General features: G+C 30.4%; 2 protein-coding genes across 8 annotated transcripts; one reads left to right on the forward strand and one right to left on the reverse strand.

Annotated features, from left to right (window-relative positions):
- The first annotated feature begins 16018 nt into the window (after positions 1-16018).
- LOC129957657 (glycogenin-2-like) lies at positions 16019-57392 on the forward strand. Its single transcript, XM_056070105.1, has 7 exons — positions 16019-16359; positions 35675-37338; positions 44308-44482; positions 45196-45358; positions 51175-51298; positions 51679-51856; positions 55982-57392. The coding sequence occupies exons 2-7, from the start codon at positions 35810-35812 to the stop codon at positions 56534-56536; spliced, it is 2724 nt and encodes a 907-aa protein (XP_055926080.1). The 5' UTR covers positions 16019-16359; positions 35675-35809; the 3' UTR covers positions 56537-57392.
- Positions 57393-63468: 6076 nt separating this feature from the next.
- Positions 63469-205526, reverse strand: LOC129959553 (roundabout homolog 1-like). Of its 7 annotated transcripts, none has more exons than XM_056072476.1 (26): positions 205198-205526; positions 108660-108953; positions 85935-86216; positions 84787-84925; positions 82126-82253; positions 81465-81589; positions 78714-78873; positions 78431-78628; positions 78203-78292; positions 77881-78042; positions 77013-77192; positions 76336-76457; positions 75928-76153; positions 75227-75342; positions 74773-74944; positions 74414-74602; positions 73681-73708; positions 73033-73164; positions 72173-72308; positions 70829-70910; positions 69733-69807; positions 69331-69509; positions 68212-68557; positions 65778-65918; positions 64801-64986; positions 63469-64010 (listed from the first exon to the last, which is right to left on the reverse strand). In XM_056072476.1, exons 1-26 carry the CDS (start codon positions 205256-205258, stop codon positions 63967-63969), a joined length of 3993 nt encoding a protein of 1330 aa, XP_055928451.1. In that variant the 5' UTR covers positions 205259-205526; the 3' UTR covers positions 63469-63966. The 7 variants fall into 7 exon arrangements, with proteins under 7 accessions (XP_055928451.1, XP_055928447.1, XP_055928429.1 ...); XM_056072472.1 differs by having other exon boundaries at positions 72173-72311; XM_056072454.1 differs by having other exon boundaries at positions 72173-72332.
- Between the last annotated feature and the right edge of the window lie 82832 nt (positions 205527-288358).

Here is a 288358-nt window from a genome sequence, read left to right on the forward strand (position 1 = left end):
AAAAAATATTGACTTGATTTTATGTTTTGAAAGATTTCCTGAAATAATCCGTAATCTAAAAACTATAGGGGAATACAATAATATTTGAGCAAAATGATTAAACTAATTGAAAATAACCTTTTAATGGATTCATTTGATTTGTTAACATTAAAACTACGTGAATCAAAAAAGTCTACTTCGCCTCTCCCGAAGGCGAAGTAGACTTCTGAATGTCTGTAATGTAAATCTGAATGCCCGGAAGACCGGAACAGCACAGGCGGGAATTATGGTTGAGCTCTAAGGGCCATCACCGGTCACGGTGCAACCTCTCCATAGAAGGTACTTTCTGTCATTGGTAGTGGATAGCCGACCCTGGACTATTTCTATACCCATTGGGGAGGCGAAAACCAACCACCATGCCGGAAGTTTCCCATCAACATTTCTGAAGCGTTCCCCGGGAGGGGGTTACTAAGCTGAGTGAAGGCTGTGTAGAACGGCTTGGTAAATTTGTATTGCAATCAGATTGAGAATCAGAGGTCCATATATCATTGTCCATTTTCTGTCATCAACAACTCATCATTGTGATGAATAATTGTGATTTTTGAAATGTATATTATTTACAATGGGCGTTCCCATCGGCAGGGGGGGGGGTCATGAGGATGAGAAGCTTCCGATATGGTGATTGGTTCTTGCCACCCTGGTGGAGGGTCTCCTATCTCATATCGATGAAGGGACGTGCTTCCTGCGGGAAGGATTGTACCATGGCCAGTTATGGTCCTTAGGGCTCAACCATAGTTCCCGCCAGCGTTGCTGTCGATTTGCATCAGATTTAATCTGAGTGTCTTTATTGGGGGAGAGGGGTGCAGAGTAGCCAATGTCGTTATCTACAATAGATGATCAAAATGGTTATCTTCCGTAGAATTGTATCTCGAACTTCCTATCGGAAAACTGAATACAAAAGGACGAATGCGAAGCGGATGACGTAAGGAAAAATTGTTGATCCAATTTGTTTTCCTTTTTTATAGGAAAATGTAATTAAATAAGAGTTTGGAAGCAAAATACTTGTCCCGAGACTATTTATATTTGAAATATCTCTGTCTTCTCTCTCTAGATTTCTTATTTTTCATCTTATATTTACCAATTCCCACAGACTTTTACATAAGCGTTAGCATTTATATCTTTTTACATACACGTGTTTTTGATGTAGCAATAATAAAAACAGCGAACATTTGAAAAAAGAAAGAATATTGATCACGACGTAATCACAAGCTCAACTTGCGGTAAAGTTGAAAGGTGTTTTTACTTTTTTTCCTGGCGTTTAAAAATTACCATATTTGTAAAAAAAATTTTAAACACATTGTGAAATAAATTGGATCGCCTCAACGAGGAAAAGTGTCTTTTCTCCTTGAAACATGCATTGAAATGATAAGTAAACTTGTACTGCATTCGTTTATCTATCCTTGCTGATATGTAAAGGCAGTAGATAAATTTTACAATTGGAAAACAAGGAAACAAAAGGATACCGTCACTTGTCCTTTAAAATATTATTGACGGAAGAAAAAGAAATAAAAATTCTGCACTATTTTTTAAATAGCTTACCATGATGAAATTCTATTCGTAAAGGAAATGGGGCATATGCAAGCTTTAAAACAAGAAGAAAAACTATGCAAATATTTCCAAGTCCAAACTTTATTAAAAGTTCCTTTAATTTAAGAATTAAACAAGATTTTGAGGTTTTTCGAAAATAAAAAAAATAAATTATCTTATAAAAATTATTTTAACACCATTTTAAAATTTAAAAAATATTTTGTTTCATTCTAGCTAGTTAAAAAATCTCTTATAATTTAAGATAATACTTCTTATTATTGTAATGGGATTCAAAGAAATTTTGTTTCCTGAAATATTTTAATCAAAGTATCTTTTATCTCTTTTTAAGTCAATAGTAGACAAAATTTAAATACATGAAAATAAAATTTATTTATAAGCATTAATAAATATAAATTTATATATCATTACATATACATATTTCAAAAATATTTAAATACATAAATCCTAAAGTAGATTTTAACTTCCGCGCAATTTGCTGTTATAATTTTTAAAAATATGTTTCGGAACTGAAGCTAATTGAATTTTATTATTTTATTTCGTCTGATTGTATAATGAAATATTTTCTCGCGCCAGTGTCTTATAATGTGATAACAAGCTTTTTTTTCCTTTCTAGTTACAGATTTTTAATTTTTTTGTTGTTTTACAATAATTATAATACTCATTTCTTTTCTCTCATCTATTTTAATTAAAAGAATGACAAAATTATTAACATACATAAAATTTAAAATTTGAGACATTCTGTTACTCAATTCTTTTAAAATGGTAAATTTAATGGAGAAATTTAATTTGATTTTTTGAATATTTCGCTTACTTTACCAAAGCATTTTTATTTTATTCTTGCCTTCAATATGTTTAATGATGTATAAGTATATTTTATAGTGTTTTTCATCTGTTAAATTTAGCCATGTACAGTTCATTTCAAAGCATTTAACAGTAAAGTCCTTTACTTCAAAAACAGACTTAAAAATGCTAAATTATTATCGCATAAATTTCAAATTCAGATTTTTCTGTCTCCACAGAAAAATGTTGAAAAGTCTTAAATTGTTATACATTTCATTAACTGTTTAACGAGACAAAAAAATCTCTCTTTGTGGTGAACGAGCTGATATTAGTATAATAAAAATGGCAGCATTTATTTTTAATACTTTTAGAAAATAAAAATTAATTATATTAAATGTAAAACAATTTCTTTTATAAATAAATGTATGATAATTATATTTAATTTTTATTAATTTCAAAAATAATGATCTGAATTAATGAATCATTTTAAACAAATGGTATAAAGCACTTTGAAGGCAGCATTTAATCATTACTGATTGAACAAATCAATCAATATTATAGAAGTAATATATTAATAAAATGTTACTAAATTTCACGCCATGCAAGACATTCACGCCATATCAAAGATTCACACTTTTGTTGGTGGGATAACACTCATATTAAAGAATACGAGGGAAAATTTCGGGGAGACAATTCCTACTAATTCTATGTATTTTTGTTGTTTTTGTTGTTGTTAGCTTCTATCATAACATTTGTTCAGTCAAATTATCAAAAGTGGTAATATAAATATATAAGTTAATATTGATAAATGTATGGGATTTAGTACAATAAATATTAATTCTATGTTTTGTTGTACAATGAAGTTTCTAAATAAACAGTAGAATTCATAGTTAATATGTTTAAAGTTTTTTTTTTTTTTCTAATAAGTTTTTTTTCTATCACTAAGCATATTTTACAACAGCAAAAAGTTATGTTTCCTAAATGTTTTTAGCAAATTATTTATTAACATTTCAGTGATTAAATCTTACAATACATTGATACTGATGTCCCTCTCCTTTCTAAATTCTATCTATATTTCTATTCAATTTTTCTATTCTATTTATCTAGTTTCGAAATCTATTGAAAAGTTGCATTTAGATGTCAGATAATAATCGCAATTCCGTTTGTCATGTGATTATGATCATATAAGAATCGGTTTCACTTCTAAAGAAGAAAATCGCTTTTGATGAGCGTTCAGTCTTTTATATGCTTTTATTATTTTGTTATAAGATACTTATAACTCAAGGGGAGGGAAATGATGTTTCTTTTTTTTTCAATTGAAAAGAAAAAAAATAAAATAAATACACAAAATCAAAATAAATAACAAATAAAGATATGAGCAAAATCATTACCATAAACAAGTAAATGAATCAACTAAAAAATATTGCAAAATCGCGCAATGAAATTTTAAGTATTGTAAGCAAAAACAATCCTCATAAATTGCAAATAAGAAGCAATTCTTTACTGCTCATGAACAATAATATTTAGAATAAATCTCAGTTTTGAAAGCGCTACAAAGTTCGTTCACCAGAATTCATAACAATAATTTCAAAATTCTTGACCGCGGTTAATTTGTGAACTTTTTTTTTTTGTGCCTTTTGTTAAAAATCTACGACAAAGGAAGCATTGAACTTTCAGTTGTTATTATTTTCTACTTAACCGACGGGACAGAACCCAAACCAAGAAGGTGCTTTCAGTTCAGTTATGCTGCCAAGCAAGTTTTATAGTTATAACATATGAAGCGAATCATGTTTTCATGTCTTCTGTAGGAATGAAATGTATGCCGTAGTAGATTTAAGTATTTTGCTGCCTTACGAAGCAAACTTTTGAACTACCTTTTTTAAAAAAGGGTCAATTTTTATTCAAGCACAGTTTTTATTTTATTATCAACGTCTCAGCATATTTTTATCATGTTTATGTTAATATTCTTTATTTTATTAATGTGGGTGTGATGAGTTTTAATTCATCAGTCCACTTAGATTTGCTTAATCGTTTTATTTCTTGATTAACAAAGGATGATTTTTGCACGTGAGAATTCAATGATGAAGAAGGAATTTATATTACATGAAAATGGACAGTTGATGTTGTTCAAAGGATCTTTCCCACCTACGCGTGGTACATTTGCAGATGAATTCTTCTACGCAAGAATTAAGGTTTCGTCCCTTCTCAGAGGAACTTGTCTTTTCGATTTCCGCTCGCACCCTTCTCATCCGAAGTTTGTCTACTAGCGGAAGTTTGTCTACTAAAAGCTTGATTTTCAAGTCTTATTTTAATAATTCTTCACGCTAATTCGTTATTTATAATATCGGAAATACGGAAAACAGCCAAGTTTTCATTAATCTCAATTACTTTATACTTATATTTCTCTGGAAGATTTATTTTCCCCATTTTGAAATAGAGCAGACGAAAAAGTACGCATAAACCAAACTAAACAACACGTATTGGTTGCAGCAAATACAGCATAGAAAATTCTGTGAGAAAGAAATCTACCAATTAGAGCACAATTTGCGAACTCCTGCAGTTTTGTAAACAAAAACTAGTCTCTTCCTCGTCCCTACGAAAAAATTCGTCTTTCAATGGACTCGTCCGTCTCATACACAGCGTGTTGTGATTTAGCCGCTAGTAAGTTTGTCTCTCCTCTGCTGAACTCTGAACTCTGTCCTCTGACTGCTGGCTATCACTGGAAGAATGCAGAGCGCCCTCTCGTGGAGTTAATTTACCACATTAATTTTGTAGAAATGTATTTTTTTTTTTTATTCGTAATAATTGGTTCTAGTTTAGTAAATTCTTGAAAATGTCTCTCGAATTCGGAATAAAGTTTTATTATTTCATCATAATATTTTTCTTTGTTTCTCTAATATTTAATGTACCTCCGTTTTTAAACAATTAGTCAGAAATATTTTTTAAATTTTTCTTTGGTGTTCCATAAATATATTTCTTTTAGTATGGCGTCTTAAGTCTTAGTAAAGGCAGTCACCCCAAAAATGTCTTGGCGGTCCACCGGTCGATCGCGATCGACTTAATTCCCACCCCTGTATTAATTAGTCGAATTAATAATTAAAATTGTTCTAACTTATTAAAATAAAGGAAATCCCAAATTAACGAGACTTGAATTTGCCGTTATTCGTGCAGTAAAGTGTTGGCAACCCTGTTAAAAAAATCATTTGATAGCTAATAATTTAGTGTTAGTAAAAATGGAGCGATACACCATAGAACAACGTGTTAACGCAAGATTTGAATTTAATAAAAAACTGACTTTTTCTTTAAATTGTTATATTTTTATTGAATCGTTAAGTACACAGGATATATTTATGTATGGAGTAACGCATATGGCAAATGGCCTCCACGGCTTTGCCAGCACATACGCACTCTTTTGTCGAATTTTTCCCAAGACCATTTTACATAAATGAGGCTGCATTTCGTTGATGGAGCTTTGAATTTCCTCCTTCAATGCACGCGTGCTTGTGGATTTGTTGGCATAGACATTTGAACTTCAAATAACGCCATGAAAAGATACCTAATGGTGTTAAATCACACGATGTAGGGCGTCAATACTCAAATTTTCCAGCAGCCAGACCTTCATTATTTTTGAAATATTGTTCAACAATGAAAACACGTTGTTCTATAGTGTCACGCTCCGTTTTTACTAACCCTAAACTATCAGCTGCCAAATGGGTTTTTTTAATAGGATCACCAACACTTTACTGCACGAATAATGACAAATTCAAATCTTGCGTAAATTTTGGGATACCCTTTAGATGAATCTAATATCCCATTGAAGCAGAACCATAGAAGCATATCAGATGAATCTAATTCCTATGGTTGAAATATTTAGTTCTCAATTGCTTTTCGAGATCCAGTTTTATCTAAAATCAAAAAGAAGCGTAGCCAATTCATATTCGATTTTTAAATTGTTCTAGAGGTGTAACGCAAACCGTGTCTAAAATAAAATTACCACAAGAAAGCTTTCCTGATCCCAATATTGCTCTACTGGGAATGGGGAACTTGCGCTCAATAAATCATCCACTTCCTCATTAAAAGGAGTCTTTCGCGCTTGCATTGTAGGTTTACTGGGATTTGGACCTTTGGCAGGAAAACTTGGCGTGCATCTAGAGGTGTGATTGAGCGGAAGTTCCACATACCTGTGGTCGGTTATCTGCGCCTTCACAATTCACACTAGTTTCAACGAATACTATCGCACCCCTGGAAACAAAATTAGTAAACTTTTGTAAAAGAGTTTGAAAGTCCAATGTAACGGTTTATTCGTAAATCCAATTTTGCATATTTGGCTGCATCTCTGGTCGGGCTAATTGGTGATAATGGAATTGTAGAAGTAAAATGCACAGCATCCTGTGAAAATATTACTCCAAAAGAATCAAAGCTAAAAAATTTCCATTTTGGAAATTAAATAAAGGTGAAAATACAAAAATAAATAAAAATCACAAATATTATTTTCAAATGCAGGGCCAGAAAAAAAAAATTAGAAAACACAATAAGAATGTTTTCGTAACTTTTTCCCCTCTGGATATTTTTATAACTTCATTTTTTAAATATATATATATAATTCAGAAATCAGTGCTGTTTTGTCTGTTTTTTTTTTTTTTTTTTTTTTTGTAAAAATTTTATTTGATCTTGCGTTTATGAGATCTTGTACATACATTTATTTTATTCATATATCTTGCAATAAATGATAATTAATTCTATTATTAATAGAAAGTAAGACTGTTTTTATCAGGAAAATAAATAGCGGAATTAAATTCATTCAAAAAGAAGTAAGATATAAGAGAATCTATAGCTGTTTTATTTACTAATATTTGAACATTCTCATATTTCTGAATGAATTTTCTTGAAAATCGTGATTATCTATACTAATAAAAGGGAAAAAATGTATGTGTGTGTGTATGTATATTACAATAGTTCACTAAGCAATACCTTTATTAAAAAACTAGCCGCCTTTGATGACCAGCAGTTAGCCAGTATAAAAGATCTCTAAAATATTCAATTATATATTTTCTGTAACTTGGTCTCTTAATAGCTTTTTCGTCAAAATATTTAGCTATCAAAAGTTTCAGATCTTGATAGTTATATAATTCAGTCATACTATTAATTAGGCCTTAAACAATTCTGCTCATTGTATTACTTATCTCTTACTAATTTTTGTCAGAGCTCATAAAATTTGCACGTTAAATTAGGGTGGAAATGTTAAACTGCAATTAATATAAAAACATTTTTACTGAAACCAAGCACATCTTTTTTTGAATATGAAAATTGAATGCAGAGTCGCTCAGCATTCAAGTTGTATATGCAATGCAAAATAATTTTCGTAATTTATATAATATCTTAAAGAATTATTCAACAAAAATTTCTCTAATTCATCGTAAAATTCAGTTTTTAATTTTACTTTCAAAACGTTTTAATGATGCAAATGGAAATATTTTATTTGACTTCAGTCAATAAATGTCCGTATGAAAAAATTATGAAGTTTAAATTGTACATAGTCCTTTTGTTCTAAGGAGTCTTATTCTGCGAAATACTCTTGACACCTCAACTTTTAACTCAAGTTCAATAAATAAACGTTCTATCTTCTGCAATAAAATCTGTCAGTTTTTACATATCAATATTAGAACAATCAATATTTTCGTAATCATAGGCCATTCACTGTTGAGAAATCCTGGTAAAAGATTGGCGCATCTTCTTTGAAACGGTCTATAAAGTGTTCTAAAATCGCCAATTTTTATAGAAGAGCGATATTCAAATTTCATAAATTATTTAGTTTTAGTGAATGATTTAGTTGATTGAAGTTCAAAGATTTTTTTTATTCAACCCTTAGCGGCCCAAAAAGTAATTAGATGCATAAATATTTGCCGAATAAGAGGACTTGTTCATTGCTCCGAAAAATTAATATGAATGAATTTTTTTAGGATGAATTTTTCCAGAAAATTAATCTGCATATTTTTACCACTCTTAAGTATTTTTACCAGTCAAAATTTATTAAAATAATTAAATAAAACGCCAAAATGATGCACTGCCTTGAATAGTGCCTGAGAGGAGAGATCGGAGTGCTAAGTGTTAAAAATATTGATGCCTCAATAAATTTGTTAAATATGATTCAAAGGTTAATGTAGAAGGATTACAAAGAGTAATGTAAAGGACCTATGTAAAAATTTAAAATTCTTAATTCATCGGAGCATTTACTGACTCAAGTAACATAAAATATAATTGTTTATTTCATTTAGACCGAGTTAGTAGATGCGTGCCCCTGATTAAAATTAACTGATGGGCGCTGATTACAGTGATTATCCAATAGATATATTAGCGAGTTCGCAAATTGTACAGACTAAGTCTATGGCAAAGGATACCGACGTGCTCTGATTGGTTTAAGCCTTGGCATCCTTTTGGCAATGTTTTGCCAAAAAAGATGCCATACCGAAATATATTTTTATAAAAATAAATAAAATTTGTGAATTTATCCCTCCCCCCCCCTTTTTTTTTACGGTTCACATGTAATATTAATCTGGAACACGGATACAGCAAGAAATATTAAAATTACAATTTATTAAAAATATTTTTTGTATGTGTTTCTTCTTAATATTATTTTGCTATAACTAAAAAAATTAGCTATGAAATCACATATTCCGTTAAAGCTTACATACGTTTTAGGCATTAAGTAATCATCTCCCCACATTTAGTTGATGGGAAAGTAACAAACGTTCAGCAACAAGTTTCAATGACTGCATAAATTATCTACTAAAGGCACGAAAATCATAGAAAAATAAGAATTATTTAATTGCTGCATCATATGTTTAATAATTACTTTTATACTTCTGTGCATAAACAACATTAGTTACTAGTATTATTAGTAATATTTTTTATTATTATTATTTAATTAGTATTAGTAATATTACTAGTAATGTTTATAGAAAACAATTATATTAATGAAAATTAGATCGTGTTGATATTCACTCGTATCTTCCATAAAACTAATGAAAGGTACAAGGTTTGAGCCAAATAAACTAAAATAGACTATTATGAGTGCAAAACATTGCCAAAAAGATGCCAAGGTTTAAACCAATTAGAGCACGTCGGTATCCTTTGCCATAGACAGTCTGCACAATTTGCGATCTCGCGATATATTAAACCATGTTTGCCTTAAATTTAATTGTTTGTTTTAATTAATAATATAGATATTGTAAAAGGTCATAGAAAATTTTCTTCCATTTACTTTTTACAAAATATATTTCAAATTTTTTCGCTTCATATAGACATTTGCTGAAATTTACACTTTTACAATAATGGTTGATTTATTTTTTTTAATTTGAACTTCTATCAATGTGATGGCAGCAGGTTGATAAAAGCTTATTTTTTCCCATTGGCGTGCTCATGCAGATTAAATTTTATTTTTATTTTGTGCGAAATACATTGTTGAATAATATAGTTAAAATATTTCTTTAAAAACTCGTTAAAAATCGAAACTTAATTTGTAGATTAAAGCATTAATATCATTAAAAAGATAATTTTTTTTTAGTTTTATCTTGATGCAAATCAATTTTGTGCTGTAATTTTTTCGGAAGTTATAGCGTTGTAATTTTTAGAAAGTGTATCCATTTTTAAATCCTTTTACTCCTTAATGTAATAAATTATTGTATGTATAATGATCAATGTTAGTGCAATTAATTAATATTAGATAAGAATATTATCTGTAATGCTCATAAGCAATGCTGAATGAGAAAGTTTTTGTATTAGGTGAAATTTAAACACTTTCGTTTTTCAAGTTCCCATTTTTGTTGAGATTACTGAAAATTAAAAGAGATGCATTGCACAAAAAGCGGAATAGTATAAGGTTTCTACTACAGTAGTAAATGTTACATGTCCAATAGAATTTGAAGTTCAATATGCTCTTGTAAATAAACGGTCAAGAACAAGCTAAGTAAATTTTAGCAACCATAAATCTGAATTATAAAATTAAGTTGGTCACTGCTTTCATAAAAACTTCAAAAAAATGCTTTTTAATGTGCATTAGCATTGGTGTAACAATATATTTTACAACTATTTCTCTTCAATTCATGGTTATGTAGGAGCAATCATAATTTCTATTTTGAAAAAAGCAACATTCCTACCAAGTTATTTAATTGAATCTCTCAAAACTTTTTTTTTTTAATTTTAGTTACATACAAATGAACAAAAATTGCTAATAAGCTTTCAGAAATGAGGAACAGTCTTGACTATGCTGAATGTCAAAGAGAGAGAAATGTTTGCAGTTTTTTTTTTTTTTTTTTTTTCGTTAAATGTAAGTGACCATATTTTGCATATTGTGACATATTGAAAAAGAATTATTTAGAAATTATATTCATTTTTTAAAAATTTCTAATGCTTAAATTTCTAATTTCTATTTAAAAAAAAAAAAAAAAAAAAAAAAAACCTTATTTGAACAGTTTTAACGTAAAAAATACATTAGCTCATTTCAAGTATCAGCTTGTGGAATGTATATACATAAAAGCATACACACATATAGAAAGAACTAAACATTATTGATATCCATTTAAATTTGAATTTAAAGCCCTTTCTATGTATTTTTTTTCTCATTTTGTTAAATAAAGTTAAACCGTAATAGATATAAAGATTAAATCCTCATATAACTAAAAATTATAATTCATTTTATTAGATTAAATTTGTATTATGCACATCAGAATTATAATTTTTATAAAATTGTCTTAAATATTTTGTTAAAAATTTTGTCTTCCGTGGGGGGAAATTATAAATGTGTTCCTTTTTAATAAATACATTTTTTAAACCAAATTTCTCACACTTTATATTTATTATTTTCAACACTCGTCTGAAACGTGGTAAGGGTCATCAGCATTTTTCACACGGAAGTTTCGTTTCGTTACAAGGAGTTCGGCAAGGAGTATCATTCTCACTCTCATAGTGATTTGAATACCATTTGGCGAACATTGTAAAATCGCCAAATCTTACACGCAAAGATAAAGTTTATAATGTGGTAGCCTTTTTTAAGGCTTGAGCATGAAAAAACACCTTTTAATGAGGTAGAAGAAAATTTATTGAGCGCAAGTACCACATAACCACTCTACTCGATGCCACTTAGGGTCATGCCCCACTATTTAAGAAATCCTGAGCCTATAGCAATTTTATTGATTGAGAAATTTTTCACCTTTTTCAAACTGTATTCAACTTCAACTTTATTTGTAAGCAAAAAGAGTTTAAAAGCATTGATTTAAAACGTTGCATTACTGAATTTCAGTTTTGAATTGAATTTAAGACATCCGCTGCCACAAAGCAAATTTGTGATTTAATTATTTGTCCGCTCTTCCTTCTTGTTAACCCTTAACTGCAGTAGTGAAGAATTTATTAAGCAGGAAGCAGATATGAATCACGGGGGATTTACACTGCAGTAAACGTGTTAATTAAATAGTGACTCATACAGACTTGTGATAAGATGTTTTGAAATCTTCTCCGGCATATTTTTCTCATAAAATTTTTTAATCCGAAAAGTTGTAATGAAGGGAAAAGATTTTTGAGAAGTCTTTTGATGGATGAAATGAGTAATTCTAAAAAAATTAAATGTTAATAAGAATCAATAAATTTTCTTTCTCGACAGATGATTGTTGTTGAGATAATATAAAAATTAAGATGAACATTCTTCCATTTTTTATATTTAATTAAAATGGATAAAAGTTTGGTCAGAAAGAAATATACATCGTAACTTTTTTTATCTTCCAAAAGTAATGCTTATTGATTTAATTTCTTAAGACCATTGTCACTTTAGATATGTGCAATACGTCCTCGAGGCAGAGGGGGTTAGAGGAATGGAAATATGTCTATTCATTTGCAAAGTTCAACAATTGTAATAGATCTCCTCGAAACTTTCTTGTATAAAGTCTAAAAAATGCTTAATTTTTCCCGAATAAAATTCAGGATCTGAGAAAAAGAAGTGCTCACTAAAGCTCAGATTTTTATTTTCTGGGTCCCGTATATAAACATTCTGTGCTTCTTCATATGCAAAAGAAAACCAAGTACTATTCATTTTAAGATCACGAGACATTTTTCGACGACTGCGCGTAGAAAGATGAGGGGCTATTGCACCTTCAGTTTCGCGATTATCTGAATTCGCCCTATTGTTAAAATTAACACCTTCTCCTTTCATATTTTCTCTTTACCCTATTTTGACTAAATAAACGCATTCTGACGTATGCTCAAAAGCGCAGTGAGTTTTCGAATCCGAGAACGATCAGTATGCATTTTGGATGTCTTATTTTCCCCAGATTAAAACTAAAATTTGCCCCAGAGTTACAATTTAGTAATCACAAACCGAATTCCAATTATTTACGTTATCGCTTTTCTGAACTACTGCGTTTACATGCGTGAGAATCTTCAAAACGACAGTCGGACAACTCTTTGACAGATTTGGTTCAAAATCTGATACAAATCTATGCTTCAGATGCTAAAACTCTTATCCTAATTTTATTCATCTAGATCTGTAGTAGTTATCTTCTCTGTAATTACCGTGTTCACATGTTTTTGTGCAGTTAGACTTCTTGAGAAAGGATTTTGTTCAAAATTTGATAGAAATCTACACATTTGGTATAAAGAACATTTCATATGTTTAATTTGCAGCGTTTTGAATTATTGTGGTCACAGGTAGACAGATATCCCACTTCTTATAATGTATTGTTGAGACTCCGAAAAATTTGAAACTTCGTCAAAATTTCAAGTTCGGATTTTTTAAATTTTTTTTTTAATGATTACACTACTTTCTCTATGTATACTTCTTATTCGAAAAAGTGAAAAAAAGTGAGAAAAATAGTTCGATACATATACGGATATCAAATTGTTTGAATTAGTTTGTCCAGCATTAATCATCATTAGAAACAACTTGAGTTTCATTTTGTCGCAGCTTCTAGGGCAGTTATTAACCACTTAACTATTTTCTTTTCTTTACAATCTAATAAGATGACACCTTCTATTTTGGGAATATTTTCTCATTTTGATTCAAATGGAAATCCGTTGAATACTTGAATTATCTATGCATTCGAAGTAATTTTAATATTGAATTATAATCGTTATGAATGTTTTATTTATTTATTTTTTGCTTACAACTATCAAAATTCCATAAATCGATGCACGTATGGCATACGAGCAAAACAGTTAAGCGGTTAAAATAAACAAATTTGTATCTGGTACCCTTCCCTTTGATTTTAAATGGAAATGGATCTCGAGAGGGCTGAGAACTAAACATCTTGGAGTATTAGATGAATCTATTTTGACACGTTAGAAGTCAACACAGTCGTATTTGTTATAATCCGGTCATTTCTTAAATTATTAATGGATCCTAGGAAACTGCCTGGGTTTACTCAATGGTAAAACTAGCCCTTAGTCCAAATGATTTTTATCTTTTAAACTAACTGCTTTTCGTGGCTTTCATTTGCAGGCAATTGACCTTCGACTTGGGTTCGAAATTTTGAACATTTTCATTACTTGTCGAATAGCTTCAGAATATCACATTATTTTGATAAATCAAACAATGTCTGAAACACATCTTTTTTAAATGTTTTATTATCGCTTTTACTTTGTTTAAAAAAAAACATTATAAAATATACATATTGTTCATGAACTAATTCTAAATGAGATAAAGTTTAATTTTATAATTCTGGTTGATGCATTTTGCTGAAATTACAGCTCTTGACTTTCAAACTTCACTACAAGCGAATTAGAACTCTAGTTGAAATGATCATGCTTTAAATCAACGTTTCTTATATAAGTGGCCCCAAATGAGATAACTTACATGGCACCTCAGTCACAATTCGCGTTTTCGACAGTTATTTATTTAATATTATTAAGGGGAAATAATCCATAGTCATCTATATGATAAGCTAGATTAATCATTTCGATTTCAATAATGAGCATAGTAAGTGTATTGTATTATGAATTTCTTTATATTTGGCAGGTGTAATAAAGTTTAGTGGTAATTAAAGTAGAGAAAAATTACATTCGTAATTTGAAAAACCTCTCAGTAGTCTTTCAGTTTTATTTCTATTTTAATTTCAATTATATGACTTGAAAGGAAAATGAGTTCCTTAAGTAGGATTTGTCTCCTAATTAAGTGATCAAAGAAATTATTTCATGAGGGATTAAATTCTCTCTCACTCTTTCGTCTTTTATTGTATATTGATTATTTTGCGCAAACCTCAGTATTTTAAGTTCTATTCTAGTTTAAAGGATGATATCTAAAGTGACACCTTCCAATCTTCCATTCCATGGCAATGTTAGAATTTATTTATCGTATAGAGTTGTTAACGTTTGCTACTAGCAAAGCTTGGCATCGCTACTATTGCTGCAAAATAAAACACTAGTGGCAAGATGTTTGAAGCTCGATAAAAGTATATGAATCTCCAGTATATGTCAAATCATTTAAGGATTCGTTCCGAGCAAATAACCCCTCGAGTCTAGTGCTAAGAGATCATTCTTGAATTAAACACCCAATAAAAATTTCCAATAATGTTTTTAACTTTCTACTTTATTATTATTTTTTAATATTTTATTGACTTATTTGACATGCATTCTTTTGTGAAATTTTTTATAACTTAAAAAATCGACAATCGTACAAGAATTGTAAGCCCAGACTCTAGTAAAGTTACTTGAGAAATACTGCACTAACTTGCATCAATATCGAAATATTTCAGTGCGAAATAACACGAAACTAGAATTTATTTATTCAATTTCTATATTAGGCTTGGATCTATATTCATATAAGAAGCTTATGTTTTAACTGTAATTCTTACAATTGGCAATGTACTTTTTTCTTAATGAAGCTCAACTCATCTAATAATATAAAGAATTTTTGTTTGTTCGTATTTTATGCGCTGTCGTACTATTCATCCGATTGCAATAAAACTTTACCAACTTACTGCTTTGAACCTAGAAAATGCATGTTTTCACATGACCAGTTGTATGTTGGATGCTCACGTGTCGGACAGCCACGAAATTTGTTTTTGCTGAAGACAGAAAAACAAAAGGTATTGTCTATCCAAAAGTATACTGGAATAATAATGGAAAAGAAATCGAATAAATATTATTTATACTTCTTTATGTATCATTCAGTTTCATTGAATGTATTCATTGTCGACAAGAAAATAAATATTCTTTCTATCATTCCTAATTAAACAAGACAGCTATTTTAAATTTCAAACGATATTTACAAAATTGTTCCTGCTGCGGCAGCAACGCGCCGTGTAATAGCTTGTTTAATATAAAAAAAGAACATTTTCAAGAAAGAAAGAAAAAATGTCAACTACATAAAAATTTCCCATTTTATTCATGCTATCGATAGCTTTATAATCCGTCCGAGTCTTTCAAGTACAAAAATAATTTCATGTACTACTACTCAAAAAGAGCTAAAATAGCAAAAAAACATACTTAATTCTTGCAAAAAAAAATAGAAGAAGGAAAAAATGAGTAAATAAATAAAGGGCACCAGGAAGAAGCAAAAGCTTAGAAAGTGATTGGATGTTTTCAGCTGCTTATGTCTTTGAAAACAAGAAATCTAGTTAATAGACGAGAACGCGTCATACATATCAACTGCCACCGGCCTCACTCCACATACTATTCATTTTGCTCGATTTCGCCGGGCGCCGAGATGACCTTGCCCATAGAGGCCAGTCCTCTAGCTACAACTGGAGGCGCTAAGTTCGAAAAACCACTGACGAAATGAAAAAGAGTACCTACTATCTTCCCAACGTAACTAGATTTCTTATCGTCTGCGCAGAACGAGCAGAAAATCTCTATTAATCTATCTCGCATAGCCTCGCTCTGAGAAAACGTATCGTAAAATAATCGGGTCCTATTCTAACTTGTTTTTGCGCGTGTTCTACGGCAAATGATATTCGTGTAGCCAGCTGCTGGACGCCAAGAATTTTTATTTTCTTCTGGTTCTACCTGGTAAGTTACGTCGATTTTTAAGTAAATATACGGATTTTTTTTCTTTTATGTATTACTGTTTGTTTGCCTTTGTTTACGTAAACTTTGATATGCAACGTTAGTGGGTGGGGTTTATTATTTGTATGTACTAGGTTTAAGATTAGATTGTAGAAGTGGTTTAATTAGGCTGCCTTTTCATTAATGTTCTATAATTTTCTTTCAAAAATTTTTTCAACAAACTGGAATATTTCTTTCCACACGAGAAAATGTAAATTGTTTATTAGTCTTTTTTGCACATTATTATTATCGAATATTTGATATTAGAGAATCTTATTGTTAGGATAATTGGTTTTTCTATTTTCTTTGGACGAAAGACACTAATTGCAAATTTTCGCCATTGAAACATGTCTTTGCCCCAAATTGATTCGATTTTTTTTAAGAAGCTATATTCAAAAGGAAGATTGCCCTTTGAACTCTTGTTTATCGAATTGATTTATGAAATGTATTAAAATGTTGTTCATTTAAAATTTAGTTAGGAGAGAATAGATTTTATATTACCCGAGCATTTTAGTTATGAGAGGTACCAGTTTCTTTATATCACATTAAGAACTTTATTTATCCTAGCAAAAAAATATCAATTAAAATTAGGGCTCAGCATTGTCATATTTTATTTTCACCAATAAAATATTACGAACAATCAATTATTTATAAAGATATCTTCATTTGAAAACCAAATAGCGACTTGTTTATTATCGCTTACTTAATTAAAGCTTGTTGTTTATCGCTTCAATTGTTTACGGAAATCAAGCAATAATAATTATTTCTTGAACTTTCTACATTTAGATTTCTTGTTGTTATTCTAGAAGGCGAAAATTTTTTATGCCGATCTCTTTTCAAGGACATTTTAATGTTTAGAAAGATGCGCATATATGTACTTATCATTTCAATATAGAAAATACTTTTCAAATTCGTTTCTGCGAATATAATTATTTTATTCAAAATTAAAAAGTGATATATTTTAGATTACATTATACATCAAAGGGATTCGTTAAGTTTTGAAACAGAATGAATGATTTGATTAAGCAATAATTAAGATGCTTGATATTTTGTTAAGTTTCAACAATAAAAATTTCCAGTTGAATAACAGATACAAACAAATTTCTTAATGCATCTGGTAAAAAAATAATTAATAATTAGTATGATAAGCTGAGAACTTCAGTGCATTTGTGTATGTTTCTATAATGGATTATTATGGTAATATTGATTACTATTTTCTGTATGCATTGCTAGCTGCTCTATTTGATTATTAAAATTATTACTGAAATCTATATTTTTTAAAATAGATTTTAATAATACTCTTTTATTTAGCAATCTCTCTCGTCCGATATTATTCATTATAATCCTGCCGTTTTTTTAGCTTTATTTGCTGTGTTTGTAATGTAAACTTTATATGATTATTATACATTTTCTAGCCAATGTGTTTTGATAAGAATGATTATAAAACTAGCATTTTTAAGGGATAGCTAGAAGTATCCATTACTATGAAATAAGATCTCTAATAGACAGTTTTTAAAGTAATCTTTTTCCTATTGTGTTATACCGGACAGTAGGCGATGACCCCCTATGACCGTACAACAGGAATACAATGCAGGAGGGGGAACTACCTCTACATTTTCCAGACGAGTGCAAAAATATAGTTTTCGTCTAGATGAAAAACATTTTAAAGGGAACCGGGGGGGGGGACGAGAAACGAAAACATTCTTTGTTGATCCACAGTGTATATGTGCAGATCATGAGACAGGTGTATTTTTTTTTTTTTAATTTATCTATTTGGCATTGTTGCATAATGAGGTTGTTAGTATTATAGGAATAAATTCTTTGTCCCTTGTTGTCGAGTATTTTATTTATAAATAAATAGCTCCCATTAAATAAAGATTAAATTTATACTATAAAAGATTAGATACAATACTGCCGCGTTCTTTTACTTTTTCAAGCAACCTGAAAAATAATGATGCAAATAACAGAAAAGCATAAAAATCAGAAATCCACTTAAGAAAATACTAATAAAAATACTGAAGAAAAAAAAAGAAGGTAAACCTTTTACAAATACATATTGTTGAATATTCATTCCATTATTGTAAATATTTCGCTGAAATATAAGAAATAAAATGTTGATGCAACATTTCTGTATACTTCTTGTTTAGCTATTGGAAGGGAAACAAGTAAATGAACTATTGTATAATATATGCCTTAAGTTTAACTACTTTTAATGGTGCCGACATGGAATTAGCTATGATGCAATATTTTTTTTTTTTTTTTTTTTTTTGAAATTCTGTAAAACACCGTTTATACATTTCTCATATGTTTGCATTTATTTATGCCATTTCAGCTCAATCCCAATTAATTCGTGACCATTATAATGATAATAGTCATTAAGATTATGATATGCCATTCCATGGTCGTTATTTATACGACGCTAAACTTCAGTAATATGCTCCCACATTCTAAAATTCGAGGGGGGATGCCTCAGTCATTAATTTCCCTTTTCTAATTAATTTGGAAAGTTTTAAAAATAAAAACGAAGGGGGATAAAATCTTTTTTTCTACCAATTGTCCTCGGTGAATCTTCGGAGAGCAGAGACCGCTTTCGCAGAATGTGTGCGCTGTGATACCGATATTACAACTTTGGGATTACTCACAATGGAATTAATTGATGACAAATTATTTGGCACTGATGTAAATGATGACGGATAAAAAAAAAATGTGAACAAATTATTTCACTTTGTTTTAAAGACACAATGGACTTCTTTGAAAATAAGTCCTACGTTTTTGTTTTTTCAAAACACTAGAAAAATAACTTCAATTTTTTCATAGTGCTGTCTTTAATACTCTCAGACAATCAGCATTTTAAACGATTATTGAAATTTTTTTAATTACATCCCCTGTATGCACATGAATTGTATAAAAAAAATTTGTACTCATTTGTACTCAAAAGTATGCAATAAAATTGTTTTTTCTGACTTGTATAATAATTTTCAATTTATTTTTTCAATTAACAATTTAATATCTTTAAAGAGCCTTTAAAATTACTATTTCTTTTAAACGAATTTGATTTGTAATAATGAAAAGTGGTATTGTGTTTTTTAATTTCGATTTTAGGCTTTTCATTTGTCATTTAACGCCATTTTCTTTAAAGATATATTAAAGTTGCTTCAGTATATTTGAAGAGTAACAGACATATGCCCCAACCACTCATTTATTCTTTCCGCTTTTTATTGATACAAGTAACAATTGTTAAATAGGTTTCTTTGCGGAAGTTAGAAAAATATGACTTCCCGGAAGTTTCGCTTTTTCTTGTGAGATTCCATTGGCTGTGATCTCCAATGATCCAATCTCTTCCATTTGGTACAGAGGAAAAAAAAAAAAAATTACGAAATTCACCCATTGAAGAGGGAAAGTGTTTTGAGATGAATTTAATGGATCAAGGCCTCACTGCTGTCGGGGAGACTTTGGTCTCAATTTGATATCTGCAATCAGCTCTCGAAATGGATTTGCCGATAAGCAAAATTGTGAAGGTGTGTCGTAAGAATCGTGTCACAAGTAGGCTTTTGCAGATGATTAACGCTTTCGGAAGATATGCAATCTAATTGGTATAAACCGGAACTTGCTTTTGTATGATTTCTCACAATTAACACTCATTTATCTGAATTTTGTATTTTATAAAAGATCATGATGAATAATTTCGAATGGCATTCGAAGCACGATGTTAATTTAGACGACATTGGTATTTTCTGACCAAATTATTACTGAATATTAGTTTTCTAAAACAATGGAAATGTCATTCTCTTGAAGATTTGAAATAACCCATTCGTCGATTAATTATCAATTTTATAATAAGATACTTCGTTGTATGAAATCCTCGGCATTAACAAACATGCTATTATTTATGTGGCGATAACATGTTTCAGAAAAAAAAAACTGAGGAAATTGGGCAAGCGATTTAGATTTGGTCATTGAACCACATGAGGAGTCGAAGAGATTAGATTTTAAAGGGAACGCTGGTTATGGGTTGGGGATCAACTGTAGATGAAAATACAAGTTCACAGTAGAAGTGAGATTATAGTGGCTTAAGAGATAATTTATTTCAAAATATGCAAGAGAGGTAGCATGACCAAATATTTTTTATGACTTGGCATTTCCGATGAAGTTTTTATTAGTCATGGTTTCAATTACGAAATAACAAAGTACATTCGTGAGCATAAAGTTCGGTTACAAACTTTAGTTAGTTTAGGTATGAAATGAAGGAAATTATTTTTCCCCCTTGCACGAAATACACAAAAGAGTACAATATAAATTAAACAAATAATTGTAATCGTCAAAAATTCGACATTGAGAATTTGATGCATCAGAATACTAAATCAGAAAAACATTCTATTGGAACTGTACTCGTGTCTTTCTCAAAACTACAACGAACTACTAAATGAATAAATTTAAGATGTATTATCTATCTATACTTATAATAAAGCTCAATGTGTGTGTGTGTGTGTGTGTGTGTGTGTGTGTGTGTGTGTGTGTGTGTGTTGGCTCTCTACAGGCCAGACCGTTTGACCTACAGCTACCAAATTTGATACATGTATACCTTGGAGGTCGGGAATGTGCACCTAGGGTTCCTTTTTTCGAATTTTTAATTAGAATTTTAATTATTAATTAAAAACTAACTTTCCCGCCAAAAAAATCTTCCATTTTCCCCACCGCCAACTTTTCCGCCAAAAAAATCTTCCGTTTTCCCCACCGCCAAATGAGTAAGGCTTCAATGTTTTTTTCTCCCAACAGTAATGAGGCTAGGGTTGATATTTTTCGGCCGATTATTTCAAACGATTCTGTTTATTTTCTTAATGTTTGATGCATTTAAAATTAAACATTGTTAATGAATCGATCTTTCAGATTCATTCTGAAGTACTTTTGAATTAAAATAAAACAGAATAAAGGAAATTAAAAATTTCTAATCCGCATAGCGTTACCCCAACTAGCGTAGAAAAAATCACGTATTTGCGTTACGTAACTGGCGAAGAAAATTCACGCATGCGCACTGTGTTCTGATTGTTGCCATGGCAACCGTTATGAACGGATGATTTAAATTATTTTTAGGTTAGTTGCATGCTTTTGTAAGTAAATTGTATTTATGTTAGTTATATATTTTTTGTATATGCTTATAGTTTTAAGTACATCGTTTTTTAAGTAGTTTTTTTAAACCTGTTTTAGACCGATTATTTTAAACGATTCATTTTATTTTCTTAGTGTTTGATGCATTTAAAATGAAACATTGTTAATGAATCGATCTCTTCATGATGAATCTGAGAAATTTTTGTTGACAAATTCTTGAGAGATTACATAAATTAAAAAAGATATTCTTTAGTGCCCAGAAAGTTTAAACGCTCAGTGACTCTATTATCAGTAACCATATTATTAAAAAAATGCTTTGTTTCAGTAAAAAATATTATTATATTAATTGCAGATTAATCATTTACACTTTAATTTAAAGCATACATTCTACGAGGGGTAACAGAAAATTAGAGAGAAACATATCACGTTATGACTAAAGGCCTTTATAATATTATGAGTGAATTATATGACTATCAAAATTTGAAGTTTTAAAATATTTTGCTGAAGAATCTATTAAAGTTGGAATTGCATAAAATATTTAATTATTAAAATTTTAACGAACATTAAGATTGGCGAACCGGCTGGTCGCCAAAGGCGGCTAGTATTAAAATAAAATGTTTCAAATTTTGGTAAAAAAGAATCGGTTAATGGAAAAGGCGCATTTAAATTTTTAAAAAACTGTCAAGCCATCGGACTTGTTTAACTGTATACGACTGGAAAAAATTATTTTTGATTGCATGTTATTAGTAATATTTGTTGTGGACGTATACAAGAAAATCTAGACGAGAACAATAATCATACTTTTCTGGTCAAAGTACATAGAAAAATCAATTTAAGATCGCATATATAAAGGAAATAACCGATGTCGAATATAAGAATAAAAGTGGATAAATTTTTAGGTAATGTGACCTATATAGCTAATATATTGTGCGATCTTTCATGGTATTGAAGAGGTATGAGACGCGGGAGGATAGAACCTGGGACCTTTTGGTTAGCAGTCCAGTAACGATCCGATTATACCAAAACAGCTGTTCGGGTAGAAGCGCTGTTACTGGCTTATATGCAATTCACCACAGTATATTGTATTTGAAGAGAAAAATGAGAAGTTATATTTTCAAAAACTAATTGTCTCTGTCTATCTTGGTAAAAACCAATTGGAGTCGTCTCCTCATAACTTTCTGGTATATTTTAACAAATGTACTTTTACATTGTTTATCGCATGACATTGAAGAACAATCGTTAGGAGAGAGTTTATATTAGCATGCAATCTTTAGCGATTAATAGCTAGGGTATAATAATTGGCACTTTTCTGGACAGATATCTTTTTCCGGCGGATTGAAACCGAAATTGGACACAGAACTATAGTTGTAATCACAACATGGATCGAATTTCATTGATTTTAAGTCATTGAGTTTATGGATTATTTCGTTTACATGCATGGAAGGTGCAGAACGACAGATAATTAACCGTTGGTTCAAAATTTGATAAATATCGGTATTTTAGATGACAAACCCTTGTACCAAATTTTATTTCAATGTAGTTATCGAGTTCCCTTGAAGTCGAACAAACAGATAGACAGACTTTCTGTGAATGGATTTCGTTCCAAATGCAAAAGAAATCTACATGTCTCGTCATAATTCCATGTACTTAATTTCAATCCTCTAGCTCAACGCATTTTTGAGTTGTGTTCACAAAAAGATATAATATGAAATATTTGTTTTTCAGATTCAAGTGGAGATTAGTTAAAATGTCGAGTACAAATTTCTTAACGATTTCAGTACTTTCTCTTTGTGCATTTCGTATATGAGAACGTAAAAAGGAAAAGCCGCATTTAAAGGAATCTACGTAAAATTCAGAATTCCCTCACCCACCTTTTTGATATTAAGCCCTTTCCCCTGCAAATAAATCTTCGTGGCAGCTGTATTATGTCAAAGCTTAATTTCATATTTGTTGTTTTACATATCGTCGTACATGTTTAAAATAATGTCTAGAAACACATCAAAGCTAACGCTTGGGGAGGACGATTAAAACTGTCAATTGCCTAAAAGGTTTCTCTTAAAAGAAACAGCAATTATATATTAATTTTTCTCCAAAATGTACATTAGAATTTATTTTCTGGGATCGTCTTATTACTTTTTAGCATTTATTCTTGTAAAAGAATCATAGTTCGTATCGCTGAAGAAAGCCGCTGTTGCGATGTTTTGAATTCTTCTGGTAATACATATATTTTGCTATTGAAAGGTTAAATGCTTAAAATTCAATCCTACAAACAATCAGGCACTTTGCTCTTTTGTCAACTGTCCATTCATAGAAGGACTCTCGTGGCCCAATTTTAAATCATTCGAAAAGCAACTGTTTGCCGAAGGCTGTAAAACTTTTATACTCGGAGTGTTTTCTCTCTCATATACTCGATAAAATTTTTCTTCTTGCATTAATCTTATCTGAAAATCAAATTCTCCCTCCCCCCTTAAGTACACTGAATAAGTAAAGACTAATTCCACAATTTTTAAAATCGTTCCGCATTAGCATTTCGACACTAACTGTAGTCCTCCTGAAACTAATCACCAAGGGGTTATTTTAGGAATTGTGCATATATTGCGAGCATCTTCAAAAATCATGCTAGGGTTTATTTTTTCGATTATATCGCATTTTTGTTGTTGTTATGACTTATGGCACTTTACAAACCCGCTGACAGATATCTGTCAGTGATTTAAGCCGAATGAGCTCCTGTTATTTCAGTAGCCCCATCTAAGGCCAAGTGTACGACTTTAGCTACTCAAGCATCACAACCCTTTTTGCCGGGCGGACTTCATTCGTGCATTTCATTCACTCATCCACAGATCGTAATTTAGACCTGTATCAGAAAACGATCACCTGAACCAGTACCCCCAGTGGTAAATCGCATTTTTACAGGAACATAGTGGATATTGCCAACAACTGAAAGCTGTCACAGTCGTATTTAGCAACGTGTTAATATTACTACTTTAATAACATTTAGTTATTACTTATGAATCATTTTAACTTCACTAATATCCTTTGATTGTTCTTCAAATTAGCACCTGCATTTTACTATTTGGACTGCTTCAAATTTTATCACTTGCCGGTGATCACCAAATTTTATCACTTGCCACTATATGTGGGCGTCTATACAGCAACATTAATTGTATTGGCGCCCGTTATCTGTTTGTCCTGGTCGCTTAAATGTTGAAACAATCTGCAACCAAGACAGGATTTTAATCTAACTAAATTAAATAAATCTGATTATATTTAAATGGCTTCAAATATTACGACCTGCTTAAGATTAACATACCAAATTCTGACATTTTAATCCACCAGCTGCGTATCCCGCGATTTCCGAGGATTGCATTTTAATCCATTTTTTTTTTTTTTTTTTTTTTTTTTTGCTTCCCGTGTTTTTCGCAATTTAGAGTGTTTATTTTTACGATTACAGATTTTTATATTATATTATATTATATTATTATTGTGTAAAATATAGTACTTGTTCACTTTCTTTGAAAGATATTTGAACTTATTTGCAAAAATCGCATTTAAATAGTGACTTTAAAGAATTATACACCCAGAGGATTAATCACTGAAATTTCTGTTAAAAAAAACTCGCATTTAAGATTATATTCTTTCGTTTTAAAATCGTTCGATTTTCAGATTTAGAACAGAAACAGTTTCCCGCATAGTGCATCTTTTTGCTGAGGAACTGCGACACATATATTCAAATGAAGGTTTAAATTATAGTCTATTGTCCTGTCTTTATAGTTATGAGGCAACTACAATTGTAAACTGTCATCTCAAACAAGTAAAAAGTTATGGTAGTTTATTTTAAGAGACGTATGACTACCAAACAATATGCTCGTATATTTCCAACTCATCTGGTTTTAAATATATGATGAAATCTGTAACAACATCCTTTGATATTGCATTTCAGATGTGTGAATTTGAGAATGGACAGACAGACAACAATCATTCGATATTTTTCGTTAAAGGATTTTTCGACGGAATTTGGCTTCTAAAATTGTAATTTGCAAAATTTGAATGGTGTATTTTGTTTCATTAAGCAATGTTAAATGTAGCTGAAAAATTACTATGTGACATCTTTTTTTTTCTTTTTGTATTTTTCTTGAGAAATTTCTCTAAACCAGAGCCAGCGGGAACATTGCTGCGTAAATTTTTTTTTCGGATATTTGAATATATAACACTGAATTTGTCCTGTTAAATTTTAGTGATGTCTTCTGTAAAATTGTCGCATGCGAAGTCTGTCGATCGGCTACAAATGAATAAGCATTATCGAAAATCCTACAAATTATTTAAAATTAAAACGCTTCAAGTAATTTTATAATAAAAATAAAATTAATCATTTAAAAATTATTATGCATAATAAACGAAAGCAACGCAATGCTTAGCGTTATGGCATATAACTTCGAATTTCTGCTTGTTTACTAGGTTGTATCATTTAAAAATTTCTCTGTATGCATTCATTTCAAAACATTACGTACTAACTTATTAATTAAACAGTACTTAGCAAAGTTTATATAAATCTACAACCCTTTTTTTTCATCTTTCCACTAAAATTTCTTTGGTCTGTGTGTCATCTTCATCCTTGTCTTTGTCCTTTTCCAGCACATGTTCGATTCTTTCGTCATCAAGAGAATGAGCGTGACCCGTAAAAGAATTATCTACTTCATCTAAGCTTGCACCTCTTCTTCACTAATCTGTCTCTTATATTTATTTCATAAGCTTAAATTTCAGATGTAAATTTACAAAACTAGGACTGTAAGATGATTTCCAGCAAGTCTGATTCCTTGTAACAACTAATACCAAGGAAGAGGGGGGAGGGTGTTTTTATTTATCCATTGCTTGTTCTTCCGACGAGAATGTGCGACTCGGTTTGGGAAGATAAAGGCCTCAAGAATTTTTACTTTTTCGTATACGTAGTATTGAAAATGTATAATAATCGTCAAAAAATCCGAATTCGACATTTTGACGAATCTCCATATTTCATACCTCCCCGAATTAGAAAAACGCAATTTTGGAAAATGTCTGTCTGTTTATCCGTTCATGACAAAGACAACTCAAAAACGCTTTGAATTAGACGGATAAAACTTGGTACACGATTTGTACATCAAATTTGCAGATTTCTGTCAAATATTGAGCAAAATCCATTCAGAGGAAGTCGGTCTATTAGGCTGTTTGAATATAATATAAGTTAACACAATAACTAGATAAACGAAGAGAGCTAGGTATATAAAATTCGGCATACAGATTTAACATCCATAGTGTAGACATCTATTAAATTTTGAACCATATCCAACAAAGCGGTTGACCGTTTACTGTTTTGCGTTTTCACAAGCAAGTAAAACGCTGCAACTCAAAAACACAATCACTTAAATGTATCAAATTTAGCATGGAATTTTGCGATTGCAAGTGTAGTTTTGTGTCAAATTTTTGTTTCAATCGATTTCAATCGACAAATTCGATTTTTGGATACTGTTTATCATATGCCAGGGATTAACCGCCCCCCCAAAAAAAAACATCCTAGAGAATCGGTAAAAATACTAAATTCACGATAAAGACTATTTCTTATTTGCTGTTGCCATTTCCATGCAGGGAATTTTCTGGGATAGCATCTTTATAAGAGTATTCGTGAAAGCTGTGGGAAGACCACTTCCGCTGGTTTTTAAAACTTATTCGTAAAAGATTAGTAATATTCATAAAGGAATGACGAAATTCTTTCATTTATTGCCACCAATTTTCTTTTTGATTCTATATTGTAATCGTTAAATATAACTTTTTCTTCAGGTGTCAATAATTTTGTGGCATAATTTTGAAATGAATGCGTATGTAGCTATTTCATCCTCTTCGAATTCTGAAGTTGTTGAATATATTTAACAAATTATTTCTTGAAGATAAACTTTGTAAGAATTTAATGCTAAGATAAGATTTACTTTATGAAATTTTCTTTTGACTGCATTTTATGATTACTTAAAAATTACAGCCACAAGAGTCATTCAAATTCTATTTTCTACCTCACTATATATAAGGAGGAAATAGAGATGGCGCCGACTTCTTTTATTTACTCACATTGATTAAGTAACAATCTAAAAACAAAACCTGATCCTTCCGTCAGTCTCACCTTGGTATAACGAAAGAGTTTTTGATTTTCCTCAATACTGCATTGCATCTTCTTGAAAATCTATTGATGCAGGACATTCGCTTTGCCACATAAAAGCGAAATTTTCTGGTTGACTTCTGATGAATTGACTGACTAGATGACTTTTTAAAAGAGATTTTCTTTCTACTCAGGGAAGTACTCATTTCAAGGTTGTACCGATCCTTTAAAAACTATTTTTCAAATGATTTTCAACGACCGTGTTGTAGACAGCTCTTTTGGGTTTTTAATGATTATGTCATCTGCTTTATATAAAACAATTATGAATACATTTCATGTAGAGAATATCAAGACCTTTTTCCTCTAAGAATCAATGTAAGGACTGTATGTCACATAGAATTATTACCTGTTGTAATGTGATTAATGCACATGATGACCAAGACTAGAATGAATTGCTTCATTCGAAATTATTCTTTTCCATACGTCGATTCGGTTACAGAAATTATTTCTTGTTTTTGTTTTAGAATTTACAAATGCATTTTTGTATTTAATTACGTGAAAGAAATCTCGAATTTGCTTTACACTTACTAATCACATGCAATGGAAATAACATGTTGTGATAAAATAAACAACAACAACAACAAAAAGAAAAACTATTGCGTTTATTCACTTTTTAGCGACAAATCAAAAGAAACGCGAATATGTGTATATTAACCCATACGCCCTTTTTTTCTTGCTACATCTGGGTCCCACTCTATTCTACTTGCTTTAGTCTGTTCTTCAAACTTATAGATATGATTTCAAACATCAGTTTTATATATGAAGTGTTTTGCATAAAGCACATTTTGAAATAAGCTGTTCTGAAAATAGTTGTATCTTTAATCTTTTAGGATGATATATTGCGCACTGCATTTTCCAATAGTGCTTAATTCGTTAGAGGTGATAATGGGATAGTGATAAATAATTGATAATGTTCTTTATGAATAATTAATTCGTTATCGGTAGTGATCATTTTAATACAGTATTACATTACTGAAATTTTTCTACTTCTATCCTCCTATTTTTTTTAAATACATGTTTAATTACTGAAAAAAAAATGCATTAGTTGGAATTTAATAATTTTCATATCGAATTGCTCAAATGTTAGGTGAAATGACAGAAAATTAAGTCGATGCATTGAACAATGAAGAAAACGTTGTGAGGCTTCAAATTTTGATAGACATATGTAACGCTATTTTAAAAGTTCAAAAATACTTTTCTGAGAATACCATTAAAAGCAAACCACGTAAAATATTTAATTGAAATTTTGGCAACCATTAATGCCAGAGAAGCAACTGATTGCCAGTGGTGGCTGGTACTTAAAAAGGCATTACTCTTCATCTATATTTGAACTCGGTAGGTTTATATATAAATCAGAAATTACAAAATGTATTATTTAAATATGTATAAGTAAGGTGTGCTCGGGATGTAGAGACGAATACCCATGCGACCCTGATAGTTTATCACCCACAATAACCCTAAATATTGCATACTGAGTCACGTCCAACCCTTACGTCTCAATTTGAGTGGCCTATTATTTAAACGGCCGTTACAGGAATAAAGAATTGTGAGCAGGTGATAGACGTAATTTCGTGACTTCTGTGAACCGTTGCGCTTCCTGATTGATAAGTCGTGATGATCTCCTTAGCGATGGTAGACTAATTCATTCAAAGAGAGGTCGTCCTATTAGAGTCGGTCTCTTTGATTTTATTAAAAACGGATTTTAGAACAAAACCTGTTAGTAGAGTAAACGTCTGGTCTGTTTCCGTTGATTGTAGGAAATGGTATTTGAATCTCTGCTGAACTTCGTGTTCAGTAACGACAAAATCAATATCAGATTGCCAATTCCTACTTACTCAATTTAATGTAATATTTACAATGTTCAGAGATGCCCAGAGCCAGCAACTGCCTTCCCTTGTTGGACTCCATAATGGGCGGAGCCATTGAAGCTCGAATTCTTATTCTTTATTGCATGGGTTCTTTTGTTAAGTTTCGACTTTACATTGAGCATGAAACCGAATGGATTTTCTGAAAATTTGCTGAAATCCTTTGTTATTTATAGTAAAGATAAAAATTTGAAAGACATGTCACCTTTCTTAATTCGAAAATATATACATAATCAAGTGAGAGATGTACAATCCTTAAATGAAACTGAGATCGCGAGATTTGCTTGTTGAATCATCACTCAAGGAATTTCTTTTTTTAAACTTTTGTCCCAGATAAAATTTGAAGAAATTTCAATAAAAATCACAGCTCGTGCATCACTTAGTTATACAAGAGGTTTAATGTTAGGGGATGAAGTCTTGATGGTAAATTACGCAGAATTTGTCTCTGAGCTTGAATCGCGAAAATGATTGCTACGCGTTTAATTAGTTTGAGAAGAGACGGAAATATTTCCCAATTAGACACGTAATATTAACATTTCATACAACAATTCTACCAAAGAAAATAATGCCAGGCTACATCGGTTTTAATATCCGTCCTAACGTCTCAACTCTGCTTGCTGCTTTAAATACCAGTTATTTCGGCACTCTAAACTAGCATGCCGTGGATCTTCTGTGTGCTGTGCCTGTTGTTTTGAACAGAGACATAAAAAAACAGATTGTACAAAGCACGATGAATTCGAGGTTCTTTCGATTTCTTAGTCGATGAAGAAAAAGTTCTTTAAAAGTATAAATTTATTCCAGAAAATTCAGGACATTACACGAAGTAACATATACGCAGACGAACACACACAATACACAGCAGCAATCTACAACAAACGGTAGCCCACAAGTAGTAATCAGTAGTAATAACAACCACAGCACACAAAGCGGCCAGACAGAATTCAGCAGGAGGAGGGAATCTACGTAGCTACTCTCGACGGTCTCTCCAAACTCCTGCAATTCTCCACTGTCTCCTCACTTTAACTCTAACTGCCGACTATCTACTACACGACTGGCTACTCCACACACGACTTGATGCTGCTGCTATAATAAACACCTGGATTCGGCACACAGATCAATTCAGCAAACGCTTGCTCTTCGCTGGACTGATACATCTATTCGTCTTTGACTCTCTATGCGATTCTAAACTTTTCGGCGACTCTTCCGACGGCCTTTTATAGTTCTGGTACAATCAGACACCTCTCATTTCCTATTGGCTTTATCACCGAAATTTTTGAAGATTCCAGTATTGCTTATTTTGTCCTCAACCTGAGCTCACTGATTCAGCATCCAACAGAGTTGATCGTAAAATGGTCTTTCCAGTGATTGAACTAACCGTGCTGGGAAGCAACATTACAGATTTGTAAGAATATGTAAATTCCATCACTGAATCCGTTTCCTCAAGGTTTATTTTGGAAGATAAAAAAAAATATCTTGTCGTTATTCCCCAGAATATTTCGTTTTTAAACTACAATGAATAGATCGTTTCAGATGCTAAGGAAATTACTGTTTTTTATATATATTTGACTGTTACCATTCGATAATTAGCTCGATTTCTGTGCCACGTACGTTAGCGTTCTATATATATATACAGGTTGTTGCCGAATTCGACCGACAAATTCAGAGGGGTGATAGTAAGTATCCAGAGGATGAAGAATTATCATACAACATGGGGTTCCAAACGACGTTTAGTAGGGGAAAATCGCAAAAATATAGAGAGCCGGAGAACTGTTGGTAACTGTAAAAAATTAATAAAGAAATAGCAAATGGTGTTTCAACTATCAATTTTATTTTAAGTGAAAGCACATCCTTAAGAGTTTTTTTTTTCATGCTGGTAAAACGTGGATTTGATGATCTAGGGGGTCGTAAATGACTGAAAACGAAAAAGTAGTTTAGAACCCATATTTGCAAAAATATTAAAACTTGAAGAAAAATAAAAGCTTGAAAATGTAAGGAATTTCATATTCTATAATTTAATGTAAGCCTGTAGTGTGAGAACTGGGGAATTTTAAAGACATTCAAGAAAAACTAAAATAGGAACCAGAAAACATCGCTGCAACATCAGTACCGATGTTCGCAGAGAGCGTTGTCAAATTCGAAAGATAAATTCAGCTCAGAGATAGTAGGAATTAAGGCGATGAAAATTTACTAGAAAACGTATTGTCGCAGGTAACGTTTATTCAGTGAAAATCGTAAAAACTTACGTCTGAAATACTCTGGCGAAGAGAATGGCCCTATGAATGCGAGGATTAAGAACAAGGTAATCGAGAAGATGCCTTCTCGTATGTAAATTTTTCATGCGTTGGAGAAAAATGAAAGCAGCGAGCAAGTATTCATTAATGAACATCGCAGAATTGATGGTCATTAAACTTCCTTCATTCTCAAACAACAAGTCAGATTTCACGAATGGAACTAAAATGTGTTGGTGTACCATCATGCATTAGTCAAATGTTCTGGCTTACAATTGTCGGTGTTCCCTGCTGTAAATCTGGAGGAACGTGCTGGCAGAAAACAAGGTATTTTGTGTTGGAGGCGTTTGGGCAGAAGATATGGTTCAAATAGATGACTCTGCCAAGATGTTAATATCAAACTTGTGTTGTATGTTCGACGAGATAGTGATGTGGGGATTTTCGAATGACCAAATATTCGCATTGTGCGTGTTGAAGACACCTTCTCTCGTAAAGCAGGCTTCATCTGAGAATAAAGCTCTGGCAGACAAACTTGTATCTTTCTGTGTGGCATCAAGAATCCAGCGTACAAACTCCACCGGATTTGCGATTTTCATTGAAAAACGTTACCTGTGACTATATTTTCTGGAACTTCTACCTATTACTTCTATTACTACTTCTACTTAATGCTATTATTTTCTACTTAAGGCCTATTATCCTTGCTCTGAATTTATCTTTCAAATTTGACAACGCTGTCTGCGAACATCGGTACAGAAATTGCAGCGATGTTTTCTGATTCCCATTTTAGTTTTTCTTGAATATCTTTAAAACTCCCCAATTCTCACACTACGCGCTTATATCAAATTATAGAATATAAAATTCCTTACATTTTCAAGCTTTTATTTTTCTTCAAGTTTTAATATTTTTGCAAATATGGGTTATAAACTACTTTTCGTTTTCAGTAATTTACGACCCCCTAGATCATCAAATACACATGTTACAAGCATGGAAAAAAAAACTTTTAAGAATGTGCTTTCATTAAAATGAAATAGTTGAAACACTATTTGTTATTTTTTTTATTAATCTTTTACAGTTCTCCGACTCTCTATATTTTTGCGATTTTCAGCTACTAAACGTCGTTTGGGAGCTCATGTTGCTTTGTGATTCTTTATCCTCTTCATGCCTACTATCACCCCTCTGAATTTGTCGGTTGAATTCGGCAACACCATATATATATAATATTTTGGACACGAGTATATGGTTCACTCCTTCTCAAAGCAGATTTAGTAAAAGGCAAGATATCATAAACAATTTCTTGAAACTGAGAATATTCATTTTTGAAGCCTTCGTGCGTAAAAACATCTGGTGCAGATTTTTTTTCTACATACAAAAAGGGTACGATTGCACATGGTGATATGAAGTTAAAAAAAAAAAAACAACATTAGTTTAAAAGGAAACATGCCATTTTTTGTTAAAAACATTTTTACAGACAATAGTTTTTCGAATTCGCATTGGTTACATTTTTCAATTATAAATATCTATGTTGACCGGGAACGTTGTATGACATCCTTCGATAACCATACATCGTTGGTCGGGAACGTCATATGATGTCCTTCGAAAACCGAATGTAATTGATCGGCCTTTCGAAAAAATCGCCAGTCATACGCATTAGTTCTTACAAAAAAAAAAAAAAAAAGTCAACAACTTGTTAATATCATGGTTGACTGGACGTTCAAGAATGGCTTTCTTTTCTCTCCACAAAAATCAACTTGTAGGATTTTTCAGTAAGCATGGATTGCATCCAGACCCTGAATTCTAATTAAATGGGTTGACTATTCGTATTATACTAGGGATAAAATTTTTAGTAATTATATATGATACAAAATTAACTTTTCGTTCACATGTCAAACACTTAAGAGCAAAATACATTGTCACTCAATACCATGAAAATCTTGTTGAACACTTCATGGTATGCGGATAAGGTTTCGTTGGTGATGATCTATAAATCACTTGTTCGCTCGAAACTGGACTGCGGAGTGCCAGTATATAGATCAGCTGCTAAATCTACTTTAAAAATGTTAGAATCAGTCCATTAAGGAATGCGACTAGCTACTGGGGCATTTTGAACTATTCCAAGGTACTTGTACTTTGAAATTGAAGATTTTCCAATCTCAAACGTTGAAGGTCCCCTTCTTTGGCAAAAAACACACTTTGATTTGTTGTGGATTTTTTTACACTTTGTAAAACCAAATACATCGGATGCAATATTTCAATTGTATTTTTAGGATCACAGACAATGCTATTCGGATTACATACCTATTTACACAGACTGCTTCAAAATTTGATAACATGTTGGTTCGGCTGTAGTTTTCCCAGATATCACAATTGCTGAGACATTTTACCCTTTCTGCTCTGTTTATACTTCTGAAATCTACACTATCTATTTAAGGCTTCTCATACTTTCTACCATGAAATTAAAGAATGTCATTATCTATACACATTCTAGAAGTAGCATTAATATACTAAGAAATATCAAATGTAATAATCATCCTTTAGTGATGAAATGTTTTGATCTTCGCCATGCTCTCAAAAATGCCAGTGTCAAATATTGTTGGATTTCTGCGCATGCTGGAATTCTGGGAAGCGAGAACGTGTAAAGTTGTGAAAATTTGAAATGCAACTCATGAAACATTTCTTCCTTTGATTGATGCGTTACATGTTGTTAAATTCACTCACAACGAATGTGGCAAAGAATCTGAAATAGATAAGCAAACAATAAACTTTAGATAATCTTGCTTTAATGAAAGGTTTGGAAGCCTCACCTCTAGGAAACATGGCACGTTATTTTGACAAGAGTAAGAGTATGGCATACGTTTTTTATCCACCGCCATCTTTTACGTTCTGATCCAGTTCCTATGTGTAACAAATGCATTTTAGACATTAAACATATTTTTGGTATATGCAAAAACTGTCTTCCTCAAAGCCAAGTCCAATTTGGTACACATATCGTTGATTTATTTGACATCGTTGATGTCAATGTGAATACCAATGCATTTTCCCTTTTTAAATAAAACTCGGCTTTTTAAAATGATCCAGTTTTAAATCACATTTTAAAAATTTTGTTACCATGATTTGAAAAATAACGAATGTTTGGCGCAACATGGCCAAATTGGCCCTTTTGCTCTTAAATCAAACCAAATCTAACTAACTAAAATTTCAAGAATATATCGTATGTTAGGCTTGTCTTCCATTGGATCTCGTGCCATAAAACTCTAAACTTACTTTTATCTAAATCACTTAAAAATAACAGCTTATTCGTTTGAAATTACTATACCTTTCAAATTAAAATATACTAATAATTCGTTAATGCAATTGCACATTATTAAATTACACTTTGATCCTGGAAAGATCAATTTGAAAACTTTCAAAGATTTTTTCTTGCATTTTGATTGTGTTTTGACACTAAAATTATGTATTCTAATTATAGATTTTTCTTAATTGATGTAAGTACAAGAATTAATCACATTTTCTATTCTAGTTTTATTTCCTCGTCTAAATCTTACACTAGATTCATTTTTTTTTAATATGTTGCATGACTTATATGTATTTGTCTTTGTGACAAGTGATCTTCTCATATTCATAAATACATGAAGTACTCAAGTATGCCTCGCATGAATATTTCAGATACTAACATTGTTATGAAAAAATATCATCACTCCATTATTTTCTTTATCGAAATTAAATATTAATTGTCAACTGTGATTTAAATTCAAACAATAAGATACAAATTCACAAAATATTCAAAAATGTATATTAATTCTGTATGTTTGTTTCAAACCTTCTCTGCGTGATTTTTATTGTCATGTTAATGCAGAAATTTCGTAGTTTTTTACATTACTTAATTTCACATTTTTTTTCAGGTTCCCAAAACTCCGTGAATTGCAGGATTTATAAATATTTGGAAAATATTTAAAATGAAGTGCCGGAATCCAAGAAAGTGTCTAATTAACACAACTAATATATCGAAATACTGTACTTGAATTCATACAGGTGTAATGTCTCAACCACAAGTGCCCGGTAATCCAGATCTCGTTTCCAAAGTTTCTTTTTTTCCTGTTGAAGATCGAACAGGTGAAAATAAAGCCCTTATTGTGACCATAAGGAAAGTTGTGCCTGAAGAAGGTAGCGAATTTTACGGAAGAATGGAGCCGCCGAGAAGAAGTCTTTCCGTAGATTCCAGAAAGAAAACAAGATCTAGAACCACTTCCGATAAATCTAAATCCCGAGGGACGATGACCGAAAATCCAACTAGTGCTTCATTTTCCACTCAAACTGCTGCAGAATCCTCCTCATCTAAGGCTTCTGGTACAGATCATGTCATGCATAGTTCTGCTCCATGTTTGAAGCATGCAGCCGAAAACATATCCCGGAAAGCATCACATATACCAACCGAGAAAGTGTCACTTTGTAGCAATTGCTCAAAATCTATGCTGTCTTATATATTCCTTGTACAGGATTTCCTAGATAGTTTGGCAAAAGAAATTATTGGAGATGACGATTCTAAAAACTGTGTGCAATGTCTCAGGCAAGAAAATAGACTTTCTGTAACCTCTTCCTCTCAAGAAAATGTTCTTAAGCCAGAAAGAAAAACATCAAAGAGCCGTGAAAAATCTACCGATTCCCAAAAATTGGAAAAGCCAAGTCAGATACGTGATTCTGAAAAAATTAGTATCAGGATAGAAGGTCCTCAGGATGTCAGAAAATATGAACAGACAGCCGAGAAACTAATTCAGCAATCAATTTCCGAACATCTGGAAGATCGCCAAAGAGATACTCGTGGTTCACCATTCCAGCAAAACGCAGATTCAAAAAATTCCGAACAGCAGAAGACTTCTTATCTATCTTCTAAAGAGGGTGAAAGGCAAAGTCAGCAGCGGGATGAAACCCAAAATCAATTAGCTTCAAATAAATATGAGGATCATGACGATCAGCAAGATAGATATCAAACTCATCCAGCATCGAATCGCCAAGAAGTAACTGAGCATCAGCAAACTTCTAAAGATCGTCAATATCGTGACATCTCTGAAGAACAGATACCTCCTGTTCATCAACATGAGCAGATGTCTTCTTATCGGGTTGGTTCTCAAGATCCATCTTGGCCTTCTGAACCGGGCAGGACTTTCAGGAAACCGATGGATCGACAACAACCAAATTTTGCTGAAACTCATTTTTATAGAGAACAAAGAGATCAGGATGGCTCTGATCAAAACGGATTCTCCAATGTAGACACTGTGTCATCACCTTCCATTGAGAATACGGATACTATTATGCCAATTTTATCAAATGTGGATCGTGAGGTGTACGACGCTGCAAGAAATGGTGCAGGGTGGGAAAGCCTCAGCGAGTCCCAAGAACGAATTACTGTATCTTCTACTAGTCGAATAACATCGGAGGCCTTCGTTACAATGTGCAGGAACAATGCTGAAGCCCTTGGGTGTCTTGTAGTGGGAACTTCTTTGCTTTTATGTCGTACTTCAAGGACTTTGTGCGTAGTAATGTCAGATGGAGTAAGCAATGCTTTCAGGTAAGTTCTTTATTTTCTTGAACACACTGATCACCATAGAATCTTTTTAAATTGGTAGAAAAATGCATATTGGTTTTATGGCTAATTCTGTAAAGACTTGTCAATATAAATAATATTTTATTATTTTTATACATTTTTAACAGTTTAATGTTATTTTGAGTGACCACCAATGCCCACCAAGGAGCTACTGGAATAAGTTTACTACAAATGACGTATATAATATTTCTTTCAAATAATAGTTTCATTCCGAATTGCAACAAAATGCAAAAGGGCCAAGTCGGTCACTTTTTATAGTGAAATACACAAAAAATTTGATCTACAGCGCTGAACGATAACGTATCTGATCCCCACGGCACTACTGACACAACCCGATGTTGGCTACCGGTGATCTCCTTGGCGACTGTTATGTTAATTTTATAGTATGGAAAGTTTAAAAAAAAATGTGATTTTTGTATTTTTGCTCTTGGTATTTTATAAGTTGTACGATAGTTTTATTGTGAGCGGAGAAAAAAATAAATATAATTTAATGCAACCATATAAATGTATCTAATCCCATCGCTTTTATTGATAGATGAAAATACACATCAAAAAACGAAATGAAAATGACATATCAATAGTTACCAGGACAATTTCTGAATTATAATAAGCCAGACTTTTAATCCTTTTTCTCCAACTGATAATTAAAGTTAAAATGATGAGAAACCTATTTTACCTTACTTTATTCTTTAATACTTTCGGCAATAATGTTGCTCTATCCCAATGACTAATTTGTTTTTAATTAAACTTCTGCAAGTGGCAATATATAACACGCAAGCATAACTGCTATAATTAGCTGTATTTCATATTTATATACTTATTCAGAATACTTCTTTACATTCTGATTAGGACTAAGTATTTTAGTTATGAAAGTAAATTATTGAAATTGGATGAACATTTAATAGAATCTTGTCTTTATATTGGCGAAGTACTTTGCAACTAATTAAGACGGAAATTAATGGCGACCAATAATAGCCTTCTTTACAATATAACAGTTAATGGCCTTTTTGCATCCTGTATCTTTATGTATACCAACTATACAAAATGGTGGCTCTCAACTATTTCTTGTATTCTGACCATTTTACTCTTCCATTTTCAAAGAACTTTTTTTTAAAATCATGACTAATAAAAAGGCATTGGTTATGGGTTAGTAAAATGAGATCATCATTTTATATTGAAAGGTTACTGGGTTTTTTTCCCCAAATCTTTTTTATCCCTTTAATCTACGATTTATGTTCCAAAAGTTTAGGCAGAGAACGTAAACAAGGTCGCGCTGACTTCGAGCCATTCCATGGTTCGGCAAATCAATCCTAAGTTGTACGCGCAGGACTTGTGTCTTATACACAGTATTTACATTACATAACTGATTTAATTTTGTGCGATATTTCATTGGTAATTACAACCTGATGTAATAATTGTGGTAGATATTCAAAAGAATTATTATATTAAGAATTATTCAGAATTAATTATTATAAAAGAATTGTTATTATTATAAAAGAATTATTATTATTATAAAAGAATTATTATTATTAGTTGTAGGTAAGGGGTTAAGTAGATCTATAGGCAATGTTATGTGCCTTTGTTGACAGTATAAAATTATTTCTAATATTAAATTCAAAACTTAAACTAAGTCATAAATTGGCGGATAAATTTACTTTGGTAAACTGTAAGTTGTTGAAAAATCGTGCATTTGTGATTGCTTATGACTATAATCCAAATTCTATTTCTTTTTAACTTGTAGTCTATCCGCACTTAAAAATCGTATCGATCACGACGAAAATTATTGATATTGTTTCTGATTTTAGCAATCTATATTAACCTTTCTTTATCTAATAGATACGGAATTTGCTTTTTGCGCAATTAAGGAACATGACACGATATCATTTTTATTGATTATACGATATAAACGATAGCGTCCATCATCGTTATTCATTTTACTGGGAATGAAAAATATAATTTTTTGATACTTTATAGCTAAGTGGATGGTTCAAACTGCTTCAAAAATTTATTAAGATTCGAATTTCACAAGATCCTGGAACTTTTATTGCGCTAAAAATAGTAATGATTAATTTATGTAAACTTCTTCATTTATGAAACTTACAGAACTTAAACATACAGAAATTACTGTCTCTTTTCTTTTAAAAAAGTTTTCTATTTTCATCGTTTACTAGCCGTTTTATTTAAATACTTATTTTTCCGCAGATAGCAAACCTTAATAATAAAAAATGGCATATTTGCTAAACCATAATGCGCGAAGAAGGAAAAAAAATTGCAGTTTTCAATTTTTTTTTAAATTTTATGATTAGATTTTTAAATTATTTTTTAAAATTATCTATATAAAATACGTAAATGGCAAGAGGAAATATTGTAATCATCTAAAAATTGGATGTCAATGTTTTAACGAATCCGTTTTAATTCTGACTGTATTTTAAATAAAACATTTTTAGAATTATATCTATCTGTAAGCCTAATTTTAAAAACTAAGTGATCTGGACGATTTTTTTTAAATTTTATAATCTTAACACGTTAGGTCTATTTTGGGGTCTATTCCTTCTAGTCCGCGATCTATATCCCGACTTCTTTGATATGCTGACAATCGGAGATCTATTTAAAGTTTACAATAACATTCCGTATTTTTAGGTACAGTATTTTATGATTCCCAGATTAAATTTCATTGACAGAATATAATTTTTTCGGTAGTGAACAATAACTAACTTAACCTGAATGAAAATTGTATTGTTAGTCAACTGTGATTGATGCGATTTGAACGAAAAGTACAAAATCAGTCACTAGTGACTGATGCGGTTCGAATGGAAAGTTCATTGTCAGTCACCGATGACTGACCTGGTGCTCGAACGTGTGAACATCTAAATTGTTGTCTGTATCAAAATTAAACACACTATTGGTTTCAATCATTCAAAGGATTCAAATTCAAAATGCATACTTGATTCTCTTCATTTACTGGAAAGTTACACTAAATGCGCCATATTGTGGAAGAATATGAGAAATTCAAGGAACGAACTTCTCCACTGATTTTTTTTAATCATTATTCCCAAATCTTCATTTGTGTCAGGTTTAAACATTTCATTCATTTCCCTTCTATTAATGGAGAGATTTTAAAGAAGATATTTTTGAATTTTATCTGATACAAATTTTTCCTGGCCATGTAATATTAACTCGCATAACTCTAGAAATTTTTATAGTTTTGTTCAATACTGGTTTTGGAGCAAGTTTGTCAGATTCAAAAACAACCGTGGCAAGTCCATTTTTCAGGAATAAAAATAATGCAAACCAACGGAGGTGGCTTCACCAAGACTTTTCCGCATGCTCTCTATTAAACTAGTTATGCTAGAGAGCGCCTTAAATTATATTAGCATACAATAGTTACCAAATAATGACTTTTGGCATACATATAGCATTTTTACTGAATCTATCGTGTGATCCTTGGAGAGTTTTTTGGCAATTAATCTTTGGCGTGCGTTTAATAGTATTCAAGAATCGAATTTGTACTTTAGACACGTTTTTCTCAATCGATCGAAATGAAGATTTGACACAAAATTTCACTTGTAGTCACAAAATCCCAAACTTAATTTCATATATTTAAGTCATTACGTTTTTTAATTGTCGCGTTAACATGTTTCTTGAAACAGACCGACAGACGGACAATCATCCCGTTGTTGGTTTTGTCTAACTTTGATAAGTGTCTATACTTTAGATGTTAAATATGTGTACCAAATCTTATATATCTAGCTCTCTTCGTTTTTTAGTTATTGTGTTAACTTGCATTCAGACAGTCGGGCGGACGGACTTCCTTTGAACAAATTTTACTCAATTTGATAGAAAAACATAGAAAATATGATATGGAAATATAGAAATTTTTATAGAAAACATAGTAAAAACTCTGTGTTCACAATTGTTAACCATCTAGGTGAAAGTGTTTCAGTTATTTTTGTCACAGACAGATAGACGGGCATTTTCCTAAAATGTATTTTTTGAATTCAAGGAGGTCTAAAATGGGGAGATTTGTCAACAGCTCGAGTTCGAATTTTTTGACAATTACTATACTTTCTCTTTACTACGTATACGAGAAAGTTAGAAATTGTAAATTTTTTCCCTAATATTTTGCATTTATTTATCTCTCTTATTATGGGAATTAGTAGTAATTATTTTTGTACCTAACCCATGATGAATGTCAGTATATTTAGGACTTCCACGAAATATCCGCTTATACTTCAGAATATTTTCCAAGGTGCTAAAAACTTCATATTTAAAACTTTAGTCAAAAGACAAAAAAAAAAAAAAAAAAAAAAAAAAAATTCTGAAAAACTTCCATTCTACTTAGAAAATAATTGCTAGAATAAGACAACAAAATTTTACTAATTTTCATTTAAATTGGAATGAAATTCGCAAATCATTTGTCAATAATTTAATATTTATACAGAAAATTGAAGAAAATTTCTTTTTCAAAGATTTATAATCTATAAACTTTGCTTCAAATTCGGCTCTAAGGCTCAGTTTTCTTTCAGAGCTTGGTTACATGTGATTTTAAATAATTAGATTAGTTTTTATGGTTGCCGGAAAGTGCATTAAATCTTCCTTTTTCAATTCTTTTCTCCAAAACTGAGACTGCTCTTGAATTCTTTGATTAGATCATAGCATCGCATTGGCAGGGTCTCAGCAAATAACCAAAAGATCGTAGGTTTGAGTGCCATTAAAATAATCCTACATAAAAGATATTTTACATAAGCTAAAATAGAAATTCTTGTGCACCTCCTGATCTTTGATCAGACATTTACACATGCCTGGTGCACTCCAGATTAAAATATCTGCTTCCCGCTTGTATAGCGTGTATATTTGATAAAGGAGTGCCGTTCACCTGTTGTCTTCCTTATTCATTCGCAGGTCAAAATTATGAGGTCCGGTGCATGTCAGTTTTCCTGTAGCTTCAAACAGGAACATTTATTAAATTAATTCAGCAAGTCTTTTTTGATATTATTTTTTAAATGTGAATGGCATAAGCATATTGTTACATCGTCTATTGGGGATAAGTTTCAACGTCAAATTTGAGAATTAATTGTTGCCTTGGTGTTTGGATCTCTTAAATATTGATACTCTTTTCTTTAACAGAATTCCAAGGACTGTCAAATTGAAAAAGTGGCATCATTGCGTTTTGGTACCAACAACTACTTTCGCTATAATTTAACATAGACCGTTAAATTTTAGCGTGCATTAGACATTACACATTTACGGGGAAACATGGATTTTAAATTTTTTTTTATCATTCTTGAGATTTATAAATTTTTTTATGTAATAACTCTTATTTTTAACATCTCAAACACTTGTACTTTATTGTTCAATTAATCTTGCATATTTTACTTCTCAGTTTATATTTGGCAAATTCATTATTTTATGAAATTCAGTTTTTATTTATTTCAAAATTGTCTGATGTCTGGACCATTCATTACAATCTGTTCGGAGAATTTCCTTTTTTTTTTCCCCGTTGAGTTCTATTAATGGCAAAGTACCCATATTTCTTCTTTTGATCCTCCGTTAGTCGCTTTGTCTAATAGTTACACCATTAATTCATGTCATTTTTTCTTCCATTTTTGAGGCATTCCATTTTGAATTTTTCTTTAAAAAATATCCAGTACCTTGGAGACCTACCTCTGAACTTCGCTCGGCGTTATTATTATTTTTTTAATTCTAAATAAAATCCTATCCAATGGTTCGTTTAAAGTTATAAGCGAAATTTAATTGAATTGTAAACGCGGGATCGAATATGAGAAAAATACATGGTAGTCCGAAGCCCTAACCACTATTCTATCTCTCATACGTTTATGCAAGCCATGTATATCTACATGTTAATATTTATTTATAAAAAATGTTTTTTTGGTTTAAATCGAGTTTTTTCGGGAAAGACATAAATATAGATAAATTTAAAAACCAAAACCTTATCTAATTACAAAATTTGATCCAAATTGTTAGATCCGTTTCCAAGATACAGGAAATAAATTTATATATTTGAAGAATAACTCATTTAAATTTATAAGATTTAAAATCATTAGAAATAATTTCAGTAATTATCCAATTTTGATAATTTTCCTTTTATGAGTATATAATGGAGTAGATTTTGAATTCATGAGATAAAACTATGAATAAAAATTGCCACTGATGGTTAATAAATCGCAGTATTATTTTAAAGCCCTTAAATCGGGATAATCCACATACTTCGATGCAATTACATCTTAGTCAGTAAATATTTGCTTTAATATATTAAATAGCTTTTAGAAACTCGAGACTTTATGAAATTGTTTTTTTTTTTTTTTTTTTTTTTTCATGTTTGTTGATACATTTTTAATTCTGGTATCGATCAATCAGTATTTAATGTTATTGTGATTGATATGGTTTTTCAAATAATTTAACTAAAAAAATGTATTTTCCAAGTCTCAAAAAGGATGCAGTTATCTATACTTGCTATATACCCACAACACTCTACCGTACATCGTTTTAGTCACTTATACGAAATCCAAAATGTAACTAATCTCATGACGGTCTACCAACATAATGCCACTTATAATTTCGACAATGCAATCACATTATAATAAACTTTTTTAAAAAAAATATAAAATAATAAATAACTGAGTCATGTACTATTTTGGTGACTAAATTAAAAAAAAAAATACTGGTGTCATTTAAATGTGTTCTATGATGGTTTTCAGTCATTTGTCATCTGTTGGCATAAAAGTATTAAGTTTGAATCCTTTTCTTTACTTCGCACGCCTATTGAAAAATGCATGAAATTTATTTGATAAGTTTTTATAGTAAAAGCCATGATTTCATTCACAGAACAAAGTGTAAGGAGGTTATTTCAGAGAGTAAACAAATATTCTTTTTATTTTATTATACACAATCAAATTTATTTGTTGTTTCCAGAGGGCCTCTGTCGTCTGTATTCCACGTGGTGCAATGTGTGCGATCCATGGACTCACTCGGAACGACAAAACTTGCTCTCCTGGAGCAACCTGATCTGGGCATATCGTTTGAAAAACTCAACGTATGGAGACTCTTACAGTTCAATAAATGTGTTTATCTTAACCCAGACACGCTGGTAAGTAACCCGCGGATTATTTTCCATCAATAGTCAAAGGATCATGGTGATTTGATGTTAGTATGTCGGCTTCGGAGCTACGGGATTGTTGGTTATAGATATGACCTAGCTAAAAGAATCCCATTAAGGCTGGTTTCACAATGTAAATATAACAACTTTGTCCCATTTTTCTCTTTTTTTTTCAGTTGTTTTATAAAGCATATACATCATAAAGCATATAAATACTTCAAAACCATTTTTCATCAATTTTGCATTGTTTTTAAACATTACTTAAGTGATTAAACTTGACTACCATACTTAAATGCAGAATTTATCAAGGCTATCGATTTTGGAGTCAGTCAATGAATTGCAAAAATGAATTGAATTACTCTCTTCTGTAAACAAATGAGGAAATATTAAAATTCTAAAACTAACTCTGCAATATTTACGGTTTTTAATTTGAATAAGTTCAAATATATGAAACCACAAAAAAAGCAACCTTCGGTTCTCCCAGAAAATCGCTGGCCCCTATTGATCTGTCAGATAATTCTCTCTTTCCATATGCGATATCAAACCGGGAAAATTCTTAACTCGAAGTTGTCAGAAAAATATGCAACAATTGTCTATTTTAAAATATCCTTTAAATCAAATGAAACTTATGAAGGAAGATTGTCAGAAATAATAATCTTTTCAAGATTTTAATTCAGTTGTCATCGTTTTATTCCTTGTTTCAGGTTATCAAAAACTGTGACGAACTGTTCTGTCATGAAGAGCTGTCAGCTGTACCCGACATTGGCTGGCCGGATTGTTTCAATAGCGGCGTTTTTGTCTTTGTTCCTTCCATACAAACCTTCTGGCAGCTTTTGGAATTCGCAGAAAAACAAGGAAGCTACGACGGTAAAATAATTTCTAGTTTAAATGTATTTTTGGAAGTATCAAAATTATCATTTATTCATCTAATTCGTATGTATCATGTTCGCAAAAATACGAATAGACAGCCAAACCGACAAATAGACAATTTACTTTAAATTTTGGTCTAATACAATAATTCTAGATCCATGTGCATTTCTAATTTATTTCTCTTTTAGTTATCCTGTTCGTATCCTACTGAGGAAAATCTTTAAAAAAAAGAGAGAGAGAGAGATTTCTGATTAGATTACAATTATTACAGATGTTATTATATGTACAAGCGATAAGCAAAATACAGTAGTTCAATTAAATATGAGTTACAAGAAATTAACAAATTTATTTATTTATTATCAAAGAAAAAAAAATCCTTTCTGAAGCTTTATCTTTTTTTAGAATTGTACCTTATTAGACAAATTTGTTTGCTTCAGGTTATTGTACTTTAGAATACCGTGGTATATAAAATTGTATGCATTAATTTCTCCTAACATAAAAACTAATATATATATATAATATGCAAATATATTTCAGCAGTTGCGTGGCCGAATATAAGAAATTTTGATTTATTTCACCATGGGAGGCATAATTTACGTACAAAGAATAAGTAATAAGAAATATGCCAGTCTACATCGCGACACAAGAGCAGAAGCGACCTAAATGTTTCCCTTGTGTGCTTTTACTAAGAAATTTTGATAAGGATTTCTTTGACACGTCTCGATTTAGGATAAGGAATTTTAGGTATATTTGAAAGAAGGTTTGTTTTTTGCTTATCCCCTTTGGATTAGGAAATTTATTAGGATTTAAATCAAATTTTTAAAATATCTCTACATATATGCATATAAATTTCATGTGGGATTCATTTGATCCCTATAATGTTAAGTTTTCCCATTTGTTTCTGAAGCAAAATTGTATGGAAATCTTTATAAACATTTTAATAGTTGGTATCTCTGGAAACATTAATTCTCCATCATGAAAAAGACCAACTTCAAAACACTGACGCAGGTGAGATTTTCTCTTCAAGATTTTTGTCTTCCAAAATTCAGTAAAATATTATATTCGTGATACTCTGGGCTTTAATTATTGATTTGTCTACTTTCTGGCTTTTTCATGGTTACTATTTTAATATTCTTTTCTTAATATTTCTTAATAATCTTTTCCCGCCAATTTTTTTTTATTTTGTATTCATTTCTGCAGTAAGTGTAGCATTGTGGTTAATAGTATCACTTATCCTTTCTCCTTGGACTTTGTATAGACATCTATACATTTTTTTTTACCAGCTTTCCGTAAAAAAAAAAAAAAAGTGCGAAACCTATTGTATTAGACGTAGTTATGCGACTGGAAACCAAATTCAAACAAATTTTGCAATCTTGCTGCTTTTGCGACACGTCTATGTATATAATACGCTAAAAATTCAGTCTTATTACTTACTGTCGAATGGCAACAATCTGATGTAAACAAACGAATGCTTCAGACTACATCATTGAACGCTTTTACCGCTGGACTTAATTTTTTCGCTTAACTGATTAAACTACAAAATATTATTAAAAATTCTCAGAAAACGATTCATTGTATCATCAAAACGTCCATTCATTTCAGTCAGAGGAAAGAAACGTAAACGAAACAAGGTTCTGACGTAAAATAAAATTTAATCAGACGCTAAATTAAATTTAATCACCAAGCATAAAATAAAATAATGCTTCCTGAAATAATTAATAAAACTATATATTTCATGAAATAACTAAGAATTGTATGAAATAACTGAATTATACACTTTAATCATAATAGATATATAACTCAATAAATAATTTGTTATAGACTGATTTAATTCGTATATTTCAATTTTATTGAATATCAAAGTGAAAGTTTGATAAATATATTCCATATTAATAGTTTAACAACTAGAAAAGTCAATATTCTGGGCGAACAAGCTGGTCGCCAAATGTGGCTAGTTTTACAGAAAAAAAATTCAAATGCTAATATTGTTTATTTCATGCTATCATGTTAATAATACATTTTTTCCAACTCAACTAGTTACTCAATTGCATTTTGCGGTATACTTGAAATATTTTTTGAAATAAAAAAAAATCTGGGAAATGTATTTCTTAAACTATCTACTAGATTTTAAACGATTTAGATTTAAAAAAAAAAACAATCGTTTGGTTTTTAAATTGGCATATTTTGTTTTTCTATCTGTTTTATGGAAAGTTTTAAAATATAATTATTTTACATTTTTCAACACATTCATCTTAAATGTAGTCACATATTTTAAGTATAAATTTCAGCAAAATTCTTTTTAAATTTGGCTAAAAGTACAAGATTAATGCAACCGTGAAATTAAATAAAATTTCGAAAAAAATATTGTTCATTTTTTTATTAGGAAAACTAGCCGCCTTTGGCGACCAGCCGGTTCGCCAATCTTAGTGTTCGTTAAAATTTTAATAATTAAATATTTTATGCAATTCTAACTTCTTCAGCAAAATATTTTATTCTTCAGCAAAATATTTTAAAACTTCAAATTTTGATAGTCATATAATTCACTCATAATATTATAAAGGCCTTCAGTCATAACGTGATATGTATCTCTCTAATTTTCTGTTACCCCTCGTAGAATTTATGCTTTAAATTAAAGTGTAAAGGATTAATCTGCAATTAATATAACAATATTTTTTACTGAAACAAAGCATTTTTTTAATAATATGATTACTGATAATAGAGTCACTGAGCGTTTAAACTTTATGGGCACTAAAGAATATCTTTCTTAATTTATGTAATATCTCAAGCATTTGTCAACAAAATTTTCTCAGATTCATCATGAATGGATCGATTCATTAACAATGTTTCATTTTAAATGCATCAAACACTCAGAAAATAAAATGAATCGTTTAAAATAATCTGTCGAAAACAGGTTTAAAAAAACTACTTAAAAACGATGTACTTAAAACTATAAGCATATATAAAAAATATATATAACTAACATAAATACAATTTAATTACAAAAGCATGCAACTAACCTAAAAATAATTTAAATCATTGTAAACAGGTTAAAAAAAACTACTTAAAAAACGATGTACTTAAAACTATAAGCATATACAAAAAATATATAACATAAATACAATTTACTTACAAAAGCATACAACTAACCTAAAAGTAATTTAAATCGTCCGTTGATAATGGTTGCCATGCCAACGATCAGAACACAGTGCGCATGCGTGAATTTTCTTCGCCTTTTACGTAACGCAAATGCGTGAATTTTTCTACGCCAGTTGGGGTAACGCTATGAAGATTAGACATTTTTAATTTCCTTTATTCTGTGCTATTTTAATTCAAAAGTACTTCAGAATGAATCTGAAACATGGATTAATTAACAATGTTTAATTTTAAATGCATAAAACATTAAGAAAATAAACAGAATCGTTTAAAATAATCCGCCGAAAAATCTTAACCCTAGCCTCATTACTGTTGGGAGAAAAAAAGAACTAAAGCCTAAATCATTTGGCGTTGGGGAAAATTGAAGATTTTTTTGGCGGAAAAGTTGGCGGTGGGGAAAATGGAAGATTTTTTTGGCGGGAAAGTTAGTTTTTAATTAATAATTGACTACCCCTAACATTTAGGGGGATGAAAAATAGATGTTGGCCGATTCTCATAGATACCGGATAAGCACAAAAAATTTCATCAAAATCGGTCAAGCCGTTTCGGAGGAGTATGGCAACGAAAACTGTGACACGAGAATTTTATATATTAGATTAATTGAAAAATTGGGGAAAATTGATCTTAAAAACTGTTTAAAATCTTTATACAATTTTTAAAAACATAATAAAATAGAAATTGCTTCTGAATCTATTGCATCATCTCGAAAATAAATAAAAACGAAAATTTCAAAATAACATTATGTTGATATCAAAATCTAGCTTAATGGGCGGTGTCTGCAACTTAAAACCTGTTCAAGAATTTGAGAACATGTACTGACTTTTTAGATTAAGCTAATAAGTGACAATGAAATATTGCCGCATTGAAGAAATACAGTCGAATCTCCATGGCCGAATGGTCATGGCACTGGTCTCATGATCAAGAGACCTGGGTTCGAATCCCGCTAGAGACAATGCGATTAATAGTATATGTAAATACTTAATTCCTTGATTTTATGTTTTCCTTTATTTCATGTTCCAGAAGATACTGGACATTTCTTTAGTTTACCAGACAAGTGTTCTGGACTTTTCTTACTGTCTCCAGAAGAGTGTTCTGGAACTTTCTCTGCTTGTATAAAAGCAGAAGATTTGTCAGTTACTGTGTTCTGACAAAAATGCTTATCTTTACAGCCTATTTGCGTCCAGTACTCACATATGCATGCCCCGTTTGGGGTTATGCTGCAAAATCAAATTTAAAAATAATTCAACAGCAACACAACCAAGTAATCAGAACAATATGCAAAGCCAGGCGATTCATGAGAACCGTCGATGTCTGCAATGCAATTAATTACCCTACCTTTACCGAAACCATCAAGCAACTTTCAACTAAATTTTATAATAGTTTGGACAATAATAAAAATGAAGCAATAGCCCAGATTAGTAAATACACCCCAAATATTAAAATTAAAAGACCCCGAAATGTGCTACTCCTTCAATAACCCCACACTAATGCCTAAAGTACCCATGACACGACCAGCCCACCCAGCCAAGAAACAATTCCTATTCGCTACCCGGGAACAGTAGCCTAGCCTCGAAAACGAACAACTCAACTGCAAAAAACATCTCTCTGGGTTTTTCACCGCGCATTAGACTGACTCCGCCCCCTGCTGGAACAACGCTCTTCTACTGGCTGACCAGGCTCACTCCCGCTCCTACTCCCCTGTCTTCGAACTATGGGACAGCGTCAACAGAGATCTCTTGCTCTTTTCACTCTCCGATCCAGACCCATGCAAACGACTACCCGACCAGCGCCCTGCTACAGCTCACCATCTATTACCGAAGTTAAGGCCATACCATAACGCCAGGCCTTCATTACCAGGATCATGGAGATAGCCTTGCTGCGCAAGGCGGGTGCTCCGGACAACTTACCATCATAGTTACTGTGTTCTGAGTTCAGAGTTGAATTAATAAATTGGTTTAGCTCTACTTCTTATGTCTGTCATTGAGTTCCATACTAAAGTATCTACGTGACAATATGATGAAGCCACTGAAGTGAAATGTCAATTGTCTCCCCAAATGATAACGCTGAATGTTATTGGGCCAACTTTACGACAGAAAATCATCACAGAATCGATACCGATCGTAATCGATATCGATACCGAATCGTGTACCGATATAGAGCAGTATAATCAAAATTTAATTCTATTAATTAAGGATAAGTGAAAAGATCTTTAACGCTATAGAGCAGTATAATCAAAGTAAAATTTTTAATTGTATTAATTAAGGGGAAACGAAAATTCGTTCAATTTTCCTGCTTTCCTTTCTTAATACACACTATTTTGTAACTATTTGAAAACTATGCTCTTAAAAGAGAAGGAGGAAGGGGGTGGGGATTGGTGACGCCATTTTAGCTCATTTTCCTTTTCGTTATAATAGATTGTGTTGGTACTGCAAAACTGAAAATGCATTTTTCTTCACATTTCTATCATAACATATTCCTCGCACAAAGCATTAATTTAGGTGTGAAAACTCGAGCTGATATACCTGCAAAAGTGGATAAAAGGTTTAAAATGGACCCAAAAATCTTATTAATCTTGTTGTAGAATTTTTTTTTTCTATTCAATATCTTGTAAAAAAAAGCATGAAAGTCTGCGAAATTTAAAGAAATGTTGGTTTTTGCAGGTGGAGATCAAGGATTGTTGAATTCGTATTTCAGTAACTGGTCTGAAGATATTAGCAAGAAACTTTCTTTCATCTACAACTTAATGGCCAATGTCAGCTACACTTACACTCCAGCCTACAAGCAGTAAGTGCATACTAATATCTTAATTTTGCCCCTTGTTCTTATTCAAAGTGCTAACTTATAAGTATTTCTAGTCATTCGTAATGTATATTTCATTGTAGAATAAATTACGATATTTAGATAGCTGTATATGGCAATGACGCTCAGAGGCAGAGGCCATGGATAGCAGTGATGCTCAGGACCAGAAAGAGTGCATTTTATTGTACAAAATATTTGTAAAAAATGATATGTGGAAATTGGAGGGACAAATTATAGGGAAATGCTTTATATATCAGAATAAAAAAAAATCTTTGAAATGGAACAAAACAAAAAAAATTAATGTGTTTGGTAAAACCAGATATAAACAAGGCTTCAAAAAATATATAGTTGTTCTTCTATCTCAGGTTTGGTCGTAACGTGAAAATCGTGCAGTTCCATGGTTCCTTCAAACCTTGGCATGTGAAGTTCTTCAGTCGCTCGGGTCAGATCAATCCCGCCACGCCAGTCCATCCTACGTACGTGCAGTTCGTCTACATTTGGATCAAAATATTCCGACTCAGCGCCCTCAAGCAACTCAACCAGGTATGCAAATCCACTCGGTTCATAAAGGTGAAAACATGATAAATGTTATTCACAACGTATTGTAACAACATTATTGGGCATTTTCAGCTAATAGAGATGCAATTTTTTCATCAAAGAAATGCAGTTATTGTACAGGATGCGGTAGAAAACCTAGACAAACAATTTTTAATATAACTTGATTAAAAATAAATAAATTAACAAAATATAACGAATAATAATATGAGTAGACTTTTAAAAATAAATAAATTTAATTTGTTTCAAAGTGGGCGCCTTTTGCAGTGATGCAGAGGCGTAAACGCTCATTGAAATTTTCAGGAAGTCTTCTATCTTTAATCGATCCCCTTCACGCAGAAGCCATTGCTTTAGAGAGTCCAAACTTTTATGCTGTTTAGTGCAAGCCCTAGACTCCAAAATGGATCATACACTGTAGTCATGAGATTCAGATTCGGCGAGTATTATGCCCACTCTCCAAATGTTAACACGTCTGGAAAATGCGTCTTGCACCACTCTCCTGCCTTTTTAGCTTTGTGAGCTGGTGCAGAATCTTGTTGAAACTGCCATTTTACTTTGCCGAAGTGCGACTCGCGGAAATGCAACAGCTTCTAGAATCTCTCACTGGTACACTTTTTGATTTATTTTAACGCCCTCATCCATAAAAATTTGATTTGATTTTAAGATTTTAAAAGCTTGCTCAAATTCCGCACCAGCCTTTGGATTTCTGCGATGTTCAACAATTGCTGAAGTGCTTGGAGCATCTACAGACTCAATCCTATAGTTCTAAGATTCACGAACTTTGGGATGGTAAAGAGCTTCTCATTAGTGAAAAGGGATCCCTCCAACGCTGACTTGCGGCCCGTTTCAAAAGTATTCGGTGTCTTTGGAGCCACATTAGTTTGTTTTCTTTAGTGAGAAGCTGAACTTCTGCACTTTGTAAGACTTCAGTCAAAGTTCTGATTTTGCCATTCGTTGCACAGATCGGTCCCTATTCCCAGTTCACGAGCGATCTTTCTCGTGGATACCTTCGGATTTCATTGAACTCGCACTTTGATAACTTCTCGGCTATTGAAAGTGTTCCCCATACGTTTTAGTTCACTTCCTGAATTTTGACCATCATTGGCAAGCTCTTTGAAACGATAGATTGCATCAGACACTGCTTGCTGATGCTCATGAAGCAAACGAACGATTTCACACTGTCGTTTTCCTTGCTTAAGCACTCTAAGATAGCATATCTTTTGCTTGGCATTGTAAAAAAGCCTGATAAAAAAACAATACGTTAAATAAAAGATACATTATAAAACCTGTTATAATTGAAGTGGTAGACAAAAAGACTTCTATTCTATGATGTAATAACTTTATCCGAATTTTTTTGCCGCGCCCTGTAATATTCATTTCAAGCATATGACATTTTGATGGATTAAAAATATGGTGAAGGCCTCTGGTTGTAACATGTATGACTTGTTAATTTTTCATGCTGGCTTCCATGCGTCGTACACTATTTAGGAAGGTAAGTGAAATCGGGGAGGATTAACTAAATTTTTTCCGACAGCTGCTTCACCTGTAAAACGTATTTCTGTTGAATGCCCACATTTAAATTTCGGTTATTAACATGACATTACCTGCGATGATTAGCTAGCATCCTCATGTTACTCTTTCGATTTTTTTTTAAAAAATCAATTGATTTTATTCTCAGATTTAAACTCAGGTTAATTTTTTCCATTTTACTTCTTGTTCGGTTTCACTGTTGGCAGGTCTTAACTTTTAAATTTTCGCATTTAACTTTTGGCTATTTTAATTATATCAATTTTGAGTATTTTTACACCTTCTTAGCTTATTTCGCTCAATAATGCCAAACTGTTCCTCGTGCTATGATAATCAAATTTAAACTATGTATGTACATCAGCCATGTCATTTATAAAACACTTTCAACGAATTGCAGATATTATCCAATATTGTATCGAGATTTTTAGTTGCATTTAAAAGAAATGAAAATGTAAGAAGGTCTGGTAATCTGATTTTGCTTGACATTTTTTTGTAATATCAATGTTTTTTTTTATTCTGAACATAACTGTAATTCTGACAACTATCTGATTCATCAGGCATATTGGTTATAAAATCAAACGACATACCGACATATTGAATTCAAAATTTATATATGTATATACTAGTCGCCTCAAAGACCAGCTGGTTCGCTAGGAATATTGGTTTTATTTATTTTGAGATAAATTGTTTAGATAAAACTTCATGCCCATATTTCCACCATAATTAATTTTTATGAAGATAGTCCCATAACATCATATCGTTATTAAAAACGTAATTGTGCGGCTTATCTATGTTGCAAATTTCGCGGTATTATAATTTCGCTTTTTTTTTTTTATTATTTATCTCGTTAAAGTATCATGTAATTTTTCTTGTTCATGTAAAGTATCATATACGCCGGGATAGCCTGGTTGGTAGAGCGTCGAATTCGCGTCCCTTAGGTTGCGAGTTCGAACCCCGCCGGCCAGATTCCCCGCGTGCTTGGTAGCTGACGCGCGTTAAATCTGTGGTGGTCACAAAGTCCTCCATGTCGAGAGTAATACCACTGGGGGTACTGGATCAGGGGTGATCGTTCTCTGATTCAGGTGTCTAAATTACTATCTGTGAGTAAATGATATGTGTGAATGAAGTCCGCCCCGTAAAAAGGGTTGTGACGTGTGTGTAGCTAAGTCGTTCTCTTGGCCCTAGATGGCGCTACTATAGAAACAAGAGACGCTCCCCCTCAGGCTAAAATCGGCTGTCTTCGAATAGCGGGCTTGTCCATGGCAAGTGCCATAAGAAACAATAACATCATATTCTTTTTCTTTAGCTTTCAACAATAATAGAAAACCATGTGATTAAATATTTTATGAAACAATGAAAACGATTTGAATTTCAGGGTCATGTAATCTGTTGTTGGAAATTAATGTACATATTAATATATATATATATATTAAAAAAAATGCCAACGTTCATTAAAAATTCCCACGATTATTGAATTAAAATCATTAAAAGGACAATTTTTTATGTTTTAAGACGGTGTGAAATTTATTTTTCCGCTGTAATATCTTCGGAAGTTATCGCATAAAAACGACACAATTCAGCTTAGTTTTTAATTAAAATTCTAATGACATTTCAAAAAAATCACTCCACAGTTCTTCTTCCCATCATCTGAAGTATATATATTCCACATCTGATAGCTGTAGATCAAACGGTGCAGCCTGTAGAATGCCAATGTACACGCATGCATTCATCCTTATTATTAGCGTATATATATAATAATATAAACTGCGAGTCCTTGGCTTCATTGCTTGCAGAAAAGCGATAATATAAAATTTATAATGACGTTTCCTTAAAAAAAAGAAAGATTTATATAGATGCACATCCAAAACTAAAGAAATAAACTAAGCTTAACATTCAGATCTTCAAACCTTAACAATCAATAATACATCTCATCTTGAAATTTAAGAGCCTTCATCAACGGTGTATTATATCAGAAGACCAACTAATGTGCTCGAATTTTGGGTATCCTTTGAAACGGGAAGCCGTTTATATTGCGGCAGTTGAAAATAAAATAAGTAGTAGCAAATAATTCGATCACAAATTCTATTAGTGGAATATTCTGGAAATTTCTCTTTGTGTTAAATTGAATGAATATAATGCGATTTGATTTTAAAATTATATTCTAATATTTACAATATATTTATAAATTCTTTGAGAAACACTTTCAATTCGTAAAAACAAGGCTATGAAATGTACAAAAAATCATTAAAGAATACACATAAGTTGCGTATTACAAAAGTGCAACAATTAAATTACAAAAAATTCCAAAATATCAAACGATATTTTCGGGATTCTTTGTGGAACGAGATTAATTAATTAAAAGTAAAATACCAGACGATAAATTAGTAGAACCATCTAAAGGTGACGTCACTTCCTAGAAACGTCGAACAAGGGAGGAAAAAGTTCTTAAGGATACATAAGGACTAAGAAAAAATTCTTTTGAAAATTCTTTCGATAATTCAATCCTTGAAGGTAATTTTGGAATTACACAAATTTTTGCATAGACTGCAAAACTTTTATGATTAAAAATATCTTTTAATGTTTCAGGAAATTCAGTCCTACGCTCTGTCACAGGAGGTATATTGCGCAGTGGAGTTGCTTCGATTTTTTCCCCTTCCCACGGAATCTGAAACTGAATTCTTCCTCACGCCGCCTTCAGTTCGTCTTCGACTAGCCGAAAGGAAGCTCCAGAAACCTTCTAAGGTTTCCGAAGATATCCGACGGCGAAAGTCCGCAGAATACACACCATTACCTGACTCGGCTTTTGAATCACCAGAAGCTGCAACTGAAATTACTAGCACTGCAGATGAATCCATTGTTAAGCCATCTGCTGAAACCAAAGTCAGCAGTACTGCAGAAACAAAGGCACCGGAAGCAGCTGAAAGTAAACCGACTTCAAGTGGAACTGCTGAAAAGGAAACTGATGCAGTTGAAGCTGAAGATGCCAAGAAAATTCCTGAAAAGAATCTGCTTCCGGGGGCAGAAGTGGGCAATTATCAAGGTATGAAGGCCTGGGAGCAAGGCAGGATGGATTATCAAGGCACAGACAGTTCTGATACCATTATAAAACGTTTGGAATTTTTAATGTCGCATCCAAAATAATGAAGTCTATGTGCTTGTATTTTGCCATTTAATGCGTGAATATTACCGTGTTTGCGTTGGTGGATGTTTGAGGTTGTGATGCTGCATTTGTGTTCGCCGATAATCTATTTTAAATATTTGAACATAATTAAAGTCATCTATCTGCAAGCAAGATGTTATGAAGTTGTTAAATGATCAATCGCTTTAATGCCTAAGTACAATTATTACGAATCAGTATCATAGCCATGGTACAATGTTAGTGATTTACTATTAATCTTCAAGAAAGAAATTTCGGCTTCCTCTTTGCAGCGGGATATGTTTTTCTCTTATTTCTAATGACTAATATTTTGATTCAATCGCATTGGTTTGATTAATTATAAATAAGGGTATATCAAGCTTACCGAGAGAAAGAAAAAAAGTTTTTTAATATTTAAATATTATTCAGTATGAAGATTAAATGTAATGGCTGGCTTTTAGCTACTTCAATTTCATACACCGTTAACTACCAAACATACTGTCCAAGATCCACTAGTAGAAAATCTACTGTTTGTTTCTACCAAAACTAGGAACACTTTGGAAATATTGTTTTAAAGAAACAGTTGGAAATATATATTTTATGTATAATAACTGCAAAGTATGAAAATATTTTTATATTTCATGAATCATGTCTCAATGATTCGTTAAACATCTCTTCATTGTAGAATATTAACAATTTTGACTTTAAAATGTTTTGATACTTTAATATTCTTTGTAATGGACTAATTTTTATATATACATTTATACTAAATGATTTTCTTATGCTATTTGATACATTGCTTTTATGAAACTTTCTATAGTGTTTTAATTCAGCTCTTAGAATAAAATATTTTGCTATTTAGTTTGCTGTCTCTAGTTTATTTAATTCATATTGTCACGAACAAAATTAATTCCGGTCAGCAGGTTTCCAAAACAAATAACGACTTTTATTAACACGAATACACAGACGACAAAACACAATCGAGACGTACACAAGCTATACACGTAGCACACTCAGAACAAACAGTAGCCCATAAGTAGTAAACAACGATTAAGGCACGTAAAGCGGCCAGACAGAACTCAGCAGAAGGAGGGAATCTACATAGCTATTCACTAAAGTCTCACCAAACGCCTGCAATTCTCCACTGGCTTCTCGCTTTAGCTGTATCCAACTGCCGCCTCACTACTATAAGACTGGTTATTCCACACACGTCTCGATGCCGCTTTAATATTTCTCTCCAAAACTAGGCGCAAAGTTCCTATTCTCAATTCGCTACTTGCTTGAGCTCCACTCAACACTTGCGCTTCGCTGCATTGATCCAACCTTGATTGAGCCAGCCTTTAATAGCTTCCGGAGAAGGGTACAGAAAGTTTTCGAACAATCATGCTTAATTTCTCTCCGATTGGCCCTATTGTCAAAATTCTTGACCATTCTGTTATCATCCATTTTGTCTCCAAATGTCCGCCAATCCCATTGATCGTTTAATTTGAAATAATTTTGTTATCTTGATGAAATTATTAATTACATTGAAACTATAATACCATGAAGTTACGCAATAGGTGGTAAGAATGAAAAGCTCATAAATGGAGGTGTAATCTTTCATATAAATATATGCAAAAATCAGTTAATTGGAAGTAAGGGCAGGGAAAACATGTTATAAAACCCAGTGGGACTGAAACTTTCCCACATATTCTCCAATAAAGGTTTGATCCCCTCGCCTCACATAAAAATTTGGACCTTCGCTAAGTCCGCGAATACTTTGCAAGGCACTAAAAAACAAGTTGTTACGAAATATGAAACTCTAAGCCTAACCTTTTTATTGAATCTATTGTGCAAATACGTATTTTCCGCGCTTTTTTTTTTAATCTATTGAAACCACTACAATTGATAATTTGACATGGTACTATTGTTGTAGTTACAAGATCACATAATGCCTTTCATTTATTTGAGTCATTGTAGTACAAACAATGCGATGTGCAATTTATGCGAAAGTACAAACCGACAAACAGTTAATCATTTGACAGATGTAGATTTTTATCAAATTTCGGATGTTAGCTATGTGCCAAATTTTATTTATATCTGTGTGTTCTATAATTCTTTTGTTCATTTGTAATTGGGCAGACTGCCGTACAGGCAAATTTTCTTTAAATGGCTTTCATTCAAAATTTGATAGAAATCGGCTCGGTAATTCGGCAATCTATCCGATTTAGTCAAACCTCCACTTACCCAATTTCATTCGTCTAGATTCATAACTTTTTTGAGTTGTCATGGTTACAGACATAATGCCAAAAATGTGTGTTTTTCGAACATATTTTGGACTGAAAGGCGGAAATTGCCAATTCGAACTTTTTGCAATTACAATACTTTCTCTATGAAAAGAAAAATAACTTGTTTATAAAATAGTACATCTTAAAGTAAGTATTATACAAAATACAAGTTTCAAATTAATGATTTCTTAAAATCTAAATGACAATTTTCTCCCCTTTTCATCTAAATTTTTTGAAAGCAAATTAATATATATATGTAATGATATTTTAAACTCGAATTTAAATCCAAATTTATTCCCAAAGTTTAATCTTAATTTAGCCCATAGTAACTTCAATCTAAAATATTCTCTTATTTCCTGATCGCATTCTGCTTTTTCTATTTAATTAATTCAAGAGAAGCTTTGTAAAATGCTTTAGTCAGCCGTTCCCACGCTCCGTGTGAAAGGATAAAAATTGCTGATCTAAACAAATTCTTTTTTAAAAGATCCCTGTGCTTCCCTTACTTGTGATTGGCATGTGTCAAAGATCCCTATCAGAATCTTAATAGTATATTAGCACTGTGAAAAAATATTTTACCTATCGATATCTCATGCTATATAAGATCAGAGATAATTTATTTCTGTCTGCTCTTATCTAATCTGTTGCTGTGAGCGGACGTACTTTGTCCGCGCCTCTTGTAAATAAATTATGCCTTCCCGGGATGGATTAAAGCGAATTTAAAAATACAGTGTCTTCACTGTCTTCGAAACTGCCTTCTGCTTCAAAAATTAATTTGGTTACATATATATATATATTCATTCTTTGTCTTAGAATAATTTCTTCATTAGAATATAGTTTACAAAATTTGTATCCGCTTTCAAACTGAACTGAGACTTTTGGACAATTGACGCCTCTTTTTTTCTGGTGGATCTGGGGCGGGGATATTTTGGTTCATTCCTTCATTAACAATTTGCTCGTGTAGCTCTAATATCAGCTTTTTGCTACGTCGAGTCCATCAGTCCGAAATGTACCTAAATGTTTTTCCGTATTAACAACTTATTCTTTTAACTACCGCACTAATCCCAGCCAATTCGATTATGAAAAAGAGCAAAAAGATACTTCGTTTTTATTTTAGAATTTTGCATTATCTTATTTTTAAAAGGGGAATATTCGAAAAAGAGATAAGTCTGGTGCCGCCTAATGCTAAGTTATTAAGTCGAGTCATTAATTTAATTGTAATTTTTTGTTACTTAAATTTTTTAAATTATTTTACAAACCGTGGGATATTTATTTAGCAACATAAGCTTCAGGCAGAATGAAATATATAAAATAATGGCTCATTAGATATCAAGTGCAGAATTCTTTGTGGTTAGAACTTAAATTAGTCATTTTAAGGAGAAAATGCATGGATATATAAGTAGCCGATTCTATTAGTAGATATTCGTTAAATATTTATTTTTATATTAAAAAAACTTAAGTTTAGAAGGGAATAATTAAAGTCTACATGCGATACCTATAGACATGTTATTAATGGAACCTCCTATATAATGATTTCGATGTAATCATACTTTAATTTTACTGCTAATTTATCAGTAAAAATTAATAAATACACTAAACATTATAAATTTGAAAGATTATGTTTCATCCTTTAAAATCTAAATAGCCCAAGTTAATGGCAAGACATATTATCGTATTCTAATGTGTAGATTATGTTTGTTATCATTTAAACTTTTTTGGGGGGTGAGGGAGGTTAGATCTATTTTTTAATTTCACTATTACATTTCTCAAAGTTCAGAAGCTGATATTTAATAGTAAAGTAGCTAGCGCGTCCAAAATGTCCAGCCACATGCGAGAACCAAATAACTATTGAATTATTCAATTAACATTTTACTTTCTTAAATAAGCACTTCAAGAAACATTTTTAAACCTGAGCTATCTCTAATACTATAAACAAACAAACCTCATTCTTAATAACTTGCACTATTTTACAATTATCGAAATTATTGGGCCCCCAAAAATTCTATTATTTAAATTTTAAATCTATAAACAATATTAGAATTACGTTTCAGCCCATAAGTATAGAGTATTGTCTTTTATGTCTAAGTTGAAGGATGATATCCAATAATACTATCAATGCTCCGTTTGACTCTAAAAATGCTGCGAGGGCGATTCACTCGAAAGCATCGTGAAAATAATTATTTCTCATGGTGCTTTCTCAAAAGAATAATAGAAATGTATTACTCCACCACTAAGACCACAATTGTATTACTTTTACAATAGAATTCACTTTGCTACAAAATTATTTCTGATCTGATTGCGAATCATTGTTAATTGAATTTACACTTTTAACTGGACATAATTATTATTGAATCTTTTATAACACATAATGCAGAGCTAGAGAATGCACACTTGAATCTCAACCCATTTGGAATTTCTTAACAATGATTTGACATTTACTTCCAAATGAGGAGAAAAAGAAAAAAAAATGTTTGAAATGAAGAAAATTATTTCCTGCATTGTATGAATAAACAAATGTACTTTTGAAAAATTAGAAGATCTTTATACAATATCCTGTCTTTGCAATCAGATTTAGTAAAATATTCTGTAAATACTAACATTGTAACAATGTTCCACATTCTTATGTGATTGAAACTCGCAGATTTATGAAGCTTTTAATTTCTATATTGTAGGTCAATCAATGGCCAATATTGATTAGTGGATCTTTCAGGAAATGGCCATTTGAAATAATTTTAAATGGCGATATTCAAAACTTGGACGTTTCAATCGACGAAATTTAGAACTTTTTGTTTGTGTAAAATGTGTGTTAAAAATATTTTACAAAATAAGACTGAAGAAATGTATAAATATCTAGATATTGTTTTTCAGTAGTATATTTATTAACTCAATAAATTTTTTATGCCATTTAGATAATTTTTTATATCAGAAAATGTGTGCTTATCTCTAAGGATTTTGAAATTAGCTGCTGGACATGATTAGTTGACATGTACTGTATATAATTTCTAGGATAGCAAATATTTAATGTTTTATTTAGGTAGAATCAAATTTCACTTTGACACCTATTCTCAGGGTTATATGAAAGTGCACAAGACCTCATGATCTTACCATGGTTTCTGGTTGCAAGGTCCAATTAAAAATAACTGTCCTGTAATTTCAGAAAATATTAAGCAAATAAATCAATGAAATAACATCTATTTTCGCAATTTACTATATTGCCAACAAGGGTAACAAGTTGAAATTAAAAAGATTCTAATTACAAAGCTCAACATGCAAGTCTTCTTTAAATAGTTAAAAAATATATGGCAATTTCATTCGATTTTTATTTGCTGTTTGGTTTTGATGAAAGTTTTTTAAAAATAAAACACAAAATTCAGCCTTGGGGAAAAAATTTATAAAACATCTGTACAATTAATTACAAAAATAAATTACATTTTATATACAAAGTTCGTACATGTACATGACTGAAAATATGGCATGACGATAAAGTTTAGCAAGCTTCTTTGGCACCCATTTAGTTGGATCACAAATGGAAAACAAGGCATCCTTGGAATGAAAATGCAATTACAAATTCATTTCTGTCAATGATCAGTTTTGGACCTCAAAGAGGTTTATGCTGAAAGGATTTTTTTTTAAATCCACCATAAAAAGAATTCTAATGTTACTTACAAAATTTTTGAAGAAATACTTTTATAAATATATACTACAAGTGAAAAAAAAATGTGATTACTTTTAAAAGGTATATGAAATATCAATATTTTAAAAGTTCTGTATGGCAGAATAATAATATTTATTTTAAATAGAAATATAAAAAATTAGTTAAAAGTAGTGTATTTAAAAAATCAAATTTGCCTAAAGATATAAAACTGATCAGAAACAGGAATGTTACATAAATTTTGTGTATAAAAATTATTAAAAAATCTAGCATATTCAAAAAATAGCAGATGAATTGAATAAAAATGGCATATACACTATTTTATTAAGAAACACTCGCGAAATATTAATAATAAAACTTGGCAATTATGCACAATGATTGTGACCAGCATTTGTTAAAAAAATGCACTGTTTTGTGAACAGTTTCAAAAGGATAAATGTCTTTAACAATGCATATGCAGATTTTACACATTACAAACCAGATAGGCTTGTAAAACCGATTCATAAGCATGGATTTATTTAATCACTAGAATAATGTATAAAATGAAAGAATATTACAAAAACTGAACTAAAAAATATTACTCGTCATTTATGATGTTCTATTTACATATGAGTAATAATCATGTGAGACTTATGAAATTAAAAAAAAAAATGTAAGTACTGTATTTATCAAAAAATTATAATGGTAAGGATTTCAAAATATACAAAAGTAAGAGCTTGAAAATATATCATTTTGAGATATTATTCCTTGAAGTTCATTTAATTTTATCTTGTATAATTTAAGAACTTTGGATTTTAAAGATAATCTAGAAACTTATAGTACTATAAAATAACTAATCTCTATTTTTGTTATTTCTCATTATTATATCACAATATGATTCTAAAATCAAAAATACATTTCTTCAATGAGAAAATTATTTAAAGCTTAACTTTGATTTTTTTTTAAAAAAACCCAATCCATATTAAATTAAAATTTATAGTAACTAATATAAAATTTATTAAAATGTCAATCATTTTTAAAAAATCATAAAAATAAAAAAGTAAACAATTTTTTGTTTGTAGAACAGAATTTCCTTTACCAGATTTTTGATAGTGATTACTAATGTTTTTTTTTAAATCAAACTTGAGGGGGGAAAGAAACGATGAAAAAAGAATGCTGATTACTAAAAATAAAAATTTTTTTGATTACATACTTTATTTGATTTGTAAATTTCAAGCTCTTACAAAACTCAAGTACAAAAATTTTAAAATGCAGCCTCAAAAAAAGCTAAAAAAAAATTTCAAATACAGTAAATTCTTGTTATAAAGATTTCTAAACTGTTCCGAGAAAGATTCTATATCATTATTCTAACACAAATAATACAAATTGCTGTTCCAAAATCTATTTTTACAGTTCACAAGAAGAAAATCTTTTAGTATATGGAATCTGTTACAGGACATCAAAACCGGCTTTGTCAACCTGATTTCATGTAGGACTAAATGGGGAAACTTTATCTGCCAATTTGAGACTTCAACTTCAATCAACAATTATGTACAGGACTTAGAAGAGAAGTTGGAGCTGTTTCTGCAATAAGAAATGTTTACTATAATAGCCATATTTTTTAACAAATGATTAGAGATGAAAATTGTACTTCAAATAACAGCATGACCAATAAGCACAAAAAAATATTTTAAAAAGCAATATAATAACTTTATTTATAAATAACTTTTCTCTTTTCTCCCTATATAGATATTTAGACAAAATATTTAAAAGATAAATAATATTTGGATATTAAATTACAAATAATGCAAGTAATATGCTGACATATTAATTTTATCTAATTCAATCAATTTTTAATAATTCAATTTTTTAACAATTACTTTTTTCTAATTCAATCAATAACTAATAAATTAGTGACTAATGAAGTTGGCATATCATTTAAACTATAAAATTCAAAAAATAGATTGATAACGTTGGAAAATGTGGCAGTTAATATGTTTAAAAAAATTAATGCACCTATTTTCTTTTTGAACATCATTTCTTTTCTCTATTTTCTTTATTATTAAAATTTGCTTCAACGATTCTTATTTAAATAAAAGAAAAAGATATAAAAAGTTTTCAATTGTTGGATATCAGTTCTTATATCTTTTCTATCTTTTTTTTTTAAGAATCAGTAAGTTCATTAAGTCAAATTATGAAAATATTATATAATAATTACATTCCTACCAGATATATGAGAAATAATTTATATCAGTCATTATTAATAATGAAATATAATTCATTTAAACAAAATATATGTATTAAACATGCTTTGGTATGAAAAACAGTGAGAAAAATACCTATTTGACTATTACAATTGATTGCAATTCCCTACCTAATTTGGACGGTTGCGTAGGAGGTGGCCTAAAAAGATGAAAGCCTGCATTCTGAGCTGCCTTTGCAACCACATTGGCAAAGTCAGAATCAGTATACACTGACCCATCGGAGGAACTAGCTACACTTGATCGAGGACTGGATGTACTGCTTCTATCGGTTACACTCGTCCAAGAAGGAGCCACACCTATATAGTAAAATTGCAATATTTAATTAATTGAGAAACAGAAATCTCCAATGAAAATTATTGTCTTCTTAACATTCAATAAATAATAATTATTATTCTGTAACATGATATTATTTTCATAATGTAGAGTGTATTACACATTTTTTATTGGTAAAACAGACATATTAATAATAGTCAGTTCATAAAAGAAGTTTACAAATTTCCAATTCAATACATCTATTCTGATTCTATTACCAGATATATGGTTATTATCAAATTGTATAAAAAGTAGTTTATAACCTTTAAAAATCTTTGCAAAATTTACATAAATATTAATAAATGTAATCAATAACAACACATTATATCAGATAAATCAAATATGTATTCTACTATCAAAAAATTATGTCAAAAAAATCTTAAAACTTCATAAAAATAAAATAAAATTAGGCTATTACGCATTCAAATAATGAATATACAGACAGATTTTAAAAATTCTAAAGCAAATGTAATTCGTTCAATAATGAGAAGTGCATAAATTTTACATATGACGTTTATTATAAAAAAAGAAATAACATTTTCCACATTTGAGGAATCAGTTTAGAAAATTTAAGAACACGAAAAAACGTAATTGCTAGTTTATTTCAAAATTCAGTTTTAAAAATAATACTGATTAAATTACAAATATATAAATGACAATACTACAAATAAATAAATGAAATTAATGCATCTCTGTTGCCAATATATTAATACTATACTATCATTTGTGCTATAAAATTTGCTTATTTCTCAAAAAGGAAATAATAAAAACTCACACTGACCAGGAGCATAGTCTCCATCACCTTGAATACTAGACACAGGAGAATGATCATCCCTTTTCATTAATTGCATTACATTATCGTACCTAACCCTATCTTGAGCTTCAGGCTCAGGATGCAGTTGGTGATAGATGACACCTTCAGAACAAACAGAATATAATTAGTTAAAATTTTTTAAAATACTTTTGTGTCACCTTAAAAAAGCTGAGAAGAATAAAGAAAATATAAATTCATTATTTTTAAACCTGATGGCAAAATCGCATAAAAATATAAAGAAATATTTTTGTAGCAGGTCGATAACGATAACTAAAGATTTGAAGATGCTGAGGCAATACATGATTAAGTGGCATTCTCTTAATCATTTCTTCCAAATTTAAGCGCTAGTTATTTTCTAGTTATATTTATCATTTTTAAAAAAATATTTTAAGTGTTACATACATACTAACTTAATTCAAAAACTTTTTAATGTCTCATCGATGTGAAGTACTGCATATTATTTTTTATTCCAATTTAATCTTGTTAAATTAAAAAGATCATGATATGGGAAGTTATAAGATGTCATACAGAGCATAATATGAAAGATATGAAATGTAATTAAGGTAAAATGTTTACCAGCAAATTATTTAGTATATATTTTTACACTTGGATTATAAAATTCTATGCTTTCTGATTATTAAGTAAATAAACTTATTAAATATTATATCAAAACTAGTTTTTCTCAGCTTGATTATTGGCTAATTTCTCATTTTTTAATGAAATAACTAATATAAAATCTCTTTTTCTTTCTATATATAATTCTTTCTCTCTCTCTCTCTGTGTTTACTCAAGAGTGTTTCCTAAGTCTCATGTGCTGTGCTGGGGGCACTGGTGCATCAATAATGTAGTACCTGTTTTGCATTAATAACAATAATTTTTTAAGTTAATGTGAATAATAGAAGCTCTGTTTTATCCAGTGTCAATGAGCTAAGGATGACTCAGGAATAGATTATTTTCATACATGTATAATTTTTCAAACAAGCAGAATGCATATTTTATGTTTTTATACAATAAAATTAAACTCAAAACAAAGTTGCAAAGGTAAAGTACCCACTGATAGTAAAGTAGTAAATGCTATTATCTCTAATGATAGCAATGGAAAATTATGGAAGTTGACAAATTTGTTATAAAAACTCTGATAGATAATGAAAAAAAAAAAAAAAAATTGCAAAATTGAAGAACACACAAAAGTTTTGAATTTGAACAATAACAGTATAATAACTTCAACTTTTTAAAAAATTTAGCTTTTGGTTATGGTTTATCAAAATTGAGTAATTCACAAATTCTTATTTTAAGTTAGACATAATAATATAAGATTAAAAATGTACTATTAAATATATATATACATAAGATAATTAGAAACTGAAAAATGCATGTTCCACATAGGTCAATCAGTATCGTAATACTTTAAATAAATGGAAAGTGGAGAGTGAAATTTTACACAAATTAATTGATAGAGCTAATATTTTAAAAAAAATGAACAAAATTATGATGGAAAAAAAATATTATTTTCCAATTATTTCAAAGCAGTAAATATAGTAATATATGCTTCTAAATGCCCTCTATAGGCACGAATTGCAGGATTTTTAATTGAATTATTGATGTGTGTAGAGAGTACTATTATTTTAAATTTATAATGTTCTACAACTTTGCAACTGACATTTTTCTTATTAGGTCAAAGTTCTTGAGATAAAATTTCTTAAATACCAAAATTGACTAAGACGTATTTATCATTCACAGATGATGACAAATACAATAATTTACTACAGGTTCATATTACTTCCCCATCACTACCTTTTTTTCCATTTTAGTATAAAATATAAGTAAAAAGAAATAATATAAGCCAAATATGTATTATATTAAAACAAAAATAACAATAATAAAGTGGGATTATGCATTCTAAAATATCTTGTCATCACAATTTAATAAACATAACATTCAAATTGTCATAACAGTAGCACAGCAAGAGTAGGTGATAGTAGGGCATAGCGCCCCCCCCCCCATCTCACAAATTGTCATTCTTCCTCTGGTTTGGCAGGAGTAAATTACATCCATTGCATAACACTACTTATAGATTCAACACGACATTTCTCTTTAAAAAGTGACATAAAGGCACTAACATTCTGTTCCTTAACACTGACACTGAGTGTATCTATGACATTTTCCCCAGTTGCTGTGGCACTGTGTCACAAAGAGGGATGCCACTGAAAGCAACATTAAATTTAGCTTACTTGGATGGATTTATAAAATTGCTAAATAAAATAATGATAGATCAAAATGCAATAACAGAAAAGTATTAGTGGATTTCTATATATTGAAGAAAAATCAATAAAACAGGTCAAAAAATATAAAAGGTATGTTAGAAAAGTAAAAGTAAAGCAAAACATATCTTCACCTGGATTATTTCTCAGGGAATTGACTTTTGGACACCTTTCTTGACTCCCTTTCTTTATACCAGGACAGGGATCACTAGCAAGTGAAAGCAGAGAGGACTGTACCCCTCTGTCAATACCAGGACTAGAACCATAGGATTGTGGATTAGGAGCGTGACTGTTAGGAGGTGGGTACCTCATCCCAGCAGAGGAAGTGGGAGGCACAGGTGGAAGACCTGAATCTTCAGGAGTGCGGTTAAGACTGTGAGACCAGGGAGACGTAGGGGTGTGCCTCGCCAGGGCAGTGGATTGAAGACTACGGCTCACTTGAGGTGAATGACTTAAATTGGAACAATTATCTAAAGGAATCTGAAATGTAAATGATGACGAAATCAAACAGAGTTACAGATACACATATCTAATGGCTTATAATTTGTCAATTTAATGGTTAAATTTGAAGCATGAAAATGCTCTTTATTTTTTGCATGTTGTCCTGAAAAAGCAAGCATAAAAATTTATAGAAAATATTTTGTTTGTGATAAGAAATGAAATGTGATTACATATTAATTAATAAATAGTATTATCTTCATAAATGCTATTGATTAATGATTACAATAAAGAAAGAAAAAATTGAAAATATTAAGATAGAAAATAATACAATGTAATACTGCAAAATTTAAAGAAAAGTTGGATCAAACATACTAAAAATTAATAACTGGAAGAAAATTTTAAAAAATGGTTATACTGCAAATTTTAAAAAAATACTTTTTAAATAATACTATAAAGTATATAAATAGCTACAATACTATCGACAAACATGAAATTTGGCCTAATATTTTACATATTAATACTGCAGAAATAGTTTAACTACAACACATTTTTGTATATTAAATAAACAATTTTTTATTGCAAATAAAATACTGCTTTTTAATTAAAATAGTATTAAATATTCCAATTTCCTATTCTTTAAAATTTTCAATATATATTCAGCTTGAATTATGGTTGAAGATTTTATCTATATAATCTATAGTAAAATCTGTAAATTTTTACTTTTAACATTTTTTATTACAGTAATTATTATAGAAAAGTTAAAATCACTAAAAATAAATAAGCATAAAATATAAAACTAAAGAGTCTCCAACCTGGGAATGAATGTTCCTAATGGGATAAGGATTGCGAACATTTTGTGACCCCTGGGCAGGTGATGCCCTTCCACTAGGAGGATGATCAGGTGGGGGTGGAATGAATTCCATCCAGTTGAGGACACTCCCCTTTTGACCACCTCGCAGCCTCTTCCGGCGCACAGGAAGCCCATACTCATCTATAAAAAAATGAAGGTAAGACAAAAGGAAAATAAAGAATACTAATTAAAGAACTAAGAAAAATGATAACTTTTTATTTAAAATGGGGATCAAAAGGGTTGATGTTTTCAGGACATAAAAATTATGACCTTCTACAGTAGTTATGTTCTTTATTTTATTTTATTTTCTTCTTTTTAATGTTTTAAATTTTACCATATTTCAAACATACAAGAAAGTAATTACCAGTAGTATAACTTCCAGAATCACTGGATGGGCTTATCACATTTTTAGCATCCAAGAGCTGCTCTGTTACACAATCTAGAATTAGAAAATCAAATATAATAAATATTCAAATTTGGAAAGTTAAGAGCAGGACATCTTCAAAATATTCTTTCATTTTTATTAATTATAAATATGAATATGTGTGTATTGTTCTCTTTAGGCCAGACTACTTCCCCTCCAGCTACCAAATTTGGCATATATATATATATATATATATATATATATATATATATATATAAATTTAAATCAATTAAAAATTAGATGATATTTCTGCATTTTTTCACCATACTTCTGAAAATATTATTACAAAAAAAAAAAAAAAATTACACCATTTGAAAATTTAAAAAATTATCTTTTAAATAATATAAATTTAATTGTTGTGAACATTTTTCTTTAATTTTAGTAATTTAAAAAAAATTAACTAATTTCCAGCAAAAGATTATATTGTTGCCCTGTTATACAAAACTGTTTTCATTGTTTCATTAAATATTTAATTATGTTTTTTTTTCTATTGTTGAAAGCTAAAGCAGAAAAATTCTGTTTCATAACTGTGTAGTTTACTGAACTATTATAAAAAAAAAAGTGAAGTTACAGTACCATAAGGATAGATGAACTGCACATTTACGTTTTTAATATGCTACAATGTCATCGGATTAATCCCCATTAGAAAAGTTTATGTACACATTCAGTGGAGCATATGCAAGACAATTAAAATAACATGTCTTTAATATTTGCCAGAATCATGAATATGAAGTTAAACTAATATGATTTAAATAAAATTAAATACAACCAATACTCCTAGCAAACCAGATGGTCTCAAAATGAGGCTGTATCATTAGCAAAAGGACCTAATCTCCATTTAAAAAGGTTCATATACACAATGAGCAGAATATAAATAAGACAATTAAAATACCTAATTTTGTCTGACAGTTTGATAAAATCATGGACATGAAGTTTTAGCTAAAGGATTTAACTAAAATTAAATCTAAACAATTTCTCTAGCAAATCAGCTGGTCACCAGAGGTGAGTAGTCTGAAATAAAGATGAAAAAATATACCTTCAATTAGACGTGCTTCCATATCATACATTTTATCTGATTTTTTGCTGATTTCAGAACCACTGCTTTTGCCATCATGAACCTAAATTTGTAAAAAAATTCACCATAAATATTACATAATTATTTTAATATTTATATCATAACAGGGTAGAAAATATATTTAAATCTTTTTTTTTTTTTGTACTTCCTTCGCATTTAAACTATAATACTATTTAATGTACATCTACAAATTTTAGCAAAAATGAAAATACTTGAAAAGAACTTTTAACTTTATGCTATTTCATAAAAAGAACACGAAAAGAAAAGTTCATCTAGCATAGTATCATTATTTTACCCCAGGTTATCATCAGTGATTTAGCTTATTAGTGGTTCAGCGAAATGGTAAGCTAGTTTAAATGGCATTTAAGGGATGGTAGGGTTTTTTTTGGTCCTTTCATCGTATTTGGTTTTAAAATGTAACATAAAGGTACTGTAGTTTTGGCCCTGTGACACCAGGGGAATCAGTATCCATTTACTTCCAGCCCAGTTGTTATGAATACTGGAAAATATTTAGAATAAATTCAAAAATACATTACACAATTAGCTTCACAAAATTAATCAGTAACAGACTTTTAAAATAAGAAATTGAAAGAAGAGTAACTATGATTTTTATTTGGATTCAGTTAAGCATGAGGACTATTCAAGGACAAATTTTAAAATTTTGACTCCTGGCCAGAACAGGGGGACAGAAATAAATTCTGAATCCATTTTCAAATTTCCACACCAAAAGCAAAACATTTGACTTTAAGGACTTAAGGATACCCTAAATCTCCATACGCAATGGATCTTTTGATGAAATACGATTTCAAATAGGAAGCTTTATTGAAAAATTTAAGTTACATGGTGTGATAAAATTAGAAAGGCATTTTAATCTTTATACATAATGATGAAGAAGGCAAGTTGTCAGTTTGTTGATAGCAAGTGGATGACTTACACAGAGATAATATAACCCTCCCACAAGTATATACATGGGGAAGAGCTCTTTATGCATAATGAAATGAAAAAACTGCACATATGAGTGTGCTTTCTTTGTCTAATGGTAGCCAATATTTTCAAATCCAGGATATCACTATAAGCATATGTTTAATGAGGAATATTTATTATTTCTAATTTTTGTACTTAATATTACCTTATTTTTTTATGTCAGTTTAAGTGTTTAAAAAGTATTATTTAAATGCAATTTTAAGGAATATATATAATTCTGATATGTATAAGGAAAATCTTGCAAAGTATTAAATATGTTGACTTTCTTTTTCAAAAACAACATTTTAAATATTAATAAGATAAACAAAAATAAATACTAACTGAACCACTGTGATGTCTTGCAGAAGGATTTATGAGTGTTGTTGTAGCATATGGAGCAGGAATGCATGGAAGCTCTTTCTTATAAAAAGTTGTCATATTATGAGTGTCAACCTCTGCATAATCCGAGGCTCCTCCACTGCTTAAAAAAGGGGAATACAAGCTGTAAACAATAATTAAAACAAGCTACAACAAATATGCATCGCAAATAAATATCATGCAGGGCAAAAATAAGCATAATTTTTTTTAAGACTACAAAAATAAAAATGATTTAAGACGTCTACTAAAAACATAAAAGTATTTCATAAGTAAAACATAAAAGCAGAAAATTGTACTGCATGACATTTATTATTTTTAAACTTTTATTTCCATATTTTTTACAGATGCTCCAATTAGTACAGAAAGAGAGAGAGAGAGAGAGAGAGAAAAAAAAATAATAACAGTTACATTAGAATTTAAAAAATAAAAAAAAAAAATTAGACAGATTACATTGGTTTAAGATTACTTTTATTTTGTGCAATTCTTGACTTAAATATTGCCCTTGAATGAGATATAATTCACATGGCAACTAACATATTAATAATGCAGCAAATGAAAAAAAATCCTTCTACTGTATTCTAGGTTATAATAACCTTTTTTATATACAATAAGATGTAAAAAACACAATTCAATTTTTTATAATAAAGTTGAAACAAAACACAATAACATATTTATATCAAAATGATAAAAGAAAATGTTTAATAAGTAGTTAATAAATGATAAAAGATAAGTAGTGAAAGGAGAATGTTAGAAATTTTATAATATTAAATTGCTACTGCCATAAAAATAACCCCATTAAATAGAGAGTGGTGTAAGTCACATACCTTATGTAACTACGATCCATCCCAGGATTAACATTATTTATAGGTTTCCCATCTGGTAAGCTATTTTTCCCTGCAGTAGTTGGATGCCATGCTTGGTTAATCCACAGAGTCTCTCGTGCACTCACACCAACTCTACAGGAGGTTAACATGTTAGAAAAGTTACCACCACCACAAGTACATGCAAACCAAAGTTATGGGCTAAATGAATAGCACTAAAATTATACTGTTATTTATATGCCTAAATTTGTTATTATTATGAGACAATATTTCAAAAGGAAAATAAAACATACATTAGGAAAATGTTTCATATGAAGCATTAAGATTTTTAATGAAAACTCAATTTAAATTTCAAATGTGCAATTTTGAATAATAAAATCCAATTAAAATCTTCTTTTTTTTAAAAAAAAATTCACCGAAAGTTATAAAATGCTATGTTACGTCACATGAAAGAATAAATATGGAATGCTATACAATTTCACATAAAAGAACAAATATATAAAGTAATCATATTAAGGATTTCGAAGAAGAATGCTATATTTTAACTTAACATGTGTTATATTGTAAACATAGTAACATTTTCATTGGAGATCTTTATTCAACATTGCAAATAATTTATGTATAAGTAGAAAATTATAATAATTAACTTACCGAACATCATCTGCTTTATGTACAGGACCTAAAAAAAGGAAAATCTATTATTTAACATTCTTCAATTTTTTAACAATAAATTAGTTAATCGTAAGAGAAAAGTATCAAAATAGTTAAGAAAAAAATGAGGTAGTTTGTAATCACTTACAACATAAAAAACAACTATTAAAAAACTTTGCATTTAATAACGGTAATTAATGGTAACAAACAAAAATGTCAAAATTGTGAATTTTACCAAAATATTAGAAGAATACACAGTTCATGAATGTTTGGACAATTTTCTTATAAGCATTATGTTTTCATTCAATTCAGAGGGAAATCCATACATTATTGTTTTATTGCTATGATTGATTGCTAATTATGTGTTCTGTAATTAATTTTTGAGATTTTAGTATTTTCATTATTTTCAAATTTAAATATTCACATATTACATAAACAAAAAGTATAGATTTTTTCTAGATTACAATCTTTTAACAAACTGAAATCTGAGTCCTGCTTAATGCATATTGAAAAAAAAAATCAAACATTAAATAACAAAATGATTATAATCTTTTTAATCAATTTCATGTTTTAGATCCCTTAGTGGAACAGAACAAAATATCTATTTTATGCTACATTCAATAGAATAATTTTTTGCAGTTAATGCACAAATAAAATAAATTCTGTGTAATAAAATGTTTTCATGTGCAAGAATAATAAAAGTGTAACTACAAGAAGTACACACGAATAATACCTGACAAGTGTGCTTGCAATTCCTTCTTCCACGCTGCTCTCCTTCTGATGAAAAGAATGATAAAGAAAACTGACAACAGTATAAAAATGACAGCACCAATTACAGCAATGAACCAAGGCTGTCGAACAATGTCTCCAATATCCGAAACAACAGATGTTGGACGATCACTGAACGTTACTGTTCCATATTCTAGAAAAACAGATACTATATTTAGAACTTATATTATTTAATGCATTTAAATCATATTTTGAGAATGATTTCTTTGATGCACAAAAAGTGCACTAATTTATTATATTTTTAACCAATTACAAGAGTATAAAATATTATTTGTTTTCTAATACTAATGACAGAATTCTTACCAATTTTAGGGTGTATAGACGGTGAAAAAGGTCCCATTCCTGAAGAGGTGAGTGCAGCAGCTTTTATGTTATAAACAGATCCAGCAGTCAGATTGGTCAAAGTGACAGATGTTGTTGTTGCATTTGTTGTTATTTGAGCATGCAGTTGGGAAGAATTATCCAATATTCTTATCTAAAAAATTGAACAAATAAAATATAAGCGGGAGTATTATTTGATTCAATATTAACAATGAATTAATAAATGTGTGCCATAATAAAAATATAGTTATTTATTAAAAAGAAAATACTTTTATTTCGACAAAAAATCATAAAAGAGGCAGAAATGATTTTGTAAATAATAATATAAAGAAGTATATTGTGATAATATAAAGAAGTATCTGAAAAGAGATGCATTTACATATGTTTATATGAAATAATGTAAACACGAATTTCTAATTTTAAAAAATTAACTTACTGAATAACCTTGCAGCAGTCCATTTCGATGTTGTGGTGGAGGGGGAGACCAAGAAATGGTAGCCATTTTAGGTCCTATGACACGTACTTGGAGATTATCAGGAGGAGCAGATGGAACTAAAACAAAACATACCTTTTAAATGGGAAAGATAAAAATATTAAAAATTATTTTTTTCTATAAAATTTAAATTGTGTTTCCATTTGTAGCATACTTCAAAAAATTTATATAAATTTTAATTAGTACAAAACCTTAATTATTTTATATGAATATAGTAATATATTAAATTTTTAAGCTCAAATTCTTCTTGTTATAATATATAATATATTGGCACAATTTAAAGTAACAACACATTATCCCAGTCAATTCTAGCATTCTGTTTAATTATTATTAATATAATAAATTAATAGCATAACTTGCAGAAAACATTAAAATTGCAAACAAACTTAAAATTTAAGTTCTATAACTATATTAAAAAAGTTCTTCAGTTAAAATTTGGATTTATTGAAATTTTATGTATTAAAATTTAAATTTATGCATTATAAATGTACTGTTACACATTTGTATGATAAATATGTGACAAAGTTGCTTTCTTTGTTTAAACTTCAGTATTTTACATGAATTTTTTGTCAAACAAAATATAAATATTTCTTATACTTCCCATTTCATAAAAAATATAAAAAACTAATAGATACATTTCTTACCATCTTCCAACGTCTGTGCTACTTTTGAATTGCTAGGAGGACCCTCAACATTTTTATAAAAAGGAACTAAGAAGAATTCATATTTTGTAAACTTCTTTAAATCAGACAAGATGTATGATGAGGAGCCACCATTTAAAACAGTGACCATATTATACTTCTGGGAACCACCACTTAAATCTCGGAATCTGATGTAAAATCCTTCAATGTATCCAGAAGCACCTTGAACCTAAATTATAAAATACAGTTAGTCATATGGGGGAAAAAAAAAAAAAAAACTTACTGACATAAAGGCTACGCAATTCACTGCATTTATACTACATTTTATTTTATCAAATAATTTTTCTTTAACTTCAAAAATATATTAAAATTATTAAACAAGAAATTATTCACATTTTCACAAGTACATACTTTCCACATCATCTTTACTGAAGTTGAAGTCAGTGGGATGATATCTTGAAGAAATATAGATACATCATTCAAACGATTACGTGCTTCATCCAAATTATAATGTGGCACTCCAGAAGGAAATCCTGCAACAAAATAACAATTCTGTAAATTTTCGTATACACCATGACATAAAATAAATAGTATTTAGTGTAAGCACTAAAAGCAAGATTCTATAATTTTTTTAAAAGAAATCAAAAGAAATATTAATATGTACAATAAACTTTTGAACATAAATGCTATTTAAAATATTAGCTTAATCATTAACACTGCCTTCCTATAACAAATTGAAATAATGGTAATATCAATGAAGGATATTCTCTATATATTCACATTGAAAAAACTCAAGCAAGTAAAAAAAAGAAGCAAATTTGAATTCTGAAATTAATACAATAATTTCATTTACACAAGATTTATATTCTTAATGATTACTTTAATATTAATTTATTTCAAAATTGAAGCATTTAAGTCAACAATTAAACAGCAAACATTCCACAAAAATAATCCAAACGAGAACTGTACATTTGGATATCATTAAAACGTTTTTACAATTCAATTTTTTTCTTAAAACATGAAAGAAAAACTGTTCAATGAAAAGAAGAGTAAACAATTAAAAAAAAATTATCAAGATTAGTTTTTACCTAATGTACGAATGACATCTGAAACTGAACTGGGAACACTTAAACCATGTGAATTTTCTGCTCTAATTAGAAACACATATCTGGTATCAGGACGTAAATTAGAGGCGACATACAATTCTTTTTCCACCTGATGAGCTGCTACAACCCATCCACTTTGAAGATCACTGCTGTAATATTCCACTAAAAAAAATAAAAAAAAATTTAAAAGTTACAATGAATGTAATAAATTATGTGTCATTAACAATTTTATATTTATTTAAAACAATATATACATACAATAATTCAAAATTGGTAATTTAAATTTGCTGGATAAATGTTTTATATAATATTTTAGAAATCATAATCATAAAAAAATAATAACAGTTTAATTAAAAAAGAGTAATAAATTACTACAAATTGAATTAAGTTGCTAACAAATTATAAAAAATAAAAACAAAAGAAATTATTCATAATTATCAAAATAATTTTATTCACAATAATTATTTTTTAAATAAGAATAAAAAAGAATTTTTTTAAAAATAATTTCTACAAGTTATCCCTGAATACAGTAGTTTCAAAAAAATACCAATGAAAGTAAAATAATAATGAATTAAATATTACTATTAAATAAAAGAAGACTTTGAAAACATTTAAACTCAGTAAATAAAATCCAAACAACAAAAATTAATAATAAATTGGACAATTATTTGATATGTCATTCTTCAATCCACCACAATTTTATGAACTTGCTAGCAATAAAATTAAATTTTATGCCTTTATTTATAACTTATAAAATATTTTTAATCTATAATTCTACAGTTTCTTATTATGAAGTTAAATAAGAAGGAACTGGAGTAATATAATTATTACATTTTTTTTCTGAGCATACCTGTATATCCAATTACAGGTGAGGATCCCATTCTAGAATTTCTTTTCCACTGTAAAGTTACAGAAGTCTCAGAAACATTGATGGCCACAGGTTTGGAAGGAGGGCCTGGATAGGTTGAGGAATCAGGCATTCTATGAAATATTACATTCGGATTTCTTGGAGCTGAGAGAAAAGGGAAAAAGAAATGTTTAAAGTATATAAATTTTCCAGCAGCATTATTAAAATGATGGCAATAAAAATTGTTACAATACATAATATTTTCAATTATAGGTCTACAAAGATAAATATTTGAAATCAAAGTGAAATAAATAAATTCCCATACAAGCAACAGTTAAAGCAGCACTCCAAGACGTTTCTCCACTTTCACTGGATGCAGTACAGGTATAAACACCAGAATCTTCAGGTTGTAAGGCTGAAATGAAAAATATATAACACATAAAAGAGTTGAAATAGATAATTAAACATAATTAAAACAAACATAATTAAAGCTTAGAAGCATTATAGCTTCTAATTTTGAATATCTTTGTTGGACCAAGATTTCTAGACTTACCATCAATTTGGAGAGTTCCTGAATCCAAAACAACAAATCTTGGATTTCTTGTTTGCAGAGGAGCAGAGTTTACAAACCACCGAATACTAGGAGGTGGATCACCTGTAGCTTCACATGGAAGCATTGCAACCGTGTTCAAAGGTAAAGTTTGGTTAGCAGGACCCAATTTTATTATAGGAGCTGGTAGGTCACCAATAGCTGAAAATAAATTTTAAAATTATAATGAATACTCTACTAATATATAGGACAATACAGGTGTTCAATGAAAATCAAATTCTTGTACCAGTTACTTCCAAGTAAGCTTTAGCCATTGATGAACCTATGCCAGAAAGAATGGAACAGATGTAATAGCCTTCATCTTCTTTACTAACTCCAGAAATAGTTAGGGTTCCATCTCTGCTAACAGAAAACTTCCCATAAGATCTTTCTGGAAACATTAGAACCTGAAATAAAAATGCATGTGAAATTTCTTTGAAAAAACTGGGTAATTTTTAAGTTTATTCATTTAAAATGTATGTTTCAATTATAATAGATTATATGAATAAGAATAGAGTATTAAAATATTACATGAAAAAAATTGAAAATTTGTATTTAAAGAACTTTTAATTCAACAACTTTAATTAATAATGCCAATTTTTTTTTAAAAGTACATAAAAAATCAATATTACAGTAGCTAAACATGTATAACATAACAGATGAAGAAGAAAAAAATATATATAGTACACATTTTTTGTCTCTTTCTTTAAAAGTATAAAAGTATTTAAATATATAATGCTATCAAGCACAGTATAGGTATACTGTATCAGAAGCAGATTAGTACAGATACCTGATTGTAGATCTTTGTACAAATTATCAAGATTTTTTTTTTTTTTTTTTGATAATTTAATATTTGGTGTACCCGGCAATCGATATGTTAAATGTCAACAAATATTAAAGTTAATATCTGTTAATAGATATCAAATTTAAAGACTTACCTCTGTCCAAATAACTCATTATATATAACCTTGGTACTTTTATAAAACTGATAAAAAGCGTTTAATTTCTTTTTTATTTTTAAACATTTTGTCATGCGTCTATTAAAAAAATATATATATTTATAGTTTTAAAAATCTAAATATTTTCTTTTTAAGTAAATTTCAAAACTCGTTATATTCTGAAAATTCCATTCATATCAAGCACTAAATTTCCATTTGCTTTCAATTAATTTACTAACAAAATATTTAAATACTTAATTAAATATTTTAAAAAATATTTTCTAACAAGAATCTTAAGAAAATTCAAAACGAATATTAAACTTATCATGAACAATAAGAGTAAAAACTTAAGCATTTTGGAATTCTTATTTGATAAAAGTCATTATAAAAGTTGCAGATATTTTTTCGTTTTTGTTTTACAATCTGAACTACAATCCTGTCCTTAATACAAATCATTAATGTCAAAGCAGATTTTGGAGAAATCAAGGGATGCATTTATTCAATTCCGAGTAAAATCTATAAAAAATTTAAATTTATATTTAAAATAATATTAAGAAAAGTTCCACATTTTATATTGCTTTAGGTGAGAAATTAAATCACATTAGTAAAAGACTAGAAATAGAAAAGTGTATCCGTTATTTAAGAAGTTTAAGGAATCAACAAAAAAAAGGGAGGGGCGGGGTGCATTGTAAAATGAAAGGAACGGCTTCTTAAATAATGAATTATATATCTAATAAAATCTGAAGCTGAAAAATTTTTTGGCTGAAGAAGCCATTAAGGCTAAGTTACATAAAATAGTTCATTAAAAATTTCAGCGACCCTAAATCCCGGCAAACCAACCAGTCACCAGGCTAATTGCACATAAAAAAATTTTTTCACAAAAATGCATTTATTTATTTATTGAAAATTTCATAAATCTTGTATATTTAATAAACATTTCAAAAAAATAAAATAAAATAAAGATAATGCATTGGAAATATTTTTATTCCAAGTAACTGTAAAAAGTACCATATAGATAGTTGAAAAACATGCTACATGCACAACGTGTTGCCAAAGCAGAAAGGAGGATTAAGTGATACGGAATGATCCGCTAGTTTAATTCATGTTGATGCAATATCACCTTATACTTTACTTTGTTTCCTGTTAATACAAGGTGTCATTCAGATACTTTGTATATAGGTTTTACAATATCAGCCAAATCTAGCTGGGATTAGTAGCTGTTACTGATACAAATATGATTCCAAATTGGAATTTCACTTCGATTGGCGAAACGAAGATAAGTAGCATCCAGGGCACAATATTATTATTATTATTCCCGCCCTTACTCGTCATGAGTAGATTTCCAAGTGGCGTCCGAGTCACGCTCTCCTTTTCTCGCTTTTCTGCCTATTTTCTTTAAAAATTGACAATAATACTAATGTTTTGTCACAATGGTGCCCCCCTAAGGCTGGTCTCCTGGCATATGTAACCCATCAACACCTTACATCACCTGGTCATTACATCACTGTTCGCTTCTTCGGTAGAGCTATTGCTGGTATTTGGTGGTGGCTTTGGTTTTGATAATGATTGACGGTGGTTAAGAAGAAAGTAAAAGCTTTTTGTTGATAGTGTAAGAGAAAGCGAAAAGGTACATTCATTGACTGTTAAATGGGGTAAGAGACAGTTATAGTTAGGGATGATATATATATGTGTGTGTGAGTAATTTAAAAAACATCACACATGGTCATAGCGGTGTCAAGGTTGAACGGTGAACTGGATTATATATTGACCTAATACTTTGTATCAGACTGATATGGTATCACTCATTTGAAAATAAATAAGTTTAAGCAACTATCAATCATGTCCAAAAGCAGATGTCGAGTAGCAGATTCTTGTATCCATTTGGGTAACTAATACAAAATATCAGGTTGATACAGTATCACCTAGCATAAATGGCAATTCCTCCATCTCCAAAGGGCACCACAGGTATCTATACTCCTTCTGTCATTTCACAAGTAAGAGATCTAAAATAGATAATTTATAAAGACTTGAGAAAATAACAAAAATAACTGACTAAGTACCTGATTTCCTTCTTTAGTCCAAAATATAGAAGGTGGTGGATTTCCAGTAGCACTGCATTCCATTTTAGCAATGCCATTCAATCCAATTCTTTGATCCTTGGGCCTTATCAAGAAATTAGGACGAGCTGAAATATAAATAATAATAATAATAATAGCTTTCTGATAGAAAAAAAAAGTAAAAATTATCCTTGAATTTAAAGGATATATCTTTTAATTTATTAAAATAAAGAAAAAATGAAGTCAATCTGTCTCATCAATAATAGACATTTCCACATTTTTAAGTATCTGTGAAATGGATGCTTTGTACAAACATATTCCAATATATTTACTTAGATATATCAATAAATCTTATGATCTCTTTATCTAATTCCTGGCAAAAATATTATAAAACTAAACAAATGAAAAATGAGTTGATCATATATAAAATAAGTTTGCCCATGCATAAACCTGATTGATTGTTTTTGTTATTCTAGAGAAAATTAAAAGATAATTTTTGGGAACATTCACTGCTTATTTAATCAGTAGTAAATATACTTTAATATATTGAAGTTAAATTAATATATTGCTGGTAATTTGTTAAAATTTAGAAAACAAATTAAAAATGAACATTGGAATTTATATATATATATATAACTTGAAATGAACATAATTATTTACTTACAATGAACAGTAAGAGTAACTTCTGATGTGATAGAACCAACTAAATTTTCAGCTTCACACACATATGTACCTTCGTCTGCAACATTGACATTTCTAACAATCAGGCTACTATCCTCTGACACTTCAGCTCTAAAGTACAAAATAGTTTTAAAAACTGGTCTTATTATAAATTAATTTGCATTCAGTTTCGAAAAATATTTCAATTATTTCTAAAATTTCAAAATAAGCAACCCAGTTTAAAAAGAAGTTCTATGTATTTCAAAACTTTTATTCAAATAATTTCAAAAATTAAATTCACATGTCTTATCAACTTAAAGAAACAAAAAATTCAATGCATTTAAGATAAATTAACCAATAAAATAAAAGCAATGAAAAAATAGTAAGGAAATATAGTAGTATTTCTGTATTTTATAATCTGAAACCAAATTGAATGTGAATGGATATGCATAAAAAATTACTTTATTTTTTTTCACAATTAAATTTACTTTTAGCAACAATTATTATATAAATACTATTATTGTATACACACAAAACAAAAAAGAAAACAAACTAAAGCCATCAAAACATTTAACTTTCTCTAAAGAATTATTTTTATTCAGGGTCAGCCTTTATCCAACTAATCCCAATAGAACCCCGGTTAAGGAGCCATGCATCAGAATGCTGCAAAAAATTTACTTAAACTTATATAAAATGAAATCGAATATTGTGTTACTTTCAAAACGTTAATGTTAGAATATTTTTTCACATCCCCTTTACGGACATTTATTTTATTTTATTTATAAAACTATCAGATTTACAATAGTAGCATGCAGCTGCAAAAAGAGAAAATGCCCGTCGTCTAGACGTTCCTCTCAAGATCCGAGTCCTTCCTGAAAAAAAGGGTAATACCCCTTTTGCCTTACTACGGATCTCAACATGGATGAAAGTCTCAAAAGTCATTGTAACTAGACCTCTCAGAGAAGTTGCATGCTTATAAATTTCTTGCTATATAGTTAAAAAAAAAGGTACATAAAGTTCTAGCAATTCTCTGCAATAGAAAGTTTCTCCTTCTTACATAGCAATTCTTTGCAACAGAAAGTTTCTCCTTCTCACGTAGCAATCCTCTGCTACAGAAAGTTTCTCCTTCTCACATAGCAATCCTCTGCTACAGAAAGTTTCTCCTTCTCACATAGCAATTCTCTGCTACAGAAAGTTTCTCCTTCTCACATACACACATCTTGTAGGAACCCACATTGCTTTATATGTAAGGAGACCCACATGACATAGCCGCTAGCTAGCAACCTCGTCAGTAAGCCACTGGTATAATTGGATTATACCTTCTGATTAAAAAAGGTATAAAAAAGGTTCAAAGTACACTGATTCTAATAAAATTGTTTTTATATCACAGAAGCCTATTAATTCCAATGGATAAATAGTTTGAACCATCACCAAGATAAGGATAACAGATTTTTGGGAAACAAAAACGAATTCTCACTAAAATATGAAAAATGACTTGATGAAAAAGAAAATTGTGATATACATATAAGCGGCTTTTTCACTGCATATTTTCAAAGTGCCTTAAATCATCATTATTACAGAGCAACTTCGACTTTATTTTACAGAAAGTTCATTTTTTTTTCTGTGATTTTTTTTAAAATTTTCTTATCAACACAATGTTAAAATATCATCTGTAATTCGAATTTATTTTGCTTCATTTGAAGTCCAGACAAAAATGTAAATCAGAAGAGGGAAAAAAACAGAATAATAAGTAAGAAATAATTATAAGAAAAGGTTTGGGAACATGATCAAAATATAAAATTACATATATATAATATACGTATGCAAATACGCAGAAATACAGTCTAAATAATACTGGAAAATATAATGTTAATATATGTACAAAATGATGTAAAGGATGATTTGCTCTGAGCCAAGGCAGATAAAGGAGCTGGCCATGATATATTGATCTTTAGTAAATAATTCATAAGTGTACGTCATCGGAAGTGATTTTGATAATTCAAGGATAATTGTAGGATCTGTTTCGATAAAGCGGAACAATGTCTGATATACTTTAGAAATATATATGTTTATCTGTTTTTTTTTAATTTAGTTAATGCAAAAATCTGTCAGAAGCTCATCATGAAATGTCCATGTAATGTTTTCCTAACGGCAAATAAAGTCCCCTGAACCCTCCTTTTTATCTGACTTTGAAAATCGTGTGGTATTTAATAACTGACTTATGAATTTATCAAACACCTTCTCTGAAAAAAACCGCAAGGCTTATAATATTATATTTCGTATTTTTCAGTTAACTCTACACAATAGTCTTCAGACATTATCATTAACGCGAAAAGCTATTTTCCCGTTAGCACGGCAGCCACCTAATATACCTAGTCCGACAAGTATAAAATCCCAATGTCGCAATAAGGTGCCATTCTTGAGGCATTTGACACGTATTTGGGTCGTTTTAAACCGTATATTAAGATAATTACGGTTAAAAACGTAAACTGCATTGCGGAAATTTAAAAACAAAGAATAATATTAAAAATTAACAAAAAATAATTCAAGCAGTCAACAATTAAGATCAAAATAGAAGATTTGAAAGAATTTTGACTGGTTGTTTTATTTATTTTCTGGTGGAAATGGAGCTAATTCAATTAAATCATAATTTTAAAAGCCTAACCTCCCAACAGGCATTTTCCCGTCCTTCTTACGCCATGTAACTGAAGGTGGAGGATCACCATCCACTTTGCAAGGAAACGTGACATCAACATTTGCAAGAACTGTTAGATGCTCAGGCTCTTTTACAAAGAAAGGTTTCACTGAAAAAGAATATAAGCATATTTTCAATCACATGGAAGACATACAAACTTGTTTAAAACAAAATAGAAACGTTTTATAACTGTCTCGAATTAGTTTAGTTGAAAAAATGTCATCCTATGTTATTTTACTGCGAAATACATTTTTTTACTTTTCATTTCAACAATCACAGGCCCATATATATATATATATATATATATATATATATATATATATATATATATATATATATATATATATATATATATAAAAATTAATATTAGTTTTTTTTCTAATATATATAGTCCTTCCTCTAGATTAATGCCTCTTTTCATGTGTGTCTATGTCTGTGTCCAAGAAAAAAGATTTTAGTTACTGTTAGAAATAAAATAACTGTTACATAACCATGCATGTTATCTTAATGTATTAAAAAGAAATTTATATATTTCAATTAATTAAGTTTTAAACGCCAGATGAACGCATGAATGAAACTGAATTATGAAACTCTGTATAATGAAAAATAAAACTTGTGGGGTCGTTAAGGGGTTCTTCAAAATTTCCAAATTAGTGTAACAATTATTTATTTACAGGTTACGTTACACACAAACAATTTACATACAGATTTTTGGAATAATTTTAAGATACATGTAAGAGCAAGGATCAAAGCACACAGTACGTGCCATCGCCTGACCTGAATTGAGTCATTGTACTACAAGGTATGCATCAGAGGGAACAGTCTCTGGCGTTATTACAGTCAGTTATGGTTTGTGTTACAAGAGCAGCTACAAACTGTTAAAAACTACTCATTCCTGAAGCTACTACATTCTTCTCGCAGTCTGAGTAGCAGAGACACACGGGTTATGTTATCTATTTAAGCTTTGGTTACTTGCTTACAGGTACTATTAATCTGAGTTGTAACTCACCCACCTCAATCTTTGAGACAATCATATCTCAAACAAAGGTTACGAATGCTTAATTATTTTTTTTTTTTCTAATCTCTTTTATCACAATTACGGAAGGATTAATTTTTACCATGAACAGCCATGTGGACTGGCACAGATTCTCGCATCCCAGCCATGTTTTCAGCAACGCATGTGTATCGTCCTTCATCGCTTTGACGCACTTCTGATATCACTAAATTTCCAGGAGGTACAATCCGGATTCTTCCCTTGCCGGTATTCACCACTTCGCCATCCTTACGCCAGCGTACTGTGGGCTCCGGATGACCTTTGGGTGGAGTGCATTCCAAAGTGGAACTCTCGCCTACTGCTGCCGAAACAAACTTGGGGACAACCCGGAAATCTTCTCGAAGAACTGGAGAAGAAATGACATTTTATTAACGTGACAATCAATAATATGAATTAAAATCAGAAAACAATAATTATCTGATTCAAGAGGTCTACAAAGTTTTAAACAGTGCCATCTGGTTTAGAAACCAAATGTATAGTGAACCACTTCCTCCTCGACGCGCTGAAGTTTTTACAGAAAAGAACATATGTTCCTTTTAAAGGAGGTTTTATGGACCGAAAACGAAATTTTTGAAAAATAATACATCTATTATTAAATATATTTCACACACACACACAAAATTTTTAATGCATTACTTGAAGAAGATTTTACGCTCACGCCATACTTCTGCAAACTGCGGAATATATTTACATTCAAGATTTTGTCGCGATGCACCAAAGTTTGACTTGTGACCCATAGTTTGTGAGACTCTGATCTAATATATAGAAATCATTTCCAACAAAAGTTTCTGTAATGAGAGAATCATCGCAATAATTCGAAGTCATTTGGAATGTCTATCTTCATATTTCCATTTAATCCAGATGTAAAAAAAAAAGTTTTTGACACAGCATCTACAATAAATCTAAAAATGGAACTAAACTGTATATAGCCCCCTTCAAATGTTTGGGGTGAGGACATTTTTCATTCCTGATTGGTAGAACAGTAGCAGTGTATGTGTATTTCTGAAATTGTAGTACAATGGCTTGGGGCGCCTTGAATTACAACAATTAAATTTTTGAGGGTGGCAGAGAATTTTCCTCATCTTTGAAAGAGAAACTCCTGCGTTCCAGAATTGTAAGGTACCTAATGACACGAATGACCTATAGAATGAAATGATATATAAAGTATTCATATGATAGTCAAAACTTTGAGTACCGAAAAACTTCGAAATGAATATAGTATGTACATTGCATTATAAGTTTATATTATAAATATGCAAACTCTGAATATCTATTCCGAATTTATTATGCACATCTCCCTGTGCGTTAGTAAATCGATTCCCCGAACTGTCCTTCTATTTTTTTATCATCATCATATTGCTTTTATTTACTTCCAAGCTTGCTCTCAAAAATAGTGTAGTTGTTAATAATTATACATATTGGATTGGGCTTTGTGCAGCAGAGATGATAGGTCAAGGGATACGCAAATAAAGAAAGATTGAAACACGCTGGATCCGTGCAATTGAAAGCGCATTATCAGGCGAGGAAAAAGAATACTAATAAATTTCGAAAGTAGATAGAGAGAGTGCTTTTAGTTCGATCACGCGTGAAATAAAATATTCTGAGCCTTATTCTCTTTCGCGTCATCGCATCTGATAAGAAAACCTTATTCATTACACTACTCACCCCCAGTTATAAACAAAACACACACAAACACACAAAAAGAGCATTTCAGAATACACTATCTGTTTCCCTTAAAAAAAAAAAAGGATGGCCTGTTGAAAAACTATGGGTGCAAGAATTTTTAGTGACTATTTACGATTTCTCATTGGGAAAGTTGGCGACTCGACAAATTTCATTTGCTGGCGATCACTTCCAACATTTCAAGAGTTGATAAGCTTCAGGGATAGTAGCAGTTTTATGGATTTTTTCGCGACTTGACGGCGCTTCTTAAAAAGAACAGTTTTCCCTGTATCGGTGGGTAAACAGACTCGTAAAAGTTTTGTTTTGCTAACATGTTAACAGACAGCACTGAAAATAGGTCACAATTGAACAAGGATAAGTTCCTATTAAATCTTTTTCTTTAAAGTTTAAATTACAAACGTCCATGATTAAAAAGAAACAAGAGAAGTCAATTAGCAATGCCTCATTAATTCTTTTCATTGCGATGTTTCTTCGGATGGTCCCATTTTCCCTCTTCTGTATTTTGTAGGGACGCCAAACTGCAAGAAATAAAAATTTCATTTATAAATTAATTTAAAATTAGATGCCCCAGATTAGCCGGGATAATTCCAAATTTCGACCTTTTATACAATTTTTATCCCGATTTGAATAAAAAGACCAGATAATAACAAAAATGAACTATTTATTTAATTTGGGGGGGGGGTCTTTAATATTTCCCTATGTAGCATCGATAGTATGTATGCCGATAACACATTCCCAAATTGATGTTCAGAAAATCTGATCATTTTCGTTGATTAGTTGATTGATAACACTTCTATGTGAATTCAATTTTGAAAAGCTGTTTGACAATTTTCTTCTGCATATTTAGTACAGATGGTTAAACTCCGGTGATTGTTGTTCATAAGAAGAAATAATGTGATAGAAAAATTGTAATTAAAACTTTTACGATGTCATAGTTTTTCGCCTTAATTCATAGTAGGATTGTAGACCAGAATTGGAATAGCTCTAGCATATAATTATTTGGGAACTAAAACCGGAAGACACTTATTCTATTTAATTTTAAGTTAGTTAAATTTAATGCCAATTTTGTCCATAATGCATTTTTCTAATATAAGTTTTTCAGAAACAGATCAGTTTCATAGTCAGATAGCAACATTTAGAGCAAATAAATACAAAATATTTCAATATTCATTTCATATCGAAATTCCTCAAAATACTAGCATATGAAATTTACAAAAATGAAAAGCTATAGAGGAATGGAAAAAAAATGTCATCAAGAAGAATGAAGCAAAGAGATTTTCATATTTTCCCCCCATTTTGATCCAGTTTTTTTTTTTTTTTTTTCCCGTTCCTTTTTTTCAAATATCCAATTTTGTAAAAAAAAGAAGAAAAAAAAAAGAAACAGCAAACAAATGCGAATCATCAACTGATTGTCCGTTCATGCATTAGTAAGCATATCATACTGTTTAACAGATGAAGATTTAATATAATGCTTAGATTAGCTTTGATAAATTTTTTTAAAATACCATTGATGCTGCTGATGGTGAACTGGAGTACTTGATAAGTATAAATATTTTCAAAGTCTCTTTGTGACAACCACTGGTTGTTAAACATTGTTAAACTTAACTTCAAGTCTATCTATTAAACAGCTTTCTCATTTTCTATGCATTTAAATTGCTAGAATAATAACTTTACAAATAAAAAGTCATGTAAAAGAAGTAATAAATTTTAATATGGCTTTTGTTTATATCATTACAGCCGTAATAAACGACAAATCATGTTAATATTAAAAATAAAGGTACCGGTGCAATATTATACTCAAATAAATAGCCCTTATTGTGGTCTTGTTATATTTAAAGATAAATAATTTTGTGAACAAAATTTAATTTCAAGCAGAAACGGAAGATGCCATGAGTAATATTTAAAACAAAAGTTGTAAAATTTCATGGGACATTTTTTATATCCATAGCCACATAGAAATACATGTAATTTTAGGTAATACACTGGTGTAATAATAAAATATTATCAACTTCAGTTACCACTGATTATACAGATATGCACTTACTTTTCAAAACTGAAAAGAGAATTTTAAATTTTTGAAACAAGAAATATTATACAAAATTCTGCAAAAAATTGTAACTATTATTTCAATAGCTCCAACGAGCCGAAATTATAATCAGAAACATTAATTTGGCATTCTAGTTTCCTGTTCAGGTTATGTTACAGAAAGATATCTTATATCCCAATGTTGAATATTCACCTTCCGCATATTTCCTTATCGCTCATGGTGTTAAATACTGGTCATAAGCAACTCAAGACACTCGATCCTGCAAACGTTGCGCTAAATGCCCGAAATAGCCCTCTTCTCCTCATCCTGACACACTGTAACAGCTGGTAGACACGTTCATTTTATGGAGCGACATCAGCTTCAGAGCAGTCTTTAATAAATAAGAGCCCAGCAGAACAACGCGCGCGATGAAGGAATTGTGTGCGAGGCATTTTCAAGGAGCGCCCTCAAGAAAGGGGGTGGGCCAAGGGGTCACATTCCGCCAACAACAGATTTAGGGAGTTTTAGAGAGCTGTATCAACAGTACTCAGGGGTGTCGTGACTTATTCACGGATAAGGGTTATCTCTGCTTCCTTGAGGGGGCACTTCTTTGGGGTCTTCTTTTACCCTGGAGAGGGCGGTAGTCGATTTCAGAAGGTGCCAACAGAAATACCCAGACAGCTATGGATAAAAGTTTCCAGGGAGTTTTAATAAATAAAAAGCTTTCTTGAAGGATTTATTTCGTAAACTAATGCCTAACAATCTCAAGACAGATAACATACTTTTGCTATCCAACTTGGGAAAGATCACTGGTTAAATATAATATCCATGCCTTTTTTAAAATTTGAAATTTACCTGATAAGTGATTAATGTAAAACAAGAGAAAAAAGAACATAATGAATCATTAAATTTTAATTAGCAGATTTAATAATGATCCCAAGAAATTGCATTTAAAAAATGAATAAATTTTATTTTACAGATAAAAAAAATATTATCACACATTTTCGCTATTTAAATTATGAATATCCCAAAATTATTTCACAATATAACATAGAATAATGAAGAATATCAATACATTTGGTTTTATGGTACAAGGACCAGATTTGATCATTCTACGCCAAACAATTGTTAGTCATGGTTTCCGTGTTAAAAATTAAAGCATTCTTAAAAAGATACAACTAAATCTGATGTAAAATTGAATATCTTTTAAAAAGGTAACAATATTTGAATTAAAGTTATCATCTAAAATGTCATTTAAGTTAAAAACAGTAGATCACTAATACATTCGAATTATAACGATTAGAAAACAACAAAATAACAAATAGGAAATTAATACTTCATTAAAGGCATTAAAAATACCACAACTAATTATTAAGACAACTAATTCATCACACCGCACTAATTTAAGAAAAACAGTTTCAGGATTTCATGATTAAAGATGTTCAGTTATACAATATCCCGTCATGAAAATTCTTCAGATGAAATGGAAAAAATTTAAAAATAATTAGATGAATATCAACGTTTGCAATGTAAGCGAAATTATTGTTCGTGAAGCATTAGTATTAAATAGTTCCTTGATTTTAATGTAGTTGTGTTTTTCTTCACATGCTTGTATACTTTAAAGAGTATTTCGAAAAGGAAATTAAACAAAAGTAAAAAAAAAAAAAAAAAAGGGATCGAAAGGGGGGGGGAGAAATCACAATTAAACAAAATAGCAGTTAATTCTAAAGACACCAGAAATTTATTATTCAGTTTTATCTATTTATCAGTACAGAATAAACATTTTTTATCTGAAATCATATTACTGTATTTTGGAATATTATCATTCTTTATGTTACAACACTACAACATCTGAGCAAAAAGGAAAGAAAAGACAAAAATTGGTGTGAAAAGAGAATTTCAAGATGGATTTATGAAAATAATGAGACAAAATTATCTATCATCTCAAATGCTTTAACAGCTCAGTAGAATTTCAATGATTCATTTTTAAACAGAAGATAAGTGACCCAAGTAAGAAACAAATTTGTAACATAACAAATTTATAGTCCGAAATGTGAAAGAATGAAAGAATTTATTATTACTCAACAGACATCATGGGAACAAATATAACCAAGAATAATTTTAAATATAAAGAACGTGCAGTAATTTTAAAAAGAAAAAAAAAATCTCTCTCTCTCTCTTTTTTTTTTTTTTTTTTTTTGTCTCTGATGAAGATCAATGTGCAACGAACTTGAAAACAAATGAATTTCACAACATTTCGGAGTAAAATGTATGCACTTTAGTGAGCTCTAAGCGATAAAATGCTGAAAATATTCAGCAAATAAAAATAATGGATTACTCCAGTTTAACATATATTTATATTCCTTATGACGGATGATGCGATGTCAGAGAAAATGAATCGTTTTCATCTTTGCTATTTCACTTCTTTTTAATCGCTCTTGGGCAATGAAATCGCATCATGCGTTATCTGTCAGGGCCTCTCAACTGGCTAGAATAATAAAAAGAATAAGTTATTAAAACGCATCGACATTCACATCACGTTCGGGATCTTCGGGGGATGTTATACTAGGTTATGGATGCACTAAGGTTCGTAATAATTTCTGTGAAGACGATTTTACCACAAAATATAGGACTGTGTCAAAAATAAATCTAATCTAAATGTGTATGGTGGAATTATTTTCACCATCAAGGAGCAATATTTGAGATAAAAAAAGATTTCGATCGCGTGTTTTGGGTGATGGCTTTAAAACTGCGAGGAAACTTATCATGAAGAATAGCAAGATATGCTATGCGAATTTCCCACATAAAACTTTATGAATTGAAGAAGCAAGAGACCTTCTGTTTACTTATCTCAGAACTGCATTTTGCATTACTTTTCTTTTATAAAATAAGAATGACAGTGTGATTGAGAATTTAATAGCACTACCATTAAAAAAATATATATCATAGTTTATCTAATTAATGTTAGATTTTATTATTAAAATATGAAAATTAAATAATGACACAAAAAAATAATAACCTATATGGTGATACTGATGAAAACAAGAGCAAATGAATTATTTTTATCTTAATTAAGAATAAATTACAAGTTATGTTCAAAATATTTAATAAAATGGTATGTGTATCACAAAGTATTGCGGACAGAAATACAAAAAAACAAAGATTTCTTCACAGTCAAAGAATGATACAAAAGTTCTTCAAGTATGTAAGTATGCCTCTTTCTCTCACTGAATATAAAGTAGTAAAATATTGAAATGGCTAAACATTAAAAAAAAAAAAAATTCAAATTCCAAAAAAAATCAACAAAGTTGGTGCTAAATACCTTTTGCTGCTATACAAGAATATGAAATTGTTTCAAAAACTTTAAAATGGCAAGAAAATATCATTTCATTGATGTAAAATGAAAATGTCACTTCATTCAAGAGGATGTCATTTTTAGTAAACAAGTTTATGATACTCCCTCCTTCATATGACTTCATTAACTCTGGACAAGTGCTGACCACAATAGCAGATTACATTACCTAAACAATATCTCAATCAGTCTTAAGTCTGACATCAAGAATACACACGTATGTAGACTACTGAGATAACAAACATTCAGAGCATAGATTGGTTCATTTGCTTCTGACACTTTTTTTAACCACCTTCTCCACATGTGTGTTGCTTGTCATCAGATTGTCGGTTAAATTATGAGGATCATGTGAATTCTTAAAATAGTAAAAGACCAGTCCAATTCAAACGCAGCTTAAGTAACAAACGCACCAGCATTCCTACACAAAAGCGGTAACATGCTAATAGCATGTTACCGCTTATTACTGATAAATTGTTACCCAGTTCGATTTTAGACGTTTCCAGATAAATTTAATCATGTCAGCGCAAAATATAAGAACAAATACTTCGTATTTCCAAAATAATTCGAAAATCAATTCGACCGGGTGAGTAAAAAATTACAAATTAATTCAACGAATTCCAAACAAAAAGCATTTAACAATCTATCCAAAGTCTAACACCTAACAAAATCAGTAAGCAATTTTGAAACAAAAGAAATTGCAGATCTTTCAAAGATAAATACAATTACATGGCGTTAAACAATAGCTTTAATTACTGCTGGTCGTAATCGGTTCGTTAAAAATTCCATCTTATTAACGGCAACACAGAAATTTTAATGGCTGATTTTTCTCATTAGTGCTTGCCCTTGAAATATAATGATCCTTTCAATAGTAAGTAAGTGCGATCCGCAGATGATAATCTAAAAGAGGAGACGTTAAAAACAGAAGACAGTGATTTCAGAGACCTAATTATAATTTCTTTTTATCTCCAAGACATCAGCCGATCATCCTGACGTCCGATCATGTATACATAAATGGAAAAAAAAGAGGGGAAAGAGATACATTCTAATTTTGCAGGCTGCGTTTATGTCGTCTATATGTCTGTCAAATGTCTTGAGAAGAAGATGATATTCTGATATATAATGAAACAAAACTCCTCTTTTTGTCTTAATTAAAATCTACTAGAAGAACAATTTATTTAAATCAGATTTAAAAAAACAAACTTAGTGGTATATAATTATTTTTCGAACTTCTATATTCTTCAGCGTGTGTTACAATTTCAAAAATACAGACCAATTGGAATGTGTATCTTTTCTATCCTTCTAGCGAAGGCTCAGAGTGGACTTAGAGATGTTACGGAGATTTTTTCTGCTCACTAGCCATGAAAATTCTTCTATCTATCAAACATCCCCCCCCCCCAAATGATAATGTCTGTCGTTGTGAACTACATATAAAGGTACAGTTACCCTTTCATTTGCGGATGCAGCATATGCAAAGATATAAGAACTAAATATTTTCTAACGAATTATGGCACTCTTGGGATTATGAATTCAATTAAGACATATTACTGCCAGACAAGGAATAATTATTGTGATTAAGAAACTGGTGGAATTTTCATTTGAAGGTTAATGTCTTTGGGGGGAGGATGTTAAGCAAATAGCTTTCAAATTTTGTTTTATCGCATATCTTATACAGAGTTGATTACGCAATGGTTTATTGTTAGCATGTAACATTATAGTAGGTATTCAGTTGTATTGAACTACTGTTTATATTAATGCATTTGATTATGTTCTTACTTATTTTTGTTATATAAATTTATAATAAATTTTAATTAAATTTCAAGTGGATTTATTGTACGTATAAACATTTGTGAAACACAGGATTATTTATTTGGACGGGTTTATTGTATTATTTATACTATCTACTTGGATTTATATTACCTATATATTATCTACTTGTATTTATATTCAGTGTACTTGATTATTATTTGCATTTGTATTGATCTCTGTATGCTTTACGAAACGGCAGTAAAGTTTGATGCTCACCTTTCTAATTCCCTACTTCAAATTTTCAAGTTACGAAGTAGAACAGATTCATCAGCTAAATAAATTAACATCAAGATTTCGGTCATGCTCGTAGCGAAATTTTGCGGTGTTTTAAATGCCTCCATGGTATCTAAAATACTTATTCTTAATTGCACGTTATTAGCTGCTTTCACTGTATTTCCTTCTTTGTACATATCGGAGCAGTCAACATAAATAACCTGGATATATAATACTCATTAGATGTCGATTGTTGCTCACTGCATGGTGCATTTAGTCAGAAATGTATAAGATGAAAGTCCCATTATATCTCAGTTAAGTGTTAAAACTATGGGTCTTGATTTTAAGTAGCGTTGAGTAAACATTGACAAAGGCTTCAGCGAAATGTTTCACAATAAGTAAATAAAATAATTCAGAGTATAATTTTGATTCAAATATTTCATAAATATTTTATAAATGAAAATATTCACGTTAATTTCTTTTTGATTATAACTAAACAGTGCTCCACTTTATTATTTTTCCTGCTTGGATATATTATTGCGTGAGAAAAAAAAGACTATTTTATTGTAAAATAATAAGTGGGGATCCACTTTCAAAATCTAATCGGAATTAGCTAGAGAAATTCTTTTGAAATAAAGAAAAAAAATTTATATACAAAAACCAGAATATGAAACAGACTAACAAGAATTGGGCACAAGGAGAAATTGTGGCGGAACCAATTAAATGTTTTTTGAAATCTTCTTATAACTATTTATAAACGCTAATTTTTTAAAAAAAAGAAAATTCTGAATATATTAGAAAGCGAAATGCTATGAAAAGATGCAGTTTTAACTCTGGTATGTTAATTTTATCCTTCTACAACGTGGAATACATTTGATTATTACTCTATGAATAATCCATTTAATTAAACAAGAAATATATCCATTTATTAATATACTACAAATGTTGCATGAAATGGTTTTCATATATCAATCTGAGTGCCCATTTAGTATAACGATTTTTCAAAAATACCAAGAGATCAAAAATGATATTTACAGTTATAAAACAATTGGTAGGGCATAGTAATAATGGACTGGCTTATTTTAAAAAGTAAACATACTAAATATATTTAAAACAAATTTAAGTATTATTAAAACAAAACCAAGTTTGCAATAAATATAATTAAATGCTATACTGTTATTCCACAAGTGTAGTAAATTCAAAAATTGATTTTCACCTTTTGTTGGTAAGAATAAATGTCATAAACATAGAAAATGCAATTAGATAAAGTGTTAAAAAATAATTGTACTGGCATTGAAGGAAGATAAAAACACAAATACGTTATCACAGAGTGACAAAATAAAGATAATTGTAATATTAGGAGTCAAATAAATGAGAGCGGATTTTTGAAATATTAAAGGAAACTGGCTCTTATTAAGTTGTAAATTTAAAGCATTAAATTTTAAAAGGTACTGGCTTAAAAAAAAGGACAATGAAAAAAAAGTATGTAAATTTCTATAAAAAGGTTATATACTAGGAAAAATCAATAGCAAAAAAAAAAAAAAAAAAAAAAAAATGCAAATAAAATAATTATTGGAATTTGTATTTATATTGTTGAATCTATTAAACAATAAATCATTCTCTTTTTCGGGCACAGGAAAACAACTTTTCTAATTGTAAAGGCCTCAATTAGAAGAGTTGTATTCTTTTGAGTATTTTTTTCCCCAAGACAAAATTAAGATGTTTAATAAGGCATATTACAACATTTCGCTAAAATAAAAAAAAAATAAAAAAAAATCAGAGCAAAAGGATATAGGGAGTACAGAATGAAGAAACAAAATCAAACTGATTCCTTATACAAAAGACTGGATGGAAACAAGGAGTTAGAATGTGAATCTCTCACGAACGTCCAATTTCATCCACAGCACTTTTAAAATTACCATCTGGACTAGAGATAGCAAATAATACATGGACAGAACTTGTCCTTATCTGCCAGAAGATCAATAGATATAGCATGAAGCAATAGTAATAGTATTAGTAATAGTAATACTATTACTAATACTATTGTAAGAAGGATAAAAATACTATATGTAAGAAGGATAAAATTAACATTCCAGAGTTAAAACTGCATCTTTTCATAGCATTTCGCTTTCTAATATATTCAGAATTTTTTTTTAAAAAAAAATTAGCGTTTATAAATAGTATTACTATTGCTAATACTATTACTAATTACAATAGTAATAGTTTATCTGGAAGCAATAGTATTAGTTTATCTGGAGAAAGAGTCATAAGTTAAGATTTCGAGGTTTCCATTATTCAAACAGGATGTTAACAACATGTTTACCTTATATACAAAAAGTATACAGTTTCATATACAAATAAAAATGAAGTATTTGAATCATAATTCCTTTGATAATTCAGAGAAGTAACATTAAAAATGCGTAATTGCAACGAAATAGAGTTTAATTATAACATTCCAGAAGAAAAAAAAGTATTACAATTTTTTAATTTCTAAGTCTAAATAAATTTTAAAATATTGTTTTAAGTTTAAATTTATGTTAGATGTTCTTTCAATACTACATACGCAAGATAAAAGTATTCTCAACAATGGCTAAAATCACTTTAACTCATCACGGTGTTATCGCTGAAGAGCTTATTTCCAGTAAAGTTTCTCCATTCTAATTAGTACACTTCTCAGGAGCATAACGATGAGTTTCCAACAAGAGCTCAACGATCTTACATGCAGATAAATTTTTAAAAATCCATCCAAACGAATTAGGAGTGGAAAGTGTAACACCCATCCTCTTATCAACCAAAACATCACCAAATCCTCTGACACCTGATCGTGTACAGATAAGAAACGCGAGGTTTTTAACAATTTACAATTTCATTTCCGTCGCAAACAAATCCAATGGATTGAAAACTCGTATATTTCTAATTGCTCTCCAAAATACCCTAGATTTTTATCATCTGCTCCAGTCAATTAGGGAGAGAGCTAATGCATAGCAATTGACTACTAGTACGTGCCATAATTAACAGCTTCCACGATAGTTATCAGGGAGCCCCTGTGTGAAAGCCCCCTCTCCTCCTCCCTCCGTTTAATCACCGACAGGGTGGGGGTCAGAAACAGGCTCATTATCCCCTCCCTACTCCGTGGAGATAGGTGGGGTGCTCTCTCCGCACCCCAGCTGACGCAATGGGGTTGCTGTAAATACAAATGAGCCTATCATCTGGAGGGGGAAGCAGTAAATACCTTAGAAGTGAGGATTTGTATATACAAAAGGATGCAGCACTGATATTTGGAGATTAATTGTGGGCGAAAAATTCATGAATTACTCATGTTGATAAAAATTATGTTCCTTCATAAAAATTATGTTCCATATGAAAGAACTATTCACATACCAAAGGACTACATCTCAGATTGCCATGTAATGTGTTTCACGCCTTATTACATTGAGTTTCATTAAAAGTGAAAGAAAATGAAGATATTAATTTATGAACGTTTTTTTTAAAAAAATGGACCATTTGATATATACAATTTCAATCGCATTAGCATAACATTTTAATTATATTTTTTTTTATATCTTTTGATAATTTTTTTTTTTTAAAGTTTGAAAAAAAAGTTTAAAATACAATTTCGATTACTTAAGGCATAGAACTTTTTTTTTTTTTGAATTTTAAAAACTTACAAGCATAATTTCGATTTTATAAGACAAAAATCATACTTTTTTAGATTTATTTTAGAATTCAAATATCCATGAAAACATATTGATGAAGATTATGTAATCAATGAAAAAAAAAATTCCTTCACATTACACTTATTTCTTTTACATTCAATACAATTTTCTAATATATAAATGTCCTACATACGCTATTTTTCTGCATTTTTTTTTTTTTAATCTGTGTAACAAAAACATGATTAAAAGCATTTAGAAAGCTCTCAAATACAACTGGGTTATTTTAATTATTAATTTTATTTACCAATCAAAATATTCGAATATATTTAATTTAACGCATTCAATACTTTAATTAAACGGACTTGATATTTCAAAACATAAAAAAAAAACACATTTATTTTATAAAACATAATGATTTCTGTTTATTTATTAACAAACTTTCAGTGCATATTTTTATTCTTACAGTGTCTGTCATATTAGAATCATATAAAGCAATGAGATGCCGATAATAAAAACTATCTAAATGAGATTCATAAAAATGTAAGATTCTTATATTCAAATTTTAATGGGATTCTTTACATCTCTCTCTCTCTCTCTCTCTCTCTATATATATATATATATATATATATATATATATATATATATATATATATATATATATATATATATATATATATATATAATGCTAACGTTAGTGGAACACATATCGCTGTTATTAATTGCTGAATGGCAAAGGTTTAATGTAAACAAATCTCAACAGAAACGTTTCAGATTGGCTTCACTGAACATTTTTACAAATGCATTTAATTCAAAGCTCATTCAATTAATGAAGCTGCAAAATACTTATTACATCACAAAAAATGGGTTTTCTATCATCTTTTTCATTAATTTTTTAATTTAATATATAATCTACAAAAAGGTTTTTATTGTTATGATGAAATTCAAATTCATCCATGTGAAATCCAAAACATCCAATCGCGAGTTTCTGCAAATGTTAAAATTAGGATTAAAATGAATATTTACTCCGAAGTAGGATTTTCATTTCCGCCTTTATTTTATAATATTTAAGCTTTTTAATTCCCAATCAATTAAATTCATGTTTTTCAGTCTTGCCAAATAAATAATACATTTCATATTAATAATTTAACAGCCCAAAGAAATCAATAATACGGGCGAATGTTTAATATCGAATTTTTAATGTGTCTAAGGCGGCGAGTTTATGTCATTGTCCTTCTATTTTTTAAATCAAATAACTTTAAGTATTACAAAAAGTAGTATAAGTCATTCTTTCATTACACAAGGTTTAACAATAGTAATATCTGGCGATAAAATGCCATAGATGGTGGCCCTGCATTATACATGGGAACTCTGGAATTTTCCTTCCTAGTATGGCAGTTGTTGAGTTGTTTTTGTTGTGTTCAGTTTGTGTGTCACGTGACCATAAGTCGAAAAAGGGGGGAGCAAGTCGACAGCGATGCCGTTGCCCCCACACCCTACATGAGCAAGGAAGAAAGTTGGGGACACAAACAACGCCAAGGCGGTCTTCGTTTTTAATAGCTGATGACGCCCAAAAGTAGCAGATGGGCGAGAGAAATATAAAGCAAGGAAGGTGGGGGTTACCAAGACGACGACGCCCCTCTTGCCTGCTGTGTAAAGCCAGAACACTTCTTAGGGATTCCATTTTCCTGTTAGTGGAAGTGACGCTAGATTCACCAGGAAATTTTCGTACAAATTTGAACGATGCAAAATATAGCGGAGATCAAGTGAATACAAATTTGATAAAAAGCTAAAAGTAGAAGTTAAGTACGACGAATAACATTTTTCACGCATTCCGATTTTATCACAAATTATAATGCATTGCAAAGATGTTGATTTATTTATGAGAAACAGTGAACAACAATAATTATAAATATAATAAACTTATATATTAAATTTAATTTATATGGTGCTAAATTATTTTTAGTTCTGATGGGCTGATGATCATTTTTGAACAGTAACACAGATATGTAAATGCATCAGTCTATTATTAGAATATGATCTAGTATAATGTATGGCTCAACTATGGATTTCTTTTCTTTTTAAAAAAATTATTATTATTGATTACGTAAAAAGAAAAAGAGTTTCACTAAAACGAAGTAGCAGATAATTTATAATTAAAATACAATATTTATGCAATAAAGATTAAATAAAGGCATCCACTGAAGAAAATCTTTAGATCTTTGACCTCACTTTTTGGAATTACGGTATCTTTCTCTGCACGTGGAAATACATATCCAATTATTCAAGAATTAATGACGATTTGTCTACAACAAAAGAACTGCAAATTACTCATCACACAATTCTGCAAATTTTACGCTTCACTTACTTATTAATTTCTCGCGTTAGAAATACCAAAATCCTATTTCACATCAAAATTCAAGAATCTCTGATTTTGTACGCAAGTGAAGTAAAAAACCATTCCACTTTCTTTCTTTCTTTTTTTATTTTTTTTTTTCAAAACAATCACATTTTCAGTACTCATTCAAATAAAATAATTGACCTACAATGAAATCTCAGCAAACAAGGACAAGCTAAGTACATAAACGAGTCATCGCTATTGCTGAAAATCCTATCCAGTCCTAAGACAAAGCCAATCATTTAAGGTTTACTGCGTTCAAACCCAAACTTGGTATAGAGAAAAATTATCAACACAAAATAACTTCAAAATTCTACCATTTTTTTATTTTTTTTTTCCCCTTGAACCGATTTTTTTTATTGAGAAATTTTTTAAGATTAAACACATTTTTGAGTTTGACAGATAACTCAACACATACTTCATCCTGTACTTTTAATATAAGCACTGAATTGTTACTACACTGCCTGAATCAATCTTTGCTCGAAGCAAATAGTTAGGAACCACCCACGTAGTGCATCATCCAGCACATCATGAAGTGTTTGCGGAAGCACTTGAAAATGAAATCGAAAGCATTTCCAAAAAAGCATTAATGTGACTCGCATGAGAAGAAAAAAAGGACATGAGGAGAGACACTCCAATATGAATAAGGTAGGAGTGAATCCACTAACGTCGACGCGTTTGAAGAGCACTTGGAAAGCGTACGTTATACTGAAAAGGACCAGACACATCAGAGATTCTCATGTGCGAGTGGAAGATCATAATGGCAGAATAATGCCTGCATAATTTTAATAATGAAAGCATCTAAAACAAAACATTGACTGCTTGAATAAAAACATGCATTACTAAATGCCACCAGAGGCGAAGTATTATTTTTTGCTTTTTACATTGCATTTAGTTTCAGAATATTCAAGATTATTCATATTCCCTTCTAAATTATTCATACAAATTTATTCTATTGTCGTAACGCCACTGCCTTGAAGGAAACACTGAACATTCGATGAATTAAATGGGAATGTACTAATAAAACAGATCTCAATAATATAGCTTGGGCAGAATGAAAAAAATAATAAATAAGGGATACAAAATAATATTGAACTCTATCAATACTGAAGGGCCCTAAATGCTCATTCGACGAACGAGAAGCTTGGATATCACAGAGAAATACTTTACTTTTTTGTTAACTATGATTGATTAAACACCTGAAGCGCATGCTTTGTTACTTGGATATGTTCACCCAGATGGGTTTGAAGGCAGGAAGTTTTTCTGAGAATTCTCAAAGGATGTCCGAATGTTCGAACATACATTTGCTAAATAGGCGTCAGCTATTGTGTATCAGGTCCTTAAAAATACGGACTGTCATTACAATTCTAGAGTGTGGTAAGAAATTTTTCTTAAAGAGGAACTCGGACTCCCAGCATTCTGAAATACCTAGAATCGAATGTTCTTAGAGGCGATAGGGTTAATATGACTTTGTGAATGAATTTACTCAAAATGTTTGAATACCATTCAAAATGAGGGCAGCAACTAATTTTTAATGAGGGCAGCAATTAATTTTTTTTTTATGATTAAAACAAAATAGCTAGTGAAAAAAATTTAAAAACTCTGCTCTAGTATCAGCAAGAATGTGAAAAAAAAAAAAAAATTGAATTCAATAATTACGTTCACTAAAGTTACAAAACTGGTGCAGCGAATTTCAGACAGAAACTTTTGATGTTCATTTTTCACAGATAACGCAAGTTGGGAGAAACGGGGAGGTTAAAATTAAAAAAAAAAAAAAAAAAAAAAAAAAAAAGAGGGGAAAAAATTATAGATGAAAATAAAATATATAATACATATATAGAATGAATTTGTGTCCATATAAGAAAATTTAAAATCAGGGTGAGAAAAGGATATTTTTTTCCTGCATTTACTTGAAAAATGCTTTGCGGTAACCTTGACTGGGAAAGGTCGATTATATTAAAAAGATATGCCACCTTCAGCGTTGTCCACATCACGCAGAAACTGATGGATTTTCAGAACCGAATCATCACTAATCTTCGTGTGATATTACAGGAAATGGTAAAAATCAAATTCATTGGAATCACGAGAGAAAATAAAAAAAAATAAAAACTGAAGAAGGAGTGACTTAACCACATAAAGAAACCGGTACGAAGGGAAGGGGAGAAAGTTCAGCCTTAATAATAAAAGGTACAAGGTAATAACAGGTGTTTAAAAATCATTTAGATTACTAGCTGTGTGGTGGTTTAGATTACTAGTGTGCAAAAAGAAGGGGGGGGGGGAATCGTTTGTTTGTGTCAAGGGAGGGAGAGGGGTGAATTGTTTCCTCATACTATCACGCCCTACAAAATGCGATGCTAAAATGTAAGTAGAAATCACAGATAAAGAGCTAGAAATAGGGCGATAGAGATGAGCGGGGTTCAAATGCATACTTTCAAAGTAGAATCTAAAATTGATAACAAAGTTCCTTTCAAAAAAATTCTAAAAAAAAAAAGTCAGAGAGAATATATGAATAATATTTTTGCTACTGCCATTATTTAAGGTACCACAGCTTAACTGATTTAAAGTGTTTAGATTTAAAAAAAATGTATTTTAATAGAAGATTTAGACAGGGTGAAATTCACAAACAGACATTAACAAATGTTTATAAGTATTAGAAATAAATTATATTTTTTTTGCAGATAGTTAACATATGACATTTAAATTGGAATTGGTTGAAAATAGAAGAACGATCTTGAAAGACAATGGCAAATGATTATTTTCAACCAGAATTTGAGGTTTATGCAATTGTTGTTTTGCATGCAAAAATAATTTATTAAAGTTCGAATTAATTAAATTATTAGTTTCAAATTCTCTGTCTTTTTTATTTTGGTAGAGTATTATTTTGATTTATTTGTTTTCTAGACTGTATCTAGACAATTAAATGCATTCTTTGCAAAAACCAAAAATCTATTCCACTGACTTAATATAATTTATATTAAATAAATCAATTCCAGAACTTATTTTAATAAGTATTTTTCTTTGATCAAAACTTGCAAATAAATACACCATGAGATTATGTTTCATCAGTATTTGCCACAATTTACAGCATTTATAGTTAAAGTTTCGATCATGAATTGAATGTTAGAAATTTTTGAATAACCATGAAGTAAGTAGATTAGCCCAAATAAAATCAATCCTCAAAAATTCACTATATTTGTTGACATTTAAATAGGCGATGAGATTATTTATCTAATATAAAGAGAAGACTGGGGTAGACAAACAGATGATTTTCCTATCCTGGAAACAGCAAATTATGTGAGGGGGAGGGGAGGATTATTCCTTTTAGAAGGGAAAAAAATTTACCATTTAATTTTGGGAATGGTGTTAACAAAAGAATTTTGTAATTCCAGAAACAGTACATTGATAGGTAACGTGCATTTTGAACTGTTTTAATCCTCGTGAGTAAGAAAGCCACTTCAATTATTCACATAATAAAAATATGTCTAAACACCTTTAAAAAACAGGTAATATTGAAAGGAGAATGTAAAAAAAATAGTCCTAACTTTTATTTTATTTTTAAAAAAAACCTGTTTTCAAATGAATTAATAATTAATTTTGTGCCGCTTAAGATTTCTAAGCATCCATAACAAAACACAAACCATTCATTCACTTACAGTTATTTCATGTACTTAAGAATAATTTCTTTTAATCTCTGGTGACTTTAAAGTTCATGCGTTTCATTGCAATTTGTTATTCACATAATCAAAGTAATTCACATAATGCGAATGAATATGTAATTCATATTATATTACCAGTTCACAATCAATCTCGGAGCTCATGAAGCAAATTCATTTAATTTTTAATTCAAACAACTAAATCATCCCAGAAATGTATAGGTGAAAAGGACAGAAACATTTAATAGCATAATATTGAAGGGTGCATGATATTATCATCTGTAATCAAGTAAGGAATTATATTTTACATCAGTGCTGTTTGCTATGCATTATGCGTACGTACCAGAAAACTAACACATCACTGAGAATAGACACATCATCTTTTCTTGAGCATAATCGAACATAGCAGTCTAAAACGAATCAGATGATGTAATCTTTTTTGATAAAATACGTTTTTTAAGCCATGTTTCGAAATACGATAGGAGGACCACTGAACGTTCTGCAATAACAGAGACCCATACTTATTTCCCTTTCTTTCAGACTACTGGCCTTACGGTAAGAAACCGACCCATCCGATTTAGAGGTTCAGTGCGTGTAGGAAGGCCGAGGAACACGAATGAGATGCCGCCCTCGGTATATTTTTGCCAGTCATCCGCATTCCTAATAAGAATTAGGCAAGAATGAATTCCGTATTTTGGTATCATTAACGGAGACAAACTAACCGGGGAGGTCTTTGGGGTCGAGCGTGCGTGGGAGGGAGTCAGTCACTGGACCTCACCAAAGAGGTGACAGGGTATCAGCAGCCACGTGAGTGGAATATTATTAATATCAAGTGCGCGCAATTCTCTCTTGAGAGCGGGTAACGGCCCTAATAGCTCTTAAAGTATGATCAGTTTAACAGGACACACCAAAAAGGAAAGCTTTTCAACATGTTTCGATATAAACGCCAATTATGCCAGAAAATTTATTTTCATAGAAATTTAGTAAAAAGGATAAATTTAAACTTGATTTATGATAAAATTAGATCTTATTTTTAAATACGAATTTAAATAAACGAAATTTCAAAAAAAAATAATATGTTGTATTTTATAATAATTTAGACGTGCCCAGATTTTTATAATAGCTAACTTATACATCAGTATTTCCCAAACTTCAATTTATAGCAATATCCAATAGAGTTTAAAATAAAAAAAAAAGTTTACATTTTTTTCTCATAATAATCGATCAATCATAATTTATTAATACTCTTAATATATATAAAATTTTTCAACGAAAAACTTTTCCTCTAAAATTTCAAGATCAGACATATACAGATTTAGCGATAGGCGATGTATTGAGAATAAGTAGCAATCATTTTATGCGATTTTTAGGCCCCTAGACGTTATTAACAACCAAAGGTAAATGGCGTCTGGTACTAGGTATAATTTTTTTACTCCAGTACCTCCTGTCATATCAGATTTTTAAGGGACCATGTAAAACCCTAATGTTTTGTTTTCAAGTCGCACCCGAAATCATTTTAAATTTTAGTTTGATTTCATTGCGCAAACAGAATGATTTTTTTTTTTCTAAATAAAAAGGCTCCTTTTTATGACTTAAGTAGAGAAAAAAAAAAAAAAAAAAAAACGCGCGTTAAAAAATATATTTTGGAAATTAACTCAGTAATTCTGCAAATGTAGAGAATTCTACCGTCGACTTTTTCATATATTACAACGTCATATAGTAAAAGGAATAGACTATTTATTCTGGTAATTTTTCCGTTAAGCGATTAAGTTCAAAATTTTATGAAAAACTACAGCGGTGGTTTCGTTTATTTAGTCTAGTGTTATTGAGCTATCGCAATCAGAAATATTACAACAAATAGATCTATAAACAAGAAGCTCTCGAGTTATTTAGTTCACAATTTGGAAAGTGTCTACAATTTTACTGATTAAGCCATATTAAATTATCGACTGTTCAATTAATTTATCGACTGTTCATATAAACACTGAAAAAGAAGTTAAAATTATTTATTTATTTTTAGAAAAACATGTTTGTTGTTGTTTGTAGAAATATAATACATGAAGATTATTCAAAATATCGAGGTCGAATTTTTTGATTATTACATGCTTTATCTTCTTATGCAGGACAATGAAATGAAACAGAAAACAACAGAATTCCTAAATGGATAAAATGCAATTCCCCCCCCCCATAAAACAGTATTTCCTCAGATAAAAATACAAATTCCTTCCGATATTCCATCTGAAGTTCAATAAAGTATATTAATCAGTAATTTCAATATTTCTTTTCAATTAGGAATAAATGAATACAGATATAAAAAGAAAAAAAACTTTAAATCATACTTAAGCAAGTTAAGAGTACTTCATGAAAATAAGTTAAAAACAGAAATTCCCCTGATATATCTGTTTCTTGCACTAGAAAACTCAATACAGCCAATAGATCATCCTTCGCCGCACAATGGAAGCTCGAAGACTTAAAGCACGACTCAGTTTCTATCAAAGTACAGATCTCTAGGGGAGGAAAAACAACAATCCGACCGCAGGCATCAATTGCAGAGTTTTCGATGAAACAGCAACTTTTCATGTGAGAAAGAGGAGGAGGATGGAAAGAGGGAGATAAAAAAAAATAAAAAAAAAGACAAAAAAAAATAAAGATTTACGACAGAGTAATAGAGATGTTTCTGAGCACGTGACTTTTGCTGAATGAGGATTATAAAGAGGAAGATAAATGACAAAAGCGAGGGAGTTCCCAGGAATCAAAAGAGCGAAGATTATTGGATAGCACGATTTTTAACATTCGGTGGAGTAGAAATGCAAGCCGAGCCTCATTGGTCATCCAATTTCGCAACTTGGAGGAGAAATACTGATAATAAAAAGTTTGAACAACAATCGTTAATCTTTGAAGTTGTCAAAGAAAACTTTCTGTGTTTGGGGGATAAAAAAAAAAAAAGCACTGATAATAACAAAGCATTTCAGGAATGAGAATGTAGACTAACAGTTCATACAACAATGTTAAATTAAGAGACATTGCTTTAAAACACAGCTTTAATGTGTAAAAGAAAGAAAAATTCATATTAAACTCTTTGAATTACACAGTATTTACAGATAATCATTTGTAAATAATGTACTTCCAAGAGCTGTGATTTTTAATTCAGAGATAGAGAGAATGGATATAGAGAATTCAACCAAAGACTTTCTCGTATATTGCAACAAATATCGCCTCATCGTATAATAAAGCGAATAGATTATTCATTCATGAAACTTTTCCGTCAATCGGTTAAGTTCAAACTTTTATGCAAAACTACAGTTGTGGTTTCATTTACTTAGCATACAGTGTGGTACTGAGCTATCCCATTCACAAATACCACAACAAACAGATTGATAAGCAAGGAGCCGTTGGGTTTAATCATTAATCTTTGAAGTTATCAAAGAAAACACTCTAGTTTTTTTGGGGAAAAGCACTGATAATAGCAAAAAGCATTTCAGGAATGAAAATGTAGACCAGCATTTCACACAACAATGTTAATAACACATTATGAGACATCGCTTTAAAATACAGCTTTAACTTGTAAAAATTCATTTCATATAAATCTCTTCGAATGACGTAATATTTGCAGTTGACCATTTGTACATAATGTACTTCCAAAAGCTGTGATTCTTAATTCAGACAGGAGCAGGCTTGGAACAAAAACCGTCGAGCTTCATAAAATAATAAATTGTACGAAACATAAACACCGTTAAGTCAAATAAGTACGATGAACTGAGCAATAAAATGAATTAATTTAACTAAAAATGATTAAAATACTGAGAATATTATAGAATTATTACATAAAAGAAAATGAATCGATCTCAAGAATGATAAATTCTATCCCAAACACGCTGAAACCTGTGTTATCTGCGGAAATATGTCATATCTGCTAATCTCCTCAATCGCATTACAGAAAGAATCAGCAAACACATACGGAAATAATAACATACATAAAAGTTAAAGTTATAGTTAAGTACTCACCAGCCACCTCCAGTGAAGCATTTCGACTTCTGGCTTTACCTAACTCATTTGTAGCCAGACACCAATAAGTTCCGGTATCTTGCTCTCTCTTGGTATGGAGGACATGTAAGAAGAAAAGAGATCCGCTTGGAAGCACCATCCTGTTGGCATTATCCATTACGCGATTGCCATCGTGATACCATTCTATGGTGGGTTCTGGTCGTCCTTCGGCTTTGCAATTGAGAGTAGCAGGTTCATGCTTCCGGACCAGGACATCTGAGGGATGTTCTGTAATTCTAGGTGGACGCGACTGACCTGAAATGGGAAAGATAAGTAACTTATTTAATATTAATCACAAAAGAATTATACATTAAATTTAGATGACGAAAATATTATATTTTTTTTGACACGCCACTTAAGTAACTCAGGGCGCTTTTTAATCAGGCAGAATATCCGCTTCAATAATATTTAAATGTTTTTCATGTGGATTATTTAAAATAAAAATATTTCGAATTCTAATAAAAATAGATGTATTCATATTCAACTCATGTTTACATGCGATGTGGTTATTAGGATGTAAAAAAATGTATAACAAAAAAAGTAGGTTCAAAAATTCCAAGCAGAGAGTTGAATACTTCTTGGCGTGGATATGCTTTTCAGAAGTTTTAAGAATTTATAATAAAATGCATTAATAGAAGAAATAAATATATCATCCTCTGTCACATTTGTGATAGATTTTCAAAAAAAAAAAAAAATAGATAATATAATTTAAGCGAAACATTGCAGGAAAAAGTTAAAGTTGACTGCAAATTACATCTTCAGTAAGTTATAGACATACTTTGATAAAATATTTGGATGCTTTCTTTCACTAAATTTAGAGATTGCAGAAATCGAGAGAATTTTGTATAAGTCTACAGATTACGGTTTTTATAATTCCTTATTTAATATATCACTGAATGCGGTATTTGAATGATTCAACCAGTTAACTGCGCAATTTATTTTTTTAAATTCCCCCAATTCTGTTTCTTTTGCTTAATGTTTCCTCGAATTCCCCCTTTTAAAGTCAAGCAATGACAATAAGTTGAATGCAATACAAATGGTTACATAGTAAATGTTGCTAAAAATCATAATAAAAGCGAATTATATTTTATTTTTATTTTATAAAAATTGCATATCAGCAGCGCAAAATGTAGATTTGGATTAACGTGCATAGACGTCGAATGCACTTAATTAGTTAACATAATTTATAAGAATCAAGGAAACTCAAGCTGCAAGTCTAAATAAATACCAAAGGTGAAACACAAAGAAAATAAAAGTGATTAAAATTCTAGAAGTACATTGATTATAACACTGAAAACGAAAATGCTGGATGCAACAGTTAACTGTAAAATCATCGATCATAATAAAAAGGACAGCTACAGTGTTGGTGTTGGAGAACAATCCACCGCTATCCCAATACCACCAAAGGACGAATCAAGCACATTGATTTGGTGACTCTAATATCGTCGATATATAGAAATCCCCGAAGTTTAAGAACCTCCTTTTGGCATCTTAAGCCGAGTGTACACAGCCGCGGATAACATAATTACATTTCGCGTGCCGTGCGATACGTCACAGATGCCAAACACGAACATATTTTTTTACCCTCCCCAGCTCTCTGGCTGCCCTCCCCCCTCATCCACTCAGTAAACTCATGAATGGAACTTATTATGTGAATTTATAAATAGGCCGCAGGAATACTTAGAAAAACCGAATGTGCCCTTTTTTTTCCCCATGACAAAGCAGACTGGGGAGGGGGGGGGCGCGAATCGGAGACGATTCACCTGGCAGAATGCCATGCGCGATTAAAATTAGGGGCGTGCATCGAGAGAAAGGTAGAAAAAAAAGTTTTCTGTTTATACAGGCAATTCAACGGAACTGTAAAGGAAATGGGTGACAGTTGCGTTCTGACAAGTTCCGAAAAGGATTAGTTGAATTCTTAGAATAGAAATTGATGGGAAAGAAATTTTGTATATTCTGAAGTTAAAACGAAATATGTTTTTATGAATTAATTGGAAAAAAAAAATGTAAGTTAATTTGGCAAACAGCGAACACACCGATTCCTCAAAAAAAAAAAAAAAAAAAAACTAATAATAATAATAATAAATAAAGCCTATTTAATTAATTTTTCCTGACTTAATATTCATCGTGAGCATTTTGAGTCAATATTATGTGTATCTCTTTATCAGCCTAGAATATTCGAATTCAATTTCAATTCAATTCGAAATCAGAGAAATATTATCCCAATACAAGTGAGAACCCCACTTGTAGTAAATTTAATTTTACTATTTCATTCAGACATTTTTTTTTTTTTTTTTTTTTTTTGCCGTAGATTATGAAATTACATGTGAAAGAGAAAACAATATGATATGAAAAATGCAAAAATATATATTTATTTTGCAGGTGAAGAGGTTGACATAAATGAAAAGTTATTTCATTATTGAAGACTTATAGTCTGATACACATAATCATATCGGCACATTTAGCTAATTCTAGTAACAACGATAAATAAAATGGAAAAAATATACTAATCAGAAAGAAAAAGATAATACTTTGGAATTACACAAATAAACAATTTGAATGCATAAAAAAATAACAACAACAAAAAAGATATCAGAGCTTCAATCACTTTTTACAAATTTGGAAGAATAATATGACAACTTCTATTCCCAAGACAATGATTTCCAACTATAATTTCCCAAGACCCACCATTTCTTTCATTGGGACAATCATAACTGTTTTAGAAACAATACTCTAAGAGTAGATACACAAAATAATAGAAAAACAGTTTTTATAAAAAGTAACTAAAACAAAAAATTTTTGTTGATCTAAGTAGGAAGTGACAAATTTTTTTATATATTACTTGTTTTTTAAATCATATTATTTACTCGTTAAAGCTTTGCTTGACTATCAAGATTAAAAGGAAATTAAAGTAAATCTCAATTTCTTTATTGTACTTTAAATATAAATAGTAATTAAAGGACCAGAACTTAAATGATGCACTGTGATTTTTGATAATATCTGTTACAATTACAATATCTAATAAATTCCTTTACAACACTCTCTTAATTCAGTTCTAAAGAGTTCTCAGTTAAATCCCGATTTTTATTATAAACATCTAATAAAAAAATATATATATTGAAAACTAAACTGTAGACACCAAGCGTTCAGCAAAGAAGCGTTTATTGTTGGAAACAGTAATCTCTAGACAAGCCAGCACAAAAGCACCATTCACGGGATCATGACAAGCGTTTAACACTCTTCGTCAATTCTCATAAACTTGGTTAAGGCAAGATATTGAGTTCCATAAAGAGTTACGGGACAAATTTATCTCCTCGAAGCCCTCGGCGTCCACGAATTTACGAGCGTTGCCCTCGCACCATTAATCAGACTTTTCGTATCAGGTGCTTGACGGTAAAGGGAGAGGTGTAAAAAAATCTGATGGTCATTGCCTAGTTTACACCTCTCGGATGCTGTAGATGAAGTGGCCTTTATCGGGGACAATTTAGTGCTTCAGGAAGATATCGCTACGATGGGCTTTTCAATGGATTCCTCTGTTCTGCAAGCTGATAGCTGGGCATCTTAAATGGCATTGCGGGTCACGGAGATTAACTGCAAGTTATGGTGTGTCTGATCTCGTGGGTGACTTTTAATAAGGCCGTCTCGAAACAAGATTTACCTTAATAATTTACACTTCAGAGCAGAAAGAGTAATGGAAGAAGTTAGCTTTGAAAAATAAACATGCTTTGCATATAATTAATTTACTAAAAAATGCAAGTTTGGTTTGTTTAACCATAGAAAAATACTTTAGGTTAATGGTTTTTAACCTATATTTCAAAACACAATTAATCTAAAAGCATATTTTTATTAAGAAGCTTTTTTATTTTTTTTTATTTGGATAAGATTTGTCACAGTTTTGACTTTTGACCCTTTGTTGAACTAGATTACAGAAACAGATGGATAGCTTAGCAAAGAGTAAAAAAACCCCAAGTCAAATAAATATTTAGAAAAGTAATAATTAGAATAATTTTCAGTTTGCTAACATTTTTTAAATCATATTGTCAAAAATTCATAGGAATGAGGGGGTATTTCATATAATTAAATATAATGTTAATAAATTAGCTTGTTAACAGTCCTATGAAGTTTTAGATGAAATCAGAATTCTGTAACAAAAAATTACAGTAATTTCGTTTAATCCTTTATTTACCGACAGTACTTTAAAGTACAGTTTAAATACGACTGATATCTTCACAATACAACTATTTTTTTTTTTCTATTTGAAGGAACATGAAGAACTTTTTTCCAATAGAAGGCAGTAGATACCAACTAAAGACAACATTGAAAAATCTGTATTAATTTAATGGATTAAATTATTTTAATTGATTAAAAAAGGTTTTTTCTTCTTCCTGGGTTAGTTCTGTATCAAAATAATTTGGTAAATACAGGGTTAATACATAGTTTTTCAAGTTAACTGTGTAATACTTTAGATAGGATAATAACTTTAAGCCATAACAATGTATAAATATCATTTTGAGCTGAAATATTGTTATTTAAAGCAGATTTATAATTCTTCTGAATAAGAAAACTAAGATATTACTTAAAAAATAAGAAAGACAAAGTAATGGAACAGAAAAGTAATATTTGAAATGGAATCCACTGGAAAAGAGTCTGAAGTCTCTAATACGGATTTATAATCTCTAATATGGATTTACAGAGTACAGCTATCAGTATTATATTCCCCACAGTACAGTTTACTGCGCTATTTATTTCAATATGCTATTTTCAGTGGGACATTTAAAAGATTTCCTTGCAAAAGCATCCACGGAAGCAATGCAACAGACGCATTTCCCAGGATTATCCAAACCCATAAACACCAGAACAATACGGTCTGCTGGAGTAAGCTGAATTCCTCGGAGAGAGGCACTTGCGAGAGGGAGAAATCATTCTCAAGTAGAACAAATAGGGCAGTAATGTCCTTTCCAAAGGCCCTGCTGCTGCTAAAAAAAAATCCAACCCTCCTCCTCACCACCCCACTTTGTTAGAATACGAAGAAAGCGAATGCAAAAAGAAAAAGAGATCTTCACACGCACATAAATATACAAAAAGTTGAATGCCTGCGCATTTTCGGGGGAGATAAGAACGCGGCAGGGCAGATAAAGAGCGTTGAAAGCGGGAGAGGGAGAACCTCTCGAGATGCAGAGAGCGAATAAACGGGACTGTTTCGTTCGTGATGGAGAGGCACGACTTTCCTGAGAGTTTATGAAAGCTACTGGATGCATTTCTCCCAATTTGTTCCATGGCGTGCAGGCGCCCACTGTTTATTAAGAAGTTTCAATGAAGAAAGTATCAAAATAGTAGCGGCCAAATCTACCATTCGCATTAAAACATGATTTTTCTTCTTTTCTCCCCCTATTATTTTTCTTATTTAGTAACTTATCTTATAAAATTATCTCTAAAACTGATAAATGTAAAGAAAAAGCATATTACTTACTCTAAAAGGATGTCGTAGATGACTGATTTGAGAGTTTTATTTACTTTGTTTTATTATTGTTTTCGCACAATTTGCTACATACTGCCACATTTAATGAGATTTATCTGCTCTGGTTTCCTTGAAAAATTGTCAAGGTTTATTTTTTTATAAAACAATGATTATCTTCAGTATCGCATACTAATTTCCATACGTATTCAGGATAAGAAAAGTTATGAATTCAAAAAACACACGCTTTAAATTAATACAGTAATTATTTTTCTCTATTAATATATATTATTACATGAATTAACTTCTTGCGACTTTTTAAAATATTATAAATAATGAAAAAAAAAATGAGAACACAAAACAATAAAAATTAAAAAGTGTCTCTTTCAAAAAGGCTTTAAAATAAAAATAAAAAAGTTAGGAGACAAAAAATTCTTAAAAATAATATCATTCTATTGACCATTATTTCTTCATTGTATCCCAGTACAAAAATTCCAATTCAGTTAAAAGCATTAAACAATGGCAATGGAAATAATAATTAAATTGGTAATAATTTTGTTATAACTTCTATCCGAAATTATTCGAGGTTATAAAACGTTTTTGTTGCGTTGCAAAAAACGCAACGTTGCGTTTTTTATAAAGTAGAATGTTTCAATTTTTTTTTTTTCATTCATGATCCAAAAACAATAAAAGAACTATTACATATAATGGCAAATAAAAAGAAAAATAATTTTAAATGTTTATTTAGCAAATTTTAATGAAATCAGATAAGTCAAATTATTTTTGTAATTAGTGAAAATTCTGAGAAAAAGTAAAGTGAAAAGTTTCGGTACCTGAACTGGATATTCTATATCGCAATTTAAGAAACTTTATTATAAAAGAATCGCAATAATTAATCGATTTCTAAAGCCAATTCTAAAAAATAGTATGCACCATTCAATGCCAAACCTACTTGTTACTAACTGGGGTTCATATAGTTTCTTTACAGAAATTAAACACATTATGTCATAGTGTGCAATTATAAATTGGAAATACAGAATTTTTTAAAACACATAATCAGTATGAGCACATGTACCGATTCATTATATCAAATTATTCTTTTTAAGTAAGCACCAGAAAAATAAAAAGCAGTAAAATTAACCATTTCATAAACGTACTTTCTTTGCATCTCATTCTATAACAGAAGTATAGTTTATTTTCTTTAAACCCTATACTTAAATAAAATGCCTGAATCATGCCCAGTATTGACCAGATCGTTTGACATTTAAGGTAATGTTCTAACATCCATAATCCATGCTTTGAAAGAATTTAAATTCGTTCCCAGATAATAGTAATGGAATATTTACGCATTCATGCATAAACATACTTTCTCCTTTCTTCCCAAAATTACTACTATGTTGGCCTCTAATAACAAATATTCCGAGGCTTAACAAGTTCCAGCACTATAATAAAAATCATTTCCCATGCCCCAGCAATAATGAATCCGATTTGTATTCAGTAAGTCACTTGTCGTGCCTTATCAAGGCTAGGACAAGTGTGACTGCGTCATTTGTGACAACGTGATCGTACCGAAATTATTCGCACGGCAACAAGCAACAGAAGGGTAGTTCATCTCATACAGATAGAAATTTACATTCTAACCTCACGATTCTTCCTGAATCCTTGATTAGATTCAGGAGTAATCTAGGGTTGTAAATATAGAATGCCTAATCTTTTGCCAGTGGAAATCTGCATTCAACAATTTGCTACAGTCTGTTGATGGTGAATCGATGTGTGATTGGAGTTTAATCTTGGCAGTCTATTAAGAAACAGAAACAGCAGAAAAGAAACTCAATCGCTCAAGACCATGACCGTCCTAATGTCATGATAAGTTACACAGAATGCTGGATATATAATGAGTATCATTAGCGTCTATATGTTAATATTTTCGACCGAGAACAACTTCCTGGGTCCTTTGCTTCTAGGAAAAAGTAATGAAGAATCAATACTCAAATAATACTATTTTTATTCGAGTTACATAAAAACTGTTCTTGAAATAACTATAACTAACTTTTATAGTCGTAAATAAACACTGCACAAATAAGTACCGATGGTTTGGATCACTTGAATCTTATTATTGGTGACAAAAAGCTTGCAAAACCTTTATTGGTATATAAATAGTTAATACTTAATTGCAGTTACAATATACTTAATTTTGTATTTACAGTTTTAAATACAAAATTAAGTAAAAAGACTTCAATGTAAAGTTTCAACTATGACTTTGAATCTTTCAGAGTTGATGAAAGGCATCCTGATGAGACCATCCTAAATCATAGGAATGGATTAATGAAAAAAAAATTACTGCAAAAAATAGACCTCCAGGAAATTACTTTATATTAAATAAATAAAGCATTTCATTGCAATATTTATTTAAAGTATAACCCATTCTAAGAGCAAACTACTTAGTAATAAACAAAAATGACGATAAAAGAAAGTTTAATAAATAAAAGTCATTTTCAAGTGAAGTGTCGATAGACTTAAAAAAAAAAAAGATCCATGAAATGATGAACTAAATAGATTAATGTATATCAAAAAATATTTCAATAATTTTTCATAACTCAGATTGAAAATCTTTAGAAGAATATCGATAGTTAGAATACAATAGGAGAAAGAATGATTTTGATTTTTAGAAAATGAGAAATGTTTTATATCTGTTATCTTTTTAGAATTTTGAATTAAAAAAAAAGGGGGAAAGAGAGTGGGCGAGAGAGACCAGATATCCTGGGAGAGTTTCTGATTTTTTAATATTTGCCCTAACTTTTAATGAAACGTTCTAAATTGCCACTTCCCCGTTTTTTTTTTTTTTTTTTTTTTTTACTCACAAATACAGAATTACACACATAAAACTGTAAAATATTAGATTCTGAAAAAAAAAAAAAAAATCCTTCATTAACCATTACAATGCACTGAATATAGTCTATTATTTCAGCGAATAATGACAGCTCGATTTTGTAATTCGTTTGAATATTATTAACTTCCATGGCCTGCGTTATCATTGGATTTAAATAGCAGACACTAAAAGTTCCACATTAGCCAGGACAATCCTGCCTTTTCCCAAATCTAAACTCCCACCGGAAGACAACTCTGAAATAAGGATGAGGAGATTCCGGTATAGTGGTTGGTTCTCGCCACCCTAGTGGATACAGAAATGATGGAGGTTGGCTAACTACTATCGATGACGGGACGTACTTCCCACGGGAAGAGTTGTATCGTGACCGGTGATGGCCCTTAGGACTCAACCACAGTTACTGCCAGTGTTGCCGTCGCGTATTACAATACCCTGAAAATTTAAAAATATTAAAAGAAATGATGGAAAAGATTTCTGGCCTTTTGCCAAATGTTTGAAGATTTTTTGAACTTTTGTTTCCGTTGTTTATTTATGCAAAAATTTGGATAGTTACTGAACATAACAGCCAATCACGATAATCCATCCCTGTTTATATGGCTTAGTTCGGTGGTAACGGGATGATTGGCTGTAATTAAAAAAAAAGTATTGCTGTCGCGGCAGTTAGGTCATTTAGTTTTTTTCTCGTGTACCTCATTGCGGGTCGGAGTAGTCAATTTATGATTCCCCAAACCTAAAACGGTGTGGGTTGATGAACAGAAAATCTAGTTTTAAGTATAGAATTACTCGCAATTGTATTACAAATAATTCTATATCTAATATATAAAAATCTCGTGTCACGGTGTTTGTGTTCGAACTCCCCCGAAACGGCTCAACCGATTTTTATGAAATTTTTTATGTGTATTTGGTAGGTAGGAGAATAGGTCGTAAAGTATATTTCATAACTCTAGGTAATTAGGGTGTCCCTATCCATACTTTTTTTTCTATTTTTTTTTTTAAATTTGGCATCAATAAATACATATAACATCAAATTATCATCCTCCTACCCCCACCCTCGCCTTTTTTAATCGCGATTTTAGTGTTTTTGTATGAGCTCAAAGATATAAAAAACAACAAACTATTCGGCGGTACTCCTTTCAGGTGATTTCAGACAAACACTTCCTGTCATTCCACGTTCAACGTACGCTGGTGAGATCAACGCTTGCTTGAAACTGTGGTGTGATGTTGAAAAAGTCCAGCTAAAAATAAATATGCGCGTCCAAATACTACAAGATCCATCTGCTGACACATTCTCAAACCAATTGTTAGACATCGGTGATGGAAAAGTTGTTTACTATGAAAATACTGGATGCATAAAATTGTAAACTAATTCTGCACTATCGTTGATTTGCAAAATGCTCTCATTGACGGCATATTTCCCGATGTACGCTCACAATACATAAATCATGCGTGGTTCGCAGAAAGAGCCATTTTGGCAGCAAAAAATGTGGACGTCGACGATTTAAACTTCAAGATATAGCAGTCGTTGCTAGGCGACTTGGTATCATACAAATTGATCCATACAGTTTGCAATGCTAACGAAACTGTAAATTATCCAACAGAGTTTTGGAACTGACTGGATTTGCCAGGCATGTCACCACACCTTCTACGACTGAAAGTTGGATCTCCGGTTATTTTATTTTGGAATTTGAACCCACCACGGCTGTGCAATGGCACGCGATTAGTCATTTAAAAATTGATGACAAACGTTATCGAAGCCATCATTTTGAATGGCAAATTCCGACCCAAAAATGTTTTGCTGCCGCAAATTCCAATGATTCTTACACACGTGCCAATTGAATTCAAATGCGTTCAATTTCCTATTAGATTGGCATTCGCAATGACAATCAATAAGTCGCAAGGCCAAACGATGTCTGTTTGCGGCTTAGATTTGGGCACACCATCGAACTTATTTGTGTTGGCAAAAACGGACTGACAAAAAATATCGTACACTCAAATGCTCTTCAAAATGAATATTGATTTTTTTTTTTTTTTTTTTTCATTTTTACACTTTAGGACAAAAAATATATTACTTTTTTCACTTCACGTTTAACTTTTAAGAGATCAAACAATGTATATGTTCGTTACATTAATAAACTACATTGTATTAAGAAAATGTTTTTTTTTTTTATTTTTTTATTTTATCGGCGATCATCGTATACAGCGCTCTATTCCTCTTTTTGTCATAGATCCCATTCCCACACACTTACAATACATTCGTTATTGTTTAATTAACAACCAAAATATTCAACAGAAATAATTTATGAGGCAGAACAACGTTTGCCGGGTCAGCTAGTTATCATTATAGAATTCGTATTACTGCCATACAAATAATTCAAATTAAAAAAAAAATGGAAATTGACAAAATTTAACTAACGGAAAAGTAATCCTTGATGGTTCAGAGAGGGCATGTTTAGCTATTTTCCTTATCCATCAAGCTTCCAATTTCCTTTCCAATCATCCCATGCATTGTAAGACTACCCTACTTATTCGTATGGTGGGATGAGATTGACAACAAAAAAGGTCCCGCAGACTGAAAGCCGATCAGGCCGTCGGCTCAGTAATACAAAACTTATAAACCCGCACGCATGTTTTCATACATTTTTACGCTAATTCCGAATAAAAGACTACGGATAATAAAAGGGATGGGGGACGACGGGAACTTCGTCTTTTCATAGCAATTTTTTCCCACAATTCCGAAATAAGATTCTTCGCAGAATAATGGATCGAATTCAATGACATCCGCACCGTCTATTTGATGCTTTGGGGAGTAAACGCTAAGGGAAGCTATTTAATTTTCTGCTCCGTTTTCATAGTGCCTGAGTAAATAGCTAAAAAGTAATAACATATATTGAATGAATAAAAATGCCGTTGTAGTCAGGCTATTGGTAATGATTTTATTTATAAGAAAACCTTGATTTATGCATTTGAAGAGATGTTGTCATAAAATATGTAAACTGGTATTTAATGAAAAGGAAAGGTTTAAAAGGTTATGCAGGAAATTAAATATGTTTCAAAAAGAGGAAAATGAGATTTGGTAAATAATTGATAATTCGGTTATTTAACTATTTATAGATGAAGATGCAAACCAGAGAATATATTTCTTGCAATGTGAATCAATCACAAATACCATCAAATTGCAAACCACATATCCCAAAAGCCTAATAGGCTAACGACATTGTTTGCCAACGGATTTTAAAACCTTCCACACTTTTGTGCTTGCATTAGGATGTGTTTATTTCGGCAAATAGGGGTGAGAATAAAGATGAAAGTAGAAGGTGTTTACATTTAACTATAAAGTAAATTCCGGACATGCGCACTCCCTTCCACGTCTCACCCCTTAGTGAGATAGAATCGTCGAAAAGTGGTCGTCTTAAGATACTGAAACGAACAGTAGTTTCATTATAGGAAAATCATTATTTGAAGTAAAAATACTTAAAGTTAATTCAATGTTTTTGAAACTTAAAGAAAAATGGAAACTTTCTTGTACCTAATTGAAATATAAATGACAATGTAAAGTTGTCAATACTTCCTAAACAGCATTTATTAAAATAATTAGATATCATTTAAGCCTATGTACTATTTGAATCAATTACAGAATTATTTATTTTTCATTAATTAACAGCAATAATATAGATGAGATCACACTAAATGAAAAATATGATCTGATGATTATTCTACATAGAATTTACAACTGAATTGATTCTAAATGAAATAAATCATATTATTGAGTGGATAATAAGTTGTTTATAGCATCAAATATTGTTAAAGTACAAGTGGATCCCAATTTCAAATTCGCTCGATATGAGCAAACTTCAAACGTCTTTTTAGAACAAAAAGCAAGTCCTATCCATCAAAAAGTTAGTATTTATTGCTTATAAATCATTTATTTTTAAAATCTGTCCAATTTCATTTTTTAGAAATTTCAAAGCTGTAATTCTAGCATAAACTCACATCTGAATTTAAAAGGCCCAAAAGAGGAAAAGTAAACATTACAATAATAATAATACGATTCCATTTATTCATTTAAGCATTTGCCATAGCAATATATTCATGAATCATTTTTAAATAGACTTAAGAATTAATAGATGCAATATTTTGCATACGATACACACACACACACTCAACAGATTTTATATTGATCATATAAAATCTAAGAACGATTTTATAATCCGAATATTATGCCATTCTTTAGCAAAATTCATCAATTAGTAATTCAATTTTTTAGGTAGATTTTTATAAGACTATCTATTGCAATGGTTCTGATGAGAAGACTTCGGGAAAATTTCTTCAGTTCTTCATCGATCATGGTCCTCAGAACTCAAAATCAGTCTTCGTTCAAAAGTTTCTATATATATAACTGGATTGGGATATGTTGTTATAATGTAAAAATCTTAGACGAGTTCGTAAATGGCCCATCTGGCTCAGAGGGGGTGGAAATAATATATGAGGTGAAATTCTTCATTTCGCTATAAATCTCTTAATATTGAAGATAGAAAAATAAACACAATTAGCTAAATTAGAGCTTCATTAAAAGGAATAACTTTTGAATTTAAAGCTTTTCGATAACTTCAGTATCTTAGAAATCAGGGGCTGAAAAGTGATTTTCAAGCCCTAATATTGACTGTTTCTAATATCAACAATTTATAGCAACTTAGATAGTAGATTAGATGTCAAAGAAACCACATTTGCGTCCCAGCTTGCCGAGAGATTTTTTTTTTTCAGAAAAATTGGAAAATAAAATTTTATTTAAAATCGAGGAAAGGACAAACTAGAATAATGTACTTTTCATTATCTGCCAAAAAACATAAGTTTTTTTTTTAAACTTATGTGACAAGTAACTACATGTGAATGGCCATTATTATGATCATTCACATGTAGGTTTCCCAGAGGAAAACATTCGAGGGTTGTCAGTTCTTCCACCAGCGAGCATATCATATTGCCAAAATCTACAACCAACAGTCCTGTGAATAACCTCATCAAAACATTTGCTTCTTTGATTGCCATAACACCATTTGCATATCAAGTGTTTCGGAAACACTTCGTCATGTGCCCCCCATAGATTAGAAATTTGAAACGGCGGCTCTAGAAACACATTCATGAAACCGAGGGAGTGAAAAAATTGGTGCTTGGTATAAAAAGCTGCTGGAAGCTCCAACAGATGGTACCACAAGGGATGAGGGGGAGGCGAAAAAAAAAATTGGGGTCATGCCGATTCATACCGAGAAGAGAGAGAAAGGAAAAAAATTATTTCGCACTTTCCTTTCTATATCTTGTCTGCAACAAGCGATTGGAAGTGGAAAAACATGTCATTTTTTTGACCTCCTGACTGATGGCGAAGGAACGCTGCCAATGATAAATGAATCTTTTCTACCCTCCTCCCCCTGATAGGACTTCTAATCGCGACGCTACGCTCTCTTTTAATGGTTTCAAACCTTCGCCAAAAACGTGCATCTCTATCACGATCGGCTGTAGATTACAAAAAGCACAAAATTATTGTTCATACATATTAATGAATACATTTCGTATCACACATGAAACGTGTATGCATTCATTTAAGTATAAATTGATATCAATGTAACAGGAAAGTTAATATGCATCTTTATTAATATTTGATAATTGATAAAGAAACGTCTCTGATTGAAATCTACTATCGCATTCAAGCGTAAACACTACTAATTACTAATGTTGAATAACTAAAAGTTGTTTATATGCAATCAACTTATCTTAATTGGACTTCACAGAGATAAAAAATACTCTATGGTCAACCCTAAAAAGAAAAAAGAGCGTAACATATAATTCCACCTTGAATCTACTCATTAACCTGGAATATAGCCTTTATTAAGTTGAATTTTAAATTTAATTTAATAGAGATTCATATGTGTTATTAAAATGTTCTCCTAATTGGATATATGCTGCATCTACTTTTATTCAGATATAGAAAGTGAATTTTGTTATGTATCTCTTGAGAAATGGAAATGTTTAAAATCAAATAACTGAATTTATTCAAAAAGTGATTATTCAAAAAATTTGTAGTAATGCTGTGATATCTCAAATGGCTCCTACCACACCGACAACTAATAAATTGACAACGAACATAAAAATATCTCGAGTAGATTTTATCGATTATCGTTGGTTTATCTCACTATGTGTAGAAAATACCAGTATTGCATTATCGGTATTTGACGTAATCTTTGTAACCAACAGTTATAATGATCTACCGACACCAGATTTGAATAATTTAGTATAAAAGTACTTTTTTTTTTTTATAGGAACACAACTTTTTCACATTTTTTTAGAAGGATATTTCAAAAAAGCGAACTATTTCTTATAAAAATATTGTTTCAGAAAGAAAGAATCTGCATTTGATAACATATCAGCATTTTTCCATTCATTTCAGTCTCTTAAAGAAGTAATAAGCATAACACACAAAATATCAAAACTCTTCTAGGTATATTAAAATAAAATAAGAAAACTTCTGTAATGAAGTCATCAATTCAAAGCACTCGACAGCTTTCAACGCCGAATCATATTCCACAAGGAGGGAGGTAGGATGTGCTCGGTGCACCAAAGTCAAAACGAATTAATGGTAAATAAATCAGAAACGTCCCGGGGCTTTTCACAGCCTGGGACTAATCTTTACTAATTTAAGAAAGCGGCTGCTCGTCAGACACCCTGCCAGCGGTCCCTGTTGGCATTTTCCGACAACCCACTCCTTGTTTATGCCTTCCGTTAAGATTTAACAAGGAACTTAATCAAAATGATGGCCGTAAAAAGCGACGAAGGGTCAGAAAACTCGTTAAGTCAGAGGAGGAGGAAACAACCAACTTGCATCTGCTTAGCTGAAGGAGGTCTTACGATCTTTTTTAATTCTGTTGCATCAGAAGGGTAAAAAAAGTCTTTCTTACTATGATGCGATACTCTTGGTTAGAAAAACGTTCCCGGTAGGAATGGATTCAAAAGGCACCGAAAATAAACACACGCCCAATTTCGTATAGAAAAACTTACAAACGAACCGACGTTTCCTGCTACACAACTGCCCTCTCTAGAGAATGGTCCACAAGATATTAGGTCCTTTTATCGTATTTAAGGAAGGTATGAGACGCCACTTTTGAAGACGCCAAATGCCAAATCTCCAAATATCACCACTTTCACTTTACGCCACTGTCCAGAAAAAACAGTTCTCTAAAATGATCTCAAAGGCTGAATCAGAAATTACTATTGAAAATACCAGAAATAAGATATTATAGTTCAAAAGTGGAAGAAGACCCTTTCCACAGACTGAGACATAAATAGCGAGAATATTGTAATCTATGAGTGATAATGTGTTTACCTCCATAAAATACAATATAAAAAGTACAACAAAAAAAAATGATGGTATGATGAAGTCGAAAAATTATCGAATCGGAAAGATGACGATAACATTATTTAAAAGGCTTAAAATTTATCTACGGTGGAAGATTTATGTTCCTCACATTTGAATGATTTATACATCGACAAGTAAAGAAGGCAAAGATTTACGACACGGAATAAAAGAAGAGCAATTTTTCATCGTTACATCAAATGAACCACAACAGCTGTGTCCTAGCTTGAAAATTAAATGCCCTTTCTGTGGAATCAATCTACTAAATACATCGCAGATTGTCAAGAAGTGAATTATAAGAATGAATCAAAATTTATCATTGTAGATAGTTTTCAATGCGGAATTTATTCAAAAATAAATGGTATGGCATCAAGAATTACTCTTTAACTATGAAATGAATTTAACCAGAATAGACTTTGCTAAACCTTTCATAATACATTACTCAAATGGCACTCAGCATATGTGAGTTTCACAAGAATAGCAGACTCAAGTAAAGGTTCGAAATACAATCAAATAGGCTAGCAGAGACAGACCTAATCGATACTTGCAAGAGGTCATAGCACCCTCCCACAATAAACTGGTCGTAAACGAAGAGGGAACAGGGAAGAGGAGATATTCTTGTTTTCAGTGGGGGAATGCTAATCCAATTTCACAGAGGAATAAAGAACTTTTGTGTTCATGTGGATCTGCAAAACTACTACAGAACAGTGTCTTTGTCAAAGTGAATCGCTTGTAATTTAATTTCACTGCAAATAGTATGATTGTAATAATAAGTCAAAAGATTTCAAATTTAGTACAACAAACAACACGGAGAACAATTTTATGTTGTTTTTTTTCTTTCAAAAATAAGGCTAAGAATTTTTTTAAATAAAAATAATTTATTAAGGGCGATACATGATTTGTCATCTCAAATACTTTAAAAACTATTTAAACCTTTATTTTTTTTAATTTCCTTACTTTTATTTATTTATTCAATTTACTTCACTATAATACAAATTGACAAATCTATCAGCGAGCTTAACTCATTTTATTAACGATATCAGAGGCATATACGATTCATTAATAACCAGTAACAAAAATAATAAAATACACTTTTTATAACGATATTTTCAAAATCATTAATATTCTAAAATAATCAAATAACACAAAAATTAACAAATAAAAAAGCACCAATTCGCATACGTTATCTAAACAAAAACGATCTTTGCCCTCCAATAGCAAAAGCAAAATGTTTTTAATCACGGTTTATGAATTTCATAATTCCTCCTTCTTTCATCATCCAAAGTTTATTACCAATAATTTTCTTACTTAATAAGATAAAACTATTCGTAAATCACTTATAAATTGACTAACAAATTCAGGCCGCTTAGTTAAGATGATGGTATCGGCTTCTAAACACACACAGTAATAAATAAACGCAAAAATAAAAATAATAGTATTTAAATAGAAATCTTTGCTGAATGGAACCTGTATATCAAGTTGAGATAATTAAGGAGAAGAAGGTACGATGTCACGTCTCAATAATAAGCATAATCATGTGAGGCAGACATAAGAACTATATATTTAAGGAAAGATGCTTTTCATCTTTGAGGCTATATAAACGTTCTGTATTATTGTCATTATAACTTGGAATTACTGCATCATTGTCTAAACTGCACGTTCCTTATAGATATGTTAGGAAGCAAGAAGCAACAACAATATTTGCAAAAAAAGGTAAAGCACATAAATATAGTCTCAGGTTATACGTAATCAAGCAAGTTCGCTTAATAATATACAGTGCCGACTTATTTCAAGCCTTGATATAGTGCTTTTGACATATGATAACTATAAACGAGGTTCCATTATTCTGTGAATCTATTACATAAATGGAAAATGAATATGAAGAAAATTTAGTTCTGCGTCTATGTAAGACAGCCTCCTCATACGCGTCTAGTGTAAGACAGCCCCTCCTTTGTTATCAGCCAAATACAGTTTAATGAATTTTAAATTTTGAGATATTAATTTGAATTTTCTTAATTTGGTTTTTATTAATTAGGAATATCGGGAATATAAAAGAAATTTGAAACTAATTCAAATGTAAGCAAATAAGAATAACAACTTAGGTTTCATTATGGGATTTACAATTTTAAAGCATAAAAGTCGCAGAAGGGAGAAAAAAAGAGAAAGAGAGAAACACAAGAGAAAGAGAGAAACACTATAACCTTGAATTTAAAAAATAAGCAACTAGTAAGAATTTTCATGAGCTTTAACTGACTTCGTGCCGTAATCATTACTAATATAAGAAGAACATATTTTCGTAAAACCCGAACTTAAGGAGTTTCTTTGAAAGCTTATTTAACTTTCTAGTTGCTAGAAAGTCTCAATTATATAAATGTATAAAAAATGCCCACTAAATGAATTTAGTCCCAGAACTTTCTGGCACACTCTCTAATAAATGTGTTATCTCAGATAACATCTTGCATAGTGCTGGCGTACATTAATTGCAAAAGACTAACCTTTGGCGTGAATTTAGCATTTTTTACTGAATCTATCGTGGCGTCATTAATGAGTTACTTGACGATTAACTCTTGGTATGCGGTTAATAATATTCGAAGATGCGTTTTTCCTCAAGAATTTGAAACAAGTTTGCCACAAAACTGCACTTGTATTCACAAAATCCCATATCAAATTTGATATGTGTAAGTCATTGCGTTTTTAAGGCTATCGCGTTTACATGTTTCTGGAAGTAAACCAACAGACGGTCAACTCCTAATTGGAACTGGCTCTAAAATGGATAGATATTTACACTATAGATTTTAAATCTGTGTAATATAATTTTATACATTTAATTCTCTTCGTTTTGTAGTTATCGTTGTAACTACAGCTGGACATAACAGACTTTCTCTGAATGGATTTCGTTCAAAATTTGATAGAAATCTATTAATTTTGCATTAAGATCATATACCCAATTTTATTCGTCTAGCTGAAAACGTTTTTGAGTGATTTTTGTCACAGACAGACGGACATTTTCTAAAAATGTATTCTTTGAACAGAAGGAAATCTAAAACAGAGATCAGTCGAAATTTCCAGTTCGAATTTTCTGATGATTATATTACTTTATCTATACTTCGTATAAGAGAAAATAAAAAATTTTAAAGCAATGTAGGAAAGCAAAACAATTAGCAAGTAACCTCTTAGTAAAAAAGCATTAAATTTCTAAGTGGTAATTATTTCCTCTTAAGTGAACTGAATCGTCTTATAGGACAGCAGTTAAAAGTTATTCACGCAAGAATTTTTGATATACAAATTTTCATCTTTAGATTTAACAAATCAGTCCTTTGAATCAGCATCAAGTACAGTTGTTAACTTATTAATAAATGAAATTTCATCTGTGCAATTAATTTAATAAAAATAAATGGCACACAAAATTTCATTTATCATTCACTTCATTTTATAATACGTAAATAACTTATTTGCAACATAATCAACTGCACACATTAATTGATGAAATAAGGATTTGACATAATCCAATATAGCTGAATCGCAATTAATTATTAATATTGTATAATACTGATTACAAGGAGAGAAAAAAATATCAAGCAAAATGATTTTCAGCTTCACTGCAATGTGTTTTTGTATTAACTGCATAACTTACATTAAAAATAATATTCTACTCATCATTATGATACTTTCATATCAAAAATATCCATGCATATAAAATAACAAATTTGTGAATTTTCAACAGCAATAAACAAAATTTTGATATGTCTATTTTCCCAGTTTGAAAAATAATGATCAAAAATACACAAAACCACAAGCGGATTGCTGTGACAGGTCAAACATTGAGAAGCATATTTAAGTTACCGAAATTCTTTTGTTTGAAGCCGAAAACGTGAACATCAAATTACATTACAATATAAGCATATATAAAAAAATAGATTGAACTGCACATAAAATACGCTCTGGTAGGCAGCGTGCTGCAATTTACTTTTCTTACCAAATAAAATTGGCTGATTCCCATTTTATCTGATAATTTTACGACAGTGAAATTTCTGATATTTTCTCAGATTGTCTGTGATTTTATTGGTATCAGAAAATAAATATTCACACTTGGTTGCTTAGAGCATACGGAATTTTTTTTTTTCATTTATTACTCAATTCTATTCATTTTTTTTTTTTTTTTGAAAAGATTTCGTTTCTTACGCGAAGAAACGGTTGTAATTTTTATTTATACACTAGCTGATATACCCGGCTTGATCTGGTTTAAAACCCGTTCAAGTATATTTCTAACGTAGAAACTACTTTTATATAAAATATTATAACATACAAAAACTTTTTCAAGACATGGTATTAAAATAAAAGAGAACTGGAAAAAAAAAAGCGTTAGAATAATTCAAAATTGTAACGCTGGCTGGCCAGTAAAGAAATATCTTTAATTTTCGAAAGACTTTATAACAATTGAAAGAAAAAATGCACAAAAATGAAGTTGGCATCACGAAAATAGCAAAACTTTTCGATTTATGGGTAATGCAAGTAGTTTTCGGTATAATATCTTCCGAAAGTTTTGTGGAAAAAAACGTAAAATAATGGTTAGTTTCTCAAAGCCTAAAGTCGCCGCTATCATTGAACATATCTCCATTCGAGCGATTGATATATGCCATTTTTTAGGCACTATTAAATCACTACTTTAAAACAAATGAAAACTTGGTAATCTTGGTACCTAGTAACAATGATTTTTATTTATATTATGAAGGTTTTAAATCATTTCTTTTTATCGATACATTTTATTCATATCTAAAACCAGCGGGATTGTTCTCTACGAAATTTTCTCATGTACTTTCTAACAAAAGTGCTGTCCCAGAGAACGCTTTGCGTACATAGACGTACAATAGTTCCGAAATCGGCGTACAATAGTCTCGCGTGCAACTTGGGCTATTAATCTCTGGCATGCGATTAATAGTATCTGAAAAACGTAATTGTACTTTAGACGCGTTTATACCAAACGATTGAAACAAAAATTCAACATAAAATTACAATTGTAGCCATAAATTTCCAAATTAGATATATTTATGTCATCGCGTTTTTAAGTTATCACGTTCACATGTTTCTGGATGTAAACCCCTTGCTGAATTTAGTTCAAAATTTGGTAAATTTCTACATTAGATATGCTAAACTTGCGTACCGAATTTTATCAATATAGCTCTTTTCGTTTTGTAATTATCGTGTTAATTTATAGCCGGAAAGCCGGAGAGACAGACTTCCTACGACCGAATTTTGCACAAAACTTGATGAAAGTCTACAAATTTGAAGTAAAGATCGTATACCACATTTCATCGATTTTTGAGTTATCTTTATCACAGGCAGACAGATAGACTGATATTTTTCAAGAATGTGTTTTTCGAACTAAATTAAAACCTGATAACTGCAATAATTTTTCTTAACTTGGCTTATTTACAATGAAAATGTAGGATGTTTATTATATCATTTTATGAAATACAATATTATCCTTCTTAATAACTTGGAATTTAGTAAAGTCATTCACAAATATATATTAATGCCAAAGCTTACCATTAAACACAATTCATACAGGCCATTAGAATATTCAGATTTTGCAACAATTAATTATCAGAAACCAATTCAAATTCATGTCACAACATTTTTATTTCAATTTAATCGCCTACAGACGTAACTAGTTAAATTTTTCCCTTTTAAATAACGGTTAAAATTTAACTCAAAATATAGAGCAGCAAGGATCTTAAATTGATTAATATGAATAAAATGTATCTAATTTAATTATATACAGGCATTGACCAATGGTACGAAGGTTGTAACAACCGTAGTACATTTTGAAATTCCCACCTACGGCATATTATATTCGCTAATAATTTGCATAGAGTCAAAAGGCATCAGAAGTTTGTTTATTTTTAACGCTTAGCACATCTGGTTAACAACGCCTACCAGTAATAGAAGCTTCGTGACAGATACAGAAACAAAAAGCTTGACTCTCCCTATTGATACGGTGTCCGCCTACAGACAAAAGCAACCATTAATCGATTAGATACAACTAAGACATTCGACTCGAAGCATCGATCACTGACTGGAGACAGAACGGCAAGCTCTTCAGAAGAATACATTAATCCCTAATGGAACAACACTTAAGAGGGCTGAGGCAAGACAGTCGCTATCAGAAGCTCGCGGACGAATCTTTCGCGCTGTCCTCACACCTTAAAAACACCGAAACCCCCACCCGAACACAACATTTCCATTCAAAGCACGTCAACAGACAATGGAACAAAAAGAAAACAAAATGCGACGGCATTTTAACATTCCGCTCACCTAAGACGGCATGCGAAAAAAGTACTTAGAACGCTTCTCTCCAAGGTTAATTTATTGCAATTTGCTAGTCTAATGGCTGCGTCGAGAGATCCTTTTACTCTTTCTCCAGAGAAGTGAATAAAAGATGGGGTACAATAAAGTGACAGCAGGGGTGACAGTATAAGTCACCCCTTGAACTCTGTGTAGGTTTCGCCGATTTGCCATTGAATCGATTACGCATGCCTGCCAGGTGGCAAGACTTCGATTGTTTTAGGCGCCCTCTTGACTTCTTCACGCCGAAATTTTGAGAAGTTAAATGCTTGGAAGTCTTGGGAATTCGAAGAGAACAGCGTGCTTTGGATGTAATCACGAAGGCAAGGGTTGTTGACAATGAATATTTTATTTATATCCCTTTCATTTGATGCTACTCCATGCTTTCCCACGACTTGCCTTGATGTTATTTTTTCAACGAATGCATTAAATTATCTTTTAAATAATGATTCTCGTAGAGTGAACGATCAAATTTCTCATATGTTTGTTCAGGAGCTCAATTGAAGCTCTAACATTCTGTTTTCGTATTCCCTTTAATTTATTATAAATGCATATTTAAAATATCCTGTTTGGACAGATCTGAACTAAGGTAAATGAATTTATAATTCATCCTACAAGGATTATTTGCTTTAATCTGTCTAAGCTGGCACATGAAGTAAAAGTCAAATTTTGATAAAAACCAAAAATAAAATTTCCGCCAATAAATTAATTAAAATTGAAATATATCACGAATTTTAATGGAAATTCATGTTAAATTTGCATTTATAAACATATAATTTATAAACGCATTAGAAACGTAAACAGCTTTTAATGCATCAAAAATGAGGGAAAATTTAATGCAGTAGTTTATCTTCGGAGGGAATAAAAGGGGAGGGGAAAGATATAATGCCTTAAAAAGAAGCATCTTATGTATTTTTTTCCTGCACAGTTTAGTGAACTAACAAAAGCCGTTTTGTGAAATGCCATCAAACTTTTCAAGAATCATGCTTGAAGAATCAAATGCAACATCTATGAATATAATATAATTGCTCCAAACCAATTTTGAATTCGAAACTGAAAAGCGAAACTTCTTTATTTTCCATAGCACTATTTCACCAAAATAATAGAACATGGTTGAACCCATCAAACGAGATAAAGTATGTTAATGGCCACCTGCCAAAATGTAAATGCAAGGATATTATTTATTTCAAATCTTATCTTTTCATGGCAGTAAAACATTTTAAGAACTGCATATTTGAATAAGTTTAAATATTTGATTATTAAATGGCTAGTTATTGCTTGCATTAAAGACAGTAAGGTACGCCCAAGGCTGGATTACTAAATATACAAAGAAAGCAATTTTCAGGGACTCTACAAGTCTAAGTGCCCCTAAGACCTATAAGCTTGCTTTTAATTTAAAAGGATCATGTATTCGAGCTTATTCGAACAAAAAAAAAAAAAATCAAATATTATTTGAATTTCAGAAAAATTTTCTTAGATTATTCATTTATTTTGCAGTTGCATTGATTGCAGACTCATGAGAGAACATTTCTGCTAAATTTTGTTTTACAATTTAAGGATTGTGTTAAAAAAGTTTTGCACTCATTTGTTTAATATTATTTTTAAATTTAATTAAAAAACTTTTTAAGATACAAGAGAAAGAAATCAAGTTTTTTGAAGATAGCATGCATTTAAATGTTGCGCTATTTAAATTTGTTGTAGTATTTGTTTGTGAAAAACTGCATATTTTAGATACTAATTTAATCAACAGAAAAGACCCGGTTTTGGAACCTGGGTAGGGCCAAAGGGGTCTGAAACTTGCATCACTTACGGGCCCCTACGAGGCTGAATCTGGTCCTGGGTAAGGTTAAGTTCTGATATTAATGTTAAGTTCTGTTATTACTATTATTATATTTCTCCTGATAGTTTATATAACGACGCCACATATTCAAAACTTTTCATATTTTAATAAACTGTATTTAGGTAAAAAAGCTGTCTTATTATTTTCTAGTATACGAAGTATATTAAGAGTACGTCATACAAGGTGCAAAAAATTCAAACAAGAAAATTTGACGATTCTCGACTTTTCAAGCCTCACTGAGTTCGAAAAACACATTTTTGGTATTATATCTATCTGTACAATTGTCAGCGAACACGAAAATTTGTATCTAACAAATGAATTAGGAATGTAGTCTCAATTCTAAATTGTAAGTTTCTACCAAATTTTGAACGAAATCCATTCAGAGGAAATCTGTTTAGCTGACTGCCATAGTACAAATGAGCATTATAACTACAAAACGGAAAGAGCTAGAGGGATAAAATCTGGAACATAGATTTAGCATCTAAAATCGATCCGCATCAAAACTGGAATCAAATTCGTCAAGAAGCTGACATTCGTCAGTCTACAGTTTCTCACGCGCGTAAACGCAATGACTTACATAAATGAAATTGTACATGCGTACAGCTGTATGCCGAAATGTTTTTAGTTCGGTCTCGGTCAAAACAAAGACGTCGAAAATACATGTTCGATTTTTTTGTTGTTGTTCTGTGGCAGAAATTTGCCAAAGGTAGCACGTTAGATTCATGCCAAGGATCGCTTTTTCATAATTATAATTAGCCAATGACATGCAGTAACAAGTATAAATTTTCTTTACTATAGAACACAACTCTCAATAGTGAAAATAAAAATCTGTGCCTAAAACTTCAAATTGAGAGAATACAAGAATTACCGGGAGTTCATTCCCGCTGGCGCAATTTTACAACCAAAATAATTCATGTTACTTGAATATCCTATTTTATTCATGTCAGCAGTTAAAATAAATGCAATTTCGCCAAAAATATACAGACAAAAAAAAATATTCGACTAGCGAATTTAACGATAATGTGCCGTTGATAATCTTACGTTAAATTGCAGCGCTAACAGATAATGAGTTAAAACAACCATTTCCTCAAACGTATATGTCATAAAGACCTTTTACCCTCTGGTATTTTATCAAAAGTGTAAGAGAGAAAAAAAATGAACTTGGATTCAAAGCATGCACAGAAGATTTTTTTTCTCTATATTTTCGCCTCTTCCCTCTCACCATGGTAAATGTTATAAAAATAATACAGAAGAGACAGGACAAATCTTAATGTCGCTAACACACAAAACTAACCAAAAACAGCGGAAAAAGAAAAAGAAGAAAAAAAAAAGCGTTAAAATTAATCTCCACATTAAAAAGTGACCAGGAATGTTTCTTTGAGTGTACAAGTAATGAACAAGGAGGGGTATTTATATAAAATAAATAAATGAATGAATGAAAAAAAATCAGAGTAAATGACTCCCAACTTATAATTTGATGACAGAAATAATATATGCCGTGTTGACAAATTAAAAGTCGGGGTTGCCGTTGCAGAGAAGAAGAAACGGAAAAAGCAGCAGAAATTCGAGCCGTGATTTATGGGATGCTATAAAAATCTTTTAGACTGGGAGTAATTTCCTTTCAGGGTGTATTTTATGCCGGCGCAGTTTTTCAAGTCTCGAAATAGCGGAATTTATCGCCGTCGTGCGGCGCTTTCTCGGAAACTGCAAGGAGTGATATGTGAGAGTTCAAGTGCATAACGAGGGCAGGGAAGCATAATGTAATGGTGACAAATAAATAAGAATTGATTAGAAAGGCAACTGAATTTTCAGTCGCCACTGGATAGCAGACCTCCTGTCTATGGCAGCAGCAGAGTCGCATGCTTCACAAGCGAGAGAATAGACAGTTTCTATTATTACTATTATTTGAAAAGGAAAAAATTATTTTATTCCAGAGAAGTATCTAGCTGTGTAACAATCTAGCTATACAAAAAATCAATTTCAACAGTTCAAAAAAAAAAAAAAAAAAAAAAAAGAGAGAGCAAAAGAAAATCATTTTTAAAATAAATAAATTGCATTTTTTGCAAAATTAATTAATTAATTAATTAATCTAGCTATTGAAAGAATCAGTTTTAACAGTTAAAAAAAAGGAGAGCAGACGAAAATCATTCTTAAAATATATAAATTGCATTTTTACAAAATAATTATTAATCCGGTAACAAATCTCATAAATAGAATTTTAAGTATCAATTTGTTATAAGATGTGAAATTGATTGCTTGAGGCTGAGCAAACTCGCTGGTGGGTGATGTGTAAATTAGAAGCTTGAAGACCTGGATTATGTGTAGCTCTCGATATCAAAAACCTTGTATAACTAAATCTCTCTAAAATTTCACAAACGAAACAATTATCTAAAATAATCATTTTTTTCATTTTATGTAATGTGATTTTAATATAATGAGAGAAAAAGGAATGATAAAAGGATGCATTTTGAACAAAATGCGAATTAAATTTTTTTTTCTATGACAATATAAAAAATAATAGAATGAAGTCAAATGTATTCATTAATAAATATTTTCCTTAAATTCACAAATGCTTTTATGCCAATGAAATATACCCTTTTTCGGAGGGAGGGGGAGGAGGCATACATTTAATAGAGACATAATGATTAATGCAACTCTTTACTTATCCTTAATTGTATTTGAATCTAACTGTTTACTCTAAATCAATACATATACTAATTTAACATGTCTATCAAATCAGACGCTCTAGATGGTAACTACACTTTGTTATATAGTGATATTACTTTGATGAGTAATAAAAGTATAGTAGCATAGCAAGAGCAAATGGTGCTTGGGGAATCGAAAATATTGGCGCAAGGTGCATCTCCGTCACTCCCCCGGCCCTGATTTCATCACTACGTCACTGAAAAGAAGCCATAAAGTTGGCTGAATAAGTAATTTTCCAATTTTTTATATTTCAAATAGCCTTTCAAAAAGTAACCATAGTAAAGATATTCCCCTCAAATACAGTACACATCCGAGTAGCCGGTTCGCGACTATCCGGCTTCCGTACTATCCGGTCTAGTTTTTCAGAAACTAAATATTGCAAGTTTTGATTCTTATCTTAGGGTTACCTTTTCATATCTGTGTATCAGTTACCAGTGAAAAATAAAATCAGTTTAGACCTATGATTTACGCTAATGTTTTGTTTACGTTTCCTTGCATTTAAGTTAGGCATTACAGAATTTACGTTAAAATGTGAATAGTTTATATCTTTTAACTTATTTCTTATCTTAAAAATTCTTGAAACGTGCAGAGAAGTATATAAACATATATAAATTATCCGTACAGAGCCTTCTATTTTAATTTGACAAGTCACCTGCAACTGTTTTTACGATTCACCGGGCCACGGCCGCGTCCACATTCTAAGTGACTTCAAATAAATGGAGGGCTTAGTACTCAATAAGAAGTGAGAAAATATATATTAAAACAGTGAATTTTGGCATAGAAACTTTATCTTCTGGTATTGGTGGACAAAGAAATGAGTTCATAAAACTAAGGACTATCAGGGTTTTTTTTTTTTTAAATTATCCGATCTATTCTTCCGCTGCATTAGGTTGGATACTCAGGAGTGTACAGTAATAAATTCTACAAAAAAAAAAAAAAAAAAAAAAACATTTTACTTAATTAAAATTTACTTTCATAAATAATAAAATATAACAAGACAAAAAAATTTAATAAATAAAAATGCTGTAAATTACAGAAATACAATTATTTTAGAATTGGAACTAAAAGTCAAAACATTATACTTAGCTCACACTAAAGCAATAAATTACAGAAATAAACAGAATTAGTAACTTATGGAAAACCCATTTGCAGTCGGCATCATTCAACTAAACGGCAGATGAATTCTCGAAAAAGCGATATTATACTTCAAATCATATACTTCAGATCATATACTTCAAAAAGGAACGCTTTCAATAGTTGTCAAAAATCTTTTAAGTAAGAGTTATGTCTGGGATTTAATATGTTTCATTAAAATTGTCAAAATGGCTTTAAACATTTATTTCAACTTATCACTTACTCATGTTTCTTTCGAAAAAAATAATCTTTTACAACTCAAAAGTGTCGTAGCTATTTTCTTTTCCTGCCTTGCGCGAACTCTGGTCTACAAATTTCTAAGACTTGAAAAGTCAGAAACCATGACATCTTCGTTTAAACTAAGATGGAATACCGTGAAAAGAAAACGAGAGGAAAATTTCGTAGCGCTTTAAGCATTATCGTTCTGAAAAACCATTCGTAACCTAAACAAACAACGACGACAACGAAACACCCCCACCATTATATCGCTCAGGTGTAGGTAATAAATGGAGGAATAAACACGCAATGATTTCCTGCTGCATATTTCATAGATTCACGTGTTCGCATGGAGGACATATTTTGAAGGTCGTGATGATTATGATAATGCGATTGGATGTCCAAGTAACCGTGAAACACAAAAAGGGAGTGCTGAATTGAAAGTGAAGGCGGCTGGGCACGTAATGATGCTTGCCAGACACGAGTTAATGGTAAACAAAGGATTGCCTGATGCACCCAGTTCCAAGATTTATGCTAAATAGTTACGCAACATGAACCGTCTTAAAGAACGAAAATCACAATGGAGTCTGTAAGTCTGAGTGTGATTGTCATGTAATTTTTTCTGAAACGTGAATTACTAAGAACACTCCAAGAGAATAAAGATTTGAAATCCGAAATTATTCATGAGAAAAATGTAATGAAATTCTTATGTTTGATTTGATTGATTTATTCAAGGGCTCAATTAATGCACAAACCGCTATGCCACACATAAATGTTTTTAAATGTTAGTTGTTCACATAAATACGATGTGTGTGTGTGTGTGTGTGTGTGTGTGTGTGTGTGTGTGTGTGTGTGTGTGTGTGTGTGTGTGTGTGTGTGTGTGTGTGTGTGTGTGTGTGTGTGAACATAATTTTGGAGATGTATGGACGAGAAAAAGAAACTTTGAAATTTTAATTTTAACTTCGATTTATTTCACCAAGAAAGTCATATTATGTAGAGAGAAATAACAATAAGAGTAGGATGCGTCACTCTACATCGTGATGCAAGAGCAAAAGTGACCGAAATTTTCCATTCAGTGATTTTACAATAAGATTCTGACCACGTGTCGATTTTACTATAGATTTTTTTTGCCATGTGTCGATTTTGGTAAAGGAACTTTAGGTATCATTGAAAATTATATGTGAATGCTAAGGATTTTTAATCCTTTTGTTCTTGGTATCAGATACACGAAATCAACAATTTTATTACGCGCATGCTAGAATTAATTAAATAAAAAATGAATACTGGGTCAGGAAATAAGAGAACATTTTAGAATAAAAACATGCGCTAAATTAAGATAAAAATTAGGGAATTAATTTGAATTAAAATTAAATCAAGAGATATCATTACACACACGCGCAGACATACATATATATATTATAAAAAAATGTAAACATTGTGTTTTATTTGCTTTGTGTTTGGTAAATAAAGAGTCACCTGATCCAGGTTATTTGAGGTTTGAACTTCTTTTTTTTGAGGTGCAGAAGAGATAGCCGCTGCAAATTTAAAATAAGTCACAGTTACGGATAAATCATGTTTTATGCTTTGACGCAATCTCGCTCATTCTTAACTAAATATCGAATTACCGAAACAACAAATAAAACAACAAAGAGTGAAAAGTGTTTTATACTTTGTCATGACATTTCGAAGATTCTAAGCGATTTTCTTGGAAAAAAAAATCTCAAATTCAGGAATATTCCAAATGACTGCAACAGTTGTTAATACTTCATTCTTTGATAATATCTATCATGATATTCAACAAAGTTAGATACAAAATATAACTATTCAGTTCATAAATTTCAACAAGCTAACATAATTCTTCTAAAAATTTAACGTTCGGCAAATAAGTAATTGTATAAAAAATTTACTAGTTATTTACTCCAAGACATTCACTTTTTCTTACATTGATATGAAGAACCGTGACGAATTTACAGCAGTTCCTGTCACTGAACTCGACTGACTGTAACGAATGCATAGATAAGGTCTTCAAAAAGTGGCTCCTTGTTTAAAGAAGACAATTTTTTTTATAGAAGTTGCTAAAGAGAAAACTAAACAAAAATAAATTTGTAACAAAAAAAAATGTAACCTTTCTGATTTTTAAATTATTGAATCATTTTCCCTCTCCAGTTCAGTAGTGCTTTGAGATTAATGCTTGCCATTCGGCCACTTTAATTCCATTTTTTTTCAACTCCTAATAAGAACTTTTATTTTCTCTCTATTATATAAATTTTTTTTTACGTAAACATTGTGTTTTAATCGCTTTATGATTGGTAGATAGCGAATCACCTGACGCATGACATTTGAGGTTTGTTTTCCCAGTAAATGAAAAAATTATTATTACGTCGTAGTTAATATTTATATTGAACTTGACGGTAAAATGGTGACAAGAAAAGAAATGTAGAGCTTTAATTAATTTCAAATTAGCAGCAAACTAGTTTAAAGCAATATTATTTGTTAATTCTACTTTTAGACACACCATTAGCAGCAAAATTGATGAATAATTTTCTGGTTTGTTTATCTTTTTCGAGCAACGAAAATTTTTCGTTTTTCGGCTAGCAATCATCTGAATATCTAAGCCATGAATGTGCTAAACCCTGCACTTTTTTTAAAAATAGTAATGAGGTTTCCAGTAATATCAGATGAAAAAATAAAAAAAAAAATGCGGAGAAAGACCAAGCCGGAATCTGGCAATTTGAAAAGAAAAGCTGATCATGAAGCTGCTAACTTGGCGGCAAAATATGAAAAATGGATTAAATATTTAGATACTGGAGACATGAGCAAATAACGTTCTCATTGGGCGGCTTTAAGTTTTGAATTAGAAGTAGGCCGATGTATGTTCTCATCATGGAAAGATAAGCTTCTATTAAGCTAACATTGAAGAATGGCCAATGGAGTTTAAAAACGTGGTAACTGGAACTGACCAACATTTGCGTACAATATCGGAGTTGGCGGGCGAAAGCGAGTAGGGAACAAAGTCCTTTAGTGTGTTTATGTGTAAATAAACATGACTAATTTTGTTGTAAACGTGCTGGCAATATACACGTTTAATACTTCTTAAAGCAATTATATAACAGTAATTTCACGACATTTCTGAACATATACAAAACAAATAATATAATTTAGTACTATGACTTACTTTGAAATATTCATAGTATTTACTGCTTCAAAAAACAAACTCTTAGAAAACAATTATTCTGACAATAATTTTCATCAGGGAAACAGAAATTACTTCATTCAGCTATTTCATATTTGATTCTATTTTTATATATATTTTTAACCATAAGTTAGCTCCGAAAAATTATTTTTCTTCCCATAATATAAGCCTCTATATAATTTACTTTCAAAATCCCTTTTTGGTTTAAACTTAGACTAATTTATCATTATTTCTAGGAAAATAAGTCCAAAAAGACAGACAAATATCCTAAAACTAACATTCATGAAGGTATATTCCGAGCAAAGAAAAGTATTCGAATTCAAGAGCTCTTGAAAATTTGAGCACCCAGCAATTTAGTGCTTAATATTTTCTATCTAAATATGAGCTAGAAAAAATAAATACATTTAAAGAGGTTAAAATAGATCTTAAATAATATACGACCTGGCGTAAAATACTATACATTTTTCATCTTAAAATCCTTTAACTATGAAATTATTAAGTAATTAGTTAATGCGCCTATTTATATGATTCGAAAAGTACATATTCTTCCTTTCTAAAAAAGGTCTCTAAGGCCGCAAAACCTGATTCTATCAAAGATCCGATGAATATATAAAGTCAGCTGCACGTTAAACATGTCAAAGATTAATTGCAGTCCTGTTGGTATGGAGAGGAAGTTTAGGAAGGATCCACAGTTTTTTGAGCATAAAATTCAAAATTCCCGCATTCTTTCCAAAATACCCAGCACTATCATTCCCCCCCGGGGGGGGGCACCTCGAATTGAGGATGAGATGCTTCCGGCATGGTGGTTGGATCTCACCACCCTGGAGGATACACTGATAGGTGGGGGTTCTGACTCCTCCCATCGATGACGGGACGTACTTCCTTCGGGGAGGGTTGTACCGTGGCCGGTGACGGCCCTTAGGACTCAACCACAGTTCCCGCCAATGTTGTTGTTGCGGCGGTCCGGTCATTCAGTTTTTTGGTTTAAATCCGTGTGCCTTCGTGGCGGGTCGGAGAGTTAGATGGCTGACTTACCCAGCAATAGCTTTAAAATGGGAACCTTAATAATTACTATCTAAATTTTTTTCACCCTTTTAATATATTCAAATGCTTTTAATAAATCAACTATTATTAATTCGATCATATCCTAATCTTCGATGGAGCACTTTTACAATCAGTCCAATCTGCAAAGGGATGTAGGATTACAACCGCAACCAAGAATCCATTCCACTGCTATTCTCAAAAGATCGGTCCAAAGCATTCTGTCTGTGAATATATAAATTACCAGAAAAAAACCTGACTTGCATAGAAAGAATATTTTAAGTCCAGTGAAAAGAATTTAAAAAAAGAACTTCTCCGACACAGTAAGTAAACAATGCAGTAAGGGCAGTGAACTCTACAGTCTTTATGCAGCTTTTATTTTTTGTAGCTCAACAATCACACATTATTTTCTAAAAATGAAAAAGCGGAAGTATATTTTTCAGTATAGTATATATTTATAGTTTCACGTTCCACAGATTCGAGGCTTGTTTTAGAATTCACTTAAGTTTATTTCTTTATGTTCAATTTTTTCTCTCACTGTTATTTTTCTTATCATTTAATAAGAACCAATGGCAAAGACCTTTGAATAAAATAATGACGTAATGATCATATTATTTTATACTGTATATCACATTTTTCAATCCAAAGATTAAAAATGAGCTCCATAAAAAGCACTCAAATACAGCATGCAACTTTAAATCAATTTTTACGTATCTAATATATGTATATAATAATGTGTATGATATCTGGTGTAGACAAATTGTATTAAATCTGTTTGAGACAGACGATCAACCTTAAAATTTGTTTGTGCTGGGGAACGGATCTATCGATTCTGCATGAAATCTCAGCTGTATCAAATTCAGTAATATAATACTTTTTTTTCTTAATTTTAATCGATTCCTATATTTTTTGCAACTTCTGTTTGTTACTTTATCAATATGAAGCATATAAATAATAAAAAACATGATGAAAATTGTAAAATTCTGATCGCAAAATATCATTATTATTGTTGTTATTTACAAAAAGTCCAAAATGGTAGAAAACAAAATTGGATAAATGTATTCATGAAGAAATAACTGCAATAAAATTAAATCTATTGAATTTGAAACATAGGTAAACAACAACGTCTCTCAATCGAAAAATCTTACAAAATATAGCTGTCCACAGTTATAAATAAAATATTGCAATTATTTCAAGCAAATGGTGGGGATTTTAATGCTACAAATGACTAAAAAGATCTCGCCTCCATTTATTTATCTTTTTCTTAGAAGAGAACGATTATCGCTTTTGTTTAAAACACTAAACGCGTCTCTTTCTTTGTTAAAATCAAACCTCTGATTTCGGAATTTATTAAAAGAACATCAATTAAGTTCTTCGAAAAATTACCCCAGATTCGCAACGAGTTACTTCAACTGCCAGCATATGATCCTGCTATGTCCAGCTCTGGGAAGAGACCTAGGGTTGCAATTGACAATATTTATGTTAATTTTCCGTCTGTAAAAAGATCCGAGAATTTCTAACTCTGTTGCTAATCTGGTGGATTAAAGTTTTTTATCCCCCAAAATTATTTATGTTTTGGCCTTAGTTAGCTACAATGAGCAACACGCGTGAATTTTTTCTGGATATTTTTCAAAAATAACTAACCAAAATAGTTAAATAAATCAATCCCCATAGTGAGGCACGTGCAACGTAAATCCATCAAAGTTCTTTATTCCGTGCAATGTAGATCCATTAAAGTTCTCTACTCTCCCATAAATAACCAAAATATTATTTCTTTATTAATAATTCGATCCTTACAATTAAATAAATAATTATACGATAAATTTCATGACGTTAGAGCTTTATGCACTCTTCCAAACTAGTTCAATTCATTTCAATCTTTCCCTTAAACTTACAAATTATAATTGTTATTCCAAATTATGATAGGAAATTACTCGTGGCCATTTTATCACACCGCGGAACTCCGAAACATCACGACGTTGCTGTTGCCACACGTTTGACTAGAAGGACAAACATGCGAATACTTGAGGAATGCACGCACATTTCATTTTATAAAAACCAATTTATTACAGTGATTTTTCTCAAAACTGCATAAACTCAACCCACTTCTTTCGATTGATAAATACTTAGAATCTCATTATTATTAACTTACAGTTTCGCATTCTTATAGTAGATCTATCACTTTCAACAGAATTCTTCGATCCAGGATTGATTAACTGCTAGCAATATATAACAGCTGTTTTACCCAATCACATCGATCTTCGATTAACCCAAATGAACAATCGTCATCTTGTCATTCGCGAATCGAGGTGTTTTCCAAGGAAAATTAAATACCAGTTGACCGCACAAAGACCTATTATTAGTCGGTGACAGGTGAGGGGCGAATAGTAATCACACACCCTAGGCGCCAAGAATCCGCCCAATGAGCTTCCATCCTGAGTCACAATCGATAATTTATAATTGTCTACAAAGCACTGGTGATAACAGAGCAGATAGTGCGATAGAGAGTAATATTTTACTTGAATTTGAGGTCAGATCGTCGAAAGCTTTCATTCCACGCCTATATTAAAATGAATATGTATGAAGACTTTGTTTGTATCATGCTGTGTGATACTAGTTTTTAGCAATAAAATGATTTTAGTAGTGGGGAAAAAAACATTATAATTCCCACACAAATAGCAACATGCTGGATGCAAAGCAATCATAAATCAGATAAAGTGGAAAAGAAAACAAGGAAAATTTTGTTTAAAAGAAGTAGAAATATTTTTAAAAAAAGCCATATCAAATAATAAAAAGTCGATTCATAAAATGTCATTATGATTATAAAGGTAAAAGAGAATGGACAAAATCATGTTTATATCGGAAGTTGCATCTACTAAATGCATATTACATATCACGTACACACACACAAACAAACCAGTTTGATTTATATATGACAGACATTTGTTTTTTGGGTATACTTCGTTTTCTCTGAAATTTGAAAATTTCACTTCTTCCAACATTAGTTAATTTATAAGATTATAAAAGTAAAAGAGAATGGACGAAAACATATTTATATCGGAAGTTGCATCTACTGAATGCATAGTACATATCATACACATACAGAAAATCTAGTATGATTTACATATCCCATGAAGCATACCAGACATTTGTTTTATGAGTGTACTTCGTTTTAAATGGTTCGATCTGAAATTTGAAAATTTCAATTCTTCCAAAATTAGTTAATTTATAAGCACGCCCACTTAGTTTATACTATTGAATAATAAGAAAAAGTAAAATTTAAAACTCAGAATTGCTTTGAAATGAAGAGTAACTCAATTTTTTTTTAATGCATCTTTTTATTTTCATGCGAATTTACAGAGATAGAAAATTGGTCACGGCATTCATTTTAGGAAATCTCATCAACAAACATGAAAGCTACTCTTTTTATTATAGATGAGACACACGTTTCTGTCACGAATCATAAAGTTAAAAAAACCACTAGCTTCACGATAACCATACTTGGGAGGAAACTTTTGGAAGAGAAGCTTAATTACGCATTGACATATCACAAAAACATAAGAATTCGCGCAACGATTTCCCCCGAAAGATGAGGCCTAACTTCAGATCAGAAGTCAAACAGGATGGCACAATATTTTTTAAGGTTAACAACCAAGTTTCCATATTAATATTTGCAGAAGGTCGTCCCTGAGGTCTAGCACGAGACATGCTTTAATTGATGCCGGGACCTACCAGGCGTTCTACATACCCAAAGGGGGTGTGAGGAGAACAAAATGGGAACATTAATGGAAAAAATAAAAAGGCAAGAAGAAAATTCGCTATGAAGAAATTGAGATTCGGTTATTTTTTGCTTCGGTTCTCTCTCCCTTCCCTCTTGTCTTTTGATCATTAATGATCGATGTAGATGTCTTCTGAAACCCACTATTAGGATCGGTTTAATTTATGAAGGTAAGCCATGTTTCTCGTCTGCCCTCCCTTTAAATGCTTCTGCAAGCGAAGACAGACGCAGGCCAGCGCGCGAAGGACAAAGCCCAACGGGGTGTGCTGTGTTATTTCACAGGAAAAGAACTCTGTCTCACTCGCTGGAAATAAGAAATTACTCTTTCGGGTGTCTTACTGCTCAAGGGTATCATTAACAGGTTCGTCTGGTTCACATAAATAAAAAAAAAAAAGGGACAAAGAAGAAACAAAAATTTCTTCCTTGCAGGAAAAATAATGATGAAAACACTTTATCTTTTCCGAGTGAGAGGCACAGCTCAAAAGGACAGTTTGTCGCCTTTGCCAGAAAAGTGAACTCTGAACTTTTAAAAACCATGCCGTAACAGGATATCATTATATCTAAAGGATTATTTCGCAATGTTCTTATTTTCTTCTGGAGGCACTGCTAAAAATGTTCTTGTCACAGGAGGGCTTTAAAATTTAAATCAAAAGAACACCGGGATGTCCACCCATAATAATTCAGACTAGAGGGATTCGGCAAGAAAAGAATGGAGAAAGTTTTTTCACCTCCGCTGCATAAAGACGCGGATCGTTAAAAAACATGCCATGCTGGGGCTCTCTTACAACGGAGAAATTACGGGTTTGTGTGCCCTGTAGAATTTTAATGAAAAACGGTTTCATGCGGTGCATTCGCCTCAAAGAAAAACACGCGCCAAGTGGAGAACTCCATATAAAGCTTGGCAGTTTTATAAAACACGTGTCTTTGTTATTGCACTATAAAAGACTCGTTTCAAGAACACAGCTTAAGAAAGAAGTTAACAGGCTGAAAATAGCCTAATCGTCTGGAACGCTTTTCTTTCTTGGATAGGTACTATATGCCTGCCTTAGTTGATGGCAGAAAATTATATATGTTCCTTTGGCGGAAGTTTTCAGTATTTTAGATATGAGAGATGACAGTGGCTTTTATTTACTCAGAGTGCGCCTGTCTTAAACTGATTTTAAGAGTATTATCATAACCTTAATATCAACAATAACGCGAAATGTAATGCTATTGCAGACTTTGCGGTAAACTGAATTTAAAAGCTTTTGAAAAAAGTAAATTTGTGTTTCACAACAATTTCACAAATGTTTCTCAAATTTAATCAAACTATGAAGGTGATGCTTAATTCGTTTAGCATTCTGTAAAAGTATTCTACATGGATCATTTCTAATTTCACGTTCTTACTAATATAAATCATGAACAATCAGCAAAGAATGGTAATTAGAAATCCATCTGCATTAAATAAAAGATTCGAAAAATTATTTTTACTATTTATTTATTTATTTTTGTCTGAAGAAATGAAAAACTAGGAATTTCTAATAAAATCATGAAGTTTGATTCAGAAATGCTCTTCTTCATTCATAACAAAGAATCAACATTTCAATAATTTTGAATGTTTCTCCAAAATGAGTAACTATCTTATCGGAACATATAATATTTAAAAATCTATCTTAATGAATAATATAAATATTTTTTCAACAATAAATTTCTTATCATTATACAATTAATTATAAAGCTGCAATAAGATTTGCCATTAGACATATCAAAGTTTATAAAATTAATTCCTTTATGGCAACTTTTTAATTAATCAGTCTACATTGAAGATGATTTAGCAGAATCCATAACAGAATCAATTTCATCTACATTGAAGTCTATTATTAATAACAATAATATAAACTCGCATTATCACATAAAAGCCCACGCTCTATTTTATTCAATATTATTGTCGAGTATTATTTTTTAAAATTAAATATAATCTCTTCCGAATTCAAATACAGTTCGTTACATATTTTTTCCGAATTTATTTTATTCTTAAAAAAGAAAATAATGTCAGCTTTATTTAATTTACCCCCCCCCCCCCAATTATTCCTTTTTACTAAGTAACATCAAAATGCATTCATCTGATGGACAGACTCAATGAAACTCGCTTATCACTCAATGTATAAACTTGCGACAAGGCAAATCTAATGTACGTGTCAATTTGATATAAACTATACCAGAACTCATCCCGAGTGCTTTCCATTCCTCTTGAACACTGCAGCACTTCATTTCCAACCTACATCAAGGGGGAAGTGTCCAACCCAACTCAGCTGCCTAAAGATCTAGAATGAATATATAGTGACGTTCGCCAAAGCATGTCCAAGTGACCATTTCCACCCAGACCATTCTCCTCTTCAGCAACATATAGTGTCCTCGAAGAGCATCTCTCTCTGGGTGACGTCACAGGATATGAGTAACTAATCAGCCGGGGTGACGAGAGAAGTCACTACTAGCGGAGGGGGGAGGGTCCTTAATGCATTATGCATGGGGATCAACCTAAGCGGTCAGATTAAATGACACGCCAGATCGACTCCCGGCGAGCGTTTTCCTACTTTTCTGCACTTTGAAAGTCGGGGAAAGGATTAAGTGGAAACTTTGCATTCATAAACAGAAGGGTATTAAGTGAGAAATGATATGACCGCATGGAGAGAAGCCCTATTCTTGAGTAAATCCTCTTATGGAACAGAACCCCTCTCTCTCTAGAAATGAAACTCGTTTAGGGAAGGTTTGGTAAACAGCACTTGCTGTGCCCCACGGGGAAATAGTTCCACCTAGATTTTAATTATGGCTTAGAAGATGGTACTTATAGAGAAAGAAGCAATCCTTGCCTCAAAATGGATGAAAGCTAAGAGTATGCGAATCTAAAGTATTTATTTTCGAGGTTAATGAGACTTTCAATTTTATACGTTTCGTGCTCTTATATATTCAATAGCTATTATATATTATTTAGAAATTTATGTACTCGAATTCTAATACTTTTTTGTACTCAACTCAAAACTCTGCACTCTTAATTCGAAATTAACGAAATGCTTATTACAAATAATTTCCCTCCTTTGTTCTCCGGTCAACTGGTATCTGTTGCTGGTAGCAACCAATTTCCTATTTTCATTATTAATTTTGTGCTTATAAATTTGGTATCCATAAAGCAAACGTAACTATTCAATCTTCATTTACAAGATTAAATGCTTCATAATATCTGTATTCCATTCATGTTTCATAATTATCAAAGGCCAAAACAGCAAATTTTCCTTTAAAAAGGGGAGAGGTCAATTTTACTCTTTTCAGCGTTTTCTGTCCATAACTCTCTGACTCTTGACCCTCATTCATTCTAGGTCATTTAATGGCAACCCCATTCAATTGGCGAGAGTTATCAATATATCAATTGTCCTTCGAAGTCCTTTCAGTTGGCGAACCGATTAATTTTGTGCAACTTTGATGACAGCAGCGATAGTAATGACATTCTTAGCACTACACAGAAGCCACTAAAATAAAATAAACCGATATATTCACTAATTGAAATAAATGAGATGAAAAACTAATTTAATTTAAAACATGAAAATTTCATTAATTCTTTAAATGAGCCGTTTATTTTGAAAATCTGGCAAGTCCATTTTTTGTTATTGCGAGATATTTAAAGATTTGCATTTCAATAAATTTAAAAATATTGACAAGTATTAATATATATATATATATATATATATATATATTTTGTATTTTGTGGTACCAAATAATGTAAGTTTATAATCCAATAGTGTTTACAATGCTGACTAAAAAAATAAGAGTTTTTATTATAAATAATTGGACTTGCCTCACTTTCAAAATGAATGAATTATTGTAAACGTTCATTTAATTGGGAAATATTTCAGTTGCACCAGCCTTTTTTTAATAATAAAAACAAAATACTATCCAAAAATTTATAATTATTTATTCATTTGATAAAACGTGAAACAAAACAAAGAATATTCTTGTAGAAAATGTAACATAACAAAAAACAATTCAGTTTTATTAAGATTTTCAACGAAATTATACTTTTTCAGTTTATACGTAGGTATAATTAAATTGAATTTTATTCAGAATTTAACACTTTAAAATATCCATGATAAACAGATGGTATATATGGTAATAAATCCATCCTGTCCTTGCATTTTTCAGATGTAATAGATCTCCTTTTTTTCATACATAAAAGATAATTTTATATTTCTGAAATCACTTGATCTTCCTCGTTGTGATGGCAAATCGATAATTTTATATTCAGCATCTCGTTCTATCGAAGTTTTGTAGAACCTTTTTTATGGTGCATCCCTTGTAAATCTGATCCAGCATATAGTTAAACAATTCACGGTTTCTCTATCGTTTTTTTTAACTGCTTTCTCCAGATGTTGGGTTGAAAATAAATATCCGTGTTTCATTTAATGTATTAAACATTTATTATGTTTTCGACAACTTTGTATTACTTTATAGTAATCCTGAAGAATATACAAGGAATTGGTTTTCCGGATTGCCAGTTCTACCACTCCAAAATCACGATCGTTCGGTAAAAGTGAATGTCCTGACAACGAAAATTTGTGATCAATGATATTTATTTCATTGTCACTGGACTGAACAATCGGTATTAGAAGTAAACATATTATTATCGAAACAGAAAATTAAGATATATTTTTTACTATTTATGAAACACACAACCACCGATTTTCATTATCAAAGATAGATAAATAGAAACTCCCTAGATTTCAGACATGATATCAAATGGCCACACTTGCTTCACCATACAGCAACTGGAGCTAAATTTTGCCGTAATAAATTCGGTCAAAAATAATTTCAATCTAAGATGGACTTGTCTCACTTTCAAAATAAACAGATTTTCAATACTGTTAAGTGCTAAAACTTCCATCTCCAAAATACTAGAATCTGATTTTTTTTAATTTAAATTGTTTACGCATAAAAAAGGTCATAACAAGTTTTATCTATACTACCATTATCTCCATTTTTTTTAAAAAATTGGACATGCCCCACTTTCAAAATAAACGGCTCAAATATGCATTAAAAATGCAATTTAGATTGTTTAAAATATAATCGAACATAAGACGAAATAAAACCGTAAGCGAAAGAAAAAAAAAAGATCCATAGTAATTTCAATAAAATAAAATTTAAAAAATGTCACCGAATTTAAAAGTTGATAAAATTTATCATCTCACATTAAAAACCGAAACAAGAATAAAAATTTCATATTGACATAAAGCCAGCATTACTTTTTAAAAAAGAAATTAAGTGAAATAAAATAATTGCAAAAAGTGACGAAAACTGTTTTCAGAATGATTTTTTTCCCCCTCCTATTCTCAGATTCCAGGCACGAATATCTACACTATTTAATGAGGAAAACGAATATACATGATAAGTACTAGAATTACAATTTATAAATTCAAGTGAATTAAAACTTAACTTGCTTTTTGGCATTCCCAAATGACATAATTTTTTAAAAAGCGTTGATTCCATATTGCAATAAAATTAATATGCGGAATCCACAGCTCCATAAAAACTGACACCATTACAGCGGTTGAGAGAGACTTTTTTCTAAAGAAATAACTTTAAGATTCTGAAACCTACGCAGTCTCATGTCTGGTATAAATGTCTGCTTTCTGAAACAAGTTTTGAATTTAAAAGACCTAATCTATTAAAAACAAGTTTTTTTCCCATGCCAATATCAAATACAGCAACAATAAGAGCAAGAAAAATTGTTTGCCTAAAGTATCATTTCTTATTTTTAAAAATGGATGAAAAAAAAAAGCGCAATCCTTATACTGCTCTTCATAATCCGGATGGAAATTTTAAAAGATGAAGCAAAGAACTAATATTTAGTATTAATGCGCTATCAAAACCAATAAAATGTTACATAGAAAGGAATGTGATATTAATGAAATGCATAAGCACATCTAAATATGCTTCCACTTCGGAAGGCTTGCAAAATATTCCAAGTCAAGCCATTACGAAACTATCTTTAATATAATGAGAATCTGCCCTCCCATGGAAAAATTTATGCCGATAAGTATCTTGAGGGTAAGATTTATGAAGAAATCCATAAGGCCAAAAAGCAGCATGCGAGGAAAAAACGGTAGTTGGATTCCAAGAAAGTAATCTTTTAATGGGATTCTGTAGCAAAAGAGCTAAGCAGCAGAAAAAGAGAGTAAATCAAGTTACGAGCTTCCTAATCACTTTTAGCAGGAGAAAAAAAAAGTGTTTCTAGGAAAATTTGCAGCTAAGAGGCCCCACATTGTAAAGGGAGTGCCTGCGTATTTCTTTTCTTGAATTAGTTTTTAGAAGGGATAAAGGATGTTATAAAGCTTTATAACATATATTTTTATAAGACGGGGATTTTGGCTTATGTCTTAATAATTATCTATTTATGATATCACTGAAAATCTAGTAAAGTATTAGACAGTTTAAACCATATTTAACAATTTATTCATTTCCTTTAATGATTAGTTGTCCTAGATCTCACTTCGTGCAACAATAACATTCTCATGATCATATTTAATATTAAAAAAAGAATAATTATATTTAAGTTTTGAAATGTAAGGCATTTGAAAAATGCTCCTTACTGACTGTAACCAACGAGAGTGATCTCTCATAAAATTTTGTACATGCTGTCTAATAAATTTATTTATATACTAGCCGCCTTTGGCGACCAGTCGGTTCGCCAATCTTAATGTTCGTTTAAATTTTAATAATTAAATGTTTTACGCAATTCCAACTTTAATAGATTCTTCATCAAAATATATTAAAACTTCAAATTTTGATAGTCATATAATTCACTCGTAATATTATAAAGGCCTTCAGTCATAACGTAATATGTATCTCTCTAATTTTCTGTTACCTCTCTTAGAATTTATGCTTTAAATTAAAATGGAAAGAATTAATCTGCAATTAATATAATAATATTTTTTACTGAAACAAAGCATTTTTTTTATAATATGATTACTGATAACAGAGTCACTGAGCGTTTAAACTTTAAGGGCACTAAAGAATATCTTTCTTAATTTATGTAATATCTCAAGAATTTGTCAACAAAATTTTCTCAGATTCATCATGAACAGATCGATTCATTAACAATGTTTAATTTTAAATGCATCAAACACTAAGAAAATAAACAGAATCGTTTGAAATAATCCGCCGAAAAATGTTAACCCTAGCCTTATTACTGTTGGGAGAAAAAAAAGCTGAAGTCTTAGTCATTTGGCGGTGGAGAAAATGGAAGATTTTTTTGGCGAGAAAGTTGGCGGTGGGGAAAATGGAAGATTCTTTTGGCGGGAAAGTTAGTTTTTAATTAATAATTAAAATTATAATTAAAAATTCAAAAAAAAAGGACCCCAGGTGCACATTCCCGACCTCTAAGGTATACATGTACCAAATTTGGTAGCTGTATGTCAAATGACCTGGCCTGTAGAGCGCCAACACACACACACATTGAGCTTTATTATAAGTATAGATAATTAACTATATGCCAATGGCGAACAATAGCTACGGAAGACCTTATAGGAATGTTATCTTTGGAGATTTTTAGGTGATTAATCGTTGGATGCTGTTAATACAAAAGTACCAGAAAACTCAATGCGTATTTTGGAATCTTTGTATCCGATTAAAATCAAAAATTGGCACAGAATTACAACTATAGTCTAGAAATCCAACAGAATTCCATCTATTTAAGTCATAGCGTCTTTGAGTTAGGCGCTTACATGCATGTGACAATACAGACAGACTCCAACTCTTTGAAATTATTAGAGAGTGTGGATCAGATCGTCTACTCTGGTTTCAAATCTGTTGTATATATACACTTTAGATGTTAAATTTGTGTGCCAAATTTTAATCATCAAGCTCTTTCCGATTTGAAGCTATCGTGTTAACTTACATTCGACAAGCATACTTGTAAGTTTCTCTATGAAATACATAAATCTTTGATCTTCAATAGGAATAATTACTTTAATCTAAAGGTTACTACATTTAAAAGGCTTTTAATCTCTAACTGCAAAAAGATTCAAAATCTTGCTTTCAATTAGACATCGGCTCTTTTCTGCTTTCTAAATAACTATTACTGTATAAATCAACAGGGCTGGTCTCCCCAAAACCTTCTTGCACAATCTACAATAAATCTGTTATCCCCTTTTTCCTGGATAAAACTGTGGACCTTGGGCAAGATCGAATACCTTGCAAGGCATTAGTGAACAATAGCTATGAAATATTGATCTTTGGCATGAATTAAGAACTGTTACTGATCTTATCGTATGATTATTCTAGGCGATTAATCCCCAACATTTAGTAATATGTACGAGAAAATCGCATCAACATTTTTCAGGCGTATTTGTCAAACGATTGGAACCAAAATCTGACAACTATAATTCTAGTCACAAAATCACATACCAAATTCCGTATATTTCAATCACTGTGTTTTTGAAGTATCGCATTTATAGACCGACAGATAGTCTACCCCTTGGCGGGTTTGATAGCAAATTTCACATTTATCTACACTTGAGATGCTAATTTATAAGCTTTTATATATCTAGCTCTCATTTTCTTGTAGTACCGTGTAATTTAAATTCAGGCAGCTGAATAAACAGACTTCCTCTAGATGGATTTCGCACAAAATTTGACAGAAATCTACAAATTTGGTATAAATTCCATATATCAAATTGTATCAATCCAGCTCAAAGCGTTTTTGAGTTATCTTTGCAGCAGAGACAGACATTTTCCAAAAATGGCAGGAAAGATCTAAAACGTGAAGTTCTATCAAAATTTCAAGTTCCAATTTTTTGGCAATTATAGTACTTTTCTCTGTAGTTCATATATGAAAAACTAAGAACCGCGAGATTGTTATCTTTTAAATATCTGAAGATTTCTCATGAAACATCGGTATTATAGATATGTACATCAGCTAAAAGTAAGTAAAAAAAATGCCAGAAACTTCGTAGCATGGTAATGTTTTAAGATTGATTTGCCTACCTTTACTTCATTTTTAAAACTTGATATATAACAACGTTTTAGCTATATAGCTGTGCTATCGTGCACACAAAAAATGTAAATATTATCATCGCCAGTTCTACAAATTCAATTACTAAATCAAGTAAAATTATTGATGTAATATATATAATAATTTTTTTTAATTTAAAGTATCTAAATAGAGAGAAAAAAACGTACATAAAGAAAAACTGCATCAGTGTAAAGCTTATGATTTGAAAAAAAATGACCTGATTTAAAAGTACGCCAAAGATATACAGAAAAAAAAATATGAAAATTTTAAACATCCTTTTCTATACATATACTATCAAAGAAATAAATGCGTGCCAAATTTGGTAGCCCTAGGTTCAATATGCAACAGAGTGCATCTGAGATCATAACTATGTTTAAAAGAAAAATACGTGACAAGTTCAATTATATTATGAATAAAATTTACAATAAAATAAAAACACTAATTTTTTTAATAATAAGGATGGGAATTTTGAATAGTGAGAAGACATATCTGAGAGAGAATAAAAGGGCTGGCAAAATAAAAAGAAAGGAATATGTAAATAATAAACCAGCCTAAAAACACAATCAGATAAAAAATATATGTTCTATAGCTCTCGAAAAGTACGCTGGCAGAATTTTGTTACATCCGAAAGAAATTGACAAACTAAGGAATAAATCAACAAAAACATGACATATCCTGATACTATCATGACATGATGAAAAGCGTTTGGGAGGAATGATTAAAAAAGAAAGAAAGAAAAGACACGCAATCGCATTTACAATTACAACACTAAAAACCAGACACTCAACAATTAGACAGCATGTGTCAAGCTTCATATGGAAACATCTGCGCTCAGAACACGGCCGCTGCTAAGGCTTTGTACTACAATGGAATTAAAGGGTGGAGAACTCGATAAGGTGCAGCAAGAGTATATTCGAAAAAAATAGGCATATGTAATTTATATTAGAATACAATTATAAAGATGTATACATAAATACATACTTCATACCACATTTTTTGAGGGACCTTCGAATACTTAGAAGTGGTATTTACCATCGCATCAAAAACCTGTTGCGGTCTAATTATTAGTATTCAGGTCACGGCAGATGTTATGTATGCTTCATTCTCTCCAGTGTGTCTATAAGTAAGTTGCGTCTCTTGGGGATAATATTTGTTTTACCTCATTTGTCAGCGTAGCAACTGGAATATAAATAATTTGAATTTGCAATTCTTATTACAGTTTAAATACCTTAAAATAACATGCTTGCTAATGGCAACAAGCACTTATGTTTTCTAGAATGTGAGTTATAAATAGAGTTATCGAAGATATAAAATTTTACTCCCATTTAAAATGCTTTAAATAAATTTTAGCAAATAATAAGATGACCTCAATAAATTGATCGCACCACAAAGATTCTTTTGAAAGTTGATCCAAATAAATTCTGATTCCATACATTTAAAAAACTTTATTTATTATTGATTCATTAATTTATTTGCTTAGTAACTGTTCAGATAATAGTATCATGAAAAAAAAAATATTTTAAAGATGATTACATTTTTAAAAGATGAATTGTTTGAAGGAAATAGATATAAATAACAAAGGTTTTCTTCTCTTGACTTTTTCGCACTTTTACACAATTTGCGCGTTTTGTGCTTCATAATATAGAATGGAAGGAAATCGAATACGTTTAAGGAAATTTTCCTTTAAAACGCCTGGATGTAAAATTTGACAATTTTGGTATATTGGTAACCACGCGCACATATCGAATTTCATCGGTGTTATCCTTTCAGTTTTCTTTGAAAGACAGAGATCTTATTCTGATATTTTTTAAAATCTAAATTTGGAGATATATCAAAATTTTAAAGACAAATTTTCTGACAGCTAAAGTAATTTTTATAGGTGTATTGTTTCATTGCTTAATAGTTTCATTGCTTAATTTTCACCTCCAAATAATCTTTGCACTCAAATCAACACGATTTATTTTTTATTGATGCAAAGATGCAAAGATGCAATTTTCCGCCACATAAAAAAATGAACATATTTTATTTTTCTATCCCCATACTAAACAAAAGTTTAAGTTATTGAATAATTATTTCTAATTTTGCTCACAAATTCCAGGATTCCTACGGAATACGTCAGTGAATGAAACTAAATAAACACTTAATTTGTTATTGACAAAGAAAGAGTTTCCACTGAAAATGGACAAACAACATGACAGCACCGATTATTTGTTTATCAAACTAAATTTAAAACAGTGGAAACATGGGAAAGATAAATATCTAATTAATAATTTTTCTTTGCCTGAAAAATGTCCCTTTAAGGTGTAAATTGTTTTCAGATTTCCTATTACTAAAAATGTATTCAAAATGCAACTACTTGCTTTTAAAGGTCGACGGAGAATTAAATACTCTGCTTAAAATATATTCCATGCTGTAAACACATACTTAAATTACCATTCATAATTAAATTTCGTCATTCTTCGTAAATTATTAACGATTTATTACCTTATTTTGGTTTATTCATTTATTGAATATCATTTGAACAATCTACTATTCTTTGACCAAGCATGAGATTTAAAAAAATGTTTTATATAATAATAGAAATATTTTGTGCATTATAACATTTTATATAAAGGAACCTTTTACATTGAGATAATATCCACTACTGATATTGAATAGATTTTTATTTTCTTCTATAATACTTTTACACCAATAAGTTTTCAACAGTTGATCTGATATTCATAACTTTAATCTTTACTTCAAATATATGTTATGGTATGAATATTTTCTCTCAAAATATTAAAGTATAAGAAAGATTTTAATGAAGTTTTGTGGCAATTAATTAGTGAAGTTTTCATTAGTAAAGCTCTTAAAAATAATTTCATCTCACGGCCATTTTAAAAGTTTGAAATAAATGGAAATAGAAATTTTTAAAAAAAATCAGGCAAGTAAAATAATTAAAATTGATAACTTTAATTTTTGCTGTATGTATCTGTTAAAAATTTTAACGAAGTTTTGTGGTAATTAATTAGTGAAGTTTTCATTAGTAAAACTCACAAAAAATTAAAATATATATATATATAATTAAAATTCTACTTCTAGCGCCAATAAAATAAAATATATATTGCACAAAGGACTTTCCTGGGAAACATGGTAGTTAAAAAGCTGACTTCATCATAAAATTTGCTGACAAATCAGGGTTAACAGGCAAGAATAACATAGCTAACGACACTACATCACATCATTCACCATCAACATAATTATGTTATTTTAAGATAAATCCGAGAATAAAACACAGCTTTATTAGAATATTACTTACTATAATAACAATGAATAAAGGCATCGGCTGAATTAAGTAAGATAAGCAAATTCTTCTCAAATCACGTGATGCATGATCACGCGGCACGGTTACAGATTTATTAAATCAACAAAGAAATCTTCAAAATTGCCATCTAATAGGAACATTATTCATTTCCTGAAACAAAGGAGTCATTTCAAGAAATTTAAATTCAAAGCAAAATACCGTAGCATAGTTTTGCAATTATTATTTATTAAATTAGCTGGAGTGGTCGCCTTGAAACATTCTCGCATAATCTCTAATAAGCGGACTTGTGCATTAATGTCGTTGTCGAATACTAGTTACGAAAGAACCTATTACAATGCAATCTTTAATAATTCTTTCAGCAATTAATTACTGGGATGCAGTAAATATAAAACCAGAAAATCGACGTATGTATTACGGACGCTTTTTTTTGACTGAATAAGACGAAAATTTGATACAGAATTACAATTTTAGCCACATATCATATTTGATATATTTAAGTCAATGAATTTTCGAATTATAGCGTTTACATGCATGCGGAAGTACAGACCGACAGACGGTCAATCTCTAGACGGATTTAGTTCAAAATCTGATACATATCTACATTTTGGATAACAAACTAACGTAAAATATTTATACGTCTAATTCTCTTCGGTTCATAGTTATCGTTTTATATTTAGATACTCAGATAAACATCCACTGAATTTTAAAATTTGTTTAATATCTACAAATGTGGAGAAAAGATGAAACACCAAATTTCATCCTTCTAGCTCAAAGCGTTCCTCAGTTACCATGTTCACAGACAAACAGAAATCATTCCAAAAATGCACTTTTCGAACTCAGAGATATCTGAACTAGGAGATTTGTCAAAATTTCGAATTCAAATTTTTTGACGATTAGAATGCATTCTTTTTGTAAGAAAAAAAAATGAAAAACATAGTTGAAAAAAATCTGTACAAAATATGCATAGTACAAAACATTTTAAATAAATCAATTAAATTTGCTGAAGAAATAAGATTTTATTATTATTATTATATCCAGATGCGCCTTACAGTTTCATTTATTTTCCCCATAAGCAACAATAATTAATAATTTATTGCTGAAAAAAAAGGCAAAATGTTTTTACCAGATTCCGCTAAAATAAACCAAATATTTTAATAATCTAGAAGCAAAACAGAGACAAATCATTAATCTTAAATATTGGATAGGAAATAAGTCACCTTAAAGGTACTTTTCTACGAATTATAAATTATTCTTTATACATATAAATCATTTTAATTTCTATTTAGAAATGTGATCAAATTTTTACTTCCTCGTAAACAATTATACAAAGATGAAGTAGTCAAACTTGTTCTTAAGCGGTAGATAGGGGACAGCATAAAAGAGATGGAAAAAAAATATTCCGAAATATCATAAACAGCTTTAACGAATAAGCTAAAATAGCAATAATAAATACCTATAACAACACGTTGAAGGGAGAAAAAAAATAATTATGCGGTAGCATAAAAAAAAAGTCTCACTTAGAAAATCTATTGAAGATTTACGAAATAATGAGAAAGTGCTTCCCAAATAAATTAAATAATTTAATTATTTTGATGTTACAGAAGCATCTTTAAAATTTAATTTCTCATTTTAAACATGGATAAATTTTTAAAATGCACATAATTCAATTATTATTTGTCGTAATCCAAATTTTCTTGTGATGAATTGGTTCAAAATCACTTTCATCAATTGAATACATTAGAATTTATTTATTTTTAGAATATATTATTTATTTTACATTGGAATTAGTTGACGTGATATATGCATAATTGAATACCATATACATTGAATTAATGTACATATGTACACTGAGAGAAAATATTACAGTATAAACACTGACTGTTTGCTCAAGTAATTGTGTGTACAAATACAGATGTCGCGCAATTAAGTCATAATAAATTTTAAAAATAGATATGTTTTTGCGCAAAGCAATTCAATAGTAAATTAACCTAAGATAAATCATAAGCATGATGTTAAATTAAAAATGTGCTGAAATATGGATCTAAGGTGACCATATTTTAAAAGATGGGCCTCGTAATATTTACCGCTCAGAAATACAAAATGTCTAAATTTGCAATAAATATAAATAAATTAGTTTAAAAAAATACAGCGTTGGGGGAATAATAGGTAAAAGCATATGAAATTAAAATCCAAAAACAAAAATTAAAGAAACAAAGCAAATTTCAGCATCTACATCACGAAATAAGATTTTACTCAAGCTCTATTCAACTCATCATACAAAAATATTTCAGAAACTTTCCAGCCAACAGAAACTATAATTCTTGCACATATAGGTTTTTATTATGCTTTTCCAGTCTATTGAACAAATGAGAAAGACCGATAACATCTTACCCGTTCTTTTTATTAAGCTGATGTTAAATTTTGATATGCCCCTCCCCCTCTCCCCCATTCAGCTCTTAACGGCTCGCTCTGTTTTTATATTACTTTATTTTTTATTTTTTTACACCAGTGAGTCTTAAAGCGTACACCTCTGACTGTCTCGCCATTCCAGATTTTAACCTTTTGACTTCTTTAGAGCATTGTGTTAGATGCATTAGAAGCCCAAGTTTCAGCGTGTGGGAAAGAGCTGATAGCGCGAAAGACCGTTATTTATTTTATTTTTATTTTATCTGTCCTTTCATGGGGGAAAGCTTATCTGAAACGCGATTTTTTTTCCTCCTCTTTCTTTGGTTTTGTTTTTTTCTAGAAGGACGGAGGGAGAGAGAAAAATCACTTTAAAAGGGCAGGACAATTTGCAGTACGATCTCGTAAACGATGTGAAAACGCTGTCAGGAAATCATTTCACGTTCAAACGCGCTTCAACGCGTCCTTTCTGTTATCAGCAAGTGCTAGCCATGAGAAATGCTTATGACGGTAATGTCGCAAATCGCTTCCGATTTCAAGATTATGGGGTTGAAGAAGAAGAGTGGGATTTTGTTGATGACTAATACACGTCATCCCCGAACATTCATAAATCTTTCATGCCTAGAAAACTTTTTTATTTCGTTTATTTAAACAACTTTGAACAAATAATATATTTATTGATGGGAAAAAAGGATTTAACACAAGGTCGTGGAACAGAGAACGCAATTCTGGAATTATTTCCATCCAGAATTTATGAGCTAAAGTACATTCAATTTGTCGTCAGTCTCCTATGAGGGATACAATAATTAACAAAAGAATGAATTGGCTTATTTTCTTTCCTGTCTTTTACACACACTCTTCGATATTAGAAGATCAATCAAGATTAAAGCTCGTATAACTTCAAATTAGTAAATTATTCTAATAATTCGCACGCGCACACACACAATCCTTTTGCCTCCGAAACTGCAGACATTGGAAGCCTTAATGGAATTTGCCTTTTATAGGTAAGAATTTTAATAAGCCATCTGCATCATTGTATCACATAATCGAAAATAGTATTTATTTGACCTACTTAGTAGGATAAAGAACAGAAATTCCTGTTTGTGATATACTTTTAACATTGCCATATGCAGAAGAATAGATCTGTAAATGGGACAAAAAAAAATACAGTGAAATAAATATTGAACTAGATATCATAAATATATTGAAATTTTTAATCAATTTTAAAATTTTGGCAGATAAATGCAAGCCATTACAAGAACAAATTGAACCATTTAAATATTTTTTGGATCAACAATTTATTTACAATAAATCTAGTTATGAAACAGAGCTAGAAAATAAAACACGCTATTCCTATGATAATTATTTATATCCTATCTACTTACTTTATACATTAAGCTAAAATAATTTGCTTTTAATGTAAGTAATCTAAAAGACATATACAGTACTTACTTTTTAAATTCGAAGTTCCAAAGTCCCAATTAAACTTAAACGATTTAAATCTTTCAAAACAAGGAACAGTTAATAAGGGATTAGAAAAGATTATTGTACACATTTGTTACATTGTTCATTTAGTAACCTAATTATCTAATTTAAATAAATAACATTATGCGATGCTCAAAGCATTATTATCTAACATAACTGATGTTTTTTAAATCTTAAAGCTATGCAGGCAGATCGACACGTCTAGAAGAGTTGTCTAGAAAATAACTGATCATTAAAATGTAATGTATCCTTTTCAAAGAAAAAAAAATGCAGGGAGTTTTAAAAATGTAGACATTGGTGCCCACTTAATGACTGTTGATCCTTCCTCTGAAACACATGCCAACTATTTCCTTAGCGCTAATTGTTATAAAAAAACTTTTATATTATAATATAATTAATTATTATGATACATGTCTGTTAATAATTAATTGACGTTAAAAATGCCACTAGAATTGTAATTAATTTTTAGTTAGTCAGGCATATAAGATTTTCCTTCCTTCAAATTTATTGCTTTAGATTATTATTCAGTTTATGCTAATAAGTATAGTAAGAACTGAAAATATTTCCAGGGTGCGTAGTGAAAAACTGCTGCAAAAATTAAGTACTTTTAAGCACTTTTTAAGCACCTTAGCCCCAAACATTAAGCACCTTGTATAAGTATGCACACATAAACTGCATATTTTCTAAGCTTAGTATTTTGCCCCTATTTTATAATAATGCATAGTTTTTATTGAAAAAAAATCTTAAAAATTATTTTAAATATTTATTTTTTTAAATTTTAATATTTATTTCTTGTAAAATTACGCCTTTTTGAATTTGACAAAAGCATAAAAATGTGAAGAAGAAAAAAAAAAACTATTAATACCAAAAAAATTAAGTCAACTTTTAAAAGATTAACAATAAAGATCTTTTTCAACTTTTCTTAAAATAATATCGATAGTGGTGTAGGAGCTCAGCATGACCAAATATTTCGTATTTGTTTTCAGCATGACCCAAGATTTTTATATAAGCAATAACAATTAAGATCCAGCATGGCTGGGATGGAAAGAGTCAATTTCTCCCTGCACTGATTTATTCTATTAAGTAATTTCAATTGCAATCTTATAAAGCTAAAAACTAAAGCATTCATATGGCCATCATCATACAACTGGCAAGACTGCCTTGAAATGGATGATGGAGCAATGCCATGTTCTAAATAAGTTTTTTAAATGACATTTTTAATAGAAAATAATAGCAGCGTTTACAAATGATCAGACTAAAAAGAAATTGTCTTATCGCTCCTTATTTTTAAAAGTGTAGTAAAAGTCTTTTTTGAACGTTTAACGTTCCTAAAATTTAATAAAAACCTACTTTTTAATCTATAAACCCAAATTCTTACTTAAAAAAAATGGCAGAAGAAACGATATATATAATTTCCGAAGAAATGAAAATGCTTTGACAAGTCCTAGTTTTCATAAATAACGAAAACAAGTAAAAAAAATCAGCTCTGTAGTTAGAAGTTAAACGGAAATAAATCAGCCAGAGCGTCTCCCATTATTTTTCTCATAAACTGCAGGGAAATGCCTTGTGTGACATTGGCGTACAATAGTTACGGAATATTAACACTAGGCGTGAATTTATTTTTTCTTTTTCTATCTATAGTGTGACTGTTGGCGAGTGTTTTGGGATTCATCTCTGGCATGCGGTTGAAAGTATCCGAAAAGCAAATTTGGGTTTTAGGCGCATTCTTCTTAATGGATTAAAATAAAAATTTGACTCAAAACTACACTAATAGTCACAAAATGACATACCAAATTTGCTATATTTTTGAGATGTCGCGTTTACGTATTTCTGAAAGCACAGGCAGACATGTGGCGAACCCCTTGTTGGATTTGGCTCAAAATTTGACAGATGTTTATACAATAGATACTAAATCTGTGTACTAAATTTTAAGTATCTAGCTCTCTTCGCTTTGTAGTTATCATGCTAACTTATATTCGAACAGTCAGACAGACAAACAGATTTCCTCTACATGGACGTTGCTGCAAATTTGATCGAAATCTACAAGTTTGGCGTGAGGACCGCATATCAAATTTCATCCACCTAGCTGAAAATGTTTCTTTGTTATCTTTGTCACAGACAGATATTTTTTGAAAATGTGTTTTCGAATTCAAGGAGGTATGAAACGTGGAGATACATTAAAACCCCGAAAAAAGGAGGGGGTGCAAAAAAGAAAGGGAGGGGGAAAAGAATCATCAAGCATTATCTTAATAAGCGCTGGAACCCTTGGAATAATTCTTAGCATTCTTCCCTTTTGTTGGTTTTCTTTTTTGATACATCCGATAAACAAGCCTTTATGACCATGATTTCGAATTGTCATATTCAACTTATGGGGAAACAAAAGAAAACGCTTTCTTCACTTCACGAGAAAATTAAGTACTTTTTAAGGACCTTTTCTGAAAATTAAGCACTTTTAAGGTGCTTAAAAATGGTTTTCAAATTTAAGCACTTTTCATGACGCTTCGCACCCTGATTTCTGAAACTAATTTCGACAACTAATTCATATTCGGAGAAAAAATCTGTAGCAGAAAACATAAGTATTGGATTACCCAGCTAGCTTCGGGTATCTATCTAGTCCACTTAACTAATGTAGAGTAATGAATTTTTAAGCTCAATTTTCAATTTTTTTCTAAGAATTATTTTAGATTATGAAATTAATGTGAAAGAATACATTACGAACTTACTTAGTTTCTTTTTTAATTCGGTTATTTTTAGACTGCAATTGAGCGTATGTACACCGAAAACACATATAGCAAGTATATCGAACTTCCATACTTCCAAACTTTTTCAGAAATTTCAAATTTTCAAAGGAAAAACAGTTTCTACATATAAAATAATGTATATGCATCAATCAAGCAAAAAATTCAGTGTTAAAAGTTATGTATAGCTATTGCGGATTTTAAAAGACAGAGATTTCAATCAAACATGTATGTATATACATAAATTTATCAAGAATAAAACTATGTAGATGATTTTCACTACAGAAATTCTCGAAAGATCAGCAGAAGTCGTTTACGAATGGTGGTAACGATACTTAGAGTTTATTGGCAATTGAGCTAGAACTCGTTCAACATAAAGTAATAAACACGTTCACAATAAAGTAATAAACACTTCGGGGCAAATCGTGCATATCTCTTGGCTTCCGTTTAGCGAATCTCTTTCCTAACTTGAAACTATATATTTATTTTAAATTCAATTTAGTTTTTAGTTTAAGTTTAGTTTTTCTAGTCAATAAATTGAAATGTTTAAATAAGAAGGAAAATTCAACTTCATAAATGAAATAAAAGCATGGCGAAAGAAAGAAACGCGACATATAAATATGAAATTTTTCTCCGTATAGTAGCAACAATTCTGAAAAATCTTACATATATGTACATTTTTTTAAAAAAAATAAATTTCTTGGTAAAGTTAATTCTTTCATGTTTTCTTTCTGTCTAAAAATTTTGTTTCCCCGCAATTGTGTTTAGTAAAAGAAACAAAAAATGCATTAAATATTTTTAAATATTGAATTTTTTATATATCAAGTTAATTTTTTCCATGAATCTTCAAATTCGATATATAAAGCTTAGAACATATTTTTTATATTTTTTTCATATTTTATATCTTTTACTCTATACAATATCAGAAAAAAGGATATATATATATATATATATATATATATATATATATATATATATATATATATATATATATATATATATATATATATATATATATATATATATTATTCTTTTCATTTAATAAACAATTTTCATAGACATTTTTGAAAAACCACTTGTGCTGCCAGATGTTACTTGACTTAACAATAGTATAAAGCGTAAAATATTTTGTTCCAAAATATGGGAGGGTTGGTCGTACACAACAAAGGGTATTCCACTCCACCAACATTGATTTCATCACACCGATCTATTGACCATGACGTCACGAGTGCACACGTCACTGGAATCACATGGGCAGAAAAAAAGGGGGTACTTTTTCTATTGTGAAGCTCTTAACTAACTGCTATTGTTGAAATCACGAAGTTCCAAATACACACAAAGCTAGCCGACAAGAGAACGGCGCGCGTCTCTGCTTATCGTGTGTGTGTGTGTGTAAAAAAAAAAAAAAAAAAAAAAAAGAGGAGGAGGAGGCCGCCAAAAAATGAAACGCATTTGGGCTGATGGATTTGAAATCATTCAAGGGTATCTAATTCTGTAGATTCTAAATTTTGAATATATGTACTTGGATGTAAAATGTGTGCATAAAATTTCATATAATTTTAACATTGAATGAAAAATGGATAAATGTATGAGGCTTAACTATGTTTACTAAAATCTTAATAATCAATTATGCTAGACTTCCTTCTTTGCTTATGTTTCGAACACATTTAATATTTTTCACTTTTAATAACTATTGCATTAAGTTTCAATCGAATATAATGCTGATATCATCACACTGAATAATGTTACAGTTTAGATGACTTCAAACTGAAAGACTATGATCGCCTTATATACTCTGGCTTTTGTTTTCAAATTGATAGACATGTTTTGGGGGGAATATTAAATGATACCAGTTTCTTTCTTCTTCATGAAGCATAAATTGGATTAGAAAACTAAATACCGCAGGGGGAGGGATGCATAACTGTCGGATATACCAATGTTTTGGTAAAACTCCGTCAGAATAAATATCCACCTTGCCGAAACTAAACAAATATTTGACTAACTATTCATTTTTTTCAAGTTATATGAAGAGTATTAAGGATATATATCAATCAGATGATGAAGACAGTCGAAACATTATCAGACAACTTTAAAAAATTCCACGCCACAACATTAACGGCGGAAAAATTTATGTATTTACAAAATGCAGCACATCAGATAAAACTATGAATTTTACAATTCAACCGACATTCAAAAACAAGATATATCTTAGCTTGGGATCGTTTATGAAGGGAAAAAAATTGTAATAAAAACGTTCTCGTCTTGACTAAAAATAAAAATTTTTAAAAACAATAGTTAATGCCAAAGCGCAAGAGAATATGTAGCTTTTTATCACTAAATCCATCGGGGAAAATGCAGTTATTAAAGAAGATGAATTAAAAGGAAACAATGTGAATTTCTAAAGATTTTCCTTCCGAATCCCATTCAAATGCCAAATTCCATACAAAAATTGAAAAAAAAAAAAAAAAAAAAAAAAAAAGAGCGGGAGAGTTTTTCCAAAACTGTTTCATATACTCTCTAATAAAGATGTTATCCTCTGACCTCGGATAAGGCCACGCAAAAGTTACATGGCCTTAGCGAACCGTAGTTATGATGGCGTGGATAAATTAGATTAATAAAAGTTACAATCACAATTTAAAAAAATATATCAGAGAGAACGACAAATGTAAGAGGAGAGGGGGGGGGGATTAAATCTAAATACTAAGAAAAATTGTTGCGATTCTCTATTTAGAACTTTTTTTTTTTTCCTCTTTTTCTGCAACAAAGAGCTTTCTCGTATATTTTCAACCATGCTTGCCTTCAGTTACAACTCCACGATCATTCTAGAAATTACTGTTCCGATCGTAAAATTAAAAATAAAAATGCAATGAGAATAAATTTACTAGAATGTACCGTGTTAATTTACAATTAAATGCATTCGTTTTATAGTTGTGGTTTGCTTACAAATGTATTCATTACAGAACCTTTTTACGTCCTGCGTTACAGGATGTAAATTGAAAGAATGGGAATCTCAAAGGGTGGCAAGAGGAAGTAAATTTTTCAGCATTTTTATTACTTTAAAAATATTTTTTTAAATAAAAAAAATGTACAATTTCGATTTTATTATGATCCGCGAACTATTGTGACCATATTTTCGGATTTATATGATGAATACAAATGCGAATATAAATAAGAAGGAAAGAGCTAACACAAATAAATTCTACAATTTTTTAATGGTTTTCATTTTTTTTTGTTTAACATTTAAGTTTTTAATTTTAACAAATAGAATAAAGTAAAAAATATATAAAATTAATAATTTATGATTTTTTTTTTCACTATATACTACAGATGCATAAAGAAAAGACTCACGCAAACCCATTTATTTCCCTAACTTTTATTTTTTGCAAAGTAGTTAAAAATACATCCTTTAGTATTCAGTTTAGCAAAGTATTTGTTGAAATGATTATTGTCAGATGTTTTGCAAAAAAGACTACATGGATAGCTATGCATGCATTACGGATATACACGTGAAATTTCAAATAAAATTTTAAAAAAAATTATCCACCAGCTGCTACTTGGGAAAAAAAATGAGCTCTTTAGATTTTTATTTACAATCAAGCATTAAAAATTCACAGATTTAAGTAATGAAATTATCCTTTTATATGCTAACATTGCTGGTGAAATATAAGCCAGCAACATTAATTTAATCGTTCTAAAATCATTTATCTGACATGTCAAATTCACAAAGAAAATAGTCTGGAGAAAACCATTTTTTACCGTTTAAAATGTTTCCTCTTTTTCATAAATATTAATAATTTCTCACCCCAGCAACAATTCTTCGACATTACAAAAGAATAAACCGCCGAAACTGATACTACTCACATACTGAGATGAGTCATGCGCCAAAATGCAAAATTCAGGATCATACCATTTACAATGATATTTAAACTGAAATTGAAGATGACACAATATTCATCCTTCATAAATTACAATTTGGATAAAACAATCTATCCTTCTCCCAGCTTGACGCATTCCTGACTTAAAAGCTTTCCAATTCCCACCGGGGGCCCAAGTAGCTGAAAGGGGCCCCCTACACTCAGTTCCACTTTCGTTCGCTATCAATCCTTTGATACCACGGTGCTAGTGCATATGCCATTTATGAACTTTTTTGAGCCCGAATTAAAGATAATTTTGAAGAGGGATGCATTAAAAGGCATAAATCATCGTGGATAATAATGGGGGGGGGGCAATCTTAGTCATGGTCGGAGGGAATGAATGAGATAAAGTGCTGTTGCAGTCAAAATTCGGCTTGATCCACTGTCGAAGTGATTAGCTGGTAGTGGAAGTCCGGAATGATTTTCTTTATTAATACCGTGCTACTGTTTATCTTGTTTGATCCTAGCTGATTAAAAGAGGAGAAGGAAGAAAAAACATGGGAATTTTCTCACTACTGACTAATGTTATGGGTCTCTCTCCATGATTTCTGAATTAACGAGGTAAGTTATAGAAATTATAGAGTATACTGTATAAATAATGGTTCCTACAAAATTTCTATTTCTATATTTAAAAAGAAAAGGCCCAGAAAAAAAATCGAAAATGTTCTCTACGTCTGAAAAAAAATATTTTAATATCAACAAAAAGACAAAATTAAATCGGCAGACAAAGCAGATTTAGAATCTTTCAAACGTAAAAAAATTAAAGAACATTTTTTTTTTTTTTTTTTTTTTTTGTAGACATAGTCAAATGTAAATTCGCACTCTCAGTCTCGATTCTCTGCATCAAAATTTTGAAATTGATTTAACAGTTACTTTAACGACACTGTTTTGAAGTTACACGAGTCATTTCAACCCATGGTCAAGTGACAAGATTGACAACTTCGCAATTACTTTGCTTTCATAGCTATCGAGTCAAGCCAGTGTGAATACTTCTGGCCAAAGGGGCAAAAATAAAAGGCCCCAAGAACACACGAACACAATATTATATTCCACAATAGTGGAGAACGTATAGTAGAATTTGATTTTAAACAGCAATTCTCCGTTTTCGAAATTTGGACTTGACCATTAGGTCAGTAGGACATTCGTATAAGAATAATTTATCGATCTTCAACAAACTAACAATGAATTAAGAAAAAAAAACTCATAATAAATTACCTTAACCTACTTTCGTTAAAATATAAAATCATAATTCAGAGGTTCCATTTTTAGTTATTTATAAATTTTAAATGAATGATTCTTAATTGAAACAATGACTTTCTTTTAAACTGATATGTTTGGCAAATCATACTCTAAGATCTTAATTGAGAGATTTAATGAGAAAAAAAAAAGGGGGGGGGTGTGGCGGTGTTATTTAAATTGACGATAAAAATAATTATCTTCTAAGCATGGAGGGAAAAACGTTCCCCTTTAGCACAACTGCTTCAAATCATAACTCCAGCCTCTTCTTTATCCTGCCTTCTCGCTACTAACGAAGCGAGAACTCAAGATTCTTTTTTTTTTTTTTTTCAAAATAGGAAGACTATGTCTGTAATGTGTAGATAGAAAGCTTTGATAGAGAAGAGCTAAGTTACTTTTTCTGTGTCTTTAAATAAGGATTATACATCACATTTCTTTTTGTATAACTGCAATATTTTTTGTTTCTTTTTTCAGACAGGCACAGAGAGCAGCTGGCAGTTAAACGGCCTCCTTCACAAAACATACGTGCAGCGTCAACCGCCTACAATGGATGCTTTAAATCATTCTCACCCACACGATAACAGAATTACGAAATTCTGGCTTTAGCGGTGCTTCAATTTTTGATTCGATTTTTTCAAATTAGTTAATTAGAAATGTTTATTAATACTTATAAGTAATGAGAATTCATTACAGTAAGTCATTAAGTAAAGATTTATTAGAAATAGTCGCACAAGATTATTACAAAAATTATTAAGATAGGACTTTCATCATTAAATCCCCCTTTCTCTTACTCTACTATTTTCGCTTTTATTTTAATTAATGAACCTTAATATCCCAGAAATATGAATATAATACCGTGATGTATTTAGATTTTTTTATGCGACAATTTTTATCATTTAAGCGCCAAACATATTCAACAAACGCAAAACACTTTATTTTATTGCAGTTCATTTATACTGAACCAGAAACAGATCTCGTATGGCTAGGCAACTATATGAAAAGCTGTATCTTACTTGGATATGTGGCAGGAACACAGATACAAGCGATAAATTCCTTACTTAGATGCGTTGCAGGAATACAAATACAAGCGATTATTTCCTTACTTAGATGTTTTACAGGAATACAAATACCGATAAGTTTCTTACTTAAATGTGTTGCAGGAATACAAATAAAAGAGATAAGTTCCTTATTTGCATGGGTTGGACGAATACAAATACAAGCGATAAGTTCAGTTCTAGCTTCATTTGCAATAATTACTGTGATAAGCCGAGAGTAATTATAGAGAGAAGTCAATAAGAGTACTCAAGCAAGCTCAATATTAAATATCAGCGCTTTCAATAAGCTACAGAATGATAGGTAGCATTCCAATACCACGATCGAAATCTTTGAAAAATTGAACAAAAAATATTTGCTCCAATTTTTCATCATTACAAATCGAAAACGAGTTTTTCTCAACCGACTGAAACAAAAATTTGACATAAAACTCACTTGCTGTCACAAAATCTCATACCAAATTTGATATACTTAAGTCACTGCGTTTTTGTGTTAACGCGTTTACATGTTTCTGAAAATACAGACCGACAGACAGTCAAATCCAATTGGATTTGACAGGTTTTTACAGCACAGATGTTAAATTTGTGTACCAAATGTAATCCATCTAGCTCTCTTCGTTTAGTAATTATCGTGTTAATTTATATTAGAACAGTTGGTCAGACGAACTTCCACTGAGCATATTTTACTCATCTTTGCCACAGACAGTCAGATATTTTCCAAAAATGTGTTGTTCAAACTCAAGAAGGTCTGAAACGTAGAGATTCGTCGAAATCTCAAATTTGCATCTTTCGACAATTACTACACTTCCTCTATACTACGTATACGAGAAAGTAGTCTTGAATTTAATTTTATAAATGATAATTTTTTCACAAATAGGTGAAATGTTATTATTTCATATGTAAATAAGCAAAATATAGTAAAAGTTGCTGAATTTCTGTATTCTTTTAGTTTAATTATAATTAATGAATTATATGTTACCACAAATTAAATCTCAAGAAATATAATATTGCCAGCTAATAAACTGGTTCGGTTATTCAGTTTATTACGTAAATTCTAAATACTCGTTTTTTTCCGAGAATTATATAATTTCTTTAATTAAAATGCTCATTTTTTTCCCCTTTTCTTTCAAAAATAAATACTTCAGTTCAGTTAATTCCATTCGCTTTTATTTTTTTAATCATTTAATTTTCGCAAACCTGAATTTAAAACAAAACACCATTTTCATTATTTTGCTGAATTTACAGGTTAAGTTTAGTAAATTTTAATGGAAGCGAGCATTGATTTCTTTACTTACGTAGAATATTACATAAAAAATAAAAAACTATAAGAATTGGCAAACAAAAAATTTGAAAACAACGTTCAATAGAAAGCAATTCTTCAACCAGTTTCCACAGTTTAAGTGGTTGGAAATTTCGAAATCGCAACCAACAAAATATGATTTTAAAATTCGATTGTTTTCTCAACACGAATTGAAAGTCTAACATTTAGGTTTAAACAGCATTTAGGTTAGATCATATACGATAAGTATATCTATCAGATGAGATTCCCTGAGATGATTTAAAAGACTTATGGATTAAAAACTTGATGCAACAACAGCAGATTGGAAAAATGAAAAGTTTAATAATAATAAAGGGCTATTGTTTATGAAACAAGACTTTTCAGACGATTTCATTCAAAATAATATTTTTTATTTCATTTTTGTCCATATTTGTTCGCGAAACTTATGGATAATAATAATTAATAAATAATGATAAAAAAAAGATTTTTAGATCCTTCTATTTATAATTCTTTTCTCTAAACAATTTAATGTTTGAAAAATAAATCTATAATAAGCCATTTCGGAATTTTTATTCGTTTTCTAAATTTAACACGATGTTCTAAACTAATTCACAGCAGTCTGTTAAATTTTCATTTATATTTATAATGACGAATAATCCAACATCCCATTTTCAATATTACCACCAACACTGTAGACAGAACAATGGAACATTATATCCTGTTACCGCTCCCTTCAAGAACAAATGAAAATAAGGGGTTAAACTCCCATAAAATGGTGTATGAAATAAAGAATCTGCACTTTAATTAAGATATAAAAAGCATAAAAGATGGATTTTTTTTCCTACCCCAAAACCCTCCCATGTATTTAGTTCGCATCCAAAGCTTTTCCATAAAACTAACGTAACTCGTGGGACGAAGAGGAAATATAAAAATCAAGTTACGACTACCTTAAATTAGAACTACCGAAAACACATGTTTCGCCAGTGTTTTTTCATGTCGAAGGAAAGGCTGTAGCTTCAGATTTTATGGGCTATAAACACCTTAAACCTTGTAACGACCGTCCGACAAGCTGCTCAAGTACCTTGCAAGAAGGCTCACTTCGTTAGAAGCATTCTTTGTTGAAGGCTTTCGGGGCATGAGTTCGAAATCAATTTCAGAAGGAAGGAAGAAAAGTATTGTGATTTTAATGGCCAGGAAATGTTTAAATCGCGTGGCAAAAAAAAAAAAAAAAAAAATAGAAAGAACCCATTGACTTTTGTAGCAAATTTCACCTTTTCTCTGTCCATTTAAGTCCATGCTATTATTAAAGAAAAAACTTGCAGATCATATAGTTCAGTGAACAATTGAACGTCTCTTATACAGCGAAGCTATTCTTTTTTCAAATAAATAAACTCTCATTTGTAAGATTTCAATACTTTTCTCAGAATAAAAATATTTTTATATATACATACATTTTGTGGCACATTCATACAAGAATTAATGGCAAATAACCCACCCATTTCACTGCTAAACCGTTACAGCAAAATTAAATATGGAATACCTTATTGTCAACAATCCTTCAGTAAAAAGTCTGATAAATTCTTTAGCTTCAGTAAACGAAATCAACGCACAAATCTAAAATGACTAAAACGTTTTATTAAAATATCACAAATAAATACATGCAATTAATTTTTCCTCCTAGCACAAATGGGTGCTTTTTTTTTTTTTTTCCCACTTTAAATATAGAAGCAGTCACCAAATGTTTTTCATTCATAAATGAAGTCATGAAATAGACTGTCAAGACTGATAGACTGTCAGAATAGACTGTCAATAATTGTCAAGGAAAAAGTATTATGAATTTAATGTTATCCTGTTCTATCTCTTCAACAACAATATGCAAACAAAAAAAAGTCATTAGTATCCAAATTTGGAAAATTTCAACAACATTTTGCAAAGAACACCGTTAATTAAATTTTATTTTGTTTACTACTAATTATTACTTCATTTTACATTATGTCTATTTAAAGCAGTAAATAAAAATGTAATGTTAAATTTAATAACAAATGGAAAGAGCTTATTTACACAGTTTTTTAAATAAATGAATTAAGCAATTCAGCTTAAATAATCAACTAAACGAAAAAAGCGTATATTTTGTCAATGAAAAATAAAGGGAAATATAGCTTTCGTTTGGGGACGGGGTACTAAAGTTTGAAAATAATTTTTGCCATCAACAAAATTCAACCTAAAAAAATTGAAAAGGCCCATTGACTAATAACTGATTTTTAATACCTTATATATTTATATAAAATATTGCTCTTCAAGCCATTATAATTCCTAATGCATGTCAAGAGATAATTGCTTAGCTAGTTATTGTGGAATTTCAAAAAAAATTCTGCATTTTAAAAATTTCCACTTCTACATGCAATGTCGTTATTTACATATTTTTTCATGATTAAGACATCAGATCAAAACGCATTTACTTTTCCAGAAAATGAATGAGTCAAACAAATGAATGAAAGGTGCAAACAAAAATGACTCATAATGTTTGTCCAATCATAAAACAATGAAGGCCTCAAAAGACGTTTTTCGCCTCAATTACAAAGCTATTTTTACTATGCATCTGCATTATTAAAAAAAAAAAAAAAAAAAAAAAAAAAAAGAATTCTTCATTCTAAGTTGCCAATGTACAGTAAAAACCTAACGGTAATGATGAAAACAAAAATAGATCATTACATCAGTAAATAACTTAAGAGCGAATAAACAAACTGGCACACTCTTTGATTCAATTCCACAATGCAAGATATTCAATTTATTCCTCTAAATACATACTAGTGAAGTGGAGCACACGAGAGGTTTAGGGGAGAGGGGAAAAAATCCTTCATTCATCAAACAACAAGGCGTTCATTCACAAGTAATAATCATTAAGTTTTTCTTCTCGGGGGTCCATTCATTTCCAACATCGGGCCCATCTGTTACAGAGGAGATGCGACATAACGCATTTCCAGAGCAGGAGCTCATCGCATAGTTTCAACACCACTCGCAGGAAAGCGCGTTGTCCGGGGCCATTTTTTAATGTTGTTTATTATCCATATCTGTTCACAGAAGTGCGGGGAGCTATTTCTGAATCGGGGACGGTTGACAATCTGAAACGGATCGGGAACTCCCGAGGTACGATTTATAACTGACAAGAGTTTCCAGTGTTAAGCCTAAAAGTTCATGTGTAGACAGGTTAGCTAGGTTTGTCATGTAAAAACAACGAAGAACATTCAGGACGTATTATTAATAATTTTTACTTTTCTTCATTAGCGATGCATGGACCTATCGAAACTCCTTTAAATTCCTTCAGTGTATAATTGTAACTAGTATCCTAAGTAAAAAAGTTATATTATTTTTGAATTCATCATTATAATGATTGCATATATAAGGAAGGATATTATGTATAATAAAGTTAAGTCAATTTCGCTGAAAGATGTCAATATTCAAAGAAATTTTATATTTGAAGATCTTCGTGAGATTAATTAGAAAGTCTCATTTTATTATTATCACTTCTTCCATGATCAATTTTATAAATACTATTATATTGATTTCTTTCAAATTTATATGAGAAATTCACAGAAATTTTTAGAAGTATTTCATGCTTTTGCCCATAAATTTCTTTAAAAAAAAGTGAGGAGGGAAAAGTGATGAGAGAAGTATGATTACGTTTGCACTTATTACTCAATCATTTTTTTTCCCCTTCAAAAATCATTAAAGAGTTAATCTTTTAGCTCTTTACTTTCAAAAGTCCCTATATTAAAAAAAAAAAAAAAAAAAAAAAAAAAAAAAATCAAACACAGATCTACGTTCAGGGAGAATTGTGCTAGCAACAATTTGTAAAACATTTTACCGGTAATTTATATTATTGTAATATTAAAATGTAAATGAATGTAGTTAGGAAGTCTACATTATATACATTTGAGATATATCATCGAATTTATACATTTTGAGATAAAACTACTTACATTAAGTGTTAACAGTCTTCTGCGACCAGCTGACTCGTCAGTTACAATGTCTGAATTTAATTTGAACCATGCACCTTATGTATAGCTTAGTGTTTACGATTTCCTCAACAAAATATTTTTAAGCACCAAATTTCGAGTGATATTAAAGTCATGTTATTTTCACAACCTTGCACCTGTTCTGTTTATTGTGAAAATGAACCTTCCTAGTCATATATTGTAGAGTCCTATGACATCATAATGTCATTAAAAATCTTTGAATAATCCATTTCAAATTGGAAACCATTTTTTTTTTCTTTTTCTTTGTGCTTGTATAAATTCATTTTCTTATTTTTCCAAATGAGCTACGCAAATAATTAACAAGTTCTTTCTTTCTTAGCTTTCAACAATGGAAAAAAAATCTGTCGATTAAATATTTTAGGAAATTAAGGAAAATATATTAATTTCATTGCAACATGGGGATTTATTATTGGGAATCATGTAAAAAAAAGTTGTTTTTTTTTTATTTGTCAAAATTCAGAATAAAAGCACGAATATTAAATTAGCACAATAATATTTTTAAAGTTATCGTGGAAAATGCCAAAATCTCACGTAGTTTTTAATTAATTAAAATCTCAAAACAATATGCTTCGAAGTACCCATTTGTAACATCTAAAATATATATGTGCCAAATTTCATAACTCTACATAAAAAGGTCTGGCTTATAGATTGCAAAATACACACATGCACAAACTTTTCTTTTATTATTAGTAGAGATAAGAGAGAAAAAAAAATTCATTTCTTTGCTGCATTGCTGGAAAAGAAATTGCTAAATTAATGAATTAAGTTTATCACAAATAAATACTCTAACTTAATTTAAAATACTAAGATTAAAATCCACAGTATGGTTCTTAATTTCATAAAAGCGTCCAAATTGTTATAAGCCAATAACTATGAACCTCAAGTTAAACGTTCTTATACGGGAGCTAAAATAAATATATAAACAGAAAATGAATATATAACTCAATTTATTTATCTGCTACAGAGAACAAATGACTTTAATAGAAATATACACAAGTACGAAACAATCCAGCATCTATGGGAGAGAAATGTTTTCGCACACCACGAAACCGAAACCCCTGGATTATAATACGCTTGGGTAAATATTCCGAAACCGTAGGAAAAATAATGAAAGCAGGCATTTATTTTATCTACTATATATAATACGAGGAAAAAAGAAACGATGAAAAAGAAACCTTGGGAATACAGTTTATTGTTAAAAGATACTACTGCATCTCAAAAAAGTGTAGAAAAAAAAGGAAAAGGAAGAAGAGGGGTGGGGCATACTGGATAGAATTTGTTTACTTGGGGTCAGAAATTTCCCAGAAGTGGGAAGCATACAATTTCTTAGTATTTTACCTCAGAAAAGAAGTGGGATTGTTTATTTAAGATATTATTACGTAGAGTATTATTTGCAGGAGATTTTCGACACAGACTTTATATTCTTAGAAGAATTCTTAATGTATACATTTTAATCATAGTTTTATTTACCTTCCAAAGTGTTTGGGTTACTTTAAGTAAGTCATTTTCAAGTTGGAAATTGTTTACAGAAACAAGAAATATATTCAATGCCGATTTTTCGAAAATTGTTATTTGTTAGCATCTCCTTTTTAAAAAATCTGAAAAATGAAATATAAATCGAGTCTTTTTTTCCCCCCAGTTTCTGACTTCTTTGTTGCTATCGTTGATTGATATCAGTTTTAAATCAAAAATACGAAATCTAATAAATCTCTAAATATAAGCTAAAGGCTTGAATCTACGACTAAACTTTAAAATATTAAATAGAATGGGAAATTTAAAAAAATAACTTTCAAATCAACAGTCCTACACAATAGTGAATTTCCAACATGGAAGCTGCTTACGGCGGCCAAACTAAGAGGAGTCCTAAAACAGGCTAATTAAAATAATATTTTTAGCCTAGCTACAAATAAATTTGCAAAATAATCAAATTTTATAAATCATAAAATCTATACTTATAATAAAGCTCAATGTGTGTGTGTGTGTGTGTGTGTGTGTGTGTGTGTGTGTGTGTGTGTGTGTGTGTGTGTGTGTGTGTGTGTGTGTGTGTGTGTGTGTGTGTGTGTTGGCGCTCTACAGGTCAGGTCATTTGACATACAGCTATCAAATTTGGTACATGTATACCTTAGAGGTCGGAAATGTGCACCTGGGGTCCCTTTTTTTGAAATTTTAATTAGAATTTTAATTATTAGTTAAAAACTAACTTTCCCGCCAAAAAAATCTTCCATTTTTCCACCGCCAACTTTTTCGCCAAAAAAATCTTCCATTTTCCCCACCGCCAACTTTTTCGCCAAAAAAATCTTCCATTTTCCCCACCGCCGACTTTCTGTTATTTTTTTCTCCCAACAGAATTGAGGCTAGGGTTAACATTTTTCGGCGGATTATTTCAAACGATTCTGTTTATTTTCTTAATGTTTTATGCATTTAAAATTAAACATTGTTAATTAATCCATGTTTCACATTCATGCTGAAGTACTTTTGAATTAAAGTAACACAGAATAAAGGAAATTAAAAATGTATAATCTGCATAGCGTTACCCCAACTGGCGTAGAAAAATTCACGCATTTGCGTTACCGTAATTGGAGAAGAAAATTCACGCATGCGCATTCTGTTCCGATTGTTGCCATGACAACCATTATCAACGGACGATTTATTCAGATTATTTTTAGGTTAGTTGCATGCTTTTGTAAGTAAACTGTATTTATGTTAGTTATATATATTTTTTGTATATGCTTATAGTTTTAAGTACATCGTTTTTTAAGTAGTTTTTTTAAACCTGTTTTCGACCGATTATTTCAAACGATTCATTTTATTTTCTTAGTGTTTGATGCATTTAAAATTAAACATTGTTAATGAATCGATCTGTTCATGATGAATCCGAGAAAATTTTGTTGACAAATTCTTGAGATAATACATAAATTAAGAAAGATATTCTTTAGTGCCCATAAAGTTTAAACGCTCAGTGACTCTATTATCAGTAATAATATTATTAAAAATAATGCTTTGTTTCAGTAAAAAATATTATTATAATAATTGCAGATTAATCATTTACACTTTAATTTAAAGCATAATTTCTACGAGGGGTAACAGAAAATTAGAGAGATACATATCAGGCTATGACTGAAGGCCTTTATAATATTATGAGTGAATTTTACGACTATCAAAATTTGAAGTTTTAAAATATTTTGCTGAAGAATCTATTAAAGTTGGAATTGCGTAAAATATTTAATGGTACGACCGGAGTTTAACCCCCTGCTTGGTGGAATTTTTAAAAATCGTCAACAACGGCCTAGCGAAATGTTCAAAAGCAAAGGAGCAGATGTTCAATTATAGTGCATAATAAAGATTGCCAGCTTTGGAGCGTTATCGCAACTTGGCGAAGAAGGGGGTTAAACTCCGGTTCAACCTATTTAATTATTAAAATTTAAACGAACATTAAGATTGGCGAACCGGCTGGTCACCAAAGGCGGCTAGTAATGGAATAAATCGAATATAATCGTTTGTCGAATATAATTGGCCATGTTTTTATCTGTTTCTTTATGTTGACTTAGTTGTTAAAATGTTTATAAGCATAAAGCATCTGCCCATATATATAAGCGCGTAAAAATATCACTGCCTCACTATCATGAGTCATAATAAAAATAAATAAATAAAAAGATATGCATTTTCAAGAACTAACTAAAATTAAAATATTACTCTAAAATAATCAATATGGTAATTAAATTTAAAATATCTTGAAATGTGAGACGGGAACGACTAATTTATTAAAAGAGGAGTGCTGCCTAGAACCACAAAATGCCTTAATCCGTCAATATTCCTAACTCCGTATCTATCTGAAAAAACAATGAAAATTGTAGCAACTATCAACCGATTTTCAATAAATGCCATCATAGATCATTTATCATAAATCAGACGAAAAATGACAATGCACAAATTTTTATTTGTAACTATCAATTTGCTGCATTAACAGTTGAATAACTACGATAAATATTAAACAAAATAGCTTGATAATTATTCAATCCTTCAAGAAAAAATAATATATTATAGCAGAAAAAATAACACTGAAATGTACCTGATCGGAGGAAGACAAAATTAAGATCGAAAAACTCACAACACAACTACTGAAAACTGAACAGCACTTGAAAATGAATAAAACAATACTCTGCAACCCTTAACTTGAAATAATTGAATTTGAATGAAGAAAAGAATGAGCAGGCAAAGATAACAGTTTGCCTTTCTTAAAAAAACAATCTCAAGAAGCAAATGTTCATAACAGATCCAATCACAGACTCCCTAAGGAGTTTCCACTAGAATAAACCATTGTTTCGAAGTTAAAAAAAGATACGCATTTCTATCGATGCTATCTTTAAAAATTCATCAACTTGATAAATTCCGGAATTTATTTTATAACTAAATTTCTGTAAGTGGTAAATGGACGTTTTGGCAAAAAAAAAAAAAAAACATAATTTTTTCAAATAAAGTAAAAAGAATATATCAAACTGCACGCTTTGGTAAGAAATACATGTTTAAAATGAATTTATAGAAGCGTTTTCACTATTTTCTTTATTTTTTAACTAATTAATAGAGAAATGAAGCAGATTTCATACTGTTACAAGGCAGTTGCACCAATTATCAGAAAAATTATAAATCTACAAATTTAATTTTAAACCATTTATGAAATTACACAGGACACCATTTGTTTCTTTACAATTTAGTATATAAATGTGTATTGAAATCGAACCAACAACATTAAGTCTTTTAATCACGAAAAAGTAGCTCTGTGCTGATTACACTTGGAAATATTTATCTTTACTATAATTGGAAATGTGTCGTCAATCATAATTCTTCTTAGATTACAAATAAAAAAAATACTTATTTCATAATATACAAAGAAAATAATTTTACAAGATTTCAAAGATAAATGAAGTTTCAATGATGAGTTAGTGGAAAGTAAATTCTATTTGTAGTTAGATTTTTTTCATTTATGTAGTTTCGGGGTATGTGGTTTATGTAATTTTTAATGAACTTATTAGTCTTTCGTCCGTGTTCAGAATGAATGGCTTTTGAAATAATGACCAATAGAAGATTTAAAGATGAAATACAGGGATAAAATTCTGAACGAATTTTAAAAGAAGTGATAAAATACATCAGCTACAGTAAAATAATGATATTCGAAAAATTTCTCTTCAAAAAGCAACAAGCCATTCATCTCGCTACAAGCTGAGTTCATTAGGCAATCAATTACACTTAAAAAAAATCTTCTCAAGAAATAATGGTACTGATTTAGTACCCTTCCGGTACTCCTTGCCATTAAAACAGAATCGTGATGTCAATAATTAAAGCGAAAAATGCCGATTAAATATGACGTTTAGGGTCAAGAAATGTTCATAAGCGTTATTAATCACAATTACATCCAGAGGGATGATGCGAGAGCTAAATTGCATCATTGTTTCTTGCTGGTGGACATTCATTCGCCTCCACTGTTTGAGCCAAAGTAAGGAACTGTAAAGCATATGAAATGAGGAAAGATTTGACGGACGCCGTTTCTGGGAAAGCAAAGCGAAGTTATTAGTATTTTTACTTTTTGCTGCTTCATGATTAGCGTGACGAATCGCCGATGAAATAGCCATAGAAGTGTTAAAGATGATGGAGTAGCTTACATGTATACATGGTAACCAATTTTGATTGCTTACTCGAAAAAAATAAAAAGAGTTCCAACAGGAAGGTGCAAGGGTGGAATTCAGCTTTGTATATGATGTTAAAATAAGAGGCTCTCGACTTTTTCTCGTGAGTGGTACAGACGCAAGAAGCATACTTTCCTTCCCTTTACGGCATACGGGACAAAATAAAATAAATAAAAATTATTGTAATTCTATACTGTAATAATAAATTATTGTACTTCTATACTATAACAATTTCATTCCTTTGTTTAGCTATTACATGGAGAGTGTCTATTCACTTTATAGATAATTTTCTTCCCTGTGTTCTAATGCATCGCTATATGTACTGACTTGACTTAGTTTTAATGGATACCAATGGATTAAGAACAAGGATACGCAGCATATGAAAAGATTGAATGAGATGATCCACCTTTCCACTAATAATTTGAAAAAAAAAAAGAAAAAAAAAAGATCCGCTGTACTTTTTTTCCCCTCTAAAGAATATTTAACATTTTTATTCAAATCATAGTCCCGAAAAAAAATCTTAAATATCCTTTGAAGAGAAAAACTACAGCTGATTTTATTCTAGTCATGGTCTGTCTCAAGGGGGAAGGGGGTTACCTCGTAACTGAGGATGAGAAACTTCCGGTATGGTGGTTGGTTCTCACCACCCCTGTGGATACGCGAAAAGGCGGTGGTCTGGCTCCTCCCATCGATGGCGGAACGTACCTTAGGAAAGGGTAGTACCGTGGCCGGTGATAGCCCATATGACTCAACCACAGTTCTCGTCAGTGGTGCTATTGTTGCGATCCGTGATTGGAAGATTTTCCGTAAGCCTTCCGGTGGGTCAGAGTAGCCTGTTTGTGGTTTCTGGTCATGGTCTATAAGTTACAGGTGTAAATTACCATAAAACTAAGAGATTTTGGAAAGCAGGTAAAATCTTAATATGCTTCCAAGCATCTTCTGGAAGTAAATAAGAGAAGCTAAATAATTAAGTTGCAGAGAAAACTGTTATAATTTTTAATGAACTATTCCTATTCTTATAAGCATGATGAAATAGCATGCTCATTAAAAATGTCCTGCATATTACACTTAGGTTAAGAAACAATAAATAAGTTCAGTATCATTTAAATAAACTTTCAAATATTAAAATCTTCCAAACTATGCCTCTGTCAGGAGACACCAATTAAAAAGAAATTTAGTGCAATTTACGAAATAATAATAAATGAACTGTCTCAATAAATAAATAAAAATATGATTTAAAGTAGTATGCTTAACTGAAAAATATTATTTCCAACATCAGTTTGAAAAAAATCAGACATAGATTATATTTAATCCAATAAATAAATTTTATAAGCTAAAATTTTACGTGAGATCCCCAATGCAGTCTTATTTTACACTGCAATATTAGTCAGGTTCATTTCGAATGTTAATTCACCAATGCAGCAATGTCAGCTTACTTTATAAAAAAAGGGAAGGACATTAATGAAATTTAGGTTACGGAACTGAATCCAAATTAAATTATATTAACAAAATATTTTCAAAACATTTAAAACTGCTCTCAAAGTCAAAATATTATAAACTTTTTTGATATTTTTTTTAATTCGTCTTTTCGAAGTAATATATACTTTCTAAAAATACAAACGAAAACTTGAATTCTGAGTCCAGTCGCTATCTACACTCAGCTGGTTGGCATTGTTGAAAACGCTCCATAAACACCGTAATCTCATGGATATTAATCTCGCAGTCGCACCCATTTCAGACAAAAGAAAAACGCTCCGCACCAGCCAGGCTATTTGAATGTTTTTGCAATGATAACATCACTGAATTCACATACTGCTCATTTCCTATGCATAGTCCAAGATAAAATTCAATTTTCAATTTGTAGAACGTTTACCTTTGCACATGAAATATGGATCAAGTTTTAACAAGATAAAAAACAAAAATAAATTTATGTCTCCGCAAGCAAAATCGGATATATTAATTATTCATTGTAATTTAAGTGAATATTTTAAAATGACTGCAAAAGAAAAATCCATGATTTGCAATCGGATATATTTTGTTATCATGATTTGATTATTAAAAATTTCTTTAATAGTCAAATCGTATTGACAGAAATTGGATTATGCGATACTGCATTTTACGCAAGTTTTGGTTATATCTCAAATTATGATTATACGCGGTTTATTAATACTAAATAGAAACTGTTTCGGTATGCTATTCTTTCATGTATTTTGTCTTGGCCCCATTTCTTTCCATTGCATTTATTTCAACATTTAAAAATATCTTTAAAATTTAATATAATTAATATAAAAATTTAAAGACCACATTGATAGAGCATCGTTTAAATGGAGGGAAAAAATTGTGAAGTTATAAAGTGATTTAATACGAATTCAAAATCAAATACCCTACAATCGGAAGAATAATAATAGCATTTCAGTATTTTCTTCCAACTAGCTTGAAAGAAGAAAAGGATATCCAATCAAAGTAGTCATTTAATTATAATTAATTTTAATAAAACGGCCTACAATATTGTAGTACATCCAATAAAAAGAATATTTTTTGTTATGTGATACGAATTTTTTTAATAGAAGTAAGGACGCATAGTTACTCAGGAATTATTATTTCAATCAAATTGCTGTAATTAGCATTATTTGTTCCAATATTTCTTAAAAGAGTAGATTTTTTTAATGTTGACTGGAAAAATAAATATAACACTATTATAAACTATAGAAAAATACCATTCAGAACAGACTATACACATTACATTATTAAGCTAAAATAGGTTATTTATCTCATTTTAAACTAACCTTCATTAGTTTGCTTTCTTATTAGAATGTCATTTTAGAGCAGTTCTTTCAAAAGGTATATAGTAATGGGATTTAACACATTTTATAATATTTTATTTGATGTTTTTTATTCAAATAGAAAATCATTAACTATGTTAAGATTAAAATAATAAATTTAATTCAACGCAGTTCCATACTACATACATAATACTATATACATAAATCATATACAGCATGCTACATACATACTACATACATAATTCTAATAACAGCATGATAAATTCTACAAAAGACAGTTTCAACTGCTTAAGAACCAAATTCCATTAAAATACGTGGATTTTACAATGCAAAAGTTAATTATAAGTGATCTATTACATAACAGATTTCTTATAAAACATTAAATTGTTTTGAACATTGGCACATTTGAATTTTTACTTTCTATTTAAGAATATACCAAGAAAAAAATAAAGTAGACTCTCGATTATCCGGCCTAATGTGGCAGAAGTTTAGGCCGGATAACAAAAATGCTGGATAGGCAGGAGTTCTATGAACCCATTTTTCTTTTTTGCTCACCAATACCAGAAGGCAAAGCTTTTATAACAAAGCTCACTGTTATAATACGTATTTTCTCACTTCTTATTGAGTACAAAACCCTACATTCATCTCAAGTAAAGTATAATGTGAATGCGGCCGCGGCCCGGTAAATCATAGAAGCAGTTGCCGGTAACGCTTCGAGTAAAAATAGAAGGCTCTATACTAGTAATTTATATATGTTCATACACTGCACTGCATGCTTCAAGAATTTATTAGTGAAAAAGTAAGTTAAAGGATACAAACTGCTCACATTTTAACATAAATTCTGTAATACTTAATTGAAATGCAGGAAACATAAATAATGTTGCCAATACAACGCCTTGTCTTCCTCATTTAATTACGATAAAAGAAAACTTGGCCGGATAGTACGGAAGCCGGATAGTCGCGAACCGGATACTGGGGAGTGTACAGTATAGTAAACAATAAAAAATTTTTTTTTTTATCTCGAAATTTTGAAACGAGCGCCATACTGTTTACGTATACTAGAAAGTCGACAGCTGCGCACCACAATGGTTTCAGTTCTACTTTGTGACAGTGGAAATAATTCAAAATGTGTATTTTGGAGTTAGTACTCAATAGCAAAGTTGCATTGAACTTCACTATCCAACTAGTGTTCTTGCTTCGAAACTGCAAAATGAGTATCAATTTTATAATCACTATGAAAAAAAAAAAAAAAACTTTTTAAATGATACCGGCAGAGTTAGAATTTAACAGAGTTAGCTAAGCCAATACATTCATCGAGAAGAAAGAGGAAATGAAGATGATATATTAAAACAAGCGCAAAAACGGAGAAAGATTTTAAAAAAAGTTCCTTTGACTTTCCCAGCGTGCGAATGAACTGCAAACAATCTGGATATACGGAAGTAAATGACATCCGTAATTGAATCAAGACGGTACCAACCTCCTTCACTGAAATCTACCACAACAAAGCACGGCCACCACCGGATCTGTCACGAGCTTCTCCTACTGTAAGTCACGAGCGAGCCAAAAACTGAATTTATGCAATTTTGATGTCATTAACTCTGTTTGGAGAAACAGTTCTGAACAGAAATGATTTCAGGTTTCATTCGCAAGTACAATCGGGATTTGACAAAGGGGATATTTATTATGGCCAACAAATTGAAGTTAAGAAATGAGTTTTGCATTCATATTTTGTTGTTTTAACTTTTATTCGGGTTTTTCAAATTCGTGAATGTAAGAAAATTTGGTTTTCTTTTCCTCATTATTTCCTTCCTGTTTTGAATAAGGCTGTTACTGTAAAAATTTAACTCAGAAATATAAGGCTTCTAAACAAATGAAGTAACTGAATTTTAGGTACGTTTTTCATTTTAATTATCAAATTAAAACGAGATAAAGAAGCGGGTTTTTTTATTATACATGGAAGTAATGAAAACAAACTGCTCTTATAATTAATAAATGTTCTTCGCAATTAATTTTAAAATTTTAAAACTGTTTGGACTTTTGAAGTTAATTATTCGGACATGCATTAATAAACTAACATTTACGAATTTAATATTAATTGAATTATTATAATAAAAGCAGAAAAATTAAAAAAATAAATAGAAACTTCTGTTTTTAATCTAAGAAAATATTTTTAACGTCTTTGAAATTAATGATATACATTATGAATTAGATACATAGCAAAATAATGAAATTTTTATTCCTCCTGAAGCATAAAGGACACAGATATGTTCCATCTCATATTACATCTATTAAACAATAATAATAAGAAAAAAGTATATGTTTTTAATTAGATGCCGTTCAAATATAAAATCAGATGTAGTTGTGAATGCCAAAATATATCCAAATAATAACAATAATCAAATATATCCAATAAATTGAAACCTATGAAAACATTAAGATTAACAGGTTATTGTTATGAAATTTTAAAAAATAGAATACGCATATACAAAATTTTACTTTTATAGTTTGATATTTTACATTATCGTATTAAATGCTGTAACATATTGTTAACAAATATTTAAAAAAAAAAAGAATTATGAAAGATACCAGTTTTCGGAGAACTGACAGTCTAAAATTATTACAGTAAACGACAACATATCAAGACCAGTTGCATTGCATATTTCTAATGCTGCCACAATATATTGTTTGATATACTGTATTATTCAGCATTTACGTGTTTTAAAAAGTACCTGTAATGGCTGCCACAATATATTGTTTTGATATACGGTATTATTCAGCATTTGTGTGTTTAAAAAAGTATCTCCAATCGTTTAAAATACTTTTTGTTTGAGAATTCCGGAACATTTTTTACCTACGTTAAGTAGTTTTCTGCGATTTACACTTTTCCTTTGGTTACACCACTGATTTCTGGTCTCTCGAGAATTGTAAAAGCGGGCCGATCCTGCGTAACTGAAAAATTTCTTATTTTCTATACCGCTCCCGAATATTATCAGGTGCTTTCAGAAATTTCGAAGTGAACAAGGGGTTGTAAGACGTCCTTGGTAGGTTCTTTTAATGAAATTAAAACTCAAGTGCACAGTCGTCACCTTTTAAAGAAAAATCTAATGAAAGGAAAAGAAATAATGCCATGTTCAATATGCAGTTTAGTTCTGCTCATAAGCCATCTAATGATAAATACGGGTGAAAATAATCAAATTATACCACAGGACCATTTACCTCAACTATACCCGCCACTGCAAAATTTATTCATTCTGAAACGCAATACATTTTTTTATTCTTTTAGTTCCAAGTTCCTCAACATTCTTCAAAATATTAATTACCAATGAAATTTAAATACAAAACCACAACTAGTGCATGAAAACGCCATTAAATTTCAAACCCATAACATATCGATTTAACATATCCAATTAAATTAGAGACCCCTTGGATCAAAAGCCACATAATCCTCACCACAAAAATAAAAAAAAGGAGACCGAAATTTCCGTACTCTGCTCAGGCCTTTTTCTGTAACTCGTTAGTTCTTTTTTTATTTTTCTGTTCTTTTTCACCCTCTGTTTCTGGGACTGTGCTAGGTCAAGACCCATCCCAGCCTCGCAAATTACGAGGTGATCTTTTTTCCGCTTTTATTTCACTCATTATCCAAGGGTGTAAAATACGTCCCACCGGGAGGTCTCCGCTTTTATGGGACACGAGGAACAAGGAGAGCTTTATTGGCGGGCCCACAATGCCTTTTAATTGCCAGCCAGCCACCATGAATCAGGATTACAAAGAAATCCGTTTAATTTTTTAGTGGAGTTGGTTCTCTGCCTTGGCTTGTTCGATGAGAAATGAAGTAACAGTGTTGATTTTTTAAAATAAATAGTTGTGTCGGTCGTGTTTCACAAATTATCCGCACGCACACCATGTTGAATTCGAGTAAGTTCGGAAGAGAAAAATAAAATTGATATGAATTAATTACGCATAAAAAGAACGAAAAGAAAACAGTAATTATTTATTTATTTATTTATTTTTTAGTTTCTGGTGTTTTATAACATGGCTACAGGCACATCAACTAAATGAAATCAAATAAAGTAATACGCAATAAAAATATTACTTTTATCCTACCATTAGATATTTTATCCTACCATTAGATATTACCTTTATTTCATTACTGATCCGCTGTCCCGATTTGAAAAAATGCACTGGGTGTTTTTTTCTCTCCCTTTTGCAAATACGTATCAATAACATTAATAAAAAAACAAATGGCACGATTTATTTTTAGCTTCTAAAAAGTTCTCCATATTGTTTTATGCAAAGAGCAAATGTTATTTAAAATATTTTCATAATAACAACAGAGCAGAGAGATGAATACTCTATAATTTTTAAAATGTATTGTTCATTCTCGGATTCGAATTTTTGTCTTCGCATTTTTTTGCATGCGTCAAGAGGCATTTCATTCATCAAAAAAGTGGTGAAAGTAAGGATAAAAGCAAAAGAAGTTTACATTTAGCTATAGGATAAACTCAGATTATTCGGGGAATTAGGAGGCGTAATAACCGCTCATTTTTCTGCCTTCCACCCCTTAGCTAAGTACAATCGTTGAAAAAAAATAGTCTCAAGACCCTGAAAGAAATCGAATATATAAATGTCCACTATATGTAAGTTCGTTTGTGCATCGATTAGCATCAATTGAAAAATAAATTAATGCCGAAATAGTGTCACGGTTTTTTTTATTATTCAAATAAGAAATAAAACAATAATTGATTTTCCTGCATATTTTGAATAGAATGTGTGAACTTAAATTAAAAAGTTAAGTAATAAAATCAGCAAATCTGCATGATAAAATAAAATGAAACTTCTAACTGTTAATGTACTATAATATCAACGTCAAAAAAAAAAGTAATTTATCATTTAATGCATAATTTGAACATAGATATATAAAGCCATCTTTTCAAAGGCTGAACAAAACATCTATTGAGTAAATGCAAATAATGATAGGCTTAATTATTATTTGATATTTAAAACCCTGGATGCGGGCATACGGGTAATCAAGAACCATCCTTATTCAAACAGTGGAGTCATTTGCAGCAACCCTATGAATAAAATCAATAAAATAACAGCGATAATCATGAGTAAATAGTGTTTGAATGGCTGATTCTCACACTTTTCAATGACCACCATAAAGGAAATGATAGGAAATAAATTATTATCGAAGGATTCTCTACTCTGGCTGTCTACAAAACTAAAACAAGATAACAACTTTGAATGATGATTCGTTAAAACATTACGAAACCAAATTACTTAAAACTACGAAAACAAAATAATTAAGGAACTTAGCTTGATTCTAGGTTAATGTGAATAATCAAGGAAATTAAAATTATCAATTCAAAATGATGGGGAAAATAATCAATGCACATAAGTGAGTGGGGAGGATAATATTTCATAACAAGAAAAAATAACTATTCAATCACAATATCATATAGGATTCATTGATACATTTAATTATATCTATCTATATACTTATAATAAAGCTCAATGTGTGTGTGTTGGCGCTCTACAGGCCAGACCGTTTGACCTACAGCTAACAAATTTGGTAAATGTATACCTTGGTGGTCGGGAATGTGCACCTAGGGTCCCTTTTTTAAATTTTTAATTAGAATTTTAATTATTAATTAAAAACTAACTTTCACGCCAAAAAAATCTTTTCATTTTCCCCACCGCCAAATGAGTAAGGCTTAAATTTTTTCCCCCACGCTAATGAGGCTAGGCTTAACATTTTTCGGCCGATGATTTCAAACGATTCTGTTTATTTTCTTAATGTTTGATGCATTTAAAAATAAACGTTGTTAATTAATCGATTTTTCAGATTCATTCTGAAGTACTTTTGAATTAAAATAAAACAAAATAAAGGAAATTAAAAATTTCTAATCTGCATAGCGTTACCCCAACTGGTGTAGAAAAATTTACGCATTTGCGTTACCTAACTGGCGAAGAAAATTCACACATGCGCATTGTGTTCTGATTGTTGACAACTATTATCAACGGATGCAGACTTATTTAAATTATTTTTAGTTTAGTTGCATGCTTTCTTAATTAAATTGTATTTATGTTAGTTATATATTTTTTGTATATGCTTATAGTTTTAAGTACATCGTTTTTTAAGTAGTTTTTTAAAACCTGTTTTCGACCGATTTTTTTAAACGATTCATTTTATTTTCTTAGTGTTTGTTTGATGCATTTAAACATAACATTGTTAATTAATCGATTAATTAATAACATTGTTAATTAATCGATCTGTTCATGATGAATCTGAGAAAATTTTGTTGACAAATTCTTGAGATATTACATAAATTAAGAAAGATATTCTTTAGTGCCCATAAAGTTTAAACGCTCAGTGACTCTTTTTTCAGTAATCATATTATAAAAAAATGCTTTGTTTCACTAAAAAATATTATTATATTAATTGCAGATTAAATATTATTATATTAATTCCACTTTAATTTAAAGCATAAATTCTACGGGAGCTAACAGGAAATTAGCGATACACATTGCGTTATGACTGAAGGCCTTTATAATATTAAAAGTGAATTATATGACTATCAAAATTTGAAGTTTTAAAATATTTTGATGAAGAAGCTATTAAAGTAGGAATTGCATAAAATATTTAATTATTAAAATTTTAACGAACATTAAGATTGGCGAACCGGTTGGTCGCCAAAGGCGGCTAGTATAAAATAAAACAACAAAATTCAATATTTTTTCAAACGAATTCGAAAGAAAAACATTTTATTAATAATTACAAAAATAAATTTAAATTTAAATTATGTATAACTTGCAATAACTGTTTTATTTTAAGCAAAACAAATAAATTTCAATGTTTCTATTATGCTTTAAAATTAAGAGTTTAGAAGCATTGCAATTTTTACAAAAACTTCTTAATTGTTGAAGATATAATTCGTATGTAATGCATATTTTCAATATTAAAACTTAAACTTATAAAAACTTGCATTAAAAAAGAATTCATACAATACCGAAGTCGTCCACATGAGTTAATACAAAAGCAAAATATTAAATAAAAGAATTTAAATGAGATAAACTAAAATAAACCAATCGCATTTAGAATTCGAAGCAGAAAAAAACATAGAAATAGATAAGATTGACAGAATAGTCATTTTCAAAGGAAAATTGAATATATATATATATATATATATATATATATATATATATATACAAATAGAACTGAAAGAAAATAGATTCTTAAAAATCATAATAACATTTTATATGCTAGCTGCTTGAAAGATTGAAATTAAAATTCTTCTTGAATTTTTCTGCCAGTCGAATAGCAATAAATAAGTAAGCCAAGAAAATTCTGAAATATCGGTCAAAAAATATCATGGAACAAGGATGTTTTTAAAACTTCATGCGTTAACGGACATTGAGTGATCTCTTGAATCTTGATAATTTTATTTACTTTGAACTCTTAAATCACCGTTTGTTCCGTTCATTGGCTTTGGCAATGAGATTTAATACTGATGACAAGGAAGATAAAGTAATGAGGCACGTCTTTATGTCTTAATTAATTAGTTTGTTTATTTTATGGATCAAAAGACGAAAAAACAATATTTACAGCAACAGCGTCATTTTAAAAATATCGTACTAATATCGTATTTGATTGTGAAGTTTTTAGCAAGAAAATAAAGCATACTATTTCATTATACATATGATTTTCTTCGATCAATATCTTATTTTAACACAAATAAACTATCTTCTGTCAATCTAATAATTAATGTCTAATAAAAAATTAAAAATAAGTTTTATCGCAATATTAAGTCGGTGCACGAATTAAAATCAGATTTATTTTGTAATAATTATAGAAATATTTTATAACTGATAAGTTATTTTGAGAATTGTAATGTTACAAAGGCAAATTATTTCAACAATGACTTCCTGGAACAGAACAATGCACTATTTTACACTGAACCTTCAATACAGCTTCCTGCCAAAAGGGTGAAATCTATAATCAAGTTCCAACTTGATTATATTTGTTTCTGTATGAATGCCACAACAAATATTAGCTCGTTACACATCTGGCCATTTCTAATAAGCACTCGCCATAAAATAAGGTCATTTCATTCTTAACAGACATTCAACGAAACAAAATGCACGACTTATTGTCGTGAACAGCCTTTCTAACGAGTAATTTCGTTGAGAAGATTTCACTAAGTCTAATGAACCGTTTCAAGACAATTGATAGAGTAGTGCATAAATTTATGTCAAAAGAAGTAAAAGGTATTCGTTTTCTTCAGCTTACAATGGCAGAAATTTTAGTGTATTGCATCTATGATAACTTCATTTAGGAAAAAATGCTTATTTTTTCTCGATAAACGTATGTTTTTTATCAATGAATGGAGTTTCTCCCCTCCCGCACCTCCCAAAATAATGTAGAATAACATGTACGCCGAATTTATTTTTCATGTACCATGTTCTTATGTGAAAGAAAAAAAATTAATTATGTTAAGTTGGCAAATTAATAAATTTATAAAATATTGGATGCTTAAATTAAAAATATAATTATAAATAAAAATATGAAATATTCCGAAATATTTTTATAAAATAAGTCTGAAGATGCACTATGATAACCAACAATTGCTTCCTATTAAGATAAACTAGCTAAAGGCTTAATTAGTAGAAAATGTGTGCATATCAAAAGTAGATTTAATACATAATACTAGTACAATGCATCCTTAATTGCATAATTTATATTATTTTAATAACATTACTGCTTATTAAGCGTATAACTTAGCTAGAGGCTTAATTAATAGAAAATGTCTGCATATCAAAAGTAAATTTAATGCATAATACCAGTCCAATGCATCCTTAATTGTATAATTTATATTATTTTAATAACATTACTGCTTATTAAGCGTATAACTTAGCTAAACGCTTAATTAGTAGAAAATGTCTGCATATCAAAAGTAAATTTAATGCATAATACTAGTACAATGCATCCTTAATTGTATAATTCATATTAATTTAATGACATTACTACTTCTTAAGCGTATAACTTAGCTAAAGGATTAATTAGTAGAAAATGTCTGCATATCAAAAGTAGATTTAATACATAATACTAGTCCAATGCATCCTTACTTGTATAATTTATATTATTTTAATAACATTACTGCTTATTAAGCGTATAACTTAGCTAAAGGCTTAATTAATAGAAAATGTCTGCATATCAAAAGTAGATTTAATTCATAATACTAGTACAATGCATCCTTAATTGTATAATTTATATTATTTTAATAACATTACTGCTTATTAAGCGTATAACTTAGCTAAAGGCTTAATTAATAGAAAATGTCTGCATATCAAAAGTAGATTTAATACATAATACTAGTACAATGCATCCTTACTTGTATAATTTATATTATTTTAATAACATTACTGCTTATTAAGCGTATAACTTAGCTAAAGGCTTAATTAATAGAAAATGTCTGCATATCAAAAGTAGATTTAATTCATAATACTAGTACAATGCATCCTTAATTGTATAATTTATATTATTTTAATAACATTACTGCTTATTAAGCGTATAACTTAGCTAAAGGCTTAATTAATAGAAAATGTCTGCATATCAAAAGTAGATTTAATACATAATACTAGTACAATGCATCCTTACTTGTATAATTTATATTATTTTAATAACATTATTGCTTATTAAGCGTATAACTTAGCTAAAGGCTTAATTAATAGAAAATGTCTGCATATCAAAAGTAGATTTAATACATAATACTAGTACAATGCATCCTTACTTGTATAATTTATATTTAACTAGCCGCCTTTGGCGACCAGCCGGTTCGCCAATCTTAATGTTCGTTTAAATTTTAATAATTAAATAGGTTTAACCGGAGTTTAACCCCCTTCTTCGCCAAGTTGCGATAACGCACCAAAGCTGGCAATCTTTATTATGCACTATAATTGAACATCTGCTTCTTTGCTTTTGAACATTTCGCAAGGCCGTTGTTTGCGATTTTTAAAAATTTCGCCAAGCAGGGGATAAAACTTCGGTCGTACCATTAAACATTTTACGCAATTCCAACTTTAATAGATTCTTCAGCAAAATATTTTAAAACTTCAAATTTTGATAGTCATATAATTCACTCATAATATTATAAAGGCCTTCAGTTATTGCGTGATATATATCTCTCTAATTTTCTGTTACCCTTCGTAGAAATTATGCTTTAAATTACAGTGTAAATGATTAATCTGCAATTAATATAATATTTTTTACTGAAACAAAGCATTTTTTTTAATAATATGATTACTGATAATAGAGTCACTGCGCGTTTAAACTTTATGGTCACTAAAGAATATCTTTCTTAATTTATGTAATATCTCAAGAATTTGTCAACAAAAATTTCTCAGAATCATCATGAACAGATCGATTCATTAACAATGTTTAATTTTAAATGCATCAAACACTAAGAAAATAAAATGAATCGTTTAAAATAATCGGTCGAAAACAGGTTTAAAAAAATCTACTTAAAAAACGATGTACTTAAAACTATAAGGATTTTCTTCGCCAGTTACGTCAACGCAAATGCGTAAATTTTTCTATGCCAGTTGGGGTAACGCTATACAAATTAGACATTTTTAATTTCCTTTATTCTGTGTTATTTTAATTCAAAAGTACTTCAGAATGAATGTGAAACATGGATTAATTAACAATGTTTAATTTTAAATGCATAAAACATTAAGAAAATAAACAGAATCGTTTGAAATAATCCGTCGAAAAATGTTAACCCTAGCCTAATTACTGTTGGGAGAAAAAAACAACTGATGCCTTACTTATTTGGCGATGGGGAAAATGGAAGATTTTTTTGGCGGAAAAGTTGGCGTTGGGAAAAATGAAAGATTTTTTTGGCGGGAAAGTTAGTTTTTAATTAATAATGGACTACCCCTAACATTTAGGGGGATGAAAAATAGATGTTGGCCGATTCTCATAGATACCGGATAAGCACAAAAAATTTCATCAAAATCGGTCAAGCTGTTACGGAGGAGTATGGCAACGAAAACTGTGACACGAGAATTTTATATATTAGATAATAATAACATTACTGCTTATTAAGCGTATAACTTAGCTAAAGGCTTAATTAATAGAAAATGTCTGCATATCAAAAGTAGATTTAATACATAATACTAGTACAATGCATCCTTAATTGTATTATTTATATTATTTTAATAACATTACTGCTTATTAAGCGTATAACTTAGCTAAAGGCTTAATTAATAGAAAATGTCTGCATATCAAAAGTAGATTTAATACATAATACTAGTACAATGCATCCTTACTTGTATAATTTATATTATTTTAATAACATTACTGCTTATTAAGCATATAACTTAGCTAAAGGCTTAATTAATAGAAAATGTCTGCATATCAAAAGTAGATTTAATACATAATACTAGTACAATGCATCCTTACTTGTATAATTTATATTATTTTAATAACATTACTGCTTATTAAGCGTATAACTTAGCTAAAGGCTTAATTAATAGAAAATGTCTGCATATCAAAAGTAGATTTAATACATAATACTAGTACAATGCATCCTTAATTGTATAATTTATATTATTTTAATAACATTACTGCTTATTAAGCGTATAACTTAGCTAAAGGCTTAATTAATAGAAAATGTCTGCATATCAAAAGTAGATTTAATACATAATACTAGTACAATGCAGCCTTAATTGTATTATTTATATTATTTTAATAACATTACTGCTTATTAAGCGTATAACTTAGCTAAAGGATTAATTAGTAGAAAATGTCTGCATATCAAAAGTAAATTTAATACATAATACTAGTACAATTTATATTTAATTATATAATTTATATTAATTTAATAACATTACTGCTTATTAAGCGTATAACTTAGCTAAAGGCTACATTAGTAGAAAATGTCTGCATATCAAAAGTAAATTTAATACATAATACTAGTACAATGCATATTTAATTATATAATTTATATTAATTTAATAACATTCACTTGTTACAAGGTTTCGCCTCCCCCATGCACACATTCTACACAAAACTAACTCTTTCATAATCGATGCCTTCCTTTGACGCAGGATAGAAATACGTCATAAGGATGAGAATGAAAGAATGATGGTGACAGAAATGCATTAAATAAAACTTCGCACTTTCAACTCCACTTAATTTCAATTCAACGATCTATTTTTAGAAAATAAATAATCTGTCATTGAACAAACATCAAAATACGTTACAAAATGAACCATTCTAACAAGTAAATTGGCTATTTAACAGCTTCATAATTTGATCATGTTAAAGTTGCAGCGTGGAATAAGGAACAGAAATCAAATCGAAATTGACTGAATTGCTGGAGGCGACGCCCACTGAACACCTGCACCTAAACCTCACTGACTTTTCCTAGATTTGAATTTCCTCTCTCAATAAAAAGTTCTTAAGAGATATTTTACATTTGCAACGACCTTTTAGATACATTTACACAATCTTCAATCCATTAATTTTCCAATAACTATAATTCAACAGGAAAAAAATACAGTATATTAATAGTAGTATCGTATAATACCGTCAATAAAAATATTCCATTACAACTGAATCTAAAATATTGAACTGCATAATATTTTCTTTCCGAAATAAAATTTTTATTGGCATACGTTTCAAATTATAAGAGGAAAATTCAGTCTACTGAATGCAAACTGCAGTTAATTCAGGAAGAGTTAAAAATTAACAATTATCATAATGGATATAAAACTGAATATTTAGTATAAAACTTATAAGCGATTGTTAATATAAAATGGAATAATCCTAGTTAATTTAAAGACGTCAAATAGAGGGTTGTAATAATGCATGTTTTTGTTTAGAAGTTTTAACAAAAACAAATGCCAGTAAATAAAGAACTCTAGAACACTGTGTGATTTCAAGCTTCTTACATCCTAGATGAAAGATGTTTTGGCTTTTAAAAACATTCACCATATAATTCAAAAATTATAAGATTTAACTTCAGTTATATATTTTATAAAATGTTATTAATTTACATAGTGTGTTAAAATTATATTTAACATATAATAATAACGATGAATTATAACTGGCAATAGTAATCTAAGTGGAAGTATGCCTAACTAACAAGTATATATTAAATTTGTAAATGGGAATGCTAAAATTATTAACAAAATGAAAATCCCTAAAATTTAAGACCTTAAAATAAGTTTTCAGATTTACACTCATGTGAAAATTATTTTTACTGTATTACAATTATGAATTTGAATACAAACACAAGAAACCATTATAAAGAATTTTCGAAAATTGAATAGAACTCATGTTATATATAAAATGATTTTAAGAGATGGCAAGAACTATGTATTTCATACTTTTTCGATCAAAAATGTAAATATATTTTTGGAATTAATTATGTGTACATAATTTTGAAAGTAACACACACGAAAAAAATAACATCGGTTATCTGTACTTATAATAAAGCTCAATGTGTGTGTGTGTGTGTGTGTGTGTTGGCGCTCTACAGGCCAGACCGTTTGACATACAGCTACCAAATTTGGTACATGTATACCTTGGAGGTTGGGAATGTGCACCTGGGGTTTCTTTTTTCGAATTTTTAATTAGAATTTTAATTATTAATTAAAAACTAACTTTCCCGCCAAAAAAATCTTCCATTTTCCCCACCGCCAACTTTTCCGCCAAAAAAATCTTCCATTATCCCCAGCGCCAAACGAGAAAGGCTTCAGTTTTTTTTTCTCCCAACAGTAATGAGGCTAGGGTTAAAATTTTTCGGCGGATTATTTCAATCGGTTCTGTTTATTTTCTTAATGTTTGATGCATTTAAAATTAAACATTGTTAATGAATCAATCTTTCAGATTCATTCTGAAGTACTTTTGAATTAAAATAAAACAGAATAAAGGAAATTAAAAATTTCTAATCCGCATAGCGTTACCCCAACTGGCGTAGAAAAAATCACGTATTTGCGTTACGTAACCGGCGAAGAAAATTCACGCATGCGCATTCTGTTCTGATTGTTGCCATGACAACGTTATCAATGGATGATTTAAATTATTTTTGGGTTAGTTGCATGCTTTTGTAAGTAAATTGTATTTATGTTAGTTATATATTTTTTGTATATGCTTATAGTTTTAAGTACATCGTTTTTTAAGTAGTTTTTTTAAAACCTGTTTTCAACCGTTTATTTTAAACGATTCGTTTTATTTTCTTAGTGTTTGATGCATTTAAATTTAAACATTGTTAATTAATCGATCTGCTCATATGAATCTAAGAAAATTTTGTTGACCAACTCTTGAGATATTACATAAATTAAAAAAGATATTCTTTAGTGCCCATAAAGTTTAAACGCTGAGTGACTCTATTTTCAGTAATCAGATTATAAAAAAAATGCTTTGTTTCAGTAAAAAATATTATTATATTAATTGAAGATAAATTCTTTCCACTTTAATTTAAAGCATAAATTCTACGGGTGCTAACAGAAAATGAGAGAGATACATATTACGTTATGACTGAAGGCCTTTATAATATTATGAATGAATTATATGATAATCAAAATTTGAAGTTTTAAAATATTTTGATAAAGAAGCTATTAAAGTAGAAATTGCATAAAATATTTAATTATTAAAATTTTAACGAACATTAAGATTGGCGAACCGGCTGGTCGCCAAAGGCGGCTAGTCATAAATACAATTTTTAAGCTAAAAAAATTTTTCTTTACATTTTTTTTCAATGCAAAGACGATAATAAAATATATTATAGAAGTAATAACATTAGAATGTTCTTTCTCAAAAGATGCATGGAAATATGCGTTAATTAAATCTTATTTCTTTCTACCGCTCATCAATGTCGACTATCCAAAAGGTTCAAAAACCTTGAATGCCTTTTTTATTCGCAGAAAGTGTTTCGGGACTTTCTTTTTAATAAAATACACCCTTCTAGTGGATAGATCAAAGTAAAATTAAACAAGACAGACGCCAAACTGAAAATAATAATGATAGCCACTGAAACGACCCAAGGCGAACTGGGAAACGAACATATGAAGTCAAACAAAATAGAAAAAATAATTTTTTAAAAAAGGCCAAGAAAGTCGAAACCTTGAGTTGTCACTTTTGAAAAGTGTAAGTCGTGACGCCAACGAATTAGAGCGGACTTCACAAAAAAAGCGAAAATTTTCTAATAATAACTATGATCAACTTGGTTAGAATCTGAGTGATAAGTTCTCACTTAAATCCAATCCAGACGCGTTTCAATCGCCAGCAGGCGAGCCAAAACAAAAACTTTATTCATATTTTGATCCCTTTTATTTAGAAAACAAACTAAACTCCCATCGGAAAGGATGGTTTATTTGCTGACGAAGCCATTAAATTCATATCTCGTGACGTAGAGACAGGTAAGGCTAGAGTGATGGTCAGATCGTGAGGTCTTGCGGGCTACTTGTTCTCAAATGATGACGATAAAAATAACATTAATCGAACTTTTCAAGAATCTAATTTCGTATAATGGCTAGTCGATTATATCAGTGTGTACATAAGATTTTTTTAAAAATAAGTTGATACGGACAACAGTTTTGAAACGATTTTCTTTATTATAGTACATTTTTTTTTGTTGTTTTTTATAATTGTGAAATAATATAAACAATGCAATTCTGCGCATGAGTAGAGTAGTTTTGTAATTGCTTATACTATCCGTCACTGAATTTTTAACATCAATTACTACGATTGATGAAGCTGGGCAATCAGGAAAGAAATATTATTTTGTCAATTACATATTATTTTGACAAATTTAATGCGCAGTTTGCGATGAGAAACTATAAACTCCACTTTACTGCCCAAAGAAACTAATTATAATTCAATGTCTAATTTTTTAAAAAAAATATTAGACGTTATTAGACGTAAAGTTTTAAATGCAATATTCTAATTTTTTAACTTATTATTCTCAGAGAATAAATACCTTCAAAACATGTAGAATCAGTTCTCAATTTCATAACTGTGTTCAATTAGAAAGCTTTTACTATTAAAGCACACAACTAATAATTAAACATTTAATTTCAAAACAGTGTAACACTGCAATTATTTCGTTATTGTTTAATAAACATAACTGCAAAATGGCTGATCCATTAGTTCCAATAACTGGCAAATCCATTACTAACAAGAAAGCAGCGTCCAGTTTGAAAGCGTTTAATTATAATGTGCCAAAGGACTAACTTTGAAAAAATGCAATATTCGTATTCCTTCGCTATTGCTCAAAGAGAATAACAGCAAAACATGTGTTTTAGAATTGGTTCTCAACTACATAACAGAATCTAAATAGAAAGCGTTTAATATTAAAGCGCACAAGAGCTAATGATAATTAAACATTTAATTTTGAAACAGTACAACACTACAATTATTCCTTTATAATTTAATACCAATAAGTGAAAAAGACTGTTTTGGAATCGATTTCTAACAACAAAGTAGCATCCTGTAAGAAAGCGTTTAATTATAAAACATAGAAAGACTAATTTTGAAAAAAATGCAATATTCGAATTCCTTTACTATTGTTCAACGAAAATAACTGCAAAACATGTGTTTTAGAATTAGTTCTTCTTAGCTATCTCCAATTAGAAAGCGCTTAGTATTAAACGCACTAAATATATCTAAACATTTAATTTCGAAGCAATGCAACATTGGAATTCTTTCATTATTGTCTAGTAACAATAACTGCAAAATGGGTGTTTTGGAATCGATTTCCAACAGTAAAGTTGCATTAAGTTAGAAAGCTTTTAATTATAAAACACATATTGATTAATTACAATTCAATTTTGCAGTATTGCTATACTGGATGCTCGATAACAACAATTATTTCTTATATGTGTGCTTTGGAAATCATTCCTAAATATGTACCTATTCCAAAATTAATAGGTTTAATTTATTCTTTTAAGATAAAATATATTATTAAAAATCTTATGCTTTTTTCTGCTTAGTAAAAAAAAAATAATTTAAAAAATTAATTCAAATTGATTATAAATATACACAAACTAATTCTTGATTTATCACTGAATAATAACAAAAAATAATAATAGCATCAATTAAGAGCAATTAAGGAAAATAATAACATCATTTAATAATAGAATAAATTTTTTAATTATGATTTCTTAAATTTTTGTCTTTCTCAACTTTACTTTTAAAAGAAATTCCAATAATAGCAACGATTATATACAAAAACAATTTATATTTTAGCTAACTTTTGATAACAGTCGTAATTTATAACTGCACAGCCTTATGCACATTTTAAATTTCGTAGTTTACTAGAAGTTTTAAACATATGAAGAAAATAGTAATAACCTATCGGATAGATTTTTGAACCTGTAATGCAATATTGATACAGATTTCGAGGAAACACTATGTAAACTGAAGTATCTCTACAAATTCATTTGAAAAAAAAAAAAGATTTTACTTTTGAATTTTATACTATTGATTTGAATTTTATACTCTTATTTTTATACTATTGAATTTTATACTATTACAAAAGTAATAAGCAATTTCTATATTAATCGATATTTGTATTTTACAGAAGGAAAAAAAATTACCGTTAAATGCATGATTTTGTTTACTTTTTATAAGTTTTGGTTAAAAATTTTAATCACAAAACGTTCTAATTTTCAAACGCGGGAAATAATGACGAAATCTAACAGAAGTTATTGATACAATAAAAAATTAATTGGTATATAGCAATAAATCGTTTTATCAAATTTTCTAATTTTCCTTTTATTTTTATCGTTTTTTAAAATTATTTTTAAAAAATAACTATATTTGGTTAAAATACAATATAATAAATTAAAAATAAAATTTTACCAAGTGGTATGTTATGTAAAGAACATACGATAGGCAAAAATGTTACTTTGATCAAATTTTTTCCTTGCAAAAGACACTTAATTTCCTCTTTCAAGTTCCGAATACTGAAATTTTTTTTATCCAAATCAAGAATTTTACTTTAAAATGATTTCTGGTATATGTTACTAACAAAAATATCAAAATCGATCATTATTTTGACTTTTTTTATTTTGACTTTAAGAAAAATAAAATTCTAATAACACAAATCGGATGGGAAAATTTGTTTCGAGCAAAAGGATTAAATGTCTTTTAACAAGTTCAGTTAAATATCGCTTTCCGCTTTTGAGGTACAACCTTATAGAAAAAAGTAGATGAAAGATACTGGAAAAAGAATTTGAAGAGAATATGTCACGCTGTGTAATGTATGGACAACAAAACAGCGGGAAAAAAAACTGATAATATGTTATTTTTTCCACCTAGAAATACACACATTAAAGGGAAAAATAAGAAAACTGCAAGAATAAACACAGAAATTTAAAAAAAATGAAACAATGGAAAATAACAGAGAAACTGTGAAGGAGAAAAATTCTGAAATGGTAAATGATCCAGGGCATGCTTTTTTCACTTCAGAAGATATGTTCTGCAGTTTTAGCTCCTTTCGTGCATTTAATGATTTCCGACTCATTTCTGATGTCGTACATTGACTCCAGTTCTGCAGGATATAAGCTCAATTTCATCCCCCCCGCGCTGTGAAAAGCTAAAAAAGCGTCGATGAATAGACCAGTAATTACTACTTTAATGGCGTCACATTTTCTCGATATCGATACATAAAATTAGATGATTCATTATATGATCATAAATTAGATAAAGAAACCACTGTCTGGGAAATCTGACAGCAAAAAGTAAAAATCTCGAGTGAGAATATAAAGAGAACATGAGCAAAATAATAGCAAAAAGAAAATTTTAAAAAATCAGCAATTTCGTTTGCATATATTGATTCTTTTGTAAATTAATATAAATGATATCAATAATATCTACTATCAGTATTAATCGTTCAATAACATTAAGTTCAAGAAAATTGGATACATTTTTAATAATTATGATAAAGCAGAATGCTTTTCTGGTAGACTCTTTACGAAGCAGAGGTTAATAATTCCCAATAAACAGCTATTAAATGTTGAAAGCACGTTGAAATAGGTATATGCATTTTTATGCTCGAACTCTTCCGAAGATATCAATTGTGAAAGTAAATTAAAGATAAAATTCCCATTACTCAAAAATTTCGCTGCATTCTTTTGAATTATTATTATTATTATTCGTCATGAATAAATATTTGTGAAATTTGATATAATGTAAAGCAAGGAATAAAGGACGTTAATTATTCAAATTAAATAATCATGGAGTTTTACAATTTAGTTTAGATACAACTAAAGAACATTGTACAAATTTTTCGCAAATCCCAACCAAATCGTGCCAATAAGTGGAAAATGCTCTTACTATTAACAAAAGAATACGTTAGATTACTGCATTTAGTAATTTATTGCCTTTAAAAATTACCGTGTGGCGTATCCTATTATGGAACATAATAAAACAAAGAATTAATAAATTTATAACACAAACAACATACGACAACGGCATTTAAAGAGTGTAAAAATCAGTGCAACTTAAAACATGTTATAAAATACATTTTATAATTTCTCAAAGCAAATAATATACATTTAAGGAATAAGCCAACAACGGTATAATCATATCTCATACAACAAATGCATACGCAAAAATATTTTACTCGATTCTTATTCGTATCAACAAAATGTTAGAAATTCAAAACTTCTTCTGGAATGCGTGCCTGCATAATAAGCTAAAAGTGAAACATACCATTAAATTAGAAAATCGATCTCTGAACTTATAATTTAACATCCTGTTAAAATTCAAGGACAATGAAAACTTCTGATGGGCTTTGACTTGCAGTAACTGGAAACTTGCATAAGAACACACTGAAACACCAATCAATCATTGTAAGCAAGTTTGTTTTGTTATTTAATTTAATAAAAACAATTCCTTCGACATCGCATATAGTATAAAAAAATAATGAATCTGGCCAGAAATGAATATGGGTGTGGTTCTGATATTCTCCACTATCGGATGATGAATATTATCATTACAGCAATAAATTGCGTCCTAGGGAATTTTTTGTAGATAAGAATTTTGCGATGAATGGCAAGTGTATAAAAAGAAAAGAACTTGGAACGGCGTGGGAATGCATTGTTCTAAATTTAGAATTTTTTTAAAGAAAATGTTAAATATGAGGTATTGAATCATTTGGATGACAATTATTATCATTAAAATAAAGCAGTTTCGATAATTATTAAAGGAAGAATCTGAATCAAATAAAATCATCTACATAGAGTAGAAAGATATTTTGCAATCTTTTGTTGATATTATTATAAATTTTCTCCTTTAAATACTCTAAATACAATCATTAATGATTTTTTCAGTTTAATTTATCCGTAACTTTTAGAATTCTATGAATAAACACAAGCTTTACCACAACAACTCTCTTATTTTTCTGCTTTTGCCAAATCAGTTTTATAGGCTATGTTCAAAAATTTATGATCGGATTTTACTTTTTCGATATTCTGAATGTCTAAGGACATAAAAAAATAAATACACAAGTTGATATGGATATAATAAAAGTATTAGTAGCAATTGTTCATAAGAGAATGTATAAGATGTCTTATTTTATTATTTGCAGCATCAATTTCGACAAATAAATAGATAAACATCATATTCATTGATAATTTATATTATTTTACATTCTATGAGCTGACAAAATATAAATTCATGCAAACAGCATTAAGTATGATATATAATATATCTATGCCACTCTGACAAATAGAGTTTATTTAATAGTTTAAAAAATAAAATTTCATTGTTTGTAATTTAAAAATAAAAACACAAAAAGCTTTTTTTACAAAACGACACATTTACAAACGAGATCCAGTTTGACATCTTATTATTCAGATATATATGGAAGATATAAACAAAAATGTAGTACTTTATAAGCATGATTTAATATTTTAAATTTTTTTTCCTTGATTCTTTAAGCAAACGATAAAAAAATTAACAAATAAATTAATTTAAAATTCATCCTAGATTATTTTATCTCACATATAATAAAAAAATGAATTTTAAAACATAATATGAATGATATAACCTTAAAAAAATAGGAATAAAAATCTAGATTTAATATTTAACCATAAATAACCATTCTTTACATTTTGTATCATTCGAATTGGCAATTCAAAATATATATTCATCCAATCGTAAAAACAATTTTCTTAATCTTTATCGTTTAATTAACTATCTTTGTTGTACATACGTCTATTATTATTATTTTTTTAAAATCAGTTTACTCTTTAGCGATTGCATTATGAAAATCGGGAACGGGTACTACCGTAATTTTTCAAAACAACTAATACATAAACAAACTGTTTATATTTATAATGAGACTATTTGTTTTATATATCTTGAAAAATGCATAATCGCCCAATAATTTTCCCACTATTTCTAAATAAAAACAAGGGAGATAAAACAAGAATACACAGAAAAAGTAAAATAGAACATGAATAATTAAATAACCATTTAAAGATGACATCCTTTAATTCTTTCAATGAAAATGCACAACAACGAATTGGAACTTACCGCTAGCGATCAGGCACTTATGGAAAAATATTAGCCACAATAATCCAATCCACAAAACCATGCTTTTATTCCAAACAAACCAGCTGTCCACCTTCACAACAATTCTATTTCAGCCTGCAAGTCTCGAACATGGGTACAGTAACAAAAACACCAGCGTCCCCCGTTGCTATTTTTTTTTTTTCCTTCAATGGGAAAACACTCACAGCAGAATAGAAAATGAACAGATCCTAAGAACGCGGCGTCCGCACGCGCTTGGAATAACGCCGGGTTGAGAGACGCAGCAGCACTGTTTCTTCCCGATCGTTTGGCGTTCGGAAACTGGCGATGGCAGTTCGCTTACCTTGGTTCCTTTCCTTCGCGTAACCTGAAACGGAGTTTCCATGGCGACCGTTGCTTGGTCGGAACTCAACGCAATTTTCGGAAGGGGTGGATCGCAGAGTTTGGGATGAGCACTTTTTTTTTCAGAGCGTGCGAGATGATGAGAGTGTGTTTCGTAGTATTATTTCTTCGGCCCACAGATTTGCTCATTAATTCTGTGCGGTGTTCCTCTTTTCGTGTATCATTTGCCCCTCATTATAATATGGGTTTTGCTTTTTATTGTTTCTTAGGTTTTATTTTATTTTCTTGTAGTGTTTTTTTTAATCTTCACTTTCCTGCAAGTTTTTTGCTTGAGGAAAATTTAAATGAAAGTAGTAAAAACAATAATAAAATAAGTCGAAAATTTTAATGACAACTCAGAAGTATAGAATAATAAGAGACAGGGGGAGAAAGAAAATATTTTTTCTTTTTACTATTATATCAATCATATATATATTTCAATCACTTCAATATTCAAAATTGTTATTGTACTGCAGTGTGAATTTTCAACAAAAAGTTTTGCAAAAACTCATTGAAACAAACAAACAAAACAAAAAAAAACACGAAGAATAACAAATAAATAAACCATGAAAATTTGTATTTTTTCAACAAAGATTTATTAGATCAAAACTTCGAAAATTATCTCACAGTTGGATGGATTGCCAATTTTGTAATGTTTTTTTTTTCCTTTAATAATAAAGCCGAATTGATGTTTTAATATTGAAAAGAAAAGAAAAGACAACTCATCTCTTTATGAATTGTTTTTATTTATTACATTATTCCAGACATGGATATATTTGCTCCACCAAAAAGTTTTAACTGTTGAATAAAATCCAACAGTAGTTTTTCTTGCACAATCTCATGCTCTACTTTTTACTATGCAATGCTATTATGTAAAATAATAATGATAGTAATAAATTTCCAATGTTACGATCTATGAAAATAAAACTTTTAGAATTAGTCTCTTAATATAAATCGTTTCCATATAATTTTTAATTTTAAGATATAAGCTTTTTAAATCCAGTGATAAATTTATGGACATCCTTACCTTAAATTTGTCAATTATATTATTTTCGATATGCGATTAATAATTCCTTCCAATATAGGAGTAAAGAGCTATATTTTTTAATCATTTCCATTTTATAAACTACTCTCTAAAATAAAGTAAAACATGTTTTATGTTTTTATAATATAACATTCGTTCAATACAATTCCCATATTTAAAAAAAAAAAAAAAAAAAAAAAAAAAAAAAAAACTTTTTTTTCTTTTTTGCAGATTTTTAATTTCAAACTGAATTTATAATGAAAAAAAATCTAAATGTTTTTCCATTTTCTAATAATTTTCTTTCAGTGTGAATGAAGTATTTACGTTTATATAAAGTAAATAAAAGTCTCCGCGACAGCAATGATTCTAAAAAAATGCCTACAATAAAATTTTGATTTTATTAAGATCCCCCTTTTCCCTCGTCAGTCATATGTTAGAGTGGCTTGAAAAGTTTCAAAATCATTATGCCATATTCATTCTTTTCATGGGACAAATACATATTTGTGTCAAAATATGCATTTAAAAAAAAAAAGGAAATTAATAGCGCAAAATCATCCGAATTTTATTCAAAAATGTGTCAAGTTATTCCCAGTTATTGCGGATAATGTTTATAATGATGCAAGCACCTCCAAAACGCCCTTATTGTCTACACGACCAAATGCTAATTACAATGATTGATTGCCAATTATCATTAGCTAATTACAGCGCTGCAAGTGAAACTATGCCAAGATGAGCTATACCAAGAGGTTTAAAAAAAAAAATATCGCACGTTTAATTAATCCAAATAAGAAGTCATTGCAGGTCCTGATTTTAGAAATTAGATAAAAATTAGTTTCATAAAAACGATGTACTACAAAAAAAAAAATCATATAATAAAATAAACAATATTTTGATGTAAATATATTTAATGGTAGCGCCACCTAGGGCAAGGAAATTTTTAACATGTCAGAAATCAACCCCCATAAAATGGATGGCAATAGACTAGCTTAAGATTTCTTATTTTAAAATTGCTTATTACTGAGCAATAAACTAATAAGTCGAAAAAAAAATACAAGTTTTGAAGTGATGTGAGATTTTGAACAATTTGACTTTGCTGCAATATGTTATATAATAACCATTGTCTACCACGTACTAAAATATAGTAAAAAAGAAAATTTTATTTATTGTTCTCATCAATTTATTATTTTTCGTATTCTTTTTTTATTTGATTACTCCAAACAGCAGTAAAACAAAATAATAATGAAGAGTGTTTTTAAGAAATACAAAATTTTTCTCTTTATGCAGAAAAATCAGTTTCATTGACATCACAGTCACATGATAAATGTAAGAGTGCAAGCCATCCAATCTGTAACTGCATGTTATCTTAGGATGTTTTGCAGCTTGATCAAGGTCGGATTAAACCCTCCAAGTTTCGTCCGCTTCGATGTTTATTTTCCTCATCTTTTAAGACAGATGTTTTTTAAATACTCTCAATTTAATCTTAATGTTAACAATTCTTCATTAATAAAGTATATGACAAATTGAAATAAAATTTGCAATTGCGAATCATTTTCACAATTTTCTTGTCAATATCTTTGAATTTAAGATCGATATCTTGTCGATATCTTTTATATATATATATATATATATATATATATATATATATATATATATATATATATATATATATATATATATATATATATATATATATATATATATATATATATAAAATATAAACAATTTTCTGAAATATAGCATAACATAAATACAAAGTTAGTTAATATTGTTAGCTTGTGAGTCAATCAGCCGAAACACACAAAAATAGCATTTCATTTATATGCAAACAAATTTGGTAAGGTAAAAAATTTCTTTAATGTATGAAGAATATTATTCAACAATTAAAACGATGTTTGGTGTTAATTTCAATAAATTCTGAGTGTACGCCCCCTGTAAATATATCTTTTAAAACTATATTAAAAAACTCGGGGGGGGGGGAATCGAATTGGAGCTTTCTGAAACTAAGCACTTGCTTACTTTGAAGATCTGACCCTTTGTCTGAAGTCCATCTCCGGAAATCTGCATAAGAGATTCTATAATGAAATTGGTGTGTATTACGTAAGCTCAAATTAACAATTTTGTTAAATATTCATTTTGAAAACGAAGGGAAAGAATAAAAGAACTAAGAAAGAAATTACGATTATGATAGATGATCATACTCTACGAGGCTATTTTGCGACAATTAAATAATCAACAAATAAAAATAATAAGAAACTTTTAATATGAATTTAATAATATGAAGCAATTAAAAATAATAAACGATTATAGATTAAAATAAAACATGATCAATAATAAAAAGGCAAATAAAAAATAATAAATAATTAAAAGTTAAAATAAGAAATAATTGAAAATGAGATAGTCGCTCTAAATAGCGTTTGAACAATCAATACATTAAAAAAACAGATATATCGAAGAATAATTCCTCTATTGGATAAGAAAAATCTTGCTAACTACAAATAAAGAACATACGCTCGATATTTTTTTTTTTTACCCTTTTAATTAAGCAAGATACAAGAACAAAAAAATTCATACCATCAAGAATTTTCTATTCCAATTTGCATTGCTTATTATCGCATATACTTATCTTTTAAATGTCAATAAATGATTAAAAAATATTAAGCATATATAATATGTTCGTATGGAAACATTATAGTTTAGTATGCGTCTTTAATAAGAAATAAAACAAAATTAACATCGAGAATCGCTGCTTATAATAAGGAAAAAAAGAAAGAAAGAAAAGAAAAGAAAAAAGAAAGAAAAATGAGTCACTTTGAATATCACATTTCACAAGCGATGTAATTTGCTTCGATAGCTTCCCCGTGTCAAAATTTATCCGATTCAAGTCTTCAAACATTAAAGAAAAAAAAAAAAGTGCCCTCACTCATCATCTAATGTTACAAGTTTTCCGAAACGATGTCTTCTCATGTATTACTTATTTTAATCCTCTTAGTAAAAGCAGTTTTCGTTTTTTTTTTGTTTGTTTTTTTCCCTATAACTTATGAAAACTAATTTTTACGGAGTTTGCGTTTCGTCGATGGTTAGAAAGTATACTTGTTTTTATATGAATAACTTGCAGATGCAATAACAAAATATTCTGTTTATTTATTTGAGCCTGTTACGGCTTAAATTAAATTAAACGAATTGATTTTGAATTATGACAACAACTGGATGAGAAATGTGATATTTTCGTTTCAGTGATTTGAATCAATAATTATTTCTTGGACCAAATTCAACATTCTTGAATTCGGAATCGTAATGTTTTTAAAGTTTATTAAATAATTAATGTAATATTTTTTTTAAGAAATCGTTTGTTCAATTACTTTTTTTTTAATTAGTGAATGACTGATTCTTTTCGCTAAATATTGTTTTTTTTTTTTTCTTAATAATGCCATTTTTTTGTCGTGTTCTCTAGTTTGAATGTTAAGTTCCATGTCAGTCTCGTACAATGTTAGTGTCAACAGTAAAACGTCCAGACTTCAATTGGTACAGTGACAACTTGCTCTCACAACCACCCTTCCCCTAATATTAAGATCGCACTGGGTTGTAACTCAGATTACAGTCATTAGCCGCGCATTAGCTACTTTGTTGATCCCATAATCTGTACATTAAATGAAAAATATTTTCGTATATATGAGAGTTGAAAAGTTATCAATGAGTTATCAATGACAATAGCTGAAGTATCATCGTTTGAAACAGTTACAGTCCTTCCATAAAGTCATCAGTTATGGTTACAATTTATTACCAACAATGGAAGCTATAGGATACCTAAAGCAATACGAGTTCTGCTAAGGGTTCGTTTAAAGTATAACTTTTTGTTTTTCATTTTAAGATCATCTATTAACACTTTCATTTCGAGGGACGAGATAACTCGTCTTCCAGGAATTTTCGCTATGGGCGAGGAATGAGATAACTCGTCCTCTACTGAAGGTTTTTCTATATTATTACAGCATGTCCCGAGACATATTTCATCGAAATTTCAGCGTATAGCAGACCCTAATATTTTGTCTTTACAACATTTCTCCAAGGTTTATTTCTATATTATTGAAGAGATGAAAGTGTTAAAGTTCGGCCGTGCCACATTCGCATTTCTTTGAAATCAAATCACAGTCGCAGGAAGTTTGAATTCGGGTATAGCAAATTAGTGGCGTAATGATGGTATGTGACGCTGAGAAATAATATGATCTTTTTCTCGCCAATGGCCATCAACAAATTAGCAGCATTAGCTCAAAGCATTTTCTTATTTGTTCACGCCTTCATCAGATCCAAAAGTAACATAAATGCACTAACATATTGTCACCAAGAAGTGGCATAACATAAAATGCAACCGGAGGCAAAACATTATATCTTTGGCCCTTTCCCATTCTCATTCTTCAACTTTTGGTCTATAATATGTAAAATGAACGGGGCCCTATTATTCTTAAGATTGGTGTAAGTTGATTCCGGACTTCATTCCCCCCTTTTTTTTATTTCTCGCTTACAGCATTGGAACAATTGCCAGTCTTAGTGAGATAAAAAAAAATTAATCGTGGGATTTTATCGAATTGATCTAAAAATTTTTTAATCGATAGACCGCATGATAAGAATCAACTGAAGATTTGCGACTGCTTTAGGCATTTTCCACATTGCTGAAAACAAGCTGTGCTAAACGCGCCTAAATCATAAAACTGAAAACGTTTCATGCTAATACAAATACTGTATCGGCTATAATTATGTGGTTGCCACTATTAAGGTCCAACGCTGCCGAAGCAAGAATCGAAGTTTTTCCAAGAACCGGTTCTTCAATGGAGAGTAAAGTAAACAAATGAGTGACAATAAATACTGACGAATAAATTGCTTTTTCCTCTTACACAATTTAATCATCTCCCAATTTTTGTCCCGCCTCAAAAGCTGCAGGCTTGAAAAAAAATAAAACCAGAAAATATATAGGAGTTATTCAAAAAAAAAAAAAAAAAGGAACGTATTTTAAATATTTATTTATAATGAAAGACAACAGATATAGGTACACTCATTACATCACTAGATACAGGAAAGTTCCAGTTTCATACTGTGTATTCAACATGAGTTTCGTTTGTCACATGACAAACGTCGAATCGGAAATCCATTTCTTGTCATATATAATGGTAATTGATTCCTGATAATTAAACTCACTATGTAACAGTTCGATCAGATAGATCTTGAAGAATGGTAGGCAGAAGTCTTAAGCCTACACCGTACCACTGGTTGCAAAATTCCAATCTCTCTGCTTCGGCTGCTTATAGATTTTGAAAGCTATTCGGATACTCTCAGCATTTTCATCTGACCCATGCTTTCCCTTTGCACATGCAAACATCTTCTAGGAATTTCTTACACCAATTGTCAATCTATTTACAACGAGATGCAGTGTGGATTTAGACATTTTGCCGTTCTAGGCAGTACACGTTGTTAGGCCCCCTATTTACATAACTCAATCAATTTGGTTTTACATTTTAAATTTAATTACCATATTAATGTGCTGTTTTATATTACTATTGTTAATTTTAGTAACTTTGTTTGTTTGCCATGACAAAGCGGCATTCATGTTTTGTATATAATATTATTTAAGCAGAAATTCGGTGTTTATAAAGACTACAATGATTAAATGAGCTTTATGAAAATTAAAGGAATATAGCCAATAATACTTGGCAAAATGTGAATATTATCGTCATATATTATGATACATAAAATCAGTAATTCTTTACAAAATTATTTATTTGAGGACTAAGTTAATTAATATAACGTATGATCCTTTCTCAGACTAACAATCCTAGGAAATATTTTATCTAAATGGAAATACATCCCTGAACAGCGGATATTTTTTAAACTTACAACGAAATGTGAGCTGTAATGTAAAATAAATTCACTTTTTGTATATTTTATGGTGATAGGTTTTTAACTAGAAAGTTTATGCCTAGGACCGCTGAATTGAGAGGAGGGAGCACGTGCAATTTCATTAAGAAATTGTTATTATTCTAATTTCTTAATAAATCAATATTTAAAAATTATTATTATCAATATTAATTATTATTACATTTTAGGATAATATTAGTGTTTTGAAAAGTAAAATTGATCAAATCTCTATCTGTTTCTTTAAATAGTTATTACAATAATTATAAATCGCAAGCGTTTGTTCAAATACAATTGTGAACGAACTTGGATATCGCGAAATTATGAATCAAATTAAATAAATTATTCATTTTCTCTAAATTGTTAAAATAAAAATTTAGCCTTAATTAAATTATCAACAAGTTGATAAAGTTTAAAAAAATTACTGAAACGTAAAACTAATTTAACCAATTTATTAACTCAGAGGGCTTCATAATGTGCTCTGCTTAGAGCCGCAAGATATATAAATCCGCCTTCGATTCTGTAATATACACTACAACTTTTCTTGATCCACGGAAATTTTATCGTAAACAAAGAACAGTGTCACTTTTAGCGGAATTATCCGAAAGCAAAAATAAATAAATAAATAAAACATTAAACTTTTTCTCAATACAGTGATGGTGTCATATCAGTATCTCTATCTATAATCGTTCTGTTGGAATGAATATTTTAAATCTGTTCCTTTCATCTGAATAATTTTGCGCAATAGACAGACAAAAAATAACAAAATAATAATAATTAAAGGACTCAAAATAAAAGAAAACATATTATATTATGCATTATAACATGTTTATTATTTGTAAACATATCTTTACTTTTTTTTAAATTGATTCACTTTTTAAAATCGGTAAATGAAAATAAGGAATACAAAATTTATTTTTATGCCAAAGATTAAAAATTTGTTGGAAGGGTTATATAGGTTTAAATTTAATATGTAAAGATGAGTGAGTCTCCGATATATTAGATTCAGAACTCATGACACATGCTAATTGCTAACTATGAAGCAGTGAGCATGTCATAGATTAACTATGATCGACCAGAGTCATATGATGCTAATCGATTTGAGTATTCCAAAAGCATCTTTGGACAGCAAAGCAGGTGAACCTCACCCTCTCTCACCAGCAGGTGCTGTCCTCCAGAATTCTCAACACTCCTCTTCCCACTTGTATTATTTCGGTGCTTCCAAGTTGCAAGTTGTCGGAATATATTCCGAAATCCATAAAATGCCCCCTGGCGGGATTCTGGTATGGGCAGATGGCCCGTTCGACCATTCATCATCTAATCTATCTCGAATCATTTGTTACTGTGTGTCCGAAGCGTTGTCGTCCCGGCCAGTTTTTCTATTGCTGGATGCGAATTGGAGAGTGCAGTCATTCTTAAGCTGGATGGATGAATCCAACCGTGCGAAAAAGCCCTTGCTTTTTCGATTCGGAATCAACAAGCGGAATTGATTTTAGAATTTTTATTATGTTCAACTTCACTCTTTAGCGGTATTAAACGTGAATGAGACTCAAAATACATTTATTTCAATAAAGGGTTTAAGGTTTTACAAGAGTCTATTCCTTTTTTCTCTCTTTCTTTTTTTATTTTGCAGTGAATTGGTTTTACAGTCATATTCAGATGTAAAATAATAGCACAAATGCAGAACGAGAAATTTCATTTGAAAATTAATGGTAATACATCAGTTTACACAGGCCATACAAAGGAATAAATGATTCCATGAAATCTTATTCTACTTTCTGAAATTGCTATTAATATATTAAGATTTATCAACACCGCAAAACCAAAGCGAGGAAATCAACCCTGGTCTTAAAACTCTCTCAATTCAGAGATATTCTCACGATCTACTTCTCAGAGAGTGTGGATTATATCCATATACTAAGAAAAATATGTTGCATTTTCTAAAAACACAATCTAAGCTTCTGCTTCTAAATGGGTTTGTCCACCTGGAATGGGCCCTTTCCAAAGATAATTCCTATCAGCTAGTATGTGCTAAACTAAACTCTCTTTCTCTTCAGACTTCATACATGTTGAAATTTATTAGTAAAAGAATATACATAAACCCCAAACGTGGTATTAAAAGTAAATACTTATAAAGGATACTTTTGATTTCAACAAACCTTTCAATTTTTCAATCATTTCAAGTAATTTTGCCAATTAAAACATAGGACAATTGTAGCTGCAGTTTAAGTTAATGTTTTTATTTTATTAACTTCGTGAAAATGTATTTGCTTTTATTTATCTGTTTTCTCCAAATTAAGTTGCATCTGTCCATAAAATTTTTGAAAGCATTCGGTGTTTATGATAAATATTTTAATACATAAATGAACATATTTATATATAAGAATTTGATCAATTATACTTGATAAAGTGTTATTATTATTATTATCTTAATATTTTATTCATCATAAAATTTATATTTTTTACAATTTTATGTATTTGACAACTAGGAAAATAAGTTTTTTTTAATTTACTTCTTTGCTACTCCATATCAGTCAAGTGGTCTTCGGTTACCGCCTAGTCAGAAATCTGCTATTGCCGATATCCAAGATGGCGAAGTTTATGACGTTCGACGTTTTTAACGGCTGACAACATTTGGCAAATTAGCCGTTCAGACTGCACTTAAAGCTTCAGATTCACCAATGACTGCAACCGACAGTTAATCTAATTGAACATTTTCCTTGAACAATTTCATTCTTTATTAATGATTCCAAATTTTGATATGATATTTTTAAAGAATATTTATATTTATATCATGAAAAAATAGTGAATAAATGCAGAATTTCATCGGTGTTTTGATATTTCTGTAACTTTATTCTGTTAATTTTTTAATGCATTGCAATTTAAGACTTAACACAAACACACACAAGGATAATTTGATCAATGAAAAAGGCAATAGAAACAGAAGATTTTCCAAACCTGAAAACCTAGAACAGTTTAACGCAAAAAATATGAGAAATCCGCATAAATGTTTTATTACGTAAGTAATAACGTCAACAATATCCTGTTATGCCTTTAAGGCCATTTTTTATCTTAATGTAATCCCATTATTAGCGATTTCAAGGAAACCCGTAGTTAAACACCCAAACCGAGGAAGAAACATTCAAAACAACCATCTAAATAACGTGTGCTGGAAGAAGAGGCCTGTTTTACACCAAGTCCCTCACTTAAGAGCTGGCATGCGCTATTATGGTTTTTTCATGTTCGCTTTTTCTTTATTTTTCTTTATTCTCGTGCTCCTCCTCCCTCCCCTTCTTGGCACGAGACAGAATGTATGCAGCCTCCTCGTGCTTCACTCTTGAGTCCCTGTCATTAAGAAGAGTCTTTAGTTAAAAAGCTTCGAGAAGGCGGATTTTCTGTGTTTTCTTGGGAGTTGAAAAGAGACTTGCGAGAATGCAAATTGGTCTTAAAATTCATAAGATCAAAACAAATATGAAGTAGGAGATTGTTAAAAATCATAGGGAAAATTTGATTGAATCATTGGGGAAACTCAGTTTTTTTACTGATTGAGTAAATCTGAAACCATCAGGTAAAGAAAGAAAAAAGTTTTAATTAAAGGATAAGTTTTTTTTTTTTTTTCTTTTTCTGTTTTGGTTTTGCTCTTAGCTCTAAAGCCTTTTGTTATTACTTTGGTAAAATGTTATTATTTTATCGTGTTGAAAACTGCGTTTTACTTTCTGATATACGTAATATAGAGAAAGTATAGTAATCTTTAAAAAATTCGAAATCGAGATTTTGACGAAACTCCCCGTTTTCGATTTCCTTGAGTTAGAAAATGTCCGTCTGTCTGTTTGTGACAAAGAAAACGCAAAAATGTTTTAAACAGATGAATTAGACAGATGACAGATTTTTTTAGACAGACGAAATTCGGTATACGGTTTCTACACCAAATTTGCAGATTTCTATCAAACTTTGAGTAAAATCTGTTCAGAGAAAGGTCATCTGTCCGGATGCTCGAATAAAATTTAACTCGATAATTACAAAACCAAGTGAGCTAGATAGATAAAATTCGGTACACAGATTTAACATCTATAGTGTAGACACTATAGATGTCAAATTTTGAGCCAACTCTAACAAGGAATTGACCGTCTGTCGGTCTGTACTTTCAGAAACATGTAAAAGCGATTACACAAAAATGCAGTGACATAAATATGTCAAATTTGATATGGGATTTCATATGTGACTACAAGTGCAGTTTCGTGTCAAATTTTGGTTTCAATCAGCTGAGAAAAAGCGTCTAAAACATAAATTCGATTTTTGGTTATTATTAACAGCATATCGTGGACTAATCACCAAAAAACTTGCCAAGATTCAGTCAAAATGCTAAATTCTTGTCAACAGTTAATATTTCGTAACTATTGTGCACCATTGCTATGTAATGCGTTCTCAAGAATGACACCTTTATGAGAAAATATAACACTCCCGCTGGTTAACTGGCATGTTTGATATTTTCATTTCAGTTATCTATACTTATAATAAAGCTCAATGTGTGTGTGTGTGGGTGTTGGCGCTCTACAGGCCAGACCAATCAACTTACAGCTACCAAATGTGGTACATGTATACCTTAGAGGTCGGGAATGTGCACCTGGGGTCCCTTTTTTTGAAATTTTAATTAGAATTTTAATTATTAATTAAAAACTAACTTTCCCGCCAAAAAAATCTTACATTTTCCCCACCGCCAACTTTCCCGCCAAAATAATCTTCCATTTTCCCCACCGCCAAATGAGTAAGGCTTCAGTTTTCTTTTCTCCCAACAGTAATGAGGCTAGGGTTAATATTTTTCGGCGGATTATTTCAAACTATTCTGTTTATTTTCTTAATGTTTTATGCATTTAAAATTAAACATTGTTAATTAATCCATGTTTCAGATTCATTCTGAAGTACTTTTGAATTAAAATAACACAGAATAAAGGAAATTAAAAATTTCTAATCCGCATAGCGTTACCCCAACTGGCGTAGAAAAAATCACGTATTTGCGTTACGTAACCGGCGAAGAAAATTCACGCATGCGCATTCTGTTCTGATTGTTGCCATGACAACGTTATCAATGGATGATTTAAATTATTTTTGGGTTAGTTGCATGCTTTTGTAAGTAAATTGTATTTATGTTAGTTATATATTTTTTGTATATGCTTATAGTTTTAAGTACATCGTTTTTTAAGTAGTTTTTTTTAACCTGTTTTCAATGATTTAAATTATTTTTAGGTTAGTTGCATGCTTTTGTAATTAAATTGTAATTAAATTAGTTATATATTTTTTTGTATATGCTTATAGTTTTAAGTACATCGTTTTTTAAGTAGTTTTTTTAAAACCTGTTTCAGACCGATTATTTTAAACGATTCATTTTATTTTCTTAGTGTTTGATGCATTTAAAATTAAACATTGTTAATGAATCGATCTGCTCATAATGAATCTAAGAAAATTTTGTTGACAAATTCTTGAGATATTACATAACTTAAGAAAGATATTCTTTAATGCCCATAAAGTTTAAACGCTCAGTGACTCTATTATCGGTAATCATATTATTAAAAAAATGCTTTGTTTCAGTAAAAAATATTATTATATTAATCGCAGATTAATCAGTGACACTTTAATTTAAAGCATAAATTCTACGAGGGGTAACAGAAAATGAGAGAGATACATATCACGTTATGACTGAAGGCCTTTATAATATTATGAGTAAATTATATGACTATCAAAATTTGAAGTTTTAAAATATTTTGCTGAAGAATCTATTAAAGTTGGAATTGCATAAAATATTTAATTATTAAAATTTTAACGAACATTAAGATTGGCGAACCGGGTGGTCGCCAAAGGCGGCTAGTATATGATAAATAAATACCAATAAGCGTTATTCAAAGACAATAAAAACATTTCCTGCCAGACTCATCTTTGTGTATTAGGTCAATCATGAAATCAATGGATTTATTTCAAAGGTTATTTAAGGCCTACAGTTAAAAACCAGAAAAAAATTTGTTTACACTTAAAATAGTAAATGAGGCAATAGTAATGAGGCTTAAGCATATAATTTAGATAACAACTTTCTCAAAAGCACTGCACAAATTTATATAAAAAATTACGGGCTATCTCAGAATTATCCATTCATAAACTTTTCTATATCATAAAATCTAAAACGAGACAGTATTTTATTATGCTAGTTTCAGCTCTTTTTATTTTACTATCATTATTATTTTATAGGAATTAATCTTTTTTTTTTTTTCCCCTGCGTGAAGTAGATGTTGGATGAATGGTATCAAAATGATTAGGATCTATATTTGTTGTTAATCTTCTTTTCTGTTATACAATCGATCGAGATAAAAATAATAATAAAAACAAATAATTTAATCGTTTCAATGAACCAGTGGGAATGGTCTGCCCAAAACTTTTCTAGCATACTCTCTAATAATGTGTTATTCCAGAGAATACCTTCCATGTCATTAGCATACAATAGTTATAAAATACATAATTTCGGCATAAAGTTATTTGGGAATTAATCCCTGATATGCTATCTGAAAACTGAATTTGTATTTCTGATGCTGTAACATTCCCCGTTTCCCAGTACTGATAAGACATTTACAGCCAGCTGTGTCGTCGCTGTTACTTACTAAACTGATCGAGATAGCCAGATGGTGGATCTTTTCACCTGGGTGGTCTCGCACCTTTTCATTAGTGACTACAGTGAAAGACCACATGTGGAATTCCTCGTCCAAGAGATATTGAGAGTACCTTCAAAGAGAAAGTGGTGCTCAGACATCTGGATGCTAAATGTTTCTCATTGTGAAAGGACTATGATAACTCCAGAATAGTCAGTTATGAAAGGTGCATCACACAAAGGACCTTCCCACGACCGACTGGTGCCACTAAGAGAGCATATTGGTGAACCCCGATTGACCGAAAGAGAGCTCAAACGGCCAATGTAAATTAAGAAGCGGAGATTGTCGCCGAAATAAAGTGCGGATATTTTTTTTAGGAGGAGAGAAGAGACGAATTACAGGCAGACTGTTGGACTACGCCAACGAGTTCGGAGTCCGAGAACCAACTGAGTTTCAAGAAAAACCTTCGACTTCGACTGTTGTTGTCTCCTACTACAGGTGTAAATTACTATTTATTTAACCAAGATTAGAACAAGTTGTTCTTTTGTATACATAGGGCTGTAAAATAAAGAATTGTCTGGAAATTCTGCTTCGTTATTTGATCAGTCTAGATCAAGACATTACAATGCGTTTTTTACAACCGTGTCACAAAACTGCACTTGGTGTGACAAAATCCCATACCAAATTTTATATATTTAAGTCATTGTGTCTTTGAGTTATCAAGTTTACATATTTCCAAAAATAAGAAGGATTGAATTTTTGGATTTGGTTCAAAATTTGAAATATGTCTACACTATAGGTGTTAATTCTGTGTACCGAATTTTATCTCTCTAACTTTCTTCGCTTTGTTGTTATTGAGTTAAATTTTATTCAAAAAGCCAGACAGACAGATTTCTCTAGAATAGATTTTGCCCAAAATTCGATCGAAATCTACAAATTTGTTATAAAGACCGAATACAAAATTTCATCCGTCTAGATCGTTTTTGAGTTATTTTTGACACAGACAAACCAAAAATGTGCTTTCCGAACTCAGAGAAGTCTAAAAAGTGGATATTCGTAAAATCTCCTATTCGAATTTGTTGACGATTACTATAATTTCCCTATACTACGAATAGGAGAGTGCAAAAAGGTTATGATGATAAATGTTTCCAACTTTCCAAAATCCACCTACAAACTCTGCATCCACACTTATACTTATCTCACTCCTTATCGCCAAATATTTATACATTTCGACACTAAAAGAGTTTGGCACATCCTTCGAAAAGCACTTAACCAAAATGAATGAGCATTCTCTGTTCCCGTTCATCCTTGTCAATTTCTCAAATTCTACGAATGACATTGGAGTTTTGGAGCCAAATTAAAATCTTGTTCGACACGAAGTTGGAGTCATTGGATACTCTACGTCTTCCCCAAAGCAAGATTCTTCAGTAGGAACTTCTGAATCTGCTTTTTTATTCTTATTTTTCTTCCTTTCTATTTTCGCTTTTTGCCTTCTTTTTTATCCCAGTCGGTTGACATGCAGCAAACATTAGCCGACTGGCACTCGCTATGTCAGGATCAAAATGGCTGCTTCAGTTGATGGCTAAGGTTATCGTTCGGCTTGAAAACATTCTTTTTTGAACATTCCTGTTTCGCATTCTCCATCATTCATTCACTTTTTTTTTTCTCACTGTCATTCGAGTACTTTCAAAATTTGTGTCCCCAAATAAAAGGCGGGAATCGGAGAGTTCTTTACTTTGATTCTTACACTTTTTCTGTTTACGATGCCATTTCGACTATCATTTCTAAATCAGTGGTGTAACTTTATAGAGTGGCAAGTATGGCAAAATGCGAGAAGCTCGTGGTCTTAGCATCTCAGCTTTTGGCTAGTATCAGTTTCTGAATGAAATAGATTCTTTATTTTACCACAAAAATAGTTATAATTTACAAGTAGGAACAAAAAAAAAAAAAAAAAATGACAATAAAAAATAAATTGAGAATTTCAAAATTCAAGTTATCATGTGAGAATATTTTTATTTTGCAATTTAAATTTTAGGCTACCGAAAATCGAATTTTTAAACAAAAGTTAGCTTGTAGATTTCTGGTCATCTGTCTGGTAAATCAAATAGCTGCCACCACCGATTATAAATCGAAAAAAAAAAAAAAAAGCTTTTATTTCCCTGCTTACCAAATAAATAAAATTTATAAAAAAATACAAATTTTATATATTATAAAATATTAGAAAAATTTAATGCTTTATCAAGTATAATTTGTAAGATTCTTATATGTTCATCAGTTTCACTGAGCTGTTATAATATTTATAATCACTAACCGAAAACAAATAAGCTTTCACAAAGCCAATAAAAAAAAATTGAAGCAAAATAAATCGTTAACATGTTAATCAAGTTCAAAATGTGTTGAAATGCGAAATCACACTGACAAATTTATTAAATGTGGTGCCTCATAGTATGTTCGGCCTAAGGCCTCTAAAATATCTAAATCCGGCCCTGCTCTTGTTGATTTGTTTTTTTCATCAATAGTCTCAGTGGTTTCGTTCATCTCCTTGCTTTCTTATCTTCAGGCTTCTGTTTTTCATTACCTTTATAATGACCCGAAGAAAATTCAGTTTAAGAATATGAGTTGATTTATTTAAAAAATAAAATAAGGAGAAAAAAAAAGAAACTCTCATAGTCTCATTTTAAACATAAAGATTAAACAGTACTAAAACTTAAAAAAAAAAAAAAGAGCACGTGCAGCTTTTGGGATTTTCTGGAACTAATCAGTTTTACGTAATGTTGCCAAGAAATATTCTTTTTATTTCTTTGTATATTTTTTTAATAAGTTTTCTTCAAGTTATTAAATTTTGGTGCATATGAATTCAATTATTTTCAAAATAAGAAAGAGCGTTTAATACGGTAGTATTAAGTCCATTTTTTCCCTATCACAAATTACCAAAATAATATCATGATCTTATATGATGATAAAAAAATATCAAAATCAAAAGCTTGAAATTTTTTTAAATTCAGTCAGCTTTGTGTTAAATATAAATTCAAATGAATATCGGATTCCTGTCTTCTTATATGTTGCAATATTTCTTGAAATGCATTGGATTCAGGATTTAAATTTCTTTTTCAAATTCCAAAACCAAGTTGAAATAGCTCATTTATTCTAGAAATACAAATGAACGATTTCCCAGACAAGCTGGAAAATTTAACGGGCAAGCTTAACAGAAAGGTTTTTTTCTCATGGAAACTGAAAGAATTGAAGAAAAACAAGTGTTATTTCAGAAGAAATCGGTAAATTTGAAAATCTGATTACAAAAGCTGTGATGTAACAATGATAGTCAAAGAAATGAATTTAGTGACTTAAAATGTTCAAGAGAAATGTCGTTTACATGTGCAATGCATATAACGCAGGTTGAGGGGGGAAGGTATATATATATACATATGGTCGGCGCTGCGTATCTTAAAAATGCTTACTGCTCTTTAAGCCAGGTTCCAACGCTCTGTTTGCAGACTCACAGGTCGTTGGAACGCGGCTTTACTCTTCGCATTATGGATAAACGAAATCCAAATTCAGATGTTAACAGTAAATTTGTCAAGTGAATTCGCTGTTAATGAGATAATAAGATCTGAAACCCTTTGTGACATCTTTGGGGTTGCTTATTCTGGTCTTTCCTCTTCGACAATTTGTTTATCACTCCGTTATTCATCATAAATGCAGTGATGAACAAGAATAATGGAGTAATGCTGATTAGGTATCCAAAAACCTAGCAAACTTCTCGAAATCTTACAAATCCATGAAAGACGCTTTTATCGCATTCAGAGAAAGATGATAAAATTTGTACTAAAAGGGAATAATGAAATGACAAGACGATAGCAAGTGATAAGGTTATCATCGAAATGATGTGATTACAAAATAAATAATTAATAATAATTAACTTTTTTTCGAAAAACAAATTGAAAATGCAAAAAACATTATGTTTCTTTTCACTTTCTGGAAAATTTGGGTCTATGTTTAAACACGGCCATCTAGATATTGGAAGATCGTGGATCGTTGAAGTAGGCTGGCTCTTTTAGCATTCAAACAATAAGTTTCTTAGTATTTTAAAAGTATTCTCACTACCCTACGTTTGTGTCGATATATACAAAGTGATCTGAACTACTGAAGAGGATATTAGTTTTGGAATATGAATATACATATTAGATTCCGGTAACTTTTAACTATGAATCACTTTGCGTGGTTGAAATGATTCAACAATTCTCACGAGAATCATCACGCTCTGTATTCAGATCGTGTATGAATGAAAGTTCGATTACAGATGATGATTATATCGATTTCTTTTGCATTTTTGCTTTTATATATTTAGATAGAAGTATTCATTTGAAAACAACTAGAATACAAATTAAAAGTTTGTAATAAATTGGAGCTCGGCTAATTTAAACATTTTGAATTCACATTCGGATGTAATTCTAATATTCCTCTAGTACCTTAAATTTCTTATTAATATAATTCTGAAATATCACCTTTATTTCGATTATTTTTTCTGGTTACAGATGTGTGAATGTGTTCTCAGATGTGATGATAAATGAATGATTTTTTAAAGGTTCTTAACTCATCCGAGGACTTTACTACTGTGTACGATTTTCGATACTAACAACAACAACAACAAAATTCTTATTTTTATTTTTTTCACAAAACACAGACTTATTTTGAGTTCTACACATATAAATTATTTCAGTTATTAACTGTTACATAATTGTTGTATTCAAGGTTTTATATAATTGTTAGCTTATCAAAATTAGTTATTTCTGAAATTACTATTATCAAGACTTAGGCTATTTAATTTATGCTTTTAAATGATAGTTATTTAATGAAAGATATTGAATGAAATAGCTAAATATAAAAAGTTATTTAATAAAATTGTTATTATTAAAATTATTCAATTTTTAAGAAATCATGATTAATTAAAAATTAAGTACTCTCAAACTATTAATAACATTTTTATTATGTACTATGAATTTATTTTATTACATTTTTATTATGTATTATGTACTATGAAAACTATTCAGCACTAAAATTAATTTTCATATCACTAAAAATTATTGTTTTCAATTCCTTTTCAAACCCAATTTTTCTCAGTTTTAATTTTTGTATAAATCAAATGTTTATTGTTGTTTCTTCAGCTTCGATGAACCAAATTGTTACATACTCCTTTTCTTTCATAAATGAGTTAGTGAATGACAACTACGCATTTTTTTTTTTTATAACGTCAGTACTTACGTAAAGCAAGTACTCTATATTTCAATAAATTTTTTAATGAATCAGAATTTATGAGAAGCCTTGTAACTTTCTTTTTTTAATAAAAAAAAGAAGACAAACAATGTAAAATAAAGTTTTATAAATTTAAATAACAGGGGTTATAAAAATAACAGCCAACAGAAACAGCTTTGACATATGCAATTAGGGTTTACTGATTGAGGGTCTTTATAGCAGTGCAGCAAGATGGAATTTACTATGACAGAAATGACAGTAGGAATATTTCAGTTCAGTAAATAAGACATCTGCAATAATAATAATAAAAAAAAAGACATACTATCATCTAGATATATGTGCATAAAGAAATGACACTGTCAGTTGTAAAGAAAAAGCCATTTGGAATTCGAAGGTCATTTCACTGGCATACGGTGTTTCTGCATTCCTGCAATGGGTATCTGTTCTATACAAATAATGTAGACAAGAATCAAATCAATTCCATGCAATACATCGAAGTCGGCGTTTCTTTAACCGCTGTCCATTTCACAGAGCTAGATGGAAGACGAAACGTCGATGGTCTGAAAACCCTTTTATCAAACTGCCTGGACATCAAAGACATGGAAAATGTTCCCATTGGGAAACAAATCGCGCCATGACAAATACATATCTCGCTCCATTTATCAAATTTACTTGGTTTTACTGCCCATTCCGATGATACAAAAGATAAGTTTGAAACATTTAGTCTGAAAGACGCCGGCTTGACACACAAGAACGATGCGACGTGCGATATACACATCCCCTTGTTTCTGAGAAATGCGTTTTTTGCTCCGAGATGGTCAGTTGGCTCCTTTATCTCGAAATGGATAGGCTCGTGGCAGGTACATTTTTCATGTTTCTTCGTTTCAGAGAGACGCCTTTTGTTTCGCATTGTTTTCGAGGAGTTCCGCGTCTTGTTCCCCACTTTGTAGAGTTGCTCCAGCGATGAACTATGGATTTTTGCTTATCGAAGAACAAGAGGTCGCATATATTGTAATCGCGATCTACCGGTGTTTAAATCTGATTTCATAGATTTGCTCATTGTTATTAAATAGGTTTCGCCTCAAGAATGGATTTCATAAATTTTCTCATTGTTATTAAACAGGTTTCGCCTCAAGAATGCATTTTACAAGTGGATAGAAGAAATCCAGTTTTAAAACATTGGTTATAACTGATATTAAAAACAATTAATTTCGTTTTGGGGTTAATTCTAATCTATTAAATTCTCTTTTAAAATGATTATTATTATTACAAATAAAACAATGAAGTGAAATAGGTATTTTTTTTACTCTAAAATTTACAACCATTCAAACTTTTTTTCTGATGAAAAAGAAATGGATAATGCAGATGAATTAGATTTTTCAATTTGTTTACTGCATAATTATATTATAGTTTAATAACTGATAAAAGGAACTACACAGATTTTTTTGTTCTTATTCTTAAGTATGTAAACAACAGCTGATATCATGACCATTCAGTAAAATGTTTGTTTCATAATAATTTTGTTATTATCTAATAAATGCGAATCAATAATATAAGTTGCAGGAAGTTTTTTTTTTTTTTTTTTTTTTTTTTTTTTTTAACTTTTTAGGAAAGCAAACATAGCTTATGTGTCTTAGCCATAGTAGAGTAATTCGAATAAACAATATGTAGGAAAGTACAAAAAAAAAAAAAAAAAAAAAAAAAAAAAAATCGAAAATTTATAACATTATTTGATGTTTTTCAAAACGATAATAACATTTTATGAAATTAAATAGATTTTTTATTTTAAATGCGGAGTTCTTTTAAAAGAAAGTAACTAATGGTTAAAACTATTTTAAAAAATCAGTTATTTTAAAATAATTTAGGATTCTGTAGGAATGATTTAGTTGAATATAATGATACTCTCCGTAGTTGAGAACTGTTACTGACTGTAGTCTATTCAACTAGAATAGAGCATTTATAAAGCAGATAGAACCCTCATTTTTAGTGACACAGGCAGTTGTTATTTATATTTATCACTTAGTTTTTTTTTGCCAAGTAAAGTGAAATATGCAAAAATAATACTAAGTACAGCTTTAAAAAATTAGTATTGTAACTGATACCCAATTTTTTACACAGTTTCCTCAATAATTCTTAGTTATAAAAAATTTTACTAACGTATTATTATTTAATCAGTATTGCCCCTGATAAAATCTAAATCCTCTTTTATGTTTGTGTATTATGCCAACATAAAAAAAGTGGATAGTTCTTAAGATATTGAAAAAATTAATTAAACCTCTTTACTACAGAGATATTTTAACTCTTACTATACTATTTTGCAGATGAGGGTTAAATAAATAAAAACTCTTTATCTCCTCATTGATTACTTTCGATGAATTTGTTTAGCCCAAAATAGAACATGCTTTTCATGTGGTTCTTTTTATTTTGTTGTTACAGTACACTCCCGATTATCAGCGGAATTGGGTGGCGCGGCCGCCGCGAATAACAAAAATCGCGGATAATCCGAAAAAAGCTAAAAACGGGTATAGCAAAAAAGAAAACAGTCATTCCAACTTTGAAAAATCGTTTTATGTACAATAAAACGTAAAATAAACAGCAAGAAATGTTTAACTAACGCTTAATATTTTAGTATATCTCTCAAAACTAACCTAAAATGCATTTTGTTAATGAAAACAGAAAAGTGCTTTGTATTTACGAGAGGCATCAAGGATACACAGAAAAATTAATACATATGTAATGTATTATGTAATTACAAAAGCATAACTGTAAAACTGCACCTTTTTGAAAAAATCAGTCAAAAAAAAAAAAAAAAAACTTTTTGCGGCAGGCGCGGATAATCCGTCCGCGGATAATAGGGAGTCTACTGTACTTAGAAACAACCTTACTTTGAGCTATCAATAAATTTGTTAACTAATGAATCAACATTAACGAGTATGTTAAATAAATTTTTATTCAAAGTCAATAAGGAAAAAAAAAAAAAACTTTTAAATCTACTGAATTGCATTAAAGCTTTTTTATATTTCGTCTAATTGTAGTTCATTCTGTGCTTGAAAAATATTTCAGTACTCCATTTTTAAAGGAAAAAAATACGAAATATTATTTGGGATCTCTCCTTCTTTCTTTACACACACACACACACACACATGCAAATGAAAAATTATAGATAAATATAAATTTATCTATAAAATTGCTAAAAAATTAAATTTTCTCAAATTTAGTAAATTTGACTGAAATACTTATAATTTACATTATTACAATTATTATTATGCTTAACTTTGATTGCAAGTATTGAATTTCTCCTAATCCCTTATTTGCTACCTAAAATTTTGCGAACCAAAAAAAAATTATATTGCGCAACCCCATTTGGAGTTGAGACCATATTTTAGAAGATCTGAATTATATGTATTCATTCATATACTATAAATTAAAAAGATCTGAAGAATTACAATTACTCAAACTGATTATTTTATGCACCTGAATCGTCGTGTCATACAATATTAATAGACATATGAAGAGTCTCAGAATCTAAATAAATAAAATAGTAAAATGTTTAGAGGAAAAAAAAATGCTGAATCATTCCAGAACAGAGAAACGAAAAAATTTAAGCTCTTCACAACTCCCCTAAAAGTAACGAAGACAACAATGAGAACTTCATTATAACGCCGAAACGACCCGTGTGCGAAGTATCGCCTTTATGTGTTGCTAATGAAGACCACATGGCTTCCCCTTCTGAAAGATAACAGACGATAATGGCATTTATCACAAAAGAGTGTCTTTTTTATTGTTTAGGGGTAAAATGCCCCTTAACGAGGGGGGTTTAGGATTGTAAGTGAATTTAATGGACCACCCCATTGAGAATACGGCTTATCGTATTCCTGAATGGTACTATAATAATTACCTTGCAAATAGTACTATCAGGAACAAAATGAATTAGATAGCAGGGAAAATGTTGTCATTATTTCATTAAGTGTTTGATGAATTTTTATATCTAGTTACAAAATGCCACACAAGTAGATTTAGTGGACTAATGACTTCAGCCTCATGGACAGGAGACTCGTGGCTTATCATTATCTCCAAAGCATTTAAAGAATGCATATTCTGTAAAATAGATAGAAAATACGTTTTCCTGCCAAGTGGATGGGCTTTTGGAGACTGAGCCTACTCCTCATGGAAACAATTATATCGATTGTAAAAGTATACAATTTAATCTTTTGACAGAAAAAATTCTCTCTGAGTAAGTGAAAAATGAGATGACTAATTCTGGAAGACGAATAAATTGAGCCAAATCATTTTATTTCTTCATCAATAGTATAAATTTAATAATATCGAATAAAACATTTATTTTAATATGGATTATAAATAATATAAATCGATTGAATTTTGATTCCCAAACTTTTAAAGTGCGTATAGCATTATATTTTATTTCTTAATAATTACATTGTTATCATTGTCTTCTTAGAAAAATATATTCTGTAAAATGGACAGGAAATGCATTTTTCTGCCACTTTTATCACTACTCTAATAAATTATTGGGTAGCCCGGGGCTAGCAGTGCGAAGGGCAAGTTATAACATGCAGTGTTTGCAGAGGAATTTGATGTTTTCAATCAGAATTTTCGCTGAATATGATTCATATGATAGACTCTATTACAATAGCACCATTAGTACCCAACCGAAATGGGTACTGGGAATTTATGAACATGTACTCCTTTTTTAGCTACTTAATGGCGAGAAAAATATTTCTTAAACTTTAAGGCCTATTAATATTTAAAATATATATATATTTTTTATTTATTTTGTCTATGTATTAAATTTTAGAAAGAGTTTTCATTATTTTTTTTCTAATCATACTATTTTTATTTATATTTATTTATTTATTTATTTTTGTAATCAGCAAAAATAACTAGAACTATTTTATAGGGTAAGATGTAGCATGTAATAATAATGTGCATTGCCTAGAGTCAAGGAATATCTAAAACACCCATTATTCCGATCTTGGATTTTCTTTCCCTCTCATTGTATTAGAAGTTTTGAAGAATGAATTGGATTTCTAAATTTGCAGGCTTTTCTTCTGAGTTTGGTATTTATTTCTCTGGATAGTACAAGAATCCACATTCCAATCTGTAAGGCCATGTCCGATAAAAAGAGCATCAGTTGGTTGGATGTGGTTTAAAGGCACAAAATTCTGATTATGATAATGCTGCGCTAAAAGCATAGTAATAGTAAATTTCCAGTTAAAAGTCAGAAATATCTAAAAGATTTTAGTGGCAAGAAATTAAAAAAGAAAAAAAGACTAAGTCGAATAAATATAAATAAAAGGGAAGATGAGCGTTAATAAAGAAGTAAGTAATAATATGTGTGTGTGTATGTGTGTGCAAAGTTTGCTTTGGAAGTTTTGACAGATTAAAGCTAGTAGAGAGATAGAAACATTCCGATAATACAAAAAAAAAAAAAAAAAAAAAAAAAAAAAAATTCTCCTTCCTCCCCAAAATAGGCAATAATTATAAGAAATTCCAGTATACATTTGTGCGGTTAAACTATTCTGAAGGGTCGATACTCATTCAATATTCTTTATAAGGGAGCAAAAATTGTAGGAAGCATGAGCCATTAAAACTGTAATGGGAGACTGTTTTTAAGTTTTAGAAAGTCGAGAACATTGTTTAAAAAGAAAACTGAGATGTTGTTCAAAAATACCTTCTAGAAAGCTTCTAGAAATTCTTATGTATTTTATAATTTTTTTTTCTTATTTAGAGTGTGAAAGTATTTAAGTATTAGCATTTATTTTCTCAATTTAACTTCACAGAGTAATTTTTCGTCTTCCTCGCTGAATAAGGGAAATCCGAATTAATAGCCATAGGCATACACAAATCGTAAACTGCATTTATGCACAACTATCCAATCAGAGCAGATCAAGAGAGGAGGAGAGGACCAACACAGAGTTCATTACCAAAATGAGGTTCAGCTATAATCTGCTATCGATTATCTGATTTCTCACCCACATCCTTCGGGGTCTGTGTTTTTACGAGTTCTGCTAATGCATCGTCTCAACAAAAAGGTCTGAGGGAATGGGGAAAGATAAGGCACCCCAGGCAACAGGAGAAAACCTTCCTTCGAAGTGTCATGTCTTGGTAGAAAGGGCCTTCTGGAGGTGGTTTTATGGCCGAAGATGGATGGACAGGGTATTGTGCGGTTAAACTATTCTGAAGGGTCGATACTCATTTCCGTCCGGGGTCTCTTGAGGGGGTCTAGCAAGTTCTTTGTCGCTTGACTGTAAAAGTATTCAGTGATTTTGGTGGATGTGATTATTGACAGGATGTCATTCATTAGGAATTCGACTCCAACTCTTCAAAGATATTTTACTTCCTTCATTCCAATGTTTCCGAGTCAACTCGACTGTTTATCTTTCTTTTTGGTGATTTATTTACTCAGGGGATGGTGCGCAAAGGACGTTAAATACATTGGTCACACCGCAGGCAACCCTTACAGGTGGGTGCCAGGTGTTGCTGTCATCAATAGATATTCTCAGTAACGTTAAAAGCGCAAGTGGACAAAAGAAACACTTGACATTGGAATGAATCTCTGAAACTCCTTGATGCTTGGGTTAGTTTTTCCCAGTTTTATATGGGGTGTAGAACAGTTTAAATAAAATTAATATTGAAATTTTTTTCTTAAAATTTCTTTCAAGAATATATTATGATAAAAACAAGAGAAGATTTTGACGCAGAACTTGGCCATCAAAGCGAATATTATCTCTCAAGGCTTTGAGTCACAAGTTTAATTTTTCCAGAAATGACAAATAATTACTTAAGGGATCTTCCAAATGCAGTAAAATCTGTATCTCACCAGTGTTGATGACTTTTAATACCTAGACGAGAATCCACTGGATTATTGACCTCATGAACTTGCCAAAACCATAATTCTTGTACCATCTGAACCGGCTCATTTTCCTTTCTTTTTGTCTATCAATAGTCAGGTCACCTTGTCTTATTTTTGCACATCCAGAGGTCAATGGAGGCATAATCTCTAAGGAACAATAGCCCCAAGTTAATAAACTGCTTAAGCAATAAAAAAAATGAGTCACATGATTTAAAATATGACGCACTTTTTAACACTTTTAGCAGATGTCATGTATGACTAACAATGATCATCTCAAATTTCGTTTTCGCATCAAACAGTTCTGACTTCAACATAGTACATCCGTCAACAAAAGCGGATGCACGTTTATGAATACAGCATTGATAATTTTCAAGAGCATGCCAAGGAGTTGGTATGTTTGGCTGGACATTTAATTATCTCCATTTCAAACTTGCAAATCGCACCACGCCCTTGCTTTTAATCTTTCTGGAGGTCAAGAAACAACAGCAACAGAAGCTTCTAAAAAGCAACAGAAAATAATTTGATCTTGAATCCTTTTGATGCAATTATTTACTTCTGTTTTCGCTCTTTGCCTCTGTCATTGATTTACTTTCGCGAAAGCTCTGCGAGAGGAGAGATTCTGGACTGAAAAGTGTTTGAAATCGGAGACATAATTGCCAGACCTCTGACAGATTTATTCGTGCGGTTTATGATGAACAATGGAGGCTTTAAGAAGTACTTACTTTATCCAGGAAGCTTAAATCAAGCAAAATGTTATGTTCATGAGAACAAATTTTGCCATTCTAATGAAGAGAATGAGCTCAGAGCTTGTCATTAAAATTAATATACAGTGAAGGGAAAATAGGAAAGCTATTAAGCTTTACACTTTAAATACAGCTTTCGTCCTCCTGCTTTTAAAAACTAAATTAATATTTATGATTCAATATGTTTCGGCTTCTCAATTACTGTCAAGAGGAAAAGTGTTTATTTTAACTCAAGAAAAGAACATAACATGATTTAGCATTCATGCTGATTTGGTACTTTTTTACATCCATCTGTCTTTGTGTTTTCTTTTAACAGGGAGTATTTCTTATAGATGTGTAAACTAATTAATAAAGTCATATAAAACGATACATAAATCATCTTTAATGGTCTTAAACGGCCAGAATGACAGACTCAGACAAAATTAGTTATCTGGTTCTCTATAGATTTTATATAGCTCAAAGTTATATCTTCTTCTACAAACATTGTTGACTTCTATCCCACCAAGAATGGCTCGCAGAATTTTTCCTTCGAAAATGGCTATTTTACTTTCTTCAGCTTTAGTCAGGGTCCAGGTCTTTGAGCCATAGGTAAGTATTGGTCTAAACATGATAGATTAGTTATCGGAAAATAATGTGCAAATTGAAATCATGTAACTGAGTCCGAATTTTATTTCAAAAATAGATGAGTTATAATGGCAAATCTTTATTAAGCAATCATAGTAAATTACTTTAAAAAAGAAATTCCTGGAATAAAATGTTAATTTATACAAAAAAAAAAAAAAAGTCAATATGTGTTCCGTTTTATAAAAATAAATTTTTATTTTGTCACTTTAATAGCATAAAGATAGCATTTAACATAGCATAAAGATAGCATTTAACATAGCATAAATATAGCATATAACATTTAACATAACAGCATTTAAACATAATTTTGCATATGCGGGGCTGAAAAGAAGAAAATCTTGGAATTATAACCTGATAAATACAGGTTATAATTTCTTGTTGAAATACATCACATAAATATATTTCACCAAAGGAGGTATATTAAGTGCAAAAAAAGTAGTGGTGATTAAGACATCTGTTTACATTACGATATAAGAGCAAAGTGTCAGAAATTTTCCCTTTCAGTGATTTTACTATGAGATTTTGATAGGCATTTCTTTGACACGCGTATGGGAATGTTAGGTATCTTTGAAAGGTATGTAAGAGTGAGAGGGATTTTTATCTCTTCGGTCGCGGAATTAAATAAAAAAAAGTGTGAATTGGATCAGGAAATAAGAGAACATTTTAGAATGAAGTTAACGGGACTAATTTAAGTTAAAAACTAGGAAATTGTTTATGATTTAAATTAAACTAAGAAATATCATTACTTATATATATAAGATATTTAGGCTTCGCAACCTGTAGTAGACACAATTACAATGCATAAATACACAAAAACAAAAATCTTCCGCATGCAACCATTTATTTAATTACAACAGTCAATTTACACATTTTTCTCAAACAATATTATTTTTTATCTGTAACTATATTTTTATCCTTCGTGTGCATGACTATATGGCCAATGGTATCACGAGTCCCCGAGGTACTCCATCAACACTTTAGTCTAATATTGGTGGATTAAATTTATCAAAATTATTTGTTTTGGCCTCAGATAGCTACGATGAGCTACACGCGTGAAATTTCTTGAAATTTTTTCCTTCAGAAAATTTATTCTTTAAAAAGTCCCAATAGTTAAGGCACGTGCAACGTAATTCCACTAAAGTTCTATTTTTACCCCATAAATAATCTAAATATTATTTTAATTAATTAATTATATCAAAAGTAATAATAACTTGAATAAAATACCAAATTTCATGACGTTAGAGCTTTATTGCGCTCGTCCAAACTAGTTTCAATTAAATTTAACTTTTCCCTAAACTAACAAATTAAAGTAACTATTCCAGATTATGATTTGGAGGTGCTCGTGACCACTTTGTCACATCGCGGAACTCCGAAACATCACGACGTTGCCGTTGCCGTAGTCTAATATTTATCTGGTACCAAAAGAACTGATTCTAGTTCTACATTAATCAGTTAATCAAACCGATTTCTCATGTAGTTATTTGGAAATAAATTATGAAACTTTTAGGCACTAGCGACGAATTAAGAATCACAATAATAAACTAGTTCTTCTTTACTGTTTTGCAGACTTATATTACACAATGTTCTTTGTTATTTATCTTCAAAGAATGATGCAGAAAATCGAGTATGCATTCGGGCCGTATCGCACTGATAAAACTGGATGCTCATTTATGATTTTGATGTGAGATTATTCGCATTCTACAATGAATAATCGTATTCAAATAGACAGAAAAAGAAATAAACATTCTGCTCATTGACAAGTTTAACCCTAAAATCAGACACAGATCTTAGTTTCTGAGTTCACTTATACTGTTTCTTCTCGGATTTGAAGCCCTCCTTGCTTTGGCGCATGCGCTAGGATGTGTCTATTTAGTCTAAATGGGGGTGAAAGGAAGGATGAAAAGAGGAGATGTTTACATTAATAATATAGTAAACGCGGATTATATTCGTACTAGGGAGGCGTATAGTACGTAATTCGTAATATTGACTGTAAAAGAACCTAATTCACAATAAAATACGTTAGAGGAATTTTTATTTATTCTAAGGGACATACACGTTAAATTATTATTCATAAATATGCGTTAAATTAGATTAAATTATATGTTAATTTACGACATACGTTAAATTATGATGAATAAATAAAAGATTTCTGCTCTTAAAATTTGTCAATTTATATTTTTTACAAAAGTTTAATAATTTTATGTTAAAATACTTCTTTTTTTATTATTTGTCATTGAATTTTTTGATAACATTTTGGGATTAAAAATGTTAGATAATTACCATCACGTTTAATGATATATAAAATATTCTTCGTGCCAGTCGAGAAGTTTTTTTACCACTTGAATTCATCATATAATTAATACGCAATTTTGTGTAAAATTAAATAGTACTGTCATAAATGACACGGCATTCACATACAAATAGGAGAAAAGAAATAAATAAAGGAATTATCTAATGAGGCGAAAATCAAGGTCAAAGATTGATGAATACTAGAAATGGCTTGTCCTTCCGCATCCGTCCCCTTAGCATGGTAGAATCGTCGAAAAATGGTAGTCTCGGAATACTGAAACGACAGTAGATATACTGACAAACAGATTTGAGGATGGATGAAACTTTGACATTGATTCACAATTCTTTGTCTGATTTTGAGTCACTCTGTTCACATACATACTGACGAATTCACTTTCTGATTGATATTCACAATTTCTTTTTGGTTGAAATTCTGAAAAATCTTATAGATACTTGCAATTAACTGCAAAGACTATACACAAAAAATTTCATGTTTCTGGTTGGCTCCATTTTCGATTAACACATAAAAATGAAATGACGATAAGTTCGTCATGAATTTTCTTGTAAGCTGACAATGACAAACCGCATTCGCCTGAAATTATTCAGAGTTAATGCTTTTTATAAAAATTTATATTTATGAAAAAAAAAAAAACCCGTAAGTTTTTATATCAATCACTCGCCTTAAAACTAAGAAATTTAAATTGTCAGTCTGCACAATCCTCACTGAAAATAAATAGCAGTTAAAGGAGTTAATTGCTTTGATACATTGATAAAATCTTAAAAATAATTTGCTAGGTTTCAGTAAGGTAATGCCTCAACATCTTGAGATAGGATTTTTTTTTTTTTTTTTTTTACCTATTTTAACAATATTTTCGTATGCTTTTATATGTAAAAAAGTATAAACAAACATTATTCCAAATAATTCTGAACCAAAATGATAAAATTTATCTTCCTTCAATGTCTGCTCCTATTAAGATTTTCAGATGATATAAATTTTGGTTATTATTGAATAGCATAATTTTAGGATATTTTCATACAGTCAATCTAATGAGGTATCAGTTTTCAAATACAAAATTCTAGGTAGTAACATTTAATATAAAAATTCCAGGTAGTAACAATTAATATAAAAAATTCCAGGCAGTAACAATTTATACAAAAATTCCAGGCACGAACTTATTACTTATTTTAACGAAAAATTTCACATTCAAGATTCAATTGGAAAGAAACTTCCATTTCTTTCTCTCTTTTCTCTTGGAAAAAAAATTAGAAACACTTAATTCGCTACTTTGTAACTGTAATAAACAACTTTTTAATTGATCCTTCTATGACAAAGAGGATATTTTACAAACCCCTTAAAGTAAGTAACAGACAGGACTGTTTGCAATGAGACCAGTTTTTCAAGGAAATTTTCAACCCAGGATGGGAAACCACAGCTGAAATCGTGGTTTCCATGAAAATCACAGGTTGTTGCATTATATTTCACCGCAAAATTAAAACTGTAAAGGGCCTGCGAAGAAATTAGCACCATGGATGTTATTCGTAGCAATTTATGATAATAATATTTTAGCTGTTGTGGTATATAATTAAATAAGAAAAGTCGGTAAGGGGTTCGCCACTGTTTTGACATAAATTCACGATAAATTGTTCAATACTGTAATTAAAACGAGAATCTGTTTTCGGTAATTGTAGTTATACTGTGAGAGATGAGTGTATAATAAATCACTGGCCCTGTTTGGTTCATTTTTTTAAAACTAAAAATCCTTAAAATTCGACATTAAAAGCTTTTGTATATCACAGCCATTTATCAACATTCTTAGTCTAAAACAAAAATTATGTAACAAAACCATCAGATTTCAAAGATATCTTTTAAATTTATAGAAAAAAAATTCATTCAGTTAATAACTATTTGTTTAGCAAAAGTTAATGGAATAATTTAAAAAAAAAGTTTTTTTTTTTATTTATTTATTGCTGTTATCAGTAGTTTTGCTAAGTAAATGGGTTTGAGGAATAGTACTACGTTTGCACCTTATCATCATATTTGGCTTAATAAAATGACATTATTACATTAATGTTTAGCTTCCTTGGGGAACCATTAATTCACCAGAGATTTACAACGATTGTCATCTTCTCTCACCTATGCACCATTGTTAAGGATATATTAATCTTTCAAACTTCGGGACAGAACTTTCCGCTTAATTTTTAATCATACCATTTTCCAATAATGTTTCAAATTTAGGGTGGTTAATGTTAAATAGATAAATTTGTTTTTGCTATTTTTGATAATTTGATTTATTTTTTAAAAAATGCATTTTTCAAAACCCTGGTTTACAAAGAAGTATCCTTTATTTATTTTTTTTAACTCTCTTTGATTTTATTTATTAGTGTTCTCCTATTTCTCATATAATTGATGGCGAATTACTGATAAGTCAATTGGGTTGCTGTTTACGTAGTTGCCAAATAGATTTATTTTTTTAAAAAAAAATGCAAATTATAAAATATTACGGCAATATTGATGCTTTGTCAAATATAATTGGTCATATTTCGATCTGCGTCATTATGTTATTGCAGCATTAATAAATAACGGCCGTCTGTTTAAATTAAAGACACAAATCACGATAAATAAATAAAAACCCTTAATGTTTTCATAAAGTAGCTAAAATAAAAAATAAAAATTAATCTGAAAAAGTAGCAGAGGTTTATCAAATTAAAATATATGCGTATATTACAACCGGATGACAAGAGTTATTTTGTTTGGATTTTAACTCGCTTGGAGTATGCTCTAAAAAATGTAAAAATCTTTGACGAGTTCGTAAATGACCCATCTAGCTGAAAGGAGGTGGAAATGGTGGGGGAATTGAAAAACTTTCTTTATATTAAAAATAGAAAAATAAACCCAATCAGCCAAATTAACACCAAAATTAAGATAAACAATTTTTGTATTTAATGTCTTTCAATAACTTATCTATATCTTTGAAGTTAGGGGCTGAAAAATGATTTTCAAGCCTTAATTTTGATTATTTCTAACATAAAAAAAAATCTATGCTACCAAATAGAACTCAGGAATCTACTTTTGCTTTCCAGCATGCTGTGAAGAATTTTTTTTAAATATAAAAAGTATTTTCAACATTTTAGTGCACTATAAAAGGAGCGTTTAAAAAACTTTTGACTGTTATTATTTTATTGATATACTTACTTTTTTTCATATAATATGAAGAAACAAACAAAAAAGAAATCAGTCCTTGAAGGAGGTAAAGAATTTATTCTGCAAGTAAAATTTTATAGCTAAATTTATGGCTAATCCTTGATTATTTAAACTGACAGTACGCCAAAAGCTACGCTTGCGCCATTACGCTCCAAAATCTAATCCTAATAGATTTTAAATATTTCAATAGAATTTAGTTTTCAAAACTAATTTCTATACTCTGCTATTTTTATATTTTATTAAATAATGTATTTCAAATAGCCATAATTCGATTTTATGGAATTCCTTCTATGGTCTTTAGACAAGAAGAAACGCGTATTATACCAAATATCTGCGACTCGATCACTTTAGACGATCAACTGCAACTGCCACTGCTATTGAGTATGACAAAATTTTCAGCAATTCTTTTCCGAATTTCGCTGTATTTACAACGACATAATCGTAGCCACAGTTCCAGTAGTATGGGGCAGTATCCGATATTCAAAGAAAAACCGTTCGTGCCCATCCAGGTTTCATGGCCAATAAACAACACTTTCTCCATCACCCAAAATTGAGCCGATCTGTAAACGTCTTCGCCGACTTGGCATCTCAAGAGCAATCCCAGCGATGCGCGTCCACTGCGTGATGCAGAAAAAAATCCCCCGACTCGATGATGATTGTAGAACACAAAGAACTTGCACCCAGCTTTTGTTCGTTGGCGCGTACAAGCTCATTAGGGGCAGAACCCGCGTGACTGCGGCTCGTGCACAGAACGGCTCAATTCAATGGTCGGAGGGTCGATTGTTATCTGCAATTTGGGTAGGGACAATGGGGGTGTATCGAGTGTTCCAGGAAACGTTGCAACTCGCCTGCAGCTGTGGACATGACAGTTGGTAGCGCCAAAGGGGTGGTGTCCCTTTAAATCGCTTGCACGGTAGGTGGCGGACAAGAGGGTTTCGATTTTGGATGTCGGGGAGGCCTAGGAGATGGAAGATAGTGTGTTTACGCTGTTTACTGTTTCCTTTTATTTTCGGTAGGATCGGGGAGATTTTCGTGAAGGATGATAAGGAAGAATATAGACAGTGACAGATGACGAATTTTCCGGTATTCGAATTAGCATCTTACGATATATTATACGAAATTCTGTACTTAAATTTAATGGTTACACCTGAAATTTCTTATTTAATTTTTGTTATAATATTTGGGATATTTATGATTCAATTTTTGCCTATTTGTACCTAACTAATCTTGCTGTAAATTGTACTTATTAATTGTAACAATTTAATTTTATGTTAAATTGTTACAATCAACCTTATTGTAACCAATATCTGTTCTTTTTGTTTTCTTTTATTTTTATCTTTTTCCTACTAAATGCGTACTAGAGATTTTGCTTTGAAAAACAAGATACAGAATATTAATATTTTAATATTAATATTTTACAGAATATTAATATTTTAACAAATTTAATATGAAGCAAATTTTTGATAACTGCATTTTTTCCCTTAAAGAAAAAAATACTTCAGCTGTAATATTATATTCATAATGACACACACCGAAAACCCGTTTAATCTGCGATGTGATCAAATCTTAATAATCTTGCTTATAAATACAGCTAAATAATACTATTCTGTAAATTAAAAAGCATACATTTATTAACTGTACTTGGAATTTATTTATTTAGCACATCCGGCAATATATTACCGATTATAGGAAATTTTAACATAGATAAAACGCGAAAGTGAGTTTTTTGACCAAATAACTTTATTGGATCTACAGTTTCTAAGGCTATTTCTATAGTTTGGGTGGTTACGTCAAGAGAAGTATTTGAAAAGGATGTTTTTATTGAAAGTGATAAAAGGATATCATTAAAGGCAGGATTTGAAGCTTTGAATAAAGTCTAGTCTGCTTCCTCTTTTAATAATCAATAATTTTTATCCCGAAGTTCTTAGAACAAGTATTTTGTCATATAAAAAACGATGGCTTTATTTTTTAATTCAATGAGCCATTGCATTGATGAAAATACAATTTTAAAGAAGAATTTTCAAGCAGAATATCTCAAAAAATATTAAATCATTTAAACATAAATAAAGATAATATTTTTAAAAGATTTTTTACATTTGAATGCAAATCGAATTTATAAATTATTATTACATACAAATCGAATTCATGAAATACTGAATACTTAGCCATAGAAACCAGTAATAAAATATATCTTCTTGATGCATTGCAATTGTTATTTTTACAAATTGTAAAGACAATTCAAGTTTGAGATGTTGAAATCAGGATATACATTATTTCTAGAGGAATTTCTAGAAGGTGAAACAGAAAAAAATAATTTTCATTTTCGATAATTTGCATTTATATCAATGTTAAATTTATGTTAATAATTGACATAATAAAAAGCCTTTTTGGAATAAAATTGATAATCATAATAAATAGTGATAACGTCCTGGTTGTTTCAGCAAAAGTGAAAACCTGAGTAGATGTCAGTCAACTTCTATGTTTTGAACTGAAACTAAGCAACTTAAAAATATTCTATTTCTTAGAACATCGAAATGAACAAAATACAAATGAGAACAGAATGTCAAGAATAGCAATTAGAAAGACAATATAAGCTTATTAACCAAGAAAAGAGAACTATAGATTAAACAAAATTTAAAATTAAAAAGATGAAGAAAGCTTCCTCACCAAACTTTCTCATCTAAACTCGAGTTTTTGACGAATCTCCATATTTTAGATCTTCCTGAGCTCGAAAAGAACATTTTTGAAAAATGTCCACCTATCTGTCTGTGACAAAGATAACTCAAAAACGCTTTGAGCTAGTCGATTGAAATTTGGCATACGGTCTTTACAACAAATTTGCAGATTTGAGTAAAATTTATTCAGAAGAAGTTCGTCTGTCCGTCTGTTCAAATATAAGTTAACACGATAATTATAAAACGAAGAGAGCTAGATAGATAAGATTTGGTACACAGATTTAATATCTAGAGTGTAGACACTTGTAAAATTGTGGGCCAAATCGAACAAGTGTTGAATGTCTGTCGGTCTGTACTTTCAGAAACATTCAAACCCAATAATAAAAAAATGCAATGATTTAAGTATATCAAACTTAGATGGAATTTTGTGATTACAAATGCAGTTTTGTATCAAATCCTTGTTTCAATATATTGAAGAAAACGTGTCTAAATACAAATTTGATTTTCGGATACTATAAACAGTACTAGTATGCCAGGGATGAATCACCAAAAAACTCGCCAATGATCACACGCTAGATTCAGTAAAAATGCCAAATTCACGCCAAAATTTAGTATTCCGTAACTGTTGTAAGCAAATGCCATGCAAGGCTTTCTCTGGCATGATAAGTTTATTAGAGAAGGCGAGAAAGTTTTGGGGTGACTATTCTCGCTAGTTATTTTTGCGCTTTTACAGTTAAATCATTGGTAAATTCGTTTTCTGTTATTTTTCTAATAATAATATTACACCTTAAGGTTTCTTTATGGTTTTATTATGCTATTCTTGCTTTTAATATTCTATTTTGAAATTTGCTCTGACCTCAATGGACTTGAAAAGAAAAAAAAATCTAAATCTGTGGAATAGAATATCAAACTAGTTAAAAAAAAAATAGTGTTGATAAAATATTTGTGGGAATGAACTATGAACGCAGATGAACGCTTTTATAAATTATTTAATCAAAAGTGGCACGAGGCGTAAAATTGAAAATTGATGAAAGACGAGAAAATTCATAGTGGATTAAACAGCAAAAAAATAATAATGAAACTTGGTAATAAATGACATCTGGCCGAAGAATTTAACGCTGAAGGCTAACATTGAATATACTTCATGCTTCCTTTATGTGCTTCTCACAGGATGAGGTTGATATCCCTGCACCATTACGATGACCATTAGACATAGTCCCTCGAAGGCAATCTCGTCGAATTGGAAGAACCATTATTTGATAGATAGTGGAAATTCTCTAATGTAATCAAGTTCGCTGAAGCAAAAGCTGCTCTGGGCAGACAATGGATGAGTGACATGGACGGATTCTTCAGCCCAAACTTCAGAGGGCACTCCTAGATTTCAGTTATCTTGCACAACAAAGAAAAATAAATGACAAGGAAGATTAAAAAGATGCTTTTAATTACTCTCGATTTGGGTGTGGACGTACCGCGAAGAAATTCTTCACTTCCGAGCGCTGGTGGATGCAGGATCCGTCTATTTGTAATCAGGAAGCATTTTCGCCACTGGTTATTTTTCCTGACTGCAATTCTGTGATGGAGATATATTGCACACTTGGGAGGAGCTATTATAATGGGTTTAATGACCAAGATTATGGACGCATAACTTCAGGGCGTTTTAAACGAACCTGTATTGCGCTGACACATTTGCTGCATGCTTCTGCAACTGAGATTAAGTAGATGGTAGAGTTACTTTTTTGGGGTTAAAATTTGTCGATAGAAGAGTTCAAAAGTAAGCAATGCCATTAATGTTAAGAACAATGAACTTTTATATGTATATATTATGAATACTTTTATTTTATGAACGACAGCTTCAAAAATATATCTTTAAGAGGATAACAAATTGTTAAATATATTTAATAATATTTGGTTAAATTTAAATATTTATTTTTTATTGCATATTTGTTTAAAATTAATTATTTATTGTTCAGGTTAAATTTAAATATTATATCTGAATAATCCATTTGGTATCCAAGGGTTTGAGAATTTCAAATTAAATATGGAATTACGATGTCTCCAACCCCTAAATTCCAAATGAATTTTATTGCTGTAGAAAGAAAAAAAAATAACCTCATAAGTTAACAACAAATCTTGTAGAAAGTGAAGGAAGTAATCAGGTGTCGTCAGTGTAATGTCTGCCATCTTTGTTTCAACAGGTAATGCTTCAAAACTTGTGAGCCAACTCGTATTGTATTTCTCGTGTGAGTCAACCTTAATCAAGAGTGAACATTTAAACTCTGAAAGACCGCAAGCAGAATTGGCGAGTTTGATTGATTGTAATTATAAAGAAATCAAACATAAATACTATTTTTGAAATTCGTTCACGAGTGTTTGTCTTTTTTGAATATGGACAAGATTAGTTTTTGATAGATTTTGTTTTATTTTGGATATAAAATATGCAAGAAAACACTTTTTTTGCTTTTGAGATGCGCTCATACTTTGAAAATACATTAAAAACATGAGTCAACTTGATGTTAACTTTATAATAAAAGACAATCTAATAGTATTCCCATCTGAAGGTAAATACGTTAATTCTTGTAAAGATATACAAAGTATCAAAAAAATATTCTAACATTGATTGAATTCGTAAGTTTAATACTGTTGTTGAAATCTATTCATATTTAATAAATATGGTTTCATCAAGTCTAAACAGTTTTTTTTAATTTCTTTTTACTTATTTTATCGCTTTAATAATACAGTTTTTAATTTCTTTTTATCCGAATTTCAGCATTATCTTGAAAATGAAATATCTTGCTAATTGTTTGTAAAATTGAATTTTTATATATAAAAAAAGAGTGTAGCTTCTTTTAAATATAAAATGATTTCTAAATATGTCAGTTAATAATGAGGATGAAAAGCATTATGGAGATTCTGTTCATTGAAAATATCTTGCTCATGTTTTTACTATTAGTTTATTTAGACTAATCGTTTTAATGTTTCTTTGTTAAACTATACGATATTACTATGCGAGTAGCCTGATCTTTTTCAGTCGTGGTTAGATGATTAGGATATAGCACTTCCTCTCCAAATTTCCACGCCACTCTAAGAAACTGCTCCAAACCGGATTCGTCCGTACAACATATGGTTTTTCCTAAGTAAACAGTGACAATTGGTTATCAAAGAGCTTCAGATTAAGATCGTCAAAAATGTTACCTTGATAACCTATTTAAAGAAAATCGATTTACATTATCGGGATAAAGATTGTCTTTAATTGTTTTTAAATTAATATCACATAAAACAAAATTCTGAAGAAAACCAGATGAAGCGAATGTTCTCTAAAAGACAGAGACAGAAAACACCTTCAACTTTCTCGTACAGACAACAAATATAACAGTATTATCTTCTTTCCGGTTCATCTTATTAGAACCAGAAAGAAGATTCCGCTCTGCACATCGATATTTTCTTATAACAACAAAATATAACACGTTTTATGTTTCTTAGCATAATGAAGAAACTGAATATGCGTTTCTTTCCTCATCAAGCGAAACTTAAATACTAACAATAATTTTCGTTACAAGACCAAATACCGAATTTATGCAAGACCTTGGATTATTATGTTATCATGTGCACATACATACACATGAATATAAAAAAAACCCGACAGGCAATCAATATTTTAATGGATTTCGTCCAAAATATATAAATTTAACTGCAAGATCACAATATGTAAAATTTCATATGCCTATCTCGAAGCGTTTTGTGAGTTATTGGATGCACTGGCATACAGACATGACACCAAAAGTGTCGAATTCTGGAATGTTTAAGGGCCGTGGTGGCCTGGTGGTAAGGTCTCGGCTCGGACCCGGAGGGTTTCAGGTTCGAGACCCTATTCCACCGAAGAACCGTCGTGTAAGGGGGTCTGTTGCACGTTAAATCCGTCATGACCAAACGTCCTCCTGTTGGTGTGGTGTGGAGAGGGGGGGGGGTGTCGCTCAGGTGTCGTCCTCGTCATCTGACCGCGGTTCAAAATGACGAGGTCCGTCCCAAAATAGCCCTTGTGTTGCTTCAAATGGGACGTTAATATAACTAAACTGGAATATTTAATACGCGGAGATGGTTCAAAATCTGGAGTTTGATTTTTTTTTTTTTTTTTTTGACGATTACAATACATTACTTTTGCATATTCGGGAAAAACATAAATAAAAAAAATAGTTTAAGTAAAATTATAATAATGATAACAGTAGGCATTAAGTCTCATTATTATTGTTATTGTTTCTCACTCGCGATACGTATATTCTACAAGCATGTGAAAGTAGATTCGGCAGTTCTGAAAAACAACGCTTACGCGATTAAAATACCAAATAAAGTAAAAGAGAGAGAGAGAGAGATAATAGTTTAATTGCAATCATAAAAGATATCTTTAGATATCATTCAGATATCATTTATCTTTCTTTTAGATATCATTTTCTAAAGAGTAATGATGCAGATAAAGGCACTTGAAAACTATAGAAAGAATTGTTTTTTTACTAGAATACTTTAAGAGAAGAAAATTGATTGAACATTCACCAGATTATTCTTTATGACTGACTTAAAAAAAATCTGTGTAGCAACGGAAAAAAGTATCAAATGCTGATTATTAAAAAATAAAATATGAAAGGCATTTTAAAATTTATGATAATTACATTAAGAAAGGATAGGGAAAAACTAGATATGCCCAACACAACGCACGAGCTATATTCAAAACTCTTGTGTCACTCTTTAAGTTGCTTATGAAAGTAATATGCTATTAAGTGAAACCAACAATTACAGTAATTTTGAATTGATTTGAACAATATATTGTAGGGCGAATGAATATCTCGGCCGAGTTCGTTGATGGTTATCCAGATCAAAGGGGATGGAAAACGCTTTAAAGGTTTAAAGCCGCAAATTCTACTTCCCTAATATTAATCGTGTTCTATCAACTCCTTACGTAACTATCGGAAATTTTAAAATATTCTGTATAATATTGTCTACAAACTTAGAACTTGAGGAAAGAGAATCCTCGTCTTATGCGTATATTAAAAACAAATATCCCAGTAAACTTGTTCAATTTTAAATCTGAGACAGCATGATAGGTTTGACTTTTGCGCCAATAAACTAACGACACAACCAAAGCCCAGTAAACTTAACTAATTTCCAGGTATGAGAAAGATTATATCTGCAATCATTTGACCCTTATTTTATAAAACTTAGCTCTATGAATCAATTTCAAGGATTTTGATGAAATTGTTTTCCACTGAATAGCTGATTTTTAGAATCTATTAATTATTAGCTTTCATCATAAGTTAAAGTGAAATTATTCCAATTTTGTTTCCGTTTGTTTTGATATTGAAATAATATTAGGGGTGAGAGTTTTTCCTCTGACGATTGTATTTTTGGCCATTTTAATATGTGTTTGATATTCTGAGAAATCTAATCTTTAAATTATTTAGGAAATGTTAAGTTAGGGCTAGTTCATCCTAGCTAGGGAATCGATAATTTGGGAACCGCTTCTCTGAGAGATCACCTAGTGATGCCACAATGATGGAATGCTTCTTCATCTAACGAAACTGACATATATATATTGTTACGGATCTGTGATGCGGCTTCCCAGCATAATTGGTTCCATAGGAGGTTCCAGTGCTTGGCGACTTTGGCGCCAAAATAGATTATACCCGAAACATCGAGAATTTTCCCGATCCGCCCAGTAGGAACCGAGTTACGCCTGGAACTTTCCTGATTGGTTGAGAGGCTTCTAGCCCCGCCTCCTGAGACCTATAAAAGGAGAAGCCTGCAGCTGTCGGGTCGTCGTGAATTGAGCGGTCGAGAACCAGTGGAGTCGAAGAGTAGTCCGAAGCGAAAGAGTAGTCGTAGTCGTGAACCAGTGGAGTGCGAGAATAGTCGGAAGCGACGGTGAAAAACTGGTCTTCCAGGGATAAGCGGAGCTTATCCCTGGAAGTGATGCTAGTGCTTAGTGAAGCTAGTGCTAAACTAAGCTGTGTGCTACTGTCTGCAGTAGAGTCTTATTGAGTGCTGCTGTTGTATTCTGCACGTCTTAGCTGAAGATAATCGTCTTCTGTGCTGTATATAGTTGTCGTCTTTGTGCTGTCCTGTGTGTCTTCGAGTAAATAAACGTCGTTGTTTTATTTTCTACCGCCGCCTGCTGATTGAACGTTCTCCACACCATATAACACCCACTATCCAAACGAACCCCGGAAATTTCGTAACAATATATATATATATATATATTGTCGCTCTTCCCCTCACTGCACGATGAATGCTTGATTATTAAATGCATTTAACAGTAATTGCAAGAATATTATTAGGTATGCTGTTGAATTATTGTTGCTTATTATGAAAAAGCTTTAAAAAAAACACCCACTGTTTATTCTGTTGGCGCAATTTACAGTTTCGTAAATTTAAAAAAAAAATCACTTTTTTTAAAGCATAAAATATGCTGAGATTTGGCTTCATATGACTGTGTATATGAATATGTTAGGACGTATAAGTTTTTCATTACTTAGAAGACGAATGAAATTTATTTGCCTGGGGACGCCAGGTACTCATGCATTGAACCCGAATACAACTATTGGGCTGGCAACTAAGTAATTGCAGATTTTTTTTAGAAAATCAAAGACAATTTTTTCATGGAACTAAATAACTTTATTCTATAATGTATTGCCCATTTTGATCAATGACCGTTTGCCATCTTTCAGGCAGCATCATAATCCCAGGTTCATAAAACTTCTGGTTTTTATTAGCAAAAAACTGAATCAGGTACGATTTGACATCATCATCATTATTGAAATTTTTACCATTCAAGGAGTTTTGTAAAGATCGAAACAAAAAGTAATCAGATGGTGCAAGGTCAGGACTATATGGTGGATGTGGCAAAACATCCCAACCAAGCTCCAATCATTTTTGCCGAGTGACCAAAGATGTGTGTGGCCTTGCATTGTCATGACGGAATACAACACCTTTTCGATTTGTCAATTCGGGCCGCTTTTCTTCAACTGCATTGTTTAATTTCGTTAGTTGTTCAATGTAGACATCAGAATTGATCGTTCGGTTGGGTGGTAAGAGTTCAAAGTAGACAATTCCTTTGTAATCCCACCAAACTGATAACAAAACCTTCTTTTGATGAATATCAGCTTTTGATGTTGTTTGAGTTGGTTCACCTGACCTGCTCCACGATCTTTTCCGCTTGATATTGTTGTAAACAACCCATTTTTCATCGCCAATTATCAGTTGTTTTAAAAATGGATCATTTTCATTACGTTTCTTTAGCAAATCGTAGCTGTTAATGCACATTCTATACTTCAGTATTGATCTCATTACTAGATATGATCTATTTTTTTATCAAGTATTTTTGAGCTATTCCGAAACCTCTAACATTAGCTGTATGCTTCGAGTAACAAATTGAAAACGTTTGCCAGCTTTTCGTCGCGAATCACAATCTCTACAACTAATGACTCTTGAGAAAAGCGAATCGTTCTTTATACTAGATAACGTCAACGCGCTCGGATGAAGAAGATGCTTTTTTTTCTCTCCTCTGTCCTTTTGCTTTCTTCGCGTGCGATTATCTGTATGTTGACGGAGATTAGCCTTGATAATCACTAGAGCGCAACGCTTGACGCCGAAAATCTTCACTCAGCATGGACCTTGCTGTCTACGATGGTAATCGGAAAAGGCAACTGAAAGATTCTGACACGAAATTTATCGGAAGACGGCCTTAAAACAAGAATGACTTTCGTGACAGAAGGATTTAACATTCCTCTCTGAGAACTGACAAAAATCTGCGAAGGGAACTAACTGATAATGCAGAAGATTCAACGGCGGTGGTGGACGGTGTTGCTTCAGGAATTTTATCAAGATGGCAATAAAGATAGTCTTATAGTTAAAGATCTGGACAACATTAAGTTGTTGAAAAGAATCTTTCGGCAGCTTAAGATGATTCTCTGATCTGAATGCATGGTTTCATTAATACTTTAAGTGTCGCTATTTTTAAAGTCAATGAAGTTTAAAATTCTGCTATCACCAGTTGCAACAATGGTATAAAAATCTGAAGAGCATCTCTATGAAATCGTTTGCTCTTTTGTTCTCACTCAACGCTTCGATCTCCATAGTGATTTATGATTTTTACAATAATTGAACTGATTCGTAAACTGATATTGAAGTTTACAGCATTTGAAAGGTTTTTAAATCACTAGGAGAGAGATTTTGAGATTTTCCTTTACAACAGATTTGATCTTCAAATGACGAGATCCCACCATTAAATGAAATTAGGAATATCTTCTACTAAAACTATGCTATAAATATTTCAATAAAATGCACTGGATTTTCCAAAACAACATTCAATGAATGTTACTTATAAATAAAGCTTTAGAAGATGTAGACCTGTAGTTTAGTTTGTAATTTAGCTAATGATAAAGCGATTGTGATTTGCTTTAGGTCAAAGAGATATCTTAAAAAAATACACAAATTTCATCTTGAGAACGTATTTTGTTGAAAAGTTTGCAACAATTATTCATCATTAATATTATTACATTTCTTGTCTTAAATGAAGTACTTACTTGCATTTTCTTCAGACTGATGCCTATTTCCCTGACAGACAATGACAGTGAACAAGTATTAGTATGGTAAATATACTAGTAAAATTAATTTGCTTGATGAAAATTCTATACTTTTTTACTTTCTCGCACATAAAAATATGGAGGGGGGGAGGGAAATACTGTTGAAAATAAAACCCCAGAGACTGAAAAAAACAAAACAAAGTATTTTCCGAATTATGTTTGTTTACGAATAATATAACTCGAAAATGCAATGAATAAATTGGGTGAAATTCAATATCACATAAAAAAATGTAGTTCTGCATCAAATTTAAAAACCTTCTGATTATCCATATGTATGCCAACACGATAGTCAAAAAAAGGCAACCATCTGAAAAGTTAAGTTAATGAGCATTTAGTAATTAATTAGAAAGTAAATTTTGTAAGTTATTTTAACCATTATTGTAATTATGGTCTGCACAAACGCGCACTATTCGATTCTCTATCTCCTCATTTATTGGAATGTATTTAGAAATGATAGTATAAAAACACAAAAAGCCAAATAGATGACATTTTGTATAAAGTCAAATAAAAGCACGTCTATCTGCCTCTCCGAACGTATCTGAAAACGCGTTAACAAAAAAAAGTGCAACAAGCCAGGTGAATGAAGTATGGTGTTTGATCCTGACAGCCAGAGCTGGATTAAACCCTATAGAAGTTTCTTCAATCAATGTTAAATATCGAGTATATATTCTTTCCCACCACAAATCCAAAGTCAAAAATTATTTATTACTTTCTCGTATATGTAATATAGAGAAAGTATTGTGACCGTCAAGAAATTCGAAATCGAGATTTTGATGAATCTCCACGTTTTAGACCTCTCTGAGTTCGAAAAACACATTTTTGGAAAAAGTCCCTCCATCTGTGACAAAGACAATTCAAAAACGCTTGGAACTAGACGGATAAAATTTGATATAGAAACTTTGTATCAAATTTATAGATTTCTATCTCAGAGAAATCCGCGCAGAGGAAGTCTGTTTGACCGGCTGTTTGAATATAATTTACACGATGTCTACACAATGAAGCTGTTGTTTCTTATGACACTTGCCATGGACAAGCCCGCTTTTACGAAGACAGCGATTTTAAACCAGTGGGACGATGATGGTAGAATTATCCGAAGCACCCGCCTTGCGTAGCAAGGCTATCTCCATGATCCTTGTTAACAGAAAGCCTGGCGTTATAGAATGCCCTGAACTATTAAACCAGTGGGGGAACGTCTCTTGTTTTTTGTCCACCCATGACCAAGAGGACGACTTAGCTACACACACGTCACAACCCTTTTTACGGGGCGGACATCATTCACGCATTTCATTCACTCATCCACAGATCGCAATTTAGACCTGACTCAGGGAACGATCAACCCTGATCCAGCACCCACCAGTGGTATTGCTCTCGACATGGAGGACTTTGTGACCACGACAGATTTATACGCGCGTCAGCCATCAAGCGCGCGAGGAATCTTCGGCCGGCGAGGTTCGAACTCGCAGCCTAAGGGACACGAATCCAACGCTCTACCAACCAGGTTTTCCCGGCCTTTGAAGCGGAATAGTAAATGAAATACATACAAATTCAATCCAACAATGGATTCACCGTCCGTTGTGTTTTAGAAACATGTAAACTCTGTAACTCAGACACATTGATTTAAATATATCAAATTTGGTATGTGATTTGTAACTAGAAGTAGAGTTTTGTGTCAAATTTTTTGTTTTAGTCAGTTGGGGAAAATGTGTCTAAAACACAAATTTGATTTTCGGAAACTATTAACCTCATGCCACGACAAATATGGATCACCAAAGCTGAAAAGTAAAAGTCAGTAAAAATGCTACATTCCCACTAGAGGTTAATATTTCGTAACTATTGTAAGCCGCTCCTACACAAGGCGTTCTCTGGGGTAACACCTTTATTAGAGTGTTTTGGGGGGATCACTTCCGTTGGTTTTTATTTGAATTTTTATATAAGCAGCTTTAAGTAGCAAATGTTGACAAAATGAAAACAGCAAAACATCTAGTTCTAAGCCACTTTGAAGAGAGTTCATTTGAATGTCTCGCATATAAAGAATTTAAAATTAAAATTTGAAAACAAATTTAAAGAATATAATAAAAAAATGCAAAGTATTTTTGGCGCAATCTAAATACTGTGTAGATTACATTATTATATGATCTACACAGTATTTACATTATTATATGATATATTTTTTTTAGTATTATAAAATATCATAATTAGGAATTAAGATGTTAGGTTGATTATCTAATTAGGAATATAGTTAGAATAATGTTCCAAAATTTAAAAGAAATTTGATTCTTACTCGAATAAATTGCAGCGCATTTTCCTTGTAAATTAAAATAAAACACAAAATTAAAGGATTTAATTATTTAAAACTAGTGTACACTTATAGAGCTTATGTTAGTTGCCTACTTCGATTATTTAATAATCCATCGTTGATGGTTATAAAATTGCAGATCAGTATTAACACTGTGCCATCAGCATAATCACAATCCATCAGCATGTCACTGGTCATCAGCATGTCTAATCGGGATTCTTTTGTTTAGCGCTAATTTGACTGGTTCAGATCCTTTTAGTTATCAATAGATCAGATAGTTTTCACAGGACTCCTTCATGAGGTTCCCGGAAGGCATAGTATAAAATTTTCATCCAAATCAGGCAAATGAGAGAGATTCAAAGTTCCTCACAGTGTAACGAAGCTAAACACAAAAGGAGTCGCATTGTGAAAGCAGAAGTAAGTATATTAGAAAGTCGAAAGAAAAATTATGTCACTGGTTTACCTTTCTCTTTATATTTTTTCTTTAAATAAAAAGAATATAACAGTCCGAGAAATATAACTGCCATTGTCAATCGTTTTGGGGAGCCACAGTCATTAAGAGTACCGTCAATTATAAACATTTTACTGACATTTTGTTGAATAATTATTTTAAATCGAATTTTGTGTCATTTATCATTGAGTAAGGCTATTAACTCTTTTGTGAATTCTCTAAAACTGGAAGGAAAATTGGCCTTTTCAGCGAAGCAGAAATATGGACCATGACTTTACCACATCGCCAAAGCCAAGCTTATTTAGTATACAGTTACAAACAATCTCCAGATATTAATCACAGTGTCATGTGATCATTTCCGCAGCGCATAACAGCCTCCTTAATGCACTGAATTGTTATCAGGCATTGCATCTGATTAAATGCTCATCATTGTGTAAATGCCCCATTAATCATGAATCAACTCATAGCCCTTATTTAAATCGATCTCTAACATAAAAGGATTATAGAAGAACCCGATCACGCAGAGATGTCAATAAGATTAATTCATCCACTGAACACAATTATGCGAGCAACTCAATAACTTTTGTCCGAATATCTAGGCCTGTAAACAATTAATAGGGGAGTATGTAGCCTATATATTAAGCAGAATTCATCAACACTAATGACGGGAATATCGGATAGAGATCTATTAATTTGCTATGGTTCCTTTGTTCATTAGTGTTACCATTATAGTGGAGATAAAATATTATTTGCATAAAAGTTCCGCGTCAGTGCCACTCTTGATTGCAGGGTTTTCTTGAGACGCGTCATCTGATAAGGAAGGGAAAAAAGTAGGAATGAGTTTGAAATTTTGTGAGTTTTCAAACAAAAGGGGTCCTTCAGAAAATGCATCAATAATTTCAAGTAACGATTTCATAGATCTTCTCTATGGAGCTTTCTTACTATAAAGTGACATCTTAAAGTCCTTTATAGATTCACTTCGAAAATAATTTTGAAAGAACTCACCTGAGATAGATATAGTATGCTAATAAAATACGTAGAAGATAAAACATTATTATTAATTCTGATAATGTCTTGAGCAATGGTTCGTCATGATCGCAATAAAGGCTCTTTTAATTCTATATGTATAGTAAACGGAAAGTATAGTAATAACCAAAAAATTAGAAATTGATATTTTGACGAATCTCCACGTTTTAGAGCTCTCTGAGTTCGAAAAACACATTTTAGAAAATGGCCGTCTATCTGTCTGTGACTCAATTCAATTCAAAAACGCTTTTAACTAGACGGGTGAAATTTGGAATACGGTTTTCATACCAAATTTATAGATTTCCATCCAATTTTAAGCAAAATTCGCTCAGAGAAAGTCTATCTGTCCGGCTGTTCTAATATAATTTAACACGATAACTATTAAATGAAGAGAGCTAAATTGAGAAAATACGATACACAAAATTAGCACCTATAGTTTAAATACCTATCAAATTTTGAGCCGAATCCAACGAAGAATTTAATTGTTATTGCGTAATTTTAGAAACATGTGAACGCGATAATTCAAAGTTGCAGTGATTAATGATTAAAAAAGTCGCCAAGGATGATATGATAGATTCAGTAAAAATGTTAAATTCATGCCAAAGGTTAATATTCCGTAATTATTGTATGCCAGTGCAATGCAGGTTGTTCTCTGGAATAACATCTTTATCAGAGAGTAAGCGAGAAAGTTTTGGGAAAGACACTCCTGCTGGTTAAAAACAACAGTAGTAACATAGTCTCACAACGTGTATTTTGCATTTATAAGAATTAGACAGCACTGAATCTTCAGGGAGGAATGCAATTTCTTCTACACTTGTAATCAAAGTATGGAATGATAATTTTAAGAAAGCGAGTAGCAGTGTGATTAAGAGAGATAGTGGTAAAATAAACAGAGCGTACATTAAAAAGACAAACAGAGCCAGCGTTTTTCTTTTAAGAGCAGTATGTAAGTAATTTGATATTTTATACCATTATACGAGGTCTATATAAAAAGTGGTTGACATTCATCTGAAAATATATTTTTACATAGCAGACTGGGATCTTAATCCTTTTCAAAGTAGGCTGCTTACGCCTTCACACACTTAGGTCATTGATCCTTCCACAGTCTAAAAAGTTTCTGAAAGGATCTTTTTGGAATGAGACTCATCTCCGACATCGTATTCTACATTATCTTCTCTTTACACTCCAAATGGGATACTTTCAATGTCATTTTCAATTTCGGAAAAATCAAGTCGCAAAGAGACATGTTTGGGGGGGGGGGAAAGGTTGGTGAAAGATTAGCATTCCATGTTTCGTCAAAAAATTCCGGATCGAGCTCGAATGAATGTGCTTAATGTCCAGATGAATGTGCTTAAGCATTGCGGTTATGGAATTGCCAGTTTTTCGCCGTCGAGAAGTTTGGTCTTATATGCAAACTGCAGAACGAAATCGATAGATGCAGTTGCGACGGACAACTTACGGATAGAAATATTTCGTCACTGTGTATCCTTCTGGTGAATGCTCGTGGTGCATTATTCCATGAGTATCAAAGAACACATTTTCGCTTTGTACCTATCTTACTTTCTTCGGCCTTGAGGCCCATTTCCATTGAGACGATGATTTTTGTTTCCAAATTGTATTTATACTCTTTTGATGTTCATCATAATGTTCAGAAACTCAAGATCAAAGCTGGTAATTTCCAGTACGTTCAATACAACCTCAAGATCAAAGCTGGTAATTTCCAGTAGGTTCAATACAACCTCAAGATCAAAGCTAGTAATTTCCAGTAGGTTCAATACAACCTCAAGATCAAAGCTGGTAATTTCCAGTAGGTTCAATACAACCTCAAGATCAAAGCTGGTAATTTCCAGTAGGTTCAATACAACCTCAAGATCAAAGCTGGTAATTTCCAGTAGGTTCAATACAACCTCAAGATTTATTTTCAAAACCTCAAATTATTTTTTTGAGTCAATAGCGATTTGGGCAAAAATTTCGCAGTCATTCTGTGCATGCTGAAGTCACCATACAAAATCTGACATGCGGAATCATTAAAAATCATTTCCACAATCTCTCTTTATCAGATTTTCCATCCTCATACAACAGCTGCATTCTAAGCGATTTCTGGCTTCCCAGAATACCGTCATTCACCACTGATGTGCAGCTATACTTGAATCGATTGAACTTTTCCTGAATTTGCATTATTCCTATAGCATCGCTCCAAATATCTTCAGAATCTTACGAATTGTTTCTCTTTAATTTGCACTTTTTTTGATATTTATAATCTAAGAATATTTTTTGATCATAAAAAATATAAAACTACAAGCAGTGGCGTAACGAGGCTAAGAGATAAATTTTGATTTTTTCGACATTATTAGTGAGTTAAAAGTGTAAATGATGCCCAAGACATGGTGCCGTTCATTCATTCATTATTATTATTTATTTAATATTTATTTGTCAAACGTAATATTAACACATTAGCATATTTTCTCGATGAGACTCTTTAAAACTAACGCCCTTTAAGATTAATCTATACTCTCTTCCCTCTCCGGTTGCTAAGCCATTGATTACTAATGGCCTACTGGTTTAAGGGATGGAATTTAAGAAGAGGAGAATGAAAGCTATGGCTTCTCTTTTTTGGCTGCAGTCTTTACCAGTAAATAGACCTATAAGTGCTTTGCAACAAATTTTTCATTATTTTTTTTCCAAAATTGAATCACAAAGTTGAATTACTTTTCTCTGAAACTATTTCAGAAATCTAACATCTTCCATTGGAATTAAATCATATTTCTATTTCAGGTCCTCCAAGGTCGCTTTGATCAATAGTTGCCAAGTTGTCCGCTTTTGTCAAGACTCGTTAGATATGCAAAATTACAAATTGGGATTAGAAATTCAACTAGAAAGAACGGTTGTCTAATTTATGATAAAATTTTATGCCGATATCATTAAAAGCAATCAATAAACTAGGTTCTCCATCTTTTATATTTACAAAGAATTTAACAATATTTATGAGAACTGAAGACGTGTACTTACAACAGTGTTTAACTTATATAATAATCAGTTTATATTGAAAATATAAACTGATTATTTTCGCAGAACATTATTTATTATGAGCAAGTATTCAAAGCGCATGTAAATGTTGCTGTTTTTATGATATATTAAAAGTTAGAAGTTCTGCAAGTCTGTTCAAGAACAGAAAATAAGAGCAACATATCTCAGAAAGATGCGGAGGATAAGGTATGAAATATGTTGTTTGTAACATTAATATAATTATATACTTAATGGTTCTTTAATGTTATTACTCCTTCATTAGAGGGTTCATATCATCAATCTTATTACTAATTGATTTAATTTGGCAACTTGTCATTCAAAGACAATTAACCATTAATTATGAAAATTGACAATCAAATTTTTTGCATGACATCTAAAATATGGTGAAGAGTTTTAATTAATCTAATTGCTTCTTGGCTTTCAAACTATAGTTTTAAAACAAGTGTAATGGGGTTAAAAGGAAATAAATAATTTCTTCTCGAACTTTCTGCAATATTTTTGCCAGCTAATCGATCTATGAAACGTATTTTGATTGGAAAAATTATAAGAGGAAATGATTGATATACTATTGTACATTTGGAACTTTGAAATCGCAAGTGACAACATTTAAAAATGATGAAATAGAACCCAATGCCACCTAAAGGTATTGTTTTTATTTTAAAAGCATTTTTTTAATCAAGTGTTAGTCATCAGATATCCGCTATTAGCATAGGCAGTTTTGTTTCTGATTCTTTGGTTCTCGAAGAAATGTCCCAGAATTTAATAAAATGACTCAGATGACTTTATTTTTTATTAATAAAATAATTAATATAAAACAGGCAATAAATTTAAACAAAAAAAACAATTTATAAAGTTTTAAGGAATTACAAAGATTTTTAATAATGTAAAACTGATTGTATCCTGTATAATTACATCTGTCATTAAAGCCAACGATATTATTGAATTATTGATTTGGTGTAGTAAAGGATAAGGCGGTCAAACGACACAGTTTATCCAAAATAAACCTGTTTTCAAGTTATTTGTACTGACTTGAAAAAACAATGTTCCACCAATGTCTAAGGTGTCCAAGATTTAAACTCAGAAAATATACTCCCTTTAGTTTTACTGTATTGTAATTTTGAAATTCTCGGAGACGAAAAGTGCGTCGGTTCACTCTCTTTTAATTTTTATTAGCTATATTGAGTGCATCGCTACACTCGCCGTACCTGCTTGAGATAAGAACATAATGAGCACGTTCACTGCAGTGAATGGGTTAAACTTCTTTTCAGATGCATAATTTGATACAGCAGAAACAACAATACTGAAAGTTGTTTTGCATACTGAATGAAAATTGTAAAATTCTTTAAAAAAGTTTTATAGAATTATTTGCCTTTAAATTTTATTATATATCCAATATAATTTATAAACTGAACCACTCTCCACATTTTCTATCAGATCTATCTATTCCGTGTGAGTAAAAAACAATCGCATTTAAAAAAAAAATTGTGGTTTTTCTAGCATCAATGGATCATTTTCCATTTATATAAGTATATAGCTGCCTCAAAATGCACTAAATGGTTCAACTAGAGACTTTTAAATCATTAGCATAATCTGGACAGAACAGAGCAAGATTGCACAAAATGCACAAGATTTTTTAGCAATAAAGACACTCTTATTCTGCTTGCACGAACCAATACTACAAGAAATTGAATTTGATCATTTAGAAAATATTTTGCCTAATAAAATAATTTATGAAATTGCATCATTCAAAAATGAATTTCCTCATGCATAGTTTTATCTATTAAATCAAAACAGCAAATATATATATATATATATATATATATATATATATATATATATATATATATATATATATATATATATATATATATATATATATATATATATATATATATATATATATATATATATGTGATTTAGTTCCTTTACGTAATAACTGTTGAGTCATAATTAATATTTTTATATAAAATATTTAAGAAAATGCATTTAAAAAAATGCATAACTTTTGTCCCATCTAGTTATTTTTTTGTATAAATTTATTTTGTATTAATGGAAATTAATAAAAAATGGTATCAATGTAAATAATTACTTCACAATTTTGCAAAGGTTATCCATCATTTATTTACAATTTAACTCTAATCTTAAAGTCATTTTTTTTAAAAATTATTTTAAACTTTTAAGTTTCAGCGTAGTTGAAACAATTAATAAAAAATTGATTGTTTAGCATTAAGATAAGATTTTTCTCATCAAATTTATATATTTATGTAACTGCCAGTTCACCTTTATTCAGGAGTAAAAGTTTTAAAAATTGATATACCATTTTATTGGTCTGAACTATTTATAATTATTAAAATCCACCGCTCCCTCTACCTGAGCTACAGACTAGGTTCACTTTTTCCCAGACCGTCCTTCAATATGTTTACTCCAATGCTAAACCTTCTAATTCGCCTACAAGTTGATGACTAATAGCTGGGCATGCTAAAAATCATATGCCATTTGGGCATTTCCCCTATGATCTATCGCACAGACCCAATGAAAAAAAAAAAAGAAGCCGAAAACAGCATTAAGAAACGCATGCGATGATAATAATAAATATTCCTAAATCGCTGGCTCTCAAATTGTCTGGCTCCGCACACCACGCCCGTTGGCGGCAACTCGACCGTCTCCATTGTATCAACCCCCTCCCCCCCCCATCTTCATAAATGTCGTTCACAGCCCTATCTTGGAAAATCGTTTCCTGTTTTTGCCCCCTCCTTACCTTAAAAGTTATTAGCCATGCGTTCACATAAAGGATGTGAAAAACAGGTTTACGAAATATACTACAGACAGCCCCCGAAATATCTTACGAGAGATCTACTAGTCTTGTATTGTTCGCCCGGTGGATATAATCTCTTATTTGGGGGGTTCGGTTTAGAAATTCATTATTTATCTGCTTTTGAACGGTGCAGTCATTTCCCTAACTCACATTTGTATAAACTGAAAGAAGCAAACTAATTTCCGCGAAAATTTTGCGAATATTTTCCGAAGTTGATTTCTTTTGTAATTGTTCAGATATTAAATTTTCATATGGTAGGAAGTTAACGACACTGATATTAAAATAAAACTGCAGTAGTATATTATATCGAAAAAATCACAGCGACATAAAATATATTAAGGGGGGAAACTTCATAAAGAAATGTATATAGTAGAAGGTACTTTGCGCTGGTAGGAGTTTTAATTTCAATTTAGTAAATTTTCAGAGATTCATTCAGATTTCTTTGTAAAAAATAATTAACAAATTTACATTGATTTTAAACATTTTAATTAAATTTGCCGAAGGGCTTTCAATATGCATTATTGGTGCCAAGATTTCAGAATGGGAGTCGCAAGGTACTAAGTTCGAAATTTGATTTCATAACAAGATCTACAATATACATTGCCTGGTGCATGGCACTGATGTCAAACGTCTAGGATGGTGTAGAATTTTAGACAACTTTGGTTCCCATCTTCGTTGTCTAATCGTAATTCAACATCACAAGAATTATCACATAGTACTACTTCGAATCTTACTTTAGTATTATTAAATAGAACAAAACTTTATTAAATGCTTAATTTTCTGGCTCCTTTTTTTAATGTTGAGATCGTGATTTCATTTTTTTTAAAAAGGCGGAGCTTTGATAATATTTATCTATTGAAAAAGAATCACGAGTGGGATACGCTAAAAAAAAACATATTTAGTCTTTTATAATTTTTTAAAGCAAACTGAGTTCAGCAAATACTTATTAATTGCGAGATTAAAAAGGTAAGACAAATATAATTTAAAATATGGTTTTGTTAATTGAATTATCAATTGAATATGAATCAATGGAAGTTGTAATTTAAACCTGTAAGAACGCGCTCCTTCTAAAGTTTATCGCATACTTTCCGTTTAATTTTTTTCCTTTGCATAAATTTGAGGACTTTGGGTGTGGTCGCGAATGCCTTGGATGGCACTGGTGAACGAAAGTTATGAAACATAAATCTTTGGCTTGAATCCAGCATTTTTACTGGATCCGTCGTGAGAATATGTAATTTGGATACCTTTTTACCCGCGAATTAACTCTAAAGTTTAGCATAAAACATCAGTTACAGTCACAAGATAACATAATGAATGCCATTGCATCTAGATGCATGTGAAAGTAAAGACCGACACACAGTCAACTGTTTGACGGATCTTGATAAGTATATATTTTTTAAATGTTAAACCTGTAAAGCAAATTTTATATTTGAGTTTTGACTTATTGAGATAACATGCATTCAAGCAGCCAAAGAGATAAATTTCGGTTAAAATTTGATTCAAAAATTCTATAAATTTGGTAGTAATTTTGTGCAATTTCAATCGGCTAGAACAAGGCGTTTTTGAGTTATCGAGTTCATAGACAGTCTCAAAGACATAATGCCAGAAATAAAGTTTTTTTTTTTTTTTTTTTTTTTTTTTTTTTTAAGAATTTACAAAGGTTTGAAACATGAAGATTACGAGATAAATAACTATAACTCGAGTTTTTTTGGCAATTACAATACCTCCTCTATACTTCGTATATAAGAAAATAAAAAGAGCATCAAATTTTAAAGAACCATGGTTTCTAAAATTCGAATACTTAAGGAAGAAAAAGAAAAAAATGACACCAAACACTCCCTTTTCTAGTCGAACAATACCATAAAATAATTATTTAACAAATCCATAAAAAAAAAAAAAAGTTTACAATGAGAATAAATCTACGCCTAACCACATGTTAAGAAGACACTTCCGCATATCTTTTAAATACATGCAGCTGTTTCAACCAGCAGTGCATTGTTCTCTGAAATCGTCCTTTTTAACAATATCTGTGGGCAATATATTGTAATCAGAAACCATTTGAATTACAAACCCAACTTTAATGAAACATTAATTGGTTCCTTTTCATTGCGAAATTGATTTTGATGGTGGCGGGCAATATGTCACACAATATATGCCAACTTTACAACGTTTGACACTGAGGGAACCATCTGTCTGTTCCTAAATGTTGAAAAAACCTAAAAATGTTGAAAAAAGATTTTTTAAAGTATATCCAAAAACTTCGATGCCAGGGGTTTTATTTCAAAAGTTATTCACCCGATTCTACGAATGATCTCTCGTGAATGTGAACCTGGTGTATGCTAAATCTGACATTGAAGCTTTCGCTTTTGTCGTGCGAAAGTTTGAATGGAGCTTCTGCCTCAGGTGTCATCCTCTTCATCTGATCACGATTAAACTTTATACGCCTCCATCATAAAAATAATCTTCAAGTTGATTAAAAAAAGAATGTTAATATTACTAAAACTAAACCAGAAATCATAACCACTCCTGGTTACTGATTGAGATATTTTAACGAAATTGATGAAACTTTTATGTGCTATGAATGAGTTCGATATCAACTAAAAACTAGAAATTACTTTCACAGTATATGATCAATAACTGCCTGTACGAATTTTATCGATGTTGTTTGAAAGAGGCAGCTTTTCATCTCCTCAAATTTAAAAATCAGGCATTTTTTAAATTAATTTATATATATTATATATTTTATATAAATTAAAATTTTTTTTTATAAAATTGTAAAAATATTACAGAACGTTTCAACACAATCTAAATATTTTACTTAAAAATTCGTCAATGCTGTTCCTTTATACACCCAACCAAATCAGTTAAAATATAAGTGAACCAGTTAATAGTCAGCTGACTACTAGCGGAAATAACTGACCTTCATTTATATATAAGGGAATTTGAAAGCCTTAAAATAATATATTAAAAGAATATATATCGAATAATATTCTGAAATTTAAACATATATTTTAATGAACAAATTCAAGTTCATGGAACTTGTGAATCAAATAAAAGCACAAAGATTCTTTGAAAATATAATAAAAACCAAATATACAATTATTGGTAGTTTTCGAAGTCTATGGACCCCTAAATAATTGTCTATTTGATAACCTAGCTGTGGATGAGAAGAACAGTATTAGTCCTAAATTCTCAAAATGAAATAGTCAAATTTTAAGGTTGGAGTAGTATTGTTTTTCTATAGATTTTTAAATTTAAAATATGGTTGTTGGTAAAATGCTGCTCTTACTCTCAAGGTTCATATTTACATTTATCAAACCGATTCACACACAACACGCACATGTTCATAGGTTATGTATAAGCTATATATACATAGCCATCTTTGGCGACCAGAGGATCGTCGAGAATACTCTCTGATATATATTTTCAATTTAATCTCATGCATCTTAATGTTCATGCGTCTACAAAGAAAATATTTTTAAACATTAAATAGTGACAAACGCCACCCTAATAGAATTAAGCCCCTTGAGAGCACATTTCTATTTAAAATACAACTTTCAGAATAAATTATCTTTTAACTTTCATAGCATTGTAACTTCATAACTTCATTTTCCATCTTGTTATTTCTCATAAAAATGACTTAGTTATAAAGAGATTTCTTCCTTATCTTACGACAAATGGAGGAAATCACGCGATAAAATATTTGTTGAAATAATCAAAACGATTTGAATTTCAGGGCAACAATGTAATCCGTTGTTAAAAATTAGGAAAAAAAAAATTAATGAAAAATTTAGGAAATTTTTTTATGACTATTAAATTAACATAACTAAAAAGACAATTTGAAAATTTTTGAAATGTGTAAATTTCATTTTTGTGCAATAACATTTTCCGGAAGTTATTATAAAAAGTCAAAATTCAGCCTAATTTTTAATTAACTAATTAAAATTTTAAAAAAACAGGCCTCTCTCTGAGGTGCATATTCTTACCTTTCAAATGATATATGTGCTAAATTTGGTAGTGTAGGTCCAACGGTTAGGTCTGTAGACCGTCAACAAGAACATATACACACATCGTTTCTATTAGTAGTGACAATGAAATCTAAAAGAAAAAAAGAAAAAAAATGCGATGTGGAACAAGCGATGGGTTAGCCTGCTCTTCATCGTACTTATTCCCCCCCCCCTCCTTTTTTCAGTTTATAAAATCAGAACTTTCAATAAAAACTCACTAAGTTTGCTTCACCAAATACGTGCGTAAATAACTTTACCTATCTTCTAAAAAAACCGCTTGAGTAGAAACGATAATATTAAAAATAATTATAACTTACCTTCAATGTATATATATATATATATATATATATATATATATATATATAAAGAGAATAACTGTGGTCAATATTTTAAAAGAAATCATCACAAAATATTTATTCTAAATGGAAATACTGCCCTATTGCGAAAGCTTTTGTTCGAATTCGTATGGGAGCGAATGTAGTTCCTGCCCAATTACAAGAGAACATCAGTCAGGCTATGTAAGACCAATGGAGTTTTACACCATTATTATAAAAAGGAGGGTGTTGCAGTCGTTCGCTTACAAACAGGAAATGAAAGAAGGGTTTGCCGTCAACTCACCTGCCACCAAGGTCATCTGGCCAGACACTTTTTGTGAAGGGCCAGGAACGAATCATTACTGCAATGGTACGAGCCACCAAAAAAATTATCTGAACGTTACTTATTCCTTTCTCGGAACTAATTATTGCACAAGGAAATTAAAAATTGCTGTTATTTTAGAAAAATAGCTTGCATTGTATGTGAATTTGTATTATATTAATTGTATATGAATTTTCTAAAGCGCAGTTCATTTTCATAATGAAATCCGTATTCAGTTTATTCAAAATAAAATGAAAAGCTTAAGTTTGTCTGATTAAATTACCCCAAATACATTATATTTGTCTCTGATCATTATATTAGTCTCATTATAATATCATTATATTTGTCTCTGATCATACTAATTTAAAAACGTAAATAGCGAAAAAAGGATATTTGATACATATTCTTCAAATTAAAATTACAAACTCCTGTGAAGTTGTGGAAGAAGTCCCCTGAAAGGAAGTCAGATCGTTTCTCCATTCGTATCCATGTAGTTATAATGTTTCAAAAACGCAAAGAATTAGAAAAATTATTTAAATTGATTAGCTTTATATTCAAAAATAAAGGTTGGTAACTATTTTTGGATCATATCGAGATTCGCCCATGAATTGACTTACAGTTAGTTGATTTTTATTTAAAGACAACAGCAGAAAGAGCAATGATTTTGACAAATGAAATCTGATCTGTGATTTTATTACATAAATGAAACACTTTTAGCAAATTTTTATACCAATAGAAATGGCGAAGGAAAAAAAAAAAAAATGTCCAAAATGCATACTTATTTAAAAATAAAATAACTGGGAGCTTTGCCTGCTGCTCACTTTCGCTCACCAACCTCGATGTTCTCTGTTACTGTACGAGATGCCCGTCAGTTCTAGTTAACAAGTTTCTAAACTCCTCTAGCCATTCGTCTAATGCTGGAACCTTAATTTTCCCATGATGATAACATACATTTTCCGATTGGTCTACTTCCGATTCAAAACGCAAAGCTCCATAATGAGAATATTATTTGCGTATATCTCAAATATCTAATTATTGAATCCATTTTTCACATTTCCCCGCAACTTAGAAACTATCAGCTTTTCTTGTTAATTTGTTAGATTCCCGCACGATCATTCTTCGCTTTTTTTCTTCATTTGATATCTCCGGATGCCCCTTGCTATTTAAAAGAACAATGCAGAGATAACGCGGTATTACTTAAGTGTTCAGACGATTGCTAGTCGAGAAACGAAAAATTACATTATTCGAAAAAGCTAAACAAACCCGGAAGGTTATTCATTAGCATTGCCACAAACAGTGTGTCTAAAAGTCGAATTAACAAATAATATTGTTTTAAACTCATTTGCTATTAATAATTAGGTGTTAACTAAAGCTTTACTTTTCCTTTTTTGTCACTATCTCACTGTCAAGCACAATATAAATACTTACTATAGCATAATAATAACTTATGTTACATATTTCAAACAATATTTGCAAAACAAACTTCAAATATCATGGGTTAGGTGACTCGCTAACTATCAATCACGAAGCGAATAAAACGCAATGTTTACATAAAGATATTTTATGTAATAGATAGATATCATGAAGCACTGAACACATTATAAAATATTAGTAATGAGAAAAACGATTGGTGCACACTTCCAAGGAAGAAACATCAATTATTGCCATTATACAATTCAGTCACTATTTTCTAACAGTAAGATTTCTCCTTGCTTTCCTATTAGCATGTTAAAACCAACGGGAATAATTTCCGCGAAAGATTCTTTGTATATTCTCTGATTTATGTACATGTATATATTATTATCTGCATGCCATTGACGAGCAATAATTACTAAAGTGCTTATTCGCGTGCGATCTTTGGCTAGTAACCGCTGGGATACGATTATAATCTGTGTATTTACTGTAGGTGGTTCAAGGTCACATTTTCTACCTCGTTACTGGTTGTCTGCCTCGCAGCGCTGAAGCAGATAACAGTGTCACTTTTTTTTTTTTTTTTTTTTTTTTTTTTTACACAGCTGTTAAGGTATTTCGAAGGTAAGGTATTCCCGAAACGCACTGGCATGGAGGACCCCCCCCCAGCTTTGTCGAAACCATGGCAACGGAGAAGGAGAAAGAGTGAAGAGTGGGGAAAACGAGTGTCCTTGAAACGCCTACAGAAATTACACAGACTATAATACAGAAGTATTAGAACACAGAATATGTCTTTTAGATATTTTCTTTTCTCAACGACTGAAACTAAAATTTGATCAAGATTTTCAGTTGTAGTCACAAGACTGCATGTCACATTTCATTTATTTAAATCACTGAGTTTTTGAGTTATTGCGTTTACGTGCTTGCAAGCGTACAGACTGACAGATGGTCAAGCCCTTTACGGATTTTGTTCAATATACATTCACTTTAAATGCTGAGTCTATACGCAAAATTTTATCTACTTAACTCTTTCCCGTTTGATATCTTGTATTGGAATAGTTAGACAGACAGAATTCCACCGAATGGATTTCATCCAATATTTGCTTGAAATCTCAAAATTGAGTTTTGAAGACCGCATGCCAAATTTCATGCATCTAGTTCAACGTTTTTGAATTATCGTGTTCATAGACAGATATAATTCCAAAAATGTTTTGTCGGTTTCTGGGAAGTTCAAAACGTGAGGACATATCAAAATCTCGAATTCGAATAGCTTGACAATTACTCTTTATTTTCCTCATACACATCAAAACTAAAAAAAGAAAGGAAAAAAACCAAAAAAAACCAAACAGTTGATTGGAAAATTCGATGTGCGCACTGAAAAGCAGTTACAACGAGTTAAATACGGACGGGAAATCGAAAAGTGCATTTCTGAATGAATTAAACAGGAAAGAGTGTTAAGCAGGAAATATTTACGGCAATGAAACATTCTGTTTTGATTCTTCAAACCTTTTCATGGCCTATATATTTTGTCGGGTTTTGGTAATCATCTGTTCGACAAAAGGAGTGGCTGCGGATGTTTTTGAAATAATTGTTGCTGAAAGGAAATGCATAACTTCTATATGGTCTTAGAGAAGTCATAACTGCGACCTCAATGAATATTTTCGTGATCTCGCCAACATAACAAAGCGTAAAACAGTTTTAATAAACTATTCTCATTTTATATTTTAATGTTTCTAACTACGCGAAATTATTAATAAAGATTTCTCAAACTTAAAACAACAAAAATAATTTTAAAACTGAATTTTTAATGAGATTTGTATAATTTTTTTGTTTGCTTTCTTACATCTTATAGATAAATGCAGAATCATTCTTTAAAACTAAATGTTATGCCTTAAAAAAATCAACGAAAAGTAATAAATTTCTTTCATTTTTATGACTTTTAAGGTATTTGCGTCATCAGAAGATATCAGCCAATAATATTAGATTTTCATATCATATATTTTTCATCAACTTCATATTTCTTCCCATATCATTGACAAAAAAATGACTAAAAATGTTATAGTCTTAAAAAGTAAACCATTATTATGAATTCATTTTCTAGGATCAGTGAAACACGTATTAGTTAATGAATTCTTTACTTTCGAATAAAACCTTTGATCATTTATGAAGGATCATCGATTAAATATATGATCATTTATCAGCTAATCTTATCGATTTTTCTTACTATACACTTTTATTCAACCTAATTGTTAAGAATTTATGAAGGATCATCTATTAAATATATGATCCTTTATCAGCCAATCTTATCGATTTTTCTTACTATACACTTTTATTCAACCTAATTGTTAAGAATTTATGAAGGATCATCGATTAAATATATGATCATTTATCAGCTAATCTTATCGATTTTTCTTACTATACACTTTTATTCAACCTAATTGTTAAGAATTTATGAAGGATCATCAATTAAATATATGATCATTTATCAGCTAATCTTATCGATTTTTCTTACTATACACTTTTATTCAACTTAATTGTTAAGAATTTATGAAGGATCATCAATTAAATATATGATCATTTATCAGCTAAACTTATCGATTTTTCTTACTATACACTTTTATTCAACTTAATTGTTAAGAATTTATGAAGGATCATCAATTAAATATATGATCATTTATCAGCTAATCTTATCGATTTTTCTTACTATACACTTTTATTCAACCTAATTGTTAAGAATTTATGAAGGATCATCAATTAAATATATGATCATTTATCAGCTAATCTTATCGATTTTTCTTACTATACACTTTTATTCAACCTAATTGTTAAGAATTTATGAAGGATCATCAATTAAATATATGATCATTTATCAGCTAATCTTATCGATTTTTCTTACTATACACTTTTATTCAACTTAATTGTTAAGAATTTATGAAGGATCATCAATTAAATATATGATCATTTATCAGCTAAACTTATCGATTTTTCTTACTATACACTTTTATGCAACCTAATTGTTAAGAATTTATGAAGGATCATCAATTAAATATATGATCATTTATCAGCTAATCTTGTCGATTTTTCTTACTATACACTTTTATTCAACCTAATTGTTAAGAATTTATGAAGGATCATCAATTAAATATATGATCATTTATCAGCTAATCTTATCGATTTTTCTTACTATACACTTTTATTCAACCTAATTGTTAAGAATTTATGAAGGATCATCAATTAAATATATGATCATTTATCAGCTAATCTTATCGATTTTTCTTACTATACACTTTTATTCAACTTAATTGTTAAGAATTTATGAAGGATCATCAATTAAATATATGATCATTTATCAGCTAAACTTATCGATTTTTCTTACTATACACTTTTATGCAACCTAATTGTTAAGAATTTATGAAGGATCATCAATTAAATATATGATCATTTATCAGCTAATCTTATCGATTTTTCTTACTATGCACTTTGACTCAACCTAATTGTTAAGAATTGTTAAAGAAAATGACTATAATTATAATATTCTTAAAAAGTAAACCATCACTATTAGTTATTTTTCGAAGAATCAGAGGAAAAAGTATTAGTAATGAGTTCCTTACTTACAAATAAAGCATTTAATCATTTATAATATGTAGATTATAAAGAAATAATATTCAGTAAATATAACTCTAAAATTATTATTTTAAAACCACAGTCAAATAGAATAAAACATAATGAGTTAAAAGAGTGATTTATATTTCAGTATATTATAAAATGAGTTATTAACCTTGTGACTGCGTAAATTTTTTAAATCCTTATTTAGATGCGATGTTTGCAAATAAGTTCAAATGTTTTTTTCAAACAAGATGAACTGATAATATATGGTACACGATAATAATATGATATAATCAAAAATCTGTATTCGTAAAAATAAACACACTAAACTGAGAAAAACGCAGGATGCAATAGAAAATGGACTGACTGCCAAACAGCGAAAATCGCGGGATAAGCGGCTGGATGATTAATTATACTCTAATTAATTTAAGAATTCAGTGTAAGCCTAATTTGTTGTCCTAATATTTTATAATTGATAGAATTTGTATTTTTTACATTGTTTATTTAGCAACTAGGCCAATAACATTTTTAAATCGACCTGTCTGATAGACTAAGGTAAATTCTTTGTCGGAGATCTACCATTGGCTGTATTTTACACTGCAGTATTAAGCATTAAGATTCTAATACCGCAATAAGCTTTAGCTGCTGCCGTATTGAAATGGGACGTTCGCTTGCAGTTCCTTAAGAACATTTCTCGGACTGGTCTGCAGCCGTTTCCTACACCGAACAAGACAGGCAGAGAAGAAATGAATGAATGAATGACCCTATCATTTGAACCCACGCGCTATCAATTCGAGGCGTCGCGCGAGATAGCGCTTTATCTCGTAATCTAATGTTTTTAAGCGCCTTTTCGTGTACCTTTTGAATACCCCTAATCTTGTTGATCTTGGGTGGGACTCACTGACCTCAGCCTCGACTCGAACAAAAAAGTCACAAGTTAAAGAGCGATTTTTACTTCTTTCCCATTCCTGTTCTTAAGCAACGATTTCGTCGAGATGGTTGATGGATTTCTTCTAAGTTATTTAATTTCAAAACAAGTTCATTTGATTTGTGTGGAATATTTTTTGAACTCTTTGTTGTGGGTTGTTGGTACTAAGAGCAAAAAATAAAATAGTTTTAGTTGAAAGATTGATATTAATGATACAAGGGCGCCGAATTCTGTTAAATAAATGAATGCTTCGGATAAAAAAAATCTTATTTTAGCTTCATAGTATAATTTTGTAATGTAGAATTTGACTCAAGAGCACAGATTCAAGCACGTATGCATTCGTACCGTGTTAGACCAACTTGACTGATATTCTGGAACCCTTTTATTAGTTTTTTTAAAAAAATATTTATTTAATTAGATAAATGAAAATATAACATTCATATACAAGTATTTTTAATATTTTACACTTTTTCCCATTGGTAAAAATGAATAAGATTACATGCAAACAGATTCCATTCCATGAATGTATTTATTATACGCATAATTTTTTTACGACGGTCATACAAATTTCCTTTTTTTTTTTTTTTTTTTTTTTTTGTTCTGTATTATGTAACTTGATTTTTTTTTAACATTTGAACGTTATTTGAACTTCGATTTCATTTTGAGGAACTGTTGTTGCATTCAATTCCTATGATTGAATATAGCTTTCGTTTCGTTTCTTTCTAAATATTCATTGGCAAATTCTTCAACTATCTGGAAGAATTCTGGTTGGTTCGGTTGTTTTAGATGATTGATTCACTTTGAAAACTTTGGAGGAAGAGTACTTGAAAAAAGAATTTCGATTAATGCATTTAAATAGAAAAATAAAAGCACCACAGCATTTATTTATAGCAATCAAAACACTTAATTATAAACTTACTGCAGTATTTTAGCAATTTATTATTATTGTTTATTCATTTGCTGGATAAATAATCAACTGTTCGTCTTCAGTTATGTGTTTCAAAATGGAGGATGGTTAAGATTTTTCAATTACGCTGCTTTTGCTATTGGGTAATCTAGATGTACCCTCAAATTTGGTGGACATATAAATTTATTTAACAGAAAAGAGAGAGAGAGAGAGAACCCTGTATATTATGCATGAATAAAAAGAAAGAAAATTACATAATGAATTTATTCTTAGTTCACCATGAGTAATTTTGGAATTTTCGGTTAGGAAAAAAAATATTTTTGAAAGATATTGTCAGCTTTAACGGTAAAATGACAAAATACTTAAAAGTACCACTACTTCATTCCCTTCATTCTACTTCATTTATTAGTTTATTTATCAGCATTTTTACAACTTTACTAATTAGGTGTCTCCTATTAACTATTAGAAAGCTTTTCAACTTTTTAAAGAAAACAAAGAAATAAGTGAAAAATGAGAAAATATTACAGCTTCTTAACATATAAATAAATAAATTCTATGTAATTACTTTTAATTTTAATTGAATGTCTTAAATAATGTTATTCTTTTTTTTTATCATGTGAGAACATGATGTTTTGGTTAAGGAGTTTTGAAGCTCGAAATCGCATAGGCAATGAATAAAGCATAAATGGCAATTTTCATCATCGTCGTTTAATCGCATATATTTTTTTACTTGCTTTTACCAGTATTGCTTTATTATCACGTATGCTTGTTTGATGGCAGATGCGTTTTTAAAAGGTTGACGTAGAACTATGACATCATAGCTGTTATTTCATCAAAATCGGTAGAGCTCCAAAACTTTATTTGCCTACTAGAAAAATTGAAAATGAAAGATTAAAAAGAATTATCATTATATATATATATATATATATATATATATATATATATATATATATATATATATATATATATATATATATATATATATATATATATATATATATATATATATATATATATATATATATATATATATATATATATATATATATATATATATATATATATATATATAAGTCTTGTGATTGTTTCACACCGGTTTAAACTGGTTAATGACTTAAATTAATTAAGACAAATAATGACTTAAAAATAACAATGTTTTCACATGATAACTTGAAATTTGCGATCGTAGATTACATTTTAATTATATATTTATTTATGTATTTGTACCGTTGACAATTTTTGAACACATTATGACTGTATGAGGAATCTATGTTTGTTCGCAGTAGGAATATTTCTACTACACTTCCAATAGAATCGCTGTTCATAGTGCAGATATTATTATATTACGTGTAAGTCATAAGTGTTTAATTCATATCATGTTGTCTACCTATATAAACCACTCCTGTCCCAAACTATCTAAGAAAGTATCAGGCAAAAAATCAGGGGAATAAATTGAAGCTCGAAGAGGCCATCGGGCATCCAAGTCACCATTAAAAAAAATTACTAAATTATTAATCACATAATTATTAATGCATAATTTAATAATATTAATTACATACTATTATTAATAATGTTAATAATAGTAATATTGGATAATATGTTATAATTCATAATTATGTAATTTAATAATATTATTTATTACTATTTTAAAACTGTTATCATTTCTCTCCGATGCCTGTTTCAAAGCGTCGGAGAGAAATGTTAACAGTCTTTATTTAAATGGACTAATAAAATATATATAGCAGTTGTTCGTCCCAAACAGTGGAAAAATATAAATAATTAGCTTAAACTAAAAGAGTAATTACACAACTTGCATGACGATCAGTCAAATCATATTGGATGGGAAAATTAGTAAATCTGCTAAACTCAAATAAACGTATATAAAATTATAAATTTGAAACACAAATAAAAATCGCAATGCAATATCCAAACTGAACTAGTAAAAACTTTCTCTTATAAACAAAATATATTCAAATGCCAATTTAAAATCACATTAAGCGAAAATAAATACAACACTGAACATTGCAATCACACCAAGAACACAAAAAAGATAAACATTCAAAGCCTCTATCATTGAACTAAGTTTTTCCAAACTTTTATTTTTTTATTTTTTATTTTTTCAAAATTCAAAAAAAAAAAAAAATGATTTAGAAGGAAATATAGTTATAAACCGCTGGGTACCAACCCTGGGTTTACTATACCTAATTGTCTAATGCTGAGGGGAGATTGATTTGATTGATATTAAGATACAATTCCACTTAAAGGGGGAGAAAATATGTATTGCCAATTTTCTTTTATAAGAACAGTACTTCGCCGACTAACGGATTATAATTTTCTACAAGCGACTACAGCTGTTGTTGTTGAAATAAGGATAAAAAGATTGCATATAATGAGATTTTGCTTCGATTTAAAAAAAAAAAATAGATACTTAAAATAGCTATCTTTTTTCCTTATAGAATCAGATTCAAACAATTTTCTGAAACGAAACTGCTGGTTATGTCATAACATATAAAAAAATTAAAAAAAAAAAGAAAGAAAAAAAAGCATATATAAAGAATGACTTTGATTTCTATAACTACGAGCCCCGTCCTTTTCAATTCAAGACCTCTTTGATAAAACCGCTGCAGAAATTAAACGCAAGACTCAACAATAGAAAACACGGAAAATAAGGAAGCGTACATACAATAGTAAAAAAGACTCTACTCTCTAAATCTATTGTAAAAAACGTAAAATGAAAAAAAAAAAAAAAAAACACCCTGAAATTAAAAAGGAGCTCTAGTCTAGGCAGAAATACTTGCATACTCTTCACTTGTTCACGATGATGACAAAGCAGGAATAGATGCAAACTGAAGGAAAAAAAAAATCTCTCCGTGGGGTTCTAGGGAGCAAGTTGCAGTTTCCAGGGGTCCAGAGCACCTGGGATAAATTGAAAGCCGATTAGCATGACAAGGGACTCGTCTCATTGTTAGGGTTGCCATGATCAGAATTTGGGCCTTTTTGTCAAAAAATTGAACGTTATTTAAAGTGGCATATGTTTATATAGCTTAAAAATTAAATAGGAAGTGGATTTTGCTTAGTTTATATTCTTCCTGAATTTCCTCAGCATTTTATTGACGTCTCTGATATTAATTCTTAGTATCGTTTGATTAATTTTGCAGATAAATATTAGACAATGAATTTAAAGGAATTATTATTATTTCTAAGGGAAATACAAAATCTTTATGAGTGGTATTTAAAAATAAACAAAATATATAAAAATACAGCTACATAAAAAATACAAATATTGAAATTTGTTTAAATTCATATAGCATAAAATTATAACACATTTTTTAATAGATAAAAGTCTATTATTGATTAATTAGAAGCGGAATTAATTAATTTAGAATTAATTTTCCGAAAATAAATAGCAATGCTTTAATTCATGAATGAATCAAAACAGATTTTGAACCATTTAGTAAACAATTTAATTCAAGCTTTTTACATTTTTACAGCAGGCAATCTAACTGCTACCAAACAAAAACTCATAAGAAAACAATAGAAACATAACAAATAATACTTTCAAAATGTGTTAATCTGTTTAAAACTTTCATTGAATTTTACGAAATGCATTTTAGAATTGAGTTATATATATATATATATTTACAGATATTTAGAAGCTCAGGAAAGAAGTTTCGATTACAACATACGATATCTAATCTCTTATTGATTATTCAAATATTTGTATTGCATAATAATTTTATTGACATAAATAAATAAATCTGAAAATAAATGAAGTTTTTCTTCTTGAAATTACAAAACAATTGCATTTTTATTTTGCAAATACAAGAAAAAAAAAAAAAAGAAAAAAAAAAACCCCTGCTATTTAGACTATCTTTTTTTTCCACTGCAAGGATATAAATTACAGAATGAGTCATCAATATTGATTCACCGTTTGGATGTACGATAATTTTAGTCGACAGATGTATTAATGATTGATATTTAAATTTTAAAAAATTAGCTGTTCCAAGAACTGTCTTGTTAGCTAACTAATTATGAGTAATCTATAAATATAAGAATCTATCAACAAAGAAAAACAATCGTTAAATGAAAAAAAAAAAACCCTTCAAATGAATTTAATCAAAAAGAAAAACATCACCCTTATGAAGAGAAAGTACCCTTAATGAAAAATTAACACAGCTTTTTTGATTTCAAAAACTTAAGCAAGATACTTTCAAGATAAGTATATTAAATTTAAATTTAATGCACATCATGACAGCAGAATTAAGAGGCAATTTTGAAGATATCTTTTTTTCCCTTGAGTAGATGAATGCAAAGCAGAATTTTTAATAAATTTAATGATCAAAAACCAAATGTTTATGTATCAAGTATGCTTGAATGTTACTGCAAATTTCTTTTCTATTAAGTATGAATGCATTAAATTTACTACAGATATTTTTTATTTTCTTTAGTAAAAAATTTTCATTTATAGTTATTTTGTATAAGAGCAAATTTTTACAACTTTGAATTATTTCCATAATAAATAATTTCTTATTTTAAAATTTCTAATCATTTGGTTTTAATTAAGGATCATAATAAAAATTATAATAATAGAAATGAGATATCTTTCATAACTGATGACCTTGCATTTCAGACTCATAATGTATTGAAGATAAATATTAACCAACCCTCAGTAAGTTCAATGACTGTAAAGTTTGTTTACACTATTAAATAAAATAACAACAACAACAACAAAAAAGGAACATTGTTATGTATTTTTTATGGTAACTTACAATTTTAAATTTTAAAAAACAAAATTCGAAACATTTTATTAGTTTTTCGAAGCTTTGTTCATAGAAAACGGTTGAAAATTATTTCTTTGAAAATTGTTTTAAAATGTATTATTTATATTTTTAAGTTGAGTTAGCATTCTTTTCTTCGATCTGGCATTCAAAAAAGCTGAAAATTTTAAGGCGTGGTACAAAATTCGTCAAAGTAAACATCAAAATGATTTTTTACATTTTTTTTTTTTTCATTATCAAGTTAGTTTTTAAAAATGCAATAAGATATATTTGTTTCCATCGACTTATTTCTCATTTTTTATACTCATTTTTTTAAACTTGGAACTAGTTTTGCATTTTTTTTTATCAGCTTTTCAAATTCTCATATTTACAGACAAAAAAAAAGTTTCAGTTGAAATATGCATTTATCGCAATAGCATTTCCGTTTTTTCCATTTATTCTGGAACATTCCACCATAAGAGACAAAATATTCTTCAAAACTTAGTAATTATAATACACTTGTAATGCTTCAATTTAATTTTTTTCACACGTGTAAAAGTTCGAAATCCAAAATTTTATATACATTAATATTAGAAATTATATTTTTCATAATTTTTTTAAAAATTTATTCATATATTCAAGTTTTTTTTTTTTTTAAAAAATGTTTTCTATAAACTTTTAATTATTAGATAACTTCTATGTTTCCATTTTTTTTGTATCATATGTTTTTTTTTTATTATCAAATTAAAAATTTTTTGTCGCTGCCTCTTTCAATGCCACACTTTGTTATGGAATCCCGGAATCCCATAAAGTAAATCCAGATGACTTACGGTATATTGACTTCTTTATTTTATAAGAGAACTCTTATCTTACGGATTACTGTATAGTACCAGTAATTATTATATAATTTCAAAAATATTATTATTCCTGTTTTCAAATAACGCGATTCCTCCCTTGGCAAATAGCTACGATGAACTACAAGCTTGAAATTTCTGGATTTTTTCGGAAATAACTAATCAAAATAGTTAAATCAGTCCCATAGTAAAATGCAGGTGCAATGTAATTCCATTAAAGTTCTATTCCTCCCCGGAAATAATCAAAATATTAATTAATAATTATATCATATTATCATAATTATATAATGATATCATAAAAGTTTTAATTTAACGATTTTACCAAATTTTACGACGTTAGAGCTTTATGCACTCGTCTAAAGTAGTTTCAATCAATTTTAATCTTTCCCTGAACTTACAAATTATAATAGCGATTCCAAATTATGATGTGGAGATACTCTGACCACTTTATCATACCGCGGAACTCCCAAATATCTCGACTTTGCCGTTGCCCAAGATGTGCCAAGTAATAAAATAATTCCTTGCTTTAAAAAATTAAAAATGGTTGAATGGTTGAATGAAAAAAGTTATCTCAATTTCTTTTTCTCAAGGAAAATGAAGCTATCAAATTTAATTGTCTGTAGAAAAAAGTTAGATTAATACGATAATAATAAGAAATGTTTTTGTACAATTCGACTCATTTCAAATTATTTAGTGCTTAACTCATATATGTACGACGAATTACAGTTTATTAGATAAATGAAACAGTTCTTACTCTACTTTTGCACCAGATGTTATTTACAAACAAGCATTGAATATACTTTGTATAAATGGAATTATATTAACACAATATACCACACAAAACTATGACTCAAATTTTTCTCGCATGTACCATAAATTTTTTTTATGAACAACTAACGACGCGTTTCATCGCCAAGTATCATTTCAGTCAAAATCACTTTCATAAAACAAAGCGCGAGTAACTGCCAAATGTGGTAGAAGCACTCATGAAATCCTTGTTTGAAGGAGCTTCCCAGCTGTCACACAGGAGGTCGCCAAGGGTCGTCATTATGCAAATAAGGAGCGAACCATTAAAAGATATTATGATGAACCACGCATGCACGCGCGTGCCCCAGCTACTACTTCCCATGAAAAAACGGTTTTTGGAAAGGGCTGCTGCAGAAGATAGAAATCATAAAAGGGGACAGGGGTTGGGATTAAGGGGGGAGGGTACCTTAAATACAGAACTTAATGGGGCGGAGTTGGGGTTATAGATGGGGGTAACCTTTTCGGTGAGGACCTAAAGCCAGAAAGCTATTGTTATCCTGATGATACATTTTTTCCAATCTTTCACTTTATTTTGTTCAACCGTATGCGTCATAATATACGTATGTTACAAGAGAAAAGTGTGTTTATTATCATATAAGACTTCTTGCCTTAGTAGACTGTATACTAAAGAGATGGGGAGTAAAAAAGCAAACTTATATTCAAAGAACTGTCCTCTGCGCATGCTTTAATCTACTCTCGTCTGAAAATGCGGTAAGCCTCTTAAAGGACAAAACATTTTTTATGTATAAGAATCTTTATTTCTTTTTTTTACAAAAATTTGTTACAATTCCATTTTTTCTTTGCCATACATGCAAACCCGTTTAAAATATAAATACCAAAGACAGCTTTTACTATAGTATTCAGTTACGATTTTTAAAATTTATTGATTGAAGAACTCCATACAATCATGCAAAATATTCGAACTTCATTGAATGAGATTTAAAATGGACTGTGAAGAAAGACATCTTATTTAAAAAAAAACACTTATAAATCAGTTATAGTTAGACATTTAAAAAAATAATTTGAATTAAAATAAGTAACTATTACCAACAACAACAAAAATCCCGATTTTTTTTTTCTCTATTAAGATGACATTCGGCAGCATTTAAAACTCGTTGTTGTTGTTTCTTATTGCACTTGCCATGGACAAGCCCGCTGTTAAGAAGGCAGCGATTTTAAGCCGGTGGGGGAACGTCTTTTGTTTTTATAGTAGCGCCAACTAGGGCTAAGAGTACGACTTTGCTACTCACGCATCACTCATTCGCTTGCACAACCCCTTTTTATAGGAGGGCACATTCACACATCTCAGAGATAGAACAACCATGCCCAAACCGGGACTCGAATCCAGGACGCCCAGATCACGGGGAAGACGCGCTACCCCAAGCCAGGACGCCGGCTCGAAACTCCTGATTTTCATTAACAAACTTTGAAATAATAAATTATATTAGAAGAAAAATAAAATTAAAAAAAGTGACCCTGTTAGGAAGCTAAATTTTATTGCTTGTTTTAATAGGTGTCATTTAAGTTGTGGTCAATCATCAACCAAGTCTTGAAACGCAGTGCAGATATTTCATAAAATTCGAAAGTTTACATAATTAAGAAGGGAGTATTTTAACTTTTTTTTTAACATTTCGTATACAAAGAGTCAGTGTTGAAATCTTTCAGCAAAGTTGAATCTTGATAACATTGTTGAATTCAAATACTTTAGACCTCTTTGATTACAAGAAATATATTTTTTGGTGTCTGTGAGTCTGTCGGTAAGCTCCATAATTAAAAAAGTAGATTAATGACATTAGATATGCCCGAAAATAATAGGTCTCTATCAAATTTTAACCTTTTGGACTACTGGCATATCTATCAATGGAAAGTCTATCTGTCCATCTGTCAGTGGGTATAATTAAAAAACGTCAGTGAGTTAAATGAGTGATATTAAACAGACAATTTCATTCATAAAATTAAAAATAAGTATTAAATTTTGAACAAAATGCGCACTAAAGTTTACTCATTATTAGTCTGTTTATCTGTGAAAATGAAAAAGCGATAACTCAAAATCACTGTGAGAAATTTGGTCTGTGGTTTCTTATTGGAAATAAATTTGTAGATACTGTCGGTCAAAATCAAGTTAAAATTGCATAAAAAAAGTAGTGAGTACTGTCTCTAGTTGAAAAAAAGGGATGGGATCGAATTTTTATGGGCCCTTTTTTAGGGTAAGTTTGGGTAAATAAATTGTAAAGAAATGAAAGCCAATGTTGTGACGAACGAAATGGATAAGAAGGGGAAGGGTGAGGAACGGCATTGCAAGTCGCCGTAAAAATTCTCATTTTCAAATACATATGTAGTTTAAAGGTAAGAGATGCTCGGAGGATAGAACCTGGGACTTTTGGGTTAGCAGTCCAGTAACGATCCGATTATGCTAAAACAGCTGTTCGGGCAGAAGCACTGTTACTGGCTTATATGCAATTCACCACAGTAGTTTCAATCGTTGCACGCAGTGTCTATTCTCTGACACGGAAACTTTTCACGCATTTGCGCATGCGTCAGCATACCTTGATTTCGATACAATAGAGTTTGGATGAAAGATTAGGAAAAGGAAGTTTGGAATTCATTTAGCAATATACAAACCTCGTTTATCAGCAGAATTAAATGGCGCTACATTTACGGAAACTGAATTAGCCATGAGAGCAATAAATAAACGTTTCGAATTAAAATAAAAACAATGCGGTGCCAAATGACACGTGGAAAAAATATCAGTATATAGAGTTATCCCTTGTTGTTTGTAGAAACGAAGTTTAAAAATATTTCCAAATGAAAAATCCCGATTTTTGTTATGGTTCTATCCCATCATTTTAGCCAAATTCTGTTTTGGTGATTTATATGTGCGAATATAACTAAGTATGAATAATAATTATAAGATGGTAAACTACACATTACATTTACATTTTTTTATTGCTGGATTGTAACAAAGATCAGTGAGCTGAGGTCTGCAATTTCTTTATATTCTCCTTTCACGGGACAATCGAAAGTTTCTTCTTTCTTTCTTTCGACTCAACATCTTTTTTTTTAAATTATGCATTCGGCAATGAATTTTTTTCTGTTAGCAGATCATCATTTGTTTCAATCCGATTTTCATGATTTGTTTTAATTTGAGTGTTCTGAAAATCATGGACAGATAACATATCCTTGTAAGGAAACAAAAGATAACAGGGAAAGAGAATTGCACAATGGCGAGCGAAACAAAGACAAGAAAATAAAAATTAGTTATGGAATCACTAAATTTATATTTTATTGACTTTTTTATATGCTCGATTATAGCAAGGGTTAATGAGCGGATGTCTTTTTATTCATAACATTCTCACTTCATTTGAAAGTTATTGCTAATATTTCTTTTCAGCATTATTTTTATTAGGTATTTGTCATTGCATTTTTGTTCGGAAGATAATTATTGGTTTCAAATCGATTTTGATGATTAGTTTTGATGTAAATATTCATGAACATTATGAGTAGAAAAGACCCTACTTTAAGGAAACAAGACTTTAATGTCACTCTATGTTTGCACCTAAAGTGTACTATAATCTTTTTTTTTCTTCAATATTATTTCTTAAGCACTTTGCCAATGTGTATCAGATTTTCTACTTCAACTTTCATTATTTAATTCTATGGAAATCAGATCTAAGATATTGTTAGCAGGATAACAGTTCATCTGTTTTTTTTATGGCACTTACGAAGACAGCGATTTTAAGCCGGTGGGGGAGTGCCTATTGTTTTTATAGTATCGCCAACTAGGGCCAAGAGTACGACTTTACTGCTCACGCATCACTCATTCGCTTGCACAACCCCTTTTTACAGGAGGGCACATTCACACATCTCACGGATAGAATAACCGAAGAACAACCATGCCCAAACCAGGGCTCGAACCCAGAACGTCCCAAATGACGGTGAAGGCGAGCTACCCCTATGCCAGGACGCCGGCACAGTTCATCTAGATAGGTTTATTATTTATTCTCGTATTCAAAAACCCACCAGGCTTTTGAGCATGCGTCAGGAGTAGTTTATTTTGTCAAAAAGAGGGCAAGAGGAGAGATGAAAGGAAAACATGTTTACATTTAGCAATAGGGTGAACACACATTGTTTACAGAATTAAGAGGACTAATAACCTCTCATCTTTCTGCTTACCACCCCTTATCGAAGTACAATCGTCGAAAAGTTCTAGTTTTGGAATCCTGAAACAAATAGTATCATATAGAAACTGAAAAAAAAAAAAAAAACACCTAACGGGACGAATGATAAGACCAATAAAGATTCATGAAATGCGACCACCTTACTAACTGCACATAGTAAAAAACTGATAGTTTTAGATTCCTAAAGCATTATTGCACAAAATGCCAAAAATACTATTTCATAAAACGAAATTAATTAATGTTATGACCCACGTACGTAGTTGATGGTATTTCCATCTACTATTTAACTGTGGTAGTCTCTCATGTCATTTTATTATCATTCATGCAAGACTCAAGCTAACACCCGAAATCAGTTCGCAACTATAAATTCATATTAAGTGTTGCACTTTAGAATGAGTTGTTTTTCTGTTGTATATTTGTTTCACATTGCAATGAATAAATTTATATTTCCAAGGGCTGTGGGCTGGTTTTCGAGGCAGCTATACTCGTTCCATTGCACATTCTGCAGATTGTCCTCTGAAAGGGCTAGAGCTTAACAGTGTACATAATAATATGTTTTTCAGCATATTACCATTTTCTTCTATCTGACATAATAAAGTTAGAAATTTATTGCTATTACTTCTATTATTTGTCTCATGGAAATAATTGAATAAAATAAGATTCTTTTTCCTTTACGTTATAAAATCATTTAGTTTCGCTCGAAAGCAATAAATGTCTGCATTTTTTATTAGTAATAGAAGGTAATTAAAAAAATACAACAAAGGATGCAATCTTAAATTATGAATTTTCACATTTTTCAATGGTAGATTACACACATTGACCGGAAGTATGACTTTCTAATGGAAATTTAAAGAAATTAGTTTGTAATTTCTATTTTAAAACTGATTTTAAAAAATGAGCCTTTTTCTAAACTTCTACTGTATTTTTGTAAAAAAAAAGAAGACATATATAACTTATACGTAGAATAATGTTTTGAAAAAAAATTCTCATCCTTCATGAAGTAATTTAAAATAAATATATGAATCAGAATTATTATATTTCTTAAAATTTCATTCATAATAAAAACCAGTGATTCAAACACTTTAATTTGAAAAACAGCACAAAATTCGCCCTTTATTTAAATTGTACATCGCCTCAACAAAAAAGATAAATAATAATTATTTTTTACAAAATTTCACTTGTTCTAAATATGCAAAATATACGAATTTTGTTTACCTTGACTCAGGCAACGACGATATACAACGAAAACTATTGAAGCCGAAATCGTTTTTTAAAATTATTAACCACCAATTTAATCTGTGAATGTAAAGCATATTTTTCATTTTTAAAAGGTAGGATTGTATAAGTAAATTATGAAGAAGAAATTAGGTCATTTAGTCCCTTTATAGTTACTATAATTTATAGAATATTCATGGATTAATGTTTGATAATGCTTGCTTTAATAGTTATTTTTCCTTGTGGTGTAATTCAATACATTTCGAATTTCTGGATAAAAAGTGGAAAAACAACTTATTTCGCGTTTAACTTCCTAGTATTCTACAGAGAATCCAGTATGGATTTTGAACTTCTTTGCATTGATTTATTTTGTCAAAAATTTACAATTTAGGTGTTAAAACCGCTTACTAAATTTTATTTATCTTGCTTGAATACTTTTGAATGATCATGTTATATACGGATATACAGGTTAACATGCCATAGGTAGATTTAAGTCAAAATTGAAGAGATGATAACAATTCTAATATAAAGATCGTACATTAAATTCCTACAATGAGTTATTTTGTGTTATTTTCTTCACAGGCTCATAGACGGATAGAAAAGCAATCATTACCATTAGTGGATTGACTCCAAGATTTGATGTAAATCTACATTCAGCAATAATTGTCCAGATCAATTTGTTATGCTGAATGTATTTAAAAAAATAACCCCACCGATGCAAAATACCAATGCCTCTTTTGACATCTAATAACTAAAAAAAATTTTTTTTTTTTGCAAGCGAATGAATATTTATTTGCTATGGGATCTTAGATTTCACCTTTTATTTACACTTTTTATGTTGGATTATAGCAAAGATTAATGAGCTGAGGTTTGCAATGTTTGTTATTTTATACTTGTTTAAGCTCACCTATAGCATCAGCCATAATGGGGTAGCAGACGAGAAAACCCCTCAACTAAGACTGAGGTTTTTTTTTTTTTTTTTTTTTTTTTTTTTTTTTTTTGCAATCTGTACTATGGGATAGATATTACTCTACTAAGCCAGAGATGAAACCTTCCCATCTGTTTACATTTACCTCCTGTTTAACGAGGATGTGATTTAATAGCGCAAATTCATAATGCCTTTAAGAATTTAATTTGCATTAATCAATCATGATTTGCTATATCATTGATGAGTTTCGCAATAAACTGTTAAAAAACAAGCACTGTCCACTTTATTTATTGGGCTGGAGACAACACTTATGCTGACTCATTATATTCGCACTTAAGTTATTTCTATTATTTTCTACTATTATTTTTTTATTTTGTATTTAGTAATTCATCTTTTTTTTGTCTGTAATTTACTATTTATATCAATCCGATTTTAATGATTAAGTTTAATTTGAAAGTTTGTATTCCTTTGTATCGAGAGAGAGAGAGAATTGTATGACGAAAGACGTGAAAGCCAAGAGACAAAAAAAGTTATGGATTGCCTAGTTTTGATTGCGAATGTTTTACATTTTATTTACATTTTTTCTTAACATGGGAATGCAGCAATGGTTAATGAATTGAGGTCTGCTGATTTATAATATTCATCACCTCAGTTGGAGGTAATTGCTATTTTTTTTTCCCATTTTTAAAAATTTTGTGTACAGCATTGCATTTTTTCCTGTTAGTGGAAAAAAAAAATTAGAATTCCCATTAGAATTTAATTATTAGTTTTGATTTGAGTGCTCACGTATATTATGGATAGAGATCTCACTATAAGAAATGGATATGGATGGATAAGATCTCACTATATGGATAAGATCTCACTATAAGAAAGCAAAACTTTTAATGTTATTACATATTTACGTCTAAAATGCACTGCAAATTATATGTATATGTATTTTATTTCTTAAGAACTCAGACAAGGTGCATTATATTTTCAGTCATAACTTTTGTTGGTTAATTTGTGACACACAGATATAGTATGTTGTTAACAGGATAATATCCCACCTAGATGGACACATCTTCTCGTTCTAGTAAAAGAACCATATATTGGATTTCAACCATTGGCCTAACTGTGTTTTATTTTTTGAGTTTTCTTTATTTCCATACATAAGCATAAATAAATAAATAAGAAAATCTTCCAAATTCGTCCAAAATTTGACAGAAATCCCAATTGTGGTGTAAACACAACTCGTCAAATTTCATCCGAGTGGATTGCTGCATTTTTGAGTTAGATAAATATGATTGAAAAATTGTTTTCTCTAAGACAAAGCGATCTAAAACGTAAAGATGGATCAAATTCTCAAAATCGAATTATTTGATGTTTATCATCGTTTCTGTTGTAGACTTCTTATACGAAAAAGGTAAGAAATTGTTAGAAGAACATGAAAGCTGAAGCATATTACTGAGTTCAAATATTCATTCATAAAGATAAGTATACCAATAGCTGACGTCAAAGATAAAAGTGAAAAAAGTATCCTATTCTTATCGTAGCACTGGGATTCTGAATGACCGATCCGAAACGATAGTAACGCGAGATTTATGGCCTGTTACTTAATGGGTGAATTCATTTTTGACATTGCACGCACCCCTATCACAGGAGATATGCCCGTTGTCGATAATGGTGCCAACATAATCCCATTACCATTATACAAGAACTCCACTTATCTAGATTAATTGGAATCAGACCCAGTCTGGATTATTGGATAGGTGAGAAAAAGAGAGATTTATAATCTGTTAAATTAATCGATTCATATCAATGCTGTTTTCATTTACTTACTGTATTAAAATATCACTGCTTGAACATATCAATAATAGTCGGTTATTTCGTTATATTTACTCGATTTTAATTAAATTTTTGTTTTAGGACCTTCTTTTTTTTCTCGAAGCAATTCGGATAGTTTGAGTTCGTATTAGATTCGAGTTTGCATTGTAAAATATACATGCAGAAGAAGCGAGAACCTATTAACTTATTTGATGACTTTTCGTGCATTGGGTAACTGTCCTTTCCCTTCTTCGGGGAAAAGGCGTTAAAAGTTATTCACATGCTTCTTTTTATTTTTTTAAAACAATAAAAATTTGTCCTTGAGTCTAATGCTATTCGATAACCAAAGACTAAGACATTAAGAATTAACATTTGAAACTTATAAGTTAGCCTTCTTATAATAATATCTATAAAATTTTTTTTATCTAATAATATTATTAACAACTGTAATTTAATAATAAATACAAACGTTAAAATGATAGCTCTAAACAAAATATCCTGAAATTTATTTTTAAATACTGTTGCCACGTTGCAAAGCCAACTTATTTATTATTTTGCCCAAGTTTTTTAACGATGCCTCTTTTTTTTTACTTCTGGTTCAATTTTCTTTTCTTTTTTATTTATTATTATTTTTTTTTTTACTATTGCCTTAAAAAAAGAAAGAAAACTTTCTATTTTTTTGCTTTTTTCTCTAAGATAAAAAAAAGAGCAATTTTTGAGATTCATTTTTAATTACATTTTTGACTGTTTTTCTAACACAGCCATTCTTTAAAGCTAAAATCGATCTCCTAAAATCCTGATTAATCACTTTTAACTAACGCCTAAATGATGAAAAGCAGCAATAATTATTCATAACAGTTTCCTACCTAATTCTCTGTGAAGAAAGCGACCGATGCAATGGGGCGTATACGCCAGAAATCTCTTACCACACTCTAATTAAAAAACAAGACGTTTATGGGCTACTATTAATGTGAATTAATATACTCCGGAGTAAATTTCTAATTACTTTTTTCTCCTCATTAATAGTAACTCTAAGGAGGAAATTGATTGCATGTAGTAGTAGTATGTTTGTTAATTTTTTTATTCAACTAACGGTTCGAAAGAATATGTGAGCATTATCGGCATACTCTACCCTTGTGTGTGAATATGACTCACATTATTCATGTTATTGAACTTGTTTCCTGCCTTGCATGTTAAGAAGCAATGACACTTTCATATGGTTATCACGTCGTCCAGATGAATCAATACGTTCGTCTTTTTTGTGGTCGCTTAGATGACATTCGTTGAATGGAAGAATATGATAAATTCGTTCATTTTATCTCTATCGCTTATTCATTATCGTTCATTTTATGGTAGATCTATGAAAATAATCGAAGTAAGTCTTGTTTTGTCAGATATGGACTTGCTCGTAAAACGGCCAGGGAGATAAATATAATGACTAAAGTTAAGCCTTTTGAATAAATTATAGGCTGCACTGGATATGATTTATGATGTTTGTTTTCATTTGTAATGCCCAAGTGAATTAGTTTTGTATTAGATTTTGATTTTAGTGCAAATTTTAGCAATATTCTAGGGTAGATTGCAAATGCAAAGCGAAAAGATTTAAATCGTTTCGGCTCATTTCAGACCATAGATAAAATTAAGTTGTTGTTGTTGTTTCTTATGGCACTTGCCGCTGACAAGCCCGCTGTTACGAAGACAGCGATTTAAGCCTGAGGGGGAACGTCTCTTATTTTTTATAGCAGCGCCAACTAGGGCCAAGAGTACGACTTTGCCACTCACGCATCACTCATTCGCTTGCACAATCCCTTTTTACAGGAGGGCACATTCACACATCTCACAGATAGAACAACAGAAGAACAACCATGCCCAAACCGGGACTCGAACCCGGGACGCCCAGATCACGGGGAAGACGCGCTACCCCTATGCCAGGACGCCGGCATAAAATTAAGTAAATAAATAAATAAAAATTAATTAACATGGCAATATTTTGTATCATTAAATCAAGTTAAAGCTGTCATTCGAATTTACAATAACAGCTTATAGCAGTTTTAGGTATTTTGCGGTCCTGGGCAGTTTATATTATGAGCCTTTTCTTAAACAACTGACCAAATTGGTACTGGTATTTAATACACTTCTCATATTCCAACACATTTCTTATTCACGCTTATAATTTATTTAAAGTTAATCATTTTTTTTATTTTAAACACTTTGTGAAAATACATTTGTTTTTATTGATTTATAAGACTCAGGACTATTCGGCATATATGTTTATACACAATAATATTGAAACAGTCGTTGCTTATAAATATTTTAAGATTGAATAAATGTAATGAAACACAAAAAAAACATGAAAAATTATGATAAAAAGTTAATATTATCAGAATATTTTCAATTCATAGAATTTTATATTTTTCAGATTTATTTACTTGGCAACTTGTGTGATAACAACTTTCAATCAACCTGTCTGCAGTGTTCTGTCAGCCTAGTGACTCTAGGCAGCTGCCTAATTGGGAAGCCACTCCTGAAAACAATGACGAGTTAATGATACATTCTTGGCATATTTTTATGCATAAAACATCTCTATTTTATATAATAAAACTGTATCTAAAAAGGAAGTTATTAAATTGCATACTAATACCATACATTCCGAAATTCGCATAGAATTGTAAATATAACATCATTTGCTTGTATTTTTAATTCATTGAAAATTGGGTAATTCGGTCGTTCTTAATTTTATTTCTGTAATTCTATTTTTTCCTTGTTTCTTGAATATCCATTTCATATAATGATGAGATAACTTTATCAATCGAATTCATTTTAATAATTCAAAATAAAAAACTAACAAAGCTTGTTTTTATTTTTAAATCATTTTCTCTAGTTAAATGCTTTCATACCTTATGCACATAGTGATATGAGTGAATAATACTTTAAGTTTAATTCACTCGATAATTCTTTTATTATTGAAAGTATTGAATCAAACAAAGTAATAAAAAGCTACCTTTTTTTTTTCTTTTTGCTTGTTAGAAGTAATATTTTTTTAAAAAAAAATATCTTCATCTTATTTATTTTGTAATAGCAATTTTAAAAGACTTTTCGCCAAAATTTTAAAGTTCAACTGAAAAAGATGAAATAATAATTAAGAACTTTTAATTCAATTTATAGCTCTATCCTTCGAAATTTAAAAAAATTTAGCAGCTTTCACTATGGTTTTTCTAACTGCCAGAATATAAAAAGCATATATGAGAATTTCAAATCTAAATATATACATATTGTAATGTCCTG

Source organism: Argiope bruennichi, chromosome 2 (genome assembly GCF_947563725.1).
Source record: "Argiope bruennichi chromosome 2, qqArgBrue1.1, whole genome shotgun sequence".
In the NCBI taxonomy this organism is placed as follows: domain Eukaryota; kingdom Metazoa; phylum Arthropoda; class Arachnida; order Araneae; family Araneidae; genus Argiope; species Argiope bruennichi.

Excerpts from the sequence above, each read along its gene's own strand:
- LOC129959553 (XM_056072454.1), bottom strand. The coding sequence starts at position 205,258 with ATGGTTTTGTGGATTGGATTATTGTGGCTAATATTTTTCCATAAGTGC. Across the intron at positions 69,808-70,828 it reads GGAAGCACGTCTAATTGAAG|ATTGTGTAACAGAGCAGCTC; the intron begins GTATATTTTTTC and ends TTCTAATTCTAG. Across the intron at positions 65,919-68,211 it reads TTCCCTGAGAAATAATCCAG|GTGTCATCTATCACCAACTG; the intron begins GTGAAGATATGT and ends TTTGTTCTGAAG.
- LOC129957657 (XM_056070105.1), top strand. The coding sequence starts at position 35,810 with ATGTCTCAACCACAAGTGCCCGGTAATCCAGATCTCGTTTCCAAAGTT. Across the intron at positions 45,359-51,174 it reads AAAACAAGGAAGCTACGACG|GTGGAGATCAAGGATTGTTG; the intron begins GTAAAATAATTT and ends TGGTTTTTGCAG. Across the intron at positions 51,857-55,981 it reads CCCTCAAGCAACTCAACCAG|GAAATTCAGTCCTACGCTCT; the intron begins GTATGCAAATCC and ends TTAATGTTTCAG.